General features: G+C 47.4%; 10 protein-coding genes across 20 annotated transcripts; 5 read left to right on the top strand and 5 right to left on the bottom strand.

Moving 5' to 3' along the window:
- Positions 1-5,570: 5,570 nt before the first annotated feature.
- RAB7B (RAB7B, member RAS oncogene family) lies at positions 5,571-9,349 on the bottom strand. 3 transcript variants are annotated; one of them, XM_076357905.1, is made up of 6 exons: positions 9,278-9,349; positions 8,129-8,190; positions 7,851-7,977; positions 7,366-7,581; positions 6,839-6,964; positions 5,571-6,346 (listed from the first exon to the last, which is right to left on the bottom strand). In XM_076357905.1, exons 1-6 carry the CDS (start codon positions 9,287-9,289, stop codon positions 6,266-6,268), a joined length of 624 nt encoding a protein of 207 aa, XP_076214020.1. In that variant the 5' UTR covers positions 9,290-9,349; the 3' UTR covers positions 5,571-6,265. The 3 variants fall into 3 exon arrangements, with proteins under 3 accessions (XP_076214020.1, XP_076214021.1, XP_076214022.1); XM_076357906.1 differs by having other exon boundaries at positions 9,180-9,345; XM_076357907.1 differs by lacking the exon at positions 6,839-6,964.
- A 3,774-nt stretch (positions 9,350-13,123) lies between these two features.
- On the bottom strand, positions 13,124-16,895 carry CTSE (cathepsin E). The gene is made up of 8 exons (XM_076357874.1): positions 16,835-16,895; positions 15,954-16,071; positions 14,885-15,003; positions 14,594-14,793; positions 14,217-14,339; positions 13,982-14,123; positions 13,776-13,874; positions 13,124-13,543 (listed from the first exon to the last, which is right to left on the bottom strand). The coding sequence occupies exons 2-8, from the start codon at positions 16,069-16,071 to the stop codon at positions 13,379-13,381; spliced, it is 966 nt and encodes a 321-aa protein (XP_076213989.1). The 5' UTR covers positions 16,835-16,895; the 3' UTR covers positions 13,124-13,378.
- Positions 16,896-23,481: 6,586 nt separating this feature from the next.
- Positions 23,482-32,945, top strand: RHEX (regulator of hemoglobinization and erythroid cell expansion). Its single transcript, XM_076357713.1, has 6 exons — positions 23,482-23,498; positions 24,138-24,226; positions 25,128-25,235; positions 25,591-25,652; positions 26,001-26,195; positions 32,802-32,945. The coding sequence occupies exons 1-6, from the start codon at positions 23,482-23,484 to the stop codon at positions 32,943-32,945; spliced, it is 615 nt and encodes a 204-aa protein (XP_076213828.1).
- Positions 29,365-31,527, bottom strand: AVPR1B (arginine vasopressin receptor 1B). The gene is made up of 2 exons (XM_076358016.1): positions 30,549-31,527; positions 29,365-29,672 (listed from the first exon to the last, which is right to left on the bottom strand). The coding sequence occupies exons 1-2, from the start codon at positions 31,525-31,527 to the stop codon at positions 29,365-29,367; spliced, it is 1,287 nt and encodes a 428-aa protein (XP_076214131.1).
- Positions 32,946-54,977: 22,032 nt separating the features above from the next.
- On the bottom strand, positions 54,978-58,526 carry FAM72A (family with sequence similarity 72 member A). Of its 2 annotated transcripts, none has more exons than XM_076358007.1 (4): positions 58,375-58,526; positions 57,228-57,305; positions 56,000-56,124; positions 54,978-55,089 (listed from the first exon to the last, which is right to left on the bottom strand). In XM_076358007.1, exons 1-4 carry the CDS (start codon positions 58,524-58,526, stop codon positions 54,995-54,997), a joined length of 450 nt encoding a protein of 149 aa, XP_076214122.1. In that variant the 3' UTR covers positions 54,978-54,994. The 2 variants fall into 2 exon arrangements, with proteins under 2 accessions (XP_076214122.1, XP_076214123.1); XM_076358008.1 differs by having other exon boundaries at positions 58,495-58,526.
- Positions 58,527-59,137: 611 nt separating this feature from the next.
- On the top strand, positions 59,138-173,592 carry SRGAP2 (SLIT-ROBO Rho GTPase activating protein 2). 3 transcript variants are annotated; one of them, XM_076358257.1, is made up of 23 exons: positions 59,138-59,196; positions 60,224-60,777; positions 96,586-96,778; positions 106,416-106,578; positions 121,268-121,330; positions 125,420-125,635; positions 126,549-126,677; positions 131,442-131,663; positions 133,352-133,453; positions 134,799-134,996; positions 139,650-139,734; positions 142,509-142,536; positions 144,462-144,492; positions 146,514-146,574; positions 148,569-148,646; positions 150,591-150,725; positions 152,094-152,199; positions 153,664-153,888; positions 157,245-157,324; positions 161,534-161,714; positions 162,137-162,283; positions 164,406-164,733; positions 167,341-173,592. In XM_076358257.1, the coding sequence occupies exons 2-23, from the start codon at positions 60,711-60,713 to the stop codon at positions 167,722-167,724; spliced, it is 3,222 nt and encodes a 1,073-aa protein (XP_076214372.1). In that variant the 5' UTR covers positions 59,138-59,196; positions 60,224-60,710; the 3' UTR covers positions 167,725-173,592. The 3 variants fall into 3 exon arrangements, with proteins under 3 accessions (XP_076214372.1, XP_076214371.1, XP_076214373.1); XM_076358256.1 differs by having other exon boundaries at positions 131,439-131,663; XM_076358258.1 differs by lacking the exons at positions 164,406-164,733; positions 167,341-173,592 and adding an exon at positions 163,498-164,071 and having other exon boundaries at positions 131,439-131,663.
- A 5,616-nt stretch (positions 173,593-179,208) lies between these two features.
- Positions 179,209-193,144, top strand: IKBKE (inhibitor of nuclear factor kappa B kinase subunit epsilon). The gene is made up of 21 exons (XM_076357815.1): positions 179,209-179,286; positions 179,443-179,543; positions 180,348-180,488; positions 180,871-181,000; positions 181,487-181,668; positions 181,990-182,150; positions 182,664-182,774; positions 183,095-183,274; positions 183,641-183,843; positions 184,257-184,321; positions 184,401-184,492; positions 185,135-185,236; positions 186,550-186,625; positions 186,725-186,837; positions 187,136-187,212; positions 187,466-187,505; positions 188,363-188,464; positions 190,489-190,585; positions 191,174-191,277; positions 191,588-191,659; positions 192,433-193,144. Exons 2-21 carry the CDS (start codon positions 179,457-179,459, stop codon positions 192,464-192,466), a joined length of 2,169 nt encoding a protein of 722 aa, XP_076213930.1. The 5' UTR covers positions 179,209-179,286; positions 179,443-179,456; the 3' UTR covers positions 192,467-193,144.
- Positions 193,145-197,737: 4,593 nt separating this feature from the next.
- On the top strand, positions 197,738-233,243 carry RASSF5 (Ras association domain family member 5). Of its 3 annotated transcripts, none has more exons than XM_076358273.1 (6): positions 197,738-198,086; positions 208,758-208,876; positions 226,507-226,620; positions 228,214-228,511; positions 228,902-229,017; positions 230,243-233,243. In XM_076358273.1, exons 1-6 carry the CDS (start codon positions 197,738-197,740, stop codon positions 230,393-230,395), a joined length of 1,149 nt encoding a protein of 382 aa, XP_076214388.1. In that variant the 3' UTR covers positions 230,396-233,243. The 3 variants fall into 3 exon arrangements, with proteins under 3 accessions (XP_076214388.1, XP_076214389.1, XP_076214390.1); XM_076358274.1 differs by lacking the exon at positions 197,738-198,086 and adding an exon at positions 203,473-203,578; XM_076358275.1 differs by lacking the exons at positions 197,738-198,086; positions 208,758-208,876 and adding an exon at positions 213,284-214,124.
- Positions 233,244-233,313: 70 nt separating this feature from the next.
- On the bottom strand, positions 233,314-246,593 carry EIF2D (eukaryotic translation initiation factor 2D). 3 transcript variants are annotated; one of them, XM_076358271.1, is made up of 16 exons: positions 246,498-246,593; positions 245,300-245,490; positions 244,522-244,605; positions 242,273-242,363; positions 241,494-241,601; positions 240,558-240,847; positions 240,229-240,346; positions 239,730-239,775; positions 238,916-239,019; positions 236,834-236,992; positions 236,012-236,101; positions 235,812-235,907; positions 234,734-234,854; positions 234,413-234,587; positions 234,223-234,307; positions 233,314-233,385 (listed from the first exon to the last, which is right to left on the bottom strand). In XM_076358271.1, exons 1-15 carry the CDS (start codon positions 246,551-246,553, stop codon positions 234,237-234,239), a joined length of 1,800 nt encoding a protein of 599 aa, XP_076214386.1. In that variant the 5' UTR covers positions 246,554-246,593; the 3' UTR covers positions 233,314-233,385; positions 234,223-234,236. The 3 variants fall into 3 exon arrangements, with proteins under 3 accessions (XP_076214386.1, XP_076214385.1, XP_076214387.1); XM_076358270.1 differs by lacking the exon at positions 233,314-233,385 and having other exon boundaries at positions 234,040-234,307; XM_076358272.1 differs by lacking the exons at positions 233,314-233,385; positions 245,300-245,490; positions 246,498-246,593 and adding an exon at positions 243,113-243,278 and having other exon boundaries at positions 234,040-234,307; positions 244,522-244,585.
- A 675-nt stretch (positions 246,594-247,268) lies between these two features.
- On the top strand, positions 247,269-265,627 carry DYRK3 (dual specificity tyrosine phosphorylation regulated kinase 3). Of its 2 annotated transcripts, none has more exons than XM_076357865.1 (3): positions 247,269-247,351; positions 254,888-254,999; positions 258,976-265,627. In XM_076357865.1, exons 2-3 carry the CDS (start codon positions 254,916-254,918, stop codon positions 260,545-260,547), a joined length of 1,656 nt encoding a protein of 551 aa, XP_076213980.1. In that variant the 5' UTR covers positions 247,269-247,351; positions 254,888-254,915; the 3' UTR covers positions 260,548-265,627. The 2 variants fall into 2 exon arrangements, with proteins under 2 accessions (XP_076213980.1, XP_076213979.1); XM_076357864.1 differs by having other exon boundaries at positions 254,884-254,999.
- The last annotated feature ends 1,835 nt before the right edge of the window (positions 265,628-267,462 follow it).

Genomic DNA, 267,462 nt, shown 5'->3' with positions numbered 1-267,462 from the left:
GCTGGGTGGGGAGCAGCCCCAGCCCACACCTTCAGTCAAAAATGCATGGCGTTGCAGCAGCTCCGTGGCGGGGGGGGCCTCACCGGCGGCAGGATCGCCCCCAGCCCGCAGGCTGCAGTGCGGAGGATCCCGCTCGTCTGGAATCTGGGCTTGGGGCTGGCTCTGGGCTCTGCTTCCCCCCACCGCTCATTGCTTCCCCCCTCGAGGCTTTCTGCCCACTCTGAATTAGGAGAGTCAACTTTTTCGCACAAACAATTGAATTCCAGTAAAGGGAGGTTTTCCAATTTAAAAAAAAAAAGAAAAGAGGAATCTTTCCCCCCAAAAATGTGGGAAGGTGTATGGAGGAGTTTGGGAGAAGCTCAGCAACACGCGGCGTCTCCCTCCTTTACGCCAGTGTTTGTGCGAGGCGGTGCAAAGCCGGGGAAGCCACGGGAGCAGGGGGGGTGTGGGTGAAAAGTGAACGTGGTCCCGGGGCAGGAGCCATCGCATTTGTACGTCGCTGCCTGCTATGTGGCCTTGGGCAACTCATTAAGGCCAAAATGCTCAAACCTCAGTGATGGGAGATAAGCCGTTTAATAAAACATCTCATTGTTCAGGGCTCTGAGGTCAATATCTTCAGAAGTACTCAGGTGTTTAAAGTGAGGATGGCTGCGATGGAGGTCCTGTCGCCCCTGGTTAGAGAGATCAGGATCCAGCTTTTAGATGAAAGAGCCGGCAGCCTGCTTTGCCTTCTTCAAAAGTTTTAGGCAGGGTGTTGCCATGCTGCACCGATGGCCGGGCACTAGTGACATGAGGCTGGGAGCCAGCTCAGGCTGCCAGTCTGCCTCAAAAGAGTCAGTGGGCAGCGGGCATTTAAAGCTGAAAAAATCAGTTTGGGCCAGAGGGATGCAATGCCTGGGCGAAATCTGGCAGGAGCACAGTTCCCTGCCCTGCACCTCACCCAGGGCTCGGAGGGAGGCTGCAGCCCTGGTCCACACGTGTCCTGGCTCCTGGTCTGGTCTGGTCACATCCCCAGAGATGCTGGTGGCTTCATGCAGGCTGTGCTTTGCAAGACCCAACGGTGCTCATCCAGGACAGCAAGAAGAAGTATGTCTGCACTTTCCCTTCAGTCAGTGCGAGGGAAAGGTTGCAAGTCACCATGGTTCACATCTGTCCACGCTCTAAGGAGCTGCTCGTTCATGCAGGACAGAATCTGGCCCATCTCAAGCCAAAAGCAAGGGAATTTGGGGGGGGTGATCTCCTCATCGGGCAGCAGGTACACATCAGCGGGAGGCTGAAACTGCTCCTGCTCTCCAGGTGCAGATAGCACCGAAACACCATAGTGAAGACAATGTCCACCCCTGCGCAAAGGGCCACATCCACCCCATGGTGAGCACCACTGTGCGCTTGGCCCTGCCTCGATCACCACTGAGCTGCCCACCGCGGCGGCACGGGGTCGGCGAGCCCGTGCCTGGCCTTGGGCCGGCCCTTTGCACAGGGAGCTGTACCACCCCGGTGAAACCAGTCCTTCCTGGATTTCTCCGAGTTGCTTTTGCTGCTGTTACTCCTGCCTGCGCCCTGCCCGTGGGTCTGGCCCATGCATGGGACCCTCTCCACAGCACTCGGCATTTCTGGAGGGCTTTGCAAAATGCACATCGACTGCGGCAAGGGGTGGAAAACCCTCCAAGCAGAATACTGCCCTAGCTAGTGCTTCACAGGACCATGGTGCAGCCCCGTGCCAGGCTGGCCGGAGCAAGCCCGCCCGTCCCAGCAGATGGCTGGCAGCAGATTGCACTTTGCTGCTGTCCCGCATGCAGCTGGAGGGACGCCTGAGGCTCAGGCTCGCTGCTGACTTCAGCATGTACCTTAGCTGACGGGGGGACTGGCCACAGCCCCTAATCCTCTCTACGTGCTGGCTTGCAGACCTGCCGCGTCCCCTGGCCCCACTGCTCGCAGCCCCTGGGGCTGGACAGAGCCCTGTGGCCCCGCACGACCCTGCGTGTGGACACTCGCCGCAGCTGGGACACGGTAACAAAAGCTCTCGTGTGATGGGTTTGAAGGAGAAACATCAATGTTTGCTGTGAATAGGTGGACAATGAAGCAGAGGGCGAGGGGACGGCGTCCACTCCCCCCTGACTGTGCTTCAAGCACAAATCCCATTAGTGTCACCCGCAATGGGCTCACTGCTGGTCGGTTGAGGTGGCATAATGGGGCAGTGATCGAGGAAACAAAGAATAGTCATTCAAATAATTAATAGCATCAGCAGTGCTTGTGTACGGCAGAACAAGAGGTGCCAGTGCGCCGCGGGATGCTCCGGCGTTGCTCCGTGCCCAGCCGTGTGCCACGCCATGACGCCAAACCCTTTGTTAATGAGCGAGCGGTGCCCGGCACGGGGCTGGTGCTGCCGCACGCCAGAGGGACCAGGCACGTCCAAGCACGGCACATGTAGCCTGCAAAAGTGTGCACTGGCACACTCTAGATGCAGCTGCACACCTGCTGCCCGGTGGCACTAGAGGGCAGAGGTAAGGCTTTGCTTGATGCCATGATTTTATTTTTCATGTTTGAAGCTCTTGAAAGGTCACCTGTAACTTTGAACCTCTGGGGTTTATCACGTTTGCTTTTAAGACTAACATCTTGAAGTGGCTGAAACCGCTGCGTTACTCTCAACCCCAGCTCGAGGTTAATGGGGCTTCTCCTTTGCAACAGGAAAACCTGATTTTTTAAAATCTGCTTTGCAGATTTTAAGCTACTTTATTTTAACTATCACAAGTCGAGTAAGAGAATTTAATTCCACCCAGCGCCAGGTGCCGCAGGCTGGGGCAGATGGACGCTGCTGCCTGTCCCTGGACTGCTGGGACGTGTTCGCAGGCAGGGAGCTGCAGAGGAGCCGCTATCTGTCAGCCCTGCAGAGAGGCACTTTGCAATGCAAATCCACGGGCTTTAACCAGACTCCCACACCTGGAACCAGTCAGAGCTCAACCAGTCTGGTTACGCCAGATAAAATGGAGCGCATGCTGCATTTTTAGAGCACATGGGATGGCGGAGTGTGGAAGAGTTGTTAGGAGTAATTAAACCTCAGAAGCACTGAAGCAAACTGCAGCTGGGAGTCAAGGATTTAGGCTGAGTGTCAGGCCCTAATTCTGCAAATACCGAGGGCAGCGCTCTCCTCTGTACGTGCCGACAGGGTAGGGATGGTTTCCGTTCGGTGATCAGCATCCTCAGGCTGGGGTTTTGCCGATTTTTGTGCGTAGCTTCGATCAGTGAATGGAAACCTGTGAAGGCAGAGGGGCAGCCTGGCTGTGCTGGCCAAGCTGAGTGAAGCGCAGAGCCCAGCATCACGGCTGAAAAGTATCTTTGACTTATTAAATACAGCAGTGTGGGGTAGGACAGCGGGAGGGCGAGAGCTCACGTTGATTCAGTTTCTTCACTATCGCCACGGGCCAGGCCCTCCGCCGGGGTGAGCTGGTACCGCTGGCTGCACAGGAACTCACTGAGTCACACAAGGCAAATATTTTTCCCTTTGATTTTCACCCTGAGAAAATCTTGAGCTGACCTTGTTAATCCCACGCGTTACAAACCTCCCCCTGTCCTTTATCACGTTTCGGCTGCAGGATAGTATTACCAGCTTAGCACCTCTGGCCGCTCCTGCCAGCATCCTGCCTGGCACCGTGCCACCCCATTCGGTCTCCCGGTCTTCCTAGAGGGAGGATTCTCGGGGCGATCCCGACTGTCGCAGGGCTGCGGGGCCGGCAGGACCACTCCGATGCTCCTACCCGGGAGGGATGGAGGGAGAAGAAAAGCTGGATGGCTGTGGTCGGCTCCAGCATGGTGCTGCACATCTGCAAGGTATGTTAGCTGGGGTCTCTATAGGGTGGCGATGCCATTAGAGATCCTGCCAGCTCCCAAGGTTGCAGTCTCTTATGCGGTCTTAATTCCTGTGTCTGGAATGCTGCTCCGTGGCCACACAAGGTGCTCGGGCCCCACTATTCTCCATCCCCCTCAGTTTGAGCCCAGCATCTCAGAGCCTGAACAAGGGCTCTGGAGCGAGCTGTGCCTGCCGTCGAAGGTCTGACCCCAGCTTGACTGGGCGCTGTGACATGCTCCTGGCTGTGTCTCGCCGGGGCAGCCCGGTCTGCAGGCAGACCCTGAGCCAAGCCTGCAGCTCCTGCCTGGCTCCGGCTCCTGCCGCTCATGGGCTTCGGCACCTGCGGCAGCCCTGGGCACGTGCCAGCAGCTGCTCAGCCCCGGCCGAGGGAGCACCCCCTCCGCTGAGTGTGTTTGTTTGACCTGCTCAGCTCTGGGTGTCCAAATTGCTGCTTGCTGGAATAAAACGGATCAAGTTTACCTCCGCCTCCAGCGCTGAGAGCTGCTGGAGAAAGGGTGTAATTAGAAACAATATTGTTATTGACACCGATGGTGCTTAACACCTGATGCTTAACCCCGGGCCTGCACCGGGAAGCGGGCTGCATCCCGCGGGCGATGCCGGGCACGAGGGGGGCTCTGGGCAGGCTGCGGAGCCTGGCCAGGGGCTGGGGCTGCGCCAGCCGGCACTGGGAAGGTGCCGTTGTCCAGCTGCCTCGGGGGTGCAGGGGGAAAGGGCGTATGGAGCTCAGGGAAGAAACAGTTAATGCCCCTCTCCTCCCAGTATTAAGGGACAAATCTTCTCCCCCGGCGTGGTGCCCAAATAAACAGGCTGAGTGTTGCGTAAGGAGGAGGGTGGGAACATCTCTACGTGTCTCTCTGGAGGCTGGCAGGCTAATTATGGCACGGCGGCCCCCCGCGGCCCCTGTGCCAAGCCCTTGCTCAGGTTTCGCCCTGCCCGCATGCACCCGCTGGCCCCATGCCCGGCCACCAGCGCAGATGGGTGCCATCCCCAGCTCGTGTCACGGCTCGGTGGTCCTGAGTGGGGAACAGCCGCGATGGGGTTGTTGCTCATGGAAAGGTCTGGGTGATGCCAGGGCAGAGCCCCCACGGCCCCTGGGAAGCTCTGCAGGACCACTGGGGTCAGTGTGGATGGGTCTGGAGAAGGGTGGCGAGAGGGCAGGAGGTCCCGTGGAGACCTGCCCGGGCAGCCACGGGGCAGGGTGCCTGGCTGGGGTTCTCCCCGGGTCCATCCAGCCCTATGGCTCTGCAGCAAGCAGGGTGCTGCAGCCCCAGGGATGTGGCTCCCGAGGCTGCAGGGAAGGTGGCACAGGGTGGCCACGGCCACCTCTCTGGTCAGCCCCAGCCTGTGCCTGGGTCCAGCTTCTCAAAGGTGCCTGAGCCAGAGCAAGATGGGTGCAAGAAGGGAAGCGATCGCTCGGCTCGGCTCCCAGCAGGCTCCCTCTGCTGACAGCTGCCCCGGCCAGGCCCCCACACCACCACTGCACACCCACTTTGCACGATGCCCCAGATGCCTCCTCTCTCCCCTGACCCAAAATTTGCACTGGAAAAAAAATCCAGTCCCCAAATGCATCCTCCTGCCCCGAGAAGCTGGCCTCGCCGGAGGAAAGTCTGGAGCATGGCCCACGGGACAGCGCAAGAACCCGGAGCCCGCACCCCGTCCTCCTGCTGCCGGACCACAGGAACATTTTGCAACACATATATATATAAAAAAAAATGAAATATTTAATTTCTTTTTTTTTAAAAAAAGAATCCCTGACAAAGTGCTTTACTTAGGATCCTCACCAGTGACGCGGGAGGTGGAAGGTGTTTGACAGGGGGTGTGCATGAGAGCAGGGGAAACTGAGGCATGGAACGCTTACATCCGCAGTGGCTGACTCCGGGAGGGGTCTGCTCTCAGACCTGTGCCGTGGCCATGAGCCCCACTCCTCCCCCAGGACAGCCCGTACGCACTGTGAGCACCGTGAGCGCCGCAGGGCCACCAGTCCACGCACCGGGAAGGGTCACCCGCGGGGCCAAGGTCATGGTCTCTGGCAAGGCATCAGGAGCACTGCCTGGCTCCCTGGCACCGTCACCGCAGGGGGATCTCCCACTCGGGTGCCACACAGCAGTGGTTCAAGGGGGACGGGGCCACCGTGATGCAGCGGCGATTTGGGAGGCTGCTGGTTTGGGAGAGCAGCTCCGGAGATGTGGGAAGCAGCAAGCCCCGGGATGCGCAGCCAGCTGGCCCTGGCGTGTCGAGCGGCGGCCCTCCTGTGTCCTGGCTTGGCCAACCTCTGCGGCTGGGGTGGGGCGGGCGGAGGGCACGGTCCTCCTGGGCAGGGCTCCAGCCTTGGGCATCGTGGGGTGCTCGGCTGGGCCGTGCTCGCGCAGGACAGCCTGGAGCGCGGCAGCGTGCCCGGGGTCAGCAGCAGCTCTTCTTGGGCTTGTCATTGGGAGTAAGTTTGATGGAGTCGGTTAAATAACTCTCAAAAATCCCTTTATACTGGAAAAAGCAGAGAAGAGAAAGGGTGAGTGACGTTAGCTCAGAGTTTAGCCTGAGCGGACCTAAGGACTGGGGAACAGGTTCAGTCTTGATTCGTGATTAAAGACAAAATCCAGGGAAAAGCTGCCTGGCTCAGCTGAGGAGTGGGGCCACCCCGCTTGCTTGGCGTGGGGACACGAAGGTCCCCGTGGGATGGCCGCTAGAGGACAGTGCTAGCGCACTGTGTGGTGCCACATGCCCCATTCCTGTCACCACAGGCAAAGAGAAATAACAATTCTTATTCTTTTCTAACTTTTTTTAGATCTATTTTAAGAAATCAAACACTGATCTGTTTCTCTTCCTGGGGCTCTCCTACACGTTATGAATAGAAGATATTCTGCATCAGAAGGTGGGCTGTGAGGGTCTGTCGGATCAGCTGCGGGGAGCGGCTGAGTCCGGCTCCCACCCAAATCCCTGCTGCGGGCACAGGCTTGGTGCGGGAGCGATGCTCACCGTTGTTAATGCCTGCTTTGCGAGGGTCTCGAAAGCCTCTGCAACATTGATGTTATTCTTGGCGCTGACTTCAAAATAAGGGATGTCTTTCTCCTTGCACCAGGCTGAGGCAATCTCCTTGGGTACCTGCAGGAAAGGAGGATGGAGCCAGGACACAGCCCTGTGCAGGGCTGCCCGTAGCTGCTGGAGAGTTGGCAGAGGGGACGCTCTGGGGCCATCCAGGCACTGCAGGGTGAGGGCAGGATGCCGGCAGCGCAGGCAGCTATCTGAGATACTTAGTTCCTGCTGCCTTCAGTGGGGACAATCTCTGCTGCGAAGGGCAGTGGAGGGATGCTGCTTGTGCCCTCCGAGGGGCACGGGGGAGGCGGCAGCACTGGGTGCCCAGCCGCTCCTCGCCCGGGAGCCCTGGTTTTCATGTGAGCATTGGAAGAAGGCTGGTTCTGCAGGCGAAGGATCAGCGCTCGTAAACTTTTGGGGTACTAAGGCATCCCAATCCATGCACCCTGTTCTCTCTCCTCCACCCTTACCTGCCGATCGCAGATGTCTATTTTGTTCCCCAGGACGACCATGGGGAAATCTTGCTCCCTTGGAATGACCTTCTCCAGGAAGTCATCTCTCCAGTTGTCTAGGGACTCAAAGGACTCCCTGTCCGTCACGTCAAAGGCCAGCATGCAGCCGTCTGAGCCTTTGTAAAAGGTCGACACCATGGACCGGAATCGCTCCTGTCCCCCCGTGTCCCAGATCTAGGGCAGAGAAGGGCACGGGTACAGACACATGACACGAGCGGCGCGGGTGTTTGCAGCCCTGTGCTCTGTTAAGATCAGGGGACCAGCTTCAGGGAGTGCTGAGCCCCCAGAACTCATGCGGGATTTCAGCAGCTGAAAATCAGGCCCTGCAAATCCAGTCCCGCACCTCATGACACCAGTAGACGTCTGGGGACAGCAGGACATGGTGGGACACACGTGCCCGCGGGATCCGGGCAGGCACCCCGGGCAGTCCCAGCCCCGCTCACCTGCAGTTTCAGGGGAGTGTTGTCCACCGCAAGGACTTTGGTCAGGATGCTGGCGCCCAGCGTGGTGCGGTAATCTTCGTAAAACGTCTTGTGCACGTATTGGTGCAGGAGGGAGGTTTTGCCCACGCTGGCGGGAGGGAAGGGACGCGGGTGAGGATTTGTACTGCAAAGCCGGGCTCAGGGGGTCGGTCGCAGCAAGGATGGGGGCTGCACACCCACAGGCTCCCAGACCAGCGCACACGTGGGGCTTCCCTCCCATCGCCAGTGCCGCTCCTTACCCCAGAGCTCCTATGATAATTATCTTCAGATCCACCTTCTTGCTGGCATCCATGGACAGGCCCTGTGGGACAAGAAGGGGTCACCCGGCTGCGGGGATGGGACCGGCTCCCGGCGAGCCCCGTGGCACTGGCGGAGGTGTGGGAGCAGCCACTGCTCCCCACGGCCTCTGCCTCCTCCCACCCCAGCCATCCCGGGGCCTTGGACGTTGCCATGTCCGCACCCTTCCAGCACTGTGTCCGTGCCGTGCCAGCACCCTGCTGCGCTTGCGTCCCGGCAGTGGTGAGGGCAGAAACCCCTGTGCCGAGCCCAGCCCACGTCACCGCCCGGGACCAGCTCCTGAGGTGCCGGTGCACGTCCAGACACGCCACCGCACCGCACCAAATCATCACCATTAGAAGCTACTGTGAGCAACTTCCCTGCCTCTCCCCCTCCCTCTAAAGTGCAGTCCCTGCCCCTAAACCTGACACACACCGGGGCTCCTGGGGAAAATTACATTTATTAAAGAAGACCACGGCCGGCTGGACTTTCTTGGGTGCCCCAAGCACAGCCCAGGGATGCCACCCAGCCCGGGAGCACCCTGAAAGGCTCCCTGCAGGCTACGTCCCCAACGTGTCCTGGTGTCCCCACGTGCTCTGTGCCTGGCCATCCTGAGGCAGGAGCCCTGAGCACCTCCAGCAAACCCCCTCCCCAGGCGGGGACAAGCATCCTCCGGTGGTCTCAGCAGCCCCGTCCGCGTGGCAGCGTCAGGCACGGCACCGGCCAAGGCGCAGATGGAAACACTGACAGCCTCATCTCTGCATTTTTCCCCGATGTGTTGGCCAGCCCTGCGCCGTTCCCCCTTGGCACATCGCCCCTGCCAGGGCGGCTCTTGGCCGTGAGGTCCAGGCTCTCCTGCACCCCCTCTGCCGCTCCAGCCCGGCCGTGGGCAGCATCCTTGGCACAGGCAGAGCCTTGTGTCTCAGCATGCACAAACTTTCCAGTCCTTTTGCCAGTGCCGGACAGCTTTCTCAGAGGCCAGGCAGTTTAAAACTCAAAATGGAGTTTCCCAACCTTTTTGCCTGCTGGCTGTTGCTCCAGGGGTCCCCCGCTCAGCTGCAGTCTTGGCCGCAGCCCCGGTGGCAGGAGGGGCCGGAGGGCAGCGCACTAACCTGCCGGGGCATCTGTCTGCCGGGCGGCCGAGGCTCTCGGCTCCGTTCCAGCCGGCGTCCCGGGGAGGGAAGAGGCGAGAGAGGAGGATCCAGGAAAGGGCGGCCGTCCCCGGCGCTGATTCCCGCCTGCCCGCCGCCCGGGGAAGGCGGCTGTGGGGCCCCGTGCCGTGACATCAGCAGAAAGGGGCTGAGATCCTGCCGGAGCCGGTGGAGGAGCCGCGGGCGGGCGCTGGGATGTCACAGCGTTTCCCTCGGCTCCGAGGCTCTGCTGGGCGCTCCCTGGCTCAGGGTCTGACAGTGGAAAGAGAACAAGGTTCCCTCATCTGCTGGAGTTTGGGATTGACTTTTGGCCTTTTCTCTTGCTCAGGATCCCCCGGTACCTTTTACCCACCTCCCCGGGACCTCTTACCTGCATTCCTGCCGGGGGATTATTTGGGGCTGAGAACAAAACCCCAGTGGGGCTATTGGCAGCATCCCCGGAGCCCGTGGGAGCCACCCTGGACTTTGCTCAGGCAGCTCTGATAGCGTGGGATGGGATAAGCGGCTTTGGGAGCTGGGGACGGCGGGGGGATGGTGGCAAGCGAGGTGGGGCTGGGGTCTCAGTCTGGCAGAGAGCAGGGAGCAGATGGGCAACCCCCCCCTTTGAGGGGGCTGTGGGCTCTGTGTGGCTTCGTCTCTTTTTGCAGGCAGGAGGAGAGGGGCAGGGTGGGAAGCAGGAGTGTTTGCAGCCCCTTGGTACACCATGCCATATCCATGCAACCCCTAGTCCTTAGGGGATCCCACCCAGCACCCACGGCCAACGCCAGCATCCCACAGGCACCCTAAAAGGAGGGGACCATGTCAGGATGGGAGCCCTGGTAACCACAACTGGTGGCATCTCCTGGAGGAGGACGTGTTCAGCTGGCAAGTGGGATTTTGGGGATTTCAGCTGCCACTGTGGAGCAACCAAGGAAGCCTCTGGCCATCTCTCTGAGCATCAGGCTGGTGGCCACGGCTCTTTGGCATGGGAAAACCCACTTGGCCGTGGCTGCAAAGGCAGAGCTGTGCTCCCCAGCATGCAAGGGCAGGTCCTGAGCCTTTGCCAAGCATTCGATAGGATTCGGGGTTTGCACCGGGAGCAGGGTGTCCCCCCCTTCTGTGAACCCTCCTGGCTCCCTCACACTGAACAACAACCACTGGTCGCCTTGGAGGGACCCCGCATCTGGGGACATAGGGCGACCCACGGGTCCCCCCACATCCCCGGGGATGCGGCGTCCCTCCGAGGCCACCGGCTTTTGCTTTTCTACTGGCTGCCCTCATTTTTGTAGATTTTTTTTCCTGTAGACATCCCTTATGGGATCTCAGGGAAGATCACTGCACTCAGCAGGACAAACCCTCCCCCTCCTCCTTCCCAGGTGTAATTTTGGGACCTGTCTGGCCAGAAAAATCTGTTTTTTCCCCCACAGGGCAAGCGCAGGGAGGAGCTGGGATGAGGCAGGAGAAGCACCTGAGCCAGTTCTCACCAGCAGTGGGTAAAAGGCTGTTCCCCTGCAGCAGGTCTCTCCTAATCCCTGTTTTCAGCCTATTTTCGTCGTGCTACTTCACCTTTGCCCTTGCAGCGAGACTCCATTGCCCAACCTCCCCCTCGACTACTTCTGCCCTCATTCCTCTCCACGTGTCCCTCCGAGCCCGGTGGGATGGACGTTGCTCAGCCGGTCAGATGATTGATGCCTCTCCATGCCGGTGGAGATGGGGTTTGTGGTTGCGTTGCTATAGATGATGCCCACAGCCACTTCTGCTTTCGGGCAGGAGGGGCTGTACCCATCAGGGTGCCCAGCCTGGGCTCAGCGCCGGCTCCGACTTTTGTTTGATCTTATGAGAAAAGGGATTTTCCCAGAGCTCCTGCTCTCCCTACGACTCCTGGTGTGAGCTTCACCCTGAACGAAGGCGGTGGGAGCGGTGGTGCAGACGAGGCGATGGCCAACACATTGCTCAGCAGCTCCTGCAACCACAGCTACAAGCCTGTCCTGATTGCTTCACCAAGTCAGCAATTCTGAGGAAAAAAGCATGGTTTTTGTGCCCTGTGACTATGAGGAAGATCTCGCAGCTAGGAGACGATGAAACGCGGGCTGGGGACTGCCACGTCCAGAGGAAAGGCTCATGTGGACAAGGAGAGGTCGGGCTGTTCCCTGCAGCAAGGCTCACAGGGCAGTGAGAATGAGGGAAGGGGAAGAAAGCAAAAGGAGTCCAAGTGACTAAACTGTTCCCTGCGGATGTTCAGCCACCTCTGCTCCCCAGGGGACAGAGGCAGCCCGGTTGGTCCCTATTTCCCTATTCGGATGCTCAGTATTTGTTAGAGTAACATCCCCTGAGCATCTGCCGTGCGTGGGAAGGAGGACTGGAGAGGACCCCCCGAGACCTGCCGAGAGGGCATGGGATGCACACTGCACCGGTCGAGTCCAGGCTGGGCCACCTCTTGCTGCCGGTCAGTGTTCAGGGACACCAGGTGGTCCCTCGTCGTGCTGGGGAAGCTGGATGCTCCCCCAATGCCTACGGCTGCGGTGATGGGCTGGTGCCCAGCAGCACCTTGGCGTGCTAAGAGTTAAGCTGGAAGAGGGAGAGGAGACCTTTGTCCAGCTGCCCCCGCACCTTATCTGCTCAGTGCCTGGGGAAAGCACAGCTGAGGTGAAGTCAACACAGGAACCGGTTTCAGAAACCGTATGTTGGTCAGTGGCACAATCAATGTTTCTGAGTAAGTCAGATATTTTCTTTTATTGCAAACGACAAGGCTGAGCCGCAAAGTTTACAACCCGATCTGAATTTTCCAGCGCTCTCAGACCCAACCCTGAAGTTTGCTCCAGTCTGGGAAAGATGCAGCAGCCGCAAAGCCCAGCCCCGGCACGAGGACCCCAGCACCTCAGCCCCGATGCCAGCCCGCTGCAGGGCCTTGCTTCAGCGTCAGCCAGGAAAACTGAGCAAAGGCACGGATAAAAATAACCCTTCTCTGTGCTTCCCTTTCTCGCTGCCTTCCATGCGTGTCTCGGGATGCATCATGCATGAGCCACGATTGCTCATGCTTTCTCCCACATCCCTTGCACTGTCAGCAAGTCACATGCGCTGCCGTGATTCACGGGGAGCCGCATGGCCGGCAGCCCCCTGCAGCCCCCCACAGCTCCCCCGGCCCCCGCCGCCCTCCGAGCCAGCCCAGCCCGCGGCCGCTGGCTGCAGAGTTTGGCAGCTGGTTTGCCCTCTCTCGCTTCGTGCACCCACCAACCACGTTGTCTTTGCAAGTGTCCCAGGGATCAAAGCAAAATTCACTGGAAATCACCAGTTGTTCTGGGAGTTTTGTGGCGCAGAAAGAGCCCCAGGGTCTCTCCAGTCTCATAGTCACCTTCTTGTTTATCGGCACCAGCTCAGCCTGCTGAAGCGACACATTTTCCCGGTGAATTTGCTGCTCACCCAGCTCCTGCCCTGCCCCTACCTGCAGCCGTTGCCTCGGGCTCGGCGGGGAGCTTGGGGATGCCCAGAGCCGCCTGCTGGGACTTTCTGCTCTACGTGGGCAAAGTCTCCTCTTCTACCAGCGTGGAAATCCCAGCTAAGGACCATGGGGGCTGACCTTTCAGATCCAATGCTGCCCAGGGGCAGCAGCATCTCCTGCACCGCCAAGGCTCCCTCCAGAGCAGGGAGACTCCGGTAACACTGAGCGTGCAGCCCTGGTAGTGCCATGGGGGCACCGAGGATTTTAGCTCGGCGGGGAGGAGGGCAGGGGCCAGGGAAGGAGGATTTAACAATCCAGTGCATCCCAGCCGAGATCTGCAGGGTTGCTGCTGTGCTCGTCACAACATGAGCATGGCAGGTTTTGTTTTATTAAAGCTTTTATTGACCCATTTTTAAAAAAAGAGAATCTGCGAAGCAGATCACAGAGCTGCTCAAGACATTTTTATATTCACTATGAAATGGCTTCCTGGCACGGGCCGAACTTCTGCTGGGGTCTTCAGCCGTGGTCCCCAGGTGTCTTCATCACCTCCGGGGACGCTGATGCAGCGGTGAAGTCCCCTGCCCTGCCCGAGGGCAGCAGCCCAATGGCTCCGTTCCCCTCCTGACCCACGGGATGCCACAGCCCTAAGGGACGGCGGGGGCCAACCCCACCCTGTTATTTCCACGGTCAAAGACGGAGTAAAACTGACGGATGAAAACGTCGCCCAAAATCCAGAGGGGTCCAGCGGGAGGGGCGATGTCCATCCCCTGGAAGCCACTGGTGCAGAAGGCCATGCCGTCGCTGTACTCCTGGGGAAGGAGAAGTGCAAAGCTGCGGACGAACCCGAGAGCCTCATGCACACGGAAACGTGCAGGAATTGCGACTGCAGGTCCCGTGCACGAAGCAGTGGGGCTCATCACTCGCTGGGACACATGGCTCAGCTCCCGAGGTGGCTCGGGGCCACCTTTGTCTCCAGAGCCACTTTTCCAACCCATCAGATGGGAATTGGGGGCGCTGGTGCTGGTGGAGCCGTAGCCGTACCATGAGGGTGTAGGCCTGGGCGCTGAGCGTGTAGGGGAGCCCGTTGATGGTGAAGGTCACGCTGGGCATCATGTTGAGGTTGCTGCACTCCATGGCATACTGCAAAAGAGCTGGGCAGCTCAGGGGTGCTGCTCCATGGGAGGTCCCTCCCGGCAGGGTGGGGGTCCCAGGGCTTTGCCCCCTCCTCTCCCCACCCTCGTTCTCACCTCTCCATCCACAGGCATGGCACCAATATAGCTTTGTAACTCTTTTATATCCTTGGTGGGACCTGTGATGAGCGACGTCCCGGTGTCCACGATGGCCTGGCAGCCATTCCCGCAGAAAGCCACTGTCCCATCGAGACTGATGCTGGAAGAGGAGGAAAGAGAGAAGGACCAGGAGGGACTTGTCCTGCTCCCCCGCCCCAGCCCAACCCTTCCCTCCCTGCCCAGCACCACTCACTTGTCCAGCTGGATCTGCCAGTACCCTTGCTGGGTGACCGGCACCCAGTTCAGGGTTCCCGTGAAGCGAGAGGGGTCAAAGCCACCAAAGAGCAGCTCTCCTCCCAGGGAGGAGTCGGGGTTCCTGGCAGGAGGAGGAGGAGACGTGAGGGATTTTCCCTCTTTTGCATCGCATTTTAAACAGGTGGATTTATACCCACTCTCTCCCCACAAATGCTTAGGGTCATTTGCTTTATTCCTGTAAGGCCTCAGGTCTGTGATGCTCAGCATGGTTCCAAAAAAACCCTTTATCTCAGTAAAACATCCTGATTTTAGCAGCCCCCCCTAAAAGCAATGCCTGAGTCTAAGCAACAGCCCGGAGCAAAGCCGTGTCCGTACGTGCTCATGTAGACGGAGAACATGGGCAGCTCCACCAGATTTTGTGCCATCATGTTGTCGAAGACGGGGCTGACCCCATCCACGGCCAGCGAGGGGTAAGCCAGCCCCAGGATCCCATCAAATGCGGCATCCAGGAAGGCTTTTCCCGGCTCGCTGACGCTCTCTGCAAACTGCTGGTTGCTCACGGTGAGGCCCTCGACCTGCAGGGAGGAGGAGGCTCGATGGTGATGCTGCGTCTGTAGGCCAGTCCCAGGCACGCTATCCAGAGCAGGAGAAACCAATATGACTCACAACTACTTGATCAGATCCGATGACCCCCGTCAAACTGCCGGTCCCGTACTGGATGGAGAAGGGGGTCCCTATTGCTTGGTACGTGTTGGACTGTGACGGCTGAAACTTGGCATGTGTAGCTGGGGAAGAAGATAGGAGCTGTCACCAGAAATGTTGTTTATCTGCATGGCCACGGATGCCAGGAGCCCCCGCCACGGCCGGCGGCAGTGACCGGCCTTGGAGCAAACCGATGGGAAGTCGTGGCATCGCCGAAATGCCTGTGTCACAGGCATGCTGCCAAGGGAAAGAGCTGCTCACGAGACAACAGGGCATGCTGGCGTTTTGAGGAGGGATAAAACTTACCCCATTTCAATCTGCCTGAAAGGTGTGAGGTTTGTTAAGGGGAGCAGAATTAGCTCGTGCAATATTTTTATGAGACCTGAAGATCAGCACTGCTGTTCCTGTGTTACAGACAGAAGCAGCCCCACGGACACTGCTGTATCCAGCTATTTTCCCGAACCCTCCTTGGGCTCTGCTGGAAGCACCTGACGAGCCCTGGGGCTGCTCGGAGATGCTCTGTGTCCTGGGGCAGGAGGTCTGGACTCGCCAGGGCCGGCTCATCGCTGACAGCCCAAACAAGCCTGGTGCTTGTCACCCACCGAGCCCCCGGGCAGCCAGCCCAGAGCCACGCCGTGGTTTCTGTGCTCACCTTGTTCCTGCCACCCAGCCCCTTGTTGACAAGCTACGTTGCTATCATCTTTGCTTGTTTGTTTAAAGGCTCTCCCATAAGAATGGCCTAAAGAGCACATCCGATATCTCCCGTGGGCTGATGGTGCTGGGTGCTGGTGGTGTGATCGCCACCTGCGCCTGAGCAAACAAACCTGCTGAGGCTCCCCCGGCTCGCACCCCGGATTTCTGTTATCTGCGTGTGCCTTGGAGGGCTCAGCTGGGTGAGAAGGTCCCCCCAAGGCCCCTAGGCTGTGTGTGCTGATCACCCCACAGCCTCTCTGGGGCCACCCCCAGGGGTGTCACCCAGGGTCCCACTGCAGCTGGCCGGAGGGGGACGGCCGGTTGGGGAGCCCCTGCTCACCGCAGGCTTTGCTGACGCAGTAGACAGACGGCACCCAGAGGTTGGAGGAGCCCGTGTCGAATATCACGGTGAAGTTCTGCGGAGGGGTCCCGATGGAGATCTGCCCGAAATACTCCATCTAGCAAAGAGCAGAGCCGTTAGCTGTCGGCACGCCAAGAAATCCTGGCCAAGGGGAGCCTGTGCCGGGGTGTCTGCAGAGAACTGATGGGGTTCGGTGCAGGGGATGGCTGACACCGGGGCAATGTTTGATCTGTCACGGCAACATTGTGCCAGGTGAAATAAAGGAGCCAAATCTTTAAGGAACAACAAGGCAAGGCGAGAACAAAAGGCAGGACGGCAGGTGTGGGCGCCATCCTCTTCCTGCTGGATTCAGCAGGAAGGCCAGGCCCCGAGGGGACCCTCATTGGTGGGATGCAGACAGTGGCAGGGGCTTTGGGGACAGGACCCTCACGCTGCTGGGGAATGGGAAGGGCCTGGGGAACACCCTCCACCTCTGGCTCTGGGTCTTTTGTGGTGAGATCTTCTCTGATGCGTGTGGTACGTGTTAGCTTTGGAGGAAATCTGTCTCCCCGCCATGTGCCCAAGAGCACTGCAGGCTCGGGGAGCGTGGCAGGCAGGGAGAGGGCTGGCAGCGCCTGCCATGAATGCGGTCCCTTGTCCCCTCTCATCATCACATTCCTGAGAACAAAGGACCAGGCAGGAGCGGGCAGGCAGCGAGCCCTGGCACGCTGGGGCACTGGCTGCAGGCGTGCTCCGTTAGCAGGCGTGGGCTTTATGGGAAGCATTTGGGGACCACTCATGCAAACTAATGTGCTTTTGGGGTGTCTGCGGCACGCTACTGGGACTCAGTACCCCCCAGCCCTCGGTGCCGCCACGCTTACGTCCAGGTAGTTGATGAGAGGCTCGCTGGCATCTGTGAAGGCAGTGCAGTCCTCGCTGTACTGGACCATGTCGAGCCTGTGGGCTTTCCAAAAGTGGGAGAGCTGCCCACGGTCCCGCAGCAACTTCCGCAGGGAGCGGTGCCGCATCAGGGTCACCCTGGGGGAGCAAGGGTCCTGGTCACTCGCCCGGGGCCGCGTATGCTGCCGATGTCATGCACCCCCTTCATCTGCCCTGAGGGTCCCAGTGCCACCGGCGTGCAGGTCTAGAGCCTGCTTCCCTGCATCCCCCGCTGCAATGCTTTCTTGCCGAGGCACAGTGAAACAGGGGACTTGATCTGTTTTAGGAGGCAGCAAACCAAGGGCAAAGCTGGCAGGGGAGCCCGCACGCCCCAGCACAGGCCTGCTCGCAGCAATGGGTTGGGCAGGAGCTCAGCATGACTGATGGAAAAGGACCCTCAGGCTGGGAGAGGGGACTTCATGCCGGCATTATCTGCCCTGTCTGTTTGCACAGCCCTCGGCTGCAGCCGGCAGCTCATCCTGCAGACCTCGCTGCAGCCCACTGCCGCTGGCGGGGTCTGCCCAGAGAGATGGAGATGGCCACGGAGCCAACGGTCTGATGGAAGGAAACCAGCAAAGCCCCGTGTGGTCCCTGCGTAGTCCCTGAGTGGTCCCCACGCTCCCGTGCAGCTGCAGGGTGTCCGTGCCAGGGGAGCTCAGCTCTGCCCTTTCATCACTGCCACACTGGCAGGACCCTGGGAACAAAGCCCCTCCAAGAGCCCAGGGAGCTGGCGTGCACCCTGGGGACCCCCTTACCTTTTCAAGCTGCTGGCCAGGGAGAGGCAGAGCACAGTGAGGAGGAGGAGGTGCTTCATGTCGGCGGCTCGGCGGCAGCGCTGGCCTCGGCCGGGCTCTGCGGGTGCAGGCAGTGCCGTGGCGTTGTTCTTATACCAACAGGTACACCCTCGCCCCGGTGTACCAGCGCCTGCGATAACGCCCCTTTCAATGTCAACACAGGGCTTTGGCAGTGGAAATGAATCACTGACCACATCCCAGGTGAGGCAGAGCGAGCGCACCAGGGTCAAGTTTGTTTTTGTGGGCGAGGGGCTGGCAGCGGCAGAGCAGGACGGTGCACGGGGACCTGCCGGGACTGGGCAGGGGGTTGTGTTGGCCGCTTTTGGGGGCAGCAAAGGTCCCGCAGCAGGAGCAGAATGGGGTCTTCATCCCAGCGCCAGCCCCTTATCCACTGGAAACCACACGGCCCGGCTGAGCTGGTGGAACCCCCCCTAAATGTTCCGGGGGAGCGTTTCCCCTTTTCTTTGCCCTACAGCTGCCCCCAGGGACCTGCCCATGGACATGGGGTGCCCCACACCCCGACGGCTGCGGGGGGGGTGCAGGAAAGGGATGCGTTTGTTGCATTGGGCAGCTGCTGAACAAACTTTAAAAGGTGAAGACTAATTAGCAGTGATGAACTGCTCAGGAATCTGCAACTTTCCCTTTTAAATAGCAGTCAGAGTCATCAAAGCATGGTCAGGAAGAAGTGTTTTGCATGGAAGACAGTTACATGTTGCCTTACAGCCACTAATGGGCTCTTCCCCAGCGGCTGATTTTTGTTTAACACAGGATGGCCGTCTCATTAAGCCCCTGTGAATGCAAATAAAAAACGCTAATGAACAAATAAAGCCTTCAGATACAGAGGGGAGGCGAGCGGGGGGAGGCGAGGACTTTCTTGCTGCCACCATCTCTCAGACACGTGGCTGAAGGCTTCTGATGATGCTGTGTCGTCCTTGTGGGTTTTTTCCATGTTTATGGCACTATAATAACTGGTCATGGGTGCCGCAAAGGGAGGTGTTTTACCCAGTGAGCACCGTTTATGTAATTAACGGGGTTTCTACCCTTAGCACTGTGCTAATCAAATTAAAGTCCTCGCCTGCGAGGCACAGGTACCGGCGGGGCCGTGAGCCCGACACGGCCACCTGAAACCCCGGCTAATGGGGAATGGCCTGAGAAGGAGACGACTCGTGTCTCCTGTTATGGGGGTCTTGTCTCTCCATCCCTGGGAGCTGCTGCCGGGCTCCTCCTCTCCGTGGCTTCGCAGGGAGATTAAGCTTAAAAGAATCTCATCAAAGGTTTCTTCGATGTGAGCGTGGAGACGCGGGGCATGGCAGAGTTGACACTGATGGCAGACGCAGCCGTTTTTTCCAAGTCAAGTGCAAATTCCCTGCATTTCCCCATGCCCAGGTTGGTGGCTGCAGTGTTTTTTACCGAGTAGCTTTTATACAAAGTTATTATTTATTTCCCTTTTAAGATGCAGCTTAATGTACTGGCCTCCCTTCTCATCCTAATCGTATATTCATAGAAGGGATTTAAAAAAAAACTTCCTAAAACAAAACCAATTGCAGCAAGTGCCAGATCAGCTGAAAGCAGCAAGTCGAATGTTACGGACATGGTTTATAACCTGAAAATCCGGTAAGAAAATCCAGCCTGAAGGGTCATTGGGCTTCTGAGATAAATGTGCGTATGAGCTGTAGCACAGACAAGCTGAATACTTTAAGCGAAATAGTTTATTTAGTGGAAAAGATCCCCAATTGGATCATAATAATCTGCAAACTCGTGACAGTAGATGCAGCGTTGAAATATGAAGATTAAAGAAATAAAGAGGCCAAACCTTTCATTTAGGAATTTTTGAAGTTAAGCAAATCTATTTCTATTTTTATTTAGTTATTTTAAACGTAATTTTAAAACTCTTAAAGGCAAATCAAACGTTTATTTCAAGTCTAACAAAATGGCTTTTTTCTCTTTCTTTTGGGAGCCAATGCAAGGCTCGGCCATATTTGTCCAGAAAATTGAGAGAAAAGGCTTTGCTTCGTATGCACTTTCAGCTATTTCTCAACGTTTGAAATACACTGCACACGCAGACGGGGGAGCTGCGCCGTTTCCAACGCACGGTGCCCCTCGCCTTGGCGGGGGTCAGCCGTGGCGCTGCCCGTCCCTGCCTGGCGCTGCCCGGCCGCCTGCGCCTGGGGTGTCGGTGCTGCCTTTACGGCACCTCCTGATGTGGCGGAGAGAGCCCAGAGCGACGGAGCAAAACATGCAGAATTATTCGTAAGACTGGGGGCCTTTGAATCCGAACAGTAGAAAAAGCACTTACATTCAGTAGAAATGTAATGAAACGTGATTGCCAGATACCGGAACATCCCAGGTTCTTATAAGCAATATATGGCCTATATATAGTCCTGTATTACTTCCAGGCAGTAGCTGTCATAAAGTGTATCTCACCCCATCCAGCTTTACATACTTGCCCTCAGATACGTTAGAAATAGGTTATGCACCTTGTGCAAAAAACATGCCTCTTGCCGGCTCAGCGTACGGCGCTTTACTCATTTTAAGAAACCTGCTTTCAGGCTAAAAATATGTTATCTGTGTTCTTTTTTTATATTTCCTTTAGTTTAGCCACTTCCACGATTAGCTCTGACTGATTCAAATCGCACACAAGTAGCATTTTCTGAAAAGCCTTTCTTCTGTTTATCAAATACTTCTTCCACCTGTTAATCTGTTTATACATCACTGAGCACTTGAAAGAGTGAAACCCTGCAATAGCAAACACTCACTTTAAAAAAAAAATAATAAACCCAAGCAAGCTTCAGTTAAATATTTACCCGTGGCACAGAAGCTGTGGGAAAAGCAGGACTAAAATCCCCCTGTGATGGAGGTGATGGATGTCGTGGTCCCTGCGGTCCCAGGGGATGGTGGGGAAACGAGGGCAGCAACTCACCCACGACGGGGACCTGGCAGGGGACCCCAACTCGCAATGCAGCTCCTGGGGGTGAACTCCGACGGCGCCTGGCAGCTGAGGGTACGTAGAGTTTCTCAGGAGCCGGTCTTCTCTTTGCCTTTAGGAAGTCTGGGGGGATTCGCTGAGATGCTAGGGTGTTATTTCCCCAGGACAGCATTGCTACAGGAGCGTGGGGGTGATGGAGATGTTTAAACACCAGCGGGCACCGTCCCCAGGAGTCAGGGACCCCGTGAGAAGGGGGGTCCCTCGCTCCCTGCCCATCTCCTGCCAGGGAAGAAGCACAAGAGAGGCCGGGCTGCTGCAGGGCATCTCCAGCACCAGAACGCTGTCTCAGTGTGAGAGCTGCAAAATCAGTTCCTATGGAGCAGTGGCCCAGCGCTCCCCAAATCTGCTGCGAACCGACGGGAGTGGGTCTGCCAGTCTGCCGTTTGCACCCCGCTGTTTTTGAGTGACACCGCAAGTTACTACTGACCAGAAAATTTTTCCAGAAAGTGGTCGGGTGGAGACCCGTTCACCCCCAGCAGACACCAAGCCATGCCAGGCTCTGGGACCACGTCCCTTATGATTTAAAATGTTTTACCTCTATAGAAGACCTGGAAGCACCCAGAGCAATTTTTGGGTGGCAGCTGAATTGCTCAGCACTGAGCCAGCTCCGTTGCTGCTGGGCAGAGCTCTCTGCCCTCGGGGACCGCTCTGTTCCACCAAAGCTCAGCTGCATTTTAGCACAAAGCTGCTGGAAGATGGAGCAAGAGGGAGAACTGCCCGGGGGGATACAGTGTCCCAGCCCCAGAGCAGAAGCGGCTGCAGAACAGCAGAGAAACACCCAGATATATTTAAATGGGCCAGTTGACAGAGGGGGAGTGTCATGGAACTTCGTGTGGGCTCGTTCCTGCCATTGCCATGGGGGTAGAGCGAGACCGCATCCGGCACCGAGCCGGCGAGCGCTTCTGCACCGCTGGACCCCTGCGGCTGCACGGCCACCGAAAATGCTGCTGAAAGGTCCTTAATTCCTGCTCGCTCCAAGGCCCCAGCTGCCCCCGGCCTGCGGGAAAGGGAAGGTGCGGAAAGCTCTGGTCGCCCAGGTAAAACGCTACTGGATATTGCACTCCACTGGCCGTTGCACGCAATGCCTTGGAAAGCAGAGGGGTCGTACATCAGGACAAGAGCTGGGTTTGGTGTCCGCGTCCGAGGGATGCCTGCAGGCATGCGCCACTGCCAGCCTGAGCTTTAGCCTTAACTTGGGGCCGCAAGGCCCGACTCAAATGGGATTAAAATAATTTGAGGCGTTCCCATGATTTTGCTTACCTTTAGATTGAGCGTAGATGTCCTGAATTCACTAGTCGGTAACCAGCCGTGCAGGGGCTCTTTACAAGCCTTGATTTCAAAAGGGCATCTTGCTTGAGAAAGGGTTAATATCCTGGGGGCTGGAGGGAGGGAGGCTCACAGCGAGTTACCTGATACATCAAAAAAGTACATGTGCTGCCAGCATCTTACTAGCTGTTATCTTCAACATAGATTATTTCAATACGCCTATGTGTATCACCTCTTTAATCTCGCCATACCCCATCTCAGCAAAGAAGCTGCCTGCTACTGATATTTGGATTTGGGTCTTATTTTGCAATTTCCTTTTGAACAGCTCATTTTTCAGATTGTTATCTGCTGCAGCAGCATCTCTTGCCCCACAATAGGAAATGAGCCATTTAAGAATGACAGCCATTTGAGAAGGATATTTGGGGACAGATCAGTTCAATAAGGGAGGGGGAAAATTCCAGCAAGAAATGGACTTTTAGCTTGGCAGTTGCCAGACTGTTTGGGTAAGTGGAATTTCGCAGGAGATTGGTGAGGCTCTTGGAAAAGCTTTTGATGAATTACTCTTAGAAATGTGTCATAGAGGAAATTATAGAATCTGATCCATAGGATGGATAATGCCTTTGCTCTCACTATCAATCTATCTATCAGTCTATCAACCATATTATTATGGCTCCTTTAATCATCATATAAAAGCTTTAGTTGAAGATAACCTCCCTGTTAGCTATTTATAAACAGTAAGTATATAGGAATTGAGTGAAAATTTAAAGTGCTTTTTTGCAAGTGAAAGCTCACAAAATGAATGCCCCTGATTGTCGTCCTTTATTATAGATCTCTTGAATATTATGGCCAAAAGTCCCAAGCCAAGGGGTCCAGTTCAGGCGTATGTGTTTTCTAATTCTGCCCCTTAAGTCCCCTTAACTTCAACAGGATTTAAGCGCTCATCTAAAATTAAATCCGAGGTGTTTCAAATGCAGAGCTGTTGAAGGGCCTCGGACTTTTCTGGCTGGATCTTGACTGATGCAAGAGCCTGACACCAAACCCGTGGCCTTCTTTTGGTTACTTTCTTCTATGTTGTTTTTTTTTTCCCCAGGTTATAGTTATCAAATATTTTTTGTGGATTTAAAAAAAAAAAGAAACGCAAGAGCAGTTAGAACGCAAGAAGAATAAATTTCGGTTCTTGTTATTATCAGCGCCACGGTGGAGCCCAGAAGCTCCAGTCAAGTATCAGATATGACCAGTGTATAAAACCATTAAGCTCGATGATAATGGCAGGGAGAGTCAGTGGCCGTGTAAGGGGTGCGTACGAGAAGGAATCGCACATACAGTAAGAGCCTCGCGCAGAGGGAAGGCTGGATACCTTTATTTTACGTCTGCGATGCCAGACCACTGCTTTCAAGCGGTGAGCCTGATCTTCAGTGGATGTGGAGCAGTGTGAAGCTCAATGGGACCATTTTGGTTCATTGCCACCAGGGCTAGCTGCCTCTCTCTGTCCCCGCCGAGACCTCCAGCGCTTCACCGACCGCCGAGACGCCTCGCGGGGAGGATGAGCACTTGTGAATGGTGAGTACAGCGGCCCGGGCTAGAGCCACGGGTAGCCCTTTGCAGCCCTCCTGCGGCGAGGGAGATGCTCTAAGATGGAAGGATAACTGCTGCTACGGGGCACCTTTCTGCTCGGTTTCTCTGTCCTCGCTTGGCCGGGCTCTGGCTGTGGGGATGCTGTGCCGTGGGTCCGGGAGCAGCGGCAGAGCACGGGGATGCCGCAGCCCCCGTTGCTGGCGACACCGTGCCTGCATTTTGCTGCGCTGGGGGCAATTGCGCGTTGTCACTGGATGGCCGCGTTTGGCAGACACACAGGCGCGAGTCTCAGAAAGGGCTTGTGATTTTGGCAGGAGCCATATTTGTAACTTCTCTCTTCCAGCAAGCACTGCGCACCCCCCCCCGCTGGCAATGAGGCTTTCGAAAACCCTTCTTAGGACGGGCACCCAAAAATGAAGCGCAAGGAGCACTAGTCATTTTTGAAAATGAAGCCCCAGATTTTTGGGCACATTGCCTTAAAGACAAAAAGCAAAACCAAAAACTGTACCAGCAAACCTTGGTCTAAAACATGCTTTGAAGCAATGCCAGCCAAACAGTACCTGAAAGATTTAAAATAATTTGGTTATTTCTTTCACTTAGAGAAAATATTTTTCTCTTGTTCAGGTGGGTGCTTGTTGCCATCTCAGCTGTCACCTTGATCCTATACACTCTCCTCTTGGTGACACTTTACATCATGCTCAGCAGGAAAATAGGTAATTTACTGTCTTGTCGGCTTCACCTGCTGTGTTCCTCATTCTTTCTCGCAATCGTCCAGTTCAGAGAGTGAAAGTCATTTGCCCAAAGCTTCAACATCCCCCGGTTTGTAAAGCACAACCGACTCCTTGTTCTGGGTCTGATTCTCGCTGACGCTCGGGGGAGTGACCGGTGCCGCTGCGGAGCCCACACGGGGCGAGCACGGGAGCCGGGCCCCCCCAGGGACCCGCCGGACCCCCGGGTGGGCCAGGCACCGGCGTGGGATGGGAACGGGGCAGGGCAGGGATTATCCACCAGCATCGCTGTGCTGTGCTGGGGGGCCAGGCTGCGGCCGGGGGAGGCTGCCCCGACAGCCGCTCTGCCAGCAGCTATAAGTGGTGTGGGCAGTATCGGATAGGGTTATACAGTCTTTTGTTGTTTCAAAAACATTTTCTTTTATTGCTCTTCTTAGTAAAGTGGTGGAAAAATTACCATCGGAATCAATTTGCGAAATATTAATTCAGATGACGCTACAATTTCCAGCAGGAAAATCTTTCACGCAAAACTGCTGCCCACATTTGTACATAAACAAGCTCTGCTTGGCCCCGTGGGTCAAACTCATTTCAAACTTGCACGGGAAGAGGCCCTGATGGCGTGATTTAACACTGGAATCTTTCATCGTGGGAGAACAGGGCACGCACTTAATCATCTCAGTAATTGAATTGACAGATATGTGCCTGCTCCAATACATAATAATAATTATTGCCGTGCCAGCGGCTTGCGCTGAACTGGCTTTGCTGTGGGGCAGTGCTGGGGCTCGGGGGGCGGGTGGGGGTCCGTGTGGCACGGTGCGTGGGGGTGCATCGGACACAGCCGGCATCTCGGGCCGGAGCAGGGAGCTAATTCGCCTCTCTGTTGCAGCCAGCCATTCCTGCGGCAAGCAGGCGAGCAGCAGCCCTGCAGCACAGCCCCAACAGCCTCCGACCTCTTCAGCCGGAGGGGAAGGGGTGCAAAGACCAGTCTACACGGGTAAGGGGGGGATCCTACAGCAATGGGGTTTTGTCCTGGCACATGAATATAAATGTATTACACGTGTGCAATACTCTCTTCCTTAACCGGCTGTGAAGACCCCCACCTGCTGGCCTTGGGGTGGAAGAGGGAGCAAGCGACCGGGCAAAGGGCAGGCGCAACAGCCGCTCGCAATTCCAGTTGCCCCCCTCTGGGCTTTCCCCACGGGCAGGGGGATGACGAGGGGAGGGATCACACTGATGCTTTTTGGATTTTCAGTTTTCACCCTTGAGTGCATTTGCGTTTTCCCCCTAATTATTTTTTTCCTTTAACCCCCCAAGTAGCGATCGAGGTGGTAATGTTTCCTGTTTTTAAGGGAGCAGCGACACGTCTTCAGAGACCTCGGAGGACTCAGACAGCAGCCCTTCCTGCCCGCAGGTATGGCGGCGGGCAGAGAGCCTTTGCCAAAAGCAACCACAGCCACAGCAGCGGGGGTGCCGGCGCCGTGTCCGCACGGCCTCTGCCCGGCTTGAGACCCAAAGAGTAGCAACGGAGGGGCAAATGCATCGAACCGTACTGCAATACCGGCAGTGAGGCTGGGGTGATGGTTGTCACCTGCCATACGTAATGTTCCCCGTTTAGAGGGAAGCGTTCCCAGGGGCCAGGGAGATCCCTGGGCACAACCTGGGCACCTTGAACGGCTGCACGCCTTCGTGTGGGTTCAAGGGCAAAGCCACCCCGGGTGGATGCTGGTGCCTGACCTGGGGTTCGTGTCTGCTTCTCCAGGGCCCTTGCTCAGAAGAAAACCTCAATTACACGTCCCTTGTCTTCCCGGGGAAAGCCCGCGGGCCAGGCTCTCCTGGGGACTACGAGAACATGAAGACTAGGGAGGACTACGTCAACGTGGACCCAAAGAAGAGGAACGTGGATTTCTGGCCCTGCTCCAGCCCTGTGGCATCCAAGTCCATCGAGTACACCGAGGTGAAGCTGTGACTCCCGGGATGCTGCTTGGCGGGGTTTCAGGTCAGACCACCACCGGGATGGGGAGATGCCCGAAGCCCCCGGCAGCCGCGCGAGCAGGGCTTCCCCTTCCCCTCGCCTCGGTCAGCGCCGGGCACGGGCTGACACCTGCCAGCTTTTATTCCTTGTAACACTCTAACCCGCCGATGCAATTTGCTTGGTATTTTACTTAGATGCATCACTGTTCCTGAAGGCTGCTGAGCGTGGGATGGCGCAGGGAAACGTTCCTCCTACCCAGGCTGAAATGTGCTCTCCAGTTTTGTGTGATGGCCCTTTCTCTCATTTCATGAAAGCAAATGAAACTTCCCCCCCCTGCCCCTCAAAATGGGATGTAGTTCAGGGAAGGGAAATGCAGTTGTCTTCAAAATACCCATCCGAACTGGCTGGCAACTCCTCTGAACCATGCTTTCTTTGCTGATCGCTGTCATAAAATCCTTTTAAATACCGTTCCTCCACCGGCTTTGTCCTCGCTGCCCGACAAGCCCTGATTCATTGCCCTCCCCTGCACCCCTTTTCCTCTGAAGCTCAAAATCTTTCCAAGTCCCCGTTGCCCTCAGAGCTGTCGCTGGGGCTGGGGTGGCCGCACGAGCAGCTTGACCCCCTGGCCAGGCATCGGGGGGATGCCAGGGCTGGGGAAGGAGGGTGGCCCCGCCAGGAAGTTTCCTCCCCCAGCTGAAAGCCGTAGTCGTCAGCCCAGCTGGCAAACGGCTGAGGGCTTCCCAGGGGATTTATATCCCCCCTCCTCAGCTGGAGGATCTGGGCTGGCTGCTGGTCCCTCTGGGCTGTGAGGGGCACAGGATTGGACCACAGGTCTCCATGTGAGCGTAGGCAAGTCAAATCCCTCTGTGTCTCGTGGGGAGGGATGATATTCCCTGTCTCCCACCTTTTGCTTTTCCTGCTTTGTCCCTGCACCAAATGCCTTGGGTGCAGGAGTTGGCCTCTCCCCAGCCAAGTGGTGCCCGCACCCAGCAGAGCTTTGGTGGGGGGGGCTGTGTGTCAGTGCCCTGGGCTGGGGCACATGCCACTGCCCCCCCCTGTGGTCTGACACCACGTTTCACATTTTCCTTAAGTATTGGTTTAATTCCCAGGGGACTTGGAGTAGCGCACTGCAATTTTCTCTAACAAAACTGAGTTGGGGGCTCTTCAGCTTGCAGAGATAAGCTTGGGATTGTGAACTGAATGTGCTGGGAAGGCTGTTATCTTCTCAGAGGTGCTGCTTCCCCTGCTTGTCAGTGATTACATTTGTCAGGTCACCTTCATGCTCCTCAGGTCTCGGAGAGTCAGTGCCTGGCCAGCCCTGCCTGTGGCTAGGGCTTGCTGTCCTTGCTCTGCTGCAGCAAATCGCGGCTGCAAATGGGGACCAGTTCCCTCCCATCACTCTGCACTTTGTTACCTATGATTTTTCAAGAAATAAACTTTCAAAGTGCTGGGGAAGGGGAACCATGCAATAGCTGGGAGCTCTGCCAGGCTGATGGAGCCGCTGCCTCCTGGTACGGCCCCCCTTCATCAGGGATGGAGCTGCCCCAAGTGCAGTTCAAATCGGCTCAGCAGCAATGTGCTTTAATGAAAGGTTGTGCGACGATTGATTTGGTATTGATCCTGGGGAGGACTCTGAGGTCGGGCACTACTGGGTTTATGACTTTGTTGTGCAGATCTGGCCCAATTTGAAGGGCACATGAAGGAAAATGTTCAAAAAACCCAGTCTCTGGGAACCATTGCTAAAGGCGTTTATGGAACTGGAGATGAGGTCAAAACCAGCTAGTGGGAGTTTCTGGAAAAACTGATTCAAATGCTTGGTGATTAAAAGGTGAAAATTAATTTAAGATTTCAAAATACTTTACTCTTAATGTCTTATTTTTACAGATTTAGCATGTGATAATAGAGAGAATAACATACCTTGCTTGCAGGGAATTCGGTACCTTGCTCTCTAGGGCACTTGTACATTCTCCATCAGCAGCTTTTGAGCTTGACTCCCAGAGCAAATGGACGCTCTTGCCTGCCTCGCTCATGCTTTCTTCTTAAACAAAACAGCTTCTGGGAGACCCACAACATGCAGGGAGAAGGGCAGGGGCCAGGCTGGGACTGCAAGGCCATGGCTTGTTCCTGGCTGCCGGCTGCCCCTCCTCTGTGCTTCCAAGTGCCCTGAAGCCATGTCCGAGCCCTGGGTGGTTTCAGCACTCTGATCTCTGCTAAATAAGACAAAAGCAGCAGCAATTTGAGAGCAGCTCTTTAATGGGATGCAGCAGCTGTTGAACAGTGCGGAGCAGCCCTGCACAGCAACTAGGGGCTGTGAGTAAACCTGATGGAAAGTGCCGGGGCACGGAGGGAGGCAGGATCTGCCTGGGCAAGCTGGAGCTGAGCCGAGGTTCCTCCGAGCAGCTCTTTGGTGTCAGTGCTGCATTTTGGATGCTTGCACCAGCGCAGTGCAATGCCACTGTGCGGTAGCGGGACAGCTGTGCACAACAGGAGAGGACACTTCTGCCCTGTGGCTTTTGCTGCAGCCCTGTCCCCGGGGAGGTGGGCAGGGGGTCTGGCTCCAGAGCTGCCTGTCAGCAAAGGGCAATGCTATGCAGCGCAGGGGGGAGAGTGTGCTGTGCCCCGGGGTGTGGGAAAGCTGTGTCTGCATTTGCTGCTCTGCCAGCAAAGCCCTGAGGATGGGAGATGAGTAACTTGCTTGCGGGGAGCTCTTGAGCAGATGTAGCCACGTTGCCTCCTGCTGTGCTTAGGCTGCTTTGCTGGCATTTGTTAAACACCCAAAGCCGGAGTCCCTCCAGGAAGACGCGCTGGTGCAGCATCCCCCAGCGGATACCTGGGTTGTGAGGCGTTCCTGGAGGAGAGCAGCCAGGCAGAAAGAGGCTTCCTAATGTACGAGGGAGGTGGATGCTGCGGTTGGGCTACGGCTGGTGGGGCCCTGTCCGTCTCCCCCGATGCACACAGCAGACACAGCGTGCACAGTAGCAAGCATGCAAGGACAAGATGGACAGTGATGCTTTCTGGGTTAAGCACCCAGTCCTGCAAAATGAGATGCTACTAGGTGGGGAGAGACACAGCTCTGCGTGACAACGTTTGTGGTGTTGCATCTGGTGGCAGCTGTCTCCAGTGGAGGGATGTGCCTGGGGACATCCACAGCCTAGAGCGTGCTCAACTCAGTTATCACCTCCTCGCAGGGTGGGTAGAAGTCCTTGGTGCTGCCCCCGTGCAGGGGGAGGCTGGCAGGGCTGGTGTGGTGGCTGTGGCTCAGGATGGTGGTTTTTCTGCTGCAGAGGCTCCCGGTGGAGGCCTGTCTCCGCAGCCTGGGCCGGGGGCCACCCCAGCAGGACAGGCAGCGTGCCACATCCTGGAGCAGGTGCCCGCTGAAGAACATGTAAATCCAGGGGTTGCAGCAGCTGCTGAGGCTGGCCAGCAGCATGGTGATCGTGAAAGCCACGTTGGTGGACTCTGGGAAGGCAAGGGAGAGAGCTGAAACATCCACCAGGCTGGGCATGCTCTGGACAGGGTCCCAGTATGCAACGGGCAGGACCTTGGGGCTCATTTTGGCTCGGGCATGTGTCCTTTGTCCCATTCCCATCCCATCTGACTGGCATTTCTTTGGGCAGGAGAGTTTGCAGCATGGCAGGCAGAGCCAGGCTCTACCCTTGGCTGAGGTTTGCAGGTGGGTGATATACTGCAATGGGGATGTGCTGGGAGATGAGACCCAGCAGCTTTTGGACCTTCCTTCAGCCTGTTTGCTGGCCAAAGCATCTCCCAGAGGCCTTTCAATCTTGGCTAAAGTTCCTTCTACCCACAAACAGGCTAGGAGAGCTACTGAAAATTTCCAGGAAAAAGTCAACCTATTAAATCAGAAATCCACTTCTGAAACCTCTGCAGCTGGCTCAGCAAAAGCCTTACAGGCGCTTGGTGTTACACGTGAAGGACCTGCTCCAGCAGCACGGCTGCTCCGCGAGGCAGTCCGAGCCGAGGATGGGAGCAGCAGGCACAATTAAAACCCTCCCTGCAGCCACCTATCAAACACAGCAGCTCCTGAAGCAATTTCCCACATGAGGGAAGAAGCACACATGGCAAAGATGTTCACATAACATCTTTACACGTCCCTACAGGTGATGGTCAGAAGCCATGGCTTTTCAGTGGTTTTTCTGGTGAAAGCAATGATTTGACTCTGCAAAATGTTTTCTATAAATACTACTGGGGAACAAATCTGTAGCCTTCCCCGTGATTTTTAAAATGACAAAATAAGACAGCTCATTTGTTAAAAATGCAATGGGCATGCTGTGTGCCTGCTGTGGGCTGCAGCCCAGCATCCTCACCGCTACTCACCATCATCAGGAGCATCCTCATCCCACACCGACCACATCTGCATGCTGAAAAACGGTGCCCAGCAGGCAACGTAGGCCACCACGATGACAAAGGTCATCTTCACCGTGCGGATCTTGGCACGGGAGATGGTCCGCACGCTGCTCACCCGCGAGGGCTGCCCGCTGGAGCATTGCCCGCTCTTCTCGGAGGAGCAGGGAGCAGGAGGGGCAGCTGCTGCAGGCCCCCCCCTGCTGGGGGCAGCGCTCTGGGTCTTGCCCTTGAGGTTCTTGCAGATCTCGTAGCAGATGAGGCTGTAGCAGACGGTGAGGATGCCGACGGGCAGGATGAAGATGCACAGTGTGGTCCAGGTGATGTAGGCTCGGGCTCCCCATGGGTACCTGAAGTCTGCCCAGCAGTCCACCACCCCTGAGCCCTGGCGCACCTCCCGCAGGGAGAAGATGAAGATCTGGGGCAGGCTGAGCAGGCAGCTGAGCAGCCATGTAGCCCCGATCATCACGTAGGCCTGGCGGCTGGGCTGCTGCAGGGTGCGCAGCGGGTGGCACACGGCCATGTAGCGGTCCAGCGTCATCACGATGAGCATGTAGGTGGAGGCGAACATGCTCAGCACCTGCAGGTACTTGACTGCCCTGCAGAGTGGGTCTGGCCCCAAGAAGCGGTACGTCACCTCCCAGATCATCTGTGGCAGCACCTGGAAGAGCGCAACACCCAGGTCAGTCAGCCCCAGGTGCAAGATGAAGAGATGCATCCGGCTCATCTTCTTCCTCAGGCGGTACATTGCCAGCAGCACCCCCACGTTGCCTACAGTTGCTATAGCCAGGATCGTGGCCAGCACCCCAACCTCTGCCTTGGCCAGCTCCTCATCCCGGCTGTGCAAGAGGGTCAGGTTGGGGTCCCCTGCCAGGGTCTGGGGGCTCAGCAGCCCCTGGCCGTGCCCAGGCTGGCTGCAATGAGTGCTGTTCCAGCCCCAGCCCGGCTCCATCCCTTTGGGAAGCTCTGCAGGAGTACAGGCAGCTGTAATGCTCGTCTCTGATGGCCTGTTAAACCCTTCCCTGCCTCCCCGGGGCTGAGCTCTCGGGGTCAGCGCTGCCCCTGACCACCGCTGCACCAGCTCCTCTGCCCCTGGCCAGGGGGGCTGGACATGCCTCCTCCTGTGGTCCCTACCACCGGTCCAGGTTGTCACCTCAACAGCTCAACATCACGCTAATCCTGTGCTGCGCAGCTGCAATTCCCCTCTCTGGCTGGGCTGCTCTGTGCAAATATTCTCGATAAGCAAAGAGGTGCAAGAGCCCCTGGTTCAGTCTTTGATCTTTCTCTCATCTGCACTAAACATTCCCAAATCCCTGTTTCTCCCTGGACTGCTCATCTTGCGTGTCCCCTCTCCCCCTGCGCTGGTAAATTGAAGGGGGAAGGGGAGTCCTCTTTGTTGCTTCTTTCTAGTGCAGCAAAAGTAACAGAAAAAGCTACAGAGGCTGCATCTCTTTGGCCTTTTCATTCCAAGAATAGTAAAAGTCAGGTGAGCGGTGTCCGAGCGTCCGTGTCTCTGCGGGAAGCGGAGCAGCTGTCTGCTGGCGGTGGCTCTCGGTCGCCGTGTGTGTGAACGCTGCCTGCCCAGGTCTGGGTTTTATAGCCTGGCAGCTCCCCTCCCCGGCTGGCTCCAGCCTCCTGGCTCCACCGCGCCGGCTCTGCCGCTGTGCTGAGCACTGCCGGACACTGCAGTGGGCAGGTGAGAGCTGGTTCCCCTCCTGCCGCTCTCTCGGGAGCTGCAAGCCCTGGGCTTTGCCAGCGGCTTTTACCAACTGCAATTTCTGGGCAAGAGCTGGAGGCTGGGAATCCTCCTGTCCTTGTCCCCTGCATCCCCTCTTCTGCAGCGTGTCAGGGCTGGGGACGCTCTGCCCCTGATTTGCACTGTCCCTGCTAGTCAGATCCCCCCTGAATCTCTGCCTTGGCCTCTCCTGGCCCAGCAGGAGAAGCCTCTGTCTGAGAGCCTGGGCACGGGGGGACAAGGGGGTGCGGGTCCACCAGAGCAGCAGGAGTCAGATGTCCATTGGCTTTGTGCAGCTGGGTCTCAGCGCCGCAGCAAAGTCTGTGGAAACATCATTTACTGGCACCACGTCCTGAGGTTGCCTGTTTTGATCTGCTGTGCCTTTCCTCCTGTATAGGAAGGGGATGGAGATTGTCCCTGAGACATGGCAAAAGCCCAAGTCTGCCTGCTTAGTCCTCAGTTAAATGCTATCATTTTACTCCATCTGACAGAAAACCACACCGAAGGTGGGGAGCAGGATCCTGCTCATCCACAGAGCAGCCTTCGCCTCGGGTTGTCGGTATTTGCCCCATCTCTCATCTGCACAGTCCCCGGAAAAATTTCATGGGAAAGGAAAAGCTGATGGGGAGAAGTGAGCAGAAGAGGCCCCAGCAGTTGCAGACTTCATGCAAAGGTGTGGTGTGAGCCAGAGGAAAGGCGATGGACAACAGAAGCACCCTCAGTCACGGGACAAATGCACTATGAATTGCGTGGCTGAAAATACAGATGTGACAACAGCTGAAACGCGGCCGCCTCTCGCCCGCCTCGGCAGAGCTGCGACGGAGCATGGGGCCGGGCGCGTGGGCACCTGCTCGCCTGCCTCTTCTCCTGATCTCCCCACTCTTTTTTGAGCCTTCAGTGTGTCTTCCCACGTGGTGTCTGATTGCAAAATATTTTCATTGCATACGTATACAAATATACGCGTACACATACGCAATTTCCCTTTTGTTTTGCAACGTTAAGGCTTTGTATTTCCCCTACTGGCTATCGAATTATGTCAATAAGAAATAAAGCCACCCATCTATTGCTGATGTGTTTTCCTTTCTCTACTGGGGAAAAATGACAGCAGCAAACAGAAGAAATGCACCGACACAGGCTTCTTCCTAGCGCTCGTCTGCTCGACACGAGCTTTGCTGCTTGCAGAGCCTGCTCTGGCTCACTGGCTGTGATATTACAATTAAGTTGCCTGTAAGAAGGCTGTTTTTTGCTGAATAAAGATTTGCAGATCACCTCTAATAACCATAAATGAGCGCAGTTTGTATCTAATTAAAAGACATTCATCCTTATAAGAGACCCTGTGGATATAAAGTACCCATCACAGGAAAGTGCCTGGCTGAGGTGCTGGAGTTAGAGGTAGGAAGGTATTTCAGTGAATAATGTAATGTTCTATATTTGTGATCAGACAGCTGATTTTTTGGAAGATTAATAGAGGGGAGTGCAAAAAAACCTACAAAGCAATGGAAAGCTGCGATGAAGGCAGAGATGGAGGGGCAGATTCTGCAGAGAGAAAGAAACATTTGAAGTGTTTTGAGGGCAGACTTGGCTTCCGCTGGCACCACTTTGATTTGGGAGCAATTCCTTCGGAGTTAGAGCTTTTACTCCAGATTTACCTAAGTTTAGTTGCGGGGAGAATACTTCTGCAAAGGCGCTCAGAGGAAAGCGAAGCTAATTCACAAAAGAAAAATGATCCTTGGAAAATAGAAATTAATTTTCTTTAGAGAGAGAGATTATCACAGCATGGAAATTTTTCAAGCAGATGGATTAAAAAATAAACCCATTCTCTTTCACTGGTTTCCTGAGCATTTTGACACGTCGCTCGCATTGCCTGTGCGTGTTTCAGCAAAACCAGAGCTGGGTTCTCCAACTAAGCAGCTCGGGAATTGCTCGCCGAGCACGGTGCTGGTTTGTTTAGCGTTCTGGGAGCCCCTTGGAGGTGATGGCCCAGCTGTGCCCGGGCAGTTCAGCCCCGCCCCACCCCACCCCACCCCACCCCACCCCACCCGCAGCTATTTAGGCTGTTTCCCATAACCTAGGCTTGGGGGAGTAGGGGTTGGAGGTGTTGTGGGGAAAAAGTGTGGCTGTTTTCTGGTAGTGCATCTTTGTGTGCTACGGTGGTTTGTGTCCTGGGGTGGGGAGGGAGGGTGTGTGTGTGCGCGCGCGCGCAGTATTGGGGGTAGCCCTTTGGGCTCTGCACTGGTGGTTACTGCTGCTGCAGGGTGACCTGAGCCCTGAAACACTGTGAAAACTGTTGTCGCAAGGTCTGTGTTTCCTCCCTTCCCTCTGGGTGCGATGCCGAGGTATGGGACCATGTAACTGGATTTCTAAGCTCTTAACATTTGGTTTGTCAAGGTAACGCTGTATTACATAGCTAATTTCTGGGGGCTGGTAGCATCAACATGCCGTGAAGCATAGCGCATGAAATGCTGTTTCTATTACCAGCTGGTATCCTGTGTGCTTTTACTGCAGAACACAGAGGCAGAGGTTTTGTGATTGCTAAATCATTTGGCATAGTAGCCGGTTACTTTGCTTTGTGGGTAGCTCGTTGGTTCAATAATAAAATCTGTTGGCTTGGGTTTAAATGCTGATTTGGCTCACTTTCCAAAATAAATGGTTTATTTGTGGTATGTGATGGTGTTAAGCTTATATTGCTGACAGCACAAAGCATACTCGGTCTGTCTTCTGTCTTTAGCATTTAATCACTGAAATGCCTTTTGTGGTTCAGGTCAGGAAAAAACAAGATTTGGTCATTTTGCACTGGTTCAGATGCTGTAAAATTAACGGTGTTGCAACTGCTTTATAGCAGCTTGGGATCATCTCCTTGGAAAGACTGAGGGCAGGAATGAGGGCTTGGAGTTCCTGGTATCTAAAGCTACTTTTAATGCCAATCCTCTGTCAAAGTTAAGCCATGAATGACTTCCACCTCCTGAAAATATAAACTGCTGAGACTTTCCAGTTCTTAAAGACTTCAGGACCTTTAAAAGCCTAGCTCGCTCTTGCCACTGACTTAACTCCATGTAGGACCGTCCTCTGTTTTTCTCAGACTTGGGGAGTTTGGAAGCTGAAAACTTGATATAATCTGTTTTTTGCTGCTTGCAATGTTTGTGAAGAGTTCTCAGAAAAGTGACCATGTCTGTCTTACGAGGGAAACAAATTTCTCCGCAGTGTGGTCATCAAACAGAGCATGTGGTTGCACCCGTTACTGGGAGTGTGGAAGGATTTAGCACAGCCCTGGTCCATCCTGATACCATGTGAAATGCCCCAAAATATTAAACTGTCTCTAAATGGACATCTGGTTCAACACTTGTGCTGTGACTCCCATTACCCTCCAGAGAGAGAAAACTCTGCTGTATAATTGGGCAGCAATATCTGTCATACAGCTCTGGGAACTGAAGACAGGAGCTTCTATAATTTTAAGGTAATTATAAGCCAGATGTGTCAGTCTCCCCTTTTCCTCCCCCCCTTTCCCTCATTCAGATTTGTTTTTTCCATTTAATTAAAACCCCCGATGCTGCTTAATATTAGAGAGCATGTCTGGGTGCATAAATAAATATGCTAAACACATGGCAAATGCCCCAAAGCGGTGCCTGTTGGGGACACTGCTAGGCAGAACAAGCAGTTTTGATTTTAATGGGAAATCCATGTGAAGCTGTAAAAATTGGCAAGCAGAATAACAAAAGCTGACAGTGTTGCATTAAAGAACTAAACTTTAAAGCATCAGTGCTTAAAAACATTGCCTTGAACATAAACTTGGGGGGCTGAGCTGCCGTCCCTGGAGGTGCTGTGCCCAAGCTGTGACTTTGACTCAGCCGAGCTTGCCTGAGAGCATCGCTCCCTTCGTCCTCCACGCTGCTCCCAGCGTCTCTGCTGTTTGGGGACAGCCCTGCCCACCCAAACACCCCAAGTCTCCCAAAACCATGCCCTGAATCACGTGTCCCCTCCCTGCCCCCCCAAACCCACGGAGGCAAGCCAGCCTGCACCGGTGGGGTTTGGACCAGCCCGCTCTCCCTGGCGTGGTCTGCAAGGTGATCCTGAAATGCCTTGCAGGCCGGAGAAGAGCATTTCTGTTGGATAAAATAAATCCACTCCTGGGGTGTTATTGCAGCTGATAACTCTATTACAGTTTACTTTTTCCTTGTTGTTTTGCTGTGTCTTTTCATTTGACCCGTATGTGTGGAAACAGTCTGCTTAAGTAGAGGCAACTGCCAGAGGAAAAATTGAAGCTACAGGCATCTTCAAGATAGCAAATTGCTTGTTTATCATCCTTACGTTCTCCCTGTTGGTTTCCTTGTACAGCCAGGGATGGTTAAAGACTTTGGTAGCTGTGAAATGCTTCAATTTCCTTCCCCACTCACTCATCTCCTTTTGCTGTTATCATCAGTAGCATTTCAAAACCAGACACAGCCAGAGCATTTACAACCTTAAAATTAATAATAAAAAAACAAAATTACATTTCAAGGCTGGAAACAAATGCCATTTTCTTGTCCTCTCCTGACAGGCTGCTGTGAGGAAAATATATGTCTGTTAGCTCTGGTGTGGACAGACAGACGAGCCGGTTAACAGCTGCCTGGCGGGCAGCGGGGACGGGAGAATTCGCCCGGGTCTGAAGTCCCACCGAGGCAGCGGTCACACCTCGGCCAGGCTGGGAAAGGTGCTTTCTTTAGGTCCCGTATTTTGCTTTATACAGTGGAGGTCTGATCTGTGCGTGGGATTTTCAGGCCCTACAGCCTATAGAGATGGGATGTTTTGTGTTATTTTTAATAAACGCCTTGCTAGGAAATTTGCATTGGTCGCACGGATAACTGCCAGGCTCCAGTCCCAAGCGTGGCTGCGTGGGGACAGATTTGTGTGGGGCCGGGCTGGCAGAGCTGACCCCGCAGGCAGCTCACGGCAGGGTGGGTGTTTGGGCTGCTTCGGGCATCAGCCCCGACAGCCGCTTCAGCCCACCTCACCTCCGGCATCTGCAGCTGAAGTCGGGGTTGCAATAGTGTCCCTGGGCGCAGGGATGCTGGAGGCAGTCTGCTCTGGGGTGGGAGGGGAACTGCTTCTCTTACCCTCCTCCCTCTCCTTTGGTGCAGACAAAGAAAAGCACAGGCTTTAAGATACGTTTAATTGAAAAACGCAATACAGGGGGGAAGTGAACGAGAACCTTTCCATGACCTCAGATCTGCTTTGTGTACTGTTCCCCTTCTTGCCTGATGGAAATGCTGCGGTTAGTCAGAACCCATTGCCTTCCAGGTAAGAGAGGCATCAATCAGGATTATGAAAGGAAAGGAGCAGCTGTTTCAGGACAATATATTAGAAAACGATAAATCATAGGGGAAGCATCTGCAGTGATCTGTACTCTCCCTGCTAAAGCAAAGCTAAAGGCTTCATGATTAAAGGTTGTTGCCTGTTTGATAGTCAGGCCCAGGTTATGCCCACATATGGGGAAACTTGTCTGGGATCGTGCAGCTGCCGCGGTGGGACGACTTCACCCCGCGTGACCAGCACTGAGGTCAGCCTCTCCCGTTCAATTAAAACACTGGGTATTTCTTACCTGCCCTGACATTATTGCCCTGAAAGCTCTTGAACTGTCCATCTCAGGGACTTTAAGATGCTAAGAGACAAGTTCTTGGCCGCTAGAAGTACTGCTACTAGACGTGCTGCCTCTCTCAAGCTGTTTGAGCAACTTCTTTCCTTTTCTTGCTGCCTTTTTGTGTATGTGGAGAATAGGACAAAATAAGCCCAATTAAAGCGCATTATTGTAGTTTCACTAGTAGTTTAGCTCGACACGCTTAACGCATCAGAAGTGCCAGTGGAATTACTACCTTCAGCTTGCATGAAATGTGGGTCTCCCCCCCCTCCGCCATTTTAGTGTGTGAAAATCTCCTAGGAAACGTAGCCCTAATGGTCTGCCTCCTCCCTGTGCTGTGGTTCTTGCAAACGAAGCAGAACGCTGTGCTCTAAATATGCTGTCTGGTTCTCCTAATTAAATGGCTGCGGGCAGAAGATCCTTGTAGCGTTGATGGAGTTGTAACGCTGGGATGATGGCTTTGCTTGGCAGTTTCTTGCTGTAGCTCTTGATTCTTGGGCATCCGTGGCTCGTTACTGTGCTCTGATGATCCCTGCTGTCACAGGAATTGCCAGGGTGGGGGTCCCAGACATGGAGGCTGGAGAGTACCACAGCTCTGTGCGCCAAAGGAGATGCTGCCCGAGATCGGTTCTGACTGTGATCCAGGGGAGCAGACTTTCCTGGTGTGAACTGGGGGATGCAACTTCAGCCCTTCGGACAACAGCAGCGGGTTTGGTGAGAGCTGACACCATGCGGGGGAGTCCTTCCCCTCCCCACCAACCCGCTCTGCCCAAGGCTGTGGCACTGCCATCACCACTGCCAGGTCTTGTTTGGAAATGGGCGCCAGCTTTGAGGGCTTGCACAAGCGTGGTGAGCCTTCCCTTGCAGCTTTGTTAACACCCACCCACCACCTCTTTGGTTAGGACAAGAGTAGTTAATCCTCAGACTGCTCTCATCTCGGTTCTCTGGCAGGCAGAGCAGCAGGATGGGAGCCTTTGGGAAGGCAGTTAATGCTGTTTAATCCTCTCCCGATGTGGGGTGTCTGCGGAGAAGGTGATAAAGTACAGCGGCTGCACATAATGTACTGCCTGCCCGGGAGATGGATGGCTGGGGTCAGCTCAGGCAGCCCAGACCTGTTACCGGCAGCAGAGTCGGTGCCGAGGTGACAGGGCTGGTGCAGGAACTTGTGCTGCCGGCCGGGGCAGGCTCTGCGGGACGTATCCTGCACCCAGCTGCAGCACAGTGCAGAGCCGCGTTGTCCCTGTTGTTCTGCCCTGTGTGGGTTAAAAGACCCCACGGACACCGTTCCCCAGCATCTGGGGTGTTGAATGGACACTTGTTGCGGGGAAAATTTAGGATTATGCCCACTAATGTTAGCGTTAGAGGTGGGTGTGTTTGTCATCTAACTCAGGTGTATGCTCCAGTGTTCAGGGGATTATTCAACTCAACGGGAAATCAGGTTTGAACCTCCCGGGGAGCCGTAGATAAATGTCTGAACGTTCTTCTGCATCTCAATTTTTATTTTTTTTAACCTGAAGTTCAACCTCTGATTCCTTTTGGGCTCTTGTGAAGAGCTGGGAGAAACTGGTATTTTTGGTCTACAAAGTAGGAAAATTGTCCATCTATTTTTGAAGAGCTCCGTGTAGACCAGGACTTCTCTGGGGAGACAGCCGTTGTGATTAAGAACGGTTGATTGCTTTGATGGTAAAGCCAACAATCTAGAGCTCTTATAAAAGCAACTTGTTTCACTTCGTACTGATTGTCCAATAAGGTATTCAAGCAGCGTGGAATAGAAATGATTCTGCCCCCTCCTCAGAAATTGATTTTGAGAAGTATCTGACCTGGTGCCTCTAAGTGCCTGATAATGGTGAACAAAGGTAAAAGCCGTGGCAGGAGTATAACTCTTATTTTTTAGGCAGATCATAGATTGAAGGGATTATTTTAGTCGAAGGTTGGATTAGTCCGTGGCAGTCTGGTTTGTGTGCCTCCAAAGAACACCGTTTAACATTACCAGACAATTGCTTTGTCTCTGACTCTTCCCTGCACGTACAGTGCTAATTGCCAAGGCATCTCTTAAAAGCTATTTTCATATGCATTTGCACAACAGATTTGAAAGGCCATGAGGATGTACTTAGCACTGCTGCAAATGGGAAATGTTGCCCCGTGTTTGAGAATAATGACATTTTGGAACCTGCCAAGTGCATAGTTTTATCACTTACAATTCAGATGATCTGTGGACCAGTATTTTTGGCTGTAATGGATTATCACTTCATCATGCAAGCAAATCACAGTCTGTAGCGAGAGCCTGCTGGTAGGGAAACCACAGACTGAAATCAATGGATTTCTTCATTGGCCTTTACATTATCTCCCTGTCTCACCGAGCTGCTGTCGTCTAGAAAATGAACCAAATTAACATGCAGGTCAAGCATCAACGGGTGATTTTTCTTTAGGGTTTCTGTATGGGCGTGCGAATACGGCTATTGCTGTAGCAGCAACAAAATAATTGCGTCTGTTCTGCATCCCGTCTTCAGGGGAGCTCACGCACTGAGTTAGCCGCTGCAGAAGCGGGTGAGCACAGGGAATCACAGAGCGTGTTTAAGGTGAGGGTGGGAGGGACAGATGCTTGGGTTTTTTGTGTGTTGGTTGTTTGAGGTTTTACGGGGTTTTGCCTGGCAAAACAGAGAAATGAGAGAGAGCACGCTCTGATCATGGTCCTGTTGTGCCCAAATTAGATGGGGATTTGCATACACGGTCCTGCAATGGGCCTTTCAAAGCCCAGTATTTGCTTGCGTTTAGTAGATAGTCTGTGCCTGCTTAAATCTAAGGAGCTTTTGCCTTCCTATCAAGTACCAAAGAGAGATCACCATCGAGTCTGGCAGGAGTTTGGGGCTGGCACGTTCTGGGACTGTAAGCCAGAGAGCTGTTGGCTCTCCTTGCAGATCATTGATATCAATTCAGGGCATCAAATCCCAGCTCGAGGCTTAACGAAGCATTGTGCCTGTCACACCGAGGTGAGAGCAAGCACAGCCTCAATGAGGGGGGCGGATTTACAGCTAACTGTTGAATTGAGATGAAATGTGAAAATCACTGCTAAACCCCTTGTGTTTAGCCAAGCGAGGCAAGGAGGCTTGAACCTGCCCCCGATGCCTCACGGGTCCAGAGTCTCTTGGACTGTGGGCTTCAATGGTGAGACTTAAATAACTAAATGTCTAAGTCCTCAAAAGCTAATTGGGAAAGGATTATCCTAGAAAGAAACCAGAGATGCAGAGGAAAAGGGACAGCTCCTGATGTGACCTGTGCTTGCTGCTTCAGCGGGTGATGAGCCAGATGCTGTTTTCCCTCCTGCTGATTTGCGTGTAACAGAATCCCCTGTTAGTTCCAGCAGCCAGGCTGGGGTCTCGACGAACTCTAGACTCGACTAACAACCTCTTGGGAAACCTGGCCTTGGGACACTTTGCTGGACACCTCAACCACCCCCGGATGGAGAGCAGAGCAGCTCTGACAGTGGAGCGGTTTTGAGGGGAATTATAATGCTGGGTGATTTCTGCAGCGGCGATTGGTATCTGGCTTAACGTGTCTTGACCTTGGAAGCGTACATTTATGCTAAGTGCGGGAGCAGTCCCTCTGCCTTTAACGGGAGCAAGCACAGCTTTTTGCTCCACTCAAGGATGATTCTTGTACTTCTGAACGCTGCAGGGAGCCACCAGTGCTCTTCTCATCCGCCCCACTTGAAAGACCACATTCAGGATAGAAGAGCACAAGGTATTGCTTGGGAAGTTACAAAGGTCCCCAGAGCCCTGAGCATTCGACTGATATCCCAACTTCTGACAACCAATATCCACTGTCCTGCCCCAAAACTAATTAATTTTATACATGAGTGAATTTAACACCATCATTTAGCTCTGCTAGCAGGGACTTTGAAGCACAAACTGATTATGCAGGGAACAAGCTGGGAGCTGGTTAATAAGTTCCAACAAAGTATGTACTGCTGGGAGGCCCTGTTAGATTAAACATAGAATTTTATTGTTGTTTTGTCTTGGACCTCAGCTTGGAAACAGGTGAAGCAGCAGCAGAGTCTGTCACCAGAGAGAGAGAGAGAAACGCAATGACAGTGTTGGGAAACGTTTAAAAACTACATAAGCGTTAATGATCGGGACCTGACTCTGCCTCCTCTGAAAACCTCATTCTTCACCTCATTTGCTTGATTTTTGCCTCACTTCAGGCAGGCTGTTGTTAATGGAGGAAGTCAAAGTGAATCAGCTCAACAGTTCTGCTTTTGTGGAGCTGACCGGAGTAAAGCGTGAGATGGCTTAGACCCGAGCGGGTCAGCCGAGGGTGCTGGGCAGCCCTTGGGTGAAGAGGTCCCGGCTGGTCCTGCCCCGGTACTTCCAGGGGCAGAGGCCTGGGTGGCTCCTGATTTCATCCCTCGAGGTTCTTCCCAATCTGAACAGCTGGGGTCTCTGGAGACTCCATGTTCATGGTGAAGGGCTGAGGCACTAATGAGCTCTTCCGCGGAGCAAGGGGAAAGCAAGTCCTGAACAGTCAGTAAGTATTTGCTGGGACACAGTCACACCGGGAACCGTTTGTAACCTGTTACAAGCCAAGCAGCAGCAATGACCAGTCCAATCTGGGAAATTTAAGATAAGCTCAGGCATCCAACCTGACACGCAGTAAAACAGCGCAACCTTTCTGACATCCTAGGTAATTGCCTTTTTCTCCTTTCAAATGCACAGTATGATCGAGAGAAGGGGACAGAAAAAAGGGAGTAGAACTGCTATGGGGAAAGACTGTTTTAAGTAGTTGTTCCCACACGGTCCCCAAGGATTGCTTGTTTCCTGAAAAGCTCGGTGCTGCAGAATGGATGCAAACTTAAATCAAAGCTTGTTAAATTGTGAACACCATTTTTGGATGTTCTTAAATCCTGACACTCATGATTACTTCTGCTAGAGGCCTTCTCTCTGGATGACCCCTCAATAGCTGTTTTCTTTCTTTTTGATAGTCTGGAATAAGTAAGGAGCTACTTAACTGGATTTAAATGGCTCTCCACTACCTATTATTCACTTGATGGCACTTCTGAGGGAAAACAGACTGGTAAGTATGCACTGAACTTCAGCACAAATTCCAAGAGAAGAGGTTTGCCAACGGGAAGCCAAGTCCCAGTCATCGTATTCTCCAGGGATTATCTTGGTTTGGCCAGTGAAGGAGAGGTAATGGCAGTTACGGTATTTTGAAGTTGTTTTGGTGAAGGGCAGATTTTCCATAGCCACAAAGTCAAAACACAGCTGCAAAAAGGTTTCTTAAAGTCAAATTAAAAGACTAACCAGAAGAAAACTTCAGCAAAGACTTTAAATGAACCATTTCCGAGACTCTACAGACTTTATTTTTCTCCTCATTTCTTATTTTGCTAATGGAGAATGACCTCAGAAGGGGTTCAGCTGCGATTCGCATAGAAAGGGGAAAGATGTAAGTCGTGAATTAGATCGCCTGCCTGATACAGCCTCTTAATTTTCTCGAAAGCAGCGCTCTCCATCCTGGCGCTATCGGGTACCGGGGCCGCGTTTCATGCAGAAGTGCCGCTGCCCCAGGGCCGTGTTTCTACCCCACGATCGGGGTTTTTTTTTTTAAAAAAAAAAAAAAAGAATTATAAAAAGGTGGTTATAACAACGGGGGGGGCGCGCTCCCCCCGCGCTCCCCCCGCGCTCCGGCAGGTGGCGCCGTGGCGCCGGCTGCCGCAGGGGCGCGGCTGTGCCCGGGGCTGGGGGGGGGCCCGTGCCGGGGGCGGGGGGCTGCCGGTGCTGCGGGGGGGGGGGGGGGGGTCAGGCAGGGCGGCACCGCCGGAGGGCTTGGCCCTGCTTCAGCTGGGAGAGCCCGAGGTCTGTCGTTAACCCACGCGCACGGCGGACGCGCCGGCAGCGATGTTAAAATGGGCTGAAGCCGGCCGGTCCGGCGGCTCCCGGGCGGGCAAAAGCCTCTCCCGCCCCTCTGCTGCCCCGGGGGCCTCTCTGGTTTCACCACGAGCGGCAGGGAATTACCCCTCGGTCTGCTGCTCCCCTTCCAGACGTGGCTGCGGGCGGGCGGGTGCTGGAGATCGTTTTTGCAGTCTCTGCAAGCGCTGGGATGAGGGAGGGGGCTGCGGTGCAGCGCTCTCGCTGCCGAGCGCCGCAGCTCGGCGGGGACGCGTGCGGGGGCTGCGGTTCAACTTGTGTAGCCTGGAGAAAAGGAGGCTGAGGGGAGACCTCATCGCTCTCTACAACTCCCTGAAAGGAGGTTGTAGCGAGGGGGGTGTTGGTCTCTTCTCCCAAGTAACAAGCGACAGGACGAGAGGAAACGGCCTCAAGTTGTGCCAGGGGAGGTTTACATTGGACGTGAGGAAAAATGTCTTTACTGAAAGAGTGGTGAAACATTGGAAGAGGCTGCCCAGGGAAGTGGTGGAGTCCCCATCCCTGGGGGTATTTAAAAGACGTATAGATGAGGTGCTTAGGGACATGGTTTAGTGGGTGGTGGTGGTGGGTCGACGGTTGGACTCGATGATCTTAGAGGTCTTTTCCAACCTCAATGATTCTATGATTCTATGACCAGGCCATTCCGGCCCATCTTTTCTGGCTGCGGTTGCGCCCGGGTGTGCTCCGAAACGCGTTGCCCACGGGGCTCCGCGATAGCCAGGGAGCTGGTACCACCATGTCTGTGCTTGGACGGGGGTCAGCGATTGTCGCTCTTGACAAATACAGTTGCCAGCATGTGGCCAGAGCAGGTGTAAGCCGTTTTACTTGTTATTTTTCTAAAAGATGTATATGGCTTGAGTCACTTCACAATGTTCAAGGGAAAGGGTGACTTTTTTCCTCTTCTGGGCCACATGTAAAGCTGTGCCATGAGCAGATGTGGGCACTCTTTTTACCCAGTTCCCCCGATACTGCTGCTGAAGACATTTGCTCCTAGTCCATGGGTCAGTTATCGCATCACATTGCCCACCAAAATATGTCTGCTGCCACCAGGGTCAGGATTTCTGGATAAGTAAGTCTCGCCAAGTGGTGTTGCTGCCATCGCTTTCCCACTAGCTAATTCCTGGCCAAATCCCTTGTAAATGAGACAGAGGTCTTTGCCCCGAGAACGCCTGCCATGACATTCTTTTGGTTACACATAAGCAGCTAAACATTTTGGAACTGGTTGGGAAATTTTCACCAGTTTAAAAGAGATTTGGTTGAGATTGTTTTGTTTGTTTTTGCACATGTGAAATGTCTGGATTTTTTTCCTTGTGTCTGGCAGGAGAGTTGCAGTTAGAGAATATTCATACACTGATCTTGCTGACTTTCCTCAAGCTGTTTTTATTCCTACCGCTACTCTATCCGTATATTGCTCCCCCCCACAGTTCAGACTAAGACAAGAATAATCTCTTACATGCTTCAAACTGAGGAGAATGGGTAGGGCTATTTTTGTGGCTGACCGGGCACGTGATAGGCAGATGTTGTCCTGATGTGCGCATTAACCATGCCTACGCAATGCCAGGTTGATTTTTTTTTTTCTTTTCGCCTTCCTCTGAAGCTTCTGACGCAGCCCGTGGCTCCAGGAGGACACGGCAATGAGGAACAGGAATATAAGCAACATTTCTTTTAATAGCGGCATTTCTTACCCCTGCTGCATGCCTCAAGAGTGACTCCAGGCTTGGCCCTGCATCTTGCAAAACCGATTTGGCATTCTTAGGGGAGCTGATGTTTTTGGCTAGTTGGAGCTTCTGATAAATGTTGGCACATCTGATTTATTGTCTGACTCGGTTCCCAAGGAGACCACGTATGTAGCAGTCTGAGATAAGCAGCTTATAACCTAAAGGTGAATGCCTTAAAATATCAGTGTCCCTTTCTCTGTTTCCATTGATAGTGAGCTCTTGCTTTTTCCCTGCTATCTTTATCTCACTCTGTTATCAGAGAATTAAATGCTTAGTGTTGTGTTGAGGAACCTTTCTGTCTTTAGAATTGGCTGAAGTTATAAATTCGGTTGGATTTTCTGTTATCACTCTTAATGCAAATTTGTTGAGCGTAATGCCAGCGTCTCTTACTCTGTGGCCTGATGACAGCTATTGTGCTGAGACCCAGAGCTGGAAGACCCCCAGATCACCGTGGAACGTGCACACGCGTGCATTTGCTGTACTACCCCCAGCCCTGCTTATTTGTGTGCTTCAACCTCCTGCTGTAGAGACCCGCCTTGGTCAGGAGGAAGCGCAGTTGTCCTGCCCTGGCTGTGGGACATTTGATGTGTGGGGCACAATTTGTGACGGTGGTGACCTTATGACGATGCTTTTCCAGTAGTAACCAGCAGGATGACAAGCTGTGTGACCTCGGCAATAGAGACACTGTCACCTCCAGTGTACGGCAACACCACGAGAATACTAAAGGGGGATCTGAGGGTACAGCTGGGTGTATGCAGGGGCTGAGAAAGGGGTCTTTTGGGGGCAACAGACTAGCAGCGATTTACACCAGCAAAAAAAAAAGCCAGTTTGTCAAGCATGAAACACTTGTTATTTATCATGAAACAATTACTGGTTTGTGTTTAAAAATGGGAAGAGGAAGGAATCGGATTGTCTGTTTTACAAAGGAATTTGGAAGGTAGTGGGGGAGGCAGAAGTGCTCCTGTTTGGCTTAGAAAGTACGCAAAAACTGTTAGCAGAGCTTTGGAAGCATAGGATAGCTATCTGGCAAGATACCGGAGTGTTCAAGCACTGTAGGAATAAAGACAGGCGTCTCCTGAAGCGTTAGCCAAGGCAAAGGGAGGTATATGAGTTAGAGGGACCAGCAGTCTGCTCAAGCATAGCAACAGACCCATCTTTTGAGTGGCACAAATGTGCTCTCTCGCTCAGATTGGCATGCCCAGACATCGCTTGCTACAAAGCCAGCCTCCCCACCTCTCCAGCAAGAGAAAGGGTGAGTCTTGTCAACTTTTTATACACCTTTTTTCCCTGAGCACATTCCAACTGGTTCAGCACCTGGGGTCAATTTGCGAAGGTGTGTGCAGACCTTGCAGGCTTGATGGATTCACCCGACTAAACCTGTACTTTATACTTTCCCTCCCACTGCTTTGTTACACCCCCTCAGAGGCCACGTCTTGCAAACAGCAGCCTCCCTTGCAGGAGCAAAAGAAACAAGATCGTTCTTGATGTTGGTCTGTGTCCTGACCAACAGCCCAATTGTGTGGTGTGGCAGCCTGCGAAGGCGATGCCACGCTGGCACGGTGCCTGCCCTATGAAATACTGCATCACAGGGAACATCCTGGGTCGGCTTTGTCTGTCGGTGGCCACCATGGCCCCACCGACTCTCCTCTGAGACGTAAAGCACCGGGTCAGGCTGTGATCCCTCCAGGAGAGTGTTGTCCTTTCCCTTTCTAGCAGTGGCCAGAAGATGACATCAAAACTCTGTGCAGTTTTTGGCTGAAGGGATGCTTCTCCTTAACTCTTACTAGGCGGAAAGTCCTATGGCATCATTTGTGAGTTCCCAGCACTGTTCCCTTTTTGTAACCAAGTCAGCAAAAGGAAAATGACCGTTTCCTGATTTTTCTGCAATCATACCATCAGTGGTGTCTATGAAATTAGCAGCCCAGTGAAATAGTCATTTAGCCACAAACATGACGGCTGATCTGACCACTCGCTGAACAGGGAAGGTAAAGCTTGAGAAACAAGTCACTGGGTCTGTGCTATGGCATCAAAGCCTGTGTTGGTGTTGAGTTTCTGCTCTTCAAAGCACACGTTTTTCAGCCAAGATATTCTTGGTTGATGCCTCTTATCCCTAGGTCATTTGCAATCCAAGGTTGTTTTCAAGGAGTAAATTGGGCCAGCAAGAGTTTTTGTGGGGGAGAGGTAAGTGACAAAGAGGGAACCAGTTCTTTTTCTAGCAGAGAAATTTTCAGACCATAATTAATGTGTCTTCTCCATGCATGTATGTGCATGCACACACCCAAACATAGCTGACTTTGATCTCTGCAGGGAGGCTAGGGAGAATACAGAGACTATAAAATCACATTTATTATTACGCACAGAGCATGGGGATAACTGCATTGCTTTCCCTTGGGCTTTGGAAAACGGCAGGCTTGGATCCACCTGGCATCTCTTGCTAGCCATTATAGTATACGGTGAGATGTGACCGCTTTAAATACACTAGCAAGGCATTGGGAGGGGAAAGTAATGCTGCTTCTGTTGTCAGGTCCGGCAACGTACGCTACGATAATGCCAAAGCCACCAGTGCCCGCTTTTTGAACCCCCCGGCAGGAGCAAGGAGAGGCTCAAGTGATGCAGGAAGAGTGGCAGGTTGTTATCAAAGTGCCTGCCACTGTCCAAAAGCTGCTTGTTATGAAGTCCTATGATTTTTGTGGTTGACTTACAGTGAGTGCTGCTCAATTTGCTGAGGATCTTCCATCAGAGTGGCACAAAGGTAAGGAGCAATTCAAGTTCATGCATCGCTGGCATGTTTGTATCAAATCAGAGTGGGGATCCAGTTAATAAGGTAAAAGGTTTCTTATAGTGGCCAGTGCCAGATGCTTTTAAGCAGTTTTTGAATTTTGATTTCCCATAAGGACTGGAATAAAATAATGGACATATTCTGCTGAATATATACTTCCTGACACTTATGAATGCTGCCTTCTGGTAGCAGGTGAGATGAAAAAATGTATTTATCTGAATTTTAAATTCTAAGCTACAAAGAAAGTCATTTGGACTTCGGGTAAAATTTGAAGCAGAGTAAAATTCACTTCCAACCTGGGGTCCAATAAAAAGCAGAGCAACGTTGTGGAAAGTCTTGTGATGGGCCTTTGCACAAGAGCAGATTGCTTAATTTTTTCCAAACATTTTAGGCGCTCATTGACATCTGAGTGGATGCTAGGGTGAATCTGCAGTAGCTTTCACAATCTTCCCTCAAATGTGACCCTGTGTTACTCCATCTGCATTTTTAACCAAATAATTCTCCGATTGTGTTGGCTTCATTGACCACCCTGTGGGGAAACTATTGCAGCTTTGGTATTCTGGTGGTCTAAAACCATCTACTTCTCTATGTCCACTTACGCAGTAATGAATCGAGAGAATAAGTGAATTGGTCAAAGCAAGTGACTCTAAAGCAGTTTAAAAATTCTGTAATTGAAAGGGCCTAGATTTTGTGTCTAGCACAGTAGCCTAACACATAGTTTTGCTTGAATACATGGTTTTTGAAGGTGCATTCTTAGTCCTGTCTTGGGCTTAGATCCTATCTATGCTGGTCTTTGAATGTTTTTGGGTCTCTAGCTTCACACACTGTGTTTTTAATTTAGGCCAAAGTCTGCTTGCAACACTCACAGTGAAGACTGGCACTCTTCACATCCAAAGCAGCTTGCTGCACACTATCTTGTAGCTCTTCTAGTGCCAATGTCTGCTGAAAAAGCTCTCTGGGCATGTTCTATAAGCATAGCAGAAATAATAGACCAGATTCACTTTTGTCGAAGCTTTGCTAGTCTCAGAACTAAATATATACTTATACTTTTTAAAATGAAGACAAATACATTTGTAATAAAAGAACAGCTACTGGCAAAACCTCCAAAAGATGTAGACAAAGGGCGTGTGAGCTTTGTATTCCCGGTTTTCTCAGTGTCCTTTGGTCCCGAAACCGCTTCGCTTCTCTGGGCAGTCTGTTGCTGGAGTGTGGCATTGGCTCTGAGAGGCAGACAGACGATAGGAAGAGGCAAAATCAGATGATTTTTTTTTTTAAATTTAATTCTTATTGCTTGCTTTTGTGTATGGGACTGTCAGATGTGCCCAATAGACACAGGACCAGTTTCTCTTTGGTTTTATGTTCCTATGTAAGTTAGGATGAGAGTCCCAAAACACCTGTATTTCCAGCATTGTCTCCTCTGTTAGTGGAAATTTCCTATTCCAAAACAGGCCATATGCTAGAGTGGGATGAACTAATAAGCTTCTGCCATAGCACAGCAGGGAAGAATCCTAGTGTGGCTGCAGTTACGTTGGAGCGATACTGGGTTATTTTTAATTAGCACTTTCCTCCAGGAAATAAGTGTAGTCAGAGAAATGCAAAAGATCAAGTCTTTTTTATCAGTCTTGCTTTATAACTGCCTGCACAAATTTCTACATACGTTGACATGCAGATGGCAGTGCCTAAGAGTGCTAGGGTGCTAATTTCCCTTGTGTGGCATTACCCAGAGACATCAAGCTGTCAGCATTCAGATGACATAAGAAGTGAAGCACCAGAGACTTTGTTTGGCTTCTATTTGACCAGCTTTGTTCCCTGTTGTTTTTTTCCCCTCATTGCTGTCCAAAATGTGAGGCATGCTTTCTAATGAGAAATCAATAGAGTGCAGACTCACTTTGTTAAGCTTGTGTCATGCATGCAAGATGACAAGAGACACTGCAGACAGCAAAGCAGCTAAAATGTCCCCCTGGCTAACAGCTGCCTGGAAATGCTGATGCTTTGTCAGAGAACAGCACAGTTGATATTTCCTGATGAGAAGAGGGAATTTTGGGTGGTGCATCGACAACTTGGAGTTAATTTCACAGGAGATGTTCAAGGCAGGCATCCTCCTTTTCTCTCTTGTCATTCTTGTATACTGCATAAATTGAAGAGCACGTCTCTCAGGTCTTTGAATGCTGTCTCTGTACAGGTTTGGAATAACCTGTTTTCTTTGTAGGCTTTTTATGGGTATTTGGCTAGAGCCTATACCCACTTTGTATGCTAGAGCAAGAGAAAAACCTAATAATGCAGTAGAAATCCAGAAACACTGGCACAGAGAAGGATCCTTGCTTTAAGTATGAGATGATCGAGTATGTGTGCTGGAAGAGCCGAATCTATTCATAGACTTGCAAACGCCTGTTGGAATAGGAAGAAGTGATCCATAGCTGCAGGGACAGGCACGGCTCGGTTCTCTGTCGTAGTCTTGGAGCTAAGGAGTCTCCTCTTCAGGCTTGCACAGTTCAGGCTTTACCTCTGATCTCTGACAGAGGCAATGGTGCCGTGCCCTTACCATCCCTTGGCTGCTTTGTTTACAGTGCGAGTTCTCCGAGTCTACAAGTCGCTGTGCTCGTACAGTTTCTTGCACAATAGGCACCCGTAGTTGTTATACTTATACTAGCCTGTAGACACTCCCTTAATCCAAATAATAGCACACAAAGGCTGTTTACTTGGGATATGTACTGTTCCTTGGGGTATGCTTTCAGAAACCACACAGACTGCAAATGTAATAAAATATGTAACAATGACCTCTCATGACAAAGTAATTGGGTGATTTATAATAAATGACCATTTTACTTGGCTTTAGAAAGCACGCCGGCTCTTGCATGCCAGAGAGAAGAGCAGAAAATAGAAGATAGCTTAGTAATTTCTGTCTCTTATCATAGGACTCTTTCTCAGATTCAAACCCTGGGACTCCAGGTTCTGTCCTAGGAGAGGTGACCCGTCTGTCATCTGGCTCGAAGTGGATGAACTGCATTCCAGGCTGTGTTAAGAAGAGAGTGTCTTTCAAGTTGAACCTCCCTCAATAATCAACATATCGGTTCGTACCGATAGAGATCACATACTGAATTTCATTACAGAACGATGCTTACCAGGGTCCTTGCAGCATGCTGTCTACTTGGCAGCTGCTTTGCATCCTGGAGTTGGCTGCAGTTCAACGGTAAAAGGATTTTTAACTGTTTGTCATTGTAAAGCACTTTGGGATGAATGGCGTTACATAAATGTGAGGTTATGATTAGGCATTAATCTGTACTGGAATAATGAAGAATATTTAAATGTGCTTTTTCTAGTAAGTCTTATTTAATATGAAGGGGAATCAATTTATCACTGTCTTTGATGTGACTTTCTCCTACCCCTCCAGCTAGTATTGTGCATTGCAGATTATGCATTGCAGGAAAGAAAATGCTTGACCGTCGATGGCAGCGTGATTACGCAGGTCCCTGTGATTTAAAAATCAAATCAAAGTTATTTATCCTCAGTGGCTTTTGGAATTCTACTTTCAAATGTTTTCATCCAAACAAGTCTGTTACCCTGAACCTACAAGTCTGTATTACACAATGTCTTATAGCTGCAGAGCTGCTGGGAACGGGCCCGGCCCGTTGTGTGACCGATGAGCGCCCCGCGGCAGATGCAATACCATGGGCATTAAGGCCAATTTCAGCTGTGCTGTGAGTGCCAGGAGACTTTGGAAGCCTTGTGGAAACACTGACTTTGAGTCTAAAATTTAAGACCCTTTGCCTGGTGTTCAGTCCCTTCTGAATAAAACCAGATCTGATTAGAGACACTAAAGTTCTTTAATTACTTGCCTTGCGTACCTTAACGAGCAGAAGAGAAAGGCCTTAGGACTCGGTTCTTGTTATTCAGCTTTGTGCTCTGCTTTTGACATCGTTGGCTGCACAGCAAAGATCACGTAAAGTTTCACTGTAAAATCCTTACCAAAGATGACAACAGCTCCCCAGCGTTTTCTGTATCAGACTGACCATGGATCTATCGGGAAGCTGAATCCTGCCGATACAGTCGTTCTGGAAGTTACCTGCCTTAATGTTCAGCATTATTATACCAAATGCTTTGCAACCATCGCCTTCCAAATCATTCACAACATATTCCAGGGTTGTGCTACAACATACGTAGCACGTGTCCTCTTGTATGTCAAAGAGTATAGAGAAAACAAAAAACCCATAGAGACCCGAGTTGTTTTATTTCAAACGAAGCTTTGGGTGGGGTGAAGTACGTGCGAGTGTTTCTAGAAATATTGATCTGGTTTTGTGTCAGCTGTTTAGTGTTAGATATATCTATCAACCTGGAAAGTATTTCCCTATGCAGGGTGATCCTTGGAAACTTAACCCAAAACATTAGGGCCCTGTGAATAGGGAGCAGTGGCTTTACCACAAGCTGCTTAGTCAGTTCTCTTTTAGTTTCAGATGGAAAAGAACAGGAGTAGCCCTAGACATGATTAGTTTGTTTGGTAACATTCATGACTGCTGGAGCAACAGATGATGTTTGTTTACTTTGTATGTAATACCTACAACTTCTTTATCCTCAAAAAAAAAAGTACTGAACTTACTTAAAAGTTGGCTTATTTTTTATTTCAAGCTGATGCCTGGTTGAGGTGAACTAGCTCCAACGGGCCTGTGTAACTGGAGTAGTTTATAGCAGAACTGCCAGTTCTATGTGTATGAGCAGATAGGGAGCAAAACCAGAATTATTGACTTGATGTGAAGAAATTATAGTCCTCTACGCTGTGGGAGAACGGCCCTACAGTCAGCCCTGCCACTGACACAGAGTTGACTCAATATTATGAAGGTTACAAATGGCAAGTGTTGAACTTGCAACAAAGCAGAATTATATTATGGGAATTTTATTTGAACTATTGCGCTACTTATACAAAAACAATCAGTTGTGTTTTTAGATCATGAATTCTGTTGGAAAAATCTGTGTGTGAGATGTCACTTTGCCAGCTTAATACTGTAGTCACAACATGATCAGATTCATGCAGCATAGAAAACTGGCAAAAAATGGGATGTTGTGTTATAGAAGAGTTAACTGACTAAACACCTTTAAGGCCGAGAAACTGTCAGGTTTGTCAGCCTAAAAAGGAGGTGATATTTTTTAGGGGGGTCTCTAAAACAAAATCATAGTAGTAAGAACCTAATTATTCAACTAGTTTTTTAATACAAGATGCTAGTTCATTGTTTTGATTATCTGATATCATTACACTTCCATATTTATTACAGCCCAGAAGACTATGTAGTCCAAAACTTATTTAATGAGCAGACAAAACACAGGAAGTCAAAACAAGACATACACGCACACACACATATATATATACACCAATATACATTTAAACAATGCAGAAGAGGTAGTACCATTAATTCAGAAATATATAACATACAGTAAAAATACTAAGACAATCACATCTGCCTTCATTGCACCTCTTCCAAGTATCACAAGAGGCTATAGAACGATTTATTCAGCATCAGTCCAAATTTAAAAGTGTGCTCTGTTCTCTTATATGATTGTACCTTGAATTTTCTAAAGGTGATCCTTCAGGTAACTAGCTGAAGGGGACGGTATTTAGTTCATATGTTAAATACTATGGCTGTAACAACTTGGATAGTGAGCTTTGAATCCATTACTTCTTACAGGAACCAGATTGTCTGTACGCGTCGGGATGTAAGGTTAGGCATGAACACCAAATATTTAACCTGATCTCTTTTTTTTGTTTTCTTTCTCTAAAAAGACCCAATTGGATGGCTGAGTTCTGCTTTGGAGGGATGCCTGTCCTATAAGGGGAAAAAAACCCCGCATAGAACTGGATGGATTTTATTGTTGACCTCAGTAAAAACTCTAGTGTAATCTTGAAGTTATATTAGACATTAAGTAACTTCAGTATTTAGGTTTTATCAGGGGGGGGAAAAAAAAAAAAAAAAGACCTTGATCTCTACAGAAACATGATCCTAAAAGTACTGAAAGATGAAGATGGGAAGACTCTGTAAGATAGCTCCCCAGTCCACATGCGGGAGCATCCTAGCATGTCTCAGATGCCCAGAGAACAAGCTGCTAAAAGCAGGAGAGCCAGATCGTAGAGCCAAAGCTCCAACACTTTAAGCCACTTGTTCAGCAACTCTGTATACTCGGAATAGAAGCCCTGGGCAGTGGTCTGCATGACCACAAAGGCAGAGCCCTTTCAGAACTTAGTCAACCAGACTGACTACTTCTTAAGATTTTTAAGCTGTACTTACAGCAACTGAAAGACTTTGCTCTGTGAATACTGTTTTAGGAAAGAAGAAAATATACAGTTAAGAAGGATTATCAACTGTTGAGACTTAAATGTAAAAAACAAAACAGACCTAGACCTCAGTAAATGCACCTTCCATCTGCATTTCCAGATCTAACCAAGGCGTGTCTCTGGTCAGAAGATACACACTAGGCAGATTCAAGAGTCTAAGGAAGGCTACAGTGAAAGAGGAAGATACCACCTTCCTTTTTTAGGATTGTTTTCCGGATTTCCTGGTTTCCTGTATTGTTTAAGCTCTGATGTGCCAGCAGGAAAAAAAAAAAAATTCAAACCAAACAGCAATGCAATGAATCTAGGGAAGATACTGTAGTATATTGTAGTTAACGTTTATCTGATATACTCCTCCTCAGAGATGCAGGACATATCTTCATCTGTGCTTTCCTCCAAATCTGGCAAGTTGCCCCAGAGCAATACATTCACACCTGGTGGGAAGGAGGTAAGAAGACAAAGGAGGAAAAAAAAATATTTTTGGATTGTGACCTTATTTTTAAGTTGCACAACTGTCTATTTTCAGAGAAAATAACTAATCATTGCAAAACCTGGTAAGTCACGTTCATGATAAATATATCTAGACTATTTCCTATCTTTCTCCCAAAGCGATCTTGTAAGCGTTGTTGTTTACAGCATAGTTCAAAGAATAAGTCCCTGCCCACAGATGTATTTATATATAGCTAATTCATGTAGCTACTGATAATCCCCTCATGACTGATTTTTTTTTAAATGCATTGATCTGAAACACAGGTGACACTGAAAGGTTTAGACAATAAGTTACTCCCATCTGCAAGGAGGAGAAGTGATCTGTCAGAATGCTATGCATTCCTGAGGACTCAAGGCAAATTATGCCAGACACTTGGCATCCAAACAACACCTAGCTGAAGAAACTGTCTAGCGTGAGCTGTAACTTCAGCTTGAGCTGATGAGGACTCAGTTATATAGGGTCAAAGCGACAACATGACTCACCCAAAAAGAGTGCCCATTGGACAGCTGCCTAATAGCGCAGTAAAGCTATACATACCGCTATAAATAGCAGCTGGTGGCTGTGTTTATACTAGTTATAATATTGCTTCAGAAAATCCTGACTTCTGTCCGCAAAAGGGGTAGGTTAAGTTTTCTGATGAAGATACATTTCCACTTAGAAATCTTCATTTACAAAGTAGCTACAACCACCTCCCCCAAAGTCGCTTGCTAGATTAGCAATACAGTAACGCCTGCCTTATGCCTCCATATGTTACGCTCCCTCCATATGCTTTAACTGTATCGAGACGCCTCATTAGAAGGAGGACTTAGAATTCAAGAGTTTAGGGAAGAGAAGGAAACATATGTGTTCCTTACCAGAAGGGTCTAGTCTGTTGATGCCAAAGACTGCTTGGCTATGAAACATCCAGAAGTGGCCATTATTACAGGACAGCAGGCAGGGTTTGCAGGGAGAAATCACATGATAACCGACAATGTTACCACTAGAAAGACAAGTGAAATAATGAGCAACAAATGCCTGATGAAAAGATAGATGTTGTTGGCTTTTCCAGCTCAAACTAATGTTAGATAGCCACGGTACCAGACCACTACGTAACGCTCCTATTTGATAAAGTTAAGGGAACGTAGTTAAACAAGCACCTTAAATACGTAGGGAACATCTGTCGGGAGTTACAGAATATCTAAGTTTTAGATCTTTGGCAAAGAGAACCATTTAGTAACCTAAATTGTGTAATCCAAATTAGTTTACATACCAACAAACAGTGTATTTTTTTTTTTTTGGAAGGCCTGTGATTCCATTGGAATCAACGTAGAAGTTCATCACGCACATAAAATCCATCTGTACAGAAACACTGTACGCGGGAGAGTATCAGTAGTAGGAATAATGAGACTGAGACTATCGAAGCCTTATCTACTCTCCTAGGCTGAAACCTAGAACAACCATTTTTCTACTTTCTCAGTCATGCGCTCTGGTGAGATGTTTCTGTTTCTCTACTTCTGTCTAAAAAAATAAAATACTGTGTTCCCATCACAACCCCCCACCATTTAAATCTGAACAAGGTAAAAGTCTGGATTATGAAGCTGAAAGGATCGTCTCAAATAACTGTGAGCTATTTGAGAGTTGCTGTTCTTACTCTTAAATATCAGGCATTAATAAAGAGGATAAAAGAACTCCAAGAACTTTAGTGACAGCATGTTCCATCTGCTAGCAACAACTAGATCTGCCAAGAGGATGTTCTATTAATTAGAGTATGAGTAACTACTTCTTACTGCGGCCTTATTCACACAATTATCTGAGTGTTGAAGCAGACATTTAATCAGACAGGTGGCATGCAAGCTTTCCCATATACTCAGACTACTGACAAGGTTGTCACATTTCCACTTGGGACTTGCACAGAAATAGACTGGCAGCCGTGCCCAGAAGTAGTGGGCTGAGTTTCTATCAAGCGGCATTAAATTTGAAATAGAGTATGCAATCTGTTCATTCATCCCTTAACTCTTGCACTGCAGCAGTCTACAGTGAGAAGGTTAAACAGTATTGCGGCGTGCTTGAGGAGGTGTTAGTGTCATTGAATGGCATTCTCACCACTTTAAACATGCGATGTTCTTCAGTTTGCATTTGCAGATCTCAGTAAAATAGCAGCTTCCGATGAAATCAACAGTACTAGATGGGAAGAAAGTAAAAATACGGAAGTTTAGATGTGGCTGTGATTGCAACTGTAATGTTTTGCTAATGCAGGTCTGAAGTCACAACACAGCGATGACACCGTTAGTGTTGTGTGGGTTTTTTTTTTTTTTAAAACTTTCCCAGGACCACACATTTCCATTTTCCTATCGGCTACCAGCCGTACTCATATGGAAACAAAAAGAGACCCATGTGACATCACACAAATGTATCGCCAAGTCCTCTCAAATTAGACCAGAAAGCACCGCTTCTCTTAGTACTTGCTGACGCTTGCACGCTCGGGCCCTGCCGCTGGCTGCGTGGCACCATCGGTCAGAAATTTCGTTACAGATGTCGCCCTCGTTCCTGGCAAATCCCAGCTAAGGCTACAGAACGATAGCTTAAAGGCTAGGACATTCAAAACCAGACCTTCGATTCGTTATCTCCTTTTTAACCCATGCTTACTTATTAAGATGTTAGTTTGCAATCTTATTCAAATATTTGGATACTCAAATATTGTTATGGGAAAGCAACACGCAACCAACTTGGAGGAGAGTCGTTCTGGGACCAGTGCAAGACCAGGTTTGTTCTGTTTACGGTTATTTATGTCAAATTCTAATCTCTGCCTGAGGAAGGAGCCGGAGGGACTCCCCGTGGCTCCCTGAGCCTGCGTCTCCCCCACGAGCAGACCGAACCAGGCTTTCGGGTGGATTTGCTGGGCGAGGGACGGCCTTGCTCCCGCCGTGCCTTCCCCCGGCCTGGAGCGGGGCCGGGTGGAAGGGGAAATGGAGGAACGGGTTGAATCGTGCGCTTTGGGGCCGTTTTCCCGGTGACAGCAGAGTCTGAGAGCGATCTTTAGGGAGCCGGCCGGCCGGCGAGGGCCGCGCTGCCTCGTCGGCCCCGCTCGGCAGACCGCTGCGGGGGAGGCCGCGGCCCCGGGGCTGACGGGCCGCAACGCCCGGGCCGGCCGTGCGGGGCCTCGGGGCTCTCGCCGTGCCCCGCCGGAGCGACCCCGCGGCCTGCGGGGACCGGCCGCCGCCACCGCCCCCCCCGGAGGCCCGGCGCTTACCCCGAGGGCGGGATGTCGGTGGAGTAGAGGTCGATGTCGGTGTCCGCCAGCAGCACGGCCTTCATCCCCCGCGAGCTCAGCACCTGCCGGCAGAAGCGGCAGCACAGCACGGCCACGCACCGGTCCTCGAAGGTGCAGCTGCTGGACGACATGGCGGGCGGCCGCCGCCGGGCCGGGCCGGGCCGGGCCCCGCCGCCGCTCCGCTCCGCTCCGCTCCGCTCCGCTCCCCGTCCCGTCCCGTCCCGTCCCGTCCCGTCCCGTCCCGTCCCGTCCCGTCCCGTCCGCCGCTAACGGCCGCGCTCCCACCTGTCAGTTTGAATTCCCGACCTCAGTCTCCCATTGGGCGCGGAAGTCCCCGCCCCCCGATCTGATTAGTGGAGATCAGCGGCGGGGCCCATCCTCTCCTTGCAGGCCGTTGGAGGAGACGAGTGGCACCACCCCTACCGCCTGGCTATTGGCGGAGAGGCGCGCCCTCCCTCGCTCCCATTGGCCCAGCCAGCAGCCTCTTTGCATGGCTCGCCCCGCCCCTGCGCAGTCCTTGGGGCGGAGGCTACGACGCTCCGCCAGGCCACGCCCACCCCGCCCTGGCGGGGCGGTGCTATGGGTGCCAAGCGGCGGGAAGGGGGGCGGGCCCAGCTGAGAGATAGAGCCGCCTGGTTGGCCGGGGCGCCCGTCCCTCCTGCCCATCGCTCTCCGCCGATTGGGCGGGCCGCGCGGCGGGGCGGGGCAGCGGCGGACCGGTGAGGGGGACCGGGTGGCGGGCGCCAGCGGCCGGAGGACGCCCGGCTGCGGGAGGCGGGGAGGCGGCTCCGCAGCGCCCAGGTAATCGCCCCGCCCGGCCGCCGGGCCCCCTCCCCTCCTCTGCCAGCCCGCCGGGGGGCCGCGGGCTGCCCCCGCCAGCCGGCCCCGCCGCCTCCCCTCAGCCTCCCCTCAGCGCGGCCCTGAGGCGGGGCGCGGGGCCGCGTCCTTCAGCCCCGGTCCCCCCCCGGGACCCCCCCACGCTTCCTCTCCCCGCCGCCCTCATTGTTCTTCCCGGGCGGGATGCGGATCCGGCGGGTGCCGTGTTTATTTATTTCTTCCTCCCGTACGCGCATCTTCTGCGGGGGCTGCCCGCCCGCGGGGGCCGCCGCCTCGCCCCCTCCCTCCCCCGAAAAAAAAGGGGGAAAAAATAACGATAAACAAAAAAAGACGGGAGAAAAGTTGCGTCCCGCCGTCCCCCTGCGGGCGGGTTCCCGTCTGCCTCGCACATGCCGGGCTGCGGCGCCCGGGCTGCGGGCCGGCTCTCAGCCGTGCCCCGGCGAGGGGCCGCGGGGCCGCCGGCAAACCCGAAATAACCGCAGAACCCCGGAGCTGCCGAAGGAAAAGCTGCGGATGGAGCCGCTCCGGCGGGGACGGGTCTGGTGTGCCGGGGAGCTCCCGGGCTCGTCCTCCGGTTCCCGCCGCTGGTGTAACTGCGGGCTGGGGTGCAGCTTCCCAGCGGCAGATGCTGCGGCTTGGCCAGCCCCTGGCTGTTCTTCCCCCCGCGCTGCTGCTCATTTGGAGAAGCGCCTTCTCTCTGCGCAGGCTGGTTCTCCTCCCTCCCCTCCCTCCCTCCCCTGGGGACCCCGCTTTCCAAATGAGCCCCTTCTCCCCCCTTGGGGCCGCCTGCCGTGTAGGCGTTTTCCCTTGGTTACCTGGCCGGTCTGCATTTCTAACCTCACGCTGCTGCTTAAAGGACGATTTGCAATGTCAGGGCAGCTTTTCTTTCAGTCACGAATTTTGGCTGCGCATCTTGTGACTGCTGGCCGCAAGCTGTAATTTTCTGAATACATATATATATATATTTTTTTTTTTTTTTTTGCATTTGCAGGCAAGCAAACCAAAGAAAACGGCTTCTTGTCCTCCGTTTCTGCTCTCGGCTGGGATTTGATTTGCATCATCTCTGAGCACATTTTTTAAAAAAAAAAAAAAAAAAGGCAAACCAAACCCACACAAAACATGTTGTGCGGAAGGACTTCCACTCCCTGGCTGTGCTATTAACGTTAGCAATCAGGAAGAGCCTTTGGGGGCTGCAGGATCTCGCTAGTCTGATGCTGCTGCTAAAGGTTTTGGTGCAGGGAGACAAAACTGCTGCCTCTTCCATCCACTGATCTCTCAACATCTGCATTTTGCTGCTGCTGTGCTCCGTCTCACACCCTCTCTCCATGGACTGATTTTTTTTTTTTTTTTTTTTTCCCTTTTTGTGGGGGGGAGGACAAGCGGAAAATCAAGGCATTGCATTGAGAGAAGCGAAATTGCATTTATATCTTGTGTTCTGGTGGATCTGCTTTGAGGTTAATCATTTTGGAAAAGAAAACATGACGTCGCCAGCAAAATTCAAAAAGGATAAGGAGATCATAGCTGAATATGACACTCAAGTTAAAGGTAGGAATGGTTTTATTTTCACCTCTTTTCGCTTTCGCAGTCCTGACTTGCGATTGTAGGAGTTTGCAGCAGATGTTTGGGTGGGGAAGGGGGAAATCATTTGCAGACTGCCTGGAATTTGCAGGGTTTTTTCATAATACAATGCTGGATTGGGTTTGCAATGCTTTTTCTCGTCCCCGTGGGGTAGGTTCCTACTATGGTATTGCCGTTTTAAGGTATCACGGTAAGGGCTTTTTTACGGAATATAACAAATCTTTGAGTTCTGAGAGATCCATATTTTTCTGTCTGCTGTTCTAAAATATGGCTTTGCACATTTGAAATATGAGAGCCAGTTAATTGCTTTTTAATCCTCCTCCTATCATGGGAATCTTTTAAAAATCTGTGTAGTGTCAGAAGAGCATATTTCCACTGGTAGTAGTGGGGACCATGCTGAGGGTCCCTGTAAAGCTGTTTGTGCTAGAAAGTTCCATTATTCAGGATTTTGCTCTTGGTGAGTCCATAATATTACTGCCTGGTTTTTCTTACTGTGCTCTTGAGTGTAACACCTTAAGGTTGCAGTGTGTGTGTATACACACATATATGTGCATACACATATAAATGAATAAAACTAATGCATCAGTGTTATTCCCATCATCGTAAGGAAGGCAATAAAGAGTCAGAGGCATATTTGCAATGATCGTGCGAGTCTTCTGCAGAATTCAGTTGGCTGGGTTTCAGGCTATCATGTGCCCTAGGTAAAAAAAAAAAAAAAAAAAAAAAAAGGATGGTGAAATGTCTACTTAGCTTCTTATTTTTGCGAAGTTTTCAGGATAATGCTTATTTAAAAAAATAATTATGGCTTGTGTATGGCTTGATATATCGCTGTTAGGAAATTATGAGAATTAGTGATTTATCTAATTGGTTAAAACTTGCTTGGTATGGTCATAGCATGCAGGAAGGATGGCCTTCGGGCAGGGTTGATTGAGTTAAATCAATGTGATTTAAAAAAAATGTGATTTAAATCTGAGTAGGAAACCTGGATTAAAACTGACAATTAAAATATTGTTTTGCAGTTATGCACTTAGTTATTTTTCCTACTGGGGGGGCTGCTCACTGGTCACAAATCATTAAAACATGTTGTCCTACAAGATGCATGTCCTACACTGACCCTAGTACTCTGTACCTGGAAGTAGTTTTGACATTTATGTTAAAAATATTTATGTGAGCAAATATAAAGCTGGGTAGGGGTTTATTTTCTTTCTTTTTTTTTTTTTTTTAATTTTTGGGTTCTTAAAGTTAGAAATGGAGAAGAACACGTTTCTTTTTTACTTGTTTAGTTTCTATTCCTGTTTTCTAGCTGTCTTTGATGGAAATGGGAGTTGAAGTCAGTGTAAAATTAGAGGCTTCTGTGTTCTTTCATTATTTACCCTATCAAAATGTGTGTGATAGAATCAAGCTTGTAGTCACAATATTTGCGAATTGGACACAATAATAAGGAACAAGGCTTTAGAATTAGTAAAGCGCATCTCCTCACCTCTCAAATTTCTCATGCATTGGCAAAGAAAAGAAATCTTTCCCTTCCTTTTCAAAAAAGAGACTGACAAGATGGGTAAAATGGAAATGGACCTTCCCTGTGTGCAGAGACCATTACTGCCAAAATTCAGTTCATCTCTTAAGGTGCTTATGCGGAGACCTGTCAATTCAGCCTTGAAACGTGGACCCAAAAGTGAACTACTGTTGTAGCATATAGATATTTTTGCTTTTTGCCTTATAAAATGTTCCTGTCTTAAATATGTGAGGTTAAGAGCAGCGGACCTGTGTAAATAGATCACGAGGAGCTGGGAGAAGGGGGTTTCCTTCCTGAATTAGTGGCGAGGGCAGCTATGAGTTTGTCTCGGGATATTCATCCCTCTCGCAGTTCAGCTTTCCCTGCGTGGGGGACTCCTCGAGGCGCACGCCTGCCGTGAGGGATTGCGGGGAGGTTAGGGTTAGTTGTGTGATGCCGGGGAAGCCTTGTGTTGGACACCTAGAAACAGCCCCAGAAGAGGCTAATGGAAGGTGCTAATCCATCTCCTGCCCTTCCCTTGAGAGGGAGGTGTAGATGGGCCAAACAGTTCAAAAACAGACGTGGTGGTATGGTAACAATCCTCTCCCCCATCACCTCATTCCTTTCAAAGTACAGCGGGGAGCTTCCCTTCTTCACCTGGCTTCGACCCTTCACGAGCTGCTTTGGCAATGAGGATCGTCATCCCTCTGCTTTTAGGTATCAAGTTCGGGGGGAGACTTTGAAATTATAAGCTGCTCTTAAAATTTCATGAAACTTGCTTTACATCTCATAGATAACCTTGGTTCTGAGTTGGATAGTGATTTGGCTCTATAGGAAAACTCATGAGCGATAAGGCCTCTTGCCTCTCTAATTCGAGAGGCGTGTGTGTCTCTCTGCCACAGTGGGAAGATGAGATGGTAGTAAAGACATACTTAAATCCAAAAGTGTGGTGCTGCCTAGTCATTAAACATACCATGGTCCTTGCATAAAAAATTTTAGCGTCCTGATCAAATTCTGACTTTAACTGCAGGAATGGCATAGAAATGGTGTTAACTCTGATTTGGGGTTGTTTGGTATCTTTTCTCTTGTGTTGTGAAATGATGCCATGAAGCAGTCGCTGTGGGAGTGAGATGAATCAGGTGTTGGTGTGCTACATAAATTGTAAGGTATCATCTGTTTCTCAGATGAGAAAACTCTGATATTTTTCACTAGCATTTAGAACTTACTACATTTTTTTGCTACACGCCATTCTGGCTGTGTGTTGGAAACTGTGTTTAGAGGCTTCATTTAAAACCATTAATCCACAAACACTTACTTAAGCACTTTAGATTATTAATACTAGAATGATTGAGCTTTGTTTAAAAATTTAATAGTCTTCAGTTGATAATCAAAAACTACTTAAAGAATAGTATGGCTTATGGTTAATAGATCATTGTTATGCAAAATTTTTGGTTTTCTGTTGCTGAATGAACTTGGTAATTATTCTTGTAAAAGGTGTGTAGGGGGTGTTGATGAGTGAAACTTTTTGTTTTCCCATGGCCGTGAGCTATAAGTATTTGCTGTCTTCTTCCAACAGCCAGTTCTTTGCCTCTTTTGGGTTGGAGTTAGCTCTTGCCGTGGTTTGTGCATGCAGCTAATGGCAGGGGAGATCAACATTGGAATGAAATGAATTTCTGCAGATGAAAGTGATTTACCTCTTACACATCAAACTTAACTGTGCAGTGGTCAGGGGACATGGACGGAGCGATGTGTTTCTTCCTAATTACTTGTGCAGTGTGGCTGAGGACAAGCTTTGCAGTCTGTAGGTACTGGTGCAGTGCATCCATCCTTGGAGGTTGCTGGAACCAGACTGGGCACCGCCTTGAGTAACTTGCTCTGACCTTACAGCCGACTACCGGAGATGGGGCTGGATGACCTCCTGAGCTCCCTCCCAACTTGAATTGTCCAACGATCCTGTGGTCTTTAGTATCTAGAGGTTCAGTTACAAACGCGCTGTCTTCTGCAGAAGTGAATTAACCTGCTGAGGTGTCCACGCAGGGTGGCTTTCCTCAACAACTGCATTGACCTTGAGTCTTTTGCCTTTAGATGATGCAAGCAGAGTCTGCCTTGTATTTGGTTGCATGTCTGTGCTATCTGCACTTGAATGTTTTGTGCTGTTGGTGAGGAGAGGAGAGATTGCCAGTATTAGTGGCCTCTTCTTGCAAGACTTGTTGAGACTGCTTCTCTCTTTGAGGAAACTCTGAAATGGCTGCGTGTCATGCGGTAGGAATTCTCCTGACAAGATGACATGGGGTCAGCAGGGGAGGGAAGTGCTGCTTTGATATGTTTCTGTACCATGTGCTCACAAAGATTATGAGTTCTGTGAGGCTGGAAAGTGAGATTCTGTGGTCTCCATATGGAGCCTTTGATATCTCAAGCTCATCCCCTTGTCTGGATTGTCTCTCCCAATTCCTTTGTGCAAGTTGCGGTAAAGCAGAGATAATTAATTTATGCTGCGCAGTGTGTTCCATGTGAGATTTGGATGCTGCCTATCTATGCCTGACCAAGGATCGTCAGACTGTTTTTTGGTTTAATGTATTAAACTGGAGTGTACGTTTGCTGAGGAAAGAGAAGCCAGTGATTTGTCTCTTAATTCTTCTTTTCTTTCTCCTCGTATCCCACGAGAGCCTTATATTTAATTAGTTTGTATAAAGCTTCAGTAAATAGCTTCATGGTTTGGGCTACAGAAATTTAATACTGAAATTTTTTACACAGCGAGGGTTCATAAGCCACTTCTGTCCTTGAGTAGTCTCTAGCAAAGGTTAAAATGCATGTCTTGCAGCACAGTCCAAAAAGCGCTAGGAATATGAAAAATAGATGAGGTAATTTATAGCAGGAGCAACCACAGCACAGAGGTGCCTGCGTGGTTATTTAGTTGAGTGTCTCCTGAACTAAGAGAAGATGTCTGATAAGAAGAACTTCAGGCAAGCCTCACAGCTTCAATCAGATTCAGGCTACTAAAATGTCTAAAACTTTCTTTTTAATCTCCCCAAAATCGCTGATAAATTTCAGGTAAGTCCCTTTTTCCTCTCTGGGTGAGGAACGACTGATAGCGTATTCGATCTGATTGTGATCTTTTGCCTTAAATGCTGCTTAAAAATGCCTTAAATGCTGCATACAAATCTCATTTGTGTGGTACATCTTCTGAGCACCTTGATTGATGGTCGGCAGTTTTTAATCCTGGTAAACTCTTAGGAGTGGTACAGACCTTCTGCGTGTGAAAGACTACAAAAGTAGCTGTGACTGGGTCAGCAGCTGTAATTTGGGGGCTAGAAAGGAAGTGTGATGCTTTTGGGGGTGGTGATTTGGAACAGAACTGGCATTTCTCTCAACTGTTGAAAGTTTTCTTGTTAACACAGCACATGCAGCGCTTGTCTAGAAAGAAGGTATTTGTAGAACTGTCTTTAGATGTTTAGATCAATGAGTTGAAATCACTGTAATTTATTTTGTTGCTAAACCTGTGCACCTGGGGATTTTCAGTACTGTTGACGTTATGTATGTACGATGATTTCTCTGTTGCGTTCGTCTTGTGTTCAGGTCACCAGGTTGGTCGCTGCACACTATGACTCTGTTTGCAGATCCTAGCACCATGGATGTGTGCTTTGGAGAGTTACGGCTGAGCTCTTGGCCACTTCTTTGGCAGAGCCTATTTAATACACTGTGTAAATAGACTTTTCAGCCACGCACCCTGGTGTGGTTGAGTGGAATAGTTTTGAATTTTGAGATTTTGAGTTTGTATGTATTGGATTACCATTTACATTTAAAATGTAAAACTACCTTTTAAGGGTTTTTTTACAGTTAATCATTACTCTGTGCATGTAAGTGATTCCATTTGTTTGCAACAATGACTTGCTCCAAACTCTGGCTATGGAATTTGCTGTAGAATCATCTGTTTTTCTGCAGTTCTTGATAGTGCTAATCCCTTGAGTTTTGGAGCTGGATTGGGCCAATGAAGCAGCCTGCTGCCAGAAAGGGGGAAGGGGCTGTTGGGAGACTGGTTTGATGTTACAGCAATAGTTTGTATTTCTTTTTGTCCCATGTACAGTTCCTGCTGATGGATTATTAACGAGGACGGGAAGAGGTGAAAGAATGCAGAGTCTTCCTTCTTTCTTCTCCATCTCCAAAATCCCTCTGCTGCAGATTCATCAAGTATTGCAAGGCTACTGACCAAAAGACTCAGTCCACTTAAGTGCTGCAGTTTCTTCCAAAAGCAGAAGGAACTGCCAGTGTAACTCCAGTAGGGTTTCTATAAAAAGTTTACTAGCGATAGCCAGTTTTCCCTAACTCCCAACTAAGGGAGCCCCACGACATTTTTCCTTAGCTCTAAATGATTTCCTTTCGTGGTAAGGGTACACATTAGTATCTTTTCCTTTTTCTGTTAGTTAAAAGGCTTGACTTTTCTTCTTTTTTTTGTTTTTAATGCTTACTAATTTTTGCCCATTTTGGGAATTTACTTGGAAGAACCTATTTGCCTGGTCAACTTTTTCAGCTGTCTTTATGAAGAGTGAAAAATCTAAACCTTTGAGATGGAGAGTATGTTTAAACACATGTTCTTTTGAATAGCTTTCGCTATGCCACGCACAGTCGATATTCATTACTTATGACTTTATTTAGTTCATTTTTGTATGACTTTGGCAGATTTCATGCTTTCTTTTTGAGAATTTCTACAACATCACAGGAGCCCTGCTCTCTGAATATTGTCAATGTTTTGTAGGCGATGGAAGCAAATGCAGAGTTATGGTTTGATTTGCTGAGGGATAAAAGGTATGGGAGAAAATGGGAGAAAGGGTCTTGACTTCACAGTAATTCCATCATTAGAGACCATTACTCATTTCTACTTTCTCTTTCTCCTTTTCTTCCAAAATAGCAATATTACGAAAGACAAAACAGGACCTTCTTGTTGTGACATCTCTAGGTAGTGGTCAGTGAAACTCTTGATGTGAGTGTTTAAAGTCAGAAAACACATGTGGATATAGAGTAACTGTGTGTAGGAAGATCAGCTGGTGTTTTTTCCAAGTAGATGCTGCAAATGGATTTGAACCCTTTAAATTTTTTTTTTTTTTGCTATCAAAGTAACTATTTACTGTTGTTTAAACTCCAAAGGTTCTGACCCAGTCATTTTGCTTTGAGTTGGTATGGTGAGAGTTAATTGTTGCTTGGAAAAAAAGTAAGGGGCTGGGAATTAAAAAAAAAAAAAAACCAACCCAAAAAAACTTCCTCTGCAATTCTGAATGTAAAAGGATATGTGTTTACAAGAGCTAGAGTTATCTGGGTGTGCTGCTTGCACTCTGAAGCAGCGTGGGTATGATGTTAGGATGGCAGTATGCAGCCTGCGGTGAGCCTAGGTAAGAGTCAGTGACAGGCAGCGTCGGTCAGGAGAAACGAGCCCAGCATTTGCTGTTCTTTAACCAAGCAAGGCAGCAGAGAGGGAAGCAAGTATAAATGTAAATGTGAGCTGCGCCTGGGTGTGAACCTCAGCTGATGTGCCTGGCACAGCCGTGCGGTTTAATCTAGTGTGCACCCTTTTGTATGCTGCAGCATGCTGCACAGAATAGTGCAGTAAATCTTTGGCGTAAACTACAAGCAGCAAATTCTCAAAACATTCATAGGGTTCCCCCCTCTCCTTTAATGAGCGCTTTTTCTCCAACATTTTTTTCTCAAGGTGTTGCTAAATGTGGTGCAAAAATTCTTAGGTCTTAAGTGTTTTCAGCATGCCACAGAAACAACTTTTGCTTCACATTTATTTCTGTAAAATTGGCTGAATTAGGCCAGGGGAGCTGCCTTATCCTGTGGCACATAAGCAGCTCCTGGCTTTTTGACTCTTGAGAAGGAGCCAAATAAACAGATTAACTCTAAACCAAGAGTGGATTTTAATCTACAGTCCTGAAGTGCTGCGGCAGGGTGATTTGGTCAGTCCTGCTAATTTTGAAGTTGTTTTTTTTTTATCATAGGACTTTCCAGGAAGAGCCTTTTGGCTTCCCTTCTTTTAAGTAGGGAAGGGTTTTTGGTTTGTTTTTGTACTGCTATCGTTGGACAACAGTTTTCATGCAGAGAGTAAGCCGTGGAGCTATGCAATTTATAGATGGGGAGTGCTTGCAAATTGAATCTACTTAAAATAACGACAGTTGTTGCCTGGGAATTAGTCCCTGACTCTTTCTTTGGACAGCAGTTCAGTCCCACTGCAGGGGCATGCCCTGATGGTCCTGCGAGGAAGGGGGGTTTGTTCCCGACAGATCTGTAGCTGCCAGAATTGCTAAACTGCTCGCTCTGAACAAGTGGATCGATTGTTTTCTAACCAAAGATCCTAAGCCTCAGTCAATCAAAACAGTTCTGTGTCATTGGTGGGTTTTTGTAAGGCAAACTGTACAGGGTAATGAATGTGTTTTTCTTGCTGTAGCTTTTATTTGGTACCTGAAAAGGGAGAAGATGATTAGCAGCACAAACTAGTGCTTATTCTACAAAGGGGATTGTTTAGAAAGATATCTTTCTGTTTTCTTTGGTTTTTAGCCTCTGCGTGGCGTGCCCATGGCATGAGGGAAGGCTGAAAAGCTGTATTTGTTCGGCTGCTGGTCACATCATCATTGATCCCTACAGTAAAGGAGAGTACAGGGCTTTAAGCTATTGTTACAATACGTGAAGGTTTTTCCCCCCCCTTGCATTTGCAGCTTGAGACTTGGTAATGATGGATGGGGTGCCGTTCTGTTTCTCATTTCTCACCCTTCCAATTTCCCATCCATCCTGTTCCACCACTTCTAGAAATAGTGAGGATGGTGCTGCAGATAATGTGGTGAATGCCGATGTTTTAATCAGCAGCCTGTCCAATTTTGTTCAGAGTGTGTCTGGATATTGCAATAATAAAATATGATACTGTCTGCTGCTGATGGAGGCTTAGTGGTAGGAAATCTTAAGGGGAAACCCAGTTTGTGGTAGTAAGTCCTTCACAGCAGTTGCTCTTTGTTGGTTTAGCGATCTGAATGAAATGAGGTAGGGATTGTCATTTCCCTGTGTCAGCCATTCTATTTAGGCATTAATTGATCCCCTCGTTCCCCTTCTCAGCAGGGAGGGAGTGATCCATGCAGGGCAGGAGGAAACCAAATTGATGGACCAGTTCAAGGAACTTGCTGGGCCGTGTCATGTTACGTATGATTATGCCTTTATTTGGGGAATATTTAAGATGCCTGTTGGATGAGGTTTAAATATAGTGGGATAAATTACTCTCGTGTCTTTGAGGATGCTCCTACTTGTTAGCACTTAATTTGCGAAGTTAGGCGTTACGGGAAATTCCACAAAATCCTTTTCTTTATGCAGGTGAACACGGGGGCAGTGCTCTTGCTATTCTACTGCCAAGAGTACCTGGTATCCACAACACGTTTTATGTGATGTTCTTGCTCTTAGGGGGGGGAAAAAAGAGGAGTTATTAATGTTTTATTAGCACTGATTGTTATTAAAATATGAAGAAATTTTACACAGGGACAGGATATGGGTCGAAGAAACTTCCAGTCAGCTACCAGATGTAGTTACTCAACTTGGGCAGTACTGTGGCAACCACAGGCAGATGGTAGCTGTTTTGTGCTCACTGGCACGCGGCGATTCTCCTTCCCCTATCCCAATTCATCTGGGGAGGGCTGCCTTAAGTGTCTGTCTTGGAAATCACAACTATGACAAGTTAACTTCTCCTAAGGCTGTTGATGGCACTACGAATAATCATCCAGGCAGTTTTGATCAGTGAACAGTAATGAAACTTTCTAGAAAACTGATGCTCTTCCACCTTCTTGGAAACCCACAGCAGTATCATGTGCCTTTAAAGCAGAATTTGGACATGCAGCACGAAGGCGAGGCAGAGTGAAGTTTACTAAGATGCTGACATGCCTGCCCTCTGGAAGGGTTGCTTTCCTGACGAGCATTTGGCAAATCCACTGACAGGGTTCTTTTATTTATTTTACTTTTTTTTGTCATCAGTAGATGTAAATTCAGTTCTGTGGATCATAAAGCAGGTATATTACAGATGTGTTTTGAAGAGTCTTGTCTGATGAACATGAAGTGCTTTGAAAGCTCAGGACAGAAAACATGTAAATAAGAAGCAGCCATTATTACTGTGAAAAAAAATTGTCCCCATTTTTGTTAATATGTGCAGTGGATATATTAGTGAATGATAATGACAAAGCATAGCATACGAAGTGTTTTATGGACTGTAGAAGTACAGAGCTCTGAGCAGGCCCGTGGAGGTTTTTCCCCTCTGTTCAATAACCAGTTATTCAGAAATTTAATAAATTAATATCTCTGTGAAGTGGTTTTGGAAAGGAGCCTGGTTTTGCTTTGGTCTCTTTAATGAAAGTAACTCTTCCTAACTTTTCTGTGTTCTCTCCATCTGTTGAAGAAGGAAGCCTGCTTCATCCCATTTACCCTTTTCCAAAGAAAAAAAAAAGGGTAAACCACCAGTATTTCTGCTGCATAGTGGGCTGCTTGCACCCGTCTGTGTCCCAGCTCAACGGGGCGGACTCCAGTGCTGCAGAAAGATGCTGAAATATGAACAAAAGACTTTGCCAGTAAACGACTTAAAAGTGTGCAGCTGGAAAAGGGAGGGGGAAAGGGTTTCTGTGCTGTATGGAGGGAGGAACAAATGCAACACTACAAAGGTCACAGGATACAGTAATGATGTTTGGATGGAAACTTAACTTGCTATGAATGAAATTGCGCTCTCGTGTTTTCCCCCTGGAGCTGAATGTCTAAAAACTCTGGATACTTCTTGTTCTGTTTCTTTTTTTTCCCTTTTCTTTTTTTGGCTCTTGTGAGCTTCCATGAGTTGTGCTATAGAAATGGAAAAATGGAGGACGGACAGCAGCCACAGACATGCTAGGAGAGGCTTAAATACACTAATCTCTATTGGGTTAATCAGAGCTGTGACATTATTAGTTTCTGGTTAATCTAGTACAACTGTTTGCAAGTCAAAGTTTTGTTTGTGCTAAAGAAATGTGTAGGGTTTCTTAGCAGGGAACTTACTACATTACCAAAGATGTCAGCACTGCTGACGAGGGTTGCTGGATAAACTCAGAACTTGGGTTAAGCACCCCTTGGAGCCAACTCTTGGGCCCCTTGAGTGTCGATTTTATTTCCTGTGTGGTGTGAAGTCTTGTTACTGATTGCTGAATTGCCTTTTCTCTCTCCATGTGCTCTTACCCCGTCCAGATTGTCTGTATTTTCTCTGAGGTTGGTTTGATCTTTTATCAATCCATATGTTGTTGTTACCTTCCATTATATGATTAATTTCTGCCTGGAATGATAAATTACTTTACCCCAAAGTGTAAGAGAAATCCTTTTATTTAGCCTAGTTGTCTAATGCCAAACACATTCATATGCATTGCCTTCATACTTAAGGAATTAATCTTTACTTAGGCTTTAAATCAAATTATTTCCCTCATCCCCATCAGAATGAACTTGACAGAAGATAGCTATAAAGGGCTCCTTGCATTCATTAATTTCCACCTTTCACTCTTTCTCCCCAGAAATCTTGGCTAAAAATGCCCTCCCCCCCCAACGTGCCCCCGGAGGTTCAGGTAGTAGGTTCGTTTCAGATTTAAAACAAGGGAACAAATTCTGGTGCTGGTCTCTCTGGAAAATCCCTATAGGTAGGGTTGTCTTGTATGTCTTGAAAGCGGCGGCAGCTGTTGCCAGCAAATGAGCAAGTTTTTTGGTTTGGTTTTGGGTTTTTGTTTTATTTTGTTCTGAAACTTCAAGTTATTTTCTGGTTAACATACTCTAACAGTTGATCATTCTTGCTGTGATTTATAAATTTGCTTGACTGTTACTGATTAATTTCTAGCTCCAGCTTAAGGAGCACCATGGTAGGAGTATTACAGTACTACAGGAGAAGGCTCCATCCAGTGTTCTGGGAAGAAGCTTGCGATCGCCAGACCAACACGTATGGAGTGGGCGAGTACGTTGTTTTTCTGCTGCTGGAGGCTTCTCCAGAAAGCAGCATCTGTAGCTTGTGAAGCTCCATAATAAATACTTGCTGTAAGCTGAAAGATCAGCTATAATTTTCTCCGTACTCTGTTGCCTTTTCCAGCTCACTCTCATCATTTCAGTGGGTTTATGAATAGGCTTCGTGCAAATAGTTCTCATTCACGCCGCACCCTCTACCAAACCCAGAGCAGCATGGCCAGCTGCTATGGTTGGGATGAAAGTGCTGCTAATTTGCTGTTACCTTTAGTTTAAGGATTCTGGATCTTGTGAAAGGTTTGCTGTTGTCTTTGCTGTAAGAAGTTATTTATTTGTTGACTATTTAAACACATTTATCAGTTCTAAAAGATCGTTGCCTCTCCTTTCAAGAAGGAGGTTGCTTTGAGACCTTACATGGAAAGGTGCATGCAGAGGATGACAGCTGCATGTATCTATAGGAAAGAGTAAGTTGATTTTTTTTTTTTTGAAAGTGATCAGTATTCAGCCAGCCTTGCTTGGGCTGTCTGTTGTGGAAAGGTTATGCTGTGCTTACAGAGCTACTTTGAATCTTTGACAGCGATAGTAAGAATAAATTCAACCCTCTGCACTAAGGGCTCTCTGATGTACAAGGAAAACAGGTTCCTTTTCTTTCCCTGCTTCCTTTTTTTTTTCCCCCTTCTAGTCGTGTGCCTCTCTCAAAGCTTATTTTGTTAACAAAACAAAGATCCCCCTGAAGCCTTGCTATGCGTGCTTTTAGCTTATAGCAATAATATTAAAATCTGTTGACCATTAACTTTTTAGAGCACAGGTGTTCTCATTTCTTTTACATAGAGTGGTTTTTATCAGATATGTGGAAAGCTCTTACTTTTATTTTTTTATCTTTCAATGTATGAAGTGTTTATTTACTTGGGAGAGGTGAGTTTGTTTTTAAGTAGCCCAAACAAAATGCCTGTTCTGTTCAATGTGCTAAAGAGCTATTCAGCTGTATCGTAAGTCTCTCATGGTTCATGCTTTATTACTATATCACTTTCTAAACTTCTGTTTCACTTAACATCTTAAATCTACTTTCAGTCTTTGCGATGACCCTTTGCCTATCAGTGAAAGTGAGGACGTTAATACATCATACGTAGTACTTATAACTGAGAACTCTTGTATCTCTGATATTTAAAAAAAAAAAAAAAAGCTGCCCAAAAGCCAGAGTTGTCTTTTGCAGAATTCTCTGATTCTGAAACTTCCTGTAGTATCTTTTAAGCATTATAAATGTTATTCCTTGTCTGCTTTGAAGCTAAATAAAGCAAATTATTTCTGGGTATAACTGTGGGCATAACTGTACGTGTATTTATAACATGCGTGTAATAATTTACTTTCCTCTTCAAAATTCCATCCATTTTCCTTTCAAATAGCTTTGTGTTTTATGATCATTGGAAGAACATCCAGTCTAAATTAGCATTTTCGCTGGTTTGATGGTGTCAGAGCTTTGTGGGTACTGTTTTCCCCTCGGGTAAGGAGAGGCATCCTCCTGTGTTTGGTGCTCTTAATTCAGGTCTATTTTGAGGAGTCTGTGTTCTTTGGGTCGCTGAATTAGGTCTTTCAGCAGATCTCGCACAGTTGAATGGCATTGTGTTCCAAGTAGACTGAAAGTAGGTAAAAAGATTAAAGGGGAGTGAATGACTCGAAATGACCTAAATCAAAGTCTCCAGTGAGAGTTACGGGATTCAGTTACAGATCTTGAAACATGTTGAGAGAACATTGAACTCTTTTTTCTTTTTTGTCTGGCAATGCAGCCTGCGTGGCTGGAAAGGATGTGCCTCTTCTTTTTAAGAAAAGTTACTTGGGCAGAGGAGATAATTGCATAGTTGTATATGTGGGGTTTTTACTTTTTTATTTTTTTGTTCGTTTGGTTTTTTTGGAGGTGATGGAATGACAAATCCCAGCATTGTTTTGAATGAGACGGCTGTCGAGTTAGGAGGCGCTCGCTGGTCCGAGTGGAAACAGGGAGCGGGGGAATGCAGCTCACCGCTCAAATAAAACTCACTGCAGTTTACTGCAAAGAACAGTCAAAAACAATTCCATGAATGAGTCAAACTTTGTGCAGCCTTGAGTTGGATTGTCAGGTAGCTGAAATGTGTCTACAGGCATCCCGTCTTTTGACTTCTTTCTCCCTTCTCTTTTCTTCCTCCCTGACTTCTGCCATTGGGAAACGGTTTGGGTAATAAGTAGGAAATAAACACTCCCCTGAAATTTCCTAACACAAATAAACAGGTTTGCTATTTTTAAGTGCCAGTTTTTTGATTCTTCCAAAGTTCTTTTTGCTCCACTGGGATTGAGTCTTGAATGAATGTTTTCTTTAAGATTTATTTTTAGGAGTTAAAGGCTTATGTGAACTTCAGTGCTGGCAAAGATACTAGATTGCCAGTCCTAGAGGTCAAATTTATATTTTAAAATTTTTAAATCTTTAAGCTGCCGAGAGGCCAGTTGAGAATACTGAAAGAGATGCTCCTTTCACTGCCTCTTGTACTGCGGTTTTGTTGACACTTTCCTATGTCTGTGAGAAATACTTAGTGTTGAAGCAAACCTTCACTGTTCCCACTGAAGTTGAACTTCAGGGCTTTGTGAGGGTATTCAGTTTAAATAGGAGAAAGTTTGTGAACATTAAATATTTCTCTTGGTGGCAGAGCAAGCAGGAAACGCTTGTCATTGCAAACTATTTGGGGGCTGATTCCCTCTCCTTTTCTTGTGTATAAAGTGCTCTGGTTCCTTGGAGTGGACTTACCCGGTCCCAGGGGATGTCTTTTTTGTGTTTGTGGTGAAGAGGGGTTGTGCCAGAGCAAACAGAAGAGACCATGCGCTGCAGAGACCTTCTCCTTGGTTTTAAGGCACGGTCCTGGGAATTGCCTCTTGCTTTGACCCGTTTATTTTGTCCAGCAAGAAAACAGTCAGGGAGGCTGCTGCGGGCCCGCTCTTGTCAAAAGCTGCGTTTTTAGGAAGCTGTCTCAATGCTCCCGGATGCTGTTAATCCAGATGAAGGTGTTAATACTTTCTTTTTTTCTTGTCAGTTGGGACTAGAATAGACAAGGAAAAAGATACAAAGCAATCGGATGTGTTCGAGGAAGAGTGTGTCAAGAGCGAAGAAAAATCTGCTTTGCCTTGTCAGTAATTAGGGTGGACTTAAAATTTTAGCAAGTGCCTGGCTCCGTGGTGATTTAATTTTCTACGTGCCTTAGCTTGGTTTGAGGTTAGACTATTCATGCTAACATGTTTTACAAAATGGATGTTCTCTGCATAGTGGTGACAGTGGGTATGTCTATTATTACTGATGGCAAATTGGTTAATAATGTGGTTAGTCTAAATAAACTAATAGTGCAGACTGTGTTTCTTTCATTGCCTAAGTTAATATTTTTATACACCTACTATTAACTTTCTGGTGTGGGGTATTTTTTTGGGTTTAATTTTAGTTCTTTTGCTCAGCTAGAGGCAGCTTTTTTGCACATCAGTTCTGTAACCATCCACTCAGGCTTTGGGAGAGTTTTAACAGCAAGCGGTGATTTCTCCTTAGGAAGGCTTAAAAATGCCACTGAATACTACATGCTCAGGGCTTGAACTCATTTTTATCAAGCCGGGCAACTTGTTTATGGCTTAATTGCTGTCATTTTATTTTGGATAAAGGTTAGTTTCAATTTTCTGCTGTTGGCACGGTTGTTCTAGATGAAGTGAGAATTCTGGTGAACACAGTAAGTGGAAGAGAGCTGGGTATCAGTGAGTTCACTTTTGGGGGCTGGCTTTTTTCTTTGCTTCCTAAAGGGTTCCTCAATTATATTTTCTTTAATATAGTGTTCGTATGTAGCAATCTGCAAATTGGGAATAAGTAAAATCTATTTTAATGAGTGAGAAGTCAGCGTGGATGACTCAACCTTCATCTTTTTTAGGTCCCGATTCAAATTCATTCCCTGTTTGTAGCAATTGAAATGTCACCAAATGTTCACACTGTCGGAAGAGCTGGGAGTGATTCCTGTCTCGATGATAGATTGCACCACGCTGCCAAAGGTGGTGGGCTCTGACTCCTCCTGGCAGCTCTGGCAGAGAAGCAGGAGCCTGGATGGAGAGTGGGAGGATGAATCACTTTTCTGCTCCTCTGGACCCAGACTGGAGCTGGGAGGAGCTTTTGGCTCCGCACGGCTGCAGATAGAAGAAGAAATTCTGCCTTGGGTTTTTGCAGATGTCTTATGAGCACTGAGGCTGTGATGGGGCTCCTGGGGCTTAAGTAACGTGTGGGTTTTTTTTTTTTAAAGGCTGATATTTCTGTGTCCATTACGAATCAAAAAAAAAAAAATAGAAATAACCCAAGTACTTTGCTTTATATTGTGAATGGAGTATCACTTCATAAATAATTATGAAGTTGTGCTGAGATGTGTGCAGTATCCCTAGGCAATGGCATTCATCCTCAGTATGTGCCTACTGGTTTTGATATATCTTGACTTCCTTACAAATGGTGGAGGTGAGCTAGTGTTGTCTTGTTCTTGGAAAGCAGAGGCGCAGCCGCGGCTTCTGATTTCAACTTCTGTGGCTGACGTGCTGTATGATTTTGCCTGATTTACTTAGTACCCGTCATCTTCATCAGCATAGGTATGATGCTGAATCAGAGAGCATAGCGGGATTTTAGTACTTTTACAAACCTTTTCAGATAATTCAATAGAAAATTACTGAATTGCTGGCTTATTGCATGTATACTAGGAGGCGGTGGCTGTAATTGGGATATATTTACCGTATGAAGACAACTCACTGCGCAGTCTCCCTTCTGTAGTTCTCTGTGCCTCTATTGATCACGGATGCTCCTTAAAACCTTCACCAGGTTGAAAATCGCAGTGGCCTGGATGCAGTGGCAGCCGGCTCCTGTTGGGAAGGTGCTGGCTTACAGACACGCGTGTTGTCGCGTGCAGCTTTCCAGACCTGCACTGGTGCGTTTCTCTTAGCAAGTTATTTCCTCAACTACTGTTCTTAAATACAAGATCCGCTCTGCACTGCTTAGTTAGTGGGTAGAGTTTTTAAAAGCCAGCAATCTCAAAAGACTGCCTTAGCTCTGACTTCCCATACAGAGCTGACATTCAAAGAGAAACTTGCTTGTTTTATACTTTAAATAGCTCTCTGATGGGGAGGTGGATAGTGAGAGCACACAATATGGCCAGCGCTGGGTCATGGGGGCTCTGCAGGGCTATTATTAGATGACAATAGCCGGAATGAAAAGCCGTAGACTCTGCATCACGTTTGGGCCATTGTGTGCGAGTGATATTTTTAATTCGGAGAGCCAGAGGTCTTTCAGGATCTCCTTCTCTTACGCTCCTCATTGGAGACCTCTTGCTATTTTTCTTTGCTGGAGACAGTGGAGGTTATGAAGGAAAATGGCTGCTAAGTGGCTGCTTTTAAAGCAGACTTAAAAATTCTGCTTGCATGGGGTAGGGTTTAAGACTGTCTAACAGGCTGTACGCATTTTCCCCATTGAGTGCTTGGAAAGTGACAGTTTTTGCAAAGATGAGGCGACTGTAAGTTCAAAATATGGCTGTCTTGATACCTTTTTGTTAACGTTTCTGTTTTCAAAAGGAGGTTCACACATGCAAAAGAAAGGTGATGATCTGTGTATGTATTACTCAAAAGCTGAAAACTCCCAGGGCTGTGGAGGAAGCTGATGTAGCTGAGGGGAGTTCATCCTGACCTTGACCGATGTCAGAAATGAAGAGGATTTCTTGGCATTTTGCAGAGTGATGGACTGAGTCAGCTTAGGAACAACAAAGCCTTAATTTTTAAGTTTTTTTTGACTGAGCAGGTGTAACTTCTTTGCAAGAAAGTAGGCTGTTTGTAATTTCTCTGGCACAGGTTACTCGAGTTACACATCTCCACAGATGTGTCTGTGTAAGAGAGCGCCTCAATTTCAAGGCACACAATTTCTGACAACTGTGTGGGCCAGGGAAAGAGAGAGTGCTTAAATATTTACATTGCAAAATAAAATCTTATTTGAAGCCGTAGACAGACAACTGCATCGTATTTTTCACAATATGCTGCGTGAAATGCCTTTTTCAAGTCTGGTTTTCTCAATGTGCCTTTTCCCCTTTACCTTCCCAAGCTTTAAAGGAAAAAAGCAGCAGCTACACAAATTGAACATCACTTTTTCTGGCATTAGGAGGAGGTCCTAGAAGACAAATTTGCAGTTTCACAGTTGATAAAGGCATTTTTCAGGTATCATGCTATAGAGTGGAACGTCTCCTAGTGCAAGCCCCTCCGGTCATTTTGGGTTTCCTGAAGTGACATATCTGGCACCTAAGAAACAATCCCAACTGTCCCACAGCACTGAGTATACTTTTATTATTTGAATATAATTTTGATAGCTCTTTACCTGACTTACAGAGTAAGATCTTGGTCTGTTTCTCCATCAGCATTGTCTCCTGTTTTCTTCTGTTTTGATCTGCAGTTTTGTATGATTAATGATAATTGATCATTGACTTTCAAAAATATTAAGTTGAGCCCCAAAGAATAATTGGCAAGTGTCCGCTTTTGGAGAACCGTACGGGTTGGACGAGGAACAGTTTTGTTTAAGTCGTTGATGCAGTTTTCGAAAAGAGAGAACTGAAACCTTTTGAGGAAGGAATTTTCTGTTCATTCTGGTTTGAGTTTATTGTGAAATCAAGGAAAGTACAAACTAATATTTAACTTAAAATTTAGATAGTTGTGTATGCTGCAGCAAGAATCAACACTTAGGGTGAAGTGTATGGTGATCAGGAGAGTGTATCCATCAGGCAGTCTTGCACTAACAGCCCTTTAATTGTGCTGAAATACAGGTTTTGAACTGAACTGCAGTAAAAGATACTGAGCAGAGAGGCGATGGGGTTAAATCGTAACATTGTTTAGAGTGATCTGCAGTGGTGGGGATTTGCTTTGAAACTCTCCTCTTGGAGGACTGTCATCTAAAATCCTCCCTACAAAGTATAGGGGGAAGAAGTAGTTTCTCTTACAACTTCATTTTTAAGTGCAGGGCTTTTTGTAAGAAAGCTGCTGCATGCTTCTGCTTCCAGTGGCTGCTGTCGGTCTTGGCCGTAGGGGAAGCAGCTGCCATCACCAGGCACATTGACTTCTTCCTCTGCAGGCTCTTGAATTTGAGGAAGATGATTTGCATTGCTGAGTATGTTGCTGATGCAAGGTCCAAATGTGGAGCTGTTTGTTTCAGTCCAGTCCTTCTGTACATCATCTACAAGGATGCACAGGAGTGCTGCTGAGTGTCACAGTAGCTAAAAATGAAGTTTTTCAGGTAGGGTGAGGTGGAAAGTGGAAAGCCGGAATGTATCAGGCTGTCTTCAGATTGATTGGCTTGACTTCTTTCCCATGCAATGGTTTCTTAGCTATACTTCAGAAGGAGATTAAAAGCTGGACATCCTGTTCTCGAGGAGGTTTTGCACTGCTGGCTTGCAGTGTAGGTTACTTGTAAGTAGGAATGCTGCAACAATCGATGCCTTATGCTTATCGCATTAGTGTGATGGTATTCCCAGTCCAACACAGAGTAAACTTCCAGCCATACAATGGGACAGCCAAATGTAACGTCAGCAGCTGTGCTGGACACAGTGCTGTTAAATGCAGGGGATTTTCTTACAGTTCTTTGTAGTCTGCCCTGTCTGCAGACGCAGGAAGAACAAGGGAGAATGCAAGGTTAGGGACGGGAGTCTTAGTTGCTGTACTCCGTAAATATGGGACAGGGCAGGGGGTAGGCGTTCGTCCTGCAGTGAAATGGGCTGTTGCTGTGTTGTTGGTACACCCAGCACTTTACATTTGTGTTCTTGCTTCCTTTGCAACGATACTGCAGTATCACTACTTTCCCTTCACTGCATTTCTTAGTGTCTTTTTTCCTTTTGAAACGATACTGGACATTTAATAGCAAAAATACACTTCGATTTATCCTTTTGGTTTTCTTCTACATGGTGTCCTTTTGCCTTCCCCTAAGCTCAACCCTGACTTTCCCCTAAAAGTAACTTAACAACAAACTTCTGGAATTTATCAAACAAAAAAGCCCAGGGTTCTTAAAACAATGAAATGCTTAAGAACAAGACAGAGTGTCTACTTTGCTTTTCACAAGCTTTATTTTTTGGAATTGCAGTAGTGTGTGTAATTCAGGATTTTAAAGTTTGCTGACTGACTACTTGCTCTTGCTGAAGAGCATCCGTACTTGCTCGCTTGCTATGTAATCCATTTTCTTCAGGCAAATAAGCTGATTGCGTCCAGGCTTTTTTTTTTTTTAACATAATTTTATCCTTTTTAATTACAGCATCCTCTGCAGATGTTGGAGTGTCATAAAAATGAAATGTGGAAACAAATGCGAAGTTGTCATGGCTTGCTCCAAATTTGAGACAGTAATTAAGCTGTCGGGGGAGTAGTGGAAAGTTCGGCTGACTTTATCTGTATGTCCTTTGGCAAATGACGCATGGACTCATTAATGGGAAAGGCAAATGTGAAATGAACTATATTCAGTGGTTTGTCTGTATGAGTGCATCTGCTTTGGCAAATAAAGGATAAAAACTACCCTGGATAATCAAGTCTAAGATTTTGGTTTTATTTCGTAGCTGGAGCCGCTGCTGATTGCTGTCAGGGGAAATCGAGGTAGAAATGAACAAGAATACCCAGGGTCTGAGTATTTTTTCTTTCTGGCTGGTAAGAAGAAAGAGTGGCACAGCATTTGTGTTGGGAGATTGCTGGCGTACTTAGAAAAGCAGCTGATGAAGACAGGCTAGCAGGTCCAGAATTGCTCCTACATGGCAGTAACTTAAGGGCGCAGGTAGGGATCGATTCTTTATGTCAAACGGTGACGTGATCCTTTAATGGCTCCTAAGACACCTTTGGACCACGGGCTTCCTTTAACCCCCAGCGCGTTACCTGCTCTCGGGTTTTATATCTGAAAACGTTGAAATGTAGAGAGATAAGTCGTACGTGGATCCCAAAAGGATACACGTTTCCTACCCTCTGTCTACTTTCAAAGATTTTCTGGCCGCCTCTAACACGTTCGACAGATCATTTTGTGTAATCCTGTCTGGCAATTTGTTTCAAGATGTTGGGTTTTTTTAAAGCTCTTGTCCGAATGTTTTGTCCAGATGGTCTCGGTGTGAGTCAGAGTGTAAGGTACAGTATCTTGCTTTGATAAGGTTACTCATTCTGTTCAGATAGCTGATGGCTTTATAGCAGTAAAAGAACAGATCTCTCACGTTAATGGGAAATTACCATTCATTCTCTTGAAAACAAAAATAGGACCAGAGCGTCTGAAGCTTTCACTGCTCACTTCCCACTGTAAGTTATTCTCATGTTCCTGCAAAAGTGTTGGATTTTAAATCGTGATAACAAATCCATCTGTCCTGGCTCTTCACAGGAATGTCTCCTGATAATAATGGTCCACCACTATGAGAATTTACAAATGTCAGTCACAGCTTCGTGGCATTAATGATTTATAGATGTTATGAGCAATAGAAGAAAATGAAATGTCTCGTATTGATAATTCATAATTCAACTTATGAAATCCAGTTATTGACATCCTCATCTGAGGTGTTGTCAGCATGTAAATCAAATTTAAATAAGTTTTATTGAAAGTTACACATGTAACTTTATCAATGGAGATTTTACTACACCATTTATTTTCTTGCTCCATATTGTTGAGACAGTATTATTCACAGCCCCTCCTCACATAGGCTTTTGTTAAGTATATATATTTAAAAAAAAAAAACCAAAAAACAAACACCCCCCCCACCCCCAAAACCAAAATGTTCCACCATCTTTGGCATTTTAATGAGACTGAGAAACATGGGATATTCCTGGGCTGCTTAAATCTCTGGATAAACTGGTATGCCACTGAAGGACTTTTATAGAGCGACGTTTCCTTTCTCTAATTCCAAGTGCTTTTTTCAAAGGGAGGATGGAGAGGTGTCTTGAAGTAACCTGAACCTGAATTCACACTGAAACTGAGAATGACTGGCCCATAAAATAGTTGGCACTCAAAAGCCTCCTAGCTATTTCTGATATTTCTGTGCTGGGCTGTTTGGTTGGTTGGTTCATTTGGGTGTGTTGTTTTAAGTCACTGGTAAATGAACCAACATAAACATTCCTTGTAGTGAGGCTGGCAGAAGAGCCGAAGCCGAACGCTTCACTCCCAGCTTCCATGTTGATTTTGGCTGGTGCTGTTCGGTGCTCGTTCAGGGGCTCCTTTTGGCAGATGGCTGGAGCTTCAAATAGTAAGGGTAAATAAGTCACACCCAGTGTCTGAATTGCAACAGTGAATGGGTTACGTGTGCTTTGGTTTCCTCCCGTCCAAATGGCTTTAATAAACCTTAATTTATTTTTGGGTTTTTTTGGTGGCGTTTTCTAGGGACTGAATTTCATTAAGCAAATGAAAAATGAAGTGAGTTGCTAATCGGGGCTCGAGTAGAGCTCGAGCTGTACGGAGGAGACGCGGTACAGCACCTGCCCTGCTGGGATCGGTCTGCATGGAAAAATAAAAAATTTCTAAACTCAGCATTGTCTTTTGGGGGTCCAATCAAAAAAAGAAGAAAATAAAAAGTTGTAGTGCAGATCTGTAGGGGTTTCAAACCACTGAAGATAAACTGCTGAGGTCAGATATGGGGGACTGGAAGCAGAAGCACTTGGCCGGGCGTGGAAACTACTTAGGTGCAGTGTAGAGGTCAGGAAAGGTCCCTGTGCTTGCAAACGTGAGGGGAAGCCAGGTTGTGCACCCAGAGATCGTCCTGTGTATCCAGGTGATTTTTTTCCACTCTTTCAGTGAAATACCCCAGCCCCGCTGTGACCCGCGGTTGTGCCCATCGCCCTGCTGCCAGCTCAGGCTCGGAGGCAGTTCTGTGGGCTGAGGCTTCTGTTTATCAGATGTACTTACGCTCTTCCACTCCCCTGGGTATCGGCAGCAGAAGCGAAAATCCACCTGATGGGATCTGAAGAGTAAAGCTCCCGGTTGCAGACTCTTCTGTGCGTCAAGGATGCCGAAGCAGAGCCTCCCTGCCTGTGGTCCCCCACCTCGTCCTTTGAGGCATACGGAAGACACACGTTTCTCGCCCGCTTTTGCGCAAAAGGGCTTTTTGTTCCTGCCCTTAGAAAACGTGTGCGGTCGTCAGTTTTGCTCTGGCTTCTGCTTAGAGGGAAGAGCTTTCTGATGTTGATAGGTGCTGAAGCACTTTAGTTTCCTGATGTATTTTTTTTAATAGTGATAATTTTTGTTATCTAGGGGTTGAATTTTTCTAGAAGCATCAAATCCTGCAAAGCTTTAACTTTTGCATAGCTTTATTCAGATATTTAACAAGTGCTTTTTCTCTGATTTTGCCTAGTCTTTCAAATGCTCTATAAGAGCAGGATTATTTCCTTCCCTCTGTCTCCACTTCCGTCTGTTTGATAAAAAGGCTCCTTTTGACTTCTCAGAAGTGGAAGGAAATGACACTGGACAACATTCTGCTTTTCAGTGAACACGTACTCGATGTCTTCTGTACAGGATGCTTGATTTCAGGGAATACTTTGATTCTATTATCTAACGGGTACTGGGAATCCAGATTAGTACCTGGTCTTGTGTCTCATACTCTGGCTTTAGCTGATTCAAAGTTATATATATTAAAAAAATGTTTGGTTTTTTTTCTTTTGACTATTGGTCATATTTCTACATGATCAACTTAATGAATGGCTGCAATTTGTGTGGCGGGTTGCATCTGTGTTTCTTTGGAAAAAGCTTTTCCTGGGAAGTAGGTGGTTTTCCCCAGAGGGGATGGAGGGGGGAGCAGAGAGGATTTTAATTTTATTTTTATGGCAGAAGTTACCTACTGTGCAAAAACTGGGTGGAACCTTATACATCTTCCAAACAGTGTTATGTGGTATGGTTTGCTTTTATTGAACTTTGAGTAATTTATTGTAGAAGTTGGAGCCACATAAATGATTTCTAAATGATAAAGTGTGTGTGCATGTGTGTGTGTGAAAAGGAGGACCTGAGTTTTAATGTCAGTTTTCTGACAAAGGCACTTGAAAAATAAGCATCTCCTTGTTCCTGGTCTGGTCTAAGCTGCGCTGATTAATGGGTGTTGCTGTAGCTGACAAAGAACTGAGAAAAATGATGATTCACATAATTTGAGCTTTGCAGGCTCAGTCAAATATTCATTTCCCCTCTTTACAAGAGGTGCTATGGAGTAAAATGTAAGTTCCCTTAAAGACAGCAGTCCTCCGCTTACACTGCTGAATATTCATAGCTCTAAAGGAACGACTTCCGTGTTTCCTATGATTATATAGGAAAAGCCTTCCTGGGATCCCTTTGCTTTCATTGAGTGTTCCTGCTGTAAACTTCTTATGAATGTGAACAAAGCCTGAGCCAGAGAGCAACAGGGAGACTGGAACAAAATTTTTACATAAACTTTTTTTGTGGTTTTAAATTAAGCTTATATCTGCTGTTTTTCAGCTGTGCTATATATGAATTAAAAACAATGCTCCAATTTGATTTCTTATGTAAACAGTTAAGACTGATTTATCGTAAACTCTCATGCCAGTTTAAAGAGGCATTACTTTGATTTTATGTAATGGTTTTGGTTTAATGGCAGGTGTTAGTTATTACAGTGAGGAAAATAAGAGGCTGTTCTGGTGGAAATTAGCTCTGTCATCAGTGTCCACTGGTACCATGGGCAAATAACTTGGACCTTTTTGATCTTGTTGAAGTCATCTGTGAAATGTCTGTAATGATGCTTATTATTCACCTCTCCTGGAATGTTTATGGTTAATTAATAGTTCTCAAAGCCTCCCAGAAACACACACGGCAGTGTCTCTGCCGGGACTGACAGGGAGGCAGTGACGACTAGATCGGGCTGCTGAAATATATTTGACTCACCTTGTTGACTTCTTTGGACAGTCGTCTTCCTTCTCGATGGACTAAGGACCTTACCTGGTGTTCCAGCGGGAAGGGAAACAGGAACAGAAGGAGGAGGGCTGCAGAGATCCCTCATGGTTCACTTGTACAAGTCTCCGGGATGCTGGCCTGCAGCTGGCTTGGGCACTCGCTGGGTTATTCGTGACCGACCAGGTGGGTCTGTCCCCACTGCGATGTGGCAGTCAACCAGGAGCACATCCAGCCTCGGATCTCCTGGGGACCCTCAGCTACAGGAGTTGGGAGGTGTGCGAGGAGGCGGGAGTGCTTCAGATCTGATGTCTGCTTTCAGACTGTGGCAGCTCCGAAGTGTGGTTTATCTAAACGAGACCGAGGACCGGGAGGGGAACGTATTGGCGGTACCGGGGAAAGGTTTTTGTTTCCATGGCAGCTTCAGGATGCCTCTGGAATAGTGGTACTAACCCAAGCTTATCTTTCACTGTTACATAGTTACCGGATCTTAAAATGAAGCCTCACCTTGTTGCTTTTTTTAGATCTTTAAGAAATATTCCAGGTAAATTGGTGTTGGTTCTTTAAAATGTCAACTTAAACACAAAGCAGGGATGAAAATCATTGATGCAATTAAAAAACCAACCCCACATTTATCTGTCTTTCCCCTAGCTGCCTAAGACAACCGTGGAATTTGGCAGTCTGATGGAAGTGATTTTGAAATTTAGCTTACTGTGCTGTGCTTGAGAAGTGTTTACACGTCCCTTTTTGTTCCTCTTCATTTATTTCTCAATCATTTATGCATGTGAACATGTTAGTTACCAAAGAGAAGAGGGAGGAGAAGAAATCTTGAGGAGAAATTAAATTAGACACCAGCATTAATCATTCTGTTTGTAGCTGTAAATATATGACATAATTCACGAAAGAGTGTTCCTTTCATTGAAGAGATTAAAACATATAAGTTTTAAATTGCCACTTTTGTTCTAGCAATTTTATTGATTTGAAAAATACACTTGATGTTATGTTACATGAAATACTCATGTGTTAAGAGCGTAACTACCAGGTCTTATGAATTGGGAAGAAGTAACAATTTTTCATATTAATATTTCTTCCGGTTTCTTGCATCCGAGTATCTTTCAGCACTTCAAACTTTACTTAACCTTTGGAGCACCCTTAACAGATAGAGAAATGGAAAATTATAATGTCAAATTAACTAAGTTTTTGCAGCAGGACCAAAGGCGGCTGGGGATTGGGTCTGGGGAATCTGGTCCATCCCTGGACTGTTTTCCTGAGGAAACAATTAGCACTAGGGAGGATTTCATGTGTCTGTGTGTGTATGGATGCTACTTTCTCACCTGTAGATGTTTCTGTGTGTGCGTGCATAGGAACGTGGTAGTCTAGTGATGTATAGCATATAGTGAGTTTAATTTGGGATTCCTGCAGTGAATTGAGGCAGTAGGAACATATGGCAAATGCCAGAAATAATGATCACATTACACGTTTCTGATGAATCATTCAATTCAGTTTAGTACTGTTCCACCATTAAAATAAACCCCTCACAATATTTGACATACTGCAGCTGAAACACTTCAAGAAAAAATTTTGGAAGGCAAAAGAAGCAGTTGTTTCCCTTCTGTTTTAATCACTACCGGTAGAGGAAATCTTAACGTTTAGAACGAAGATATATGTAAAGTCTTGGGCTGGAGCTGTGGCTATTAAACAGCTCCTCTGCGTTGTGTAGCAGGGGAGCAGACTTCAGAAGGAAGGCCTGCTGAGGAGCTGCAAAGAGAAACTATTTCTAAAATAGGCCAGGAAAGCACAGCAGAAACTACTAGAAATAATAGTTGGGAAAATGTGCCGGAATTATTTTGAAAAATGAGAAGAAAAAAAGATAATCCTTTCTCCTAACCCTAAAGTCCACCTTTCTGAATTGGAGTATTCACAGATTTGGGGCAAAAAAAATAGGCACCCAAATATTTTTGAGCTCTTTTCAAAAAAGTTCTGCCACCCGTCACTCGAGGGGTGTGTTTTGGGGAGCGGGAAGTGAACATTTCTGCAGCTGCTGGATGGACTGCGACTGCTCCCGCGGGGCGGGAGCCAGTGGGCCCAGTGCTAGCGGAGCTCACCTGCGTCAGCAGCATCTTAACTCTGCTTTTGTCTCATGGACCTGTTCTGCTGTCTCCTCCTGATGCATTTCCATTCTAGAATAAAGAGAGGTTTCTGTTGAAGTCAAGTGCCAGCCTCTCCCTTTACAGAGGAATTTAACTTCCTTTGTGCAGCATGAAACACTGCAGTACAGCATTCTTCATTCAAATCTCCTCCTGTTTTGAAATGAAGAGCCGTGAGTACCTGGCTCCCCTCCCTCCCTGTCTCCACGCCCAGGCAGCTCATTGCTTGCAAATGAATTAACGTGGTTTCTGAAGGGTGTTTCTGCACATTTCCCACACTTTTTGGTCAGTCTGATTAATTCTCGCACTGATGCTCCCTAAGGAAGCCCAAGATGATCACCGCTCATGAGCCTTCCCCGGACTTGATATTTCATTCCTTCATACTTTCTTGTGGTGTTTAAAATGTTAAATAGTGGTGTCAATAGTGTGCTGGACAGCACAGCCTGTGTTGGAAATGGGAGGGTGGTCGGGGAGGACAGGGCTGGTCCCGGGGCTGGTGGGGGAGCAGGAGTTAAACCGCTCTTCCTCAGAGCGTGAGTGCCCTGTGCAATACTCAGTGGAAATCCCCACTCCTGTCCTCTCTCCCAAAAAGGATGCAGAAACTTACATTTTAGTGGTAGCCAGCCTTGGTTTCGTGAGAAATCGGGAGTAATTTGATTGAAAATGTGTCCGGCATGTGCTTAGCTTTATTCCTTACTGCATTTATTCCCTGTTACTGACTTCCTATAACTGGGAGCACACGTCCAGGCTCCTTGCACTGCTAACCACCTTTTTTTGTAATTAACACAGCAGGTTTGAGGAAAGAATCTCTTCTTTCTGGGAGAAGGATTTGAGCAGTCAGTAGGAGAGTGTGATGAAAAATACCTGAGAGTCTGCTGCTTCAGGGAGACTTGGTTTGCCCTGGGCCAGAAGCAGAAAGGGCATTTAAAGCAGGAAAAAAACCCCTTACGTTAAAAATGTTCACCAAATTTTTGGCCATCTGTGCAGTGTTGGCTTCGTCACCCTGCATGAGAGGAAGCCGTTCAAATAACTATTAAAAAGTTGTTTGGAGAACATATTATTTCAGGTTGCTTAATGGGCCCAAAGTGATTTCTGCCTCCCAGAGCGCCCAGGCGCTTGGGATGCTCATTACTGGAGGCTACAAAGAGTTCATCAGCATGAGCTATTGTCCGAGTACTGAAAATACGAACTGGTGTGTGTTGCTTTTGATTACGCTAATAGTCCGCGTGTCAAAATGACTTTAAAATTATTTATTATAAAAATCCATGCTGCAAACCAGTGATAAAATGTAGTTTTACTGCTTGTCCATAGTACTTTATCCAGCATTCAGAAAGTGGGAAAGCATAAGCAAAGGTTTGTCTGAGGTTTTTTTTGGCTTGATGTCATCTGGGGGAAATCTTTAACTGGGTACAGACAATCCTAAAATAGCTGCGAAACTTCCTGTAGGCAGAAGTAGTTGTAATGCTCCTGGTGCTTGTGTGTAGGTTTTGGGTTTTCATTTATTTGAAATGTATTGATAAACTTTTCTTTGTTTTGAATAAACAGCTGTAGAACGTAAAAATATAATGTTGCCCGGTGTACTTGGATGTGTTACCTCTATCAGGGTTTTTATGCACACTATGGATTAATTACAAAGTTGAGGGCTTTGCTCGTGCGCACCGGAGGAGTTACCCACGCTCTGCTGTTGGAATTAGGACAGTGAATCCCTGCACAGGGTAATTTAATCTGGATTCTGTTTTTAAATGTCCTCCCTGAAAAGTCAACAGCGTGGGCTGTGTTTTGATAATAGCAAAGGAGACTTTCATGGCTATTTCATTAGACAAAAAAAAAATCTAAATATTTAATTTGAATTCTGCATGGATTAAATGCCTTGACAACTTTGTCAACATGTTTAATTGCATAATTTTGAGCATTTGCTTAAAAGCTTTGCAGATCTGAAGCCTTGCATCAGTTTGCAGTCTGTGAATTGCAGATGAGTGTTTTTTCTTGTATGGGTATGGAAAATCAATGTATAGGCTTGCTGTGTTCAATGGGATTCTAGTTGAAGGGTGCTTAAAGTTATAAAATTTCCAAGCTACCACTTGTGATGGAGGCATTATGCAACTGTAATAAAGGCAGAAAGCATCGACTGCCTCGCTCCTTTAAGGGCCACTTTTGTTGTGCCTAGAAAAGCTGGCAGACCCAAGTAATTAGTGATGCAAATGTATTATGATGTAGGTATGAAAATAAAAGATGAGTGTCCTCAGTACTTCACTGAGACTAGCCTGAATTTTTGCTTTTCAGCATGTCTCGTGTCCTCTTCTTTTACTTCACTAATGCAAAACTTCATGCGCTCATTTTACACCTCAAAACAGTTTTATCAATCTGTATTAGAAAGAATTTCAGCTACTAACTCCTCCTACAATTCTGTTTATGTATTTATAACTATAAAGGGATTCTTTTCAATGTGTATTACCCAATGCTAATATTTCTCAAATGGGTAAGGAATATCCTGGTTTTTTTAAAGGAAAATTTACCTTTTCCAGGCCATGCAGTTTCTGACAGGATTATGAACCTGAACCTGAGTCTCCCTCCTGGCTGTGGTCTTAAACAAAAGACTGTATTTCCTCCTCTTATATAATTTTCACTTCAAAGCCTAGTTTTTAGATTACCAGTGAGATTTTTAAGGCTGTGATGATCAACAGGTTTCGGCTAGCAACACAGCTTGTTCCATGAAATTCTCACTGTTACTGTATAAAGGCTTTTCTAAGTCATTAAACCTCCCAGCCATAGTCAGGGTTGTTGGGCTGTTGTCTGTCATTTGTCACAGCCCTATTTGTAATCGTGGTCCAAAAAAAAATACTGAGGCTGTTTTCACAAAACTACAAAGTCTTTCTTATATATGTTTATATACTCTTTAGTTTTGGAGTACAGCCTGTCTTATACATGTTGGTAGGAGAAATGTGAACAATTCTTAGCAATTAGTAATGTGCTGGGAATATGTAAAAACATGTAATCCAAAGCATTTTCTAAAACTTATTTATATATTTAAATGGTTTTAACTTTTACTTGAAGCTGTAGTGTTGGTTGGTTTTGATTTTTTGAAATTGAATGGAGTGTTAACTTCAAACTAAGCTGTAATCTTAACCTGAACTTCAGTGGGGTTGGCAAAGGGAGGCAGGTGGATGCTGTGCCGCTGCCGTCTTACTCTGATGTTCAGCACCCGAGTGTGTGGCAGCTTTCAGGAGATGGGGATTTAAGAAACTCATCGCAGACAAGGCGCAAGATCTAAAATTACTGCTCCAGCCTTCTGTATGAAGTGGAGATTTTGTTCATTTTGGACTGCTTTGTCTTTCATATGCTGCTTGAGTAGCTTGAAAGATAAGATTGTGTTAAGAGCTGTGCGTGCAATTTAATGCTTGGTGACTTCCAATCCTTCTGTGTAATTGCTTCTTATGTGCTGGGCGGGGGTCCTGAAAAGTCAGGGGTAACTGAGCTACACGTGAAGGTTTTGAATCTGCTGATTTCCACCTTCCCATTCGTGGTTTGATTCTGTTTTGCTTTGATTTTGATGTGCCTCCTGCTTGTATTCAGCTTATATGACATTAACATGGGAGGAGGACCGCTCCTCGCAAAGCAGCCATGGGGGACCACTAAGTCGAGGCGGGGGCACAGAAGGTTTTGGAGTTCAGCTCTGCCAGTTGGAGCGGATTTGTGTGGGTGAGAGGATTGCTGTTTAATCTGGGCGGGAGCTGGGGGTTGGTCGTTCTGTTTTGTTGTCATCCCACTCCTTTCCCAAGCTTGTCATCTTTTTATACAGCATGGCATTTGGGATAGGGGTGGGAACATGTTGAGAAAGCTACAGAGCAGATACATGGAGATGTAGCTAGATCCTGAAAAGCAGCTCAGGCTGCTTGTGCCTTCTCCTGGTACTCTGTGCTGTGCAGGCTGTGATTCACCGTGTTGCTATCCAGTTAGAGCAGTTAAAGCTTATCGCTGGGAAGAGTTGAAACCCTGCCGAGGGAGATGATCCTGCTTGGAGCAGGAACGTTGCTCAGATTCTCTGAGATGACTGGGCAAGGAGGTCTCCTGCGTCTGAGTTTGTGCTTCTAGCTCTGTACGTGACCTACCAAAGAATGAACAAGTTGGTACAGAAATTTCTTTGTTTCCGTACTTCCAACTTTAGTTTATAGGATGCTTAAGCCAAAAAAAAGTAATTTTGGTAAATTCTTTTTCAGAAGCTGAATGTTGCATGCTGTAGAAGAGAGCAGGTATAGTTCCAGTCAGAGTGTATATATCCGCTTGCTCTGGGCGTAATTGTTTTATGATAGCGCAAATTCCTGCCAGGAGCTTTGCAGAAACTCTCTTCTGTTTGGTGTAGTTTGAGAAGCCCCCACTGTTCAGTAGAGGTCCATAATTGCACCACAATTCTTCTAATCTGCTCAAGTGTTAAAAAAAAAAAAGTGTAGTTTCTTAAAATTCAGGATAACCTACTATTTATTTTGTTTACTGGATCCTTCCCAAGATTGTAGGGTAGGAATGTTTTGGGACCTTGGATTTGTCAGGTAACTAGCCACCTAGAGACTCATCTACTTCAAACTAGCAGGCTTTTTCAAGCAGGAACAATCAATTCATGAAGATCATCCATATTTTTTAAAGATATGACCAGGTGTGGTGGTAGCTTAAAATGTAGTGTGTCTCTTCACTTGCCTTTGATGGAAACTACTGGTGGTGACCTTTCTATGGAAGTATTAGAGGCACCATCGCTTAAATGCCAGCATTTTATTCAGGGACGATTACCTTCATGATAATGCAGTATCATTTGTGCCTATCAATACTTTATATGCTTCAAAGTTTAAAAAGGGGGGGGGGGAAGTCAAATAGATTATAAAAGGTGAGAATGACAAATGTGACTAAAATACAGAAGGTAGAAGATCCTTCCTTGTCCTTTGAATTCATTAATAACTAGACATGCCTGCTGAGTGCTACAGGGAATGTTGAAAAGGTAGCTGCAGAAAGGATAAAAGTAAAATTATGCAACTGTCTAGCATTATTCAATGCTCTTGCCCTCTGTGACCTAGGTGACTTTATGATCTGGCAATGGAAGTGAATAAATGGTTTGTTTTAAATGGATGGAAAACTTTTCTATTGCTACTAGGGACGTTTTAATTATGTAGTTGTCAGCCACGTGAGCTTGAAATACAATAGAAAGGATTCTGCAATACAGGGCAAGGCGTAGTGTGAGAATAAGAGTACCTGGTGTTTAATCCTAATTCTACTACAGGCATCTTGACCTTGAATTAAATGTGCTTATTCACCTTCAGGTACTTGAAGCATTGGCAGCAGAAGCACAGTCTTTAGGATGCTGTTCCTTTTCTTGAATGATCACAGTGGGTGGGATTGCTAAGGTCTACAAGTTTTAGAAAAGGAAAGGAGGTGGAAGGCTTTTTGGTGTTTAAAGTGGCTGTTAACCCAATAACCTGTGTAAATTAAAAGATGCAAAAGCAGTGAATTCAAAATTAAAGTGGTGGTTGTGACTGCAGACATAAAAAGGTCCTGTGTAATATGGTGACCTGTGGGTTATAGCATGCACAGCCTGACTCTGCCGTGGTATGTTCTCGGAGTAAGTCTGAAAAAAAATATCTTTTGCTTGTGTAAGCAATGGGAAAACAAGCAGACACTTTATACTCTAGAAAGCCCAGTAAGCCTCAGGAAATTCCTGCATTCTTGATTTTATTTTGTGGCAAAGTACTGTGTGATGTGTTTTTGAAAGATGAGCAAGGTTGCCCTTCTCCAGCCCAGCACCACGGACTCGATAAGCTGGAGCTGAATAGCTTATTGTTCCCCTGCGGGCAGCCTGATCAGCTGTCACTGTTCCCCTCAAAAAACACTGAGTTTATTTATAAAGAAAAAGTGCTGATATCACATTTCTTACTAAAGGAAAAGGTTGCTAGTTCTTGCTGCTGTTTAGCAGGAGAGCTGTGTGTGAAGTATCCCACCTTGAGAATCAAGAGCTTGAGCTTCATTGTAATTTTAATATTAAAATACATGTGCTCTGCTGACCTTCTAGTCTTTGAGAACTACTAGTTTTTTGGAAGTGGTCCTCTGGATTTCTGCTTTTTCTCCTGGAGCTAGTTTCTCAGTTGAGAACGTGACTGATGGAAAACCTCAGGGTTTGCCAGCTTGTCACCCTCATAAAAGATCCATCAGTTGTAGCACAGAGAAGGGTAGGTAGCTGCACCATTACCTGTCTGAGCTGTATCTGGTATTTTCTATTTCTATTCCAATCTTCTTTTTAAATGTGGTGCCTACTGTTCATCCATGCTGACTTTTTCAGGAAAAAATAACACTGTGCAGATGATCAAGCCCTAAATGTGCAAATACATCATACTCAATGAAGATACTTGCTGCATTTGAATTCTGTGTCTCGTTCATTATCTGCTTAGCAGAAAATGCCAGATCCGCTCAAGTATTTTCCTTGTGTGTGTGTGTGTGATACCTTTTCATGGGTCTAGGAACTAAGCCACAGCTTATTAAAATTAGCGTCTTTGCCCAATGACTTCTGAAAAGGTCATAGAGTTGTTTCTATGTTGGGACCATCCCTTTTGTTGAGGAAAGGGTGGAGGAGAAGACACAAAGGGAGGAAGAGCTTTCTACTACTTCTTGCCTTTAAGGATGTTCTTTCTTGAATGCCAGACCTGCAGATGAGGTTAAGGACTAGGCAGACTGATTCATTGCAGCAAGGAAACACTGTGTTACTGCGCATTTTGGTGCTATTATCGTCTAGCTACCTCACCTTCTTTTCTTTATGAAAGTCTCAATGACAAAGCCACAGGTAGAATGGGGTTGTCTTGTTTGCATTGCAATGGACTAAACCTGTCACTCGTGCAGTTTTGCAAATCCATTAGTAGTTTTGTAATTGGGGACCGAGCTGAATGGAGAAGATGTATATAGCATATGTTGAGCATCAAGCAGCAAATTTTTTAAATAAGTGCTAGCAGATCTAATGTACATAAGTATTTCTTCTTTCCCTGTGCCCCTCCCAGCCCCTGCTAATCCTGAAATACTTTTGCTGGCTGGAACTGAGCAAACAACAAAGAAATCTCACAAACAAAGAAATCTTACAAACTTGCAAGAAACGCAATACACAGGTTTTACCTAGTGTTGCTCGTGCCTCCCCGTGCCGCCTTCCCTGCGGACCGAGGGTTGTGCCCTTGCGAGCGCTGTAGGGTAGAGGTTCCTTGTAGCTTCCTCTGGGTTTGTTTCTGCAGCACCCTTGCAGCCAGCCCTCCCAGGAGGACCCAGGGGTGAACCCGCACCCTTCCTGCGGCAGCTGCCAGGGCTGGAGAGGGAAGTGTAGCTGGGGCTTCCCTGGGCCCGGAGAAATGGGTGTGCTGAAGTGGTTTTGATTAAAGAAGTATGTGGACAGCTCAGGCCTGTGTATTTGCTTGTAGTTCTATTTCCTGATGAAGACAGAAGTTTCCCGTTTTCTAGAATTCTCTCCTAAGAAAAAATATGAACTTGTCCAGCTTTGCCCACACGTCGCAGTTTTGACTACGTTTTGTTCTGTGTTACGACCTTGCTGCCTGTATTTTCTCCTTGCGGTGAAAGCTATAGAAGCCCCTGGGTACTACAGTCTCAGAGATGTGGTACTACCAAATTAAAGTGCTAATCAAGGTCATCTTCAAGCTTGAAAACCCCACATTTTTGCAGATTTTTTTTTTTTTTTTTTTTTTTTGGCAAGCCTAACTAGGAGCCGTATTTGTATACACGTGTTTTGGGTTTTGGAGTCCCTAAAATAAAGATGCATGCTTTCTTCATTGCAAATCCTGGACTCCCTGAAACCGTTTGTTCCTGCAGATGTGAGCACAGTTCAAGGCAACCGATACTCATAGTGCATGGCAAGAGTAAAGCTCTTGGAGGTCCAGATGGTATGCTTTTTCTGGGCAAAGGACAAGCATACTGAGGAGGCCAGGCTGGCCTCTATTATTACCTATCTTGGGAATTAGCAATGAAGTAGTTGATTAAAAAGATTGCATTTGGAAGATGATACTTACCTTTACCTTGTAGTCTTCAGTTGTGGTGACAAAGTCGTGGGTGCCTGCAGTTGCAATGCATAGACATAAACAAAGCTGTGCATGCTGAAGAACTGAATGTTACTTATTTTATTGCCGATTCTGAATTCAGCTTGGAACAACACATCTCTGAAAACCTTTGGAAAGAGCAGCAATAACAGTCAAGCAATAGCAGGCATCTCTAGAGTTTGAGTGCTCAAAGATCTTCAGATGAAAGTGCATATTTCATTGTTTTCATGTTGAGTTTATTGCCTGTATAAAAGCCAAATAACATCTACTAGCTGCATCACTGAGTATTTCTGCATTTTTAGACTAAGGGACTGGTGCATTTCTGCTGTGTTTTTGCCCTGTTTATCTGTCACTTCGCTATTCTGTCCCTCAAATTCAGAATCAGTAAGATAAGGAGAACAACACCCTGGCTTAAAGGGCTAATGTGAGAAGTTTTCATAGTCGTAAAATGTTTGAAAACTGTAAAATATTGTGTAAATACAAATAGATATCTTCAGGAACAATTATGCATAATATTAACACCTACATCTGTGCGTTTTATGGGTCTTTTAGACATAGATATGTTACTTGCAGATATTTTAAAAAGAAAAACAGTTTTCCTGGAGATAATTCCCTAATGGGAAGTGCTATCATGTTGGCTCTCCAAAGGGATTGTCTTTATCTGTTTCGATGGCTTGGTTTATAATGAGAGCTGCACAGCTGGAGACTCAGTAACTAACTGAATAATCCGAAATCGGTGCCTTTGGGGAGTGCCCCAGTATGTGCAACGTCTTGTTTCTGCATCAAGAGTAGTCTGCAAAGGAATTTGATAGAAATTCCCTGAAGTGATTTTCTGAGCTGACGTGGGGTATTGCAGCATTCAGTCCTTTTTCCAGACTGAGATTCAGTACATTTTTAGGCAGTGACCACTTCTTTTTGATGCCAAAAATGCACTTGACGCTTGTAATTGATGCACTGTTCAGCAGTAAAGCCTTGCTGTAGATCTGTGCACTGGATTGCAGGTTATTGGATGGCTTTCCTGCAGCCGGTGCATCCGAGATGCAATTGCAATCACTTTCTGTCTGCAGATACAGTTAATCATGATGGAGCTTTGCTGACGTATTACTAATGAGGGAATATATTTTTAACTATATCTTACTGGAGAATTTTTATGGTCTTTTCTCTAATGGGATTTTGTTTAATCTTTAGTGCTTTTATTTGTTACAGAGATCCGTGCCCAATTGGTAGAGCAGCTGAAATGCCTTGACCAACAGTGTGAGCTTCGGGTCCAGTTACTGCAGGACTTGCAGGATTTCTTCCGCAAGAAGGCAGAGATTGAGATGGATTACTCAAGGAATTTGGAGAAGTTGGCCGAGAGATTCCTGGCTAAAACTAGGAGCACCAAAGACCAGCAATTCAAGTAGAGTATTTGCCTTTTGTTTTTGTCCTTTTTTCCCTGTAGATGTGGTCACAAGGGTAGGAATGCAAAAAGAGAGCCGATATAGTGAATGTAGGTACCAGCACTGTTGTGAATGTCAGAACAAAATGTTTCCCAAGTTTGTGTTAAACACAGAACCCATTTCATTTTTCTACATAGCCTGCTTCCTGGCTTCTTTTCAGTAATTCCTGGTAGGTCATCTGTTGTCAATAGGGAATGGAATGGTAAAAATTGGCACATCTAAAAGGAGTAATTTTCTTGGGAAGGTGGGCAAAGCTGTACACTAGATTTGATGGACAAAGCCAGGATTTCCTTCAGTGTCAGTGGCTTTGGTCTCTTTTTTTTTTTGAGAGTAACTGTTTCTAATTTGTTATATGCTGTGATTTGCTACTGCAGCACTCTGTTTTCAATATCCTACACATACTCAGTGTAGGATTTGAGTGTTGTATCTCTGCTACTATCACTTCAAAACAGTAGAGAAATAAGGCCAATAGTACTTCCAAATAGAACTGTGCCATTTGGGGGGTGGGAGAGGGAATCCCTAGATACTAAGCTGATGGGACTCAATTAAAATTTAAAGATGTCCTTATTGACAATCAGTTGTCTCACCTGCTTGAAACATTATTTACAGGTAGGTCTGACCATACTGCTTTGGTTGTTCCCCGCTTAGCTGTTTGAGTTGGGATGACTGACACGTATCGAATGTGGTTTTGTGGATTCAAAGCCTTCTTATTTACTACTGACTCCTCCCTGGAGGAAGGGACACAGGTGCTTTTCCCAGGAAAGGGGATGCAGGAGAGGACCTGTGGGTGAAGAAGGGGCTGGTGCAGGCTGCATGGCACAGAGACATCAGCCCAGTGAGTAGGTGGCCAGCACAGAGCCACAGCCACGGGTCTCCTGTAGCTGACATCTGGGCAGTGCACAAGCTTGTCAGGTTTTGTTGTCAGGGTAGCAGCTGGGGGAAAACACCGAGCAAAAGCAGCCTTGGGATGTGAATCATTTCTGCTTTGGACAGATTGGTCTGAAAGGATCCATCTGGGTCTGCCTCCGCCCAAAGTGCAACTGACTTTCAGCGTTGCTTGGGTCAGGCCGTGATCTGTGGTTTTGGGTTTTTTTGTTGCTGCTGTGTTTGGAGGGATATGGGGATATATTAGCTTTCCCTTTCCACTAGAAGCTCTTTTTGTGAAAGCCATTAAGTAGGCACCATTTTAGTTTTTCTGTACAGCTTTGATGCCATTTACTTCAGTTCTCATTTGAAACGCACATTGTGCTACATTGTTGGGAAAGCACGACTCCCAAGCATAGCTATTTGACAGGTTGGAGAAGAGTTATTCTGCATAGCTATAGAGCTGTAATTGTCTTAAGTATTTTTTTTTCTTTTCCTTTACAGTGAAAGTGTTCTTATAACTATAAGCTGTGCATATTCTGCACATGCCTTTAAGATGGCACTAAAGAAATGATGTCTCAAACTATAATTTTCCTCTGCATTATGATTGGTCTCTTTCAGTTTATTTTGTGAAAATTGAGGTGATTTCCTTTATATTACATGATATGAAACATCCCATCAGAAATGCTTTTGTATTCAGCTTTCAGTGTTGGGAAAATTGTGTATAGCTTACTTGCTATTTTGAGATTTAGAGTGAATTTTAATGTGGAAGTTTTTACTATAGTTGAACAGAATCCTGCATGGTGTCGTGCTTCATGTGAATTAAATATGCTGGCTGTGATACTGCAGGTCTTTTGTTTTTTTTTGTTTGTTCTAATGCATTTTCCTCACTGACCCCTACCCCCCGTTTTTTGAGCTGTTTGTACTTTAGATAGGCTTTATAAAGTTGTACCTGGACAAAATTGACCTCAAATATCCTGGCTGTTGAGTGTAGCCTGAGTTGGATGGGTGATTTTTATCAGCACATAAAACTTTCACTTGAATTTCTGAATGAAATGTCCATGCTTTTCTGGTGAAGTCCAGGGCATTGCCCGAAACACTGAAACCTGTTACTGAGCATCTGTTTCACTTCGCTTTGCAGAGAGAGGGCTAACGCTGCCCAGGCTCCTGATTTCGCTGACATTAGCAGCAGGTAGCTCCTGGCAGAAAAGCATCTTGCTCTTGGAATACGTTACCCCTGCAAGGTTTGAGTCCCAAATGTACAAGTTGTTAATTTGGTCAAGAGTTGGAATAAGGGAAAAAAATAACTCTTAACTATAAGGCTGCTGGGTGTGTGGGCAGTTTTTGTCACAGCAGTGGCACACGATTGTAGAGCTGTCTGTCCTGGGTAGCTCACAGAATCACAGAATGGTTTGGGTTGGAAGGGACCTTTATAGATCATCTAGTCCAACCCCCCTGCCGTGGGCAGGGACACCTTCCACCATCTATTACTTGTTCAGTCTGCTGGCTGTAACGTTCAGAAATGTGTCAGAATACCACAGGGATCAGTGAGGAAGCAATTCCAATTATAATTACGTATCCCCAACACTGCTCTGTCTGAATAGTGAAGAGTAGGTTGGCTGGTATCTTTTCTGTAGATGCTGAAGCTGTATTCTCATTTGGAAGCCCCCAGAAGACCATTTGATCAAAGCCAACCATCCGATCTCTCCTCCTAAGGAGCCTGGTATTACATGACTACGAGATGCGCACAGGCGGGTGGCTACTCTGTAATTGCCTGGCTGTGACCCTATAAATATACAGTAATAGCATGTTCTTTCGATAACATGATAATTATGTCGGAAGGTACCATATCATTCAGTGACTGCTTACCATGTCACTTGCCGTTTTTAGATCTCAACATGCTGTCAAGGAGGAAATCTGTCAGGCAGTAACCCTGTAATTTGCATGTGCTTTCATACTCAATAGCTATTATGTAATTGCCAAGTTGCTCCAAATGTGTTCATTTAAGGGAATGCTGTCAAGGGCAGGAGGCTTCAGTCTGACCCTTGAAATTGGATTGTGTGGCTTTCTCCACCATCCATCTCCAAGCTGGTAAAAGCACACGCTTAAAGGAAAGAGCAATGTGAAGTGCAGACTTGTGTTGGGTTTCTAACAAATGCATTGCATGGGGTTTATTTTTCTTAGATGTGGCTGCATCAGGGGGTAAGCTGATCAGGTGGCTATGTTTTCTGTATGGGTTTTGAAATGTAGGTGGCTGGGTCTTGACAGCAAATTGTGTATAGCTGGTGATGGACTTAAAGGGTGCTTGCACATTGCACAGTTTGAAGCTAGCTTCACTGGAGCATCTTAAAATGATTTGCAGAGGTAGGTGTATGTTATTCTCATTTTATATCTTCGAAGAAGGGGAACAGATTGGTTTAGCCAAGGTGATATACGAGTTGATGACAGTTGGATATATCCCAGGTTTTACTTGCTTTTAACTACTCTACCACGGCTGTTAGACCTCACTTTGCCTTTTCGCTTTTAAAAATGTTTTTTCAATTAGAACAGACTATTAAAGAGAATAGTCATATAAAATGTATGTATTTGGTAAGGCTTCTTCAGTACCCGTTGGTAAATATCCTTGCACAAGTTGTAAGGACTGGAGGAAAAGAAATGCATTTCACAGCCCAAGTCCTATAACTCCAGTTGTTAAAAGAGCTTGTTGGTCACAAGTTTGGTATAGTCATCGCTCCTTAAAGATCTGCCTAACTAAAGGTCTCTTGTGTAGCAGTTAAATCGGAGCATCCATCTCAGCAGGTGTCCGTCTTGCCTGTTGGGTCTCGGGGGTCCCTGTAGGCAGCAGCGCTGGGTGTGGGTCTGACTTCCATCCTCAGAGGAAGGCACTCTCCTGCTGCAGCGAAACCCTGGGACCTTTAACTCCAGACTTCAGTTCTCCTATTTCATGTGATCTTGTCCTGAAGGCATTTGCCTATTCAAATAATCAGTTAACAATATAAAAACCGTGGCAAACCTTGAGTGATTCCCTTCCAGGGAGAAAATGGAAAAAGAAAAAAGGGGAAAAAAAAAAAAAAAGAAAAAATGAAAAGACAATGCTATTTTAAGGCTGTATTTTAAATCAAGATAATCTTTGGAAGTAGGATACTGGGTAGCAATTGTCAGCTGGAGAGCTGAATGTCCAGGATATCCCAGCATGAAATTCAGATGGCTTTCTGGCAGCCTTTGCCTTGAAGTAGAAGATGCAGAATAAGTCTGGCAACCTTCAGGCTGAGCACTTGTAAACAACAGATGTTCATAACTGGAATCTTTTGGAAGAGAAGGGCAGGGAGCAGCGTGTATGTCCATGCTTGTAATTCTCAAAATTTGCAGTTAACACTGAGCTGTGTCAGGAAGACTTTAAGGGGAAGTCAAATGTTGATTTGAATGAGCAGCTTGCAGAGAAGTTCAACTTTAGTTTTCTTAAAAGTGAAATGATTTCTTTGAAGGAGAGATGATGCAGGCTGTGAGGGAGGTATCAACAAAAGCATTTGGATCATGTGGACTTAAGTTTTATGTTGTTGTTGTTATTTATTACTATTATTTTAATTGATAAATATTGTCATAGGCTATTTTGACCTGTGATTCTTTTTGATAGAGCTGAGTCCTGAACATTTTTCTGAGTCTTTCAAATAACAACATTTGGAAGATTTTTCTAAGCATGAAGCATTCATTTATCCAGTGACCTCATTGAACCCGCAGAGCTAGGGATACATGACCAGCAAAAATTGATGTAAAACCCCAAGGAGGATCTTTGTGGTGTTTTTCATCATATCGGCGATCCCGGGATCGCACTGCGTTGGTTGGTATGATTGTAGCTGCTCTTATGGACCACACTGCAGAGGACAAAATTCAGACAGGTTTGAAAAAGTATATACAGAAACAATTATGTCTCTGCTCTAACACTTGGTCTAGCTCTAGCTCTGATGTCTTGACAATTGCACAGATCTGAAAATACCTTTTTCATCTGTCCCTTCACCTCATTTCTAATTGTAGCAGGTAGTTCAGGTGAGCTGGGCATGAGGTCAGTACTGCAGAGTGTGTACCCTGTAGAGCTCAGAGACCTGAGCCTGCGGGTCCCTGCTGAGATGGGAAAGGTAGCGCGTGCAGATTACTCCGCAGAGTGGGAAATACATCAGTTTCTCTGTTCCCAGGATCTTGATCACTATTTTGGGATGTACCAGGTCTGGAAATGTCTTTTGCACACCTCTACGAAACAGATCCCGAACATTTTGGGGGGGGCAGGGAGGTGGAACAGGAAACTTCAGTTTTTGTATGTACCACCAGGAACTTGCTTCAAAAACCTCAGTTCGAAGGAAGGATGGTTGGAGAAGTTTTCTGTTCACACGGATGATGTGACGTACCTATGTTAATTTAAATGTTTCTCTCTTTCTATTTAGTAATATTTTCATTCTCATCAGACTCATTCCTTCGTCTTGTGCTCCTTATGGAAACCCAATATTCCTATTCCTGGTTTGTGGGTGTGGTTTTTTTGTTGTTTTAATCTAGTGGGGGGGGGGAGGAGGTTGTTTTTTAAGATAATTTTTCTGCTGTTGCTCTGAAAGGGGTTACCTTGCAATGCCCAACTAAGTGTCGCTGGCCTTTGTCGCTCTCTCCTGCTTGCCTTAAAGCAGATAAATCTTGGATTGTCTGTGAGTTCCCTGTATGAATGAGTAATTTAATTAAGACGTTTCATATACTTGGGACTCAATCTTCCCTTCTGATCTTTTGAGATCGACTGAAACCTTTGAAGTGGAAGTTGCACAGGACCTGATCAAGATAACACCCGAGAAACCACAGAGCTTCATACTTTGTGGTTCCTTAAAAATCTGTGCACAACTTCCTCTTCCTGCTCCCAAACACCCCTGATTGCTGTGATCTGGTGTAATTTAGGCTAACCTAAATAAACTCTCCAGATTCACTATCATCACACAATCTTTAAACAAGTATAAATAGTGCTTGAAATAAACCTGGATCTTGGCTTCTTCTTCCTCCTCCTCCTCCTCTCCTTGCAGGGGAAGTTTGACTCAAACAGTTGTTGTGAATGTGAAGTCGCCAGTACTTTGGGAAAGTTCATATCCAGGTCCTAAAGTTTTGGGTTGATCTTAATCAATTTTACTTCTTAAGGGCGAATACTAACTTCAGTCATTCTGCAGAATCTCTGGAAATTGAGCTTGCTCTCGATTATACCCAGCAGTCTGGGTATAATTTTCTGCATATTTTTCTTCCCTTTTTCATCCCTCCTCTGTGGTGACGTGAAAACTGGAAGCAGAGTGTATTTGCCAGCTCCTTTGAGAATTGAAATGGTTAATGAAAATCGCAATTTGCTTCTCTGCCATCTGCTTGTGGTTAGGATAAAAAAGGGTCTGTTGTAAACAGTTGTATAACTCCTGCTCTGTGTTGTGAAAACTGTTGCCATGTTCCACCCCAGAAAACGATGCATTTTTAGAGGTGCTTTAACATTAATGTGTGTGGAAGGTTTGAAGCAAGTAACTGCCTCTCTCCTTTTCTGTTTCACTTCTGTCTTAAGGCCTGCCTTTATCTGCTTTTTGCCAGCGCTAGGAAGATTGTCACTAGCAAATAATGAAGGAGAGCTTTTGTCTCGCTTCCTGTAAAAACCTTGCTGTGAAAACGTTGAACCTGTACAAAAGCGAGACAGACCATTTTAACAAGGTACTGAAGGGGTTAGCGAAACCAACAGACACCAAGAAATTAAAGGAATTTAAATGAAAAATCTTGAAGCGTGCAGAGCTGTGGTTGCATGAGGTTGAGCTCAGGGTGCGGCGCTCGCTGCGCAGACCCGAAGGTGACAATCCCGGTCGTGGATTGGAAGCATGTGGGGTTGTGATTATTTTTTCCTGCAGGATGGCCTTTCATGTCTAACCACACGGAGTGTGTCAACAACCCATCTGGCGCCATTAGACACCAGCAATTTTACTCACCATGCTTTTCATGGGCTCCTGGTATTCGTGCTATGTGCTGCCTTAGAATAGCTTTGGGTGTTGTGGTAGGGCAGCCTGGACAGCTGGGAATTGTCCAGTTAACTATTGCATCTCTTCTGGTTCCCATTTGGTGCTTCAGTTTTCTTTGGAAAGCAAGGCACTCGTACTGTGCTGCTCTCCGGTCCCTTGCATGTATTCTTGTCTGTAGTCATAACCCGTGGTCCTCGTTGCTCACAGCTCTTCCAAGCTGCTTAAGGTGGGGTTGGACTGATACCTCAGTGGGGGCATCCATGAACAGCCAGGTGCTCTTAGTGGAGTAGATAGCAAAAATTCGTAATGAGATGGAGAACGTGATGGGAGATATTAAGGATCAAAACAGCTGAGTTTTTGGGTTGGCAGTTCATGCAGATGAGATGGTAGAAAGCCTGAGAAGGCAGGTTAGCAGGCTGCACACAGCTGGGCTGCTTCTGGCCGCTTAGAGATCTGCGGCTGCACTGGTCTTCGGAAAAGAGTGAAGCAGCAAAGTGATGAAGCAGTAATAGGCTGTTAAGGGTTTTGAGGCAGGATTTCGAACAGCTAAAACAAGATCAGCTAGTGGAGAGTCTGAGCTTTTTGTTCCTAAGTTTCATTCCCAAACTTTTTATGGTAGTTGATTGATTTTCACTTGCTGTAGCTCTTCCAGCTTTAGAGGGCAAATACTAGGTCACTGTGTAAAGAACTTTTATATCACTGGTGTAAAGGAGCAAACCAACTAACTTTTAACCTCTTTTAATACTGTCCTTCATAAACTTCTCTTTACGACCATCCACAATACTATCTCACTTAGTTTGCTTCCTGTCTTCTACCTGAACCACAGTTTGTCTGTTGGTAGAGATGGTGTGTGCACCTCCGACCCAGCGCTGCTCCTTGGAGGAGCTCTTTCTGGAGATGCCTTTCCTCCTCCTGCCCTCTCTTTAGTGGAAGAAAGGTGTGTGTTGTTTCCTGTCTCACCTAAATTAAAAAAAAAACCTTAATGCGTATGTTACCTTCTCTTGTGGTGGCAGCTTTTATCTCCGTTTCAGCGGGAGTCAGAGCGTACGGCTCCTTGTCTGCACGTGTGCCCTTCGAGGGCTGGCTGCAGCCTGGTCAGTACCTGTAGATTCACAGTTCTATTAGCCGGATCTCGCAGTTACTAATTAGCTCTCTGGCATACTAACAAAACAAACGGTATGCTGCAAACACTGATTGCAGATCGGGGGACAACTATTTGATTTACATAGCTTAACATCTGGCGGTTTCAACCTTGTACAGTTCTGCATGTTGATCATTCCATCTGGTTTTGCACATCAGCAGTATCTGCAGTACAGGACATTAGAGTACGAAGGAAAATATTGTCTCTAAATAAAATCTATGCCTTCTCACATTTTATTTTCTATTTTTTTTACTCAAAACACCAGGAGAACCAAAAGCCCAGAATCCTTTTCATGCCCCCTCCCACTACACACACACACACGTGTGCGCGCACACGCTCCAAACCTTGGTGCAGTCTAGATCACAAGCTGCAGTCGTTGCCTGAGCTTTTCATTTTTTTACGGAAAAGAAACAAAGCATCAAGATCAGCTGTTCTGAAACTATTCTTCTTTATCTAAAATTATCCATATTGCACTACAAATCCAACCATTGATGTCATGAGAAGGGTAATGAAAGTCTGCCATGGCTTAATTTTCATGTTTTCACAATGTCAGACATTTCTTGCAGCAGAGATTGCTGTCCTTTTTAGTGCAGAATATTCCCTTTTTCAATGGAAATTAAACCACGTATCTTCTAAGTGGAAAGAAATCTGATACAATCGCATACAATAATCAAGAAGAGCTTTGGCTTTCCACCAGAGATCTGACTTACTCTTTTCTAAATAAATATTATTGTACTGTAAACAAATGATAAACAGATCTAGAGAGAAGTAAATGATGTAGTTATAGACAACACCTATATCTGCCAGTTCCAAACACTGCTGCAGGGCTGCTGGAGGACCATGCAAATTCACTGCTAACGTCCTTGCTTTCATCTAGTATGAAATGATTCCGTAACTCCTTTCAGTAGATGAAATGTTGATCCAAATAAACTGAGGTTCCTCTCATCTCCCCTTTTGCCCTTTGTATTGTTTATTTGCAGGGTGCAGAGTGAATCAGCCATAATAAGGTGGAGAAAGTTCAAAGATGAGAAAATAAAGCTTGTTGTATGAACGTCGCTTTCTCTTTTGCTTAGGACAGATATAGATGCTTGCACATAATTGGTTTTGTACGTGAAACATAACATTTTGTTTCCGATGCAGATGCTATTTAGCTAACTGGATGCTTGAAATCTTTTTATTGTGGTTAAGTCACAATTCCTGAGACAGCGCTGTGAAACCTATTGTCAGACACTGGAGCCATCGCTCTCCCTCAGGCACTGTAATTTATGCACAAAATCTTGGATTCAAAAGAAAAAATTAGAGCCTACATTTGGCATACTGTAGCTTGCATTTGCCTGATCTGTTTGTTGGGGGACAAAAGCCCATGGCCATGTGAATGTAGTCATGTGTAATTGAGGGCATATTTTCTGTATGTGCAATAGCCATTTTATAGCCTTCCTCTGCTCTCCTCTCTCTCAGCAAATCCATATATCCCGTAGCTGGGTTTCTAGCATTTATAGATATAGAACATCATGAACAGAATAATTTTGTCCACTTCAGGTAAAGCCCTATCCAATTCTTGTTTCTATTTTGTGTCCTTTATAGGAAGGATCAGAATGTGCTATCGCCCGTCAATTGCTGGAATCTCCTGCTAAATCAAGTGAAGCGGGAGAGCAGGGATCACACCACCCTAAGTGACATCTATCTCAACAACATCATCCCGCGCTTTGTCCAGGTCAGCGAAGATTCGGGGCGCCTATTCAAGAAGGTAACCGAGTGCTACAACGCCTGTATTTTTGTTTGGCCCTTCTGAAATACAAAGTTTTAGCTATTACTTCTGGTGGATCAGTTTATTGTTGACTGTGCCTAACACATGTTGGGGTTTTTTGCCTCTTTGTGGATAACTGTGCTTGACTTACCTCTGATTTCTTTAGTTATTGTCTTGTCTAGTATTTTAGGATTTTCCCAAAAGTGATCAGTTGAGATTTGTTGGTCTAAATTCAGGCCATGTTTTTTCCTCTTAACGTGCTCACAGTTTTGTATGCATTTTGAAACTTTTATTAAATAAGCAGAAACCTGCCAGGTCTTCAACTCTGAATATAATCAAGAACAACTCTCCAAAGACGAATTTATGTCTGCCACAGAGGAGAAACTACTGTTAAAAGAAAAATTAGGGAGAATTCCTACTATGCCAGATGATAAAAGGATGTATTATCCTTCTCTGGAAAAAGGAGAAAATTTAGCTGAGGTCTCTTTTGTTAGCCTTGTCCCCTTTTTCTTCCCTTGATTTCCACCTGGAAAAAAAAGGTGGGACAGTGTGGGAGGGTATTTTTCTATTAAGAATCCGTTCTTCCAGTTGAAGAAACGTGATATGGAAGCTTTGAAACTCCTATTAAATGGTAATGCTTAGTCTCTTTAGAGATTTGTCAATGGCTGTAACATCTGCTAGTTAACATGTTAAAAACATTGCAATTCTAACTTTGAAAGCAATTTCTCTTCCCCCACTCCCTTGCAATGTGTCATGATCTTGGAGTTATTTCTACTGTTGCAAGGCCTAGAGAAGGGGGTTGCAGAAGGACTCGCGCTTTCTAAAGAATACTTTTGTGGAGACTCATCCTAAATCACACTGCCTCTGAGAGAGAAATGGAAGAGGAACACTTTTTTGATTTAAAAAAACCCACCTCCTAACGTACTTCCATATCTATCTTTTTGCCTTCAGTGGTGTCAGTTGTTATATTAAAAAAAAAAAAAGTCACGTGAGTAGTGTGTGACTTTGCACCTAAACAGATTTTAATTTTAGCCTTGGCAGTAATTGGAGGCCTCGTTGGCTTTTCACTCTGGTCTTGACAGTCTTTTGAAACGTCTTGTGGAAAGAGTGTTCAGATACTTTTTAACATCTCTATATTGCTTTAACTGATAAAGATAATCTGTCTAATGCCGTCAGTTTAGACTGCTAGAAAATGAACAATGCTCGATATTGTGTGTGATGTCTCATGTTAAGATGCACTTGAAGGAGCAGCGTCTCGTTGTGTGTTACCTGGAGAGCAGGATGCATTTGCTCTTTTACAGCAGGTATTTGTGTGTGTTGGCAACTGATTTCTATAGGAGAATGAAAATAAGTGCAAGTGCGCTGTTGTGTTCGTGGTCATTGCCAGGAGTATTTCTTGACTTTTTAATGGATGGCCACAGAGCATGAAAAATATATTGAAGTGTTACATTCTGGTTCTCTTTTACTTCTTTTTTTTTTTTTTTTTGAGACATTGCCCAAGCAGAGGAGGAACCTTCTCTTTTTCAAGTAACCTCACGCTAAGGCCTTTTTGACCTTTTAAAACTTTCTGGTAATTACATTATGGTTGATTAGATACTTACACGGGATTACTGAATGGCAGTTACTCTTCAATTCCTCTAATCCTTCCAAAGGATAAGTAATCTCCCCACTGAATTTCAGCCAGAGCTGTGCTTGAGGAAGGTGGCTGAGGAAATGCCTCAGCAAAGAAGTATATGGAAATTGATATTATCCTAGATTGGCTGGAAACAAGGGTCTTAATTTTCAGCTCCTTGTATAAGCATGGTTTTGCCCTGTTTTATTTTATTTTGGGCAGTAGGACTTGAATAAAAACAAACAAACAAACAACCATCAACAAAATACCCCTCTGGTTTCTTTCTCACAGACCAAATGCAAACTCCGTATTAATTTGTGCAAACAAAAGGCACTTGTTACTAAATTCCAACTACTTGTTGCCTATTTGCCAGGCATACCAAATTGGCTGAAGGCCAAAACAGGTTTTAGATAACCAGCCAGCACATGTGGAATAGTAAAAAACAAAAATTGCATCCTGTTTTATCTGGAGTGTCACATGGTTGAATAAGATAGCAGCTGATAAATAGAGAAATTTGGCTGAACATGGATCTGCCGCTACTTGTGCTTTTTCACTAGAATCTCTTACCTTCCTGAGCTGCAAGAAGCAGCATGAAATTGGTACAAAAGCTACTGTAGGCTAGAAGACAGATGTGGTGTGTGTGGTTAAAATATTGCAAATCAGCTTTATATTCCATGGATTAAAAAAAAATTCTATCCATTTATAAAACCCCTATGTAGCATGCTTGTATCCCAAGAGCAGTACAAACAATCTTCAGAATATCTCTGGACCATAAGCAGACAAATGGTACCTTTTCCTGGATGAAAAAGCAGGGGCAAGTGGATGAAGTCACTTATCGGGGGTTGCTCAGCAAGTCGCTGATCCGTATCTGTAGGTATTGAAGGGGAATAATTAGGTGACTCAGCAAGATATTTAGGAGTGGCATATATTTTTGTGCCTTTAACTGGAAGTTAAAACCATGCTAGCCCGAAGGGAAATTAGTCATATTGATGAGAAAATCTAAAAGAACATTCTCCTCCCTTTCCCCTTAGCTTCTCCCATCCTTTTTTAAATTTTTGAGACGTCCTTTCCCATTTTTTAATGGAGAAGAGCTACCGTAGTATGTGACAGCTCAGAAGACTGAGTGCTTTTTAGCAGTCTTGAAACAGATGTAGTTTATACAGGAGCTACATGGGAAATAATGCTGCTGTCCCATGCTGCAAAACTTTCCATGAAGCTGTGGAAGGCAAATTTGGAGGTCCCAATCAAAACCCAAATGTGAACGAGCTCTGGATGGCATAGCTGAATTCGTGTGGTGCTACATCTCAGCAAATTTATGTAGCTTCTCCACAGATCTAATTAGCCAGGCTACATCAGTGGAATAACTGGCTGTGTTACTGCTGAGACCCGTTTCCCGCCTCTCTTGTGCCGTGCGGTCATTCCAGCTCATTCACTCATTCTGCACTCTCCCCTCTCTGGGCTAACGCATGCAGTGTAGTCAAGCTCAAATGCACTGCAGTTTAATGAAATGCAGCCTGCAGGAGGAAGAGCCTTAGCTGTGATGCTGTTAGGGCACTCAGGTTTGGCTTAACACAAGAACTTGGTTTTTGGTGTTTTCCAATGGAAATTGTAGCTGTTAGAAATGTGCTGCCAATCTTGCTGCTAGTTTGGGAGCTCTCTGTCCTTCTCTCATGCTACACAGGGAATCTGTGTTAACAACAAGGACGCTTTATTATTTGAAAGTCTGAGGAACATTTTTTTTTTTACACTTCTGTTTGGAAAATACCTTCTCAAAAAAGTTACACATGTGTCTGGCTGATTGCAGGTGCTCTAGTAACTTGCATTTAGGAACTACTCACTGGGTTGTAAATAATGCTATGAAATACGGAGAGGATAGTGATAGAGAGAGCCTCATTTGCTGAGGGCAGTTGAAATAAAATCCTGAGGCATGAGATTCTTTTCTTGGGCCATTTATAATTTAGGGCTTTCTTGAATCAGTGCTTTGTATCATGCTGGGATTGAGCAGGTGAGCTAGGAAGGACAGACAGGGTAAAAAGGATGTACTTAAGGTCCCTTTTGTTGCTAAACTCTTGAGTTGCTGTATCTTGCACTGTCTGAAGTGGTGAGCTTTTTCAAACGAGAGAGATCTAAGCACAGCGTGCAGCCGCAATCCAGCCTTAAGGCTGCAAAGGGTGTGATAAGGTCTGCGCTGGGAAGGAAACACATCCTCAAGGGCAGCAGAGATGCGGAGGGAAGCGGGGTGGGAGCTGGCTGTGTTGCAGCTGGAGCAGCACAGAGACCGAGGTGGGCAAACCAGGTCTCTCTCTGTCCAGAAGAGCATCAATAGTGGTGGCAATGTGGGGTTTGTCTCTTCCAGCGACTGCGGTGGAGAATCCTCAGGCTGAGACAGATTCTTGTGTGTTCGCTCTTGGACCCCTCGGACCAGTTATTTGAAAGGCACAGCAGTGCTGACGGTCAAGCGTGAACGGGTCTGTCTTGAAATCAGTGAACTTCTGAAATTCCAGCGGTGGTGCCTGCATTGCACACAGGTTTTCCGAGGGTTTATGTTCGCAGTGTTTGGATTCACAGTGTCACGGGAAGCCTGCATGGTCAGTGGCTTTGTCTCACGCAGTTTTTGTGTTCATGTCTTATGATGAAGAGATCCCTCTCCAGGGCTGTGTTACGATGTGGAGGGTCTTACTTGTTTGAGTGTTAGATGGAAGCTTGCCAGCCACTTCAAAGGTATCTTTGCTGATAAGAGAAGCTGCCAAAGCCAGCACTGAGGTGGTGCTGGACGTACAGTGTGTGTCAGCCCCGTTCCTTCCTGCCTCTCGGATTTGTTTACTTCCTCGGTTAGCTCTCCCTGCAAAACCTTTACATGAGTGCTGGGCTGTTTGCACCAGACGTGGTTTTATATCTTACTGGAAAGTTGCAACCTAAGGTGTAGGTACTCTTTGAACACTGTACTCTTTTCCGTGCCCTTTGTTTTGGTTTCTCCTGAGGAAACACTTTTACGTTTCAGTAAAAGATGGTGTCAATAAGGGGCTTGCTGCTATAGCGTCTTGCAGATGAATCCCTTTGGTGTCGGTGGGGATCTGGCCTTTGGCTTCAGTGGCGCCGCTGGCCCCAGGAACGGTGTCAGTGCAATTCTGCGCTACTGCAAAAGAAAAGGAAGATAAACGGTGAAATGAATAACTGTTCTCTCGAGTAAATAAAACTGGGAGGGGGGAACTGGTGGAATTGTCCTAATAACAAATTGTTACATCTTGGGAAGGAGGTAATGTTTTCTTGTTTGTCCAACAGTTAATGATTTAGCCCTGGGTTGCGTACAAGGTTGAAGTTTAAAGTCCACGTGCCACCCGGCGTTGCCATTCTGATCACCTCTCCCTCTCCTGGAAGACCGTCCTGCTTTGATGTCAGCGCCTGTTCTCATGCACGCTCCTCTTCATTCCTCCATCTACTCTTGTAGAGAGCACTCCTTTGATTTCTTCCTGCTTAGCCTCCCTCAGCATGGCCCTTTTATTTATATATTTATATACATTTATTCAAAATATTCTTCCATTTGAGCCGATTCCCCTTTTGATTTCCCCTTTTCTCCCTTTTCATTACACACACACACACACACACCACCCACCCCACACCCCCCACACCCCCCCCGTCACCCTGTTGTTTTAATGTGGCCCTTGATTTCTCTGTGTGGTACCCATGCCAGAAACAGAAAGGTGGTATTGGGTTTTCTTGCCTACGGACGCATCTTTTTAGTGGGATCCCTTGGTATTATATATACACATGTGTAGCCTTTTGAGAAGTAGTCTCTTTAATTTGGTATCTTTAATCACTCCTTCTCTGTTGTCTCTTTGAGATTTCCCTGGAAGCAGACCAATAGCTCTTGTTCAAATGTAAAAGAAAAAAATTACATCTTTTTAAAAGAATGGACTGTGGAAGCCTCAGTCACTTTGAGTAGTTTCTGAACAAACTGATTTTTTTTTTTCCCCCAACTTGACAGATATTTACATAACAAAATTGTGAAGTAATTGGAAAGTGTTAATAGGCAGAAAGGCAGATTTATTCTGCCTATGCGTAAGTTCCTGTGTCTAGAGGGGCCTCAGGACAGGCAGTGGCTGTTATCGGCTGCTTTCTGGAGCTGTGTCTCTAAACAGATCCAGGTACCTTCTCAGCATCTGCCTGCTTTGCTGTTACATGTACCTTTCATGCAGCGTTGGTCCTACTGCATTTAAAACACACGTCTTCTGCTCTATTTTTAACTGGGGGCTCCTTGCAGCAGTGTTGACTGGGAGGCTCGCTGGAGGTGCTCGGAGCAGTAACTCTGTCCTGCCCTGCTTCCTGGCTTGTTCAGGTGGACGTGTCCTCTCGGTATAGAGTAGTGGGGACAGGGAGGGGTGGTTGCCCTACAAATCTTGCTTTGAGAGCGTAGCATTCCTTTACGCTATTGTATCAAGTTCAGTTATGATATTTATGGGAAGAAAACCCTGTAAGGAATGAAGAAAACAAAACAGGTTTGAAATTTGCTTCCTGTTTAATACCTTTGATCGTGGGGAAAAAACAGTTTATCTACTAGTATGCTGCACAGTGTTTGATGTGAAATGAAAAATCCACAATGAGTTGGTTAAAAGCCTTGCAGTAATCAAGGAAGAAGAATTATTAATTCTCTGAAGGGGTCTGTGCTTATGGTGACCTACTTTACAGCTGCAGTATATCTCATTGCTGCATTGATACCAGAATATGAAAAATCTTAAAATATGCCACACATGGAAAAGCCACACACGTGAAAGAAATGCACTGGCCAAAATGCTGGTCATTTGTAAAAATATTTCTCCATAACAGTGTAAACATGTAAATATACAAATGTCATAAGTAAAACTGTCACTGAGGTGCAGAGTTAAGTACATGCTATATCCCTGCTCTCACGCTTGCATCCTTACCCACTGCGTCTTCCACTGCTTTAGGTGCCTTAGGAAATAGTAATGTTGAGTTCTTACTGTTTTCCCAAAAGTTAAAGGGTATGGAAGCCTCTTGTGAAATGATACTTTCTGATTTCTCATTGGGGAAATGAAATCTCCTGGTTTTCCTACCTGCTTATTTTTAGAACAAGTGGAATGGGGGAAGGGAGAGGGAGTGAAATCATTTGTGTGGTGCTCTTATCTGAGTGAGCAGTACATAAATCTGCTTCTGAGTTAGAGATTTGATTCCCCCCACCTGTAATTGGAGTGGGTGGTTTCTGTTAGGCTGCTAACACTTTGTACCCACTCAGATATAATGATGCGAATAGAGCCTATTGCCCAGGATGATGTACTGAATACTAAAGGCTACAGCTGGAGTGATTTTACTACATATGTTACAGGCTAAAAATGTCACTTCTGCATATAGATCGGGCAAGGAATATGATGCATTTGGCCCTTTTTAATGTGTGAAAGTAGTCCATTGTTACTGCATTTTGTTTCTGATTTCCTCTATGCTTTTGTCGTCTTTCACTACACCAGTATGCCTGTCGCTCTTTTGCTGCAGTGTGAATTCAGGTCAGCCAGGAACAAGGTAACAGCACTTTTACACTCCAGGTCATTATCTGACTCTGATGCCTCCAGTCAGTTTTTCCTAGAGATAAATCACAGCAGTTTGAAAAAGGGTATTGGGGGAAGTCGGTAGCACGAAGCTGTCGTGCAGAGCATTAAAACTGTGAGCAGAATTACAGAGCATTACGTCCAGTATTTTACAGGACTTCACCACTTGCTGGTAGGTCTTGCCACCTTCTGAAGCCCATTGCACATGCGGCTCATTCAATGAGGACAAACATAGCTGGCTTCACAACAAGAATGAATGCTCTCAGCCATAAAATTGCTTGGTTTGTTGGGATTGAGTGCCTGAAGCCCAAGGTTCAATAGGATCAGCACAGAATTCTGGAGGAAAAAAAAAAAAAAAGAAAAAGGGGGTGGGGGGTGTTCGGAAGCAGCTCTTTCAGCCCCGAGTATGGGAGGCAGCGGTGTGACGTGGTTTCATGTAGGGAATGGCTTTTCAGAGTACAGTATTCCGCTGTAATAAGGAAAATTCCTTATTACTGACATAGTGGTGAAACAAATCACTAGTGAAATGGTGGAGAAAACTAGATGATACAACTGTAATTTAAATATGACTGACAAATGCATAATGGATCATTAAACTGGAAACTGATGATCTATCACCCAAAATATGCATGTATATTGTATGACATAGATTTAGTTTTCCTAGCTTTTCTTTAAATTCTGGAGAGTTTGAAGCTTTAGAAGAAGTTTTACAGAATTCCTGTTCTGTAGGGCCATGTGATAATGCCCAAGCACTTTATCTATAAAAGTTGTGGGAGAAACTTGCATAAAACTTGCACAGGCTTCAGGTAGGTTACAGGCTTTTTTGAGAGTACATACTTGTAAAATAAGGGGTACATTTGTAACGGATTGGACTGATGGTGGTGATGGAGTGCTTCTATACAGTGAAACTAGCTGATTGTTTAGATGAGAACATGAAGGTGATAAATCATATTTGCTACTGCATGCAAATGAATTAAAGGCAGGCCTGTTTAAAAAAAAAAAAGAAAAAAAGAACATTATCAAGAATCTACTTATAAAGAATTCTAAACCTTAATTAGCAAATTTTATTTAAGTGCTACATGTATGATCTTGGAAAATTTTACCTGGCAAGCCTTCTCTCTAACAAACTTTGTAAGCAGATGTTAACTAATGCATAATAAATACCCTGTATTGTAACCTTGACTTAGACAGGAATAAAAAGGATCTTGCGCTTCAGCACATTTCCTCACTGGTCTCAGCAAGAACTCAATCCACTTCCCTCCCAGCTCCCACTGTTGATTCAAAAAACATTAGAACATTTAATGTTTGTTTTCCACCTATGTATATTTAATTATTCCTTTTTAAAAGATGTAGAGAAATGGTCTTTTTAGAGAGCGGTTGTCAGAATCGGCAGATTTGGGTTCCAGTTCCAGCCCTGTCACTGGCTGACATAATTTTAGGCAATGTGTTAGATAAAATCTCTTATCGCAGTGTGTTACGCATTCACCCACCAGTGGTTTCTGAGTGCTTCCTTGCTGTTGAGTTTATACAGAAAGCATCTCGTGAACTTCACGGTATGTTTGTTTTGAAGCCATACCATCTTTCTATCAGATTTGGAACTACGTTACTGAAGCTTGAGATCTGGGGTATAAAATGTTGACAGCATTCCTTAGCTCTCATATTTATTATCCCCCCTAAATATTTTGAAGCTGAAGTCGTTAATGTTTGGTGGAATGCGGAACAGCCAAGCGAGTGCTGCAGTAGATCCCAAAAACATCTTGATTAAATTAGAGGGGAGGTGGAGGGGAGGAGGGCTGGAACAAAGAGGCCGTTGAGAAGCTGGCACGGCGTGCTGGGAATTTATGTTCCAGCGAGGGGTGGCAGCAACCTACAGCTCTGCACATGGTGCATATACACCCTGTTGTAACAAAGGAGTATGTGTGCATGTGTGAGCGTGTATGTGTATGCATGTGCACGCATGCATGCTTAGGAGCGCGGCTTTTGCTTTCTTGTTTTGGGCTGAAGAAGAGGCTTGAGAAAGGCAGCTTGCAAGAAAAATGTTGAGGTTGCAAGTTAGCACTCCTGGGCAACAGTTACTGTTGTCACCTTGCTGAAATAATTTTCTTGTTCTCTTGAGTGCAGCTGCTAATTTTCCTGATTTGCAGAGAAAAGGCAGCCTGTGTTTATCACTGATCAGCGCGTACCTTTGCAGCAGCACAGGTGAGGTTGTGCTGGCGCCCTGCTCTCCCCGTTCCCCAGCCTCAGGCGTGTGGTGGGCTCCCATGCTGTGCCATCTTCCAAGAGCATTAATGATGCATATCAAACTAGATAATCTCCCAGATCAAGAGGAGAAGTGTTTAGCCCTGATGGGATAAGGAGGAGACAAGGTTTGTGGGGGCACCCCCTCCCCACATGCACACACAGTTTATTATTGGAGCCCATTAGATAAGATTTTGTTGCACAAGTCCTTCCTCAGGCTTTTTCAGGGATGTACAGGTAGAGTCTAGTTGCAGGTACAGCCAGGAATAGATAATAATAAAATCTATCAGATTTTCTTTTGCCTTTATTTATTGCTTTTTCCTGGAAGATTGTTTACAAAATGAATCATTCTAAACTCTGTCTGCCTTTGAAAAACATTATATAGAATTTGATGTTGAAATAGAGACTGATACCTGGAGACGTTTGCAACCGCAGAGACTGTGGTGTTGTTTTTCCTTGGCATGCATTTTATTCGTAATTCCGCTCCACATTCTAGCGTGATCTTGAAATCTCTTATGCCTGTGTGGTGATGGTAAAGATCAGCAGCCTTTAACCTGAATGCACTTTGAACTCCGTGGGACCTCAGAAAAGTTCTCTGTGTGCATCAGGTCCACCACCCTCTACAGCACTTGAGCAACAGCTTTTTTGCTAATGTCCAAGGCATTTTCTTTTGACTTTCCCAAGCTAACTGTTTGCTTCCTCCAATGTATTTTCATCTATCAGGGTCAGCTAGCTCAGCTTTCTTCTCCTAAACTTTTTTTTTGGTGGAATCAGTATGGGGAGCAGCATTAAATTAACAGCGTTCATTGCATAGCTCTTGTTTTCATGACACCTATGATCTATCTTACCTTCATCTTAATGTAAGGTTTTTTCCAGTCCAGCAATCTGGCAGTTTCTTTCTGGAGAGCTCATTTGGAAGCACAGAGAGTTTTGTGTTTTGACAATTTGGCACTTACACTTCTTTTCTTCTTCAACCTGAATATGCATTAAAATATTCATTTTAATCTATTTCGCATAATTGATGCTTCAGCAGTTTGTACAGTGAATGAGCAATTTTATGCAAGAAATAAGCAAATGGGCTGAAAAGAGCCGGGTGAAAGGCAGATGATTGGTCCAGTCCAGGCAGTTTAACCAGCACAGTGAAGCGTGCTGCTGAGAAGCTCCTTCTGTGTGAAAAGTTCAGTGCTCAGGGCATTTAAAACAGACCCAGCCAGTCACTTTCATTAATCATCTCCAATGTTGAGAAAAAGGCAGTCATAAAATCTTAGCGACTCATATCACTGCAGCGATGAGCAGCAGCTTCAGCTTTTTTTTTCTGCTTTCAGAGATGGAAAAAATGCAGATCTTGTTTTTGCAAACTCTATTGGGGATTGGGAATCACCAGCTTTTTTCTTTTCTTTAAATTGAAGACTCCTCAGAAAAAGCAGGTTGCTCCCCTCTGTCAGCGTTTGCGTCAGACGCTTGTTTTTCCAGTAGCACATCTGGCCACCTGGGGAGCAGGTTTAGGAACATGGGACTGGAATGTATGAAAATGCAGAGGACCTGACCTTGGATGCTTCTACTTGTACGTCCCATTGCACTGCCGACAGTGCGATGCCAGGCTGGTCTGAATGGGTCACAACATACATAAACAGTCTATAATAAAACATCTGTCATCTCAGGAACACAGTAAACTGAGCACAGCTGAACTGGACGGTATTCAAAAAAGGATAATTTAAAATTAAATTATATGATCTTTCTCTTTTTGCTTTTTAATTTATCAGTATGTTGGTTTGTGTTTTTTTTTTTTTTTTCTCATGGCTTAATGCTATCTTGACTTCTTAGGCAGAAATGCTGGTTTAAGTGTGGGTTTGTCTGCATTACCTCTTTATCTTTTTCTTTTCCTGAACTTTGTAGGCATAAATAATCTCCAATTACTCACCTGGATGTCTTTTATTAATAAAACCTCAGGAAAAAAAGTGGAATTTGGTGTGCTTTTATCTCTTTCCTACACCTCAGAATGATTAGAGCTATGAAATTACAGACAGGGGTTTAAAAACGTGAAAGGTTGTACTGCAAGGGCTAAGACTGCATTTCAGAGATTTCTGTCATTAAATGCTAGTAACTGTTGGGATTTTTTCCGGTTAAACATTTTCTAGGAGCAAAGCTGTTGAAGCTGGCTGGCTCCCATGCAGCCCAAGCAGAGACATCATTAGTGAATGTCACGTGGAGCTGGATCCGTCCTTTCCCTCTGGATAGTGTGTGCGGTCGGGTTTTTTGGTTTTGACGAGGTAACAAATCCTGGTGTGCCTGTCTGCTCCCATCTCTCCATCCGTTGGGGGAGATGCTACAACAAAAAACTTGGGGATAGACCTCGCCCCCGTAGCTTTTCCCTGCGCTTCCCAGAGCTGCTGGTACGATTCCTTCCCTTCCACCAGCCATGTCGGATGGCTGACAAAGGCAGCTCTGTTTTATACTTCTCTCCCCACCCCCATTTCCCCCTATTTTGGTACCCAGCTTACAAGGTTGACTCAACGGCCTCTTCCTCCTGTGGTGGGCTGTACCGCACTTCATGTAAGAAATAATTGCCCGTTATCTTTAAGTTTGGGGTTTTTGAGGGAGCTTTCCCCTTCAGTTGTGTTTTTGGCCCAGTACATGGTGTTATAAACAGTCGATGATTGATCTCTCCCATATCCCCTCCTCTTCCTTTTTTTCACCTTAAAGGGTGCATTGTATCACGCTCTGAACCCAACAGCTCTGGCATTTTTGTAATATGTGGCAATCTCGGCTGCTCGCTACAAGGCAGGGATGATAACCAGCTCCCCGTCAGAATGGATATGGATTTTCCTGGAATTTCAAAGGGATGATCGGGCGTGATAATGTGCGCCACAGAACAGGGTTGAAGCAGTAAGTTAAAACCATTTCAGCAGCCTGTTCGAGTGAACAGGATAACAGTTGGGACATTACTTCTTGGAGTCTTCAACAGCGAAGAAGGGAAACATCTGTTTGGGTCTAACTGTAACTTTATTGGCTTTAATCTCTTTCAATAACTGTAAGCTGAAAGATGTAAATTGTATTACAAATACAGAGATTTTTCTTGATCATTTATACTTCTGCTATAGAAAAGGGGGATTTGTTAAGGTTTGTGTGCACGGCAGTGCTGTGCCGCGGCAGCTGGAGACGGCAAGGCTGGAGTGTGTGCTGCACCTTTGCTTTGCTTTGCAAGGTGTGTCAGCAAATGCTGGCTCAACGTGCTTTTTGATGTGTCTGAATTTCTCGGCTTTTCTCATGGAAGCTCTTCAGAATGCGAACAGTGACAGTTTTAGCATGAAATCCTGTCTCTAATGGAGTGAAGATTAATAGCACCATTGAACTCATGAAGGAAGTTGCTTCGCCCTCCTTTGCATACAAGCTATATTGCATGCAGAAACGCCTCTTCAAAGAGGGCTTTGCATACAGAGGTGCCGTCTGTCAGTAATTATGGATGCGCGTCTTTGGACATTCCAGTGTCTTTATTAGAAAACCAGAAGCTTATCTGTTCCTGCATTTAGCTAAAGCCAAATGTGTGCCAGCACTGGCTCTTCATGCAGTAGTTGAGTCCAATTGCACACAACATAGAAGCGCTGGCTGCTTGTTACCTAGCAGGGAGTTTAAATAAGTAAACATATTTTTAAAATCTGACACTAGGCTCCAGGCTGGTTTGGGTGTCAGCTGGTTTTGGCAACCAGTCATGTCTGTCTACATCTTTTTTTTTTTTTTTCTTTCCCTTTTCATTCTACTGTTTTAGTGAAGGAAACAAGTTCATGAATCATATAGCCTTAGGTTTAACTAGGCAGCTCACTAATGCAAGTGTCCCTCAGGACAGAATGATTTGTATTGATATGGTTAAATTGTATTGTAGTCGTTGTAGTTTTTAAAAAAAAAAAAAAAAGCCAATTGCTTTTTCTATTGAGGTAAATCCCATATTGATTTAAAATTTGAATGGAAATGGGAATGTATGCATGTAAAGCCTTGTCAGAGTAATTTTTTTTTTTTTTTTTTTAGTGTTGATGTTGTGGTTCTTTTTGTGATGAAATACAGAAGTGAAGGAACGTTTGCCAGAGGAGGCTAGAGGGTGTAGCAGGCTATTGTGGTATTTGTGGAAGAAGAGGTAAACTTTTGGTAAATCTCATGGAGACTCAAAGGAGAGATTGTGCACCTGAAAGCATGTACTTTTTTTTTTTAAACTCTGTCTTTATCATACAACACTAAAAAAAATAAATACATTGATGTTAACACTGTGCTCAAAAATGGACTGCAGCTCTGTATAGTTTTTCAAATACAGTCAGCACAAACTCTAGTTGGATCAAAGCATCTCCTGCAGTACCAACAGGCAAAAAGACCTGCTGTCGAGCACATCTCCCTGCTCCTCCAGACTTCTCTGTGACAAACACTGCTTCTTCAGCAAGCCATTTCCACTCCAGTATCCAAAAGTATCCAACAGTGACTGTTGCTCTTGTGAATCCGGGAATAGATAATAATCTGTGCACAAGGCTGATGAGGTGAGAGCCGGCAGACACTGCAGTAAGGTTTCCCTCCTGGACCCATCTCCATAAGTAACACCTTGCCAGATCCCATCTGAGCAACCTCGTTTCCTCAGGAATCGTTACGATGGGGTGGCACTGGCAACTCGTGATGTGCGTGTGGTCGAGGGACAAGGAATAAGGATAGGAGGGGCTGGCAGGCAGTACCGAAGGGCTGGCAGTGAGATGCAAGGTCAAAGGAAAGAGCAGCAGGACTGCCTAGAGAGATGGGAGTGTGAAGGAGGTGGTGGCCGGCTGTCACTGCAGCCTCAGAGTCTGGCTTTGTCAAGGAGGTACCTTACATCAGCAAAATTGAAGTATTGCCTGTTTGGTGTAAGATGTTCAATAAAGGAAGATCGTTCCTGTTGGCTTTCTTATCCTGCATTTCTTCAGCTTCCATATCGAGCTGTCCTATATTCATAGTCTTGCTTGATCCTGCTAAAATGGGCAAATCTATGTGTTTCCAGGCTTGTAATGTTGAAAATCCCACGTTCTCTGGAAATTTCCCTGTCTCCATACTGTAAGGCTTTTCTGACTGTGCATATATAACGTTTCAGTTTATTAATACTGTTTGTGCAATTTGACCATAAGTGGCTCTGGGCTGAGCAGTTATTGGATTTGCTAGCATAAATAGCGGCGCTTAATTGAGCCTAAATTATTTGTAGATGTGGAGCATGCTCACTTCCTCCGCCTTTGTACCGTCTTCCCCAATTAACTTTCGTTTCTCTGTTTTGTTGCAGAGCAAGGAAGTGGGATTGCAGCTCCAGGAAGACTTGATGAAGGTCTTGAATGAACTCTACACGGTAAATCAAACTGACTTCTTGGCATCTTTTCAGGCAGAAGGAAGAAGTGTTTGACTTCTCCCAGCCTGCTGTTACAGCAGAGGCTAAGCACCAAGACTGATAAATGTCTGCAGTCTTTGCAGTTTGAGGCAGCTTGCATTCACCAGTCTATAGAGCACCATAAATCTTACTTTTTCACTGTATCCTTATATTGTTTCAGGTCTGTAAGTGTTGGCTCCACTTCTCAAAGATCTCACCTTAGCGCACGCCTCCTATTAGCTGCAGTGTTGGTTTTAAAAAGAGTAAGAGATACTAGAATTATTTCCAAATACGCTAAAAATCTTCAGTCCGTGGTTTTGTGTGGTCTGAGCGTACAAAAGGCAGCATACAGCTTCAGCGGGGGGACCCACTGTGTTTATTTGTTCCTCAACTCTTTCAGCAAAGCAGCTCCCTTTAGAGTAGTAGTCTTCCATCTGTGCTTTTTGCTTCTCAGTATATCCATTGGAGACACCAAGAAAGAGGCATTGCCTTGGGAAGGAGAAGGAATGTGTTCATAAAAGTTCATATGCTGCTTGGGGATTTTTCTCCTCACGTAGATGAATGGAAAAGCCTGTTGTTTGATTAAATTTTTGCTTTCTGCAGCTGTTACTGAGCTAGTTCTTGTTTTAAAAGCAGAACCTACACATGGTTTTGTTGCTCAAAATGTCTTTTCTTTCATCCTTCCCTAATGATACATTGGGTCATTACACTGAGGTACGTGTTATTTCCTTCATTCTTTCAAAAGATGATCCAGGGATGTTTCTCAAGCCGTGGCATATCAATCTTGTGATGAATTTCGGTATTAATATCAATGCTAGAGTATGGGGGGGGGTGTCCCTGAAATTTCCCATATCAACAAAAAGTATAGAAGGCAATTGTTTCATTAGAGCATCGAAGCCAAATATTCAGATTAATCTTTTAGGAAAAAAGGGAGCTTAGGAGTAGGAAAAGGGAATTCATTATGTACCAATGTTCCTGCTGCTGAAATGGCAGTGGAAGAGGTGAGACTGTGAATCCAGTTTGTGATTTTCCTCTTTTTCTGCATTAGAGTGTTTAGCATTGGTGAGTCTTTTCTGTGGGCAAAGAGGGTTTGTGCTCCTCGGCAGGAAAGACAAGAACGAGCAGTACGGTGGAAGCTGGAGGCATTTTGAAGCTGACCTGTGGTTCAATGTACTGTCGCTGTAGTTGTTAGTGCAGCCTTGGTTTACAATAGTATGAGCAAACTGCATTGTGCTCATGTTCCTGGAAGGCAGAGAATTTACTGCGGGTATGAAGGTGGCTTTGTAAATGTAGCAGTGCCTGTCATCAGCACTGCCTACTCTAGAAATTATTCTTTATTTGAGGGCACAATCTGATTCAACTTTTGAGTCATGTACTTGGATGGGATCCTAAGGAAGAATGTAGATCTGTCTCTAAACACAGACTTTTAGGAACTGAGATTTATTTCTAATCCAAGTTCACGTGACTGGTTAGTGGCGTTTACATAGACGTAGGTAATCATTTCTGCATGCCAGGAAATGGCAGAAGAGTAGTAGTTACTAAGCATCCAACTTACCAAAGCAATTAGGCCAAATGCACTGCAGCTAGAAACTTAAGCAATGCACTGAACTTAATTTGAGAATTCGTGGTCATAAGACTGAAATCTTTAACATTTAACCTAGCAGCAAATTAAATCAATTTTCTGATCAAGTGAAAAATTCTATGCTATTGAAGTTTGAAAGTGTGAATCACACACTTATTAAAAGGAGGTTTTTTTCTTTTAATGACAAAAAACTTGGGACCAGTTAGTAGCCTAACCCTAATAATGGAAAAATGAGAATAATATCTGTAAATAAAGCCCAAATTACAAAACAGTATTGCTTTCTAGCCTCTGCCAGACTAATGTGACAGATCATTGAGCCAAATACCAAGTCGTGATAATTTCTTTATCACTGGAAGGAAGATCTTCCAGAATTCAGCCTTTGATAACCAAAGCTGGGGTATTAGCTCTTTTAGTATCAGTCCTAGGAACTTGATATCTATTTATTCATTCCTTCTGCTGCAAAATTTTAAATTGTCCCTTCAACAGAAAATTTATTTTCCTTTGAAAAAGCCACTTCTGCTGATCCTATTAAAAGATACTTCTTGCTGGACTCAATTTAATCACTAGTGGGATTGCTTTCATTGGTACTTTAAGAAAAACACTTCCACAAACTAACCTCTTGTTCTGCTGGGTATCTGAAGGATTGGAAGAATTCATATTTTCAGGCAAGATGCGTGTCCATGAAAATGGACAAAGTCTTTAGTTTCCCTACGCAGATGAAATACAGAGGCTTGTTACTTGTAAGTTTTTGTCCTGAATTGCCCCGTTCAATCCGTCCCCGACTGTGCTGTTGCCCTCAGCAGGCACTAGTGAGTCAACAGCAACCCCATCGCCAGGCACGGGGCAGGCAGAGCTTGTGGTTGCCAGTGCGGCACTGTCAGCAGGATAAAATCATTCAAATTGTGATTTCTTTTTCTGCTTCTCTTGCTTTCTGCCAGTTCCACTTTCAGTGATAGAGGAAAAGAAACTACTTTGCATCTATTATTATAAATGCCTGCTTTATAGTCTAAGCATATGCAGGAGCTGAAAGTGTGTGTGTGTAAATTATTCAGAAAGTCTCTCTTTAATACAGGCTGCGTTCACATTCTCTTTCATGTTTAAATACAATGTCTCTTTGTATCCGAGAACCTTTGCTGATCACTGCATAAAGAGAGAGCATGCGTCCTACTTATGTAAAGTTATGTTATGGTTCAAACTAAGGTGAAACAGGTATAAATGGGTTTTAATCTAAAATCAATCAAATTATTTGCAAGTGGGATCTTTATTAATGCTGGAATGACACTATTGGGGTGTCTTTATGCAACTTTACTTTTTTTTGTCCCCCTATCAAAATTATATCATAATAACGTTTGCTTTGGTATGGGAATTGAATTGCTTTGCAGTTGTGGATAAAAAAAGCTAGTTTATATATTATGCCCTTTGTTTTTTTGGTTCTGTTTTCTTAACACAAAGCTAGACATGAATATCCTATGAAACAAATGGGGGGTTTTTGTGACTTTGGGGGATATTTATCTATATTTACTAATAAAAAATATGCTATAATAAAAGTTGTCCATATAGTCCAGGGTCCAGGGAGACCTGGACCCGAGCAAAAGAACCACACCCATTAATATTTTTATTGCACAAGGTGAACAGAGGTGCTTTTACATATCAAATTTGATTTAAACAAATCAAACCTGAGTTGCTTTTGCAGCCGTTGTGTTCAGACTATTGATTTGCATACAGTTCCTCGAGACTTGTGATGTTTAAAGGACTGATTCATCCAGATGAAAAACTGACAGGCATCCCTTCTGAAACCTTACCTGCTGATGAAAAGCTATCATTTTCCAATGTTGGCATATAATTTTCTTTGAATAGTAAGGAGGCTGCATTTAGTCTGTATCTTTTTTTGGCTTTTATGACTCCTTTACTGGGTTGTACAAGAAGGCGCATGCCAAAGTTAAACAAAGGAGCAGCTGCAAAATAATCCAATTTGATTTCAGATTCCAGATTCATTTCAAGAGCCAGTTTCATTCGTGCATCTTCTGTCATGCTTTTTTGAGATGTGAAATTTCCCTGAGTGTTTTGCCGGTTTAGGTATTTCTAGCTCCCAACTAGCAACCAGACTTGCTGGTCACTGTCCAAATGCCTTTGCTTAGTTAGTATGATATCTTTCATTTAATATAAACATGATGGACAGCTATAATGAAATAGTTATGTTAAAGAAACTTACAGTTTTGGGGAGCGCACTGGCCAAATTAACAAAACAAAAAAACCCCAAACAAACAAACAAGGTGTTGCAGTTTGTGACTTCTTTCTTAGGATTTTTTTCCTCCCTCCTAGCCTGTGAGCTTTCCAGGTATACGTATAACTGTTCTCCCTGAGACTTGGTCATGCAGGTAGAGTAAGGAAAAACATCTGTATGCCTAGTTTGTTGGTAGGTAAGCTCATTTCTTCCTCAGCAAATCAAACCGTGGTGCTCTCTGACTCTTGTGTATCATTTTCTGCAGGTTATGAAAACCTACCATATGTACAACGCTGACAGCATCAGTGCTCAGAGCAAACTGAAAGAGGCAGAGAAGCAGGAAGAAAAGCAGATTGGGAAGTCGGTGAAACAAGAGGACAAGCAGACGCCGCGCTCCCCTGACTCAACTTCCAATGTCAAGTTTGAAGAAAAACATGTTCGACGAAGCTCTGTCAAAAAAATAGAGAAAATGAAGGAGAAGGTACTTCCATAGCACTGCTACTGCTTGTGTAGAGTGCTTGGGGAGGGGACCTTTGCAGTAGTTCAGCACAGGAGCTACTGAGTTCCCTCCTTTGTGACATTCAAATGCAAGTCTCAGTTTTTGTACAAGTTTTAAACATTCAGGTTTAGGAAAGGCAAAAGCTAGCACCAGGTTTCTTTTAGGACAATCAAATACGCGTTTTTTATTATCCCAGGTTATACAGGCGTGGCACAGAAAGCTAAAACGAGGTTAGAGTATGAACGTAACAACTGCCTTCTTGGAAGTCATGGTTAACATATTTTTTTCTTGTACAGAGTGCAAGATTTTTGTTTACCATTTCATGCCAGCTTAAGATCTGACCTGTGCTACGGGGAGACACGCAATCCCAAACTGACTTCATGGGCAGAACCAGCTGCCTTAGCAATCGGTCAGTCAGTTAAGTAGTTTGGCGCTAAGATTCAGACCAATAGAAGGTGAAGAGGTATTTTTGGATTGATTTAGGCTCTGAAAGGACCAAGTTTAGGTCTAATTTCTGCTGGAAGAGGTGGAGTGCCTACTGCAGCCCTCAGACTACATACGGGCTTTTAGCAGCCGCTCTGGTAGTGCTGGAGCTGGGCCATAACCTCATAAACCCACCTTGTTCCTTCATTCTTCCATTAATCTTCCCCGACTCACGGTCTGTTTTAAGAGAAGACTTTAAATGCAAAGCTGTCTAGTATAGTAATGCTTAAAAACATCTAAATAATTAACCTAAATGCTAAGTCTTTGAGTCTTGATAAAACTAGAATCCAAATGAACAAAAACTGTGTGAGCAGGGTAAGGTTTGTTCAGTATACTCTGGTGTTACTAAGAATGCTACTACTCCTGCTGCACCTCTTTTTAAAATATATTCTGGTTTTGGTTTCTCTTTTAGCGCCAAGCAAAGTACACAGAAAATAGACTGAAGGCTATTAAGGCAAGAAACGAGTATCTGCTAGCTCTGGAAGCCACCAATGCATCTGTGTTCAAGTATTACATTCATGACCTGTCTGATCTCATTGATGTAAGTGCTGCTGCTTGGGTGCCTGCAATGAATATTAGTGCTGTTAACCCTCACATGTGCCTCTCCTTCTTCAACATCTTATATACCAGCACAGCTGGTAGCCTCTGTACAGCTGTGGAATGATGGTCTTGGATGGGCAGCTTAGATGGTAACAACAGGCGTGATAATTGGTCGTTAAGCTGTTAAGTGAGCTTTTCTTAGATGGCTAACTCAGGGTTTGTTGCACAGATAGAGCTTGCACAAGAAACCTGACATTGAAACGTGTAGAAGTAGGAGTTGCTTAGTTAAAATGAAACTCAGCTTCAGCATCGCACTGTTGCTTGACATTTTCTGTTTACTATTTTAAGCAAACCTGCAAGATTATAACTCAGAAGCACATTTAAAAAAAGAATGTTAACTGTAGAAACAGTATACCAGTTGGTAGAAGAAATCGAGGACAGAAGCATTTTTTAAAGCTGCTTTTAACTTGTTTTGAAAAATTCCCTATATTTCAAGGTTAATGCTTTCTCTAGCATATTTCACAAGAGGGATGAACCTCCCTGCTTTTTAGACTTTCCATTCTCCGATACCCTGACCCACCAGCTCTACAGTAACTTGATGCATTTCTTCTGTCATTAGGACTGCAGAGCACTTTCAGTCCAGTTCTGAAAGGTGTCAGAGGAGTGTCAATAATGATAGAGGTTCCACTGCTTGCCACTCTGCAGTCTCTCTGTCTACGCAAAGAAATGAAGAAATAAACTGGCTATAGAAACCAGTCCCCCCTTTCCTTAGAATGCTCTCTGCAGAAACTGGGTAATAGAGCAGGAGGTGGAGGGAGCTTGTTCCCCAGCTGCCTGCAAGCCCTCTGTTCTGCAGCTGAACGATGCCCCCAGTATTCAGGGGGCATCAATTCTGCTTTTAGTGAAGTGCACAACAAAACCCCCCAAATCTTTCCTCTGAAAACTCAGAAAAGCCAGTTAGGAATCCCGAGATTTTTCACAAATACATAACTACCCACTTCAGCCTGTAGAAGTAGAGTACCAAATGCACTGAAGGTGTTGTGTCTGGGTCGCTGACTGTTGCTTGATATTATTCTGCTTGCCAAGGACAGCCTGCTGCCATCACTGTTAGAAACACTCAACTGCAAAGCCTGAAGGGAACTTTCTTTGTAGGAGGGGGGAGTAATGAACAGAAGTGTCTCTAGACACAGGCAATAAAGAGCACTCAGATCACTATTAATTAGTCAGTGATTACAATACCTAACAGTATATATAAAACATTTAGTCAGCTGATCATAAAATCACATGAAGTGCACTTCTGTTAGGTATTTATTTAAACCTGTCCTTTGGAGGTCAGGATTGTCAGTGCTAGATGGTTTTGAAAAATACTGTTATTTCGAAATGTCATGTTTTGCAAAATTGCTGTACTGAAGAGACATGTTTGGTTTATACCTGCTGCCTGTTTAGGAGACCTTTTTTCGTTAACATTTGCTCAACTTGAACTGTGTCATCTTGTTTTTTTAACAAATGATAACTTTCTGTATATTTTCATATTGAAACGTACAAGATAGGGATTCATTTCACTGACATCAGCGTAATTCAGTTGTCTTAATTTTTTCTTTTAAAATCCTACCTATAAGTCCTCCCCCAAATACTGCAAATGTGCTTGGTTCAGTTGTCTGCTAAGACTGTTCTTAGTACATTTTCATGAGTCATATATTAGTAAAGAATGCATTTGGATTTCGTAAATCCATAACAATTTTTAAGCACAGACCTGAGATCTTTTAAATAGTACATTGACAAATGTAGGTTATCCGGCTTTGGAGGAAGTGCTCCTCTCACTAGATAGTCTCAGCCGTCTCTGGGGCATGGTAGGCAGTGGTGCAAGACAAGAAGCCAAGCTTCTGCAGTACGTGGATTTGTCACCGTTCCTAGAGAGCAGCCATCGTGACTCTGGGTGAGTCCACACCCGTGTTAACCCCCTTGTGTTCCTTGAAGCATTCAGTTTAACACTACATTGCAAGTTCTCATAATCTTGAAAAGTATTATCTGCTCTGTTTTCAGAAGGCATGGAAAAATGTGGGACTTGCCTGGGAGCACAGGAGATGGAATTCAGTTGTCTCATTGTTAAGACGCAGGGAATATAGATTTACTAATGCCTTTGATCCTGAAGGATTGAAAATTAACAATTATAACCAGTGATGGTTATCTAAAGCATCTGACTTAAATAAAAATGTGATTTTTAAGCCAGGTCTTAATTCTTTTCCTTGATCTAATCATTTGATGATATTGAATTTTGAAATATAATATAAAAGCAATCTTCAAAGTTACTTACGAGTAGATTGTGTTAGGCCAAATAGCGTTAAACTTCTCATGTTTATACAACACATTGTGTCCCCCTCCAATGTGCATGGAAGGATAACAGTGAGTTAATTCTCCATTGTGAGTTAAGAGCAATAAATTGTTCCTGACGTAGCTCAGTAGTTTTGAATTTCCTGACTTTGGGGACTGAGGCAGCTCTTTGATGCTGATGAAATATTACAGTAATGGGGAAGTTTGTATTAACTCATATTTATGAAAGGGTCACTAGGACAGAATTTAAAAAGAGATAAAAACACGTGTGTATGTGTGAGTACTAAAGCTTACTTTACTCTTCTAGGAATAGGTATACTATTGCTGTTTACTCCAGGATCTCATACTTTCCCTTCCAAATGTAAATTGCACTTTAAAACAGAGGGCTCTTTCTCCTTAAATTTTCTATTTTGGGCCTGTTTGAAAACTGCTAACTGGCAAAGGGTTAATCAGCTGTCATGTTGGGAAGGGAATTTGAATGAGTTATCATTAAATTCTTATAAAAAATTGATTTCCTTGGAGAACAATTCCATCAAACATTTATATAACCCAGAAAAGGGATGGCAAGACTGATACATTTATAAATATGGTAGGCCGGAGTTTTAAAAATGTTAAAGTGGGGGAGCGGGCTGAAAAATGTCTTCTGTCACTGGCTTCAATAACATAAAGCTAAAAAACTTTGCCGTCTTAATGTAGTCCTGCTGCTCAGCGAGGTGGGGTGTAAAATACTAAGTCCCATTTGACTTCCCAGTCTCACCAGCGAACTCCCCGTGTGCAGCAGATCAGCTTTGCTTCTGGCCGTGGATGTGTGCTGGAGGAGGGCGAGCGCAGGGAGGACAAGCTGGTCGCCCTGGGTGGGTGTGCAGCCGTCTGGCCCACAGTAGGAGGGGGGAAAAGGAGCGACTGCTCCTGTTAAATCTGAGCTGATCCTAATCCTGGCTGGACTGTTGGCCCAACTTGGACTAGCTTTCCCCAAATCACTGCAGAGGATGGCACTGTAATGTGCATGCAAAAGAGCAGTAGCTTTGAGTGGCTGTTGATCCAAGACTGCCTCCACACGTGCAAATTCTCAATCAAGCGTCTTTTGTTGGTTGGTTTTTTTTTTTTGGCTAGTTTCTCTTCTTTCTGATTGAATGCGATGTCCTTTAATTCTCTGCCTCCAGCCTAACCAGCAACTGCAGCTCTTTTTACAAGACTCCACACCTGCCACAGCTTGTTGGCACAGGAGCCAGGCATCTAGCAGCACTTGGTGACAGAAATTCTGTGAAAGCAGGGAACAGTCCAGTAGTTGCTCTCTCTTCTCTCTCTCTCCACCCCTCCTTCCCCCCCCGCCCTTTTTTTTTTTTTTTTTTTGCGTTTGCACACAATGACAGTGATGAGACCCAAATGATGGGTGAGGAGGAGATTTCATGTGAATTTTGCTTACAGAGCAGCACAGTAATCAAGCAGATGGTCTCTTTCTTTTTGGATATTCTCCTAGTGTATGTAATCTTGCTTGTAATTCCAAGAAGGTGGGCTCCTTTCTTGCTCACTTTATTAGATGTCTGAAAAATTCAGGCTGTTTCTGATCAGCTAATGAAAAGCGCATTTCTCCTTTCTGAAACGTTAAGACTTGGCTGCGCAGCCATGGTGGAGATGAAGCTGCTTGATTGTCTTCCAGTGACATCATCCTGGTGTCAGTAATAGCCAGGAAATTCTTGACCACGACCACTTTCTGCTTGAAAGTTTTTGCTCTTCTGTTTCACCCCAGCAATGAAGTCATTCCAACTGATCGCTGCTTGCTTTTTGGATGACTTTTTGATGTTCTTTGTGCCTGTGATGTACAGGTCATGTTCTTGCTTCCTGAAGTACACTGAATTAAGCAGTTTTCTGTATCTTGGGTGGAATAATTTAGATGCAGATTAATCTTTGCAGATGATCCAAATCCTGTGTCTTGTTTCTCTGGGTAGTACTTTAGTGCATTGTTTTCCTTTTACTTTGAATAATTTTGTTTAAGGATTTTGGAGTGTTTTCAGTGGGAATCAGTGCCCCTGAAAGTAAGGTTAGAATCTAAAGAAATACACTGAACATACCCACTTCTAGGTTATTTTTTGATTTTTTAACAGCGTGAAATGAACTCTGGTACTCCATGAGAACTCCGCAAAGTGTTATAATAGTTTAAGCTGTACTTGTCTTGGAGACTAATTATAACATGATGTTGAAATTTGTGGGGGATTAGAGGTTGAGGTTTCTGTTTAGGGCCAACTCTGAGGACCTGTAGTCAAGATGCCTCTGCGATCAATGAGAGATGTGAGACCACTCTGGTACTTAGAAGATGGTAAAATATCTACAACTTGTTATCCATTTATATAACTTCTGGCTTCGGAAACATTTTAATTTCCATTACAGAATTTCTTCGATTATTCATATGGAATTGTGTGTCTTTTTCCAGCAGTGTTGTGACCTGGGATACCACGCTAGCCTCAACAGAGCTCTCAGGACATTCTTGTCTGCTGAGCTAAACCTGGAGCAGTCAAAGCATGAGGGTCTGGATGCCATTGAAAACGCCGTTGAGAACCTGGATGCCAACAGTGATAAGCAGCGCCTGATGGAGATGTACAACAATGTCTTCTGTCCGCCCATGAAGTTTGAGTTTCAGCCGCATATGGGGGATATGGTCAGTTTATATTCCTCCTCCAGCTCTAGCTCTGTAAACACTTGCAGCTTTGCCTGTTTACTTCCCTCGTCTTTGATAGATAGACCCACTAAAAGGCCACCTGTTTGGCTCTATTTTTGGGAGGTAGAAGGGAGCCTTGGAAAAGGGAGCTGATTTGAAGATTAAGCAGAGTCTCATGGCACGGATGTCTGAATACGACTGACTCTCACTTTTTGACTATTAAAGCTACTGAAGATGAAAATGCTTAATTAGGTACAATACTAAATGTAGATAGGAAACATTGTTTTAACTTCTCGTTCAAGCCACAGTTAACCTCTGCACCCTGAGACAGACTCTGAAGTTAGAGATTTGAAGGGGCAACGAGGTAAGAGACTTGAATGCTGGTTTTTAAGGCATTTGAGTGTGTAATCTTGGAGCACAAATGGTTTATAGTGGTGCTTTATGCATCTTCGTTGTGAGACAAGGCAGTCAGAGAACTTTCATTTTTGGCAATGAAAATCTCTCTCTTTATAGGTTTATCAAGATGTGGTTACTCATCTGGGAACTGTTTAAAGTCGCGCAAGCTGAAACCGGTTCACAAATCTAAACGGGAACACATGTACAATGTAATAATTTAGGTCAATTGGTTGGATTTCTAGATATCCTCCTGAACACTGAGGAAAAACTGTAAGGATGGTCTCTTGCAGCCAGCCTCTTCTTACAGTCGCTGCTTAAGGCTTCTCTTTGTCTCTTCCCTCTTAAGTGAAACCCTCAGACTGCAAATGACCTTTCTCGGTTTTTCTGTGCTTTGGTAGTATCCTGTAAGATCATGGGAAGAAAAAGAATTACCTGCAGACTGTCATTCGGTTAACAGCTCACATGCGCTGAATCATTTATCTTGGTTCTTCTCAAGGCCGAATGAGTGTTTATAAATGCAGGCTGATAGTCTTGTTGCAATGGTCCTGCATATACCAGATGGAATATATGATGGAGTCTTATCACACACATGCACGTATACCAATTCCAATTTCTGTCTTTAGACAATAGCCTTATGCAATGAGGTCAATGTTTTCCTTTAAAAAAAGCCAAATACCAAACTAAAAGGAAAAGCTGCCTCATGCTGTGAAATAAGACTAATTATTAACAGTACAGGGAAGCCCACTGTTCTGGCATATTTGACAGGTCCCTAACCTGTTCATTTTATATTTCGACTTCACTGCATTCATTAAATAGTGACTCGTACCTGTAGTGTACAGGTAGTTCAGCTGAGCAAGCTCAGCCACTCATACCCCTGCCCCAGGATGCCTGGATAATGTATTGAACCAAATTCTTCTTGATGTGCTAACAAGCACACTCGCTTCTCCTTGAGGTTTTAGGGTGTGATTTAGCCTAATATCTGTGAGAGAGGACCTTCAGACTTTCAAAACTCGTGACAAGCTTACATTGCTGAAAGTAGCTAATTTTTTCTAGTTCTTCTTTGATGTTCATGTTCTCTCTCTTGCTTACTTTTCAGCACAGTTGGGAAGTGAACTGCAATTTGGTAGAACACAGGCCTTTTCCACTGGTTGAAATCCAGGGCTACAAAGAATTAAAATTAAGCACTTTGGAGGATGTTTGTTTATACTAATAGAATGAACTATCTGCAATGTTCTTGATTATGTGGGGTTTTTTTTCCTAGCCCTCTGAAAACTGTGCTGTTTCTCTTCCAGGAGTCGCAGCTGTGTGCCCAACAACCGGTCCAGAGTGAGTTAGTGCAGAGGTGCCAGCAATTGCAGTCTAGATTATCTACGCTTAAGATTGAAAATGAAGAGGTGAGCTAAACAACCCAAATCAACAACCCTTTTCCTACTTCCAGTGTGGACTGGGGGCTAGTTAAGGAAGAATCTAGTTTCTCTGATCCTCTTCTATGAAAAATTGTGGTAAAATTCAAGAATAAGGCAACTGAGGCCAGCAGTATATTAGTGTGTGATTTCACATGAAAACTGGGTGCATGGAGAGGATCCTTTAAAATACCCACAAGTATCTCTTTTCCTATCCTTAAGTTGTTAGGGCTGGCTATGTTGCAAAAGTTGTATTTGAATAGCTAATAGGAAAAGGGGAATTTAATGTTTTGAAGTGAAGACTGAATTTGCATAACTTAAGGTAAGAGTTAATTTTTGTTTAATTGGTCATCTAAGATGAGAAGACTAGATCAATGGCATTTGTTTGGGAACAGGTCAAAATACCTGATCTGCACCTCTGTGTTGAAGCATTTTTAATCCTCCTTGGGCAAAATTTGCAACTCCTTTATGTCTAGGAAGTTGATTCTGGCCTTCAGTAAAAATTTAGAGCCACAAAGTCCTGTGCCCCACCCAGCCGCTCGCTCAGTCCCCCCTGGTGGGATGGGGGAGGGAATCAGAAGAGTAAAAGTGAGAAAACTCATGGGTTGCGGTAAAGACGGTTTACAAGGTAAAGCAAAAGCCGCGCACGCAAGCGAAGCAAACCAAGGAATTCATTCGCTCCTTCCCATGGGCAGGCAGGCGTTCAGCCATTGCCAGGAAAGCGGGGCTTCATCGTGCGTAACGGTGACTTGGGAAGACAAACGCCATCACTCTGAACATCCTCCCTTCTTTCTTCTTCCCCCAGCTGTTCATTGCTGAGCATGACGTCATATGGTGTGGGATATCCCATTGGTCAGCTGGGGTCAGCTGTCCCGGCCGTGTCCCCTCCCAACTCCTTGTGCCCCCCCAGCCTGCTCGCTGGTGGGGCGGGGTGAGGAGCAGAAAAGGCCTTGACTGTGTGTCAGCACTGCTCAGCAGTAACCAAAACATCCCTGTGTTATCAGCGCTGTTTCCAGCACAAATCCAAAACACAGCCCCATACCAGCTACTGTGAAGAAAACTAACTCTACCCCAGCCAAAACCAGCACACATCTCCTCATCCCAGCCTGTAAGATTACAGGTGTTTTCCTGCTGGCAGGTTCCGTGTGCTGCCAGCTTTTTGTTTATATGGATTGTGCTGTTAATGTGCAAAACTTGGACCTTAGTTATGGCACACAGGATGTGAAACCAGTAATGTCTGTTTGTTAGTAAAATGCTCTAGGGTACTTACTGCCTCTGTTTTTTACTTGCAACATACTATCTTCGTTTTTGAAGTACTCTCGTTCTTGCTGGACAGGTTAAGAAGACTATGGAAGCTACACTCCAGACAATCCAGGATATAGTCACAATAGAGGACTTTGATGTCTCTGACTGCTTTCAGTACAGCAACTCTATGGAGTCTGTTAAATCCACTGTCTCGGAAACGTTCATGAGCAAACCGAGCATTGCCAAGAGACGGGCCAACCAGCAGGAGACAGAGCAGTTCTATTTCACAGTAAGAAGTTAATTTTCAGTATGAGCACGTATAATGTATTTAGAATTATACTCACAAGAGAGTGCAAATTGAGGCTATCATCTTACAGAAATGCTTCTGTAATTGGTTTTGGACAAGCAGAGCAAGCATATTAGGTTTTAAAAATGGGTGCTTTGCATTCTTTACAAATGTATTGGGATACCTGTGTTGATGCAAACTTAGTCTGTGGATAAATTGTGTAAAACTTGATTTCTTCTGCATGTAAAAAGGAATTGTCTGAGAAAGAACTTAATAGCTTGTAAATATCAATTTTCAAAAATAATTCAAACTAAAAGAATGTTTAGCTCTTTCATTTCTTGTTATCATCATCTTACAATTTCAGCTCACATAAGCTTTTAATTGTGTCGATACGTTTTTACAAGATGCTAAGGGCTATTTATATTGAATTTCATACCAGACTATGGTATGATTTAGATTTATGTTAAACTGTTGCATTTGCTTCCATTTAAAAAATATTTCAAAATAGCAGATGAAAATCATACCTCTTATCCTGGTTACTTTGTCGTTCCTTTGGGCATCTTTTGCTATACTGACTGCCCTTTACATTCCTATTCCAAGAACGGTGTGGCTGGTTAGAAGTCTGAAGTTTCTGTGCAAATTACACTAGCTGGCAGGATGGTTTCTGTCGGGCCTTGACTTAGAAAAATTAAAAAGCCTTCGTAGAAGGTGAAACTGGCTATTGAGAAAAGTGGGTGGAGAAACTGATTCGATTAAGAAGGGATTGACCACCCTGCCCAGGGTTATGAAACTAGAAAAAAGATTTTTTAATTGAACTCTGAGCATTCCCTCTCTGGAGAGGGACTGTTGTAGGTTCAAATAGGAGACCGAACCCAGGACTTTATTTGGATGTAATATTTTTCCATTTCATCGTGTTAGTATCCCGCTGCAGAGCAGTGAGGTCCCAGCAGGACTGCGGAGCCGTCTCAGTAAGCAGGGGTGCAATCTGTCATGTCCTGCGCAACGTGAGTAAAATAACTATCAACAGAACGAAGCCGTTCATGGAGGCCCTCTTTAACCAGCCTAATCAGACGCTTGATTGATCTACTGTTGACCAGACTTATAAAAATATCCTTTATAAGGATTTCAAGCTTTGAATCTATAAGGAGCAGTTTTTTCAGTGTATGAGGAAATGCTCAGATGAGTATTAATGAGACTGAGGGCAGAGCTGTGTAGCAGTATGGGCGAGGCATTCTTTGTGTAGGGGGAAAAAACAAACTGTAGTGCAGAATAGAGTTAAATCCCCTCGTACCTTATGATGTGCTAAATGCTGAGGGATGTGAACTGGAAGAAAAATACTAATTTGAAAGACTATTCCATATTACTATGTAACTCAAGTTGGAAATTCCACGTACTGCATTGCTAGCTAGGCAGAGCTCTTAGGTAAATATAATGATGCCACCATGGGAATTTAATTGAAGGAGTACTGACTGTAGTATCTCTACGCTGGTGTAAGCTGTATTTGCACTAGAGGCATATCATTGCATGCTGGTGCCGAGATGGCTCTGTTAGGGCTTTGAAGGAAGATTTGTATTCAGAATATAAGCTTAAACTTCCCCGTGTCAGTGAAAAGCATAGGAATGATGATTGACTTAGCACTAAGCTAATGCAGGTAGCTAAAGCAGGGAAGCAGCAGCGACTTCAGGGAGCTGAAATCCGGGGATGTGTCCTGGGTGCCGGGCAGGCGGGTACTGCCGCTGCCATGGCTACAGTCCTGCTTCCCGAGCCGGCAAAATCGGAGCTAGCGTGAGGATGCCTGTCAGAGCTGAAATGGTACTGCTAATTGTAATACAGCTGGCACTCCGCCCTACCTGAGAAGTGAAAAGGGGAATGAATGATTTGATTCTTTTTACCTCTAAAACAGGGGATAATTTTAGTTCTTAGTCGAAATTATTTTTTCCTCTAGAAAGATTAAAACCCAGTACAATGCTCATTCTGTGAAGTGCTTTAAAAATTAATGTAAATTTATTATTACCAAACTCTTAAGACATGGGTAAGTATTATATAAAGTTCCCCTGCTAATCAATCCTACAGAAATGTCATGCCGGTTGTGTCAATGTGCCACTGTTCCCACGTTCAGTCGCTAGCAGGGGAGCGGGGATCTGATTCACCCGCTCCTTCAATCGAGTGCCTTGTTTGAAGTCGTTCTTGGGGGGCGGAGGGAGGGAGGAAAACTGCTGAGCTTTCCAGATTGGAGACAGTTAAGGATGTGGGACAGTGACAGAAACTGTTTTTCTTTATAGCCTCAAAAGCATAAAATCTCCTTTCCCACAAGGCAGGAAGATATGATCTAGTTTGCATTTCGCTTCATTATGTATGCCACCTGACAACTGGTTCTTGCTGGAAAAATACTGCAATGAGTTTGGGCTTGGAGAGGCTGTCAAAGTTGCATGGTTTTGAGGGAGTGGTAGGTGCAAAATGTTCACTGTCTCTGGCTAATAAGAGATCTTCACCTCTTTAATTTTTACAGTGCGGAAATAATGTGACTTGAGGACGTTTCTACTGCTTTGTGTCTGATTGTACTTAGTCTGACTCCAGCTGTGCTCTGCCAGAAACGAAATCCTTAGGAGTTCTCCCATAGTTTGAATTTTTTTTTTTTGACTGGTTTTATTAAGCCAGAAATCAAATGCTGGTGGATCTTTGTAATTCATTGAAAAAAGCCTGAAGCCTTATTTTGAAATTACTTATTTTTTCATAAGCATACTGGTAATAGGCAGGGTACAGAATGTTAGGCATGAGGAAATAGAAAGAACGCATGAAATACTGCGCTGGATAGGAACCTTATCTCTTTCTCCTTTAAAACAACCCCTGGTACCCGTCTGCGGGCAGGCGATGTTCTTCATGTGACCGCGGCAAATGCCTCAAAGCCGGAGCGATCAGCCACAGCACCTGCGAGTGCCAGCAGCGTGCCTCTGCCCTGCCCTGCCCCGCAGCCCGGCGCAGGGAATCCGCCTGCCCCGCGATGGGCCGCAGCCATCGGTGGGCTGAGCTTAAGTTTTTTATATCTGCTTCAAAGGGAAGCTTAACCCTCTTCCAAATCAAGTTGATTTGCTGATCTTTAAGCTTCTGTTAGGGCTATTTGGAGCCTTCAGGCCCTTCTGTCTCTTTGCCTGATCGTGACTTTGAGACGGGGAGCTCGGCACCTCCCAGAACCAGATTTATCCTCAAATCCCCACTTCAAATTCTCTGGTTATTTTTGCAGCTTATACTCTTCATGTTTTCTTCTGTCACGATTTGATGCAAAAATTTAACTGATTTAGCAAAATACATAGTTGGGGCTTGGCAAACAAATTCTACAGGGAAATTCCAAAAAATATGGTTAACTTTTTTTTTTTTTTTGCCACAGTGATCACGCTTCCTGTTTTCTTCTAAAACAACAACAAAAAAGTTGAAGTATTAGTATAGGAAGCAGGAAGTGCTGAGAGTCTCCAAAGGGACTTAATTCTTGTGAAATTTTTCTTCCAATGTTGTCAACCAAAGGGACATAAAACACAGATTTTTGGCAGTTAATTAAAGCCCCCAGCTCAGCCATTTTTGTCGTGTCGGTACACACTACTGCTGGGGAGCCCATAATGGAAACTTCGTTAGCTCCTGGACGGTTTCCCCCCACCCTCAGTAGTGTCGTAGTGTCTGTATATATTGCTCAGGGTCCAGGCACTCTTAGCTAAAATATAATTTTTTTTTTTTACCTGAAGGATTTGCAGTCTAATTTGGCAATACTAGACCAGAAGTGGAAGAAAGTGGGTGGAATTGGGGAAAGGTGAAGACAAGAACTGGAACATTTAATTATTAAATGAGAATCCTTTTTGTGTTCATTTTGCTAGTTGAATTTTTAAAATATCTTCTGTTTCTAAAGACTGGCCTGTGGTATTTGAAGAGTTATGTGCTATTTATGTATTTTTGAGTGTAAACATGTCCTAATTATAATGTGGATGGCTACTGTACAGCAGAGTATTTTATGTGCTGCAGCACGGTGAAGATAAATAATGCTGTTCTGAACTGCAAAATAAGAGATGAAAGAGCTGTGAAAAACTAGCATTTGCAGAGCTGTGAAAAATCAGAAAGAAGTGGGAAAAATGACTGCACGATTATATAATATTTCACCGAGAGAACAAATCTGAACTTAAATAATATCTTTATTTGTTTTGTCCCGTGCCCCCCCCCGCAACCCTGTGTATCATCCAGCATGGAGGCAGACACACTATTTGACAAGTAAAGTGGGGTGAGAGAGGTTAAGTGAGAGAATAAGCACAGTAGCAGCCTTTTAGTTTGTTAAAACAGATTGCTCATTCAGTTGCCTGTGACGCGTGAGGGAAGTGTATTTCCATTTCACCCTGTCTGGAAAGGAGATGCATGACAGCTTCTCAGATGTCTAAAAGATGCCAAACATTCAGCTGATTCCACAGTGAAACAATAGAAATTGCACTGCAGATACGTATGGACCGAGCTTCAGATTTGCATAGATACATAAAGCAGGAGGACTTGGTGCATCTTTTGCACCGTAAATTTCAGTGTAATTCTGTACTTCAGCATTATGCTCAGCATCCAGTAACCTAAAGATGCAATCGAAGAAATTAATTGCCCACTCATGATCTTGTTTATTTTCCACCTTCACAGAAAATGAAGGAGTATCTGGAAGGCAGGAACCTGATAACGAAGCTCCAAGCCAAACACGACCTTCTTCAGAAGACCCTGGGAGAAAGTGAGTCTGGGACCCGCTCATCACTGCTATTAGCCAGGCTATTGCACTTATTGAATTAGTCAGCTGACTGAGTTTAGCGGTCTTGGATTACTGATGCAAAGTGGACATACTCATGTTTTATGAATTTATTTTTCCGATCTGCACGATGGAGAAGCCAAATGACCTACATGGCTGTTTGATTAATGGTGAACGGAAAATGCTTAATGAATCACTAATGTGCATCGCTTATTTGTTAAAATGAAGCATATGCCCATTTGTTCATCCCGTCCTCTCCCCATACATGCACATTCTGCTTCTCACTTAATAATCTGTATTGGAGTAAACCTTGTGATTTACGGTTTACTGGTTAGTTGAGAAGTATTGCCTTGTTAAGCTGGTCAGAAGTTTCATTTGCATGGGTGTTTAGCTGCTTCTCACCTCTGTGGGTTCAATTCAGACCAAACTAATGTATGTGAGCACAGGCTTTTATTAGGAGAATAACAAACAAATTTCAGAGCATAAAATACGTTGCTTATCTAGAGGGCATTAGGCGAGGGGCAGCAGCCAGAACTGAATATCCATTTGCTATTAGCGTCAGAACAAAGGAAGATTTCTTTCCCTTCATGGTATGGGCAAATCCTGTTGGCCAAACACGCTTAAACTATGCATCCAAGTTTCCATAGAAACCTGTCTGCCTCGTGTTTGGAGAGGAGAAGGTTTTAACAGTCTAAATGTCAGGTCAAAAAATGGCTCCACTCGTTCCTGGGTTTATATGCTGGAGCAGGGCTTGTGTTTTGATATGTAACTTAACTGGACTCCCCACAGTTTATGGTGTGCAAATCTTCTGAATGAAAACTTAAACAGCATGTGGTCTTTGAAGTGCTTCGCTTTCAGTTTAAAAATGCACTATAAAATTAAAATACTTATTGCTACAGTATTTAAGAGTTTCATGTTTATCAGACCCAAACCACTAGAAGGTAAGGAAAGGACATTGTCATCTTTTTGTGCTTTATTGTTTAAAGTTGCTCGTCTCTTCAGCTGTCCTGTAAAAAGGGTGGATGAAGCCAAAGATCTATGTCCTTAGGGTATTTTTCTCCTGCCTCTAAATATCTCCAAATGACACCCATGCTGCCCCTGTGACTAATCACATTCCTGGATCATAGCTGACCTCTGCATACCGAGACCTATTTCCTCTTAACCTGCCTGCCCCTTGAACCCATCTCAAGCTGTGGTCGGGGGAAAAGAAGAGGAAATTAAATGTGATTTCTGTATTGCTATGTAGATTTAAAGGCTGCTTCTGGGGTTTTTTTGTGGTTGCTTTGCAATACCAGAGCTTTCTCAGTCACTCTGTGAAGGGACCCAGTGTGTGTCAGGGTGAGCTCCAGCAGCTTCTGCAAAAAATCACTTCTGTCATCTGTAAAATCAAAAGGAGCTGAGAAAGAGAGGTACGTTTTGTCTCCAAAACCACGTTAAGCAGGTTAATGGTATGAACTGGGGACAGTGCCTAGGCTTACCCATAAAATGTCACTTAATTGGAAAATGGGCAAATAAAATTCCTTTCACAAGTCCCCAGAGCACGGTTAGAAGCTTTACTGAAAAATGTGCATACAGCTGCGTGTCTTCAGTCCCTGGAAAATTCATGGTTTTGTTACGATTTTTATTCTTCTTTGCCCCATCCTCAGGTGACATTTATTAGTCCTCTTGCAAATTACCTTAATCTAAAGATGACAAGTTCCAGTAATAAAAATAGCAGCACGTCTTCCTATCTACAAGTAATTATGTCCCTGCCTACTGTACACATTTGTCACCCTAATGTAGGAGCCCCTTGATGTTGCCACAGCCATGTAATTTATATATATGAATATTCTATGATGGAAATGGGACAGATGGCTGGAAATTCTGCTTCAGAATAACATTTTCATGTAAATTATGCACTGTTTTGGCTTTACGTGGGGAGAGGAAAGTGGCTATCGGGATGTGTTCAACTAATTGTCAGCCATCAGCAATTAGACATTTCCCTCGTTCATTCTTCCGTCTCCCCAGGAACAGGAAGGCATCGTAGGGAAGGTGGATTTTCAGCTATTGTAAATCAGTATGGTTTCACTGATGATGATCTATACCAGGAAGAGATCTGGCCTGTACAATTCCCAAAGGCACATACTAGTTTTCTGTCTCTCTTACTCCTTGTTGTGCTATTTTGAAAAGATGCCTGCATTAGCAGTAGTCGTTAGCTTGGCTGCTTCCTTGCAAACTCAGTGCAAGTTAATGGAACGTTTTTATAAATGTTTGTGGAAAATATCATTAAATGTCTGTCTCCCAAAATAGCTTAATGCCAGCACGTTCAGTCTGTGGGCTAACAAATCCGTGAATGTTTTCAATCTTACTAAGTGGCTTTATAAAGTATAATCTCTTGCCCCACCAATTCCCCTGGGAAGGGAGAGGGAGGGAGAGGTTGACAAGCCCAGTTTTTTGGCAGCAGAAGTCAACAATTAGAATGCACAGGGAATTAATTTTCAAAAACAATGCTTTCCAAAGAAAGAGTCCTCAGGCAGCCTGAGCTGTTTGCTGTGTTTCCTGGTCGGCCGCAGAGGAGCTGTGCCAGCGGGGGTGGGCTTCGGTGGTCTCCCCAGCAGCGCTCCTGGGGAGGACGGCCCCTGCCCGGCTCCTCAGAGCTGCTCCCTCCCTCTCTGATGGTTTTTCTCCTCCACCTCCTTCCAAAACTGGCTTTACAAAGCAGTTGAAAGTATTTTCCCGTTCCTTTCTCCTAATGCTGTATTTCTTTGTTGTCTTAACAGGTCAAAGGACTGACTGCTCCCTTGCCAGGTAGGTGCGGCTCAGGGAATCATTTTTTTAAGGAAAACCTGATGCAAATTGGTCACTGCCATTCCAGATCAGTTACCAGCCCAGGACATGTATCTGTTAGCTAAATTAATACCTTTTTCTAATACATAAGCAAATCCCTACTAGTTAATATGGCTTTAAATACCATCACTATTACCTACATCAGTGCAAGGTGGTGGCACAGCTCATACCTATGTTTAGTAACCTCTGGTCAGCTGAGTAATGAATATTTCTTTTGATGCAGTGCCTGCTTAAACACCTCTCCTTGCTTGTTGCTGCCCTGTGCAGCCGCCGCAGTTGCGGCAGTACACCTGCTGGCAGGGCTGCCTGTTGCAACAGGTTGGGAAACTGATTGGGGTTAAAAATCGCCGGGGCGGGGGGAGATACATGGAGGTCTTGCACTTTTCCTTGCCCCAGATCAGGAAGGGGATGGGCAGGTGTGAGAAACTGTTTAATTTGGCGCTGTCACCCAGAGAAGTATTCTTCGAACTATTGAAGATTTTTATAAACACATTCCTGTTTCTGTAGGGGAGATGGGCCCGTGACTCTGCAGGGTTTTATCCACATGGTTGGTGTACGGGGCTGAGTTAACGTAAATCGGAAAACTCTTTGTCCCGTTGACGCTCTCTGCTGTGCCGTGGAACTGGATTGCAGCAGTATAGAAGTCACGGAGAATAAACTTTTCATTTATAATTAGGACCAATTACAGAACCATAACTAAGCTTCTCCTGATGGGGTTTTTACAAAACATAACGAATCTCCATCTCCAAATTGATGGATTCAAGGGGCTCCGCTGGGCACGAGGAGCTGGAGTAGGGGCTGTGCATCATCCTGCCTTGTTAACAAAAGGAAGGTGATTGCTACCGATCTGGAGTCATTACTACTTTTCATATTCCTTGCAGCAAAGCAAAGCTGACAGGTCCTAATTAGAGCCTGACATCTGTAATAATAAAATATTGTTCATCATGAAACAATTTTAAATATCAAAGAATCATTACTGCTAATAGTTTAAAATAGACGTTATTGTCTGTGACAGCCCATGGAATCTGATTTCTTTTTTTTTTTCATTCAGTGTTTTTGATTTTTATAAAAGGAATTTCCCCTGAATTAACACACTGTACAGTCTTTTTAAAAATCTCAGTTCTAATCACCTTATTTATAATTCAGCAGCCATCTGCCCTAGCAGGGAATTGGCTTGAGTGATACATTAGGGCCTCTCTACTGTTATCTCTCATGCTTCATTTTTACAAGAAACTGTAGGAATTTTAAACCCCAGTGATAAATTTTGAGGGAAAAATCCTGGCAAAGGCTTTTTTCCTATTTTTCTACAATTAATGTCTACCAACATAAATAAATGAGACCGTCATGGTTTATACTGAAAAGGCTTAGCCTGGCTAGCGTGCGCTGGTGTTAGAGGGGGTTTGTTTTACTTATTTATTTGAAGTCTTATCAGAAACTCTAATAAAGACTCCACAATGGCCGCTGTTAACAGCACAGTAGGAACCAGCATGCGCCCACCTGCTTCTCCCCTCTGTAGAGTGGCTCTTTCAGAGAACAGCTATGTGCAATTTATAACAAACTTCATCTTGAAGAAGGAGCCCTGTATAACAGATTTCCATATGGTTGGAATTAAAATGTCAAGGGTAATCTTTTGTCAAAGCTGTGGACTCCCTTGTGTCTATTTCAGGTTTTTAGTGATTTAAAGTCACTCAAAATCTTTCTAAAGTTCCGTAAATTGAATGAGACTAAGTCATTATGATTGACTTGTATATCTGGCTCCTTCCCTCCTCCAAAATACGCGTGTTTTGGAATACCGAACAAAGGAGGACAATGATAGTAGAGGATTATCTTGACTTTTCTGTTCTGTTTTTCCCTCCTGCACCAATGGGCGGTTCTGATCTCATCAGCGGCAGGCGCAGCTCCACCATAAGGAAGCAGGTAATAAACATTTCCTTAAGTAACAAAACAGAGATAGATGTGTGTTTGCATAGAGGAGGATAGGTGGAAAACAGGGAAGTGTTTTTATCCTTCCCTCCCTCTCTTACATGGACCTTTTCAGTCTTGTTCAAGTGGAACTGGTGTCTGCTTGTTCAGTAACTGAAATCAATAAAACATGGATCCATAGCCTTGATTCATTTTCTTTGACAAAAATTTAAAATCATTTTACTCTGTGTTTTGACAGACCTGGAACCAAAAATGGCAAACAGCCTTGAGCTGTCTGGACGGTCACGGTTTATGGGTTTCATGCTGTTGTTTCTTTGTACCCTTTCCCTTTATTTTCACTGGTATCCCACTGCAATGCTATTAAACCAGTAACTGCTCGCTTGTTGTGCCTTCTTGTAATAAAGACTTAAAACAGCGATGCTTTGTTTTCCTGGCTGTGGTGGATAATCTGTTACTTCTTAGTACCTGATGAGCTACAATATGTTTCTTTGAGATAGGGGAAAACCCAAAATATTTCTTGTTGATGCTGTAAAGACAAAATTTGGCTTGGAATTTCATTTCATACAGTCTGTCTTGGGGTGTTGCTTTGTAGTTTTTAGGATCCCTGTATATTGGAAATTAAGTAAGAGAGCAGGTTGTCTTTTCGGTGTGCAGAGTCAAACCTTTTTCATTTTCTGAGCTTAATTGTTCCTTTATTGATGCTCTAAAAATGGTCCTTTCCTATGCTGAAAATGAAGTATGTGTGTGTCTTGATTGCCATTTTCATAAGCAGTTTTTGAGGTCTCTCAGAAACACATTCTGACTCGAGTAGACCTGACAGACTGGTCTCCGATTTGGAAACCTAAATTAAAAATTAATCTGTCTGCAAACACTGAATCCACAGCTCGCAGTAACCTACATGAAATCACTTGCATGTGGTTTTAATGGGGTTTTTTTGATTGTGACCTAGCAGTTTAAAACATAACTGCTCTGAGAGTTTTAATCTCTGCTGGGGACCCAGAATATGTGCTTCTCTCTGGGTTCCTCCTGTCAAACTCCAAAATAAGTCGGGGGGGTTATAATGCTGTTTGGATTATTATTAATAAAGCATGTCTTCAGGGGCCAGTTGAGTAGCAGAATGGCTTCTGAAGTATTCTTAATTGGTTGGTGGTGTTCTGTACAGCATGTAGAAAACTAGTTCTAACTGGCTATGGCTAATTAGTAGAGAAATTATTAATTGTCACTATATGACCAAGTTCTATGACAGTTCAATAAAACAAAAAAACATTAAACGTAAACAAGTTGGGAAAATGGTTGAACTGGGTTTTTTATACATATTTTTGAGCAGAGGGCTGTCATCCTTTTGAGCCGATTCAAATGTGATACTGTAGCATCCTAACAAGTGAACATTTTGGTATAAATTAGAGGCATTGCTGTCCTAAACTACCGCAGAAGAGGCTATACATAAACAGAAGCTTGGAAGTTTTAATCACACGGTAAATTTAATCACTGGCATCTGGCCTTAAGCAAACTGCAGCACTTCTGTTGCTTAGTTGCTGTTCCCCAAAATGGGAGGAATAACTGCAGACATTGCAGAAATTCAGTTGTCTGAAGAGTAAGCTGTGATGCTGTGAAGCAGAGACTAGGGAAGCGTAAAGGCTTGTTTCCGTGCTGAAAGTCTCAATTAAAAGTTGTTTAAGCTGGAAACTGGCGACCTAGGAGGTTTTACTGTGTTTGGACTGAAAACAGTGTTTTCCATGAGCAGCACCTGTATGGTGCACCTTAGTGGATTGTGACTGTAGGGTACTGATGAGCTATTTTAAATGTTTGTGACAAAATAGCAGGAGTTTGCAATCCTGAAATTGCTCGTATTTGAGATGTTTGGTAATCAGTCCAGACACTAAACACAACTGGAACTGCATGGAAGCAGAATATAGCAGATGAGAGGATAAATTTGCTTTCCATTCTCCCCCCCCTCCCCCCCCCCCATCACTGCATTCTGACTGCTGCTCTTGTTTAAATTTCTCTTTGCGCAGGATTCCTCACAAGCCATTCCCCTGGTCGTGGAGAGCTGCATACGATTCATTAGCAGACACGGTGAGTTTATGGACAAAAGGTATCCTGTGATAGTTCTGTAAAATGAATGGCGATATAGAAGCCTTCTGAAAAACGTTCAGAGTAGCTCGGGACACAGTGCTTGTGCAGAGGAATCCTAGAGACTGCAATATAAAGAAACTATCACTGACCTTTTGGCTATATTGTTGGTATTGTGTGCATGATCACTTTTCCAAATGGTTATTGCAAATAACTGACCTTGCCAATGTTGTTCTTCCAACAATATCCCTTTGTTTCTTGTAAAACAAGGTTCGCATCCTTAGATACCACTCAGGCCTCACCTCCACTCACCTTGCTTTGAGCCCTGAAATATGGCCTTCACCAACAATAATTGCACTTTTCCTAGAGGAGGAGGAATACTCTAAGTATTTTAATGTAGGAGGTCAAGTAGTGAATTAATTGCTTACTTATTGCTGCAGTGGGATGATTTATACCTGTTTCGAAGGTTAACTTCACAGCCTTGAATGCTGTAAAAGATTTTAGATGTTTATTGTAATTTGTTTTCCTTTTTAATCGGTATCATTTGTTAGTAGCATGTGAAACAGCTGTTAATTAACATATGTAGAAAGAGATTGAATTCATCTTCATTAACCAAGACACAGAGCCAGATAGTAGGTGCCGTTCCATTTTCGTTGTTTAATTACCATTTTAGAAACTATAATCTAGAGTCCCATTCTCATCATCACTTGGAAGAACCAAGTGCTCTAATCCTTCATTAAGGCCATACTTGGACATTTGCTGGAAAAATTATTGAAACCACATTGCAATGCAAACCAAACTGGGGCCATCAGGAGATTTTATTTTTTAGACTCATTTTCTTGGGTTGGCTTAGATCTCCAAAAGACAGATTTTTCCAACAAACTCAACTGGTTTGGTTTTTTTGCTCTGAATGTCAGATTGTGGCCTTACAGGTACAGTTTGTAATTGGAAGGAATGTGCTTTTATACAACAAATCCACTTTGGGCAGAAGAAATTATAAAGCTGTCTGCCTGACGCACTTACATTGCAGGAATGAATTTTGTTGGAGGTAGCCTGACATTTCTAAATGTTTTGCTGCGTAGGTGTGGGATGAATGTCACTTTCATTCTTGCTTCTCTGCACTTGGGATTGTTTCTTTTCACTGTTCATAGCTGTGTGTCACAGCTACCAGATACAGCCACATACTGCAAAGGTTTCATTGCGTTGTGATAAAAACAGTCACAGAAATTGAGAGGAAGAGGCCACAGATGCACTCAAGAGAGCTTATTGGTTTATAGCCATTATTATAAATAAAGCAAAGACGTTGCAGCGTTCCCTGTTTCAGAAAGTCTACGGTTAACAGGCTTGAATGAGTGGGGGTTGACTTCCCTACATGAAGCATATACTTTGCTCATCAATTGATTTGTAATGGTTGTTGCTCATCTTACATGTACCAACAAAATTGTTATGATGGTAGGATATTGGAACATCTCACCTACTTCATAACTGGTTTTAAGGGCGTTGCTAATGCTTACTTTTTAGCAAGAATGTCTTAAAGACTATCTGAGAACCCTAGATAGCAGGTCATGCTGGGGTAATTAAATGCTTCCGTTTCAATTGGCTGATTTGCTCTGGGCCTTTGCGGTATCGCTCTGGCAAAATAAACTGCTTCATTGTGTAGTTAGCCATATTTTACTTCTGGCTGATATACCGTTAGTTTATGACTTTCTCTGGGTTGTAAAATCCTTTGGGGATCCTTCAGGGTAAAAGATAACATGCATGGCTGTTATAAGCCAGTTATTCTGTCAGTTTATGAAGAAGGGTTAATATTTTTTTTCTCCGTGGTGCTGAGTTCTGCTTTTACATATTCTGTATGTGCCTCGACATATAAGGGAAAGACGGCTTTTAAAATGGCATACTTTTGCCTGTGTTGCTTATGTTTCCTGTATCATATATGCTGTAGCTGATGAAGGTGCCAGCTTATCTTATTTTTATCAACATCTTTCACTGTCTTACAGGTTTGCAGCATGAAGGAATATTCAGAGTGTCTGGGTCACAGGTTGAAGTAAATGACATAAAAAATGCATTTGAGAGAGGTAAGGAGGATCTTAGAAATTATTGCCAAATATATTAATTTGTTTAAATGTTCTGAAATGGCGTGTTTTGAATGCAACTTGCTATATTTTGTTCCTTTGATTTTTGTGTTTCCTAAGTGAGTCTAGCCCAGACACTTTTCTAGTGGTCGTTAACCATGAATACTCAGTTGTTTGGCATTATGCTTTATATCTTCTAGAGTGTCTGTATAATAAATATTCTGAATTCAATCTTCTCTCACGTCTGATAGTTTATTGATTATTTGTAGCACTAAAGGATATAGAGAATTTCATTATTGGGTGTAACTGCATTTTCCTACCCTCTCCCCCCAGCTCTTTGTGAATAGGCTGGATGCTAGAGGATGAAATTCTGTTTTTTCCATGTTCTTGAGGCACAGCTTGGCTACATTTATTCTAAATATCAGCAAGTGAGAGAGTAAATTTCAAGACACTGTTAACTTGACATAGCTTTTAATAGATTTGATTTTCTTTGTGAAGAACCATTCCATACAGAGGCAAAGAACGACTGGGAGCCTCCTCACTCATCAGCTTCTAGCTGGGCCGTTCTCCCTAGCAGCGCAGGTTCAGAAGAGCTTGCTCTTCAGGCAGTCCTTGCAGCCCATCTCCCCAGTGGGTCACTGAAAACAACAGGGCTCGTGTTAATTCCCTGAATACACCACTCCAAAAGAATATAGGTAGTGTGTTTCTATGCTTGCTGTTGGAAGAAACGAGCAGTAATCACTTAGGTGTAGCAAGTTTATTTTGCTTTTGGGAAGAGAGGAGTTTCATGGACAACATGTATGAAACATGGCACCTAATTTCACCTGTCTTCATCTCTGTCTACCTGAGAATTAAAATCCTCAAGAATAGAGGAAGCAGAAATGTGTATCATAGACTGCAGGTAAAGGCTTGATATTGGAATGAAAGACCTCTCTTTTAAAATAAAGGAAATACCAGTCATCTTGGGGAAAATAGCCAGTTGTTCCAGCACTAACATGCAGAAATAAAAAGGGGTTTGGGTTTTGGTGGTGGTTTTTTTTTTTTTTTTTCCTCCCTTCATCTCAGTTGTCTCTGTAAAGCATATGATATACAGAACTGACAAAGTTAACAATAATGTCTTTGCAGTTTATTACTTCATCCAGAACCCTTGGTGGCAGTTAATATCAAGGATAATGCTTCGGTTTGTAGTGGCCCATTTATTATCCTGTGTGTTATTAAGATAATAGGCAAGCTTTGGTAATTTCAGTCACATAATGGATATATATAGCCTCAATTTGAGGATTGCCCCATCATTAAATCTAATTATATCTGATAGGGAGTTTTCCCTAGGGAACAACTCCTTAAGTGGGCATCTTTTCTTTTGTAATACAGACAAACTGTGGCATATCTGCAGTGACAAATTATCTGTCCCAGAAACACTCCCCTGCCTCCCCGCCAATTCAGCGTAAGATGTCTGCATCCTGCTGAGCCACGTGCACGATGCTCAATGGCCTCTTGCGTGTGTACTGAATCCACTTTAGCTTCACTTGTGAGTTTGCATAAAGACCCGCTCCTGGACTCATGTAATATTCACCGCCGTGGTGGATCTGTGAAGTTCGCACCCCAGCAAAATATCTGGAGCACAGAGCCTGGAAGTGTTACTACCGGTCTAGGAGCAACGCCACCCTCCGTGGGCGTGAGCCAGGCACTCCGGTGTCAGACTGTAATCTGCTTGATAGAAAGCTGTCCCAGGTCTCCTGGGATTGCTGTCAGAGGCTTCCCTTCTCGACTGCAATGCACAGGAGAGGTCTCTCTCTACCTCACGCTGGTTGCAATGCAGTTCGAGTAGGTGGGATTAACTTTGTGCTGCATAAATCCTTTTCTCCAGCTGAGGTGCATCCTTCCAGTCTGATTCTTTTCTCCAGTATTGTGATTTTTCTTGCCTGTTTTTCTTTGTTTGTCGTGAAGGGGAAGATCCGTTGGCTGGGGACCAGAATGACCATGACATGGATTCAATAGCAGGAGTTCTGAAGCTCTATTTTCGAGGGTTGGAGCACCCTCTTTTCCCCAAGGATATCTTTCACGATCTGATTGCCTGTGTCAGTAAGTATATGAAGATCTGAAAAGAAATAGGATTAATTTTTCCAGTCTCATCTTCCACTTTCCTCTCTTCCCCTCCCCCTTTTTCCTGGCTCCAAAATAATCTTTTTATGGTTACTTTGGTTGGGTTTGTGTTGCACTGGTATCCTAGTCTCTGTTAGCCAGAGTCTGGGCATTTACCTGGTTACAGCCATCCTTATTCTGATAGCAATTTTTTTAATGAATGAACAAGGAGATAGGAATGAATAGATTTTTAAGGGCTGTGTCATGGATTTTTCTGAGACAGTGCTTCGTGACAGGATTCTTTTAAAACAGAATAAAACAAAAACCTCCACTTCCGAAAAATAATCTTTAAGACCTCTCATCAAGAAGGTGTCAGAAACGCCCTCTCAGAAGTAGGGATCGCCAGCAGGGTTTCTTGCCCTGTGTGCTTTCGCTAGCGTTGATAGATACACACTGCCTGTATGTCTGGTGCCATGCTTCTGCGTGCTCTCTTTAGCTGGCCAGGTAGTAGCCATATACCTTTTAGGCTCATAACCATGAGGGGCCATCTATTGACTCCTGTTAAAGACTATCAATCATGAGGTCAGTCACAGTCCAGTTGTTAACATTTTTGATGGTTTCTAAAGGTGGTTCTGGTGGGCAGAGGTTTGTTTGTGGTTTTTGTACATGAGCAACCTCATTTTAAATGGCCTGACTATTGCCATGTCCTTCAGAATCGAAGAATGATTCTATTGTCCAAGCAGTGAAATGGCCTTTGCGGTGGCAGCCTTTGAAGTAAAGCAGAAGATAACTGCTTCTAAAATGGCTTGTGGTTTTCTTCTCCTGATAAATGCATTTACAGAGTTGAATTCACATTATATGAAAAGAAAAATCTGCTTCCAAATAAGTTCTCCCTTCTGAGATGATTTATGCTGCCCACTTATTTCTCAGTAGGCTGCTGCACACAGTGCTTTTTGCCTCACCCTTTAACTATGTTAATTTGCCTTTGAGTGTTATACAATTTCTGCCTTAAACACCCACCTTTCTAAGCTAACTTCAATGAGCTATTGTGCCAGAACTATTGAAACAGATGACATCCAGTGCTCCCACGCTAGGAAGGAACTTGCAGTGAAGTTTCACATGTTCAGGGACCTTCGTTGTCAAAGGCTTCACCAGCAGGTTCTGCAGCCTTTGTGTTCCCATGCTGGGCAGTGCTGGAGGATCCAGAAAATGGGCAGACCCTTCCTTTCTCCTTTTGCTGCTGCTCTGCTGACTGCCCTTCTTAATAGTTTGCCCAGGAACCATCATAGTATACTGGTTGCATTTGGACTCGGTAGCAAGTTGTGGGTATGGTGATACGATGACTGTGGTGCTCTTTCTTCCTTTCAGCGATGGATAATTTACAAGAGAGAGCGCTCCACATCCGGAAAGTGCTTCTGAACCTGCCGAAGACCACTCTGATTGTAATGAGATACCTCTTTGCATTCCTCAATCAGTGAGTATCCTTGAGAGCACCATGGCCCTGCTGTAGGACTTGGTGTAAACATGATAAACGGCAGAACCAACCTTGACATTGCTCCGTGTGATCTGAGCAACAGTTCAAGGTACAAATGCCACAGTAGCTTGCTATTGCATCTGCCTTCCTGGGCTTTTCAGCCTTGCTGAATGATACGAATGCAATCTCAAAGGAGTTCCAGAAATGAAAGTGAATAATGTGCTGGTAATCCAAGCAAAAAGTGATATGGAAGAGTCAGAAACGGGGTTCTACACCAGCAAGGAGCACTATGTACTAAGTAGTGTGAGTGGTGGAGAGTGAGTGCATTTTTTTTAAAACAGTCCGCTGCATCTGGCTGGTTCATTGGATAGCCTGGCAGCAAGGAGTCAATAGCTTCCTCCAGTAACGTGGTCTTGACACCTGAGGTAGCATAAAGGAAAAATGTCCTAACCAAAAGGTTATATATACATTGTCAAAGCCCTTTGAATACCATTTAGGTGAAAGAGAAATACAACTGTAAGGCAATATTTTGACCTAACAGACCTGAGGCTTACTGTCTGCTTTTGTAAAGCTCCAGTTCATCAGCTGCTTTTGATGAACATCTTATTCCTTACATTAAAATGAGGCAATGTTAGGGTTTGAGGTTTTTCTAAAAGATTTGTATTAAAATGGAGCAGGACATTTACTAAACCTATCCGTATATTCAAGTGATTATTTCTCTTTGGAAAGCAGGGGGTTTCACAGGTGTCACTCCTGGAGTCACTGAAATGTGTGACTTTCCAGTCTCAGCAGCTTTTAATTATTCCAAGTAGGGATCTAGAAAACAGGGAGTTTCAAGCGGAGTTGTATTGGAACTTAGTTTTCTGTTCAATCTTTACTTGGTACCTGAAAGGCATAAATTGTAGGTTTGGGACAAAATTTAGTCAGATAAAAATAGTGTTTTTTAAAAAAGGCACCACATAGAAACTACAAGATTCAGATTTGCTGGGAAATCCTGAAGAAGAGTCCCAAAAAAGGCCCACTTGAGAAGCTCCTGGGCAATTACAACCCATTACAAGAGAAGGGTTGTAATGTTCGGCACACTTGATCATGTGCATTTAGGCAGAGAGGACCTGATATAACTCTGGTATTGAGTGCTGGGCTACGAACAACAATAATACAGAAGAATTAAAGATGAAGATTAAAGAAGAATGCTCTCCCCTTGTAAAGTCAGCACCCAGTATTTTTCGCATAGTCTCGAGCTTTCAAACTCCCTTTGGGCTTTCTGTTTCATTTCTCTGTAAATGCCATTGGTATCTCATTTTTTACATGGACACAGAACATTCATGTCCCAGCTGATCAGCTTCAAACAGCAGAAAGCCCAAAGCAAACCTTCCCAGCTCAGCTGTGTGTTCTCCAGCAGGTGATGATGATGATAATGTTGTTTTCTGCTGTAACCCTCCTCCCTGCTTCTGTTTTTCGCAGTTTATCTCAGTTCAGTGAAGAGAACATGATGGATCCCTACAATTTAGCCATCTGCTTTGGGCCAACACTGATGTCTGTGCCTGAAGGTCATGATCAAGTCTCTTGCCAAGCTCATGTCAATGAATTGATCAAAACCATCATCATCCAACATGAGAACATCTTCCCAGGACCAAGGGAGCTGGAGGGTCCAGTCTATAGCAGAGGTGGAAACACCGAGGATTACTGGTATGATAGATACCACTGAGGGGAAAATGCATGGGTGGATATTTATTTATGGATTAGCACACTACAGTCATGCGTTCTGCATTGTCAAATTCTGGATTCAAGCATCTGGCCCAGCCTTTCAAAAATCTGTTTTATGGAAGAGAAGATGGCTCTGGTATCTCTGGAGAGTCATCAACTTAAAAGAAATAAGCTGGTAGAAAGTAGATATTCAGTTGTCAAATCTAACTCACTTGTCTTGAAGGGCAAGGTTGTGTAGGGATTTTCTTGGATGTTCTTCCGGTATGGTAGCTGCCAAAATCAATCTTTTTTTTTTTTTCCTTTTTTTTCTTCTTTCTCCTGCTTTTGCCTTTTTTTTTTCTGCTTGCCTTGAGTGCCTTTGCTTCATATGCAGGGGTCACTTGCAACTGAACCTAGAAAGCTGTGGCATGGTTTAATTTTCAGGGCAGCACTGATGGTGGGGGAGGGAAGAGGGAGGAATGCAAAATTACCGTTTCCATCCAGTTTAAAGCTCAAGAGGCCCGGCCGTGTGTTCAGTCTGAAAGCCACATCTGGAAACAATTCAGCCAGAGCGGCTCCTGTCATCTGGGGTAGAAGGTTGGGGAGTGGGGGAAGGAAAGGAGGTGTTTTCTTTCCTACTGGCCAAGCTGATCTCTCCCTCTGAAAATGAGGAATGTTAAATTGTCTCCTGCTTCTCCCCCCCCTTCCTTCCCTCCTCCAGTGTCCCAGGAATGCAAATGATTATTTTCATATACTAAAATAAATACATTTTTAAAATGAAGTCACTCTGGTGACAGAGCTAGCCTTGTTTGCCCCACTTGTTTCAGAGTAGCTTTAACTATCAGCTCACTCCACGTACATGCGGTGAGGTGAGGAGAGGCTCCTCTATGCTGACTGCTGTATGCAGAAGACTTGCCAGAGCCTCTTTTAAAAATTCTGTCCGTTTTACCCTTCACTCTGATGTTTTTAGCTGATGTTACATGTGAAAGAATTGTAGAGAAAAAAATGTAAGAATCTTTATGACCTTCAAGAAACACATTAACTTTTGGTTATTAAAACATTAAGGTTTTGTCCCTTAAGGTGAAGGGAATAAAAATGTGAACTGTTCAACACACTCTGTAGCTTGGGTGATGCTTCGTGTGAGTATGTAGGAGGCAAAATGTCCTGGAAGGTGATACCAATTTTCTGAAGGCATTTGGTTTTTCTTCATTGCCCTTCCTAACCACCCTGACCTGAGACCCTGTTAAGCAGAGAAGGGTAGAAGCAAGCATGGGAGACTGCTTAAAGTCAGAAAGAAGCATCTGGTTCCCATTCAAGCCTTCTCATAGCCCTGGTATTTAGATAGTTGTTAGTTATTGCCTATAGGGCTCCTTGCCGCAAGGCGTGCAAGCAGCAGAGTGAATCCTTGTAGTTCAGCTGATTCGTCAGAGAATGGAGCCTGCTACGTTTGTGATCTCACGGTGCCACTTCACTGGGCTGAGGTGTCTGTGCCAGGGAACTTGCAGGCAGCGCTTTGGCGTGGAGGCTGCCCGGGCTCGGCGCCACGGCTCGTGTGCTCTGCGCCTCCGTGCCTGCGCTCTCGCTGCGAGCAGCACTCGCTTCGAGTCGGCAGCTGCCGAGGAGCTTTGAAATGGCTTGCCTCAGGCAGAGGAGGGTAGGGCAAGGTTCAGAGTTTGACAAATTCAGGGGTGTGCTGCAGGCATCTTTGAAATACTGCCTTTGAGTCAAGCCTAGGACTGTGCTGCATCTGTCTGTCCATCTGAGGCTGCACGAGGACAGCACGGGGAGAGTCCAGGAGTCCTGCATACCGGCAAGTGAGACCATCGGAATCACAGGGAAGAAGATAGCTTATAGATGCTCAACTTGCATTGCATTCCTCTGGCGGTATATATTGCTTGCACTTTCAGAGCCGTTGGGGTGAAACCCAGCAGCCTAGCACTAACCACTGCGGCATCCCGGGGCTCATGTGACAGAGAGACTGAGTCTGCAGCAAGGACAGGTTTTTTGGTGGAAAGTGCTGTTGGAGGCATGGATAGGAAGAGGCACGTGATCTTTGTGCAGTATTTGAATCTTTAGCGTTGGCTGTACGCGACATTACTTCACAGTCTGCATGAAACTTTAGCCCTCAATGCTGTGTTCCTCTTGGGACCTCCATTTGGCTTCAAATTCTTCTGTAAACTTTATTAAGTAGCATAAAGGCTTTGCAAAGGATGGGAAAGGTTGATTCCTGAGGTACTGACTCAGAAGATGGTGGGGCAGCTTTGTGTCATGTGGATTAAGCATAATGAGATGCCAGAATTATCCAAACGTTTTACCCCTCCTGCTTTTTATTTTTTTCTTTCCTTTAAAAGAGTGTAGGAGGTAGATTACCAAAGGGAGAGCACTTTACATCTGTGATCACTTTAACCATTGCAAGGCCAAAACGAGGGATGAACTTATTACTGTGTGAACAGAATTAAAAATCGCTTCTAACGAGTTACAGTGTAAGAGTGCAGCAAATGCGTTTTGTCTTTAGCAACAGCGTCCGGTAAGATGAGGAGTGAGCACTTTTTTTCTTCTAAGATGAGCAGGCAGGGCAGGCAGGCAGCGCTGCCAGCTGGCAGCAGGTCTGTGGAGCTGCTTGGGAGAGGCAACGGATCCTCTTCCAGTTTCCTTTCTGCTCCTGTCCTGAGGGAACTGCTCGTGTAGCTTCTTACAAAAACATAACCTTTGGTTGCCACTTGTTGTCTATTGATCCTTTCAAAGCTTTTCTTCATGCAAAACATAAATAAATGAGTACTCTTGGTGGTTTAGGTGCTCTGTAAATAAAGATTCCGGGCAATTCACCTGGCTATGGGAGTCGTTCAGTGAAATGAATGGGACAATTTAAGATTGTGATAAAAGGGAAGGAGGGAGATGACAAACTCGGACCTGGAAATACCATTATGAATTGAGAAATAATTTCCCCCAAGAAGTGGCAGCTATCTCATCAGTCATCTAATGAGCTAATTAGAGCAATGGAGAATACAGCTGAGGGAATAATTCTGGCACAGCAGAGAGGAGCTAGACCCAACATGCCACTGCTGTCTGACTTCTGAACATCTCCAGAGGTCCAGGTTATAAGATCTGAAGCTGGACTTTCCTGATACAGGAAGGATAACGAAGATGTTCGGTTTGCTTGATCAAATAAGAACTTAGCTTGATTTTTATCCACACTGACTTCAGTACGTACAAATGCATCCACAAAGTGTCTGTCACAGTGGAACCTAGATATTGACTTCTGATATGATGTTCCTAGTTAAGTTATTTTTTATTTTTGTAAATGAGGAAACTCAATTTCTACCAGTGTAAAGCATCTTCTCTGTTTCCTTCTGTTGTAGCGAAAGTCCTCACGGAGAGAGAGCCTCAACAGAAGACTCTGTTCAGGATGTTACGGCTGAACACCACACCAGTGATGATGGTATGCAAAGTCCATTAACTCCTTGGTTAACTGGTGCAACCTGCTGTGGGGGAGGCAGAGAAGATAGTGCCTTGCAGTTTAAGTTCAAAGTTAGATCCAAAGTGGAGCTTAAATCAGAATAGCCACTTGAAACATCACATACAGCATTTGATGCCAAAAAGTAAAAAGGTATAGGATCAACAGGAACCTTTAGAAGTTACCTGACCTTTTTTAAAGTATCCCTTTTTCAAGGGTATCTTATCTTAGCAGCAGGCCTGGACACTCTCCACGCTTGCATGACTGTTTGAGCTCATCTGTACCCTAGAAGGATCCTAGAGTTGGAAGTCATGGGAGAAGCATAGAGCCAAAGTTTGGATATGTTTCAGCGTGTGCTTCCGCTGAAATTTCCCCTTTCAGTAGCTTTGGCAAGTGAATTGTGAGTGCCTTAAGCCACAGTGCTTCTGCTTTAAGGAAGCAAGCAAAATAAAATCAAAAACTGTTTGTCTTCCACTGGGAGCCAGGTTTTAGGCTAGAGGGTCCTGGTGTCCTCTAATTTTTTGTGTCGTCTTTGGCAAACTCTGTTACCCTTCTTGCCTGATCAGTGAAAAAAGGGGTGCTAACACTGAGAATTTCACCATATTTCTGAAGGAAAAGGTGACACCACAGTCTTGGAGTGTCTGTTGATACTTCCAAAGCCTCTTTCTGCGATGGGGAACAGCTGCATGTGAGCTCCATCCAGAGCAGAGGAAAAGAATACATTACTGATGTGAAATGGTGGTCCCCAGAATACTGACCAGCATGTAAAGCAGACTGACCAAAACAGGACAGAATACGGTTTTATTCTTGGGTTTTGGCCCCTTGCAATTGTCTAAGTCAGTCCTGCAGTGGTTTTACTTGTGATGGCCTCAGTTGTAAAGGTGGGAAGAAGGTAGCATTCCTTTAAAATTAGGTGTGGTATCCTTTTTGAGCTGGTCTTCAGGAGTTTGCTCAATAGCCCTGCCATGTGCTCCTGTGCTGCTTTTTGCTCTCTTTCCTCCAGCAGTTGCCTAACAAACCTTTCCCATGGCATTGCCGTGCTCATGCTGGCTTCATGGTGTTCACACACCAATAACAAAGGAAACGATGTCGAGCACTGCTGGAAAAATCAGTTCTCCCTCGGCAAGGTCAAGCACTGTCACAGCAACTCCTCACCAAGGTTGTTGGGAGGAAACACAAAGCCTATAGGAATGAACCATGAGTTCGCCGTCTGTCTTGAACAGGCTGTTCTTTCTGCAGAGTGTTAGCTGCTTAAAAATGCATGAAAACGTGTCCTTTTTGAGTTTGTACCTAAAGAAGGAGCAATTTCATTGCTGTAATGAAGGAAAGGCTAACTCTTCCCATATCTGTAAAGCCTGGGACTAAAGCTCTCAGGCTGAAACACCATGGGGTGTACTGGCATTGTTTCTGCATGGGATTTTTAGATTGCTCATGTAGCTGCGAGGGCACAATGATGGGAAAATGAGCAGTTAGAGATTAGAGAAGGACACTGTTTTACAGCCTCTGGAACTAGATTGTGTGGGGCCCCTGAGCAAGGTAAAATTTAGAAGCGTTTTGGATGGAGTTCTGCAACCTACACGGAATATTCCATAGGAAGCATTTGGGAGGGAGCATTTGGCACCAAAGCAGAGGAGGGAGCTGGGCCTCTATCTTTTTGAGGGAGCAGCAAGGTCTGGTTAACTAAGGAGTCTCACATCCTTCTAATTGAGCTGTGCAGTGTCACACCTCAGGCGTACTTGTCAGAAGTGCAGCGTACAACTCCGCGACTCAGTGGGACGGATGTTCTTAGGTTTTTCTCACCCCTTCAGTCTTTAGATGTGACCAAGCCCTTTTGCGTCTTTAGTGAGCTCCTCTTTCGTGAGGCTGGCACTAGTCTTCTCAAAGTAAAGCTGTCATCCCAGCCGCCTTCATTGAAGGAAAGAATCAGTTTTGGGGTGGGGGGAGAGGTCGTGTTTTGCAGAGCATCGGTGCTGTTCACCGGCAGCCTCGCTGTACGAGTGAGTGGACGCTCTGGTTTGAGACACGCATAAGAGGTCAGAAATGCCGAAAGCCAAGCAGGTCATATGTTCATTAAATTATTTGTATGAGTGGAAAGATTTTAAACTGCTGCTTTCCTGCACAGGCTGTCAGACTGGCAGGGGTAATTGTTTGGCTTAGCCTTATTGCTCTTTATTCGCGCAGCTTTCTTCTCTGAGCATAAGTGTAGTAGGAAAAAGCTACTGGAAATTAGAGTCTAAAATCACTTCTCTGGACGAAAGCCAGAGTCCTAAAAAGCAAATTGGAAACATAAGAAACCTGAGTGCCGCACTCATCTGGAACAATAAACACTTCTTAATGAAACAGATGGAACTTACAAAACCACACTCCCATCCCCTTCGTAAACGGAGGGGGACACCAAAAAACAGCATTATCGTTTTTTTAGTGTTATGAAGAAGCTGGCTCCAGAGGCAAAACAAGCAAGAGGAAAGAAGGAGCCAAAACCAGATAACCATGTGCTTTGGGGAGTCTGGAGCAAGGCGGCTATCGCGAGCTGCAAACATGGGCCGGGCTTTTCTCACCCTTGCAAATCTCTCGCTGGTTGCTGAGGGCTGATAATGGGATTCGTGTGAGGCTGACCACAGGCTTACCTGAAATGTGTGATTTGACAGAATTCTGAGCTGTCTGGTTTATTAATGGAGAAATTAGTTGTTGGGGGGGTCGATCTAGCAGACCCTGTTGCTGATTGCCCTCAGTGCTCAGTCACTTCATGCTTTGTAACTACAGATGCTGACGGGGCTCTTCGGTGGGGGATGCTTCTGCTCTGCTCTCTCAGACCAGCTGGTGAGATAGTGGTACTGCAGCGTCAGCTCGCTCAGATGGATTTACACTATATATTTTCTCAAGCCCAGCTACTACCTTGCCTGCCTATAGGCAGCCTTGGAGACCTAATCCTTGAGCATATGCTCTCCCAAGGAATAATTGTAAAAGCTGCGGCTCATGTTTGGCCTTCCAGTCCTTTTTGACTGGCTCTTGCACTGTAGAAGCTTCCCGTGATGCAGAGGAGATCTCTGTATGAAATGGCATATCTTTCCTTGTCCAGGAAGAGGAACCACAAATCTCTTTCTCCAGGAAAGAACTCAATTTCCATGGACCGCTTGGCTGTGTTAAATCTCCTTTAAAGTAATTAGAGGCTGAACTCCACTGGGGCTGCGTGGTTGAGCTCATCTCCATTCCCCTGATTCCTGCCTAGAATTGGGAGCTGGCTTAATATATATTTAGACTCAACCAATGGCAGATTTTTCTCAGTCTTAAAAATAATCCACGTGAATGTCATATTGATTTTTCCTGAGTGTCTAAATGCCCATATTGTCCCGTATAATATCAGAGTCCTACAGGGACCCAGATTAGTGGCTGGTTGCAGACAAAGCATGGCTGTAGTTCTTCTGTGAGCTTTTCAAGTAGGAGCAGTCAGATTTGGAGCACGTTGTGCAGTTCCAAGCGCAGGGCTGCTGTGCTCGGCATGCACGGTGCAGCCCAGCTGTATGGAGCCCGGGGGAGCCGCTTGCTCTCCTGATCGCTGCACAAACCACAGCGGTGGAGGCACTGAATGTTTTCGTTAGCTTCCATGACAGTTCGATGAATAGCACGGCCTCCCACAGTGCCAGAATCCGGTCTCCTGGGTCAGGTGAACCTCACAGGCAGCAGAAATTTCCTTCTGAATAGATGCTTTATTTCTGAAGCAGCTTGGAATCAGAGGATGTTTCCGTCCCTAAATGCTAATAACAACTCCTGCTTGCCTGCCCAGGAGGTTTAGTTTAGCTGCCTTTAAGAAAGCGTACCGTAGGCAGATTTTTGTCTGGAACATACCTGATTGCTACCCAGCTTTGAATTTTTTTTTATTTTAATGAGATACTAATTTTGCCATTGCCACTTCCATCTTTGTGCGCTTGAATTGCTGTAAGTGCATTTATGACTTGGAAAATGTGAATGTGTCCACCACGTAGAGATTAGGTAAATACTGAAATTGCAACATCCTCATATTATAGGGGTTCCCCTCTAAATCTTACTGCTTCAACGCTCTGCTGCCTTAAGAAGCAACATTTATCCTCTTCCATGCTCTTGTCATAAGCTGTTTTATGGTAGGTTTAAACTGTTGAATACTTACCTGAGCCCAAGTGTTTAGTGAATTATTGTTTATTCCCTTCTATCTCCTAGAGTGTGAGCCCATAGAAGCAATAGCGAAGTTCGACTACATTGGCAGGACTGCACGAGAGCTGTCCTTTAAAAAAGGAGCTTCTCTCTTACTCTATCAGCGGGCCTCAGATGACTGGTGGGAGGGACGCCACAATGGAATTGACGGCCTTATTCCTCATCAGTATATCGTCGTTCAAGACACGTATGTTACACTTTAAGCCCATCTGCAAGATGGGCTTGCTTAAAACTCAGGTGTGGAATGGAGTGTTTGTGTCAAGATGTTGACACCAAGTGGGGAGAGTTCATCCTTTGACCTTCCCTGCAAGAAGGGAGTCCCCTTGAAACAAGCAGAGCTCTGCAGAGGCGTAGGTGTCCACGTATGTGGAGGCGCGATGTAAAAACTGTTCTGGTGCTGCCAGCCTGTTAAAGATGCAGAGCTGGGATCTCCAGGTTGCTCACAGAAGTCAGGCGCTCTCATTTGAAAGATACGTAATGATTCTTAAGAGAAAGATGCTAGTACAGTGCTGTTGTCCCATATGTATGTTTATATACGCAGTGCTGTATTTGAAATTCAGTGCTGTTGGTCCTGTTTTGGTTGTGATTTCCTTCCCTCCTCCTTCCTAGTGAGGATGGTATCTCTGAAAGATCCAGTCCGAAGTCTGAAATAGAAATAAATTCTGAGCCACCGGAAGAAAAAGTGACTGCTAGAGCTGGTGCCGGTTGCCCAAGTGGGGGTCACGTCGCAGATATTTACCTTGCAAACATCAACAAGTAAGAACAGCCTTGCATTATTTTACTTAACTGTAAAGATCTTGGTGACGAGTCCAGTAAAAGATTTCCTTCCCTGAAAAAGGTTAACTAACGAGCGCTGCCACCATTATTCTCTGCTTCCCCCTCTTCTAACTTGCTTGCATTTTGCTGTCCTCTCTCTCTCTGTCACCAGTGTGGCCAGTGCTCATTTAAAATCCAACTGGCTTATCTTCCCTATCCCCAAGGTGCCGTCTGTTCCTGTTTTCCTGAATATGTCCTATTTTATAAGCTAAATGCACAGAGAAAGGGAGGGGAATAGCGGAGTGAGTTCTTGTAATCGTGTGTTCCCATTCCTTGTTACGTTCTGTGATTTGTTACGTCTCGTTTACATTTAACATGTTTTGTTTTATGGGGTGGGGGACAACTTCTTCAGAAACTAGTGCCATGTTTTGTGCTAAATGACATACCTTAAGTCCCGCCATCTGGCATTGCCTGTAACATTCTTTCGTTTCTCCAGCACTTCTCACCTTAGGTTACTAACCACGTGCTTGCGGTGAAACAACACACCTCCCTGTTGCTCTAACTTGATCTCCTCAACTAGAAATTGTTACTTTAGCCAACACTCAACATAATAAAAAAACTGGGGAATTAAGCTAGTAACAGACTAAATTTCTTGATCTGTTATTTAATTATTCTAGAGCAGACTTATCCCCCATATTTTTCTGATTATTTCCTTAGTATTAAAAAACCCCACGTCTCTCTATTGTGCAGTGAAGGTATTAATATGATAATTGCAGTTTTCTGGGAGTGGATATTTTTAACCTTCAGTTAATTTAACAGAATGTAGTCTATAAAGGCACTAACAGAAACGCATCCTTTTTAAAGGTTTGGACCTGCTAATGTCCTACACAGAGCCTGGTCCTTAGTTTATGGGAATCAGCAGAGCTCCACTGATATCAGTGAAGCTATATTAATCTGCATCAGCTTGGGATCTGGGCTTTCTTTTGTGGTATTTATTGTATGAGCCAATGAAGTATGCCATTCTGCCAGTTATGGACAGATTTGTATAATGAACAGAGCTATGTTGGAGCTTCACCATCTGCTGGTTTTGGTAGTGTTGTATGTAGTGTTTTTAAGAAGCCTCGGTAATGTCCACTCCATTTTTTTTCCCTTTACTAGGGAAACTGATATTTAGCAATAGTAGCATAAGACTCATTTTGTTGTTTTTTCTTTAGGAATGAATCTTCTGACCTATGTGTGAACAGACTTGGGCAAAATTAAATCAGATGGTTTCGCAATGACAGTTGTGCCACCCACTGAATTATTATTTGGATGCCAAAATCCTACTGGAGTTAACACTTTCTTGCAGTTATTCATGGGGCTGGTGCTATATATAAATGGATCCTTCCCTGTATAATGGATGCCAAGCTTCAGACCTATGGCATAAAGTATTCTGCTGCATTGGCCTTCATATGGTTTGAATGGAATCGTGCTGTCAGACCGCATGGTGCTGGGGTAGAAACTAAATTGTTTGGACCAGCTCATCCATTTGACATCATCTTTTGTTGTATCTGTAGCCCTACATAGATAATGCCTCATGGTCCTGCTAAAGCAGTGAAAAAGAAACATCTGTTACCACCAGCAAATATTGGAAATGATCATTAACCCCAAACTATGGGGTTCTTTGCTTGCCAATCTCTGAAAATAGTAACTTGATGCCTTGGGCCAGGAGCTTAGTAGACTTATACTGTGTCCTCCAGGCAAAAATTGTAGCTCTGCTCTTCTAATGTAATAAAAACACATCATCAAAACCTGTTGATGGCACAGAGGGTGTTTTTTTTGTTCAATTATAAATTCTTTTCTTCTTGACCAAGTTAATTACGTTCCATCCAAGTTTTCTGTTTTTGCTATGAATGTGCACAGCTGCCAGAAACTCAGTCCTGTTGTTAGAAGTGTTAAACTGGAATGATTTACAATTTTACTGTTTCACAATGACTCCTAAAATCCTGGGTGTATTTGTAATCTGGGTATCTTTATGTCTCTTCCCATTGTCCTCTGTGTGTTGTTTTGGGGGGATATCTTCAAATTACAGCCCGTTATGTGTACCTGCTTGTATTGACTTGTTTTGCTTTTGTGACTGAAGGCAAAGAAAGAAACCAGAGTCAGGCAGCATCAGAAGAGCCTTCCGTCAAAGTGACAGCCATGGACTAGGTAGTTCAATGGCAGAACCAGCCTCCCCAGGAGCCATAGCCGGTTCCAGACCCTCATCTCAGCCCATTATGAGCCAAAGTCTTCCCAAGGAGGTTCCAGATAAATGCTCCATCAGTGGCCACGGCAGCCTCAATTCTATCAGCCGGCACTCGTCTCTGAAGAACAGGATAGACAGCCCGCAGATCCGGAAAACTGTGACAGCAGGGAGGTCCAAGAGCTTCAACAACCATCGGCCCATGGACCCTGAAGTTATTGCACAGGTAAATAGGAGTGCTCTGCCTTAAAGATTTGTTTTGGAAACTTAAAGGTTGTTGGATACAATGAGATGTTTCAATGTGAAGTCTGATTTAATCTTGTATCTGTTCCCTTCTTGCAATGCAATATTAACTTACTCCACAGCTTGAGTCTAGTCTTTCAACCTCACTTTGTGTAAGTCACCGAGGCTGCTTTCATGAGTGAAGATAAACAGTCAGGTCCTTCCTCCATAAAAACTTGGCCCTGTTCATTATTCAGAATTTAGTTTCGACAATAAAAACGTCCATTTCAGAAAGTTACACAGATTCCAAAGCTGTCAGCAAAAAATTAAACAATCATAACTTCAAGACATGAGAAAAGTAAAGTATTTAGTGTCAATTTAACATTCTCCTGTCAGTTGTGCAAACTTGCCTGTGGTTAGACATTGGAAGCATATGGAGTAGTACAGTCAAAATAAAAGCAGGCTGCTGAGTTGTACAGTGCTCACAGTGGCATCTTTATATGCTTACAGGGTTCAGTGTGTGATTAGAAACCCACTTTGAACATAATACTGCTAGTTTTCATTAGTTATTTATTTAGACAAGTGCCTTGGAATGAGAGCAGGCTACCGATGCGTATGCAGCTGTGTTTTAACTTTGCAAATTGCTCTGCTTTTGGTACTGACTCCACACACTGACCAGACAACAAGGAAACCGTCTTCTCAAATTCCTTCTGTGCAGCTTAAAGGGAAAGGTGTTCTTAGTGTTTTTCTTCATCTTTGCTAATTTTGACTCAGGCTGGTTTATTACAGATTCTTTCATCTCTGTGCATATTCTCGGCATCTCTATATGCGGAGATCTGGCCCGTCCCTGTGTCTGGGACCGTAAGCTGCCTCAGCAGCGACTGTCGTTAACAAAAACGCAAGTGGTGTCTTTGCATCCGTGCATCTGTGGTTTCACAAGTAGAACAGAAAAAAATTGACAGTCAAACTTAGATTTGAACAAGTGACAGCTACTAATGGGGTGAATGATGTAAATGTTACAGATTTCCCTCTGCCATGAAGGATCTTCCCTTTCTCCCACTCCAAGTGGTTAGATGTGCCTGCACATGTATGTTGCCTATACCAACTGTTTTCAGTATGCGATGGATCTATCTAAAGCCAAGGAATGCTTGGGTCTCGGATTACAAAGCCAGCCCTGGGAGACCTGACTTCTTTGCCTGGTTCAGGAGTTTGTAGGTTTCTAAAGAGCTGGGGGAAGATACGTGAAAATTAAACATAATTTTTATTGACAAAACAAGCAAGGTCAAGCAATAAATAAGGTCCAAATAAAAATCTGATACGTACTCTGATGGAAAGTTGTATTTTACCGTTATGAGTATCTTTAGCCCATTTATTCTAGTGGAATTATAATATACGGTTCTTGTTGTCTTCATATTTCATTGTCCTTCCAAGGCTTTGGTTGACATAGATCAGTTTCTTTGTTTTTTCAATTAAGCTCTAACTGCAGTTGTTCTGTCTCCTCATCCTGCCAGAACGTTAACTCCATTGTTTTCACTGGAGAAGAGTCTGGGGAGAAAAAGAAAAGGGGGGGGGGGGGGGGGAGAAAAGCTGTGTTAAATTAGTGTTTCTCTTTGCCCCATAGTATCTGTTCAAACACCATCTAATAATCATCATGCATTTTACATATTTTCCCTAACGTCATAAGTAAAATCTGCTTGGCCTCAAGATAGACTCGGGGGTGTCAGATTACTGCCTCTGGTTTCTTCCACCATTCCTTGACTGATTTACCTTCCCCACCCCCTGAAAAACCTCTAAGGAAGCAAAAAAGCTGTAGCCAAACTGTGAGTCACAGAAAGGCTGAGCTCTTCTGCTCTCCAGTGAATTCTGTGCACCAGTGGGCTCCACAGCGCAGGCTGTAGCAAACATGGAGGTCCTGCTACAGCTGAGAACAAAAAAAGCCACGTTTTTATCTCAAAGTTCTCTTTATATTTATTTGTGAATAACTGTAGTATTTTATAAGAGGAAGGAGAAGTGCCAACTTGAATTTCTGTATGTGTTTCTGATATCTTCTGTGTTTTCCAAAACATTAACGTTTTGAGTCCCGTGTAATACCTTTCTGGGAAGGGAAGACAACTCGGACAGCAGGAAAACCAATGAGGCAGCAAGAGCACACAAGGATTTCAGCATTTGGTGTGGCCCATCAGCCAGTGTCACAATCATCAATCCTTTCTTCAAGAATTTACTCTCCTGAATCTCACGTGCCAAATAAAGTACAAGAATGGATCCTAATACTTTGAATCGCATGCTTTTCTGTTCGTTGCTGCATTTGGGATTGTACTCGCCTTTGAAGTCCAAGCAGTGTAAGGACCAGATTAGCATCGAGAAAGTGCTAGCAATTGTTTTGCTCCCTGTTGATGGAAAATATTACTGCTTATTGGCTTCAGTATGTAATGCTGTGTAGTTTGGCATGGGTTTCACTTTGACACCTAAAGGTTCTTGACCTGCTAGTTGATTTGAGTGTTGGTGTTTACAGGCTGAAAACAAATACGCCGTTCTCAAAAGACTGACTTTTATCTCTGTATTTATGTGTCTGGGTTCTGTTATTCACTTGGTTTCTCTTTCGTGTTTGCAGGATATTGAAGCTACTATGAACTCTGCTCTGAACGAGCTGCGGGAGCTGGAAAGGCAAAGCAGCGTAAAGCACACGCCAGATGTTGTCCTCGACACCCTGGAGCCTTTGAAAACGTCTCCAGTGGTGGCCCCCACCTCGGAACCTTCCAGCCCTCTGCACACTCAGATCCTCAAGGACACTGAACCAGCTTTCCAGCGCAGTGCTAGCACAGCCGGCGACATACCGTGCACCTTCAGGCCAGTGAAGTCGGTCAAAATGGCCACCCAGGTGAAACCTCCGGCAACTCGGCCGAAGCCTACAGTTTTCCCCAAAACAAACGCCACGAGCCCCGGCGTTGCCTCCTCTGCATCTCAGCAGCCTACTGACAAGTCCTGTACTGTCTGATAAACTTGATGCTGCTCTGTGGATACAACTGTACTGTTTCAGATGAAGAGACTCTGTCAAAAACATTAAAATTCCTATTTAACTAATTTTTGAACTTCTGCTGAAGGTTAGTTGTGAACTGCTACTTACTGCTGGGAGCACTTCCTGGGAGTGAACTAGGTGGTAACAACCTCGTCCCATGTACCCGCATCAGTGATGTTCGTGAGGCAAAACAGTTCATGCCACACTTAGGAAAGCCAATATCGGGTCACTGTGAAGCTGAGGAGGAAAACACACAAAAAGCGATGAGCTGGATCTTGGTTTCTAGTTGATGCCTTGTTCAAGTGTTTGGCCACTGAAAGAAATATTCAGTAGCATCATGTTTTGAATACTGGTGTAGTGACTTATATATTCTGTGTTTCATTTATCACAGGGAAACAATAGGATAGATTTTAGTCTATTGCATGTTTTGGTGCCACTGTTTACGTGGAGCTTGGACATGCCTGTTTCTTGTGCATTATTATTATTATTATTACTACGTCGCCCGCTGGTGCCACGGTGGTTAAGGGTCTGTCTCGACTTCCATCACATCCTCTGGTTTTGTTTGTTTGCTCCCCCACTCCTCCCCCCAGGGCCAAAGCTCTTGGCCATCCAGCCTCATCCTTTAGTCGACACTTGTCATGAAAACTAGTTTACTCTGGAACACTCTTAGATTTTGTGGAGTTATACGTAATATGTGTCTGTGCAAATATAAACAAACATGTTCCTGAGGTTTAGGAGCATAAGAGCGAGCCCAGTTGTTGCTTATGGACAATCTAGCTGACTTCCCCCTTTGCTCTCCCATATTGAAAAACAGCTTTATTGTTTTTCAGTGTAATTTTCAGCCCGTAGGCTATGATGTGGTGTGTGGTCTCGGGAGACTGAATGTAAAAACAAGTTAACTTTTGAAAACTAAGCGTACTCTGATGGGAGTTCATTTACTAACGCACACGTTCTTGTTTTGATCATATATCAAGATGGATCCTTACCAAAATCCCAGTTACAAGCACTGTAAAAACTTCAGTCAGAAGTTCTCAAGCTTTGTATCTTCTCCCTCTTTCTGGTTGCAAACGCTTCGGTCAGTGGCTGTGACCGCTATGAACTGCTTTAGGGATCTCTGCTCTTATAGAGCGGTGTAGGAAACGCTGCTGGGGATGGTGACGTGGCAGCATGCAGCTTCTGGAGTGGCTTGCCTACGTGTTCGCTGGTAGACTGGCATGCCTCCGTAGGACTCCGCAGACATGTGAATGAATTCTTAGTATTTGTATTTATATGGTAGGCAGCAAATGCTTCAGCCGCTAGCAGGCTGCATGAACTCTTTTGTACTCTGCTGAGAATTTTCCACAATGCTAACATTTATTTAATTTAAAAAAAAAAAAAAAAAGGCATGTGCCACTTACAACGGTAAAGAAGATCTCGTGGTCCTGCAAGAGAGGAGACTCTGGCTGACCCTCAGTTCACCTTGTTCCCAAACTTTTCTGGGATTTAAAGAAAAGCTGCACATCTTATGTTTTCATCAGATAAATTCAGGCAAGGACAAGATAAGAAAAGTCATTTTCCTCTCCCGTTTAGCTGAGTTTCTTTTAAATTTGTGGGTTTCTCACACTTAGCTTCCTTGTGACTGCAATGTCATTTTAATTGGCACTTAGCAATTAAAAAAGAAGAAACAGAACTTACATTTCTAAGAACAGTTTCTTCAGTGTACTTTTCTGATACATTTAGGGTGTTACTCAGAGAAATGAACAGGGTTTGACTGTGTCCCTGTCCATCCCCACACGCACACCCCCATCTCTACAGATGTAATATATCCATATTAATGATGGTTTTTGAAAAGACCCAACTTTCTCTGTGCCCTAAATTAAGAACATATGAAAACTGGGGAACACCAGAAAGATTTCAGTGAGAACACTCCTATTATTCGTTTTTCCTTAGCTGATCTGTAGCAGCAGTTCCCCTTGGGAAGCACTGCGGTACGTGTGTGACTGTCACTGGACCTTACCCTGTTCCTCTCGCAGGGGAAGATCCCCAACAGTGTGACCAGCGACCTTTGCTCTCAGGTTCTGATGGACTTCTACCACCAAGGAATCACTTGTTCTTTTGGGGAAAAATAGAATTAAACTTGTAATTTTTTGCTCAGGCAGAACTTTCTGGCATTTACTTTAAGTAGGGAGTTTTTGGGTTTGTTTTCTTTGGTCATAAACGGCCAAAGTTAATCTGTGTCAAGAGCAGGATCTCTGTAAATTTACTTCGACTCATTTGTAATGCCTTATTTCCTTTTATATTTTTATGCCTAGCATTCATGTTTCTAAGAATTAAGTGTCCAGCCACGCACAGCACATTTGGAGGAGATGCTCTTTTCTATCTTTGAGGTCTGAAGTATGAATGGAAATTAAGAGATAAAAAAGACTTCAGGTTACTGTAACAGCAACTGTCTGTATATGAATTACTGTGCTTATCTCTAGCATCCACAGCTCTGGGACAATCCTACTGTCAAGGGGAATATGCTTAGCAGGATAACCTGTGTATCGAGCAACTCAACTGGAATTTTGGTGTGCACTGTGATTGACACTTACACTTACAGCAAGCAATATGGCAGGCTGAAGATCGTCCTTCCTCTTCCGCGTGCTCCGGGTCTGGCCAGCCAGCAGAAAGTTCACACACGCACACACACACAGGAGAATGAAAAAAAAACAAACAAACAAAAAAAACAACAAAAAAAGGAAACTTTTAGCTTGTCTGCTTCACTCTGTGAACATACAAGGCTGAGAGGACATTTGCCACAAGTGTTTTATGACCGGTCATTGCAGGAGAGGTGGGAAGGGGAAACTGGAAATGTCGGCACCACTCCCTGCAAAACCAGTGGGCATCTTGTAGAAGAGACCAACGTAGAGTGGACAAGTACGACACAGTGGTTTGCTTGGGGAGGTATCAATGTTACTTCATATCTTCATATTCAGAAGAAATATTAGCTCTTCCATGGAAATTCTCTTTCATGACTTTTATGTAATGTTTGTGTCAAATATAAAGACAAGAAGTGTTTGATAACTGGAATAACGTATGTCTGTTTGATAGTGCTTTGTATGAACAAAGGATTCTTGTTCATCAGATGTTGGATTGAAATAATCCAAAGCAAAACTTTTAAAATAAAATACGATTTTAGGTGATCAATCTTAATAGTTTCTGAAGCTCTAACCTTTTATGTGTTATTTCCCTAGTTGGGAATTGAGCAGTGTGCTTTAACGATTGCTAAATTTCTGCCTCTCTAAGGTAATCCAAAGGCTCGCAGTTTATAACTTGTAAATTTGTTCTTCATGTCAAAGCGGTGGGACATGATCAAACTCTCTCACTTTATCTGTATTGGATATTTTGTTGCAATGAAAGTGATTAAATAATTAGAGTGCACTGTGACAGCAGAAAAAAATTGTTGTATATGTATGTATTTTGATACCTGTTCAAAAAGAGTCTTTGGGTTTCCTGTGATGAATACCTCATATGTTGGGTTTGGGAGTTTGTGTTGAGATTTTTTTTTTTTTTTTTTAAGGCAAGATTGTTCTTGCACAAAAGTAGGTTAAGATAACCGAGTTCTCATAAATTTATTTACCGAATCAAAACACTTCAGAGTTTGGCAAGAAATTCCATCTGTTACAGTTCTCCACCTTGCACTTGGTACAGGGTGAGCAGTCGCTCGGCTGTTCGCCTGCGCGCTTGGAAGAGCTCTAGCAATATTAAGACAAAAGAGGTCGTTGCAGATGGAGTTTGCTGCCTTATTTCTCTTCTTCTGTGTGTCAAAACCTCAAATTCAGTTGAACATTGTATAGATTTGGGGATTTGTTAAGCATTTGAGAGATGTTCTTCAATAGAAATAAATGTCTCTAGTTAGCACTTCAGATCCTTTACATATGTGTACCTGATAGACTGGAATGCTCTGTCGCCTGATGAAATACGTATTGAGGGAACACTTAAAGGAGATTATGCTCTCAGCAGGGCATAGTTTGCTAGTAAGGCAATGATAATGATGGAAAAATACCCATCGAGAAAATTTGTCTGCTCGGCTCGGTAAGACGTTGAGCTGTCTGGCCCCTATCCAGCACATCGGCGAGCACAGGCTTAGGTTGAGGGCAGGAGCAGCCTCTGCCCGTTACCCCTCTGAGTTCAAGTGTGTGGTGCTGGTTTAGTGGGCCAGGTCTGGGGTACCTGCGCTTGGCAGGATCACGCCTCGACTGTATAGGGGTGTGCTGCGAAGTGTAAATACATTTACTCACTGGCCTATGAACCACAAGCTAGGAAAACTGCTTTTTAAAAAAAAAAAAAAAACCAAACCAAAAAACCCAAACCTAAAAGGAAAACAGAAGCATTTGGGCACTCCCATCACTAATGAGCCTGTCCAGAACAGAAAATGAGTTTAACAAGCTGGGTATTTATTTATTTTGAGATTTTTAGTTTTCACAAAAATAATGAGCCTTTTTGTGGGCTTATCTGGCCTTGGCTAACATCCCACAAATGCAGTTATAGACGTAAAGCTGTTTCTTTAGCGGACCGGTAGCACTAGGGGCCTTCGTGGAAGGGAGCGATGTTCTCTCCTGGGTGAACGCCGTTCCCTGCGGGATGCTTCCAGCCTCCGGGTCTGCGAAAACGCCCAGCACTTACTGGCGCTCTGGACTGAACTTTGGGGTTTGAGCTTACGTATCGCTTTCGAAGATAATCCTCTCTCTGGATCAGCTTTCTGCTTGTCTCTCTGTGTGTGCAACAACCTGGTACTTGAAAAAAATAATACTTGACCCACCGCCTTGTGCCCTCCGAGGCTCCGACGGGCCCGGGATGGTCCGGCGGCTGCGTCACGCACAAGCGGCGGCGGTTTCAATCGCTCGCCTCTGCTGACCGCCCCGCCAGAAGGCAGATGAATTATTTTCCAGGCTTGGTTCTAGGAGTCTATTTTGGTAGATCTAGAGATGCCAAAACAGCAATTCAAGGCCTGGAAAATGTAAGTTTGTTTGGTGGTTTTTTTCCTGTTATATTTTGTGCTTCCTATAACGTAGTTTGAGACGAGAGAGTGGTTTTTCAACGCTGGGCCAAAAAGAGGTGAAGGCGGAGAGGGAGGGCAGCTCCCTACTGTACTAATACTTGATATACCAAGCTTCATACAGGGTAAATATTTAGCAGTTTGCAATGGAAGTAATAGATGGACCCTTCCTTTTAAAGGCACTATAGTAACCTTACTTCTGAAGCGGACTTCACCAGCCTTTCTCTCCAGGCAGAGTCCTGTAATTTGAATAACCGAAGTCCAATGGGATTGGACGCGTGCGTGTGCCAAACTGCTGGAGCAATACTTGTGAGCAGCAGGTTCTTCAAAAGACCAGCTCTATGTAGCCAAAATAGGGCAATTACTGAAAACCATCTCTGACGCGTTTTAAAGGATCGCAGTGATGTCATGGTTCTGCTGTAACGTAGGAAAGTTCGGTCGCAAAGTCTAGAAATCTTCGTTTTCTCTGTTGGTCTGAAACCTCAGTCCTGCAATAGTGGGCTCGGGCTCGTACGGTGCGTAGGGTTTTGGGTTTTTATTAACAGCAGTCGTTTAATGGTGGGATGGAATGTTCTTGCTAAAACAGTTTCCATTGTTTCATGTCTTCTACACCAATATATATATGGTGTATATATTAAACTGTGTAAAATTGTACTTTGTATATATAACTCTGTACAATATGGAGGTACATCCTTTTTTTCCTTTTGGTACAGTATTGTACAGTATTAGGAGTATATGTGTTGGAAATGTTAAATCCATACTGGGGCAACAAAATGTATCCATTGTCATTAGCAATAGTTTTGGAGAAATAAATGTTTTGGGTATGGTGGAAATACTGACCTATGGACGCCGGTACCTGGTGTACAGAGCGAGTGTGTCTGCCTGAGCGAGCGCGTGTGTCTGCGAGTGCGGGTGCCTGTGTTTGAATGAGAGAGGAGGAGCATCACCTGCGGGTGCCTTCCTCGGCAGGCGGCACCAGCTTCGGGAATTTTGGGGGATCCTTGGGAATTTTCTTTGACTAGCGGCCGGCACCGGTAAGTGGGTGAGGAAGAATCTGCGGGATGCAGAAATACGCCATGTCATTCACAGGCACCGGGATGCTTGATTACAGCGGGGAAGGAGCATTGTCCAGAGCACGGCGATAAGGGGGATCTGAAGAAAAGTGACTTGACTGTGGTGCTTTGAATAGCACCGGCCGCAGGCAGAGCCCCGCGCTTCCCCACCCTTGGCTTGCACACACCTACCAGTAATAACGGGATTCAGTAGAGCATAAACTTCCCTTGCAATGACCTGATTTAAAAATGCTTAATCTTCATCGTTTTCCTGGAGAGGGTGGGCCTCCAACTGTCTCTGGGAAAGAGGATTTAAGATTGAGATTATGGGTTGGATCGTCGTCGTTATTATTACTGGCTTTCCCCCATCTCAGTTTTTCAATATGTCTTTTTCAGAGCACGGTGGGGAAATGGTGTCAGGGTTTTGTCATTTTGGATTCTCTTTGTTTAGGTTTCAAGGAATTAATTATTTGCGGTGAGGTTTGATGTTCAACTGAGCCATTTTGTGCTATGTTGGAAGTCAGCTGGGGCCAACCAACCCCGCTGTCCCTGGGGTGAGCTCCGGCGGGGACGGAGCATCCCTGCGCTCCCCGGGGCCCAGGGCGAGGAGCAGGCTCAGGCAGCCGCTTCCCCAGTGCTGGTTACGTCCTACGTCTCCTCTAAAAACAGCTGCCGTAGAGGTTCAAGAGCTGGAAAGCCAGGATGCTCTTACTCATTGGTAAAATAGCTCAAATCGTAGCAGCCTAAATGGTAACGCCTTGAAGCAGGCTGGGCACCCGCAGTGGGCAAGGCAGCAACTGCTCTCTGATACCTGCCTCTTGTGTCTCAAATCTCTGCTGCAGAAGCTTATTTTGCTGGAAAAATACCAGTTTTCTGCAGAGTGCAGGTCTACTTTGCAGCAAGGTGGGACAGACCTGTGCCTCTAATACACAAAGTAATTTCTTTTTTTTTTTTTTTTTTTTTTTATCTGGGGACTGCACTTTGAGGCCGCCGTGGTGCTTTTGTCGTCTGCCTTTGCAGACGTGCCTTTGGCAGCCCGGTGCCCCAGTGCCTGGTCCTGCTGCGGGGCGGCTGGCGGGGGTTTAGCAAACTCCGGCTGCGCAGGCTGGGAGGGTCCTGCCCGGCATCCGCGTTAAACTGAAACTGCAGCACAGACCCTGAAACCGGACCACGGCTTGCGCAGCCGAGCACCCATCTTGGATGGCCCAAGGATGGCCCGAGCGCTGCCAGCCGGGGCTCTGCCTCCTCCGGAATCGGCCAAAGAGGCCAGGTGAGCCGGGAGCCGTCCTCAGTAAGCCGACAGCCGGGGTGAGCCCTGCTTCTCTTCCATCTGAGCGAACCTTCAATTAGTCTCCATTGATTTCTGGGGGACGCAGGTGGCTTCTGGCATGTTGGTTGTTGGTTGTTTGTTTTTTTTTTTAAAGCATGAAATAGGAGTCAGAAAGGTAACGGGGTGACAGAGATAACAAATGATTTTTGATTTTCTGTTAGTTGCTGCTGTCCAGCAGCGCAGAAGAGGACACTGTAATTAATCCCTTAAACCCTTCTGATCGCATCATTTCTTCCAAACTGCAGATAGGTCTGACCCTCCCCTCACAAACCTCTTGTTTGCTTTTAGCAGACAAAGAAGCGCAGTGGTAAGTGATGGGAGGATTTGGTCACTTGTGAAGGGGCGGCGAGGGCGGGAAAGGTGATGCTCCGGGCAGGACCATGGGATCTGGTTGTGAAGAGATGGGACACGCGGCGAGGCCACGCCTGGGTCCTGCTTTGCTTTGCTTTGCTTTGCTCTGCTGGGACGAACCATGCTGCAGGCAAAGGCAAAGCCGGGTGTGCAGCCTTGCATGCAGCCGGGTGTGCAACGGGGTGTGCGACCCAGCGTGCAGCCGGGTGTGCAGCCCCCCGTGCAGCGGGTGCCCCCGGTGAAGGCTCTCCCTGGGGCTGCTCTCAGCGCAGCAGCACGCACTGCGGTCTCTCACGGACGCGTCCCACGCTCGGCGCGTGCCGAGGAGCAGGTTTGTCACAGGGATGGTGTGGGGACAGCACCGGGGCCGTCGGCTTCCCCTGCCCCTGGCTGTGCCCCCGTTTTCTGTCCCAAGCCCCCCAAGGACAAGGTGCCTGCTGCAGGCAGAGCACGCTGCTTGGCCTTTATTTTTTAGGCTTTGCTGCCACCAGCTGGAACAATTATTTTTATCACAAACTTGGTTTCGAGGCCGTGTTTTTGCTCTCCCAGCCTGTGCGAGACCGGTGCTCACATCGTGCGCAGGGTTTGTCCCCCGTGGGCACGTCACGGCCCCGGGGTCTCGCTGCGTGTTTGGTGCTAAGTGTGATTTACCCGTTTCTGACCATGGGTGTGAACAGTCTGAGCAGGTCGGATGGGATTTGGGTGTCAGCCTTGAGACGGGGAGGATAAAATCTGCTGTCGGGGCAACCAGGGAAAGGAAATAAGCTATAAAATTTAGAAGGATAGCAAAAGAAGGGATAAAGGGGTCTGAAAGGAGCTGGGCTCTGTTACAGGGCAAAACCCGGTGGGTGAGTTCCTGGGGTTGGACTGGGAGCTCCCACCGAGGCTGGACCTGACTGTGCAACCAGCCGGGAGAGCTGCTGGGGTAAGTGGGATGTCCTGGAGCCCCTGGGCTCCAAGGGCTGGCACCATCCTGGCATCAAGGCGTGCTGGTTTCCCTTTCGGGCACGCCTGTGGAGAACTGTGTGAAAAGACTCGCAGCACAACCTGAAAAGAATCTTTTTTGGGTGTTATAAAATATTTTAATTATTTCCTTCCTCTCTGTCTTTACCCCTCACCAGCCCAAATCTGCTCACGCATCAGCGAAAGCTGAAGCCATGTGTACAGGTCAGAAGTCTCAGAAAACACCTGAGTCTGGGTTTTCTGCCTTTAAAAATCTTTGTTTTGGTTTCTTTTCGCAGTAGAGAGCTGAACCGCAGGACAAGCTCCTCGCGCTCCCGGGGCTCCTGTGCAGGAGCTGAATTTGCAGAGCCACGGCGGGTGCGGGGGGTGAGCACATGGTGCACGATGCACCACTGCACCCACAGCGGCTCCTTGCCTTTGGGCAGCTCTAGAAGAAACTCGGCTGGAATTTCTCTCTGGAGGTTTTACTTGCCCCTCTTCCTTGTCTTAACTGCTCTTATCTACAGTTTCAGTGGTGGCCTGAGATGAGAAATGAGCTGCATTTTTTTTCTGCATGGGGAAAGGCTTCTCAAGCATCTCCAGCTCAAACTGACGATCTTTTTGTCTGGTGAGTGAGGGATACTGCACAGCAGCCCAGCCAGCACGTACCCACGCTGCATCTGCAGCCTGCACCCACAGCGTGCGAGCTTGGGCAGTGCTGTGTGGACAGATTGATGGTCCCGTTTGGAGGGGGACAAGCACAGGCTGAAGGACACACGCGTAGGAAATAAGGCTGGAAATGACTTCAAGAAGTCACCCCGTCCCTTTCTCTTCCTGTTAGCTGAGCTGCAGCAAAATGACTTTAATCAAAGTGATTTAAAGTTTCGCTTGGTTAGACTCGCGTCACTCCGCTTCCGCAGCTGCAGACTATCATGAACTCTGCTACCTGGTGCCAGCCTGAGACGCCCCTTTGATAAGCTCAGGGCAAGGGCCAGCCCGTGCCCCACAGTTCGTCAGCTCAGCAGCTCTCCGGCAGGTTTCTCAAGCAGACCCGCACGTGGCTGGGAAACGAAGCTCAGCAGTTATTAGCAAACTAGCTAGGCGCAGAGTTTGTGTGCAGACTGGTGAAGTGTCATATCGATTTTTGGATGCACCACACACTGATGTAGTCGCATACCTTTGCAGGCTTCATTTTGTGAGGACAGGACCTTCAGACACACGTCCACGCCAGCCCAAAATAATTCCTGCCGGTGAGACCCTGGCTGCTGGTGCTGAGGCTGGGCAAGGCGACGCGTGGGCGCCTCTGAGCCAGAAAGCGAGCAGGAAGCACGAGCAGCTCCGCTCTGCCCTGTGCAGGCAGCAGGGGTGTGCCCTGAGCGCCCTGCATCCCGCACCCCGCCCTGCATCCCGCACCCCGCCCTGCATCCCGCACCCTGCCCTGCATCCCATCTGCCAGCTGCAGGCCCGCGCTGTGAAGCCCTGCCTGCTCTCCCTGCTGCCTCTCGCCCTGGCAGGGCTGGGTGCCGAGGATTTGGGGCTGGTTCTGGTCCCCCTCTGGGGACATCCCGTGGAGGCACTGCTGTAGCTCTGGGTTCCGTTCCCGGTGGGGCTGTGCCGTGGCCCTACTGTGAGCATCGTGGGGTGCTGCCTGCTGACAGCATGGGATAGACAGTGTCCGTGTCCATGCGGGGAACAGCGATGCTCAGCCCCAACGCAGCCACCTTTGCTTTTTCTCGCTGAGATGAGAAGTCCTTGATCCACCTGATCGATCTGAATCACTGCGTGACTCCTGGTGAGAACGATGCTGGTGATGTGGCTCGGGAGCAGCCATGGCTGGAGCCAGGGAATGCCCCAAAATCTCCCCTCTGCCCTTTGCTCATCTCTGACACCCTCTGGAAGCATTTGCAAGCGCTGGGGCCAGGCCAGACCCGTTGCTTCACACGCACGGGGAATGGGTTTGCAGCTGGGGGAAGGATCAGGGCTGTTTTCTCTGTTTGCACCTGCTTCCTCCCTCCTTTTCTGCACTTTATTATGAGCCGTTTTACCTGCTCGAGGGCTTCCCCCGGGGATGGGGAGCTGCGGTCCTGCAGGAGCCATCCCTGCCGCTGGATGCGGGAAGCCTCTGGGACCTGTAACTCCTGCACAGCAGCTCTCGGAGATGGACAGCTTTCGGAGACAGACGGCTTGAGCTAAACCACCCCAGGCCTGGCACTGCTCGTGAGCACAAGTCCAGAGCAGCCAGTGGCTCTGTAAAGCAGGACAGTGGCAGCAGCTCATCACAAATGCATCCCAACGTGCGCTGCTGCGTCCTGTGCCAGGGGCGGCCGGGGCCGAGCACTGACCTCGCACAGCATGGGCGCCCGGCGCGGCTAACGAAGGCTGAACGCAGACCCTGGATGCAGATCCTGATCTGACTCTGCTTCCCATCTCCCTGTCCCAGGCAGGGCTGCGCCGTGGCCGGTGCTCAGCACCATTTGCTTTTACCAGAGTCCATCCTGGCCCCGGCCGCTGAGCCAGCGGAGCGGCTGCGGAGCCCAGCACGCCTTGGGACGGCTGCAACTCTGGGAATTTTTTTTTTCTCGAGCAGGAAGCCGAAGCATTTCCTCCTCCAGCCGCAGCTAATGCTTGCAGAGCGGGTTTTGCAATCCCATAGGTTTCTGTTCTCGGGGCGGGGAGGTGCCTCTCGCCACCTTGCAGCTCGGCGTTTGTTTGCTCGTATTTTTTTGCATCTGTCAGTGTTTCGCTGCCAGCCCCGACAGGTCCCAGCGACAGGGTGGTTTTTGGCAGCGCTAACACCTCCGTCCATGCGCAGCCCTTCCGCGTGGTGCTGCCTGCTTGGCGCCGGCAAGGTAGGAGGCTGGCGGCTGCCTGCCAAGGGGTATGTCCTGCGGCCGGCTTTTTTCCCCGTGCACTGCCAGGCGAGGACGGATAAACGCCGGGGCTTGGTGGCAGGGCTGGCGGAGGCCAGTGGCCCCCGGGGTGACCCATGTGCTTCCCCCCAACAGCAGCGCTGCTGGAGATGCAGAGCACCCCCAACTACCTCTGGAGCACCGAGGACCTCCTGGGCCAGGGCGCCACGGCCTGCGTCTACAAAGCTCGCAACAAGGTGAGCGGGGGGGGGGGGGGGGGGGCAGCCACCCCAAAGCCACGGTGCCCCCATGCCCCCCTGCCCTCCTGCCCTGCGGCACGAGGATGCCCGTGCTCCCCTCTGCCTGCCCTCCCGGGAGCTCCCCGGCGGCAGCCGGCAGCGTCGGGGGCTGCTTTGGGTTTTATTTTCATTTTTCATTTGGCTCCTTCCCCCCGGGCACCAGCTCAGGTCTGTGGGTCGAGGGCAGCTTTCAGGGTGCTCACAGCAGGGTCCCGCTCGCCGGCTGCCGGCGCTCCCGTGCATCGCGGGGGGAAGAAGCTGTTTTCGGGGGAATGCCCAGAGGCTTTGAAAACCCCGTCCTTGGCAATTTGCATATTTCATGCAAACACTTGCCAGGGTTGGAATAGAGACTCTCTGCCTCGCCGGCCTTTGAAGTTTATTGAGCAAGCTGTCTCTGCACGGCGCAGGGCAGGAGAGGCGGCTTCAAGGATGGTTTGAAAACAGCCCCATCCCGCAGAGAGCAGGCAGGGAGCTGCCAGCCTCAGCTCCAGCTATAAACTTTTTTGTGAAGCTGAATAAACATGCTGCCATGTAGCACATGGGCTTCGGGGACAGGAAGCAAAGGGAGGTGAATAACATCAGTGTGCTTTTGCAGTCGAGAAAATGAAGGCTGTAGGATGCCTGTTCAGAAAACACGTTATACTGTCAGCATAGTTTGCATCTCGAGTGGGATGTGGGAGCAGTACCGGAGCTGATAGAGCTGCTTAGGACGTGGATGGCGTCACCTCCCATTTCCTTTTTCTCTTTTTTCTCTTTTACCAGAAATCAGGGGAGCTGGTTGCTGTGAAGGTCTTTAATAACGCCAGCTACCACCGGCCCCAGGAGGTCCAGATGAGAGAGTTCGAGATGCTGAGGAAGCTGAACCATAAAAACATTGTCAAATTATTTGCTGTGGAGGAGATGGTAAGCGGGACCTCAGCCCGGGAATCTGCTGTGCCGACTGGGCCAGTAAGGTGGGGGAGCTGGTCTGAGCTGCGGGAGGGGAGCGGTGGTCCCGGGCTGCCTTCTCCTCCCACCTCCCTCCAGCTCTGCACCAAGCCTCAGCCCAGCCCTTCAGCACTGGTGGCACTGGGTCACTGGGCTGGAGCACGGACGTGACCTGCTCTTGTCCCCTGGCCAGGCACGTGGCACAGTGGGGACGTTCTCCAGCACTGGTTTGTTCGAGCAGGAAAAACCCAGGGACCCACTAACCAAGGGGAGGGGACCTGGTCCTGCCTGGGGTGGGGACAGGCCGCTGGCTGGGACACGAGGCCAGCCGAGCCCTCATGGCTGCTCCCCACCGCAGGGCAGCAGCAAGCAGAAGGTGCTGGTGATGGAGTACTGCTCGAGCGGCAGCTTGCTGAACGTGCTGGAAGACCCGGCGAACGCCTTCGGCTTGGCCGAGTCAGAGTTCCTCATTGTGCTGCAATGCGTGGGTGAGTGCGGGGGTCCCTGTGCCCCCGGCCCGGGATGGGCAGCTGCCTGCCATCGCGAGCACAGCCTGGGGCTGAGAAGCTGCGGGCTGGGGAGCTCGCGGTGCTGGTGGGACCCTGGGGGCACCAACCCTGGGCTATGGACGTGAGGGCTGGGGTGAGCAGTTAGAAATTGCACCCCCGAACGGGGTGGGTTTGTGAGCTCTGCGTTCGGGGGTAGCCTGAGGGTTTCTCCTTGCAGACCTGCTCTGGGAAGCAGCTGTGGGAACAGGCTGTGCCCCACGATGAAGAAGCACGAGGGCAGTGCCCTACCGTGGGCTCGCTCATCCTCTCCATTCCCCCAGTCACAGTGGTCCCCATTTAAGTGCAGCCAGCCCTGGGGCTTGTCCCCTCTCTGGCCCTTCTCACGTTCCTACGTTTAAACAAAACCCGCTGGAGCAAACTGCTCCAGCCCCGCACACGAACGCTGCCTTCCCCCCTTGTGCCCAGTGGCAGGGATGAACCACCTCCGCGAGAACGGCGTTGTCCACAGGGACATCAAACCCGGGAACATCATGCGGCTGATGGGGGAGGATGGGCAGAGCATCTATAAGCTGACAGATTTTGGGGCCGCCCGAGAGCTGGATGACGATGAAAAGTTTGTGTCTGTCTACGGGACGGAGGAGTATCTCGTGAGTACAGCGTGTCGCCGGTCTGGTGGCCCCTGGAAGTTCTGGGGGAAGCTGGTCCCCATCCCTCCATCCAACGGCTGGGCAACTTGTAGAGAGCAGCAGTGGCTTGGAGAGCCCAACCTCAAAGGGGCCACATTTTTTTGAAGAGGAGGGGCTCAGCATTTTTGTTGTAGAGTTACAGGTGATGTTTTGTTTGGAGGGTCCAGCAGTAGAAGAGGCCAACGCGAGCAGTCGGTTTTCAATCCCAGCGCCCAAGGCTTGATGCCCGCTGCAAACCCGTTGGACGCGTTGGCAGTGCTGCTCTCTGCTTCATCCCTGCAGCACCCAGACATGTATGAGCGAGCGGTCCTGCGCAAGCCGCAGCAGAAGGCGTACGGCGTCACCGTCGACCTCTGGAGCATCGGCGTCACCTTCTACCACGCTGCCACCGGCAGCCTCCCCTTCGTCCCCTTCGGGGGACCTCGCAGGAACAAGGAGATCATGTAGGCACCGCATCCAGGTGGGAGGGCTGGGTGCTGCTGCGTGGGGAAGTGGGACCGTGGCTGGCGGCCCTGGGGGCTGCAGGACAACCTTGGTGCGTGCCAGCAGCACTGTGTGACTGTGAGCTGTAGTTTACTGCCCGCTTAATCCCATATAGCCTAGAAAGCCCTGAAATGTAGCCCGTGGCTGATTCCATACTCTCTGCTCTATGGGGAGTGTGCATGCGTAGCGTGGTAAAGGATCTGTGCCCCATTTACCACGTTTGCCCTCAAAATACATCCTTGTGACTTTGTGGCTAAACAGCTGGAAGAGGAGGCAGGGTTCGTGTTTGCTTGAAACTTTTTGACTGTTTCTTGAAGTATTTTCCCCCTGTGTGTTTTTTTTCTTTTTATGAATCCTACCTTTCCCAGCCCACCCGTGCTCTGCCCCTTCCCTCTTTGCTGAACCTGAGGGACGTAGTGCCCAAACAGAGGTCACTTGGCTTGTTTCACCTGCGAGCAATTTCCTTTCAACAGGTATAAAATTACCACCGAGAAGCCTCCCGGAGCCATCGCGGGGGTCCAGAGGCAGGAGAACGGGAGCATCGAGTGGAGCTACGAGCTGCCCGTCACCTGCCGGCTCTCTGCGTGAGTGTCCCTTGCCGGGCTCGGCTCCTGCTGGGGGTCTCCTGTCCTGGCATCATGGCTAGAGAGGGCATCCCACCTCAGACAGCGCGGGAGGTTTTAGCGAGGCAGACGAGCTTTTCATCTGCAAATGTCGCAGCTCTCAGACCAGGTCTTTGCTTTACAGCTGGGAAAAGGGGGTGCAAGACAGGGCAGTGGCTCCGTCGGTACAGGAGCTCAGCCACAGGAGCGGGGCTGCACCTCTCCCCGGCCCCACGGGTCACCACGTTTATGGCTCGGGGTTATGCCAGTCTGTGCAAACACCTCTTCTGCTGCTGCTGCAGGGGGCTGAAGGACCAGCTGATACCCATTTTGGCTAACATCCTGGAGGCGGATCAGGAGAAATGCTGGGGATTCGACCAGTTTTTTGCAGAAACCAATGACATTTTGCACAGGATCGTGGTCGACGTCTTCTCCCTGCAGCAGGCTTCCTCACATCGCATCTACATCCACTCCTACAACACGTAAGGATGCCAAGGCCGTGTTAAGAGCGAATTTGGGAATTGAGCTCAGGAGCCTCAGCCCCTTGTTTCAGTAGGTGAACCTGGGGGGAGCACCCGTTCCCCTTGCGCTGCAGTTAAACCAGGTTAAAACAGACCAGGTTAAAACAAACCAGGCTCAAACCAGCCTTTGCTGGGGAGTGCACTAACCGGGAGCTGTCGGCTCCTGGCATGGCACACGGAGAGCCCTAGGGAGGTTGTCCGAGGAGCTCCACTGACCTTGTGGGATATTTTGCTAGAAGAAAAGGGCGGCAGGCTGTTAAAGCGATGGAAGTCTGAGTGTTCGCCTCATTGCTTATTCCCCCTCCATTCGTTTCTTTTTCATTTCAGTACCACCAAGTTTTTAGATGCTGTCTTCAAACAAACAAATATAGTCCCTCACCATCAAGAATATTTTTTTGAAGGTCATCTGTATGAGTTGGATCCTAATCTACAAGCTCATAATTTCTGCAAAACCACAGAGCACAACCCTCTGACCTTGCTGAGCTCCGCTGAGCAAGCAGAAGACGTGGTAGGAGTCAGATACAGAGACCGTGAGTACCGTTGGCTTGGAGATGCATCATGGCACGCAGGGTGGGTGCCGTAAGAGAGATTTGCTTAGACTGTTATCCTAATAGACTCCAATGCATAGCAGGAGGTGGAGGGGTTACGGTGCTGGAGCAGGATTAGGAGGTTTCAGGGCAGTTTTCCCCTGCCGTGTGCTGTTGCTCCATGGCTGCCTGCCACACTGGGCTTTGCAGGCTGTTTGTGCCTTTGTCCACGTTTCCAAAATATCTTGGAGAGCTGCACTAAGCCTCCAGCATCGCAGCTGCTCCTGTGCCTGAAATCCTGAGCGGCTCTGGGGTTTGCTTTGGCGGGTGTGACATGTCCCTGTGGGTCCGCAGCTGCGGCTCGGGGGCTCCGGGCTGGCTCCCCAAAGCACTGTGACCACTGTCTGTCTTTCCAGCGGCACTTGAGTTTCCGAAGTTTGTCCCCAAGGTGGACGTGGTGGCCGACTGCAGCACAGCCAAGGTAGGTGGGGGAGCCTGCGCAGCCCGGGGGAGCCCCAGCTGCGGAGGCGCAGCCGCCGGCAGTGCCCTTTGCTTTGCAGAGCGCGGTGGCCGCCGTGCACCAGACGCTGCGGATCGCCCAGGCCCTGCGGTGCTGCCGGGAGCTGCTGGCAAGAGGTCTCCACTGGGTGATGTGAGTGCCGGAGCCACCACCATTGCGGGCGGCGTGGGGGTGACCCGTCCCTTCCCAGCACCGAGAGCTTTGTGTGTTAGGAGTTAAACCGCTTAGGGTTTTCCAGCCTCTTCCAGACAGCGCAGGACCACCGGGTATCCTCACAGGGTACAGCACGATGGCCAGCGTGTGTCCCCGTACAAGGGACACTACGGGGGACACGTGTGCCAGGCTGCGAGGGGGCTGGACCCAGATGAGGACCTATAGGAAAGTACCACTCAGTGATGTGAGGATGCTCCTGTCCCCACTTGTTACTTTTAAGTCACTTTTTTTCAGTTCAGGAGATGCTGAGGAAAACAGCATCATTACTACTATTATTATTATTATTACTATTAATATTATCATTGTGCATTTTCACTGTCCTACCCATTTCCCTTGGGGCAGGAGCTTCTTGTGCAGAGGCAGGAGTGTGCCCAGCGGGCAAAAGCCCCCCTGCCCGGGAGCTGCACCCAGTTTTATGTGCATCCAGCCCCCCATTTTCTCACGAGCAGCCAGAGGAGCCACCAGCTCCATCCTAACCCCCCGCCACACGTGGCCAGCCCTGGGATGGAGGTCGGGCTGCCCGGGAGCACGCGTTGGACGGGCTGTTTTCTCTCTCGGCAGTGGGAACCTGAAAACGGAGTGCTCGAGGATTTTGGAGCAGAGGAGAGGGGCTCTTTCAGTGCTCGCCTGCCTGCAGCTCACTGAGGTGAAGATCCGCGTGCTGTAAGTGTGGCTTTGCAGCCGGTGCCCTGAGGCTGCTGCAGATAAGATATGGGACTCTCAAAGGTGCCTGAATAATCAGAAATAAGTAAAATTCCAGGAATAAGCTGGTAGCTGGAAGGTAAGAGGCTTTTTCACTGTATGTGGAGGCTGCGGGAAATGAGCCACCCTGGCTGTTTCTCCTTCTTTGCTTCAGTTTCTAATGATCAGTCCATGGTTTCACAGGAGCCCAGAATTAGTCCTCGCTCCCTGGCTCCTGCTCCCGGGTTTTCAGACTGTTACAGCCCTCGAGCCGCAGAGTGAGTGCGAGGAGGAGGCAGGGCTGCTGCTGCTGCCCGCTCGTGGGAAAGGGAAAAAGAGCTGTTGCTGCCAGCAGAGTTAAAATAACGGGCAGGATGGCATCAGCAGCCGGGTCCCCTCCAGGGTCTGGCCAGCATCGCCGACCCCGCGCCCTGCAAACAGCCTTGGAGAGCCGAGCGTGGGGAGCATCAGGCAGCGCCGGGGAGGGCGGCTGGCAGCCCATCATGCTGCATTCCCACTGAGCCAGCATCCCGCCTGACCACACGGGCCGTGATGAGATGGCTTTTATTTCCATTGAAGAGGCTCCACTAATGGAGCATTCACCGGAGGCTGAACTACAGAGAAACCCTGGGCTGTCCTCGCTATCACCAGTGCACCCATTCCCACCCGCGCTGCCCCAGGGAAAGCTGAACCCATTTTATCTAAAGTAACCCACGGTTATTTTGCTTTTCTGTTTTGTTGTTGTTGTAGTGGAAAATTCTTTGCTGCTGCATTGCTGTTCTTTTATTCTTTTCAATTTAGCAAGTCTCTTAATTTCCATTTCATCTAAAAAGATAGGGACACACGGTTCCCATTGACTTCAGCCGGATTAGCACAGGGCTGTCGTGCCAAGAGCACTAATGCTGCAGCTGGATGCTGCTGGCTTATCCGACACGGCCTGGATCAGGCGTATTTCTGCTGACTCTGCCGGTGTCCACCGCTCAGCGTTACACTCTCATGCCAGCTGCAGGGAGGCAGACAGCATCTAATCTGGCGGAAAGCCAATCCATATGAAGCTAACAATTTTGGAACAAATTGGACACAACAGGGCGAGTTTTTACCGGATCAGCACTTTGCATCTTGTGGCTCAGATCCGGTACCCTGAACGCAGAGTTATTGCCCAAGCAAACCACCGCCCGGCTCCCCCAGGGGCTGTGACGCTGCCTCCACCACGGGATGGATTTTCTTTGCCCACGCGACGGCTGCCTCTGGCTTATATTCTGCTTAAGGAATATTCATTTTCTGACTTTCTTCAGGTGCGAGGCTGTTTCTGCAGGCAGCGGGGTGCCGGCTCTGAAGGACGTGGCCATGGTGAAGACAAGGCTGCAAAGGGTGAGCCCCCGCAGGCGGCTCCGTGCGGGGCCGGGGAGCATCCGCAGCCGCAGGCAGCATTCGGAGCAGCCGGCCCCAACCTCTCCTCCTCATCCGCAGGTCGCCGAGGAGCTCTCTCAGTGCTCCCACAACATCTTTGACTTTCAAGGGGCTCTGGATGGCATTCTGTCTGAACTGGTGAAGCACAGGCAGCAAGTGCATGAAGACAAAAGGTTTGTAGCGCCAGCTTTACCGCAATCCCTGCCAAGGCTTTGCTGTTCTCAGCTGGATTGAGCAGACACCGCTGCGTGCTCCCAAACAGCCATGCACAGCCCCTCACTGCAAACAGCTTTTAACAGCCCTGTGCCCGCACATGTAATACCGCGTGGTGTCCCTATACACAGGCACGGGTAGCAGCAGTGTCCCCTAGTTACAGTGTGTTCGGATTTCACGCCAAAGTGCTAATTTCACCCCAGCCTCATACCCTTCCTCTTGCGGGGCCTCACGCCTCCTTCCCTGTCCCGCTTTCAGCATCCGACAGATCGAGTGCTGCCTGGAGAAGATGCAGCTGATCCACAAGCAGTTCAAGAAGGCCAGGACGTGTCTGCGTAAGTGTCGGGGACGGCGGCCCCGGGGGCTGCAGCAGGAACATCCCTGCGCTGGCCTGGTGGAAAAATGAATTATTTCAGTTTGCCGGGGTCAGCAGTTATTTCTGTGCCATGACAATAGTCCCAGGGCCCGCAGCCCTGAAAAGCCCCTTGAGTGATCTCTGTGTGTCGTGAAATTGCCCATTTATTGGGTTATTAACACAAAAACGCGTGGAGTGCATTCTGGCAGGTGACCGGTGTCTTTCCTCCCCAGGGCTGGGCTACAATGAGGAACAAATACACAAGCTGGATAAGTAAGTCCCACCACCTCCCCTTCCTAGGACCTGCCCCGTGCTGCGGCCAGGCAGGTGTTTGGTGTTTCTGATTGAATCCTAAGGGGATGTTAAAATGTTCCTGGGTCACTAACGTTGGGAGAGGGCACCTATGAGCGGCTTCTGTGATGGTTCATCGACGCAGGACCTTTCACAGCAAAGTTTTCAAGCTACAGGCTATTTCAGACGAAGATGTGAGAACACCTCTGCAGACCTGGGAACAGGGAGTTGCTGTTGGGCCAAATCCCTGTGTGGGACTGTGGGGAATAAGCACATTTCAGGCTATTGCTCCCACTTACTCAGTTTGTGGCCATTTATTTGCTGAGATGCTGATTTAGGAAGTGTCCATGTTTTCATATCTGCTTAACTTTCAGTGTGAGTAAAGTGTCTGATGGCTTTTGTACCTTGAAAAATCCTCCTTTCAGTTTCCACTGAAACCAGGGGAATTTAACACGGGCAAGAAATAAAATGCACACTTCACTACCAGGGAGGGTGAAATTTAACAAGTAGCTCCTTTATCTTAATTAATCTTCAGGCTAACCGTGGACATTTGCCTCAAACTCCGAGGCAAAGACTTCTCAGAAGTGCCCCGGGGTGGGGATGACAGCCCAGCTGGGTGTCCCCGCCTGGGTCCCCCTGGGCCCCGAAACCTCCCTCTCCTCTTCATCATAATTAGGTTTTGTTTTCTCTATAACACTGATGCAAAATTCATTACTGAGCATCCAGTCCCTCTTTCTGCATTTGGGAGCCAGCTTTAGGTCTCCTGCCACGTGAACTGTGATGTTAATTTTCATACGTTTAAGGAAATAACAGTGTTCTCTCTTCTTTTCTGGTTTTAGGGTGAATTTAGGGCATCTGGCCAGGAAGGTTCTGTTGATTTTCCAGGACAACTGTGTCCAGCGGTACCAGGAGGCCCTGGCCCTCCACGGCAGCAGGATGAGGTACCAGCCCCTGCCCGGCCTTCTCCCAGGGTTTTGGGGCTCTGGCTTTCGGACCCCAGCGGGGATGGGAGAGGGGACTTGCCAGTAACCCTCCAACGACCAGGGCTTCTGAATGCTCTCTGCTATTGATCGAGTGTTGGGATGCGGATGGAGATGATGTTGTTGGTAACTGGTGCTGAGGGACTGGTAAAGGGGTAATAAGACCTTAAAGCAGCAGCTCTGTGTGACTGCTAGAAATCCTGCTGCGTACGCTGGTTCTTATCCCATGCCATGTATTTCTGCCCTGTTTTAAGTTTGTTTTTTCTTTTAAAAAAGCCCCCTAAACTTGCAGCTTGAGTTCAAGCAGCTGGTTTCCTCGCCCTCTGACAAGGAGAGGTTATTTTATCAGGACAAAATCGCTATTGAGACAAAGGGATCTACTTATTAGGAATGATTTTCTCTTAAATGGTGTTTGGGGAATAAAGCAAGGAGCAAATTGCCTTGCAGTGATTGAGCACAATCCGCTGCCTATCACAGCGGCCAAGAGCAGGGGTGAGGGGGAGGCAGTTAAAGGAAGATGATCTTGCAGAAATTGGATTTTTATGGCGCGGTTGCTTTTAGAGAGCAGCATCCATTCCCCTGGGCTGCCAGTGCGGGCGGAAGGAGAATGATTTTCTATAATGCCTTAGAATTAAACCCGGCTTTTGACCTGGTCCCTGTTTCTGATGTGGAGTAGCCCTGCATAGGATTTCCGATGCGGGGGATTTTTAAGCTAGAAGTTTGTCTCAGGTGCTCAGGAATGCCCCAGGAGCAGTGGAGAGTGTCTCCCCTGCCCCTGCCCTGCCTTCTCCCCTTTCCCGCCTCAGCTTGTGCAGCTGGGGGTTTCCACGCTGCAAACCCTCGCCCGCGGGCAGGTTTCACTTCAGGGACAGAAGCTGTTGCCCACAGTCACCTCCCGCTGCGTCCCATCGCGGGGGAGTGAAATCTCCCCTTGGCTTCAGCGGGAATTTTGTCTCAGGGTGAGATTCCTCTCTGGGTGTAGAACCCTACAAAATCCGTGCAGCGCAGGAGCCCCGTCTGCACCAAAGCAGGGCTTTTACCTTTGCTCAAGGGAGGAAAAAGGCTTCTTTGTGGTTTTCTGGAGTATTTTTGTATCTGTTTTTCTGTCCTTAGGGAGAAGGCATCATGAGTCACAACTGGATATTTTTAATTTATTGTTACTTCATTTTTAATTGTCCTGTTTTGAGTTTCTTCCTGCTAGCAGAGAGGCTTTGTGGTGTGGTGGCTGTTTTTCTGGGGACTGGAGGTGGACCGTTCACCTTAAATATTCTTTCCTTTTTTTTAAAGCCAAACCAAACCTTTTTTTATACAACTCACAGCACGCCTGCCGGGTGCGTGGCACCTCCGCCCCGGGGCCCCTCGCCCTGGCAGGAGCAGGGCAGTCAGTCCCCCAAAAAATCCCAGGAGGATTTACTCCCGGGGCTGGGGCAGAGCAGAGGGGCCGCTGGTCACACCGTCCTGGCCCAGCTCAGCCCCCACGGCAGAGCCCACCGAGACGCCGCCTGTTTAGGGCTGTGGTGTCAATAGTGCTGCCTGCAGAGAGACTGGCCCAAGGATGTGCTCGATGGGGGAACTTCTCTGGTCTTCACACGCTTCAGATGTGAAAGGAGAGCACGCAGAAAGACGTGCAAAACCAGGAGCCTTTTTGAGTAGATGCTCAGTCCTCCACGGGGCACAGAGGACCGGCCTGTGCAGCACTTACGGCAGAAGTGATGGGCTTGAGCTGTCTCTCATACAAGTAACACTTTCCCTAATTAATTTGCCGTTAGTGTTGTTTGGCTAACCTGGCCTACAGTGGCTATTAGCAGAGCTGCAGCCATAGTTACAACACTGTTGTGACTCATTTGCTTCCCTTCAGGATTTTAACTTTGATCCAGAAAGGTTTGCAGAAAGCAATACAGAATTTTTTTTAAAAAATTAAATTATAACCATCCACACTGCTGCTGAACATTGACTAGGAACTTTGCCATCGTTTTTCTTTCTAGGAAAGTTTGTGAGATAAAGAAGCATTTGAAGAAGCTCAGCAACCGCATCAGCGCCTGCAGCGTGGAGACGATGGAGTGCCAGGACTGCCTGCAGAGTGTAGGTGCCCGGGGATGCTGCTGCACAGCCTCTCCTTGCTTCCAGATAACGCTGCTGCTCCCCTCTCCCAGCACCCACCACGTGCATGAGTGCATAAGTAGGGAAACACCGGAGTATTTTTAAACAACTCGCTGCAGTTCTTTGTGGGTGATCCACACCGGAGATCTTGCTTTCCCCCGCTGCGCAGAGCAAGGAATGGGTAAACCTTTGGCGGTGGCACCCCTGGTCCCGAGGACTGCCCGGCACGGGGGAATCTATGCCCAGTAAACAGGAATTGCGGTAGCAGAAAAATGATGCTTCACCTCCAGGTCTCACGGTGGACTGTCTGACAAGCTGCAGCACAGCCATCTGGTAGATGCCCTGGTCCTTTGGTTATTTTATTTTGTTTGTTCTGAAGAAGTTGATGTGCTGGGTGTGACTACGTAGGCGTAATTTCCCCGAGTGTTTTGTCCCACTCTTGTCCCAGGGCTAGGCATGCCGCACTCGCAGGGCTGCAGAGAGGGCCCAGGCAGTGCAGCACCCGGGGGTCAGACCACCGCAAACAGCCCACTGCCTGCTGGGGGCTGCCAAGTCTCCTCATCTCTGCAGGCTCTGGACAGGTTTCTCCAGACAGAGAAACAGAGTTTGGCCCCGGTTCCTCCCGCACCTTCACCCATCCATCTGAGCCAGGCACGCCAGGAGATGGCTTTCCGGTGAGTCTTTTGGAAGAGGGTTTTGCAGACAGCCCGGTTTCCCGGGGAGAAGCAGGACCTCCCGCTGCTCATCCTCCGCACGAGCAACAGAGCGAGCGTTGGGGCGAGGGCTCTGTGTCTGCAGGGCTGGGACAGTCTGCGTTAAGCCCTTCACCGCTGCGCGCGCCGTGGCCCTGCCGGGTGCGATCCCCCCCTCGGTGACCCGTGGGGTGTCCCTGCCAGCTCAGCCAGCCCTTCTGCAGGAGGTGCTCCCGCGGGGAGCAGGAGGCTGAGCAGCACGGGGGTAAGGGGCTGGTTGTATCCCTGGCAGGATGCAGGAGCTCCTGGAGCAGATGAGGTCAGTAACTTGTGATCTCCAGTTCAACAACAGCATCATCGAGCGGTGAGTAAGAGCGCCCAGAGACGCTGTTCCCAGCAGTGATTCCTGCCCCTAGCACCTGGACGTGCCTGTGCTGCCCTGGAAAGGGGCGGTGGGTCTGGGTGGGCTCCCTGGGAGTCCATGAATGAGCTCCGGCATGGGGGAGCCGTGCCTGGTGCCGAGCACAACCACAGCTACTCATGGGCTGGTTCACATGGGGATTTTAACGGCACCAAGTTTACATCATGATCTGGCAGCAGAAGGGAGTTTATCTTTCTTGGGAGTTTAAGCATGATCTTCTGCAAATGCTATGTCATGTCTACACCCTCTTTCCAGCCTTTTTCCTGTGCTGCTCAGCACTGGCAGCTGCTGACTGCAGCAGAGAAGTGGATGCTTTCCGTTTCTGGATGAAACTCTGTGCAAAACCCAGCATCGTGCTGCTGACAAACCCCCCTGGGTTTCTTCCTCTCCAACTTTTTTTTGAGGATCTTAATGCAAATCAACAATTCGAATATGCATATCAAAATGTCAAAGAGTTTCAGATCAGATTTTAAAAGAAAAAAAGAAATCGGTGATTCACCCCAGCCCTGTTTTTATAGGACCAACTGTGTTGTTGCAGCATGTCCACTGTGAATAAGGGGATAAGAAAGGTGTGGTACGCTTTCGATATGAAGAGCTTATCCCAAAAGGCACAGGAACAAGCCCAGAGATTGGTGCCCAGCCCAAATTGTAGTTTGGGACTGCATGAGCCCGGGCGATCCCTCTCTAGCCTAAAGCCTTTGGTTTTGTTCCTGCAGGTTAAGTGGGGCTGCCCCCACTCCCGGTATTTGAGAGATGTGGTGAATTTGCAGCTGCTGAAGCAAACTGCTTTCCACAGCAGAGAGCAGTTACAGCACTTTGGGTCCAGAGCGACGGAGACGTTTGACGTTCGTGTTTGTTTGAGGAGCTCTCTGTGTCCTACCTCTCCGCGCCAGCACTTTTGCACAGTTCACCAGCATTAGCTTTGAGTGGCTTGCAAGCCTTGAGCCTTTGAAACTTTGACCAGAAAATTGGGTGGGGTTTTTTTTTCCTTTTAAAAAGTGCTTGAAGGACTTCATATTTTTCTGGCTTCTCTGTATCACCATGTCGGATGATGAAGAGGAAGAGGCTAGACAGATAAATTATCTTTTGCCATCTTACTCATTTAGAGATTACTCCCACTTTTTATGTACTTCTGCTTCCTGAGGCTTCGTGGAGTGGAGCAGGAGCCCAGAGCAGGAGGGATGCTGTACCTGATGGATGAGACACCAGATCCAGCCAGGATGGCTCCAGTGCTCTGCCTGGGAGGCGACAGCATGGGGAAGGCTGGAGCCACAGACCTCTGCCCGCGGGCGCTGCAGCCTCTCCTCCTGCTCCAAGGCTTCACCTCCAGCCCAGCCCCGTGTTTGGGTTGCTGAGGGGTTTGGGAATGGGAAGCCGAGGAAGGCTTCTCTTTTTTGGTACGTTTCTATAAATGTAACTGAGTTCTGTGTTTATGCACGTGGAGGTGTGTGCCTTCTCCAAACAACCCTGTACTGAACCTACAACTCCATCCACTGAACCTGGGGGTGCTACTAAATGCCAAGGCAAAATCTCAGACAAAAGGGCTCCCACGAGCCCTCTCCAGACACAACTCTGCAAGAGAAAGCAGGGGTATTTCTTTTTCTTTTAGGTGAAAGATGAAAAGAAATCCTAAGCAGTCACCATTGCCATTAACGTGCAGGGTGAAAGGATGCATTCATCTGTGGAGGTGACAGCAGCCAGGGTGGCAGAGCTGGGATGGGGACAGGAGGGACCAGATCAGGTGCTCTGTGGGGCTGGCTGTGAGCGTTTGGAGCTGCCCTGGGAAGGACATGCACAACGCTGCGCTCCTGTTACACTCCTAGGAAATAGGATGGAGGGGAAACACATTACCTCCCACCTCAGTCCCCCCCAGGAAGCGCACAGAGAGCTGCGGAAGGACCCCAATGCTCCACATTGGGGCTGTACCCAGCCCTTTGTTAGGGGTAGTTGTTATGCTCTGCATTTCCTACTGTTTTTTGACCTTGGGTTTTACGAGGAGCCGTAATCCTCCGGTTATTGGCTGAGTCAGCTGCTCGCCAGCAGCAGCGTGTGGAGCAGCGATACGGGAACCCTGGGGTCTCGGGAGCGTGAGCATTAGATGGTATCAACGAGCTCTTTGTGGGAAGAGTCAGACACGCCGCCCCTCCGTCCACGTCTTCCTGCCTGTCCCCCGGGGTGATTTATGGGTTGTCACCCAGATCCCACAAGCCACATCCCATAGTGCAGCAGAGGGGAGCAACGTCCCCAGGCTGCAGCCAAAGCCAGGCGGGGCAATAACCTGCATCCAGCCGGGCTCAGACACAGGTATTTACACCCAGGAGGCTCCTGCCAGACCAATGGGCAGAATTGCCTTGGCTCTTCCCACCCCTCACTGGCACACATGAGTGCAAACACACATAAATCACTGCCCTGGACTCCCTAGAGAGCCCCTGCCCCCCGAGCCCTCACCCTGGGGAAGGGGACTGTGCTAATGAGGCTCACAGTGGCAGCAAACGGCCGGTGGGAAGTGCAGGTCCCTTTGCCCCTGCGGTCTGCAGGGTGGGAGGCTGCACTGGTGGGAGGCAGGTGCAGGGGGGGTTTAGGAAGTGTTTGGATTCATTCCTGGCCCCTGCATAAAACCTTTCCCTCTGTGTTTGCCTGGTTTCTACCTATGTGCAAACCATGACTGGCTGCTGGGGTTAAAGGAGGCTGGAGCAGGGATCGGGGAGCCGGGACTTCGGCAGCACCGGCACCAGCAAAGCCCAAGGGTGAGGGACTCGCTGCACCCTCCTGGAAGGAGAGGTTGAGCCATCATCTGGGCAAGCAAACCTGTGACTCAACAGCAGTGGGGATGCGCAGAGTGCCTGCCTGGACCCGTCCCTTGGTAGAAAACGAAACACCCGACTCTGCCCTTCACCTTTCCTCCAGTTCCCTTTCCAGCCCCATTTCTGGAGGGGACACGCATTAGCTAAACCAAAAGCCTTCAGCCGAGTCTGGGCCTGCCGTGGCTGTTCCAGTTCCCCAGAGGTCGTCCCTGGGAGCCGGGACTCACGTTATCTGACAGTGCCCAGAGGCAGAGCTGCAGCAAGGACAGGGCAAAGGGGTGCCTGCCATGGATGCTCCTCGGATCGACCGCGGCAGCAAATACTTCTCATCTCTGCTGGGAGACGTATGGGGACATAAGGCAAAATAGTGCAACCCTGGAGCTGAACATCTTGCTGCAGCGCTGCCCCAAGTCTCAGCAAGGGAGAAAAATGAGGAAGGAGCGGTGGCTCCAGGGCTGTGCCCGGCTTTGCTTTCTTGTAAAAACAGGCCAAGCGCGCCCAGGAACTGCCCCTGCCCAGGAAACGTTCCTGAGTGGAATTTGGCACCAAACGTTCCCATTCATTTCAATTGTAAAAAACAACATCCTGACTGTCAAACCCAGCTACTTACTGTAGAAGAGGTGGAACTAAGCCATCACTTAAAAGCTTCTCTCCTGCAAATTATTTTGTAGGATTCTCCTAGTTTTATAATGAACGTTATTTTTAATCCAGCTCAAATTCACTGACATCCCCTGCAGGAACAGGGCAGGGAGCCCAGGCAGGGTCTCCTGCCGCACTTCCTCGGATTCAGGGGAGCTGCGCTGATTCGTACCAGCTGAGCGTTTGACCTGGAACATGTTTGGCTTCAACAGAAAGGGATTTATTTCTTGGCAAAAAGAAAAAAGAGGGTTTGCTAATAGCCCTTGTCATGCTTAAACTGCCATAACACAGTGGCTGCAAAGGGGACTCCCGGAATCCAAATGAAACAGGAATTTTCCTGCCAATTTTAATTAGGAGGTTTTTTCCCAAATATTTTAACCCCTGGCCTAGAAGAGCTTCCTATGCTGTCAGACCTGAAAACCTGCAGAGACAGCTGAGAAGGGCAGCGACTCTGCCACATCTCTTGTGCAGGTATGAGCCAAAGCTGCCTATGTTGACAGAAGATACTACATTTATTTGCGCTGGAAGCTGAGGTCTGCAGCTTCCCCGGCCAGCCCTGGCACAGCCACATCAGCTGCCAGCAAGAAGGGGCCAACACGTGTGACCCGTGGGCATAGGGTCCCGTGGCATCGGGGAGGACTTTCCCCGGGGATGTCAGCCTCCGCTGGAGCATCTCCTGGGGGAAGTTGTCTGCAAGCTGCAGTCAGGCTGTGCATGCACCCCCGCTGCAGCCGCTCGGCTCCCAGGCGCTGGGGATTTCTTTGGGGGTGAGGGAAACCAAAGCCCCTGACGCTGCAAAACTGAGACTGAAACTCTGCCCCCCGGACGGCACTGGAAAAGCAAATGTCCAGAATGGTTTTAACAGGTTCCCAGCCAGGTGCCAGGTAGATCTTTACCCTCAGAAAGGTCGTTTGCTTTCTTGCAGGTGACTCCTTATACTATTAATGGTCTGGGAAGAACACAGGATAAAACACCAAGTTTTTGGGAAACAATTTACCCAGGAATAAATCTGCTGCTGTTCTCAGGCAGAAGCAGAGGACACATGAAAGTGAATCAGGATCCCAAATGGGGAAGAAAAAGATGTTCAAAAAATGAATCTTGCTACTTAGCACAGAATGAAACCAGAATTTTTCAAGCTGCATTATTGCTCCTTTGGTTTGAAGCTCTTTTTAGTGACTGCTTATGACACTAGTCTTTTGTAACTCAGAGCCAGTGTTTTAATCCATCCTTCAAATTAAAATCCTTGAAAAGGATTTAGATATCTTTGGCTTATACCGTCCTCAGGAATTCATGAGACACATCAAATTCAGCTTCCCGTGAGCCCAGAAACCAGGATTCACACAGCCCAGCACTGCACTCACTGCAGCCGCCTCTTCACCCGGCTGCTCTCACGCAAACCAAAAATTCAGGAGCAATTCTGTCCGAGTTACGTATTTCAAACCAGTACAACCGAGAGCGGCAGAGAAGGGGTGGTCTGGGTTAGACAGCTAGCCTGCAGCCTGGGTAATGCCAGGCTGCCCAGTGGCTCATGTCTTGCATGACTTGGGGTGACCGTGTCACCCTCTCTGTGCACTGGGTTCCACGCGGAGACAGGGGAACAGGGCAGTAGCTCGCGCCTCTTCCAGCCAGTGGGGAAGGTGTTATGGTGACGGGGGACCTTCGCATCGTGTGCGATACCCAGCCCTTGTGTTCAAAGGGGGAGGGAGTCGCTTAGTAATCAGACTGGCGGAGTGGCAGAGGACCACGCAGCACCTGGTCCAGCCATCCCCATTCGTGCACCCCTCCTTTGCCCAGGGGAGAGGTTTGCAAGCCGGCTAGCCAGGCACGGGTGTCCTTGGAGCTGCGGCGCTGGAGTCTGCTCGGAGCCACTTCAAAATTTAGCCATAATAGTTTCCCTTTCGCTTTTCCCACAACCACAGGAGCCTCATCTGGGAGAGATAATTGCTTCGGCTCACCGCCCTTAGCGTCGCTCCACAGCCCTGCTGTCATTGCAGTGGGGAAAGGTAGTTTGTTCCAGCTGCCCTCACAGCCTGCTCCACGCACGCACGGTGCGCCGGGAGAGGGTTTGTACCACCCTGTTTTGGTGTAGTGCCCCACACGTGATCTGACAGCTCCCGTGGGGGCAAAGCCCGGGGTGGGATGTGGCTGCGCTCAAGCAGCAGACGCTGGTGAGAGCCCCCGGCTCCGCGTTGTGCTGCGGGCTGCGCGCTCCCGCCGCGGGACCCGGACCGGGCGGCGAGGTACGCGCTCCCCCGAGGCAGCCCGGGTCCCGTGGCGGGGAGGGTCCCGTGGGGAGAAGTCCCGCGAGGAGGTGGCGGGGGATTCCCGCGGGGGAAGGTATTGCGGGGAGACCCCACGGCGCGGGGAGGGGAATCCCACGGAGAGGAGAGTTTCCACGAGGAAGGATCGCACGGGGCGTCCAACGCTGATGGGTGCCGCGGGGAGGGGACCCGAGGGTCGGTCCCCCGGAGGGCCGGTCCCGGTCCTTACCCCCTCCCGCCCCCCCGCCGTGTCTCCTCCCCCCCGGGCCGGTCCAAAGCGCCTGCGCTGCCCCGCGCCCGCCCGGCGCTCCGAGCCCATGGCGTCGCCGGCCGTGGGGCTGTGCCCCCGCCCGCCGCCGCTCTCCGCGCCCGGCTCCATGCGCCGGCGGCCGCCCGGCCCCGCGCCGCGCCCCGGCAGCCCCGCCGTCCCCCCCGAGCCGATGGGCGGCCGGTCCCCGGGGAGCCCCGGCGGGGCCAGGGCGGCGCGGCGGCTGCGGCGGCGCGGCGGAGCCCCGCGGCTGCTGCCCGACGTGCGGAGCATCTTCGCGGCGCCGCGGGAGCCGGCGGAGCGCGGCCGCGGTCACCGCTTCGCCCTCCGTCCCCCGCGCCGCGGCTGGTGCGACCTGTGCGGAGAGGCGGTGCGGGAGCGCGCCCTGCGCTGCGACTGTGAGTGCTGCCTGCCCGCTGCCCGCACCCTGCCCGCTGCCTGCACCCTGCCCGCACCCGCGCCTCGCTCTCCCGTACCCCCGCCCTGCCCGCGTCTCTGCCCGGGCGCTTCATCCCGCGCTGCAGCCCTGCCCGCCGCTACCGCCCCGCACCCGTGCTCTGCCTGCGCCCTGCCCGGGCTCTTCCTCCCGCAGCGGCAGCGCCAGACCCTCTCCCTCCCCTTCGCCCCGGCTCCGGGCCCCCAGACAACCCCCCCCACCCCCCTTCCCCCCGCGGCTGCCGCGGGGACCTGCCGGGCTTGCGGGGAGGACCCCGCACCGCGCCGGGCTTCCCTGGGGGCATCCCCGGCGCCCCGCGGTGCTGCGCTCCGGGAGCTGGATGGAGGAAGGGACCCGGCCGGGGTCTCCCCGCAAAGGGGCCGCTGTCCCCGGGTGCGGGGCGGGGCTGGGGCCGGGCGTTGGGCACGGGTGCGGTGAGGTGCTGCCGGGCGGATTTGGAAAATGAAGCTTTTCCAGGGAAGAGGAGATTATCAGCTAATTGGCAGGGTTGCGAAGGGGTTGGCATCGGCGCTGGGCAGCAAATCTCCTCAGTGAGCAGGAAGGATTCGTGTTTGTAAAGCTTTACAGTGAGGTGAAAATTCCTCTAGAAATAGTTAAGTTTGTTAGACACCTTGCTTTGCCCAAACTCCCCGGGGAACAGTGCTCACGCCAGTGAGATTCACCAAGATGTGTGTTCCTTGTGTCAGACACATGCTGTATTTGTGCTTGCGTTCCGCAGGAGAGATTAATCTTTCCATCGTGTGGGAGGGGACACAGGGGCCAAACGAGGTGACCCAGCCGGGGCCGTGCAGCGACACGCGCTCTGTGTCCCGTGTCCCTGGGGTGCTGCTCTTGGGCCACGGGGTGTTTGCATGGTCTTTGGAAAGGTGTGACCTGCATTAGTCGTTGCAGCTGCGGTGGTGTGGGTGGGGAAATGAGGCCGTGGCGTGCCGGGGCAGAGGATGTTTGAGCGAACCTGTGTCATGGATAACTTGGTAGCGTGTGCTGCGCTGGCTGCTGACAGTGAAACTGCTCCTTTCCAGCTCAGTCCATCAGCACGTCTCCTGCTGCAGGCTGGCTGGAAGCTTGTCTTTTTGGATGCAGCTGTAGAGCTGCGCTTGGGTTTGAGTAACCCGAAGATTTGCTGGTCGGGGTCAGCTGAGCCTCTTGATTTTGGCAGTTGTTAATGCCAATGCCATTCACCCCAGGCTTGTGCCCACAAGACTGCCCGTGGTCAGGCAGGGGCATGTGGGGCGAGGGTATCCTCAGTGTTGGCGTGGTGGGCAGGTAGTCGGTGCTGGTGGTTATTTGGGGCGAGGGAATGAGCTGCGTCTCGCCCCGGGCTCTGGGCTGGCTGCCCAGCTGGCAGCTCTGGAGGAGGCTTCATTGCTCATTTGCTGGTTTGTTTGGGGGGTTATGCCAGGCACGTGCTGTAACGCCAGCCTCGCCGGGGCAGTTAGTCCCCTCGCTCAGCCCGTTATGGTTCTTATGCTTGGCTTTCCTTAGATTATGAATCAATTAAATGTTTCTAGCGGTGATTTGCATAGCGTGGTGTGAGCAGGGCTCTTACACATGCCTCCTGGTGCCATTTGGAAATGAAGGGCAATTGGGAGAGACAGTCGCGCCATATGGCCCTGCTGCATCGCATTAAGGTTTTAGTACTGACTGCTGTTAATTAAATGTAACCCAGCCGTCACCACGTGGCCAGCACAATGTGACACAGGAATACGCCGGGGCTGGTGGACTCGCTGCATGGTGCGTTGTTTGAAAGAGGGTGATGTAAGTAAGTTTTGCCGATGTGTACCTTTGCTTTCTGCCTGCCGTTCCTGATTAGCTCCCTCAAAACCTGGTAAAGGGCCAGTGTATTCCCTGGGGTTGGCAGCTCTGCCGTGCCTGGCACCCTGGAGCAAATGTGTGAATGAACGTGCTTAAAGAAATAGTGTGGGTTTATTTGAAGCAAAACAAACTTTGTCAGGGCTCTTGTCTTTCACCAGCCATCCTGCAAAGCTGTCACGGGGCTCATGCGTGAGGTGGGATACTGGGCTGTGCGTTTTGAAATCCTGATCTAAAGCAATAATTCACAGAATTTTGTGGTGTTGCAAATACTATAAATAGTTGTTTTGAGGGACTTCTCTGGCAGGATTTTTTCCATAGTTATATCGAAACAAATCTGAAATAACTATTTCCCTTTTCATTTCAGAGGAGAATTATTCAGACTGTGGGAGTAGTTCTGCCTCTAAAATTCCCCAAACCACCAGGCTGGGGGGGGGAGGGAAACTTCGGTGGAGATGCTCATAACATCATCTGCATTCCCTGTCATCCCAATAGTGTATCCTTTTAAAAATGCCTGAGAGCTGCAGACGGGGTGTGCTATCCTCCCTTGGTGAATATTTCTTTTTCTTCTGATGCAGAGTTGCTGCTTGTTTGCTTTTCACTTGCAGCCTGAGGATACTCATGTTTTTGTTTGTACAGTTCTGGCCTATTTTTATTTGCATCAGATCTGGTCATCTTTAGTAAAAAGTGAAAGTGGTATTTATTCCTCCTCCCTCCCCATCCACGCCGTGGGCACGGTGTCCCGTGTGGGATGGTGCCTGGCCCCAGCGAGAGGTGAAACGCTGTCTGCAACATTGCAAACTTGAATTACGAAGGTCTGGGTCTGCCCTGGACAAAGGGAAGGGGCAGCGGGAGCCGGCCCCGCTGCTGAGCGAGGAGGGGGTTTTGGCCACGTGGTTTTTATGCCAGCCAGCAATGCACTGAAATCCCCTTGGCTCCATTTCCCCTTTCTTGAGCGGCGTGGAGCTGTCTTTCCAAGGCTAACATGGGATGGGTGCTCTGCAGTTCCTCTTCCAGCCGGGGGTCTGGGTGGAAGCGGTGGGGGCAGAGGCCTGGCAAGTCCTGGAATCAGGAAAATTATCCCCTTGGGTGGCTTTCCTCGGGCATCTGGCGGGTTTAGGCTCTCCTGAATCAGTCTCGCGTCTCTGGAGGCAGCGGACAGGCTCTTACTGAGGTTTTAGCTCAAGTCCTACCCAGGGGTGCTGCATCTGGGGCTGAAGCAGATGTTGTCTGAGACATCGGGAGCCTTTTCACTGCCTTTGTTGGGAGTCTCTAGGTCGGTCCCGTGCGTGACAGATATCAAGCATGTTGCTCCCATTGGCATCAATGCAAAGGGATGGGGAGGTGCGAGCTTGGCAGCGACGGCCCCCAGGCCGTCCTGCTGGCGTTCGTTAAAAATACTTGTTTTCAGTCTCAAAGCGAATGCAATTGGGCTTGAGGAGTAGTTGTGCCATTATACGCTGTGTCTTGAATATCTCCTACCTAATGTACGTGGCTTTGTGCTGCTGGCACCTTTCAAAGCCTGGGTGAATATTAAAAGAAAAATCTCACTGTAAGAGTGCAAATGTGTCCTGCTGCCGGCAGCTTTTCCTGACAGAAGAGGCTGCTGTAGCTGGGGAGAAGGGGGCTGGACGGGCAGGTTGCAGAGGTGCATCTTTGCTGTGGGGTTTTTTGGTGTTTGTTCTGGTGGGGCGGAGTGCAGTCATTTGAATGCAATGGTGACTAATGCAGCTTCAAAGCCTTCAGCGTGTTTTATTCCACTTTGGAGAGGGGACAGCAGAGAAACCAGGCTGAGCTCTCTGCTGGGGGCAGCTTCCCGGTGGGAAGGGTTTGGGTGGATGCCAGTGGGAGCAGCACGCAGACAGGGCAGCGATGGGTTGGACTTTGGCCGACGGCTCGAGTGCTTCCCTGGCTCTCAGCATCTCCGTTGGTGAAGTCTCAGGATTGCAGTTGCTTTTTTTTTTTTTTTTTTTTTTTTTCCTGGCAGCATCATGCTGGTGACTCAGGGTCTCTCTGCACCGCGCAGGGTGGGCTGGTCACTGGCGACTGGGTATCTTGTGGCTTAAGGCAGAAAAATTATGCGAGAGCCTAACCTGTGCGTGGGTCAGCTGCTTTGCTCCCTTTCCATGCCAGTTCACCCTGAGATGGGCCAGTTCTTCCTGGAGGACTTTCTTATCCTCGCTGTACCTGTGATGTAGGTGCTGGTAGGAAATTCCTGTTTCTGGTACTGCAGCCGTTAGCAAAACCGGCAGTAAGACCCATCCCAGCGATCACTCAGCAGCGTGCCCGCTCCTTCCCCTTGCACCATCCTCTGGTTTGGCCGGGGCACTTACCCCAGGCGTGCGCCGGCCCCGTGTCTGTGCTGGTGGGGCTCCCCCGTGGCCTCTCTTGTCCTGGCAGCTGGGGGCATGATTTACCGCCCACGTATTTCCTGGGTGTTGATGAAGTCCCATGGAGTTGTTTCTTTGGCCCAGGAGGGTTAAGCCGGACACATCTATTGCACGTGGGGCGACCATAAACACTTTGTTTGTTTGCTTGCGGGAGCTGTGATCTCCCCAGCAGAGCTGCTGGCAGCTGGAATTGGACGCCCTCCCCGATCGGCGTGGTGGGTCTTGGCTCTGATGACCACGGTGTTACCAAAATAGGACTTTGTTGGCTGAAGTGCTTCTTTGCAAGAAAATCACTCCAGCTTTCCGTGCTTCCCTGCCGGGAAGGCTGGTTGTGAGGCACTGCCTCGAGAAAAACCTCGGAGCACATCCAGCACCTGATAATCTCGGTGGCAAATGCAGCTGTACCTGAAGCCAGATTTTGATCTGTAGATCTTGCGTAAGGTTCAGTAAAGCACTTAGGCATAAACCCAGACGGATGCCTCTAGTCTGAAGCCACCCTTATCTCTCAGAGCAGTTAATTCTGTGTTCAAGTACTGTGCTGAATCAGGACCTATTTCCTTGAGGAGGAAGTTGGTTAAACACACACCATTTCTCTTTCTAGCTTACAGAGCAAACTACAATTCTAATATTACTGGTTCTCAAGTGGATGTTTGCTTAAGGTCGTGAATTCTTTAGCAGGTGTGGACGCTCTTAAAAAGCACAGCCCAGCCTCGCCGGGATGAGGCTCTGCTCGCACCGCTGGCACTCTCTGGCACACGGTGGTTTTTCATGTTCTCTTCCTCCAACCCGTCCTCCCACGCTCTGTCGTGTCTCTGGTCTTGCCACTGTAAATAATAATTGCTAACAGTTCATAGGACCCACAGTACTTTGCATTTCTGTCCTATTTAGCTGGTCCAGACAGATGCCTGAGGCTTCTCCTGCTCCCAGGTGACTTGGGCAGGTTGGGATGGCTCTTGCCGGGCGGGTGCTGCTGAGGTCAGATGAGGACAGGGTGGGGTGCTGGGGTGCATCCCACCTACTGAGGCTCCCTGAAGCAGGGCATTTGCTTACCCTGGGGAGATGGAGGTGTGGGGAGGGACGGTGACCTGCCCAGAGCCGTGTGGCAGGCTGCTGGGGCTCCTGGAGTAGCTCGGCTCTTCAGGGTCATGTTTCTTGCTTCAATCCAGTCCGGTGCCTTGGGAAGGATTTATGGAGAGACACACCAGCCAAGTCTCCAGCTCTTACTTTGCAGGTTAGTTTTTGGGCTGTCTCTTTTCTCCCCCTGCTTCGTCCCTGGCCCAGTAGGTTTAGTTGAGTTTGCTGGTCTTGGTGTGGGAAGAAGAGATGCGTGTAGCTGAAGAGGTGCTGTCTAGTTGTTGGGACAGCAAGGGGGGAATAAGAAAGTCCCCTGTGTTAACTCATTGCTTATGGCACTTGGTGTGATTTTCAGGATTAGTTAAATTTCATCTTTGTGTAAAAGATGTATACTCCCTGTATAAAAGCAAGAATGTGTTGTGCAGGGTGCTGCTCTGTTTGTAAGAAAGAGGAGTCCTGAGCAGAGAGGGGACAGTCATGATGTAGAGGGTACAAAGTGGCAGATTTCAGGCGTGTTGTTAAATTGATGTTTATGTCCCACCCCATCGTTTGACACCCAGTATAGTTCTAACTGATAGATGCTGTGAAAGGGCTGTAGTATTGATCTTAAAACCTGGCTCACTACCTGCAGGGTTTAAATCAGTGTTATAAACATAGTTAATCTCAGTGTATTCCTTTAATTTAACATTTGATTAAGCACTGGGGACTTTTTTTCTTAAACTTTAGATGACTGCAGGGGAAAAGCAGCAAAGTGAAGAGAGGATATTGGAAAGAGCCCTCCCAGCATACGGCTGGGTCCTGTGCTTTCTCTCGCTAATCTCTTCCGTTGGGTTGTTTTATCTTATCAAGCAAAAAGCCCCAGAAATAGAAAGTTTTCCATGGCTAACAGGACAAGCCCAGAGATGCACAAGCCCTGAGCTGCATGTTGCCTCGTTGCTCAAAAAAAAAAAAAAAAAAAAGTCTGTCAAATGGCAGCAGGTTGTAAATGGACAATGTCACTGTTTTATCTCCGTGGAGAGAAAGGCCTCTCGTGGAAGCAGATGTAACTTGCACTGATGCACGTTGCATCTCAGCAGCGTTCGGCGTTGAAGAGCTGCCCGCCTGGCTCCGTGTGCCTGGGAAGCTATCGATCTCCTCGCAAGGATGACAGACGGGAAAGCAGGGGCAGCCGCTTGCTTTGGGCTTGTAACAAAGCGAATTCGCAAAATATTCAGGCATTTTCCCAAGTCAAAGTCTTGGTCTGAGGGACTCCGGCTGCTGAGGAGGCCGAGCAGGGAGGTCTTGCAGGTTAGAGGTAGGTGGTGGTGTAAATCGGTGTGTTTGGCCGTATTTGCTGGCTGCTGCTGTGCCCAGGCTTTCTGCTGCTAATTAGGTGTAAGGGGATTCCTGCGGTGCTGCTCTGTCTGTGCTGCAAGAGCACGGCTGGCGATGCATGGCCGAGCGGGATCCTGCCCAGCAGGTAGCGGGGCTGGCACGGGGCTGGCACGCTTTCCTGCCACCATACCGGTGGCACTGGGTGGCTTCAACTTCTGCTCCGGCTCCTTCTGCAGCCCCGCTGTCGCGGGAGCACTGTGGCAGAGCACAGCTCAGGGCGTCGGTGCTGCCCCACTTGCCACTCGAAAGGAAAATTTGCCTTTTAGTAAATAATAGCTCAAGAGCATCTGCCCAGCAGCTGGGTTTGTACTCCAGATCCTGAAATGGTGCAGGGACCTCTCAGAGGGGTTGTTGTCACCAGGGGGGACTTGTCTGCTGCGAACAAACAGAAAACCACCCTTGGGTTTTACCTGTGTTTGCAAACAAACAAAACCCGAACCCAAACCATTTGATTTTTGACCTAAAACCGCTGAGACCTCCAGTGACGGAGCTGCAGACTTGAGGCAGAGATGGGGCTGGATCATTGCCGTGGGGGATGTCAGAAAGCGTCTCGCAGGAAAACTAAGACCCTTCCCTGCATTTGCTCTGTGAATGCTGGAGCTGGCGGCGATGCCGCAGGTCCTGCCCTGTCCCCTCGTGGCAGGAGGAGACGCCCGCCAGCGCCCGTGATGTCGCAGGGCCACATCCTGCAGCCGTCCCTGAGGTTACCCCGAGTGACGTCAGGCGTCTCCTCCGAGCGAGGGCAGAGGCACCGAGCCCTCGGTCTTAAGCAGCACAGCTTGCAAAATCAAACCTCACGCGTAGCCTGCGTTTAAAGGTGTGTGTGAGCTGGCTGAAGGATTCCGGAGTTGGAAGGTGAATGGAAGAAATTGCAGTTCTTCAACATCCTCCACTTCCAGTGCTGAAACGCCTGCGGGGTCTCACACCGCTTTCAAAATTCATGACGTTTTATTTTTCTTTCTTTGGTGGCTCTGAGCCTTCCCGTGGCAGCTGGGTCACGCTTCAAAGGTTTTCCTTCACTTTGCTGATATTGGGAGCGTTTCTGATTTGCCTTTTTTTTAAAAATGAATGGCAGGATCCTTAACAAACCGGGAACTGGAGCTTTAAGATAACCCCTGCAATTTCATGATTCATTTTAACATCACACAAGGGGTTTTTTTTGTAGCTTGTTTCAAGCGTGTCCTCTCGACAACGCTGCCGTCGAGAGGTGTGCAGGTCCTGCGTGTGCCGGGGCTGGCAGCCCTGCGGCGGGGGGGCAGCCGGCACCGGGGCAGAGCAGTCGCCCAGCACTGCTGCAGAAACCCCAAACTTTGGCCAGAAATCAGAGTTTAAGAGCATCACAGGGGAGGTGTTGGGATGCTTTAGACCTTTTCCATCCAAATTTGGGGGGTAATCATATCCGGTCTCCTGTGCGGTGCTGCTTCGGGGTTGCAGGAGGTTTTTCTTTAGGTGAAAGCCTGGCTAAGGTCAGGTTCTTGGAGCCTCCGTCATTGCTGGGGCCGGGATCTGGCCACTCTGCCGCAGACCTGCGCCTTCTCCTTTCGTCGCCCCAGCCTACAGATCCGGGGCTTGCATTAGAGTCGGATCGAAAGATGCCCCATAGCATCTGCGGTATTCAGGAGGTGGGGGTGGGCAGGATGACTGCAGTCCTATATTTAGGTATCTGGATGGGCATCTGTATGGGGCTGTTTTACTCTATCCAACTTTATCCCCTTGAGAAACTTTATCTGTGGAGAAAGGGAAATTCCTTTCGGCCACCAAAGTTTTTCACAGCATCGTGATCTGACTCTTTTTTTTTTTTTCTTTTTTTTAAAGAAACTACATTTCCAAGTGTTGCTTTGTTTGACTTGAATGGAAATTATCTTAAAGCGTAAGTGGAGGCATCCTGCTCCTCTTGGCAAACCTGTCACGTGGCTGCTTCCTAAAGCTGTTCTGGGTTTCTAAAATTAGTGTTCCCTGCCGGATACTGAGTGATTAGGTCTGTTAATAGGTGACGGTGACTAAGGAGGTGTCATACTTTAATCCCGTAAAGAAATGCCTGGCCGTAATGGGCCTGATCCGGAGGTGTGATCGGGAGCTGTAATTTCTGTGGTCTGTATTACGTATTTCAGACCTCTTACCATGCGCCTCCTTCACCTGAGATGCTCGAGCCTTCCCGCCCCGGCAGGCTGCAGTCTGGGGGAGCAGGAGGCAGCTGCCCAAATCTGAAAACCCTGGACCAAACAGGCAGAAGGGACTCTCTGCTGGCGCCAGATGCTCAGGGGAACCTGCAACTGGAGCATCCTCAAATTGGCACCTCCAGCAAAGACTTGGCGAATGTCCCCCATTAAAAGGCTGTTCCAGTTGCTCAAAAGGTCACGCATTAAATTACCACGTAACTGTGCAGCTTATCTCTAATTAAAAAAAAAAAAAAAAAGCAAGTCTCCCTGCTTTCCCTCAGGCTTACTTGAGACAACTGACTTGGAATAGGAGAATGATAGACAGCTGATGCCAGATGAATGTTAAATGAGGAATTAGTTCCCTGTTTCCCCTGGAGATTGATGTTTTCCCCCCTCAGGCACCAGCTCCCAGCAGTGGTTCAGCTTCTCTCATTCATTCTCGGGCATTCCCGCGTGTGAGCGTTCAGCAGAGCTGAGCAGAAATCACTGTTTCCAGAGCAAACATGGGATATTCCTTTGCTTTCCTGCAAGCCCCAGGTATTCAAAACCAATGACCCAAATGCTAAAGAAAAAAGAAAAAAAAGAAAAGAAAAAGGATGGGTATTTAAAATACAAGCTCGCTGGCTTCGAGCGGGGTGGCAGGGCTGGTGCAGGGACAGGCACTCAGTCCCATCTCCTTTTGTGGAGTGAACTCTCTTGCCTTGGTTTTAGGATTTTTATTTTTTTTTTTTTCAGGTTGGTGACCGCTCTGGAATTTTGGGTAGTGTAAAAAGTAAATTTAACACCGTTTGTACGACAGTTAAAAATTAAAAGGATCAGAAGGGCCATTAAAGTGGAAGGAGGTTGTTAGCTGCAGTCTGGGCTTTCAGGGAAAGGGCTGGGGGAGCGATAGCCATGAATATGCGATAACTGTTGTGTCTGGTAGATGGAGCTGGCTGTGCCGAATGCTGCCCCTCAGCAGCCGTGGGCTGTGGGCGAGCGGGACCCTGTGCCGAAAGAGGTTAAACCTGGGCTCTGCAGACTTGTCTGTGCAATTCCTACCTTGAACTAGTTAATGTCTTACAGCTGGATGGGTCAGCGTCCAAAGAAAACACATTACGTAAATGCCTTACTGCACCTGGGCAGCGTGTGTGCTGGGGACGGAAGGTCACAGCCTTCGCCGGGGCCCGGGACGTGTCCGTACCCTCTCCAGGAGTGGCTTTTTGGCAGTCTGATGGTTGATCCGTGCCTCAGTCACTGTTACTGGCCCTTGAAGTGTTCATATTCAGTGACCTTAAATAGTTTGACTTCTGTCTTAATACAAAGATGCTTTTTCTCTCCTGATGCTGGAAGATGAAGCATCCTTTCCTCGTGAAGTGGCCAAGCTTTTGCTGCAGGTGCTCTGCAGGTGACATCTCCAAGGAGCATAGCTGGGGAGTGGCGTACCCTGTGGTTTGGTGGGACTTGAGCATACTCTTTACTTTGTATATTAAGGTGCCAGCAGATCAGGGGAAAGGCAGCACGACGCAAGGCAGGAACGCTGCCCGTGCCGGAGCATTGCAGCAAGAAACACAGGTTTCCCCAGGGAGAGGGCGTGGGAGCAATTTTTGCTCTGGACGAGGTATTGTGGTACCTCTCCCCGTCTGCAGGAGTGTGCCCGAATGGGGACGTGTGCCTGGCTGGCAGCTCTGGCCGTGCCGGTGCCCGTGAGCATCGGTCTGCCCTCCGGCAGGAGTCTGAGCCCTTCCCGGGGTTCCCCCGCTGCTCCTCGACAGCAGGCTGCGGGTCTCGGGTGCCTCACTTTCTCGTTTCTCCCCCGTGCAGACTGCAGATACACGTGCCACCAGGAGTGCCGCAGCCTCATCCAGCTGGACTGCCGCCAGCCGGGCCAGTGCCAGAGCCACCTCTCGCCTGAGAGCACCCTCCTGCCGCCCTGCAGCCAGGTACGCCGGGGAAGGGGCTCCGCGGGGAGGGGGGGTCGACAGCTTCATGGTGACCGATTGCACCTCCTTCAGAGACCTGGTTTCTTGCTCCCGAAAGGTTTTACAAGTGGGAGGTCTTGTCGGAGAGGTCAGCCCATCGGTGCCGCAGACCCAGCCAGTGCCCACCAATGAGTCGCCTATATACTGTGTACATCTTGCCTATATGCCCTGCCTGGGGGGTGCAATCTGGTGTGATGGAGGTTGTGCACGTGGGCATCCCCTCGCTGTGAACGCATATGCAGGGCTCCGTACGGGTTTAAAACACTGCTGTTGGCCAGGATGCCTGGAGCAGAGCGGGAGAGGAGCAGTGCCCTCCGGGGATGTCGGCACCTGTGCTGCAGTCCAGCTGTGTCCAGGTGCCTGCGAGGGAGGGTCGATACCGGCGTTAAATTGCGTCCCAGCACCGGGTGCAGAGTGCTTGAAAAGGAGCAGCAAAGGTGCATTTCTCCTGCATCTTGGCAGAGCGCGAACATGGATTTTGCAAGAAGCTCCAGCTTAATAGCCTTGATTTAAGAGTTTCAGTAGTCCCGGTGGATCGAGACTCTTCAATCTGTATTAGGGTTGTGCAGTAATCCCCAGGGCCGCTCGGGAAGGCTTAGCTGTTTGCTTAATCCCCCCAAGGGTCCCGTGGTGTCTGTGATGCCGGCAGTGGCCTGCGAGCCGGCGTGGGTGTCTGCTGGGACAGGCTGCAGCGCGCGCGACAGGGTGCAGTGAGACTGGATGATGCCACGCAAGTTGAGGTGTAAGATACTTAACTGGAAGCTTAAAGCATTGCTTAGAAACCTGCCTGAAGTGGATTTGACTTGCACAGAGCCTTTTCAATCTCTATATGCTTTTTTTAAAACTGTGTTCTCTCCTTCACTATAACCATGCATTTATATTCCTCTTTGTGGAGGACCTTGATGCACTTGTGCAAGACTGGAACTGGAAACATGCACTTTTTCAAAGAAGACGGGGGCTTTCTGTTGGGCGTGTGAGGAGCCAGTGGTGGGGTTTGGTTGTCGTCTGCGCTTTGCTGTGCAAGGTCTGCGGAGCTTGGCCTTGCCGGCACGTGGCTGGGCGATTGCTGCTCGGAAGAAAATGGTCAGGAGGGAACCTGAAGTTAGATGGGATTTATCTTATAAGTTATGCATTACAAAGGGACTCTGAATGGATTCTCCACTGAGCCTTGAGGTATTTGTATAAGGGTGTGAAGCCAGATTTGTGCGTGTTTACATCTCCTTCAGATGTCGTTGGGCTTCCCCCAGCAGCATGAGAAAAGCTTGATTTTTAGAAAAATTAGAAAAGCTTGTTTCTTCTTCAGGGTGATAACACCAGCCCGGGGTTATTGATGGTCCTAATAATAAACATGGAGCCTGTGCTTCGTGGCAATTCATCACCCTGACACGTCTCTGGTGTGATCCCGGGAAGGGGGGAGGCATTTTGTGCCAAGGAAACAAAAGTCCCTCCACTTACAGCAGCAAACAGAAATCCATAAACCCATCCTGAGGTCCTGGTCGGGGATCACACCTCTGAACCCTCTGCACAGCAAAGCCCTGTCTGGAGTCTCGTTACCTGTGCTGGGAAAGGCTGCAAGGCTGGGGGGGCCGGGAGGTGCGTGGGCTGGTTTGAGGGTGAACGAGGGTAAATCAGTGCAATAAAGCTCCGTTCTCGGTTTGTGGATAATGGATCATCAGGGGAAAATCATCTTCAAGTTTACTTGATCTGAGCCCGTAAAGCTGAGTACACAGCCACGTTCCTGGTGTGTTTCTGTTGGCTGAGCAGGTTTTGCTGCTCAAAAGAAGGATGGAGGGAAAACAGTCAGTATTCCAGAAAGAGACTAATAGGGTGCCTGAATACACTGGGGGGGGGAAGGGGGATTGCACACTGAAAACACAAGAAACTCAAATTAATAGCTGGCATAGTTGGAAGTCATTAAATAGTGTTATCAAATATAAGCAAACTAGAAGCATCAGAGAAATAGCTACTTTAATATCACATAGTTAAGTACTGTTACCATGTAATACCAGGCATTAATAATTTGGGTTTTGATCCAGCAAAGTACTTAAGAGCACGTTACATTTGGGTCCCAGATTAACCTCCCTGGGTGAAGTCCAGACTCCGCTGAAGCTGACAAAGCCTCCGCTGGTCTCAGCAGCACCTGGAGTTTGGTCCCTGGTTTCGTCGGAGCTGGTTGTGCACTTCCCACCTGGGAGCCGGTGCAGGTCACTGGTGGGTGGGTTTTCTGGGGGCTGTTGTTCAGGTAACCATTAACTGGAGCTGCTGCTGAACCAGTGGGTCAGAATTACTTGGTTTTTTTCTTTGGTTGTTTTTTTTGTGGAGCTGATCTCCCAAGCAGGTGGACCGCAATGGAAAAGCGAGGGCTCCTTGGAGAAGCCCACGGAGCAGAGCTGTGGGAGTGCATCCAGCTTCGCATGGGGCACTGCAAAGCTGGCAGCACCTTGTTCCCTCTGTGAAACACCCAGGGCTGAGGCTTCGGTGAAGCCTCGATGCCTGTGCGTTCATCAGCCCCACGCTCGCTTTCTGCTCATGTTGCACATGCTTGATTTAAGCCTCTTTCTCTTCTAAATGCAGCCTTGTGAAGCTGAGGAGGTTTGTGCCACTGCAGAAGTACGCGCGCTGCTAAGAGGATAGCTTATTTATTTGCAGTGTTACAAGTTGCTTTGTAAATATGCCATTTGGATTCTTGCCTTCCTCCTTGAGATGCAGATGTTGTATCCTCCTGCTAGTCTTTACATTGACATCCAGGTTTGTATTCACGGGATGCTGCTGGCTGTGGGGTACAGAGCTGTCAAAGGCTTGTAGCAATTTAAGTCCTTCAGCTAACAGATACAGATGGAAGGGTATAAAACACCATCTGCAGCTTATCAAGAGGGGAAGAGGTTTTCGTGTGTGGATGGTAGTTTGTGTGAGGATCTTGGAGCAGTCGAAGGAGCCCTGTGACCTGAAGAAGCGAGTGATAGCCCCGTTTTACAGGGGTGGTTTGCTGATGGTCCTACTGCAAATAGTCAGGCTGCAGAGTAGAGCCAAGGCTGCTGCCTGCCAGCTCCCCGCGCTCGCTGGCCTGGCGTAAAATCAGCACTTAGCGATGGTAAGAGTTGTGCCTTGAAAAGGACATGAAGGAATTAACGTAAGAACAGCCATCTGGGCACGGCGGTGCCATCTCTGCTCAGCTGGTGGATGTTGAAGGAGAGACCAGAAACGTCAGGGCGAGGATGGTGTGCTGCTGCTGTGGCCTCCCTGCGAGCAGCGTCGTGGGCACTCCTTGGGGTTGCATCTGAACCGTCATTTTTAATAGCCATCAGTGAGCTCTTTCTGACGAGTCTGACTTTGTACATCCACCCACCAGAAGACCTAGTGACAAATTCTGCAAATCTGATCGTGCATGGCCTGGAAAAGCGCTCCTCCTTTTGGTGTTAAACTTACTGCACTCTTCATGTGAACATCTCCCGTGATTCTGTGGCTCTCCGTCACATCTGGGTTCTCTCTGGTCCTTCCTTTCCAGATCCAGGCTGGCCCCCGGCATGGAAACCTTCCTGTACCTTCAGGCTGCCCTGCCCTTCGCAGTACCTCTTGCCGTTCTTTATTCTTTCTTGGTTGGGCTGGCCGGGTCTTGCGTGAAGTATTTGAAGTGTGGGCATAGGATGGATTTATTCAGTGGCACGATACTCTCTGGCCTTGTTCCCTCTTTCTTTACTGAAATATGGTGGAGAATTGTTAGCGCGTACATTAATACCGCATTGCCTAAGCGGAGTCCTTTTTAACACAGTGTGTCAGGTTTTTCTTTCGTCCCCTCGACGTGCTCCTGAATACACGCCGGTTTCCAGGTGGGTGGGGAGAGCCCGTGCCGGGATGTGCTGCATCCCCATGGATGCACGGCCCCTCGCAGGAGCCCCTGCCGAGGGAGGAGGATAGCCTGTGGGGAGCGGAGCCCTTTCCCTGCCTGGCTCTCCAGAAATACCTGTGATCTTCAACAAGGAGGAAGGTCACAGCTGCTTTAAAAGCTGCTGGGTAAAATGCAGGGTGTTAGCGGGACGCTGGTGGCTCTGGAGGGGCCAGGGGAGAGGGGGACAGAGGAGGCAGATCTGGGGATGGGTCTGTGCCGGGCTGGGTTTCCGCAGGGCTGCAGGGGGAGAGGGGAACAGGGTGATGATGAATGATGCTGTCGCTCTGAGGCTCTTCCAAGGCCAACACAGCATTTTAAGTGGCCTGGAGCGAGTGCTTCTTGCAAACAGGACCGAGGAGCTGAACGTCGTTTTCCTGGGCTGCAATCGAAGCTGCCTCAGCCGGGTGCCAGCACTGCTGAAATCGCTCCCGCTGCTCTAAAATTAGCTGTGGAGCGGAGAGGCACCCACTCCCTCCTGGAGTGTGACAACCAGGGGCTCCCGGCACCCCGGAGGGGGTCCCAGGCCGCGTCCTCACCAGCCTGCCCCCTTCCCCACCACTTTTCGGCAGCACGGTCGGGCTCGGTCCAGCCTGGGCTTGCTTCCCTAAGACAGCAGATGCAATGCAGCTCTTGAGGATGCGCTAACAGGGAAGGAGCAAGAAGCCAGCCTGCCATGGCGATATATTTTGGGTAGCAAAGGAGGTGCCGGGGTTACCCGGGGGCCGGGCAGTGCTCAGGGCCAAGCGCAGCGCCTCGGCCCTGGCGTGCAGCAGGGTGAGAAATTTTGCAAGAGGAAGTGGCAGGGCTGCGCGGTGCAAGGCGAGCGCAGGAAGGGGAGGCGATGCTACGCGGGCGCCCGGGGGACCAGATCGCGGGCGGTGAGTGAACCCGGGCACCAAGAGTGGGAGCAAACTCGCAGCTCTGCCCCTTCCATGCTGCCCCAGCGCCGCTGCGCAGGGAGGCGGGTGGAGGAGGAGAGGGAAGGGTTACCCGGCACGGCTGCCTGTTAAAGAGAAATAGCTCCGCTGGCTCTGGAGGATGAGCAGAAGGAGCTATTGCAGATAAGCACCGGCTTGTTGAGGATGTGAGAGCGGGCTCGCTGCTGGCGCAGGAGCCGGAGCGGGGACCGCCGATGGTCGCCAGCCCCCCGAGCCCCCCGGCAAGCCCCGTGCACACTCGGCCTCTCGCCTTTGCTGGGTTTCGATGACCATCGGCAGCAGCATGAGCAGCGGGTACTGTAGCTTGGATGAAGACCTCGAGGATTGCTTTTTCACAGCAAAAACCTCTTTCTTCCGGAGCGCGCCCAACAAGGTCCCTGCCAAGGTAACAGCTTAAAAACTAGTGAGAAGGGCTGTGCTGGGCAGGAGGTGGGGGGGTTTGCTGGCGAGGGGAGATGTCCGTGTTCCTGCACGTTTGGCTGCAGGTGCTGCCAGAATTAGCTTGCAGCTGGAGTCAGGGCAGAGCTGCTGGCGGGGAGGAGGGCTCTATCTGCCTCTTGCAGGCTCCCCGCTCCCGTGCAGGGGGTCTGCGCTGCTGCGGATTTTTCTCAGCCATGTCTCAGCCTTTTGCATGCCGGGTTGGCCCCTTCCCGGGGGATCCATGGTGGAGGAGCCGACTCCAAATGTGTTTTTTCAGCTTTAGGGGGGCAGGCAGCAACCCTGCCAGCTGTCATCCACGGGTCAGGCGCTCGGCCAGGGACCTGTGGTTTGGCCGTGCAAAATATGCACCATTGGTGAAAATTGCACCTGTGAGGTGGATAGGGAGGTGGGAAAGTTACAGGACTAAATTAATCTGTGAACTTATTAACGCAGTGATGAATCTGGTCCTTTTCTGGGCTCTTGGGTGCATGTGTACCTGCCTTGGAGAAGGAGAGAGCGCTTGGCTGGGCAGCGTTTCCCCCCAGGATGAGATTTCTGTATCAGTAACACTGACAAGGCTGCTTCGTGTTTTCTAAGTGTTTATTAAAAAAAAAAAAAAAAATCCAAGAACATCCGCGTCATAAACTTTGGGGCCCCAACCAGAACTGAGCATAAAAGGAGAAGGCGAGAAGGCGCTGCTGCGGAAGTGGGGGTTTCGCTCAGGAACAAGAGCCCTGCGGGGCCCAGAGATGAGATCTGGCCCGGGGAGCAGCTTTTTCACTTAGAAATTCCCCTGTAAACCATCAGCGCTGACGCGCTCCTGTTCGGGCTCTGCTATATTTGCACACCCGAGGCTGCTGAGCTGCAATCCTCAGCAGGTGCTTTGGGGTTCAGCTTTCTGCAGTACGGGGTACAGAGGTTTCTCCCGGCGACCTGGACTGTTCTCCTTGGGGGTGGGGTTGCTCTGGGGGAGAGTTTCAATCAACTGACAATTTTATTTTAATTTCTTTGAAGAAATGCTCCCTCGGGTTTAAGATGGGATATTCCCTGTTAGCCAGCAGCTCCCTCTCGCTATGATTAACCGACACGTACTGCTGGTTTTTAAATGTCATTTGATGATTCATTTGTGTAGGAGATGTAAAAGACCATGGTGTTAGTGCAATAGGCGCTGCACCCTGCACCGGTTTAATGCTGTTCTTTTTGAGCCAGGGCACTGCAGATCCTCGGCTACCTTTCGAAATCAGCCTGATCACGTTCGTGCTCAGGAGCTCTCCCTCGCAGAGGAGTTGGGGGCTGCTGCAGCCCCTTTTTGCCCGGCTCCTCGCCTGGATGCAGCCAGCGTGGGCGGCAGACCTTGCGGCTGCTGGAGAAGATGGAGCCTTTCGGGGGTTTGGTGTTACGGGGAGGAAATGGTTCCTGTGCATGAAAAAAACCAAAAAAAAAAACCCCCCCCCCACAAAATTTGCTGCTCAAGCAAATTATGTTGCATAATGGGTCTGTGTGCAGAGGTGGGTTGTCACATTTCTCTGGCTGGGGGTGGAAACCATCCTCAGGGCTTGGTGGGAGAAGGTTTTTGGGGGTTCATGGCATGCTAGGGGGTTGGTGGTGGTGCAGGTCCTGCAGGAGCGTGAGGCTGGACCTCAGCTCTGGATGGAGCTGGCCCTGGAGTGTGGTGGGGAGGAGGAGGAGGTGGTGGTCTGGTGAGGCCAGGCTGGACGGTGGGTGGAGGGCGGCGAGAAGAGCATGTGCCTGGGGAGCAGCCGGCAAAGCAGAGGGACAGGCGCAGCCCCAAGGAGGACATCTCCCTTGCGTTTTGTTTCACTCCCTGTCCCCGCTTTTTCACTTGGCGTCTTACTCTCTTGAGCGATGTTATTGAATGTGGAACGTTTCCATTACCGCAAGAGCTGCGTGCAGCAGCAGCATTGCTTTTCACCACCAAGTATGGTACCTGCTCCTGGCCACGGGCAGAAAACATCAGCTTGGACCCAAAAGTGAGTTAACCTGCTGGGCGTGTTTGGGAACGGCAATGTTTGTCTATCCTTAGATGCCCAGGAATGATTCCCGAGCCCAGGATGCACAGTGTGGTCAGCGCTGCAGCAACGGCAGCCACCGGCCCGTGGGTATGCTCTGCGCTAGGCAGGAATAAGCTAAATACCGATAACTTCGGGAGGCGTGTCTTAAAAGACCTAGGAAACAATCTCTGTAGAGGAAATGTGTTGTATGTGGGGTAGGAGGAGACAGACAGGCCTCCCACCATTTAAAAAAATAAAGAGTGGAATTTGATCACTGTGATTAGAGAAACAATTTTTCTGATTGAAATAACTGTATTAGTCTGAAGAATCTCTTTCTAGGAATTTTGTAATTCCTTTTTATTTTCAAAACCATCAGCGCACTCACTCTTCATTAGCAAAGAACTGTTTTAGATCTCAGATGTGACCTCATCCCCGGAGATCTATTACTTGGCATTTTCGTGACTCTTCAGCTGAATGGCTTCAGTGGCTTCTGCCTGAAGCGTGATTGCTTAAAACTCTGCAGAATTGCTCTTCGAGTCCTGCATCAGTGGCTGCCAGGAGAGCCGGCTTAGAGGAGAAAGGGGCAAGTTTCTGACCAAGAATAGAAAACACAGGAGGGACAGAACGCAGTTTCACCCGGGACAGGATCCAGAGGTGGGATCCAGGGGTGGGGGCGATGGCGCCAGTTCCCGGGTAGGGGTCCCTGAATGATGTGAGCTGGGGTAACCCAGCAGGCAAAAGCCTTCTCTGCTGAAGAAGAGGGAAGCCGTGCCATCTGGAGGTGTTTGCGGTGGGATGCACGGGCGGTGTTGCTCTGCTACCAGGTGCCGGCAGCTCTGGGGCTCAGAGCAGAGACCACCGTGGGGAGGGGGGGTGCTGTGCAGGAGGAGGCTCTGGAGGGGGTGGCCGGCGGGGAGTTACATGAACTTGGGCAAGAGTCAGAGGACACCACAGTGGTGGGTTTGGCCCCGTGTCTGTTTTCTCCCTCTCTTTGAGCCCTCCACGGCGGCAGCACGCGGTGGTGCCTGCGATGGGGGCTACATCGCTGGAGGTGCTCGAAACACAAGCAGGGGCTGTATGAGGTGATCTCCAAGATCCCGTCCAGCCTTGGAGAAACCCCGTAGTCCCAGAATTGGCTGGCCATTGGGTGCAGCGTCTGTGCTGGTTCGTGGGTTGCAGGTATGTTGCCTGTGCTGGGTGGGCGAAGGGGACATCGCTCCGCCTGGTGCAGCACATGGTGCAATGCAGAAGGAGCCAGAGCCAAGGGACCAGTGCAGGGTCCTGTCCTTGGCCCGTTGTCTCTGCCCTCCGAAGGACTGTTGGAGCATGGAGTGATTTCCAGAGGGGGGCAGGTCTGCAGGGGGCCTGGGGCACAGGAGTGGCCCTGGGGCACCTCTCCTGGGGGGAAAGGGGCTTTTCCTGGCCCTGCAAGGCTGCAATCAGTTCCCAAATGTCTGCTCCTGATGATCAGTGGATCCCTCTGATCCACCCAGTCTCCCTGATCCAGGCCGGGGTCTCGCCAGGCTGGTCTCTGTGCACACAGGCAGTGGGGTGGTCAGGCACCTGTGGGGTCTCGTCCAGCCCAGACCCCCCTGAGATGGAGCTCCCTGGGAGGAGCTGCTCAGCTCTTGCTGCTGAGCAGGGATGTGGCAGGAAAAATGGTTTCTAAGTGAAATCTCCATGGCAATCAAAACACCGAGCCCATCTTCACTTGCCTCTAACCTCTCTGAAATGCAGCAACAATCCTTCTCCTCTTCTCTAGAGATGCACTGCTCTCCTATCTTTTGCCTTTTCCTCTGAACCCCAAAGTAAACTGCAGCATCTCATTTGAACTTCTCAAAAGGAGTGAAATATGTATTTTTTTTTTTTTCCAAATCTGTCGTATGATTCTTCCCCCCACCCATCCGTGCTTGAGCAGTCGATCCTTTCCCCATATAGTGCTGTGAACCATGGGAGTGTGCGGTGAAGGGGGAGGCGCTGGGTGCTTTGCAGCGATGGAGAGCTGTGCAAGAGCAGAGGTGTCCCCGCGCTCTGGTGACTGTGATCAGGCTGTGCGGTGCTGCCCTGGCCCCACGGCCCCCCACCTGTCACCGCTCCCTGCTGCAGCTGGATTTACAGTTCTGAGCTGCCGGTTCTCATGTTTCTGGCTCAAATTTGAAATGTTCACGTTTCTCTCCAGTCCTCTGTGCTGCAGTGTGATGGTGGTCCCAGGGCGTGAGCTGGTGATGCTCCTCTGAACCACAGCTCCCTGGCCAGCAGTGCTCGGACACACTTCTCCAGGCTTTGTTTTCTGATGTTTTAAGACAAATCTTTCCTTAATAAGCGGAAGAATTGAGGATTGATGCCCTGAGGTGTAAAATCCCTTCAGAAGGCATCTTCAAAATACTCTTGCAATCTGAACGTGGGAGCCCAAGGGAGAGCTTGGGCTACATTTTTGGGAATGCAAATTGTCACAGCATTGCTGATGTAAATGGTGATGGACCTGCGCCCAAGGACACCAGGGGGGACTTGGCCGCTCCTGCCTCTAGATAAGATGGTCATTGCCAAGAATGTGGTGATGTTGGGCCAAATCCATCTCCACCGGTCTGCTATTCAAATTCATTAACTAAAAAGCTGGTGAGGAAAATTGGCTGGGAGTGAGGGGGCAGGGAGAGCATCTCTGAGGCTGGTTTGTGGCTGCGGGGAGGCGGCCCTTGCTGCAAGGAGTGTCCTGTGGAAGTGCACGCTCAGCCTTTCTACCTACAGTGCCTTTCCATGTCTGGTTTTATGGCTAGCAAAGCCATGGTTCATGAGCTGCCGGTCTTCCACCTCTTGAGCTGTGCATCCAAGCCGTAACCACGTGCCGGCTCCTTGGTGCCGACTGGGGCTGCAGTGGGACGGGGAGCTGTGGGTGGAGGGCACCATCCCCTCTGCACTGCTGCAGCAGCATCAGAAAGCTCCCGGGTCCTGCCTAGAGCTGTTAGTCGCCAACACAGAGGTCTGGCGTGGTGCAGAGCCGCTGCCTTTGCTTGCTTTAAAACGGTTTTTAAGTTGGGGGTTGACTTCTGCAAGGTGAGGGGCTGTAGGAAGGATGCTTGTCAGCTGGACATGGAGCGTGTCTCTCCTGGCATCCTTGCAAACGGATAAACAGAAAAAAATCTGTCACAGAGGCTTCGTTGTTGCCTTTCTTGGGTTAGAGTCACTCTTTTGGGAGTATATCGCCATAATCATGATGGCCCATGGGTTTTTTACCTCCCCCGTAATAGCCTGTCACAAGCTCATGGCTCATTAGATGAGTGGTAGATGGCAAAGAGGAGGCCGGTGTGGCTAACTCGCTGGGACCGCGGCTGCCCCAGCCCCCGGCAAAGGGCATTGTACGTCGTGGCCGCCTGCCTCTTCCCGGGGCACTTGTTCTGGGCAGCTTTTATCCTGCCGAGCATTAGCCCAAGTGCCAGATGAGGCTCAAGTCCTTTCTTACAATTGATGTTTCTTACAATTGAGAAATAATGTAGGTTATGGAAGGGGAGCCCGTTTGCCGCAGGCTGTGATGGGCAGGGGGAGGACACGGGCAGGTTCACCTCTCTGTGCTGCTATGGGTGCCCCAGGCCACCGTGGCCGGGCTCTGTGCAGCCCGTGGGTGCCTATGTCTCGCTGCAAGCCACGACTGTCTGCAAGTTATTTTATGGCAGTTTCATAGGGGATGGTAAGCCTCTCACCTCCTGAATTTAAATGATGCCAGCGAGCTGGCAGTGGTGGTTAAACTCTGGCATCCGTGGCCATGCAATGTTCTGCGTCAGGTTTTTAACAGGGTGGGAGTGGAAGCACCCTGGCAGCTCCAGTCTCGCCATCGCTTTCCTTCCAGTTGCGCGTGAGGGTGGAGGGATGGAGGCGATGAGAGCGTGCTGGTTTTGCAGGCTGGCACACGGACCTCATGGTGTGCTGCCACACGGCCAGGCCATCCCCGAGGGTGGCTGACGCCGCTCTTTTCTGGTTTCCAGCCATGAGAGCCGCGGGTCTCGCAGTGACTGTCAGGGTTAGGCACAGGCAGAGTTACCGAGCTGCTGTTTTGTTAACAGCTTGTTTCATCCTGTCCCGGTACAACAGGAAATGTGGCAACGGTTTATGGTTAATAGCTTCTGTTTTTCTTCCTTCAGCCAGAATTGCATATTCTGCACCAGAAACTTTGCAAAACCGGAGGTCCGGGTAGATTTGTGAAGAGCAAGAAGTAGCTGATCTAATTGTACCTGACGGAGGGAGCAGCACGTCTCTTCCCAGGGCACCCCCCGCTGTGGTGCTGGTGCTGCTGGGCTGGTTCGGGTCCTGCTCGCAGGCGGGTTTTGGTCTGTAAAACAGAAAAGCAGAGTCTCCGACCGTGGGGTGTGCAGGGGGTTGGGGATGGTATGGTCGCCGCTGCTGGGGGCTTGCGGCATAGCTCTGCCTGAGCACCACTGCCATGAACAGTAAGAAGAGGTGAAGGGGTGAGCCCTTGGTGCCCCAGTGTCCCTTAATGGTCCCGCAGGGCTCCCCGGCCCTAAATAGCTGCCGGAGCCGGGACGGCACCGTGCTGGGTCCTGCGGGACAGCCGGCTCGAGTGTGTGTTAGCTCTGCTCCAGTGGCCTCGCCGCTCAGCCGTGGGTGCAGCGTGTCCCTTGGGTTTTATCTGGGCGCTGTCGTGTGTGCTGTGCTCATCAGCCCCATGGTGGGATTGCTGCATAGAAAGAGATTATTAAAACTTTCTTTCCCTTGGGTCTGAGGGTGTAGGAGGAAGGTGAGCTGGTGGAGGCTGGTACAGAGGATTGCTCCTGTGCCTGTCCCTGGGGTGGAAGTGAAGAGCTTTTTTGCAGTGCTGGCAGTGTTTTGTTGCAGTATTGGTCCAGCTGACTCTCATAACACGTTGCAGTTTTCCTTTTAAAATCAAAGCGGTTGTAAGAACTGGCCTAGCTACGTTTCAAGCCTACTTAGACGTTAGCACTGTGGAAGTGGTAACTTCTGGTTTGGTTTTTGCACCACAACTGATGTGTAAGGGATGAGGGGCTTGGGAGTCCCATGCTGCTTTATGCCATACACACAACCTGCTGTTTCGGAGACGCAGCCAGGAGCCCCGTGCAAGGTCGCTGGTTTTGTTTTCCAGTGCAGGTCGGTTGCTCTCTGCACACCTTAAATTGTGCTGCAGTGGAAACAGTTAAACCATCTGTCACTGACACTGGGAGCTTAATAAAAGCAAATTAATTCCACACCGGGTGCAAGATGACTTATAAAATAACCCTAAGAGAACATAATATGGCTGGTAAAACCTGTATTTGTCAAATTGTTGTAATGCAGGGTTTCTTTTTCAATTACAGTTGCACATGGAAGGGGAGAGAACAACTTGTTACCCATAGCTGTGGCCGCACCATCATGTAAATTGTCAGAGTTGTGACGGCCAAGGGTTGGAATCCCATTTCCTTGGGGCAATCCTGACATCAGGGTGTTGACTCTTCCAGCTGCAGACGAAGGCTCGGCGTGGCGGAGGTGCTGAGCTGCTCTTGGGGTTTGGCCACGCTGGCTAAGCGGCGGGTGCAGGTGCCGGTGTGCTCCTGTGTGCCGTGGGATCCTGGGGTCTGTGGATGCTGTAGCTTATGTTTGGGTTAGTCAAAACAAATAGAAGTGGTAAATAAATAAATTATGGGCAGCGTTTCTTTCCTAATATGTTTGCCCAGACCAGGGTCTGAGCGTCAAGAAGCTGCAGGTTGGGCAGAGGAAGGCAGTGATTCGGGAAAACCTTTGTGCAGGTGGGAGCTGAGCTGCCTCCTGCCTTCTCCAGCGCTGCCGGGGCAGGAGCAGCAGGCAAGAGGGGCAAAACGGCCCTCCTGCCAGAGCAGAGTATCCCAGCCGCTGTCCGATTCCAGCTCCTGGGAGCAAGATTCAATCTCGGCCAGCAGCAGCAGGGCAGCTTTGTGTGCCTCAGCAGGGTCACGCTGCTGTGGAAGCGCTGTGGAGGCTGCTCAGCAGAGCTCTGTGCCCTGTGCCCGACTGGAGGAGTACGAGCATTTTGCGAGGATCAGGGTGCGCTGGGGGAGTCGGGGGGCTGAGCGAGCCGAGGGACCAGCAGGCACGGCTGATCCGTGCAGACACACGCGTGGGGGAAGGCAGGGTGCTGGAGGCTGGGCAGGGGTTTGTTGATGGAGTTGTGCAGGGACACGGTGCGAGACCTGTGACGTGGTGCCACCAGCACCGTGTCCCTGAGCCAGGCTTCCCGCTCCTGCTGCGAGTGATTTAGGTTCCCTGGAGCATGAAGCAATTAGCGTCTGCCGTGTGCCTGCTGCGGAACCCCGGGGACCGGCACCGCTCCAGGCTGCTGCGGTCCTGGGTGCACCGTGCGTCCTCCATGGAAACCGGGCAGCGTCAGCGCGCGAGCTGCCCAGAAAGCTTTTAATTGCTGGCACGCGCTGTTTTCCTCAGCTGGAAACATCACAAGAAGGGAGGGACTTGCCCCGCTGGAGAGAAGCAAATTGCAGTGACGGGGACAGACTGAGCCGCTCTGTTTGCTTTTGCCGTGCGTGTCTGGATGGATGCTGGTCTGCACGGGGTTGTGTTTGTGCCACGGATGAAGTGTAGCATACACGCGCAGCCTGCCTTACCGCTGCAGCTGTGCCGTGCAGCTACAAGTCTCTTTGCATGCAGGAGGGGACGGTCCCGGGGGTCTCCTGGTGCTCGCTCGCTGCGTGACTGGGGTGGGGGCTGGCCCTGGTGGGTGGCAGCATGGCTGTGCCTGTCTCCAGCGCTGTGAAACGGGTAACGTGAGGAAGTGGAGTGCACATCTTCCGTTAACTTAAAGGGAAGTTTTTTTGTTGTTGTTGTTCATTTTTTTTTTTTTCTTTTCCCCAGCGCTACTTTTGAAAATTTCTACCCTTGGCATTGTTTTTAAAGACTCCCACACCAGCCCAGCACCTGTGTGCGGCCACGTAAGACCTATTGCAGTCACTAGATTGCAGTGAAGCGTGTGCCTAAGGACTTTGACAAATTGTGGAGTTGAAATTGCCATTATGATAAGTGGATGTTTATGTGCAAGTCTTAAATACCCCAGGAAAGCTTTGCTTTTGTTTTCTTACGGCACTGAACAAGGAGTCTGTAATACAATGTCAGTGTTCCTCCACTGGGTCACTGCTCCAGATCTGCATTTCGAGAGGTCTCGTACTGTTTGCCTGTCTCAAGCAGAAATTGTGACCTCTCACTTGGGAATTGCTTGAATGAATTCGGGGCTCTCCGAGTCCCAGGACTTGTAGCCGTCTTGCCAGATTGCAACCAGGATTTCAGTTTGTCCTGTGCTTGATTCTCCTCCTAAAAGAAATACATGGGTAGCCTGGGGTGATACTGGCTTATTTACAGCTTGCTGCATCCTGGTCTCATGCGCTGTGGGGCTGCCTGGGAAGAGACAGGCTTTGCTCCCAAAGTTGCTTTTTATTCCTTTTTTTTCCTTTTTGGAGGTTACAGGTTTTGTTCTGTACCGGCCTTGATAGCACATCCCTTCACGCTTTCTGCTCTCCGCTAATGCTAACTTCTGAGCAAGCCCACATAAAATATGGGAGCGCTGCTTGCAGTTTCAGGCAGCGCTGGCGAAATGTATTCACAGCCTGTCTCCGGGGAAGGTGGTGAGTTATGGAAAGGCAGCAGAGCGCTGCGCTGTGAAATACGGCCCACTGAGCGTAGTCCAAGACACACGCAGGCGTGTTTGCAGCAGGTCTGGATTTTGGGATGCTGAAGGCTGTGCTTTAGAGGAGACCTGCTCTCCTGGCTGGCTGGAAAGCCCCTCTGCTGAAGGGCTTTGGGTAACCCTGGCTAAAGTGGTGTCAAACCTTGAAGCACAAGATGAGCCTCGTGTAGGGAGTTTCCAATGGTCTTGTGGCAATAAAGTCATCGAGGCTTCTTGAATGCTGCTGTTGGACCCACGTCCCGCTGCCGGCGAGGCAAGCGGCTGAAGAAGCTGGTGAAGAGCTCCAGTGATCGTGCAAAGAAATGAACAGCGCGTATTGCTGCAGGCTGTAATTCTTGCTGCTGGTTTGCATCCGGCGCCATGGTTTGGCGTGATCGGCGTCCCTGGGCTGGAGACGTGCTCAGGGCAGGAGTTCAGCTGCGGTACCTCGCGGGGAATGCTGCTCAGTCGTGTGTCCTCACAAGCTGCCCACAGAGACCCACGGTGCAGTCAGCGCAGTCCTGTCCTTGCAGCAGGTTATTTCCCACGAGGAGACCCAAAGGTGGCTGCTGGGCTTTGCCGTGCAGCCAGGGAACTCCTGGGTTAGTTTAGCTCCCTGTATTTCAGGTTTTTAATAGATTTTCTTAGCCCACGTGTGAATTTGAATTTACTTCAGGGTCACACAAGTCCTTGCTTCCATCTCGCTATTACAGGAGCCATTAACTCTGCAACAGACTGCTCCAGATGGATGCTGAAGGTGGGTGGGTGCTTTTGTTCTGAGTACATGCTTTGGGCTTGGTGTTGCCGTCCCAGGGGATGGAGATGGGATGCAGGGGGTGTCCCCCAGAAGCACTTGCTGCCTCTCTGGCCGTGGCTTGGTAGCTTTAGCTTTGTGTTCTGGGTTTCTCTCCCCTCCTTACCCCCCCTGCGTGGTGCAGGCAAAGCACCGGCACCCAGGGACAGCCCCAGGAGCCTCGAGGGGCTCTGCAGCTGCCGAGGCTGCACTTGAACTCTTAGGGTGCGAACATACAAAATCCCTGCCTGTATGTGCTGGCGCATCCTTTCCTGCCTTCCAGCAGGTTTTTGGAAAAGAGCTTGCTGGTTCTTGTGTTCCCGCAGTGCCTGAGCGTGCCTGGGCTCTGCCGTCACGCTGGGCACGATGGTGGAGGATCGCATCCTGACATTTTGTTTCCAGGGTGTCCGTGGGCCTTCGCAGCCTGTGCCGCGGTACTTGGGCAGATGGGAGGTGGGAGCGTGGCTCAGGCTCTCGCTCGAGGCTGCTACAAACCTTCGTGACTGCAGAAAACCATCTGCAACTGCATGTTCCCGGTGCCTCGTCAGGGCCTCCCTCCTGGCTCCCCCAACACTGTTCTTGCTCTCTCCCCGTCTTGCGTGTCCTTGGAGAAAGGTGGCCGGCGTCCCGTGAGCCTTGCTTGCCTGCCTTCGGGGCTGGGAGCGGGGAGGCTGGGTGGCCAGAGATGCCTCCCTGGGGCCGTGCAGGAGCAGTGGGGAGCAGGGGCAGGCAGGGCTCGACGGTGGTTTGCATGCTTTCCTCCAGCGTACCCCAGAGATGCATGCTCTGGCCCTCTTCTGTAGAAAGCACCTTACTTTTCCCCTTTTAGATGGCCTCTAATGGGCACCGTGGTCCTGCTCCCCTCTAGTGCAGGTCTTGCAGCTGCTCCGACCCCATGGCAGCATCCTCCTGGCTTGGACTCTGCCCCCCCCATCCCGAGTTAGCTCAGCCTGTGCTGCTGGCAGCACCGGGCTCTGCTCCGGCACTTTGTCCAAACTCACTCATTGCCTTTCTGCTTAAACGCTCTAAACCCTGGGTTGCATTTGGGAAGCTCCCACGAGCTGCCTCTCCACAACGGGATCGTGTTTTCCCATTATTCATTAGCGACATTTCCGTGCACAACCTGCAGGTAAAGCCCACCTACGCGCTGAATCTGTTGCTCTGCCTCCCAAGAGGAAATTCTCCAAAACCTGGGCGAGCAGCAGCAGCCGTCGTCCTCCCGGCAAGCCCACGCGCGGGCAGACGCCGAATGGTTTCTGACATGGGCTGGGATGCCTTGACTGGGTTTGCAGTGACTTGATTTATTAGTCACGCAGCCGGCTTGCTGCTTGTGTGATTTTTACTGCTCTGAGCTACAATTTCCAAAGCTAAGGAGGAGTAATCCAGCAGAGATTTAACTGCAGGTTCTGCCTGGGTGAATCTGCTGGAAGCTTGTTGAGGAGCACCCCAGGTTTTTAAGGGGGTGCCTGGCTTGGGTAGGCAGAGCCATGAATACTGGAAATAGGATGTGATTTTTCAACTGCATTGCAAGAAGCAAAGAAATGCTCAGCAGGTGCAGGTGGCTTTTTTTGAAAGCGGGCTTTAGAGCTTTAGAGGCTGGATTCTTTGCCCTGGTTTGTACTGGGATGTCTTTACTGCTCTGTGCCTCAGTGTCCCGCTAACCGGTGGGTTTTGTGTTACCCTCCACTGCCTGTTACTGGTGTACAGAGGTGGTTTGGGGCAGGGACGTGGCATCCCGTGCATTTAGCCTCTTGGCCGTAGGAACCATCTCCACCTGCGCCATCGCTGTTAGCGTGAGCTCAGGATCCATGCACCAAGCAAAAGCAGAGCTGAACAGATGCGGTGTTACCCAATATATAAAACAGCTAAAGCCTGTCTCTTCTGATTTCAGAATGTAACACAAAAAGTAGAAGAAGAAAAACCCGAGCCTCCGACCATCCAGGAGATCAAACAGAAAATTGAAAAATACAATGCAAAAGTTACAAACTGCCTGTTGATGAAGCTGGTATGTATCGGGCTCTATTTAGGTAATACGCAGAAAGACCGATGCTAGTTCCTCTGGGCTGTGAACTGAGCCAGGCTGTAGGAAGGCATCTCCAAGGCAAGAGGGCTTGTGGCTGTTGAGATGTTCTTGTCTTCCTTACCTGATCTGCTTTTTCTCCTGCTTGGGTTTCCTTAGCGTTAGTCACTGACACTTGAGATAACCCTTCCCTGCCTCCGTCCCTTCTCAGCTGGGAGCACCGGCACAGTACTCGCTGGCCAGCCTGTGCTGTGAGTGACTTGCCACAAATGGATGAGCCCACGTTGCTCTCGCGGGGATGAGTCACGGTAAAACTCGGGCTGTGACGCTGCAGTTCAGCAGCTGTTGCAAAGTGGATTTAGAAAGACGAAGTGTGTTTAGAAACACAAAGCCTTTCTATAGAAAGAGATGCTTTTCTCCTCTGCCACTGCCAAGCTTGTTTAAGCAGAGGTCTAAGAACCACAGTGGATGCCTTATATTTTGAAGCTTTGATTGCAAACTTGCTTATCACCACCTGTAAAGTAAAGCCTTGATGGTGTGTGGTGAGAAGACAAGGAAATCACCTCTTCTACAAACCAGAGTACTGCAAAGGTACAAACTTCACGGCATCTTACAGAGAGGAGGAAAAGCTTCTTAAAGAGTGAAATAATTAAATTGTAGAACTTCTAAGAACAGCAGCTACGTAACTCCCTGGTGCTTGCTAACATCTGAAAATAAACCTGAAATTTATTTAAAATAGTAGATCTTACAACAATTTCCCTTGTGAAGGCTGCACAGTAATTTCTGCTGGAACGGCTCACCCGTTGATTTTTATCAGCCCTTGACTTGCGGAAGTCATTTGGGACACAAATCTTTACTCGAGTTACTTTTCTTGAAGCTTAGTGAAAATACAATCTTGAGACTTGATACAGCCTTGGGACTCGACTGGGCTCAGCCGCTGGTGGTGGCCCTTCGGTGGGACCGCAGGCCAGTGCTCCTGGCACCTGAGGTGGATCCCTCGGCTTGTTCCTGCCTGGCACCCATGGACGGACTGTATGGAGCCAGGCTTTTCTCTTGATTTTTGCATTTTTGCAGAGCTGAGGGTAGGGTAAGGGACCTGTTGTGAGACAGGCTGATCTTGAATGATGATTTATTACATGGAGATGTGAGAATCCCGTAAGCGGGGAACAAAATGTGAGGAATACGGTTGGGAGATCCTGCTGAACACAAGGGGTAGAGACCTTTCCAGAGGCTTCAAACCCTCACTTAATTGCAACTACAAATTACATGTAATGGTTTCCATAACTGACTTGTAGCCGTGTTGGTTTTAAATAAGACAAGATCGCACAGATGCGAGGGAGGGATGAGTCATTACCGAGTGGAAGGAACAGGAGAAAATCAGTAGTGACTAACCCGAAATTACTGGTTACTTTTTACATGATTAATAAGAAACCCTCAAACTCCTAGCAGTGCCGAGGGGTGGAAAGTCCTGCAGTCACCCCTGCAGGCTGCAGCACTGTAGACCAGAAAGCCCCTCGTGGTGGGGGGGAAGGACTGGAAAGGCTCCCCAGAGCCTGAACCCCCTCTCCTTTGCTTTAGAACGACGATGGGACATACACAGGTTTCATTAAAGTGCATTTGAAACTGCGCCGCCCCGTGACGGTACCGGCAGGGATCCGGCCGCAGTCCATCTACGATGCCCTCAAGGAGGTGAACCTGGCTGATATGACGGACAAGAGAACCTCCTTCTACTTGCCGCTGGATGCCATCAAGCAGCTCCACATCAGCAGCACGACCACAGTGAGCGAGGTGATCCAGGGGCTCCTGAAGAAATTCATGGTGGTGGATAATCCTCAGAAGTTTGCACTTTTCAAGGAGATGCGGAAGGATGGGCAAGGTGAGTTCGTGCCCTCGGACCCGCCAGCTTTCCTGCGGCTGATCAGTTTGCCTACTATTTTGTGTGACAGAAACGTCGTCAAAGCATTCATCTAGGACTTGGTGGGTGGTGTGGCAGGCAGGCAGTGCCTAAATGTCAGATGAATAAATGGCCTGACCGCCACAAGAGGTGATGCTGCTTAAGCTAATGGGGAATTACTGGTTTTCAGAAGGGGGCTGAAGTCCCCTAAGACCTAACAGAGATCGTTATGGATCTCTGATAGAGAGTCAGCTATTTCCACTATGATCCTGAGCAGCACGAACCGCTTTTACATGCTCTGATTGACCTTCTGAGCTTTCCTCTGCCCTGGCAGCCATGGGCTGACTGTGGATGTCTGCTGTCCCCTTGCAGTGCTCTTCCAGAAGCTCCCTCTCACCGAGTATCCCCTGTACCTCCGGCTGCTGGCGGGCCCCGACACAGATGTGCTCAGTTTTGTGCTGAAGGAAAACGAAACAGGGGAAGTTGAGGTATGTCGGTGACTCTTTCCCTTGGTTTTTACATGAACATTAACAGTGTTGTGGAGCATGTGGCAGCATTGCAGAGCTGGGAGATGTATGGCACGCAAGCAAGGCTGCTTCCCTCTGATTGGGCTGGGTTTACCATACGAAGGGTGATACCAGCTTTTCTCCAAACTTAAATTATCAGCTCAATGGACTGCTTGTACCTTACTTTTAAAAAAAAAAAAAAAAAAAAGGATCCTTCATTGCCTCTCAAGTATGTTGATTTTTAAAAAATTTAAACTTGAGCTGTGAAAATGCTGAGGCCGGTTTTGATGGCCAAACCATAATCTGTTTACAGAACCAAGCAACGCCATCCCAGAGTTAATCCTCCTCAATAATTAGATTGGCTAAACACTGTTATAAGTAATCCACTAATTTAAGTAGAAGCCAGGGACACTCAGGTAATAAATTCGCGGTCGGTTTTTGGTGCAGTCATGCTCCCCACCACGATGAAGGCAAACGTTGGGAGCTGCCGCGGGATTCTGCCTCACGTGCCGGGAGCGGCTCCGTGCCGCGGGGTGGTTCAGGACGTGCCGTGCCACCGGAGGAGTTGGACTGCGGTTGGTAAGGACGCCGCAGGAATGCCGGCTTCCCGCGGCAGCGCTGAGCAGACATAAAGCAGTGTTTATTAAGTGATCGCAACCATCAGCCTGCGACCTGCCTGTTCCTCGCTGTCAGCCTGACGTTGTTGTAGGTGACAGCCGGAGCAGCCAGTCTGCTGGCACCCCGTGCCAAGAGCTTTGCTGAAGCTCGAACAGTTTTGATGGTAACTTTGCAGTGAAGTGAAGAGAACTGGCTCCTGCTGGGCAGCGTTGCCTGCTGGGACCTCGCTCCCCCTTCGTAACGAGAAGTGCGGGTGAATGCTACGTCAGTTACTTCCATATGTATTTCAGTTCCTTAGGGAGCTGTGTCACCTCTTGCAGTGGGAGCTTCAACTCACCTGAGTAAAGATAATTTCTATTAAATCTACAGTCTCAGGGGCTCAGGACTGGGATGGCCCTTTATGCTGTAGCCCATTATCCCGTCTCTCTCACAACATGACGCTGTGAGATTAAGCTACCCGGAGATCAGATACGTGTTTAAATGTCTTTTTATTGTTCCTCTTCACAGATTCAGGGGGGAGAAAAAAAACACCAAACCACAAAAGCAATAAGGTGAATGGTGTGTGCTTACTTTCCCTCTGTTTCTGCAGTGGGACGCATTCTCCATCCCAGAGCTACAGAACTTCTTGATGATACTGGACAAAGAAGAAAAGGACAAAATCCAGCAAGTGCAAAGGAAGTACGAGAAGTTTAAACAGAGACTGCAACAGACCTTGAAAGAAGCCAGAGGCAAGCCGGGATAACTCTTTGGGAGGCACTGGGCATCAGACTAAGCTAGATACTATTTTTAAAATGAAAAGACACTTCTCAGGACACCTTACAATAGTCACTCTCCCTCTTCATCCTTCCATTAAGGACTGGCTCACAGCACCCATAAAATCAACATACTGCATTTTCTTCTTATCCCAGGACCAGAGCCAGTCAAAGAACGGGAAGCCTGTTTTAAAACTGTGCCCGTCAACAAACCAAACACAGCTGCTGGTTCGCTTTTCAGCTGTACCATCAGATGGAAAAGCTTCGTGGAAAATGCTGTGTTAAACCCAACAGGAACATCTACTGGCTAATGTTTTGAGCAGGGTAACACTTGCCGTTCACGCTCCCCCCAGCAACTTGCTTGTTCTTGTTCGGAGGTGCTGCGGCTCATTGCGTGCGCCCACGTGGCTGAGTTCTCATTTCGTAAGTAGAGCACAGGAAGCAGCAGATAAAGCAGAGGAGGTGGTTGCACCAAACCATGTGGCTGTTGCAGCTGCAACCAACACCGGACGGACTTGTTCAGGGTTAAGATAGCCAGGGAAATGTAAAGTTATGACACCCAAGGCAGCTGCAACACCCAAACAGTCTGTTAGTAAGTATTATTGAAACTTGGTGATATTAATTCCAAGAAAAGTCATCCATTTTGATTCTCATTAACTTCCAATTTTGAAAACAGATGTGAATCAAAGCAAATACCCCTGATGCTTAGCTAAGCTAGCCAGTGTTTTACCCGTTTTCTACTCTGTAGGAACTGGGACCTATTTTTTAACAAATTGTGTTTGAAAAGTGTAAAGGTGATGGTTGGGCCGTGGGCCGACGGTTCAATACTGAACGTTTAGCAATACATGTCCAATAGACTAACCCAGGAAAGCTCAAAACCCCCTTTCACAAACCAAACTGATTTTGAGCTATGAACAGGTCTGACACCGAGGGAGAGGAGCTCCGACCAGGGCCAGGGCGTGGACGTGGCACGAAGAGCACAGGCTGCCTGCGTGGAAAAGCCGTAGCACCAGGAAGAGTAAGGGAACCGTTAGCCTCAGATGCTTTCCCCCCGCCACTCTCTCATACCATGCTTCCTCCTGCTAACCCTCCTTGTACCGCTCCCCCACCACTCCTGTCCGTCACAGGCCATCCCCTCCCTCCCTGTGCCATTCTGTACGTGCGTGTTCTCCTTCCCTCCCTCCCCACTCACAATCGGTGCTCTGCCTGCAGGTCCAGGAAGGTTACCAGGTTTTGCTCTCTACGTGGAGCTAGGAGAGGAGAGTAAGTTTCTCTCTCCCCCCCCCCCCCCTCAGGGCTCCCACTGTCTCTGATGCACGCACTGCGCATCCTTCAAAAAAAAATCCTTGAGCTGAATTGTCAGTTACTGCCATAGCTCTAACCAGCGACCCTGATCTCGCTGACGCCATGCAGCGATCGCTGAAGGGCAAGGAAGGCTCCAGGGGTGCCAAGCTGAGAGAGGACGGTCCCCGTGTTTGCTCTCAGTGCTTTGTAGCGAGCACGCTGCGCGCAGCCAGGTTCAGTCTTCCCTCTGGTTACACAGGACACCGCAACAAGGCGTAAAGAGAAAAATGGAACGTTAATACTAGCTGGATTCAGATGGAGCATGTGAAAGGGTTTCACACTGACTTGATGAACAAGTGTCCCTTTGAGCTCACTGCAGACTGCTGTGACCCTGCCTGCACGAAGTGGGAAGGGAGACAACAGGTTATTGGGTAACAGAGACAACATGGAAGAGTCTAAAATTTACCTCAGTGCCTTTTTTTCCTTAAGCGTGAAAACTCTGCATTTGGGCTAAGGAGGAAGTTGGAAGGGGCTTTTGTCAAGAGCCTTGTCAGTCCTGACCCCCCATTTACCTAAAGTACTGTTGTGATGAGGCTGCTTTTGTCCGTAGAGGGACGAGGAACTGTTTTTGTTTCCTTCTTGAAGGTGACAGCTTGGGATTTCCTCCCCCACCCCCAGATTTATACTTGAGTATGTTTGTTTATAAACCATAAGAGAGAAACCGCATCACTTAAAGCCCCTCGGTTTGTATAAATGCCACTTTCTGCAAGCTTAGTTCCAGCTCATGTTTTAGTCAGTAGTGTAAAAGGGTTTGCTAACAAACAGGGCTATGGCCTCTGGCACGCAGTGCGGGAAGGGCCTCCCAGCTGTACTGTACTCTACGCCCAGATGACCTTTAACAACGTGGCGGCAGCCCAACTAGAGCAGCAGTTTTCATGCTCTGGGGCTGTTTGTCCACTTACAAGAATACTTACGACTTCATTATGCATTTGAGAAGTAATTTAAATAACGTTTATCTAGTGTTTTGAGTCTTGAAAGCACGGTATAAATACTTCTGTTCAGTCAAGAGCAAGAACACTGTAAAAACTGCCATTGGTTCTGAGAAGTAAGAGCCAGACGCTTGTTTTTAAATCCCTTCTCTTTCTGGCTAAAAGTTGTAAGATTTCTTTTGTTGTTGTTGTTCTTCTCCTAAGAGTTTTGGTGACTGTCTCCCTCTCCCCTCCTGGAACCCAGCATGTCTTTGACATTTTGTAGAAGGCATGGCTTCTTATGCAATTACCGTGAATGCTGCTGAAAACCTCCTGCAAAGGGGAGGGCCGTTTCTTTTGGTTTTTCAAGATAATGGGGCATTTGAGGAATTGGTTGGTCTTGAAACTCATATTCTCAACAGTCAGTTGAGCTGTGTCTAGGATAGAAGTATTGGCCCCTTCCTTAAGCGCAAAATACTGTTGGCAGTGCCTTTGATTAGTATATTGTGTTGCCCAGTTTGTGTGAATTTATTTTTCATGTCTACTGTAAAACATGTAAAATAACGTGTATAGAATGGAATAGTAAAGCTTCTATGGCAAAGTGAAATGCATTTTTGCAATGCTGTAATTTATTTTTACTACTCCATAGTAATTCTATGGCATTTTTAAAAAAAGTCTCACTTCCAGCTTTTTTGAAGGTTCTGAAACTACTTGTTCATACGCAGATACTGTAAAAGACAACGATAATAAAACTGTCAGTAATTAAAGAAATCTCTTTAACGTCTTTTTCTGGCGCCCTCCTGTGGAACTTTCATGTATTAAGTCTAAAGGGAAAATACAGGAATCCTTCCTAGAAGTGAATTTACATTTCTTAACCCCACTGTAAAGTGCTTAAGCTTCAGCTAAAGTGGTACAGGACATCCACCCCTGTGAAACCTGACCAAAGTGTTCATTAATCTTAATATTTTAGCTGGATTTGACAGAACTGCTACCCATGTCTACCTGTGGTAAATTACAGTTAATGTCATACATTAAAATGTATTTATATATAAAAATAATATAAACCATAAAAATCCAGCTAATAGAATTCATTCTCAGTGCTGAAATGTCTGATATTAATATCTGGAAATGTTTAAAAGGTTAAAATGTAAACCCAAGACTGGTTTGTACTTCTGACATACGCAGTCTATGGCACAACACACTGGACTGTTCCAGGACGATGTGTTGGAATGTACTTTGCTTACATTTCAGTGGAGGTTCTATTACCATGCCTTTGCTAAAAGATGCAAAGCAAGAATGTTAAACTAGCCAAAAGCCACTGTAGCCAGAAAACGAGTGCACCATTGGAACTTCTAGGAAAAATATATGGAAAAGGATAATGCTAGGGGTTTTATTCAGCTTTTTATTTTTATGAAAAATGAACAGCTGGAGCAATATTATTATTTGGGTGAATCCTAGACCTTGTAAACATCCAAGACTCATTTTTCAATTAATAGGGCCTGTACATTATCCTTGATTTGTTGGCAGAACACTTCTATAAATAACGAGATCTGAGTAACTCTTACAGTAGATTTTTCTCTTACTTCTTCCGGCCAAGCTTTGGAGCCTTCTCAAGGCCTTGAATATATTTCCGAGGTAGCTGGTATTCTTCTGCAACATAACCAAGAGTTCACTTCAGGTAAATATTCAGAGCTCAAGAATTAAAATCTGTATCTTGCTATAACCAGTCCCGGCCCTGTTCCAGAATAGACTTACCTAGCAGCATCTTGGCCAGATGATGGATTTGGTTGCCTTGGATCTGGACCTGAACTCTGTCTTTTGTTCCTGGTACTGGGGTGATGGTGGCACTGGCTTGTACTTTTTGTTGCAGAATGTTGGCCACACACTGTGGGTCTAGACCATACAGCTCAAGGTTCTTGATAATTGTCACCTACAGGTTTTAATAATTATTGCAAACATCACTGCTGTAGGTATTAGCAAGTCATGTCCCATTCATCCCAGAAAAACGAGCTGCCAAAGCTGCTCTCAGAATCTGGGCTTCTGCGCAAAACCCTGTGATTTTAGTTCTCTTTTTACCTTCTTATTTGATGATCTCTGTGCTATGGCTATGTTGATGGGTTCAATGTTTCCTTTCCTCACAACAGGTTCTTGTCCAAAAAATGTCACCTGGTGTAAGGGCTGCAGTCGTTCAAGGCACCTGAACAAAGTTTACGTATCCAATTAGTCTATACAGTATGGCAAGGCTGATGTTAACTGTGCTTTTCCACTGCAGCCTCTCACAGGTTTTTGAGACTACACGAAAGCCAAGATTCTATGTGTGAGAATCTGTATCTTAAGAAGATAATGCATGATGATCTCATGCGAAGATTTGCATCCTAGCTATTATTTAAAGAAAGGGACTGACTAAAAAGAAAGCCAGTCTACTGACTGGCAAAAATTATAGATTAGGTTGTTACTGGTAAAATTTTATAAATTGGTTCTTGTAAAGGAAAACCTTCTTTAATTTTGTCTTTAAGCTATTGTTCAGCTGTATTGTTCACAGATCAGAGAAGCAACTTCACTTTAAAATTCAGCATAAACTGTGTTACTGTCGTACGAGCAAACTTGGCTTCAGAAATAAAGGAAGCTGCTGGAGGTACCTCAAGCATTGTGTGATGAAGAAGCTCAAGGCAAGTAAGACATTGGGGACATTTCGGCAAAGTTTTTCAGTATATGGAAACAATGGTCTTGTGTCAGATACTCAGGCGTCTTGGATCTAAAATGTGGGTTTAGGTTATAAATGCAGAAGTTGTGCTGCACATAAAGAGCAGGATGACTACCGTTGCCTAAAAAGGGCATGTTCGGCTATCTATTGCAAAGGATGGCTTCATAAATATGTACATACAGATTATACACAGAACCAGGCACTGTTTGTTTAGGAAGCTTTCCCTGATCAGTGGTTAGCAGGTAAACAAAAAACCCCCAACAACAGTTAATGCTAGATGCTGTTAAATGGTGAAGAACGAGAGATTCTTCAAGTGAAGGTCTCTGGATATTTTTTTTTTTTGTGTTACCAGTAGGGAGTTAGAACTTAAGTAGCTCCATTAACATGTGGCTTTGAGTCGCATGCAATGATCTGTGTAATACTGAAACACTACATTGGGAAAAGAGTCACCTGCTCAAGAGGTCATCCCATTTAAGGTTTGAGATTTCATCTTGTTCGGATTTATCTAACAGGCAGTCGCACAGAATGGCATTCACCTTTACAAAGCTACAAAACAAAAACACTCATTAGAAGCAAACAAATTCACTTTCTTCCTCTAACTTCAGCATCTCCTGTGGAAGCACGGTAGGACAACTTCCACGTCTACTTACTTTTTGTTTGTTTCATCAATCAACTCATTAGTCTTCACATAGTTAATGATGATGTTTCTCACCTCACTGCTTGAGAGGATGCTGCCTTTCCTAAAGAAAAAGAAAACTTTTTAACTTATTACTTTAAGCAGTTAGGTGTTGAATTCTGTCACTAAGAGAGAAGACAGCAATTACCCTGACTACATTTGGTAGCAACAGCTCAATACTGAAATACATCTGCTAGGGAGTGATTTCTTGTTACACCTCAGCTGCTGTACACCAGATAAAAGCCTCACAGCAGTAATTACAGAGACTCTAAAACCCTTGGTTTTGGGAGCCTAGTTTGGAAGGATGTCCCCAATGGCACCCCTAACTTAAGGGGACTGTGGATAACTTGTACAAAAGCGCTTAGCTGAAGAAAGGCTGCCACTGAGTGCTATCTAAACTACATCAAAACAGACAAGATTAGGGCACAAGGAGGCAAGTGAGTTCTTTAAATTATCTGGGCATCCTCTTTTCAGTAAACCATACTGTGGGTGGGCAGAATATGCCTTATCCAATGGCAAATTAAGACAATCCAAGTAAAATGTATCAATTTTGACACTTGAGCTATCACCTCCTTAGCTGTGGGAGAAGTGATGTGAGTACTTGCTGAATGCAGCTGTCACAGCCTCTTATCTTTCTTCCCTTTGCGAAGCAATGAATATATTCTTGATTCCCATCACCTTTCCTGCCAGCATCGCAGGGCCCTCCCCATGAGGGCTAACAAAATGGTAGCAGCATAGGTTTGTTAGTCTCTCTCTTCACCTAACAATGGTTTTGTTGTACTTTTCTAGTGCTTACCTGTGTCCAGATTCCTGAAAGAGCGGTATCATTTTTGTTGAGACCCCATAAAGTGGAATGATTTCAGGAGCGCGGTACACTTGTTCTCTGTCTTCACTCTTGCTGTCTTGGGCAGCAGAGGCTGAAGAAAATCCTTCAGGTACTGCAAATGCCTTAACGCTGAAATGAGAATTATTTGCTGTGAGTGAAAGGGATTGAAACATATTACTTCCATTTCACTGAGAAACTAAAACCTGGCAGAGTTGTGCAAAAAGCTTTCTGGTCTGTTGTATAGTATGTCAGTTCCTCCAAATGCATTCCATTGCAGTGGGGGCCTGTGTCTGTGGATTAAAGGACATGATGAAAGAACAGTATTTGGAGCATTAGCTGCAATTACTAAATTTGTCTTGTACACGTTTCAAAGATACACATAAATAAGCACCTTAACTCAGGTGACATTAAACACTTTTCACTCTGAGTAAAGCCCTGTATGTTGGGGAAAAAGTAAATCTCTCCAGCTATTCTAAGCATATTTGACTCTCATAATTAGAGACGACTGCCACAATCCAAATGATGCAGCCCCATTCCATAGAATTGCTAGAATTAAATTAAAAAAAACCAACAAACAAACTGTACTCTCCGCAAACGTACAGACATTTAAAAGCTGAAATGATTCTTTAGTGGCCATTGATAAAAGACAGTTCTGGAAGAGAGGGGTAAGAACCGTACCAGTGCAGGAGCTGAAGTCTCATTTCATTGACCAGAGCTGCAGATTCTGTGCTTAAAAGTAAGAGAATTGACAAACTGAGTTTGAGTATGCCTGTCTCTTAATGATAAGGCCAAGTACAAGGAGAGAAAAGTTAATGCAAAAAGTCAAAGTAATTCTGCTTCTTTCCAAATGCAGAAGAGAAGGTATGCTTGTATCTACAGAAATATTCTCCACTCCATTAGTTGCCAAGGAGATGTTCTATAACAGGAAGCCTCAGGCCCGCTGGGAAATTCCAAGAGAGAGCTGATGTGCCGATATGCAGAAGAAACAAGTAGGATGCTCTTGACGTGAGGTAACTACTAATCCTTAGAAAGATAATAGAAACACCGATATAGAGGAATCGGGTAATAAGTAACTGAAAGGCTAAGAGCATTTGTGGAAATCAATATGTGTAATGGAAAAGACAGCAATTTTTTTTTTTTTTAATTTTTTGAGATTATAACTTTGGCTTCTGATTTTGCAAAGTGCTTGATTTGATCCTATATGACATTTTGAGACTGTAGTTTCACGAGCATTTATTCAGCAGCAGTGTATTCTTTTTATTGGAGTTATTGTTTAGACAGGTAAGTTCACCTGAAAGCTGAACAATGAGTTGTCCCAGCACATAGATGGAATGGAGAGAGGGAGACCTGCTTAAACTGGAAGGGCATAAACCAGTCATACCATTATAGTCACTGTTAAATAGATGGAAAACTGCCTGATGGGTTTCAAACCTTCTTGCCTCCCTTCTCCCAACAACAACAAACCCACACAAACTATCAAAACACTGTCAAAGGAATGTGCTTTTTAGTGACTGCTAACAAGCTTGATACTATAACTCTTTTATTAGCATCCAAACTGGAAGCCAGAAATTTGTCACTGTAACACTGCAACAAATTGCAATGAACTGAATCCTCCTTAATATTTTCAAAGCTGTTTCTCTGGAAAATTTGTACACCCACTACAAGGATAAAGAGCCATATGCAACTTCCAGATCATTTAACAGTCCTTTCTGATCTTAAGTTCCATGGATGAATGCACAACTAACAAGAAAGGAAAGGTGGAAATCATGACACTGTCATTAGACTTTAAGCATGCTCAGTGCCAAGGAGTAAAGAAGGAAGAATATAGTTCACCTGGAAGAACTTTACAAGAGCAGGAAACATAAGCAATGTTGTATAGAAGCAGGGTATAAAACCCCTCCGTAGCATATTAAGATTAGGAAATGAGGGCTGCTACAGCTAGTCAGAACAGGAATTCAAGCAGAGTATAGGTAATAGAGCTAGAAGTAGCAGATTCCGCTCCCTTCTTTCCGAGACTACCAACTCTTTTAAAGACTACAATATTCTACCTACTCTGGATGTTTCCAGTCCACTTCCACGATGCTCTCCACACCTTTGTTCAGCTCCTTCACTTGTAAGATCTTCTGGTGCTGCATACATTGCAGGAATTTAGAGAACTGAAGGAAGCAACAATCAGAAATGTAGAGTCAAGCGTTTTAAATTCCTGTTCATGTGTTTCTGACTGCCCCAAAGTCACATGCCAAATCAGAAAAACTTCTTTAAAAACAAAAACAACACCCCCCACACACCTTTGCATCTCTAAACACAGCAATTGCTAAGGAGCAGTGAGTGCCTCTGTCTGGCTCTAAAACAGAGTAAGCAAGTGTTCCTCCTTTTGTAGGTCTGCCATCTGTGTGCTCTGTGACCTTCTTAGCCAAATCACAGTACATCTCACATGGACTACTGTGAGATCTTTGGCAACGTGCTTTGCCTTTGCTTGTCATCTACACAACAGGGACAATATCATCTCCTTTCTCTTCATTTTTGTTCGTTAACAGCTTTAGAAAAGGAATGGCCTCTTCTTGCAAGTAATTGCACTGTCCAACAAGATCAGAACCCTTTAACAGCTATCGCAGTGTACAGTGGCAGATAGCATTAGCTGCATTCAAAGCAGATCACTGCTCATGCTTTCAGGACAATCACTTTTCTCGCTGGATCCCACAGGAGCAGAGAGTTGAGGAAAAGAACTTGGCTTTTAAGAACAGCTTCTAGGGTTTTTTTGTTTGTCTGTTTGTTTTACTAACACTTGAATAATTTTAACTTCGAACTTTTTCTCTCCTTCCATTTCCTATTTAAATTAATCCAAAACCCAACAGAAAAGTCTCACCTTCTTATAGCTTGATTTCTTTATGTCCAGTTGCTGTCCAGCAGGGCTATAAATGGATTTTTAAAAAGTTCTTTAGTTATAAGTCACCCTTCATTTCTTCTTAAATCTTGCTACTTATGCTAGAAGTTTCTTAACAGTGGAAATACGAATCACACAGAGAAAGAATTACTTCAAACAAGCTAATAAACAGATCATGATGAGTGAAACTAGTGCTGATGTTCCTGTGGGTAGGCAAACAGCCATTTAAGCGACTAAGCAATCTTGAAACAAATGTCAGCCAACTCAGGTTAGCTACCAAGTGCATATCCTGGTCTGGACAATCCTTACATTAAAGTATTTGATGTAAGAAGTGAGCATAATCTTAGATAACCTTAGATAAGGACTGAATTTTACTTTTGAGTCAAAAACTTCATCCTAAACACCACACTTGATCTCCACAGTTTTAAAGCCAAAAACCCAGTATGCAAATCCAAAGACAATCTTCTTTCTTACCACATACCAGCATGAGAACATATGGCTGCGTAGAAATGTGCTGGTGAGCAGAGGGAGATCTGACTTCTTTACTTTGCATTTTAAGGCATGGAAAAAGCACTGACTAAATAATGCATCCATTTGCTCTGCAGGGAAAAAAAGGACAAGCAAGCCGTGAGTAGTCTGTCTTTCAGAACACAGCACTCAGTTCTTTCAGACTGTCTTTCAGATCACACAGAACTGTCTCTACCCCATTCTCGCAGTGAGCTGTCCAGAATGTACAGTAATCTAGATCGTGGGTATGGGCTTCAGCAAACCAAAGGGGCATAGTTTGGTTTCACGTGTATGCAAAAATACCTTGTGGAGTCCTGCTGTCTTCAGCTTCCTGCTGAACCTCTGTGTTGGCATCTTCAGCTGTTTCTGCACCTCTGTTCTCACTGAGTTCCTCCTTTCCCATCAGTATTGCACAACTGTCTCGCTCCTTCAGGCTCAAATCACCAACGTCCACATGCTGCGATGGGTCAGTGGAGAAGCTGACGACGGGCTCTTTCCCCTCCATCTCCTCCTCATCTTCAGCACTCTCCTTTTCAGCAGAATCTGTTACCAAGGGAGCTAGGGTAGGAGGATAAGATTTGTCACCATATTCCCTATAAAAGGAAGAAAAAGCATAACATAGCTTTCTGTTTCCTGCTTTGAAACCCATAGGACAATGAACAAATGTCACCCTGATAAAAGGCACTGGCAGTTGCATGGATCTTTTTCCACATTCTCAAAACTATAAAATTTATTTTTAACTCATCTTTCTCCATAAACTCTATGTTCCCCCATGAATCTTAACTTAAAACTGAGCAGACTAGTTGAATCCAAATGCAGAGCAACTAATTTATTTGGTTGAGACTGGCACAGTTGACCGTTTTTAAGCAAAAATGATTCAAAGTTCACTTTTTATAGAACAAGAAGATTTTCTAAAATCAGAGTAACAGGGATGTTCTAGCTTCATTTCTATAATAATTACTCTCAGGTTGAAGGAACTGAATCAAGTGAATAATTTTATATATCTATTTCCAATATGTATATAACGGATAGATGTCAGGATAGGGACCTGCTTCTGTCAGAAAAGTGTGGTCATCAAAAACATGTAGCTGAATCCTTAATAATGGTCATATCTAAACTGTACCCAAATAACTCAGTATGTTGAACTGACAGATTAAGCCTACTGGGGCACAGATTTTGATTTTAGTAAACACATGAGACTTGTTATACATTTTACCAAATGCCTGGCAATATACCCACCAGAGGTGATCCATGTACGTATGCAACACAGCAAAGCCCTTCCCTTTCATTCCAGCAGCCAGCATCTCCGCAGTGGACATAGTGGCAACTGCAACTGCTACTGGAGCTCTGGGAAAAAAAGGGAGTATTACAGCAGGACAGCACAAATACACTGTGCTACTTGGACAAAGGCAGACTGTGCCATTGTGATATACTGAATTTCTTTTACGATGTCCTCGTTCCTTACAACCTGCTTTTTTTAAAGTATCTAGGTATTTTCTGGTTATCTTTCTGGTATGTAAAGTCTTCCAAAGAATCCCAAGGATACGTGCAGCTGTGATACTGAAGTGAAGGTTGTGCAGTGACACATTCTTCACTTTAATAAAGTACAAGAAGCATATGCACTGCCAAAAGAGACTAGCAGTGGGGGGAAAAAAACCCAACAGTTTTAGCACTGCTCCCTCACTCTGAATTTCCTCATAGACAAAAAGACAACTGCGCAGAAACAGTCTTTTGTTAAAAAAATTACTCTGTTTCAAAACAAATCTACCAGTTGTGCCCCCACAGGTCCAAAAGAACCAATTTGCAAAGCTGTCCACCTGAGCTCAAACATATCCTAACCCAGAAACTTAAGTGGATTTTTTTTCTGCTGTATTTTCCATTGTTTAGGTCCACAGTGCATCAAATGCATGAGAAAGTTCTGTTTTATTTCCTCAAAACCCCCAGAGTCTTCCTGTAAAAAATAGCTTCATTTCTTTTTTAGTTTCTAAGACAAGATATGAATAAAGAATCCTCCGTACCTGTTTCCCAAGAGGGTGACAGCACAGAGTGTGCCCCGTTCTACTTGAGGAAAGCCAGAAGATGGCACTACAACTCCTGGCAGCATCAGATCTGAAGAAAAGAATAAAGCACATCCATTTCTCAATGAAAGACTCAGCCACTACCTCCTCCACCCCCATCCCTCCTGTTATTCAGCAAAAACACAAGCCTCTTAATAGCTGAGCACATGCCAGCTAAAACATGATTCTCCGTCTCTCCTAGTAAGGCAGCACTTCTTGCTACCACCCTGTGGAGTAAGGGATCCAATTCACAAGGGTGCTGGGCACATCCAAAAAAATTGCAGAAGAGCTAAGCATGCTCAGCCCCTTGCCCTGCCAGGCCCGAAGGGAGTACTGTTTTTAACAGAAAGGTATGAGCTCCCAGCCTAGAGAGCATTACTCTTCATTAATGACATGGAAAGAGAAAGGAAGAAGATGTGTCTGGAACTACCCACTTACTCTTCCCTGTCCCAAGGGCAGGTTATCCCAGCAGCTCTCTTCCCAAAGAGAGAATTGCCTAAAACTTGCCGCTGCTGACCCAACCCTCCCGATCTGACACAATAGCTGCACTCAGCTGTGAACTCTCCTCAGCATGAGGAAGCAGCCTTAACCATCTCCTTGCTAATCTGGACAGAAACAATTCACCTCGTTATGTGCCTCCTTCTGCTTTCCATACCTGGGAAGAACAGACTGGCATGTGAGTAAAGAACAATTTTCCATGCCCCACGTATGGCGTCACATTATCACCAAATTATGTAAAGAGCATCTGCTCTCCCTCACAGCAGCTATAATTGTCTAGAGCTTGCAGTCTCATGGACTGACCTGTGTTCCACGGTTTGGTTTTGAAGGCATCTCAGTTTTTTCTCAGCATCATAGATTTAATGTGTATGCTGAAGAAGCCAACAATATTTTTCCTCCCATTCACTGTCACAACTACTTTCAACAAATCTAGAATGAACTCTGCAATTGCAACAAAGGCTCCACATCTCTGAGGACAGAAATCAAATAAAGACCTTAATGTGACAAGGTAAGCAGCACGTGTATATTATGTAAATAACCAGGGCAGACAGTAAATGCTTGAGTTCACAGAACAGATATCATGAGTAGCACTACCTTGCTTCTCCTCTTTGTAACTGAATGCTCCCTAAATCTGCTCCCTCCCTCCACGCCTGTAGCACTGGATAGTCTCATGCCTTTCCTCTTCTTTCTGAGACGTGGCTCTACCTCTCCCTCTGCCTTTGTTGGCCATTGTCTCGGTGGCCAGCTTCTTATCTTTGGATCGTACCCAGAGGTAGCCTGGTTGCCATGGGAGATGAATGACCTGCAGCCCTCTTTCATCAATGTCCTTCCCCCATTAGCAAGACTTTTTTTTCCCAGAAACTAGGTCACTGCAAGTCAGCAGCAAAGCTTGCTCAGATGTCTATCACAGCTACACATTCAAGCACTTTATTTCCCCAAAAGCAAACCAAGCAAACAGAGAGACTTGAGTTCTACTTTAGATACTGTGTAATGGAAAAAAGACGTCTCTTTCAACACATACACTTCCATTTACAGACTAAGGCCGCAACAGCTGCAATTTAATCTTTTTCTGGTTGAGCAGTTCTGCAATTTAAAGTTTATAAAGACCTGATTCTCATGAGTCCGAACTGCATCCAAAGCAGGTTCCAGAAAATAGACTCCTTTCTTGTTAGTCTTGATCCATAATTAAGTGGTAGAGCCAGTAATCCAGGAATTCAAATCCAACCTCACCTGCACAATCCACAATTTACTTGACAGTGATTGCAATTGTAGGTCCCAATATGAACTCACTTCTTATCCGTAGGTTAAGCTAGTTCACCTCTGAATTGACAGGAAGCAGGGTGGCAGCAAAGGAACTCAGCTGCTCAAGGAAAGTTATAAAAAAGACTGACCAATGACACAGCCAGTTCTGTGTCCCAATTCAGAGTTGCTGATCACCCAGAGAAGATATTTCCAAATCTGAGACTCCCACATGGAACAGGTTACTGCATTTAAACAGCTTAACCTACTTTGTTTCATTCACAAACTGTTTCACAGCTAATTTATTTTCCTTTTTAGGACATCACCATGAATTACTTTGTAAGTACTTATTCTTTATACTTTTTTTTGTTTTGTTTCAGGTACATTTTTGCCACTGGGACAGATAACATCAAAAAAACCCTGAAGGCAACTCCTTTTTGCAATGCAACATGACAAAGTTCTAGTCCTCTTACCTGCTCCTCCTGCTAGTTTCTGTAGCACAGGGGGCCATGTTGAAAAAGCAGGGAGAAGATCTGGGTAGACCCACAGCGTGTACACTGTCCCAAAAGAGAACCAAATTTAAAGATGCATCATTAAGAACGTCCCTAGCTGTTGCTTCTTCCCACCTTTAAGACTAAGCAGTACAATACTAACCACAACTAAACACTCTCCTGTTACTCGGGTAATCAAGAAATCTGAAGTCAGAACAATCCTACAATAATTAGTAGATGTGATGGAGAAAAATAAACTGCTAGTTCATTCAAGCTCCTGCGAATTGTTATAAAGGATATAGATAAATGTTTGCATTATTTTCCTTAAATCAAGGACACTTTGAGCTAAAATGCTACTCCAACAGGGAAGAATTGCTGGGTATGGGAAAAATAAAAGCATAGAATATCAGAGCAATTCATTGCCTAATTCCAGGGCTGCCTGGAAGTAGACATCATGCTTCTTGGAATTACACCTTGCAGTGGACAAAAGAGAGAAAAGGGGCTAGGATGCTAAACTATGACTTAAAAGACTTGTTTCCTGGTTTCTAACCCCTCAGCACCTCAACTTCCCTTTTTTGCAGAAATAATCCAGAAATGCCACTGATTTCACAAAGATGTTGGTAGAATAAATGCATTAAAGATTATGAAGTGTACCGATACTATAGTGATAAGTACTTATGACAGACACAGGAAATCTTTTGGGGAAAGGCTGGTGCCCAGTAAGTAAAGAGGGGGGATTATTCTGGTCCGCTCCCCATACCTGTTGGATACAGAGCTTTCTCGATTTCAAACAGTATTGGGTTCCTGTTATTCATGTAAACAGTGATGGCCTCCCCTTTGTGAGAGTGTATTTTGATGACATTAAGCTCTTCCTTGTTTGGAATAAACTCAGCCAATTGTTCGGCACTAAGGTTAGGAAAAGCTGCTGCAACATCAGTTCGTAGTTTTCTCCTGTAATGATAAAATCACAAATGTGTTACAAAGCTGTCTAGACCATCCCTCAAAATAATTCCTAGATCGGTAGTTACTATTTTGTTGGCTGTTCACGAGATTCCCACTTTTTCACAGAAGATAATTTGAAGCATTTGCGTCCAGGTTTACAAATGAGATAGTCGCATGCTGGAAGAATACTGGGAGAAAGGCCAAGTATGCTTGCCCTGCTCATATTCTTCCTTAAACATCTGCTTACAGCTCCTGCTGCTGTCTTTGCCTCTGTTTTGCACTGTGACTTCATTACTGCTCTGAGCTCCTGAGCACAAATCTGGGAGTGTCAGACTTGCTCAGCCCACAGGCTGGGCACCTACAGACTCCTGCAGCTCCGGCACGGAGGAGCAGGGGTGCAGCCAGGTTTCCCTCTCCCCCCGGTTTTGACTGATGTTTAAGACACGGTGACCATGTCATTAAGGCACTCGGTGGGTTTGTCATTCACAGACGTGTCAAGTGAGTGTCAAGTGAAGATCGGCAACTCAGCCTAGCATCGCTACACAAGTAAGAGGATAAAAGTAAAGAAGGGTCAGCTAGGCCTCGACATTACAATTCATTTATGTCTAGTTTAATGACGACAGCACCTTCAAGCGAAAAGTGCGTTTCATATTCGGACCGGTAGTTCACGTTTATCACAAATCCAAGGTGAAAGCAGCCGCAGCTCCCTGCCTGCCCCGAGCCCGTATCTCTGCGGGGGCAGAGCCGCCGCGGCTGGGGAGGCCGCCGCTCGCACCGCCGCTGCCCTCGCCGCCTCTCCCGCGGCACCGAGACCGACGCCGAACCGTGGCGATTTCAGGCCAACACCGCCGCGCCAAGGGCCCGCCGGGCAGCGGGGACGCGGCGGGTCAGGCCCAGCGCGGGAGGCGGGACTGAGCCGCTCCCCTCAGCGGAGCGCGGCCTCCTGCCTCCGGGCCTTCCCCCCTCGGCGCGGCGGGGGGCTCCGGGCCCGGGCCCGGCCCCGGCCCGGCACTCACCGATCGGACCCCTTGATGGCGGTGTTGGATCTCACCCGGAACGCCCTGGAGAACATGGCGGGCCCGCGCCCCGGCCGGCGCCGCGCTCCCCTCAGGCCGCGGCAGCCGCCATGGCGCCGTCCCGCGGTACAAAAGCGTCCGGGTGGAAACCGCCTCCCCGCGGCCTCGCTCGGACCGCCCGCTCCGGCCCGGCCCGGCCCGGTCCCCCCGCGCCCACCGCCCCCGGGCCCGGCGCGGTGCGAGGGCCGGGGGTCACCCCCGCGGTGCGCCTCGGCTTCCTCCGCACGAGGGAGGCGATCGCCGTGAGACCTCCGGAGGCGTGGAGCGCCCGAGCCCGCGGGTGCTGCGGGGTTTATCCTAGCGGAGCCTTTTCCTCCTCCCAAACGCTTGTGCTTTGTTCTGTGAGGGGTCTCCTGGGGCGGGGGGCACCGGCAGACGGGCTGAGGGGGGAGAGGGACGAGACACAGGCGATGAAACCCGAGGGTTTTGGATGCGGATTTAAAAACGTAACGACGTTTTGCGAGGAGGGCGCCCTCCCGGTTATCGGCCGTTCCCCGGCCCGGGGAGGCTTGCGGACGGCGGGGCCCCGTTCCCCGGCCCGGCCCTCCCGCCTCCCCCTCGCCGCCACTGCGCAGGCGCCGCCCGGCGGCGGGCGGGCGGGGGGCCGTTCCCCCGGCAACGGCCGGGCCAGTGGCGGGCGGCCGCAGCCCGACCGGAGCCTCGCCGCCCGCCGCGGCAGCGCTGGACGGCGGAGCGCGGGCAGGCGGCGGCGCGGGGCCCGGCGGGGGATGGGGGCCGTCCCCCCCCCGCCACGATGCTGCTGGGCAGGAAGCCGGAGGCGCCCCTCGGCGCAGGTGAGGCGGCGGCCGCGGGGCCGGGTCGGGTCGGGTCGGGCCGGGCCGGGCCGGGCCGGGCGGGAGGGAGGGGGCTGAGGCGGCCGCCGGGCCCTCCCCGCTGCGCCCCGACGGCAGCCACGGGGGTCCCGCGGGGAGCGGTGCCGCGGCCTCGGGGAGGGCCCGCGGGCGAGCGCGGGGCGGAGGGCCGGGGCTGGCCGGGGAGCCCGCCTCGCCCCGCTCCCCCCTTGGTTTCTCCCGTTCGCGAAACTGCCGAGCCCCGGTGCGGAGTCAGTCGCGTTAAACGTTGCAATTTTAAGTTCCTTAGCAGTATTTGCCAACAGTTACGGTGCAAACCGACACGACCTTCCCCCCCCCCCCCCCCCTTGTAGCAAATCTGCTAACCGTAATTCCCACGTATCGCTTCTAAAGGATAACCTTCTTTAAAGGATAGTCCTATCAAGTATTTAAGTGTGTGCTCGTTTTCTGTTGTCGCTCTCAATGAGGCTAGTTCGGGATTATCCTGCTTCAGGGAAAATGGGGAGTGTGTTGGTTAATGTTTCTTAAGGATGTATTTGCAGTGCAAAAGCTGATTAAAAAAAAGAGAGGCTCTAAATTGAAAGGAAAGTATCACAAATTAAGATTTCCCAAGAGCTTTGCACTCTGTTGTGGTATTAAAATATAGTCATAGTTAAATTCTAAAGATCATTTAATAAATGAACGAGAACTGATGATCTTACAGACTGTCCTGGTTTCGGCAGGGATAGAGTTAATTTCCTTCCTAGTGGCTGGTACAGTGTTTTGGATTTAGGATGAGAACAAAGTTGATAACACACCGGTGTTTTAGTTGTTGCTAGGTAATGCTTACACTAGCCAAGGACTTTTCAGCTTCCCATGCTCTACTGACTGAGGAGGCTGGAGGTGCACAAGAAGCTGGGAGGGGGCACAGCCAAACTGGCCAAAGGGACATTCCATACCATGTGACGTCATGCTCAGTACATAAACTGGGAAAAGCTGGCCGGGGGGGCCGCTGCTCGGGGACTGGCTGGGCATCGGTCAGCGGGTGGTGAGCAATTGTGCTGTGCATCACTTGTTTTGTGTATTATTATTATTATTATCATATTATTATTATCATTTTATTTCAATTATTAAACTGTTTTTATCTCAACCCACGAGTCTTTCTAACTTGTGCTCTTCCAATTCTCTCCCCCATCCCACCGGGTGGGGGGGAGTGAGCGAGCGGCTGTGTGGTGCTTAATTGCTGACTGAGATTAAACCACGACAGTCCTTTTTGGCGCCCAACGTGGGGCACGAAGGGTTTGAGATAATAACAGATTAACCGGAGTGTATTAAGGAACTTATATCTGTTAATAGTTGAGGGTCACAATGTTGGTTTCTCTGTTCTCGATATTGATTTGTATAATCTGCATCGCGCTCTTTTTCCTGCTGTACATGTTAAAGATTGGTGTTGGGTTTTGCAGTTTGCTGTGGTCTGCAGTGAATAGTAATGTCTCGCTTGTGAGGTTTGTTTTTAGAACATTGACCTTGACGTTTCTGTGGTATGTAAACTTCGCAATGAAGCCGTTACTGTACCATGGATACCATATCGTGGAGACAACTAGCAATTGCAGTAACTTTTCTGAGAGTTTTTTTACAGAGGAAATACAGAATGGCAGTGTCACTACCTTCTTCTATGATGTTTCCTCCTTCATTACAGTAATTTTTCAGTATTTTGAGCATCCTTGGGCAGTTCAGATACTTCTATTAATACTTCTTGGGAATATTGTTTCGGTTTTGTCTAAAGTTGGTAAGCAATTTAAGAATATCATCCAGAGATCTGCCCCAAGGGTGAATAATTATGAGTGGCAGGGTGTGTGGGACAAGATGGGCAAGTACCTAGGCCAATGGGCACCCCCAGTGTTTTGGAACTTCACCCCTGAGCAAGTGCAGAATCCTGAAAAGTTAGTAGAATATTTGGAAAAAGTATGCTGTCACCCTGGCAACTCTAGAGAGATGCAACTCATTGCAACGTGCTGGGGCCTGGCCCATGCCTACCGAGCCCTGTTCAACACTACTCAGTACCCTCAAAGGGAAGAGAAGGTCTCTGGCTCTGACAGTAAAACGACACGCACTGCGGCCACTCAGACCCGGGCAACAGGCCGTGCAGCCACTCAAACCCGGGCAACACGCACTACGGCCACTCCAACCCCGGCGACAGGCTCTGCGGCCACTCAGACCCCGGCGACAGGCCCTGTGGCCACTCCAACCCCGGCGACAGGCCCTGCAGCCACTCCAACCCCGGCGACATGCACTGCGGCCACTCCAACCCCGGCGACAGGCCCTGCGGCCACTCCAACCCCGGCGACATGCACTGCGGCCACTCCAACCCCGGCGACAGGCCCTGCGGCCACTCAGACCCCGGCGACAGGCCCTGCGGCCACTCCAACCCCGGCGACATGCACTGCGGCCACTCCAACCCCAGCAACAGGCCCTGCGGCCACTCAGACTCCGGTGACATGCACTTGCACTGCGGCCACTCCAACCCCAGCAACAGGCCCTGCGGCCACTCAGACTCCGGTGACATGCACTTGCACTGCGGCCACTCCAACCCCGGCGACATGCACTGCGGCCACTCCAACCCCGGCGACATGCACTGCAGCCACTCCAACCCCAGCAACAGGCCCTGCGGCCACTCAGACTCCGGTGACATGCACTTGCACTGCGGCCACTCCAACCCCGGCGACATGCACTGCGGCCACTCCAACCCCAGCGACATGCACTGCGGCCACTCCAACCCCGGCAACAGGCCCTGCGGCCACTCAGACTCCGGTGACATGCACTTGCACTGCGGCCACTCCAACCCCAGCAACACGCCCTGTGGCTGAACCAAAGAACGAGCCTGTGCCAGTATCAGTCGCCCCTGTACACAAGAAGAAATCTTGGAAGCGGAAGTCAGCTCGTTTAGTAAGGGAGGAAGAAGCTTCTTCTAAAAGGGAACCGGAGGAAGAAGTATACGAGACAGATGACCCTAGAGAAGGACCATCACGAGAACGGGAGGAGGAAAGCCGGCCGCTGATCGGGGAGGAGGAAGAGGAAGAACTCATAAACGAGACAGTGACCACCCGATCTCTATCCCTGAGTGAGCTGCGAGATATACGAAAAGATTTCAGCCGCCGTCCAGGTGAGCATATTGTCACCTGGCTGCTCCGATGCTGGGATAATGGGGCCAGTAGCCTGGAATTAGAGGGTAGGGAAGCCAAGCAGCTGGGATCCCTTTCTAGGGAAGGGGGCATTGACAAAGCAATTGGAAAAGGGACAACCGGGTTTACTGGACTGTGTGGATTCGGTGGCCTGGCACATCAGACCCACAGAAGTATAAGGCTCTGGTAGACACCGGTGCACAGTGTACCCTAATGCCATCAAGATATATAGGAACAGAACCCATCTATATTTCTGGGGTGACGGGGGGATCCCAACAGCTATCTGTATTGGAAGCCGAAGTGAGTCTAACTGGGAATGGGTGGCAGAAGCACCCCATTGTGACTGGCCCAGATGCTCCGTGCATCCTTGGCATAGACTACCTCAGGAGAGGGTATTTCAAGGACCCAAAAGGGTACAGGTGGGCTTTTGGTATAGCTGCCTTGGAGACGGAGGAGATTAAACAGCTGTCCACCTTGCCTGGTCTCTCGGAGGACCCTTCTGTTGTGGGGTTGCTGAAGGTCGAAGACCAACAAGTGCCAATCGCTACCACCACAGTGCACCGGCGGCAATATCGCACCAACCGAGACTCCCTGATTCCCATTCATGAGCTGATTCGTCGACTGGAGAGCCAAGGAGTGATCAGCAAGACCCACTCACCCTTTAACAGTCCCATATGGCCAGTGCGGAAGTCTAATGGAGAGTGGAGACTAACAGTAGACTATCGTGGCCTAAATGAAGTCACGCCACCGCTGAGTGCTGCTGTGCCAGACATGCTAGAACTTCAATATGAATTGGAATCAAAGGCAGCCAAGTGGTATGCCACAATTGATATTGCTAATGCATTTTTCTCAATCCCTTTGGCAGCAGAGTGCAGGCCACAGTTTGCTTTCACTTGGAGGGGCGTTCAGTACACCTGGAACCGACTGCCCCAGGGGTGGAAACACAGCCCTACCATTTGCCATGGACTGATCCAGACTGCATTAGAACAGGGTGGAGCTCCAGAACACCTGCAATACATTGATGATATCATCGTGTGGGGCAACACAGCAGAAGAAGTTTTTGAAAAAGGGAAGGAAATAGTCCAAATCCTGCTGAAGGCCGGTTTTGCCATAAAACAAAGTAAGGTCAAGGGACCTGCACAGGAGATCCAGTTTTTAGGAATAAAATGGCAAGATGGACGTCGTCAGATCCCAATAGATGTGATCAACAAAATAACAGCCATGTCTCCACCAACTAGCAAAAAAGAAACACAAGCTTTCTTAGGCGTGGTGGGTTTTTGGAGAATGCACATTCCAAATTACAGTCTGATTGTAAACCCTCTCTATCAAGTGACCCGAAAGAAGAACGATTTCAAATGGGGCCCTGAGCAACGACAAGCTTTTGAACAAATTAAACGGGAGATAGTTCATGCAGTAGCCCTGGGGCCAGTCCGGGCAGGGCAAGATGTAAAAAATGTGCTCTATACCGCAGCCGGGGAGAATGGCCCTACCTGGAGCCTCTGGCAGAAAGCACCAGGGGAGACTCGAGGTCGACCCCTAGGGTTTTGGAGTCGGGGATACAGAGGATCCGAGGCCCGCTATACTCCAACTGAAAAAGAGATATTAGCAGCATATGAAGGGGTTCGAGCTGCTTCAGAAGTGATCGGCACTGAAGCACAGCTCCTCCTGGCACCCCGACTGCCGGTGCTGGGCTGGATGTTCAGAGGGAGGGTCCCCTGTACACATCATGCAACTGATGCTACATGGAGTAAGTGGGTCGCACTAATCACACAACGGGCTCGAATAGGAAACCCCAGTCGCCCAGGAATTCTGGAAGTGATCATGGATTGGCCAGAGGGCAAAGATTTTGGAATATTGCCAGAGGAGGAGGTAACGCGTGCTGAAGAGGCCCCAATGTATAATGAACTACCAGAAAATGAGAAGCAATATGCCCTGTTCACTGATGGGTCCTGTCGTCTTGTGGGAAAACATCGGAGGTGGAAAGCTGCTGTATGGAGTCCTATGCGACAAGTTGTAGAAACGGCTGAAGGAGAAGGTGAATCAAGCCAATTTGCAGAAGTAAAGGCCATCCAGCTGGCTTTAGACATTGCTGACCGAGAAAAGTGGCCAGTGCTCTATCTCTATACTGACTCATGGATGGTGGCAAATGCCCTGTGGGGGTGGTTGCAGCAATGGAAGCAGAGCAACTGGCAGCGCAGAGGCAAACCCATCTGGGCTGCCGCATTGTGGCAAGATATTGCTGCCCGGGTGGAGAACCTGGTTGTAAAAGTCCGTCACGTAGATGCTCACGTACCCAAGAGTCGGGCCACTGAAGAACATCAAAACAACCAGCAGGTGGATCAGGCTGCTAAGATTGAAGTGGCTCAGGTGGATCTGGACTGGCAACATAAGGGTGAATTATTTCTAGCTCGGTGGGCCCATGACACCTCAGGTCACCAAGGAAGAGATGCAACATACAGATGGGCTCGTGATCGAGGGGTGGACTTGACCATGGACACTATAGCCCAGGTTATCCATGAATGCGAAACATGTGCTGCAATCAAGCAAGCCAAACGGTTAAAGCCTTTTTGGTATGGAGGACGATGGTTGAAATATAAATATGGGGAGGCCTGGCAGATCGATTATATCACACTCCCACAAACCCGCCAAGGCAAGCGCCACGTGCTTACAATGGTGGAGGCAACCACCGGATGGCTGGAAACATATCCCGTGCCCCATGCCACTGCCCGGAACACTATCCTGGGCCTTGAAAAGCAAGTCCTATGGCGACATGGCACCCCAGAAAGAATTGAGTCAGACAATGGGACTCATTTCCGAAACAACCTCATAGACACCTGGGCCAAAGAGCACGGCATTGAGTGGGTGTATCACATCCCCTATCATGCACCAGCTTCTGGGAAAATTGAACGATACAATGGACTGTTAAAGACTACGCTGAGAGCAATGGGTGGTGGGACATTCAAACATTGGGATACGCATTTAGCAAAGGCCACCTGGTTAGTCAACACTCGGGGATCTGCCAATCGAGCAGGCCCTGCCCAGTCAGAACTTTTACGTACTGTAGATGGGAATAAAGTCCCTGTAGTGCACATAAAAAATATGCTGGGGAAGACAGTCTGGGTTATTCCTGCCTCAGGCAGAGGCAGACCCATCCGTGGGATTGCTTTTGCTCAAGGACCTGGGTGCACTTGGTGGATAATGCGGAAGGATGGGGAAGTCCGATGTGTGCCTCAAGGGGATTTGATTTTGGGTGAGAATAGCCAATGATCTGAATTATGTGATGTTAAGTACTAATTATAGTTATAATAGTTATACTAATAATACACAGATATACTAATAATACTAATAATATTATATGCCATACTAATGTTATTATAATAAGAATCACCCAGATTAATGAAGAATAACTTCAGTGAAACCAAGCAAAGCACAGTGATGATGGTACCAGAACTGACTTCAACCTGAAACAATCCAACACCACATACCATCTCCATTTTTCCTGCCCTGAAAGATTATTATGACAGATGGAGCCCGAAGTCATGGACTAAATGAACTCACCGAACATTTTAGAGGGATGGCCCACAGATGAAGGGAATGATATCTGTGTATGTGTGTATATATATATATAAAAGGGGGTGGTGATTAATGAAAATGTACTGGAAAATGTGAGACTTGAGCATGATGCAAATGGTATAGAATAAGGGGTGGATATTGTCCTGGTTTCGGCAGGGATAGAGTTAATTTCCTTCCTAGTGGCTGGTACAGTGTTTTGGATTTAGGATGAGAACAAAGTTGATAACACACCGGTGTTTTAGTTGTTGCTAGGTAATGCTTACACTAGCCAAGGACTTTTCAGCTTCCCATGCTCTACTGACTGAGGAGGCTGGAGGTGCACAAGAAGCTGGGAGGGGGCACAGCCAAACTGGCCAAAGGGACATTCCATACCATGTGACGTCATGCTCAGTACATAAACTGGGAAAAGCTGGCCGGGGGGGCCGCTGCTCGGGGACTGGCTGGGCATCGGTCAGCGGGTGGTGAGCAATTGTGCTGTGCATCACTTGTTTTGTGTATTATTATTATTATTATCATATTATTATTATCATTTTATTTCAATTATTAAACTGTTTTTATCTCAACCCACGAGTCTTTCTAACTTGTGCTCTTCCAATTCTCTCCCCCATCCCACCGGGTGGGGGGGAGTGAGCGAGCGGCTGTGTGGTGCTTAATTGCTGACTGAGATTAAACCACGACACAGACTAAAATGTGCTAAGTGAGATACATTTCAGCATTTGTCTCTGTCTGTATCAACGTGAACTGTTGTGACTAACTGGTTTGTATATGGCATGTTTCCAGCCAGGTTTGGAGATGGATTATATGACTCCTATATGAGGATAGATCAGATTAGGTACCAAGACTCTACAAATGAAGAACACAGCCCCTCAGGACTTCCTTCCCTTGGAAGATCTAATGTGAGTATTTTAAAGTTATCTGGGTCTTCACCGCGTTGTGTTGTGTGGCAGCGAAAACTGTCAAGGAGTTAGACATCTCACTGTAGAGAATAAATTAAAAAAGTGGGATGTTGCAGCTTTGTAGTAGCTTATTAACGTTATTGCTTTTACTAAGCATAAAAATGATGTGGTATTGTGTTCAGTGCAGAACTTGCTAGGCAGCCTCAGAAATCCTATCTTACTATCCTCAGCTCATGTTTTAATCAAGAAAGTTATTTTACAAATGGTTGAAGTGTTCCGTGTGTCACCTTGTATGTTGATAAGGATGTAAATCCACACGTGCTTTGCTTTAACTCTTGCACGTTTCCATTTTAGTTTCCCTTGTGAAAATTCCAAGAGATACGTACTTACGAACAGCAGAAGGAGCAGTGTGGGTTTGCATGGCTGTCAAACATCTTACAAAAGTATCTTTCTCCTCTGAAAACTTTGGCATTATCTGCCACTACGTTTGCTAGCAAAATAGCTCTTTATGGACTGAAGGTGTTAACGTGCTTCTTTGTAAGTGCTGTGTTTCCTCAGCAGATGTGGAGTTACGAGATCTTTCCCTAACTCGATTCAACTGAGCAGTAGTGGTCGTGTTTAGCTGTACAGTGATCTGACCTTTATATGGTTTTTAAACGTGTTTTGGCTCTTGTTGAATTCTGGCAGAAGTGAAGGAGCTTGAGCTTAAAAAAACCCGCTCTCTAAAATGTGAAAATAGACATTTCACTGAGTAAGATGCGTTTGAAAATCATCACCTTGTGGGAATTTATTGTAACAGATATTAGTAATTAATGTGGTCTGTGCTGTTCACTGAGCAAACTCAGTAGCATGGGTCTGTGTTTTCCCTTTTTGGCAATGTTGAGGGATAGCAGAAGAAATGTAGAGATTTGTTGAGTAGTAGAGTTTGAAGAGTAGTGTTCATAACTGAACAGGAATCCATAGGATGGAACTATCTAGTTAAATACAAATATAACTCCATGAATATTTAGTTTCCCTGGTGTATCTTATTTTTCATCTGTATTTTGTCCATCAAGCCTGTTAACTTCTTAAGGCAAGATTAAGGATTATAAAATGCCTAGTTTTGCCGTAATGACACATCAAAAAATACCACCTTAGTGGCATCTTGCGAGCAGGAACTGAGATGAAGCATGCAAGGATGAAAATCATGATGCTCAATTTTAATGGGAAAGTATCTGGAATTAAGTGATATTTGGTTTCCTTCTTGCAAGATTTTTGTATTACAGTGTAATGTTACATGAGAATTGAAAACTTCTGAGGTCTGCAGCTGTCCATTCTTTTCATCTTCGCTATAAGAGAACATAAATGTCTCTGCTTTGAGAATACATGCTTTTAGTTCAGTTTGTTTAATTCAGTATTCAGAAAATAACTGATGCACTTTTGCAAAACCACCTGTATAGGAACTGGGTTAACTGTTTCCTTCTCAATTAATATGAAGTTTTGTAAATACGTGAAGATCTTCAACAGGGTGCCACTTGTGTTGTCTGTCTAATTTCTTGGCTGCTAATAGCACTTTATCGATAAAACAAAACCTGTGCAGCCTGTGATTTGTAAAAGAAAGCTGTTGAAAGAAAGCTGATGTTCCCAGAAGTCATCTGACTTTAAGTGCAGCTCTTCTGAGTTCAAGTTAGGATTGATCTATATTTGTGTCTGACTGTCATGTGGCAAGTGATTTTGGTAGTCCTCTAAGAATGAAAATGTAGTCCTTACTACTGAATGGCTGTTGAGTCGGGTTTGAGATTTAAAGCTGTAGTTTCTTCACTAAGAAATAGTTCCGGGATAAACAGAATCGTGAATTCCTTGTTTATTTAGGGATTCAAAGGTACAGAATGTTTGCCACAAACAGCATTAGCAGAGTTGCTATTGCTCCTGAATAGGGAATATTTAGATGTAGCGCTGTTTGCAAGGCTTTCACACTTTTATCATGTTGCTACAATTTATGACATTCAGACTGTTAACACCATTTTTCCGAAACCAAATAGTTGAAAGACATTTGTGCAATACAGTAGCACGTTTTGAAGTCTTGGTGCTTGCTTAATTCATTTATCCAGCTAGAGAAGGCTGCTCCGCAGAGCCCTGCTGGTACAAACTCCCATGGCAGTGTTCTGCGTTAGGGTGGCTGTCTGCAAAGGTGCAGTCGTGTCCATTCTAAGTCACTGATAAAAAGCTGCTTCTGTTGTGCATACAATTGAAACCCGTGTAGGGAGGATATCGAGTTTTGATTGCAAAGGTGAAAATAAGACTTCTACTGTAGAAGGACAGCCTTGTTTTGGTTTGGTTTTTCCCCCTCTCTCCTGCCCCCCTGGAAAACTTCAGAAAACAAACAAGTGTGAACCTTGTTCTGTGCTTATGTTCTCTGTTTATTTGTAAACTTACTGTTTGAGTCTCCTGGACTGAACAGTCTTGTAGCCAGTTCCGAAAATATGTCATTCTTATCTCGGAGGTTCAGCCAGACTCCGAGAAAAAAGGCGTTTATTCTAAGTTACCAGGGTTGGGCTTTGTTTTTTTATTTAAGACTTTCTGGAAAGGCGTGTCTCTTACAGTACACTGTATTTTTGGGTCGATAGGACTCAGAGTAGTGGAACTTAGCAGGATATATCCGATGGCCCCTAGTCACCACTGATAAGGACTGACTTTTGCAGGAAATGCCCATCTTTGAGGGCTTGTGAACAAGGGCAAACATTTCAAGGCAGCACCAACAAACAGAGTCTTAAGAGGCGTGTGTAGTTGTTTTTGGCAAGAACGTTCGCTTCCCTTATTTACTGTCTGTGCCGAGATGTTGGATTGTATGTAACTAAAAAGGAATTTGGTTTTATTGCTGTGGATCTGCAGGTTTATTTATAATTTTTGTTTGATTCCTGTGTAGTTATTTTGGTTTTCAGGGATTCGGTTTGGCATGTGTCTCAAATCTTTATTTTTAGATTAAAGGACAAAATGGAAAACAGATGTTGCTACTCTAGTCAAGGCTTCTTCAGTGTTGCACAGGATAAGACAACACCTCTCTGCTGTCTCTCAGCATGGAGTGTCAGTGAGTAGAAAAGGGGAATAACTGCTGTTCAAGTAAGGAACTGAACTCCAGGAGTTGAGCATTTAATAATTTGTAAAAATGACAAGCCTGAAAAATTTCACAGTGCTTTTCTCACCTTCTGTGAGTTCATTTCAGATGTAAATATTTTAACATATGGCAGTAAGAGGCAGTGGTTACAGACTACTGTCAACACAGTTGGAGTAAGAGAGCTTCTTGATTATTCAAAGCTTCCAGGTCTGTCTGAAGATAGTTGTGCAGCTATCACGATTTTAAAAGGAGTTGTGGATATGATGATGTTTTCCCCTTCAAAGAAAAAACATCAATTTAAAAAAAAAAAAGTATGGTTTATCTTGTCTCACTCTGTCATCCTTTTGCTCCTTGTTCAGCTTGGTTACACCAGCCTTATGCCACTTGCTGTTGTTTCTTTGTCTCCTTTGGCACACTTGTCTTTGCAATATTGCTAACGCTTCTCTGCACATTCATGTTCTGTTGCACGTTTCAGACAGGTGCAAGTTGCATCTGTCGTTGGTTGTGTTTGCTGCACCCACATTTAAAGCTAAACATAGCTGTTCCCCCGGCTGTTTGCTGACTACGTGCATACTGGTGGAGATAGGTATTGTGTCCTTGTTTGAGCGTTTGACTCTCTAGGGTTTACCCTTTATGGACTTAAAAACACACTACGTTTGTGCAAGTGCTTGTTTCAGTAAGCTGCATTCTCTTTGTGTACCCTTCTATAACTATGCTTGTAACTTGAGTTAGTTTAGCGTTTTTGTATTTTGTATTTGTTCCTCACAGAAATGCAAAACCTGTCAATGTTGCTGTTTTTGTTTTACGTGGTATTGATTTTATTCTTAGTCCGTGCTTTAAAAGATAAAGTAAAGCTTATTTTTTTTGTTTTTCCATCTGTAGGTTTCTAGCAACAAACTCGCAATGAAGGATCACCCTCTGACTGGAAGTCAGGTCAAAGTGGAGCAATTATTTGAGGACTCTGGCAACAGAAGGAGTAGCACTCTTCAGTCTGCAGGAATTACTGGTTCAGAAAGATCTCTTCCTTCCCTGACAAAAGATAAAAGTATAGAGAGCATAAGCACTTCTAAAGGTGGTGGTAGTTCCTCAAAAGCACATAAAGCCATTTCCCAAGCTCCAGAGCAAGCTGTCAAACAGTACAAACATCAGTTATCTGCTTATGAGCAGCAAGAGATATTTAATTTTTCTGAAATTTACTTTGTGGGTCCAGCTGCAAAAAAGAGGCAAGGAGTTATTGGTGGTCCCAACAATGGAGGTTATGATGACGACCAAGGCAGCTACATTCACGTGCCCCATGACCATCTTGCTTACCGGTATGAAGTACTCAAAATCATTGGCAAGGGCAGTTTTGGACAAGTTGCTAAAGTCTACGATCACAAACTCCACCAACACTTAGCCTTAAAGATGGTTCGCAATGAAAAGAGATTCCATCGCCAAGCAGCAGAAGAAATCCGGATTCTGGAGCATCTGAAGAAGCAGGATAAAACGGGCAGTATGAATGTTATTCACATGCTGGAAAGCTTCACCTTTCGGAACCACATCTGTATGACCTTTGAACTCTTGAGTATGAACCTGTATGAGCTGATTAAAAGAAATAAGTTTCAGGGCTTCAGTATCCAACTGGTGCGCAAGTTTGCTCACTCTATACTGCAGTGCTTGGATGCCCTTTATAGAAACAAAATCATACACTGTGACTTGAAGCCGGAAAATATCCTCCTAAAACAGCAAGGGAGGAGTGGAATCAAGGTTATAGATTTTGGGTCCAGCTGTTTTGAGCACCAAAGAGTCTACACATATATTCAGTCTCGATTTTATCGGGCGCCAGAGGTAATTCTGGGCAGTCGCTATGGGATGCCCATAGACATGTGGAGTTTTGGCTGTATTCTGGTGGAGCTGTTGACTGGCTACCCTCTTTTTCCTGGAGAGGATGAAGGAGACCAACTGGCTTGTATGATGGAACTTCTTGGAGTCCCACCTCAGAAGCTTTTGGATCAATCCAAGCGAGCCAAGAACTTCATCAGCTCTAAGGGTCATCCTCGCTACTGCACTGTGACTATGCACGCAGACGGAAGAGTGACCCTTAATGGGAGTCGATCGCGCCGGGGTAAAATACGAGGCGCTCCAGGGAACAAAGACTGGGTGACAGCACTGAAAGGCTGTGACGATCCCTTGTTTATAGAGTTCTTAAAAGAATGTCTCAGCTGGGATCCTTCTGTACGCATGACTCCGAGTCAAGCTTTAAGGCACCCTTGGATTTGTAAACGAATGCCCAAACCACCCAGCACTGATAAAACCTCCAATAAACGGATTTCTAGCTATACAAGTTCTCTCACAGGAATAGGTTCCAAGTTGCCTCCTGTAGTTGGAGTAGCGAACAAGCTGAGGGCTAACTTAACGTCCGACTCCAATGGCAGTATACCTCTATGTACTGTGCTGCCCAAACTGGTCAGCTAATAGAGAACTATGTATTTCCAGAATACGTACCTTGTATTTTAATTGTTTGCTAATAATGTGTAAGGAAGCTAAATGCAGAGGTTTTTAATGGATTTACTTTTTATTAGAGGCTAAATCTTGAATATAAAAAGTTCAGTCAACATGTACACATTTAAAGGGCTAACTTTTATCCGATTGTTTCACTCACAATGTGGTGCATATTACATCACTGGGTAGGTCAGCTCAGCTGTTGAGTAAAACGACAGTTTGGCAGACGTGCTATTTAATAATGCTGTTTTAGAAATCAGACTATTTCTTATCAGGACGGTTTAACAGATCCTTTTGCTTAAGACAGCAAGGGAAATTGATTTAAAATATGTATTTTCAGTTAATCTCCAACTGAACTCTTTTTATTCTGGGGACAGTTTTTACATCTAATGTCAAAAGCACAAATGTGTTAATGTAATGCATTAGGAACTTACTTGCAAATTGCTAACTTCTGTTTGAAGAATTTGATTTCTCTGCGCTGCTTTTCCCTTATCTATCCTGACTGAGATTTTTAAAAATACCATGGAATGTAGACACCAAAGGAATTTGGTGTTGAAATTTTATCGTCTGATTTTTGTTTTGGGTTTTTTTTTCCCCAAAGGAGCATAGAAATGCCATGGAACACAGGATATATCTAAATAAAACTACTAACTTCCGTACACTTGCTATTTCCCTTAAAAGTCTATAGAAAGCTGGTAGGGGAATTCAAGATCAGGACTGGCCTGTCACAAGTGTGGGCCAGTTTGTTCAGGGCTAATGAATCAGTCATAGGTTTCTTTGGAGCTCAAATGGAAATCGTCAGTTCTGCCAGATGTGTGCGTGTGTGTTTGTTTTCCTGTGTTGTTCCCAAAACAAAAATGTTGAGCTTAAAGAGCATGTTTTATATACATGTTTGAGATTCTGGTCATTTTAAAAATTTCTTTTTTTGTGTGTAGAGTGAATTCCATTGAATTACATGGAGCTCTCTTAATAAAAAGCAAACGTGCCACCCCTATCAGGGGGCCCAGGACTGTAACTAGAAAATGGGGGCGAGGGGGCACACCTAATGATTGGAAGCGTGCTCTGAAATCTAAGCATAATTTGTAAAATATCAGGGGAGATTGATAAGGTGCAAGAACTGGTGGATCCAAATCAAAATACATTATGGGAAGAATTGCTTTATTATTTCTAATCGTATTCCTTCAGGTCTTTGAGAGAGAGATGCCTACGTTTTCTCATTCTTGAAATACGTGAGCTTTTATTTCCTCTTCCTTTATCTTCCAAGAACATGAAAAGGTGGTGTGACCTGTAATGACAACAGCACAACTCGTTCGGGTTGTTATTTCTTGCAGCCACATGGCCCGAGTCCCTTTGCAGAAACATCTGATCTCTTGCCAGGTGCCTGAACACAATTTTAAATGCCATTCGGAGCTTTTATGAACAGAAGGTTTTAAATTTAATGAGTTTCTCTGTAGCAGGCTTTTAATGTTAAAACAAGGAGACTCTCAGTATACAAACAAAGGAATTTCAGGGTGATTTTTAAGAAAAGGTGACCACGTGGTCAATACAAGACCCTCCCTCTGAGAAGATGGGGCTGCATTTTCTCCTCTGCTCTGTTTAATTACAGCACTGGTGAAATGCTGGGTGGAGGCCTGTATAAAAAGGTCAAAAAGACAGAGCCAAAGCTCCAAACTTTCCAGGACTGTTGTTTAAACTGAGGTTCTCGTGTATGTAGCTTTTCTGAGTTCTTTTGTTTTACACGTGTAAATTCAATAAGCTTAGTAATAATATTAAAATAACAGTCTAGCCTTTATCCGTGCAGCTACAAGTAACACCAGCGTGCATGGTATGTTCATGGATCACTTCATAATAATGCATGACTGGTATTTTTTATTTGGCTCAGCTGAGTGAAGTTTTATCTGAATGGAGAATCAGGGAAGTGGATTTTTGGAGGAAGTGGCAGAAGACACCATTGATTTTAGTAGAATCTCTCTAACAGATGTGGCACGTTTTCAGAAGCCAGAAAGAACTTCTTCCTCCTCTGCCCTTTATCCTATACATTTTTTTTTTTTACAAAATATACCTGGTGAGTGAGGAGAAAGGAATGTTTCAGGAGCAATAGCTTGTTAGGAAAGATGCATAGCAAAGCACTTTATATAGAGGCTGTAAAGCGATGGTAGTGTCTGGAGCCTGGCAGAAGACAGTAGAGTGTTGGCGTGCTAGGAGCTGCACAAACAGGTCTTCTCTTGGGAACACAGAGCAGTACCTTGGTTCTAAACCATTTTCATCTATAAGATGCCAAATGTAGAGTAATCATTCTCCTGTGATTTCTGGGACCTGGTTACTATGAGGTAACTTCTAATGCAACAGCCTCTGGTGTACACACAATAATCTCACTTAAGGCTGGTGCTGTAAAACTGCAGATAAAAGTAATTAGCTGGCAAGAACATTGCTTTTTATCTGGAAAATGTGTTCAGCGTGACCTGACTGCACAAGGTGCCTGTTATGAGTTGTGTGTGTTTGAGACTGGATCTTGCTTACTTGGGACTACTATATTTTAAAATACCAAGTGCATAGTTAACTGTCTTGCTAATTTGGGGCTCTCGTCTATATAGTCATAGTAGGTGAGAAGGAAAAGGAAGCAGCCTCAGAAGATTTTTACTGTATCGAAACGGACTTCTTCATAACCCAGGGAATACAGCCGAGAATATCGTGGTGGTGTTTCCAATTACTAAGCCCCGTTTTGTTTATAAAATGTTTGCTTTCAGTGAATAGTGTGCCCAGTATTCCCAAACTGGGAGAGCCCTGCAAGTGAGCTAATAAATCTCGTATCTGGGAGAGAGCTGAGGAATCGTCCCAGTAAACACTTGGCTTGTAGAGTTCCCTGTGAATTAGCAGAGGAGTTGCCCGCAGCCACGCGTGGAGGGTTGGACCACGGGCTGCGTTGTTGGACGGTGTCGTTTATAAAGGGTGGTGACGCTCACAGTGGCTGTCTTCACTGACATACAGTCGAATCCCAAATTCACACTTTATTCTTTGGAAAGCTAAACACTAGTGAGGTCTGAAATCGCCCCAAATCCATCATTTTCATTAGTTGTGATACTGGTTAGAATGGTAAAAGTAGTCTAAACCTAAACTTGTCTAAATAGATTAACAGAACTGCTTTTATTTTTGTGTAATTCTTTGCTTTGCGAGTTTGTTAATCTGCCAGCACTAGTGAGATTCCACTGGAACTTCAATCGTGTTCTCCTAGGAAGTTAGCACAAAACAAATGCAAATTACTTGGGTTTACAGCAAAACAGACATCACATTTATAAAAGTCACTTAAACTTGTTTTAAAATGTTCCTTATAGCGTTCCCTCTGTTTTACTGCACTGTTAGTCTCTGTATTGTAAATAACATGCTCTGTTTATTGTCTGTGTTTTTACCTGTTTCGTTTATATAAAAATATTGCTAAACCAATGACAAGGCATGAGCATCACATCCGACAGATACACGTTGCTTTTACACGGGGGTCCAAATATTGCCTGCCTGTCCAAGTTGCAAGGAGAAACTTGTTTTTGTTTGGACTCAGTGGGACAGTGAAGTATTATTCTTCCCTGCGGAACATGGTACCACAGACAGACACCCGCCCAGGCTGCGTTTAGTTCTTTACAGGTTTGATCTTAACTAAGGCCAACTGCTGAACGTGAAGCTCGTTTCACAACAGTGACCTGATTATAGAGATGATCTGCGTACAACAGATACTCTTCGCTAGAGTTTTTTATCCTTCCCATCCAGCTTGAATAGGAACTCCAGTTGTCTAACCTAAGAATTCACAACAGGCTAACTGGGAAGCTTTAAGGTGACTTTTGTGGAAGAGTGAGTGTGTTGCTCAGTCTGAAATTGTTTACAATCGTCGTGACCTGTTAGGACTTCCATGCAGTTGAAAACTTTTTAAGCACCAATTTCTCAGTAGAGGTTCTTTGCAATGGTCATCCTCTTTAAAACTACCTCCGAAATAAACCTAGGGTCCTTTTTAAAGAGATATTCACTGCAGGCTACAGCTCCTCTTTTTTTTTTTTTTCCTTGTTTAATACTAATAGCTGTTTTGGCTGTGAAACATATACATGATGATCTCAGCAATGTCTTGCTAATCCTAGCCATACAAGCAAAAGGCTGATTCTGCACCCAGAGATCTCTGCTGAAATGATTGATACAAATCCCCTGCCTGCCAAAGTTTAATACTGTTGTGGAAGTGGAGAGCCAAAATAATATGGAAAGATCTGCGGTACTTCTCTGCGGTACCCAGCTGAGATTCAAAACAAACTGCGCTGGCAGACTTTTCCTTAATGAAAAGACCTGCAGCTTTTGCATGTCTTGAGCACTCGGAGCTGTGGGTACCTGGCAGTTTTGTTTTTATATTTCGTGTTTATCACGGATACCACTTGATGGTGGGGTTTTTGGAGGGGTTTTTTGTTTGTCTTCGTTGTAGTTTGATAAGGGTTTGGGGACATGTATACACTTCATCCTTCCCATGAAAGAGCCCTTGTGTGTTCTAAAACTCCACTGCTACCTTACAATTTTTTAGCTCCCACTAACATGTAAAATCCTTGGGTCATCAGAGCAGTCTTGGATAGGTGAACGCTGTCCCCGCACTCGGAGGGTGCGGTGACTTTAATCCAAATACAGCTCTTGCCGACGGGCTAACTAGGTCAGTAAGCCTGTGTTGCTAAAAGAGTAACCCATGTTCCCTATACATAGTACTGTGCCTTATTATTTGACCAGCCTACATCTGTCTCGGTGCAATCAAATTACTATTCAGGGTTTCTTATACGTTGCAGATGTTCATGCTAAATGTCAGTGTCTAAAGAATTTACAGGTTAGCCTTTTTATTATAAATGTTGTGATGAGGTGTAATATGGTGGAGAATGTAGAAAACATACAAGGTGCACGTGAATATAACTCTGTGAAGGAACGCTTTGGAAGTCAGTCAGTCTCAAACTATGTATCTAAATGTAATGAACACATATTTCCTAAAGCTGTATTTCGGTTCATTTTTAAAAGAAAATAAATACATAATTTTCTTTAGCAACAGACTGTGCAAATTCCTAAAAGAAGTACTTGATTAAGAAAAACCAAAGTATTAATTATTTCCAGATGGTGTGCCTTACCTTGTATTGCCAGACACTACCTTCCGTGGAATCTAACTAGAGATCAGCAGAAAATTTTCAGACTCCACGTGAATGGGTGATTTCAGTGTGTCTATGCTAAACGTGATGAATGCTCTGGTCTGACAAATGTTCTTCTCGTTAACGGTGCTGTAATTAGGACATACCGAAGTTTTGCCATGACATTCTTCAGTTGTCACTTTCTTACTCAGCCCGCTAGAGATCTTTTTAAAGCCCAGAATCCTGCTTATCCCTAGGCTGAAAGGAGAAATCCAGTAATAGCCACTTAAGGAAGATTTGCTTTTATTAGAAACCTATAAATGGGTAACCTACTGTACACAAGTGGATATTGGAATAGTTTGAAGATGAAATCATGCTGCAATAAAAAGGTCTCTAGCTATGACCTGTATGATTAAACAACACGTTACATGCAGAAAGTTTGCAGGCACCACCGAGTGACTTTTTTCCTCATTTTAATATGGGTGAATGGCAGATGTTTGTTGAAAAAAAGTTTACAATCTGAAAACAGTAACAAAATATGTACATGCAGACACTTAAGTGTTCTTTGGATGTCTTTGTTTATAGTGTATGTATATACGTACGTGTAGCTATGTAGCCTGCAGGCACTGTGACTGCACTACGGTTACCGATTTTCATGGGGCAGTCTCTACGAGGATTTTGTATGACTGAGTGGCATTTGCTCAGGCACAGCACCTCATTTTAAAAAAAATAGGCTTATCTTGCCACGCTGTAATGTTTGTCGATGTAATATGATAAGGTATTGTATCACAAATTCTGCTGTTTGGAGCTGCACAGTGCGCTGTAGCGTGAGGCGCTGTTTAATGCCAGCTAAGGAACTGGGGAATCGATACTGGAGCTGTATTCACGTAATTCTGCCTGTCTAAATTATGCTGAGGGATGTCAGTATAAAATCTGCACCTCTGCACAAAGAGTTGGATCGTGAGGCAGAAGCCTGGAGCCTGGCCCGTTGTTGCTCATGTGGTATTTTCCATCCATTATTGCCATTCGTTAATTAACGTGGTTTCTTGAAGGAAAAATTAATCAGGAGATTCTTGAATCATTTTGACAGGCAGAAGAAGAGCTTTATTTGCGCTTAGCAATATTCCATTTGGTTCGCTGGGTTTAACTTTTCAACCTTTGCATAGTAAGAGGGTGATGCCATTCCACATAGCAGATTCATTTAGCACGAAGTGCTTTAAAAAGCAGTTGCATCAGTCTAGCCGGTGAGTTGTTGCTTAGCACAGATTTGTCCAGTTTAATTTCTGCCTACTGACATTTTAAAGACACAGGCTGAGGGCTTTTTTTAAGCCGCCTGTCTAATTTACACTTGTAAGCCAAGACACTTCAATGGCGGCTAGCTGTTCTGGAGCTTCAGATTTGGGTCTTCTGCTTGGTACGTTTTAAAGCGACCTGATTTTTCTGAAAATAAGAGCCAGGAACTTCCTAGGGCCATTCCAAAGGGCCTCAAAATTACCAGACTGAAGGCTTTGGACGTATCTTCTAGTAACAGTAATGGTATAAATGACTAATGGTGCCTGGACTCACCGTGTGCAGGATGTTGCCATGCTCTCCCTTCCAGAGGAGCGCTGCGCGTGAACCTGCTGCGTACGCAGGGTTACAAGACAGTACTGAACACAGCAGCGGCTGCTAAGCTAAATCTGCCAGCAGTCCTTACGCTCGCTGGGCTGGAACGAAGGGGAAGGGTGTTTGTAAACTTGCCCTCGAAGAGGCGAGGCTG

The sequence above is a fragment of the Aptenodytes patagonicus genome, chromosome 22 (assembly GCF_965638725.1).
Source record: "Aptenodytes patagonicus chromosome 22, bAptPat1.pri.cur, whole genome shotgun sequence".
NCBI lineage: Eukaryota > Metazoa > Chordata > Aves > Sphenisciformes > Spheniscidae > Aptenodytes > Aptenodytes patagonicus.
This window is presented reverse-complemented; position numbering and strand designations above follow the sequence as displayed.

What these genes read in the sequence shown, in the direction of transcription:
- CTSE (XM_076357874.1), bottom strand. Translation starts at nt 16,071, where the DNA reads ATGGAGTATTTCGGGCAGATCTCCATCGGGACCCCTCCGCAGAACTTC. An exon ending in TGGCAGATCCAGCTGGACAA is followed by an intron (nt 14,124 to 14,216) that starts GTGAGTGGTGCT and finishes CTCCTCTTCCAG; the next exon opens with CATCAGTCTCGATGGGACAG. An exon ending in CCATGCCTGTGGATGGAGAG is followed by an intron (nt 13,875 to 13,981) that starts GTGAGAACGAGG and finishes GCTCTTTTGCAG; the next exon opens with TATGCCATGGAGTGCAGCAA.
- SRGAP2 (XM_076358256.1), top strand. Translation starts at nt 60,711, where the DNA reads ATGACGTCGCCAGCAAAATTCAAAAAGGATAAGGAGATCATAGCTGAA. An exon ending in TCTTGAATGAACTCTACACG is followed by an intron (nt 121,331 to 125,419) that starts GTAAATCAAACT and finishes CATTTTCTGCAG; the next exon opens with GTTATGAAAACCTACCATAT. An exon ending in TAGAGAAAATGAAGGAGAAG is followed by an intron (nt 125,636 to 126,548) that starts GTACTTCCATAG and finishes TTTCTCTTTTAG; the next exon opens with CGCCAAGCAAAGTACACAGA.
- EIF2D (XM_076358271.1), bottom strand. Translation starts at nt 246,553, where the DNA reads ATGTTCTCCAGGGCGTTCCGGGTGAGATCCAACACCGCCATCAAGGGG. An exon ending in GTCACCCTCTTGGGAAACAG is followed by an intron (nt 241,602 to 242,272) that starts GTACGGAGGATT and finishes TTTTTTTCCCAG; the next exon opens with AGCTCCAGTAGCAGTTGCAG. An exon ending in ACGTACATGGATCACCTCTG is followed by an intron (nt 240,848 to 241,493) that starts GTGGGTATATTG and finishes TTCCTTTTATAG; the next exon opens with GGAATATGGTGACAAATCTT.
- RAB7B (XM_076357905.1), bottom strand. An exon ending in ACACTCCCCTGAAACTGCAG is followed by an intron (nt 7,582 to 7,850) that starts GTGAGCGGGGCT and finishes TCTCTGCCCTAG; the next exon opens with ATCTGGGACACGGGGGGACA. An exon ending in TAGACATCTGCGATCGGCAG is followed by an intron (nt 6,965 to 7,365) that starts GTAAGGGTGGAG and finishes CCTTTCCTGCAG; the next exon opens with GTACCCAAGGAGATTGCCTC.
- RHEX (XM_076357713.1), top strand. An exon ending in GCAAAGACCAGTCTACACGG is followed by an intron (nt 25,236 to 25,590) that starts GTAAGGGGGGGA and finishes CCTGTTTTTAAG; the next exon opens with GGAGCAGCGACACGTCTTCA. An exon ending in GCAGCCCTTCCTGCCCGCAG is followed by an intron (nt 25,653 to 26,000) that starts GTATGGCGGCGG and finishes CTGCTTCTCCAG; the next exon opens with GGCCCTTGCTCAGAAGAAAA.
- DYRK3 (XM_076357864.1), top strand. Translation starts at nt 247,312, where the DNA reads ATGCTGCTGGGCAGGAAGCCGGAGGCGCCCCTCGGCGCAG. An exon ending in GGAGGCGCCCCTCGGCGCAG is followed by an intron (nt 247,352 to 254,883) that starts GTGAGGCGGCGG and finishes GCATGTTTCCAG; the next exon opens with CCAGGTTTGGAGATGGATTA. An exon ending in CTTCCCTTGGAAGATCTAAT is followed by an intron (nt 255,000 to 258,975) that starts GTGAGTATTTTA and finishes TTCCATCTGTAG; the next exon opens with GTTTCTAGCAACAAACTCGC.
- IKBKE (XM_076357815.1), top strand. Translation starts at nt 179,457, where the DNA reads ATGCAGAGCACCCCCAACTACCTCTGGAGCACCGAGGACCTCCTGGGC. An exon ending in GAGGTGAAGATCCGCGTGCT is followed by an intron (nt 185,237 to 186,549) that starts GTAAGTGTGGCT and finishes GACTTTCTTCAG; the next exon opens with GTGCGAGGCTGTTTCTGCAG. An exon ending in CGCCAGGAGATGGCTTTCCG is followed by an intron (nt 191,278 to 191,587) that starts GTGAGTCTTTTG and finishes TATCCCTGGCAG; the next exon opens with GATGCAGGAGCTCCTGGAGC.
- AVPR1B (XM_076358016.1), bottom strand. Translation starts at nt 31,527, where the DNA reads ATGGAGCCGGGCTGGGGCTGGAACAGCACTCATTGCAGCCAGCCTGGG. An exon ending in TGAGGATGCTCCTGATGATG is followed by an intron (nt 29,673 to 30,548) that starts GTGAGTAGCGGT and finishes TTGCCTTCCCAG; the next exon opens with AGTCCACCAACGTGGCTTTC.
- FAM72A (XM_076358007.1), bottom strand. Translation starts at nt 58,526, where the DNA reads ATGTCGTCCAGCAGCTGCACCTTCGAGGACCGGTGCGTGGCCGTGCTG. An exon ending in ACCGACATCCCGCCCTCGGG is followed by an intron (nt 57,306 to 58,374) that starts GTAAGCGCCGGG and finishes CTTCCCATCTAG; the next exon opens with TACTGTTGATTTCATCGGAA. An exon ending in CAACAGACTAGACCCTTCTG is followed by an intron (nt 55,090 to 55,999) that starts GTAAGGAACACA and finishes CCTTCCCACCAG; the next exon opens with GTGTGAATGTATTGCTCTGG.
- RASSF5 (XM_076358273.1), top strand. Translation starts at nt 197,738, where the DNA reads ATGGCGTCGCCGGCCGTGGGGCTGTGCCCCCGCCCGCCGCCGCTCTCC. An exon ending in TCCTGCCGCCCTGCAGCCAG is followed by an intron (nt 208,877 to 226,506) that starts GTACGCCGGGGA and finishes TTCTGATTTCAG; the next exon opens with AATGTAACACAAAAAGTAGA. An exon ending in ACGAAACAGGGGAAGTTGAG is followed by an intron (nt 229,018 to 230,242) that starts GTATGTCGGTGA and finishes CTGTTTCTGCAG; the next exon opens with TGGGACGCATTCTCCATCCC.